Source organism: Salvelinus fontinalis, chromosome 18 (assembly GCF_029448725.1).
Source record: "Salvelinus fontinalis isolate EN_2023a chromosome 18, ASM2944872v1, whole genome shotgun sequence".
Lineage (NCBI taxonomy): Eukaryota > Metazoa > Chordata > Actinopteri > Salmoniformes > Salmonidae > Salvelinus > Salvelinus fontinalis.
This window is the reverse complement of record NC_074682.1, coordinates 48,214,394-48,480,378: the sequence shown is the minus strand read 5'-3', so window position 1 is coordinate 48,480,378 and position 265,985 is coordinate 48,214,394. Positions and strand designations below refer to the sequence as shown.

The 265,985-nt window shown below is 42.8% G+C and overlaps 9 protein-coding genes across 24 annotated transcripts; 5 read left to right on the top strand and 4 right to left on the bottom strand.

Moving 5' to 3' along the window:
* The first annotated feature begins 8,548 nt into the window (after window positions 1-8,548).
* On the top strand, window positions 8,549-86,269 carry LOC129815684 (potassium voltage-gated channel subfamily KQT member 2-like). 12 transcript variants are annotated; one of them, XM_055869690.1, is made up of 18 exons: window positions 8,549-8,996; window positions 41,537-41,627; window positions 42,013-42,139; window positions 43,686-43,861; window positions 47,535-47,660; window positions 59,488-59,598; window positions 59,824-59,919; window positions 61,703-61,797; window positions 67,276-67,344; window positions 67,632-67,661; window positions 69,313-69,587; window positions 70,942-70,989; window positions 74,180-74,197; window positions 77,680-77,788; window positions 78,279-78,410; window positions 81,698-81,793; window positions 84,176-84,299; window positions 84,405-86,269. In XM_055869690.1, exons 1-18 carry the CDS (start codon window positions 8,692-8,694, stop codon window positions 85,158-85,160), a joined length of 2,784 nt encoding a protein of 927 aa, XP_055725665.1. In that variant the 5' UTR covers window positions 8,549-8,691; the 3' UTR covers window positions 85,161-86,269. The 12 variants fall into 12 exon arrangements, with proteins under 12 accessions (XP_055725665.1, XP_055725664.1, XP_055725676.1 ...); XM_055869689.1 differs by having other exon boundaries at window positions 67,273-67,344; XM_055869701.1 differs by lacking the exon at window positions 81,698-81,793.
* A 16,100-nt stretch (window positions 86,270-102,369) lies between these two features.
* On the top strand, window positions 102,370-108,281 carry LOC129815683 (neuronal acetylcholine receptor subunit alpha-4-like). The gene is made up of 3 exons (XM_055869688.1): window positions 102,370-105,359; window positions 106,140-107,523; window positions 107,932-108,281. The coding sequence occupies exons 1-3, from the start codon at window positions 105,352-105,354 to the stop codon at window positions 108,067-108,069; spliced, it is 1,530 nt and encodes a 509-aa protein (XP_055725663.1). The 5' UTR covers window positions 102,370-105,351; the 3' UTR covers window positions 108,070-108,281.
* Window positions 108,282-108,379: 98 nt separating this feature from the next.
* LOC129815682 (NACHT, LRR and PYD domains-containing protein 12-like) lies at window positions 108,380-119,298 on the bottom strand. 2 transcript variants are annotated; one of them, XM_055869685.1, is made up of 12 exons: window positions 118,761-119,298; window positions 117,173-117,383; window positions 116,299-116,540; window positions 115,981-116,115; window positions 115,386-115,413; window positions 113,056-114,819; window positions 112,593-112,766; window positions 111,780-111,941; window positions 111,523-111,696; window positions 110,591-110,755; window positions 110,383-110,432; window positions 108,380-110,181 (listed from the first exon to the last, which is right to left on the bottom strand). In XM_055869685.1, the coding sequence occupies exons 2-12, from the start codon at window positions 117,181-117,183 to the stop codon at window positions 109,532-109,534; spliced, it is 3,555 nt and encodes a 1,184-aa protein (XP_055725660.1). In that variant the 5' UTR covers window positions 117,184-117,383; window positions 118,761-119,298; the 3' UTR covers window positions 108,380-109,531. The 2 variants fall into 2 exon arrangements, with proteins under 2 accessions (XP_055725660.1, XP_055725662.1); XM_055869687.1 differs by having other exon boundaries at window positions 116,299-116,537; window positions 117,173-119,298.
* Window positions 119,299-129,516: 10,218 nt separating this feature from the next.
* On the top strand, window positions 129,517-133,625 carry LOC129815681 (ADP-ribosylation factor-related protein 1). Its single transcript, XM_055869684.1, has 7 exons — window positions 129,517-130,149; window positions 130,257-130,344; window positions 130,455-130,537; window positions 130,677-130,758; window positions 131,164-131,234; window positions 131,955-132,055; window positions 132,561-133,625. Exons 1-7 carry the CDS (start codon window positions 130,057-130,059, stop codon window positions 132,646-132,648), a joined length of 606 nt encoding a protein of 201 aa, XP_055725659.1. The 5' UTR covers window positions 129,517-130,056; the 3' UTR covers window positions 132,649-133,625.
* Window positions 133,626-143,393: 9,768 nt separating this feature from the next.
* LOC129815678 (helicase with zinc finger domain 2-like) lies at window positions 143,394-189,974 on the bottom strand. Of its 2 annotated transcripts, none has more exons than XM_055869680.1 (20): window positions 189,789-189,974; window positions 167,098-168,249; window positions 166,613-166,796; window positions 165,977-166,075; window positions 164,891-165,405; window positions 162,888-163,526; window positions 161,327-162,125; window positions 161,128-161,203; window positions 157,306-160,813; window positions 156,867-156,952; window positions 156,583-156,720; window positions 156,335-156,490; window positions 156,063-156,207; window positions 155,643-155,759; window positions 153,232-153,424; window positions 146,189-146,332; window positions 145,612-145,821; window positions 145,360-145,516; window positions 145,064-145,231; window positions 143,394-144,765 (listed from the first exon to the last, which is right to left on the bottom strand). In XM_055869680.1, the coding sequence occupies exons 2-20, from the start codon at window positions 168,096-168,098 to the stop codon at window positions 144,650-144,652; spliced, it is 8,451 nt and encodes a 2,816-aa protein (XP_055725655.1). In that variant the 5' UTR covers window positions 168,099-168,249; window positions 189,789-189,974; the 3' UTR covers window positions 143,394-144,649. The 2 variants fall into 2 exon arrangements, with proteins under 2 accessions (XP_055725655.1, XP_055725656.1); XM_055869681.1 differs by having other exon boundaries at window positions 167,098-168,117.
* Window positions 189,975-190,666: 692 nt separating this feature from the next.
* Window positions 190,667-221,006, bottom strand: LOC129815680 (stathmin-3-like). The gene is made up of 5 exons (XM_055869683.1): window positions 220,850-221,006; window positions 194,472-194,567; window positions 193,990-194,165; window positions 193,635-193,826; window positions 190,667-192,725 (listed from the first exon to the last, which is right to left on the bottom strand). Exons 1-5 carry the CDS (start codon window positions 220,866-220,868, stop codon window positions 192,666-192,668), a joined length of 543 nt encoding a protein of 180 aa, XP_055725658.1. The 5' UTR covers window positions 220,869-221,006; the 3' UTR covers window positions 190,667-192,665.
* LOC129815679 (uncharacterized) lies at window positions 211,182-219,954 on the bottom strand. 3 transcript variants are annotated; one of them, XR_008753461.1, is made up of 2 exons: window positions 211,517-217,763; window positions 211,182-211,386 (listed from the first exon to the last, which is right to left on the bottom strand). XR_008753461.1 is itself a non-coding variant. In XM_055869682.1 (2 exons), exon 2 carries the CDS (start codon window positions 216,977-216,979, stop codon window positions 216,230-216,232), a length of 750 nt encoding a protein of 249 aa, XP_055725657.1. In that variant the 5' UTR covers window positions 216,980-217,024; window positions 217,220-219,954; the 3' UTR covers window positions 211,182-216,229. The 3 variants fall into 3 exon arrangements, 1 of the variants encoding a protein (XP_055725657.1); XR_008753462.1 differs by having other exon boundaries at window positions 211,182-214,756; window positions 214,845-217,763; XM_055869682.1 differs by having other exon boundaries at window positions 211,182-217,024; window positions 217,220-219,954.
* Window positions 221,007-225,755: 4,749 nt separating the features above from the next.
* On the top strand, window positions 225,756-228,506 carry LOC129816048 (uncharacterized protein FLJ40521-like). The gene is made up of 3 exons (XM_055870229.1): window positions 225,756-227,088; window positions 228,145-228,247; window positions 228,479-228,506. The coding sequence occupies exons 1-3, from the start codon at window positions 225,756-225,758 to the stop codon at window positions 228,504-228,506; spliced, it is 1,464 nt and encodes a 487-aa protein (XP_055726204.1).
* Window positions 228,507-234,843: 6,337 nt separating this feature from the next.
* On the top strand, window positions 234,844-260,123 carry helz2a (helicase with zinc finger 2a). The gene is made up of 20 exons (XM_055869678.1): window positions 234,844-235,046; window positions 236,939-237,548; window positions 238,647-238,833; window positions 241,858-241,965; window positions 242,809-243,320; window positions 243,451-244,104; window positions 244,411-245,203; window positions 245,319-245,394; window positions 245,498-249,041; window positions 249,143-249,225; window positions 252,634-252,774; window positions 252,865-253,026; window positions 253,418-253,562; window positions 253,775-253,891; window positions 254,040-254,229; window positions 254,323-254,457; window positions 254,645-254,857; window positions 254,949-255,105; window positions 255,218-255,385; window positions 259,541-260,123. The coding sequence occupies exons 2-20, from the start codon at window positions 236,959-236,961 to the stop codon at window positions 259,705-259,707; spliced, it is 8,142 nt and encodes a 2,713-aa protein (XP_055725653.1). The 5' UTR covers window positions 234,844-235,046; window positions 236,939-236,958; the 3' UTR covers window positions 259,708-260,123.
* Window positions 260,124-265,985: the final 5,862 nt, after the last annotated feature.

The following is a 265,985-nucleotide window of genomic DNA, read 5'->3' as shown; positions in this document are numbered from 1 at the left end:
ACCCAAAGCATATGTTCCTCTTCTCCATGTTTTAAAGTGGTCCCTGTGGCCTTCACACAGCCCTATGCAGCTCAAGTGTTAATTCACACACACAGCAGCTCATGGCACCTAAAATTGGTGTGACTAAGCTGGTAACCTTCACATAACTACATTCCTGGTTTATTTACTGTATCTGAAAAGGCTCTCAATAACTGCCATATTCAGTACTGTACTAATCTTTGCAGTTCTTCAGAGACCCCCCCCCCCCCCCCCCGCCTACTTTTCAGGATCAACTTAGGTATTGAACAAAACCACCTGAAGACTTGATTATTCAAGTCTTTACCTCCAAATCCAGATTGAAATCCAAATACAGGATCAATGTGGGTTAAGCACTATCAACCAGGGTCACTGTGTGTGTGGGGAAGGTGTGTGGTGCAGGTGTGCGGCATGGGTACAAATGTGTATGTGTGTGTCTTATTAGGCTAACTTTGTGAAACTGCTGGATTAGGAATGGCAAGGTCTCACAGAAAAATAAACTCACCAAAAAAAGAAACCTCCTCTCATTGTCAACTGCGTTTATTTTCAGCAAACTTAACGTGTAAATATTTGTATGAACATAAGATTCAACAACTGAGACATAAACTGAACAAGTTCCACAGACGTGACTAACAGAAATAGAATAATGTGTCCCTGAACAAAGGGAAGGTGAAAATCAAAAGTAACAGTCAGTATCTGGTGTGGCCACCAGCTGCATTAAGTACTGCAGTGCATCTCATCCTCATGGACTGCACCAGATTTGGCAGTTCTTGCTGTGAGATGTTACCCCACTCTTCCACCAAGGCACCTGCAAGTTCCCTGGACATTTCTGGGGGGAATGTTCCTAGCCCTCACCCTCCGATCCAGCAGGTCCCAGACGTGCTCAATGGGATTGAGATCCGGGCTCTTCGCTGGCCATGGCAGATCACTGACATTCCTGTCTTGCAGGAAATCACGTACAGAACGAGCAGTATGGCTGGTGTGCATTGTCATGCTGGAGGGTCATGCCAGAATGAGCCTGCAGGAAGGGTATCACATGAGGAAGGAGGATGTCTTCCCTGTAACGCACAGTGTTGAGATTGCCTGCAATGACAACAAGCTCAGTCCGATGATGCTGTGACACACCGCCCCAGACCATGACGGACCCTCCACCTCCAAATCGATCCCGCTCCAGAGTACAGGCCTCGGTGTAACGCTCATTCCTTCGACGATAAACGCGAATCTGACCATCACCCCTGGTGAGACAAAACCGTGACTCATCAGTGAAGAGCACTTTTTGCCAGTCCTGTCTGGTCCAGCGACGGTGGGTTTGTGCCCATAGGCAACGTTGCCGGTGATGTCTGGTGAGGACCTGTCTTACAACAGGCCTACAAGCCCTCAGTCCAGCCTCTCTCAGCCTATTGCAGACAGTCTGAGCACTGATGGAAGGATTGTGCATTCCTGGTGTAACTCGGGCAGTTGTTGCCATCCTGTACCTGTCCCGCAGGTGTGATGTTCGGATGTACCAGTTTATTGCCCTGGCTACATCTGCAGTCCTCATGCCTCCTTGCAGCATGCCTAAGGTACGTTCACGCAGATGAGCAGGGACCCTGGGCATCTTTCTTTTGGTGTTTTTCAGTCAGTAGAAAGGCCTCTTTACTGTCCTAAGTTTTCATAACTGTGACCTCAATTGCCTACCGTCTGTAAGCTGTTTGTGTCTTAACGACCGTTCCACAGGTGCATGTTCATTAATTGTTTGTGGTTCATTGAACAAGCATGGGGAACAGTGTTTAAAACCTTTACAATAAAGATCTGTGGTTATTTGGATTTTTACCAATTACAGTGGGCTCCAAAAATGACTTGCACCCCTGACTGGCAATGCACAAACAATACTTAAAATAATATAAACAATGTAATTATAGAGATAAACTCAAAATATCAACTTGTGAGAAATACTGCACTTTATTGTTTCAATGAAACCCACCAAAATCATACAATTATTTAATACAAAATACATTTCACCAAAATCAAGGTTTCATAATTATTGGCACTCCTCATTTAGTACTTAGTGCAACCACCTCTGGCAAGGATAACAGCATGGTCTTTTCTTGTAATGTTTGACAAGGTTAAGGAACACATTTGGAGGGATTTTGGACCATTCCTCTATGCAGATACTTTCAAGATCCTTCACATTCTTGGGTTTGTGCTTATCAACTGCCCTCTTCAACTCAGCCCACAGGTTTTCGATTGGATGGAGGTCCGGCGACTGATATGGCCATGGCAGAACATTGATTTTGTTGTCACAGAACCATTTCTGTGTGGATTTTGAGGTATGTTTAGGGTCATTGTCTTGTTGGAAAGTCCACATACGGCCAAGTTACAGCCTTCTGGTAGAGGCAACCAGATTGTCAGCCAAAATTGCCTGGTACTTGGTGGAATTCATTATGCCATCAATCTTAACCAGTGCCTCTGGACCTCTGGAATTAAAACAGCCCCAAAACATCACTGACCCCCCTCCATATTTCACCGTGGGTATGAGGTGCTTCTCCTTGTATGCATCTCTGTTTCGACGCCAAACATGCCGGTGCTGTATCTGACCAAAACGTTCAATTTTGGTCTCATCTAACCAGAGCACCTTCTTCCAATCATAATTTAAATGACATTTGGCAAACTCCAAACGCTTGTGTCTGTCTTGGGGTCATTAAGGGCTTTCTTCTGGCAACCCTTCCAAAGAGCCTGTGGTTGTGGAGATGGCGTCTGATGGTGCTTTTTGAAACCTGGTGACCCCAAGACGCCACCAAGGCCTGCAATTCTTTCACAGTGATTCTTGTGGATTTTGTTGCTTCTCTCACGATCCTTCTCCCTATCCTGACGGGCAAAATGCATTTGCGTCCTCTACCCGTGAGGTTTTCAACTGTTCCATATCTTTAGAATTTTTTTATATTTGCCCTGACAGTGCTCAGTCATATATTCAATCGTTTGTGGATCTTCCTGTAGCCATTACCAGATTTATAAAGGTCTACGACCATCTGTCCCTTTTGAACTGCCAGTTATTTTCTTTATGGTGTTGGATGACAAAGAGATATAGCATGCCTGTTACCTCATTTGTATACCCTAGTGAAAAAGGAAGTGATGTAATGGCTCAATATAGTTACTTAACACTTAGATACACTTAAATAAGTGGAATTTAATTCCTGGTTTAATGTCGGTAGATGCTATTTACAATAATATTTAAGGGTGCCATTAATTGTGAAACTGGGATTTGGAGGACATAGATATTTTATTAAATCAATAAATGATATTGTTGGGTTCCATTGAAACATTAATAAAGTACAGTATTTTTCACATGTTATTTTGAGTTTATCTCTATAATTATATTGTTTATATTTTTTTAAGTATTGTTTGTGCATTGCCAGTCAGGGGTGCCAGTAATTTTGGAGCCCACTGTATCTTTGAAAGTCAGGGTCCTGAAAAAGGTATATTTATTTTTTTGATGAGTTTAGATTGGGCAAGATAGTCAGGAACATGGGGGAGCAACAGCAAGAGCTGTCCTCTCTCCACCTGGGCAGAGCCCCAGAAGGCCAACAACATTTCATTTGACTCTTTCCAGCCCCTCCCCTCAGGCTGCAGGTACTGACAACCTAAAGCCCATCGCCAAATGTTGGACTTATTCCACTTTAGTACTTGCATTTTAACATTTTTATTAAAACATTTATTTAACGTTTATTTAACATCTACTAGGCGTTTTGAAATTTTTATTTAGAAATTGCACTTACCCAGCCTACTTGCTTGTAAATATCCTTTGCTATTTGTTGTCTTTTAATATGTGATTTCATTTGTATGTTTTATGACTGCTGCCTAATGAATTGCCTCTTTGAGGACATTATAGTTTTCTGACTCTGTATACCCATCTTATCAAAGGGACATGCAGGCCAAACTGCTAAGATATGGTCTGTCTCCAGGGGAGTAGGTTATCGTAATTTACGTTCCTCCTCCACCCTCCTACCCCCCACTGTATGCTCCTGTTGAATGTGCACCCCACTCACCCCTCCACAACGCCTCATTCCTCCTGACCCAGTCGGCCTTGGTGGCTCGATGCAGCCCCACAATACCTGGCAACCGCAGCAGTGTTGGTGTGGGGAGGGTTAAGCATCTTGGCAAGGTCTGCAAAGGCCTGGGTCAGTTCCATGCCACACCATCTTAGCCCTCTGAAGCACTGTTGTAACCCCTTATGCTCTACTTCTCTACCCCCAAATCACACCTTTTCTTCTCAATATCAACGATTTACGGGGTGTTTTGGCATATTTTTTCATTAGGAAGGGGGCAAGAGGTGAGAAAAGGCCTTCTTTGCAGTTTCATAGGCACGGTCGACAAGTGGAGGTATGCTAGGGTTCCTGGGACCTGGGTTCATGGGCACGGTCGACAAGTGGAGGTATGCTAGGGTTTCTGGCACCTGGGTTCATGGGCACGGTCGACAAGTGGAGGTATGCTAGGGTTTCTGACACCTGGGTTCCTGGGCACGGTCGACAAGTGGAGGTATGCTAGGGTTTCTGACACCTGGGTTCATGGGCACGGTCGACAAGTGGAGGTATGCTAGGGTTTCTGACACCTGGGTTCCTGGGCACGGTCGACAAGTGGAGGTATGCTAGGGTTTCTGACACCTGGGTTCCTGGGCACGGTCGACAAGTGGAGGTATGCTAGGGTTTCTGACACCTGGGTTCCTGGGCACGGTCGACAAGTGGAGGTATGCTAGGGTTTCTGACACCTGGGTTCCTGGGCACGGTCGACAAGTGGAGGTATGCTAGGGTTCCTGGGACCTCAGGGTTGATTAAAACAGGACAGAGGGAGATGGCGCTGTATGTAATTTCTGTCATAGGTTATAAGGCATTATTACACGTTATAATCAGTATTAACCTTTGTAATATCTTATTATAATGTTAGTATGATAAAACATGTTATGCAGCTCTTTCTTAATTGATGGGATTATAATGAGATCATAATAAAATGACATAGGTGTTTATGACAAGTTTCACAATGCATTCGACCGCAATATTACCTGCGCACTGTACATTAAAGGGGCCTACTGTACGTCTTTTTGTGCCAGCATGGTTCATTAAGGCAGAGCTTGTATGCTTCTAACTATCTTTTTTCCTTTACGTCTCTGTTTAATTCAGTTAGAAAAACAGAAGTTCAATGGATTTCATGCCTGCCCAATAATCTTTCAGACCCTGTGAAGAAGATCTACTCTGATGTTTTAATAATATGCTCCCTGTTGTGTTCATTATAACAATTATTGTACCATTGATAGAATATTACAATATCTAACAATGTTCTATTAAAAATTGCAGTGTGAGTCTTTGTTTTTGCTGGACATAAGACTTTAATACTCAGCTCCTGTTCAAAACAAAGCCATTGAATGTTTATATTCAACCATTTTTCGTGAATGTATTATAGCTTGACACATGACACACACAGATCACATGCATTCCATTCCAGTGTGAGAATGCCTTTGTTTTTTTACTGTGTGAACAGCCTGTCTATTTCACTCCTTTCTGAGCAGGTGCACCGAGGCTTTGATCCCGTGGAGCAGACTGGCGTCCTGGCAAAAGGATTCTGGTCAGGCAGGAAGGCCAGAGGCACCAGTCAAAGCCGACCTGCCACTGAAACCAGAGTATACAAGCTAAACAGTGGTATTAACCTTGATTTTTATGAAGAGTTACTGTGTCTGGACGCCCCTATTTAATTCAACATTCTGAAACCCAGCTACAGTAGATCATTTACAGGACTGTAACTGGGTTTCAGAGAGAAGTCAAATACAACATTCCTCTTGAGCTGCAGAAATTGTTTGGATCCACGAAACCCAGGTTTCTGGGTTGAATTCCTGAGCTGACAAGGTAAAAATATGTTGTTCTACCCCTAAGCAAGGCAGTTAACCCACTGTTCCCCGGGCGTTGATGACGTGGATGTGGATTAAGGCAGCACCCCAACACCTCTCTGATTCAGACACATTTCAGTTGAATGCATTCAGTTGCACAACTGACTAGGTATCCTCCTTTCCTTTAAGTTTTATAGTTCCTACATTGCAGGAAAGTTCTCCAGCAACAAAAGGCTGATCAAATTAAGATCCTTCTGTACATCTGTACGAGCAGACACCTCTTTTCACCAGGCTGTGTGTCTAGGCCTACTTCAGTTGTTTATTTCTTTATATTTTCTGGGCTCAGTGTGTGATTTACTTACACGTCTGGCTGGTATTGTCAGTCGTATTAGAAAGGCGATTTGCGGAAAGCAGATAGTGAGTCTATAGAATCTATATTGACAAGATGGACACCACAGTGTGGGTGAAGTGTCTGGCTCTTGTCATAAGATGGATACCGCTGCTTCATTTCACCTCGCCACTCTGGCCGCCAGGGAAAAGAGGCACAGAGAGGAAGAGGCCTTATTGTTCCGCTGGGTTGGTTGTCATGGAAATGCTGCCTTACCAGAGGAAAACCAAACTCAGCACCTTCAACTTTAAACCCAGGGTGGGTTGCCTCTCTTGCTTTCTTTCTTTCCTTCTTTCTCTTTTCTTTATTGTGTAGCCTATGATACTGTATCATAATAGAGGACTTTTTTGCCTATTGGGGATCTAACCCACCTAGACTGTATAAGAAATGAAATAAATAAATTGCTTCTACTAGCTTACTCTTAGCCTCAATAACCACCAGTCTACAGTGTATTAGTGCTAACGGATTTGGAGTGAGTGTGTGAAGGAGATGAATATTGTTCCTAGAGGTACACGGTTCTCAGCATCTCTAGTGCCTTGTGCTTCATTTCAAAGCAATCAACCCCCTGAGGAGGTAGGGGTTTGCATTCCAAATGGCACCCTATGGGTCCTGGTCAAAAGTTATTCTGATTCTAGTGCACTATTTAGGGAATAGGGTGCCATTTAGTACTCAGTCAAACTCTAGCTCCTCTTCTACTTGCCCCTTATTAGACTAATCTACCATTATTCAACCCTTCTCTACCATTACTCATTTCTCTACCATTACTCAACATTACTCTACCATTACTCAACTTTTCAACATTTTGAATTGTCATCTGTCTCCGGACTTGAACCCCATGGAAAACATGTGGTTTGAATTGAAGATTGCCGTCTATAAGCACAGACCAAGGATATCAAGGATCTGGAAAGATTCTGTGTGGTGGAATGGCCTAACATCCCTCCCAATGTGTTCTCCAACCTCATAAAACATTTTAGAAAAAGGCTTAGAGCGATTATCCTTGCAAGGTGAGGTATTGAAAGGTATTGAAAACAGAGGTGCCAATAGTTTTGACCCCTATCTTCTATAGAAAAAAAGTATTACTTGTTAAACAAAATCTTTTTCTTTGAGCAATTGTATTAGTATAAAATAATGTTTTCTAATGTTTTTGAGCATACAATATAGCTCAGTGTGTTATTACTTTATGTATATAAACTGTATACAGTCTTTTTTGCGCATCTTTATCAAGGGAGCCAATCATTTTTTGACTTAAACGGTAAAACATATATGTGTGAAAATACCCTCAAACAAGTGACATTCTGAACTGTTACTTCATATGAAACATTTGATTTTAATTCCAAAGTACTGGAGTATATAGCCACATTAACATTTTAGCTTCACTTTCCAAATATACACGGAGGTGCAATCCAGAATGCTGGTCCAGGATAATTATTTGCCTTTTCGATCACGATGAATAAGATTACATGAACATGGGACCTGATCCTAGATCAGCACTACTCTGAGACACTTTATGAATATGGGGCTAGGACTGTAATTTAAGCACTATGATATAAAAGTTGTATTTGCTTATATCATTAGTTTGGAGATTCGGGCAAATTAGACAAAATATTTTCTTGTGATGAGAGGTTTTATCCTTGATTATAAACAGGGTGGTTTGATCTCTGAATGCTGATTGACTGAAAGACATGGTATATCAGACAGTATACATGGGTATGTAAAAAAAGACGTTTTACTGGTCTAATTACGTTGGTAACCAATTAGCAATAGGTAGCAATTAGGCACCTTGGGGGTTTGTGGTATATGGCCAATATACCATGGCTAAGGGCTGTATCCCGCCTCCTGTCATGCAAAGAACAGTCCTTAACCGTGGTATATTGGCCATTCTGTATACAACACCTCCTGGCCCTTATTGCTTGAATATAGGCTGTTTCATTCTGTTATGTTTTTTTTAGATGGTGAGGGAAACATAAGGAAATAATATGTGCACATTGAAAAGCCACTAAAGATGTACAAAATGACCCCATCAAAATGATCTCTGCAAGTGGCAAATGAACATAGGTTATCCACAGTCAGTGTTCATTTTTTGTTTGTAGCCCATGGCCACACTGCAAATCAAACAATGGAGTGCCAGTGTTTACATTGTTTATATATTGTGTTGTTTTCCCTAGTTTATGCCCTAATAAAAATGTAGGACATTTTCCTTTTTTCTGTTGTCAGGTGGACGGAAAACGCTAAAGTAGGAAAATTGTGTTCATTGCAGATTCTTCTCTGCATTTCAATTGGCTTCTCAGAAGCAGGGTAGCCTCAGCCACGCGCACATGCAGGGGCGAGCGCTCTAAGGATCATATCCTACACGCCCAGCACTGCAATGCTGCTACCTGGTAAAGGGCGAAAAAAATCTCAAACTCCAAGCTCCCCATGACAGTATTTCGCCAGAATGGTCAAGAAATCCTGCACAGGCGGGGTTTACCCTGGTCCAGCTGTGGAGAAAAAGCTAAAAGTCGGCTTTGTCGGGCTAGAAGCTGGGGCTAGTACGGATTTAAACAGAGATGGGGCGCTGCTCATAGCAGGTGCCGACGCCGAGGCAACAAAGCGAGGCAGCATCCTTAGCAAACAGAGGTCCAGTCTCTCTGGCAAACCGAAGCCTCCAAAGAGAAATGCATTCTACAGAAGAGTGCAGAATTTTCTTTATAATGTTTTGGAGAGACCAAGAGGATGGGCATTTATTTACCACGCATACGTGTAAGTTTTTGTTTTAGGCTATTTGTTTAAATGGGTTAAAAGCAAGCCTCCAACACTCATGTATCGGGAAGCGTGAAAGCGCCCGAATCATTTTGTATTGTTTTGTTCTTTATAAATAGGCAGGGAAGACATGACAAGACGACTGATTCATTCAGAGGTGTAGCGGTATGGTGGTGGGGCGTGCAATCAGTCAGCATTAATATATAGCTTTGGCGCGCACATAAATCATGTTGATATCGTCATCTTCTGTTCATTTACCATGGATGTAGCCTACGACATACACATACTTTATATGGGATGTGGTATAGGCTATTTTCTCATTAGATTATGCGATAACAATCTACTCTCCACTACTTGGCATCGAGAATTTACCGCAGACTTTATAAACTGAAAATATTTTATTAAATCATTCCAAAGAACTGCTTCATATCAGGTCAAATAAATACCTCGGAAGTTTCATATTGAAATCTGCCATTGCATATAATCTAGGGCTAGCCTACACGAAATAATAGTGTGGTTTACGAATGTTATTCAAATTACGCAAAACTCCAGATATTTTAAAACATCTTGCCTGCCTGGAGTCTGACAGCGAATATTACATCAACACGAGTTGCTTCTTTCCAAGTGAAGGTTCGTGTATGTTGTTGCCATAGCTTACTTTATCAATGTAAAATACAATCAATAGGCTACCTAGGCGATCATGCTTTTAGGAAAGTGGACTGTGCATTTTTACATCAAAACATAAGCCTATGATATGTTGGTGTGAATTCCTTAAATTACACAGATATGTCTCATGTAGAGTTATCAACGCTTTACGGTCACGACAGGATTTCCCTTTTAACCATAGTTATTAGGCTACTCTCAGTCGATTTAATGTGATTCTGATTTAGCTAATTGAGCGTACTGCTGCAATCCTTTCAGGGCTTTTCTCAATTCAGCACCAAAAGCAGCTGGACAGCTCCGATAGCTGCTGCATTTATCTCTAAACTACCGCATTTGTTCTGAGAGGCAAACATACAATGTAGCTAGCCTACATTAGACCTATGGTACCATACGAACCAAATGATTGCATCACGGTGTTATTTTTTTAAATTATTTCTGGCTGTTTTATTTTTTTTCAATGGAGTATGAATCTTTTTTTGTACCAGAGGAGAATTCTGAACATTGAGCATTAAAGGATGAGAAAGCAGCGGATCCTCGCAAACCTAGATTGTATTCATGTTGGTTCTTCTAATATATAATTTATACACTCTGTCTCTCCTTCTCCCCATCACTTACAGTACGTCCTGTTTTCTCTATAAATATCGTCGTGGGCTCTGTCAGAAACATGAGATTCACATGCACAGGCAGTGTCAATCTCTCTTTCACATAGACGAACATGGTATGTTTTTATCAAGTAGGCCTACTTGTATCCAATAATGCTGTTTCTCTCCCCGTTCTTTTTCACATAGAGGAACACAGTATGTTTTTATCAAGTAGGCCTACTTGTATCCAATAGTGCTGTTTCTCTCTTCGTTCTTCTTCACATAGAGGAAGACAGTATACTTTCATCAAGAAATGTACAGTTTCTCTTTCTCCTCCTCATAAACAAACACAGTAATAGGCTCATCAACATATTATTTTCCGCAAATGGATGACTATCGTTTGCCTAGCAAATGAATGGACGGTACTTCGAACACATCAGAATCATTCAGAGAATGCATAAAACATTGATTAGAGACAAATGACAAGTTTTGTCACTGCTATGGGCGTTTTCACACTGGCAGAGTTGGCAAACAGGCATCCTGTGGGAAACAGGCTAGTGGGTTCAGATACATTGGCATTTTTGTCCAGTGGTGAGATTATGAACCCGGACTGACCTGCCTAGGCGTGAAATGGTCAATATGGAAGTTTTATTAAACAGACAAGCTCATGACAAGACACTTCAAACAACAGGCCTTTATCTCGCATAAAACTGCTATCTATTCCAAAAACAAAAACTGTGAATGTACAATAGTCATAACTGTTTTTTTGTTTCCTTGAACTTTGTGTTGCAGCTTGCACTGGTGTTACACAGACCGGACACCTGTTTCCCTGACCTACCCCTTTGTGTTGCCCAAATAAACACCTATGTACTGTGTGGTTGTGGGTGGGTGTGTGTGAGTGGGTGGGTGCATGCATACTGGGTGTGACCAACCCAATGTCGAGGTGTGGTTTAGTTTACAGTGCTGGCTGGCAAACTGCTATGGTCCCAAGGGGCCTGGAAGTCTGTCCAATGCTGTGCTAGGCTGTCCTGGGCTTTCCTGGGCTGTGCTGGACTGGGCTATGCTGGGCTGTGCTAGACTGTGCTAGGCTGTCCTGGGCTGTGCTGCGCTTTGCTTGGCTTTGTTGGACTGGGCTATGCTGGGCTGCACTAGGCTGTGCTAGGCTGTCCTGGGCTTTGTTTGACTGGGCTATGCTGGGCTGCACTAGGCTGTCCTGTGCTGGACTGGGCTATGCTGGGCTGCACTAGGCTGTGCTAGGCTGTCCTGGGCTGTGTGTGAGCTAGTGGTGCCTCCGCACTCTACTGATTAACCTGAGTCATTAGGGAGGAAGATGGTGACCTCACCTGAGTAGGTCTGATAAGACCCAGGCACTGCCTGCCAGGCTGACTATTACATCTGACTGCCTGGGACACTAACACCCGCCTGGATGATAACAACGGGACAAATGGATTCCTCCTTCAACATGAGAACAGTGATAAAGAGAGAGGAGGAAAAGAGAAGGGATTGTCTGGCAGCATTATGGAAGATGGTCAAGGGTATGGGAGGTTTCACTGCAGTCTCCGTATGCCAGACTATTGTGTCAAGCATACACCAGATTGTATTGAGAGGGAGAATGGTATCCACAATAAACGCCTTGAGTGATATAAAGATCTGTGCCCATGCACTCATACATGAGATGTTTTTGTATTGTTATTTTTAAAACACCCAAAAGCGATAAGGAAAATCTAAAATCTTTAATGGAGACTCAATCAACCCAACAATGCAATCTTTACACCGGTGCTTGGCCTAAAGAGCCTGCGAGTGTCACAATCGTGTGGGAGTGAGACGGACCAAAACGGAGCATGTGGAAAATAAGCCATCTTCTTTTATTAATGAAGAAGGCAAAACGAAACAAAACACTTACAAACTAACAAAACAACAAACGACCGTGAAGCTATAAACGTAGTGCACACACACATGCTACAAACGTTCAACATAGACAATTCCCCACAACAAACTAAAGACTATGGCTACCTTAAATATGGCTCCCAATCAGAGACAACAGAAACCAGCTGTCTCTAATTGGGAACCCATTCAGGCAACCATAGACTTTCCTAGACAACTACACACAACATAGACACAGCTAGACAACTATACTAAACATAAACCCAACTACTCTAAATAAACCCCCTAAACCTTACAACCACCCTGGACACTACAAAACCCACATAAATTACCCATGTCACACCCTGACCTAACTAAAATAATAAAGAAAACAAAGAATACTAAGGCCAGGGCGTGACAGCGAGAGAGACTTATTATAATGTAATGAAAGTCTGATTCATTTCAGATCATTTACCTCCTTTTCCCTCACTGACTGTAAGCCGCTCTGGATAGGAGCATCTGCTAAAATTACCAAAATGTTAAAAAATAAAATATATTCTTTGGAACCTGAAGGTAACGTTGAGAAGGCCTAATCGCAGCTTTAGCAGTGTGTAGACAGGATGTCAACATCATCCGTCTGGCAAAAGGCTGTAGGCCAAGTGTCTGCCTAATGAGGCTGAAAAACTCCCATTGGTGCCAAGTGACTCCCATTGGTTAAGAACCAGAACCAGTCAACCACCTGGACCGGAATGTCTGATGAGCGCAGCCTCCAGAAACTCTCACTGCTAACAAGGGAACAGTGGTGAAAAAAGTACTCAATTGTCATACTTGAGTAAAAGTAAAGATACCTTAATTTAGAACCAGGAACAGATATAGCCCTTGGTTCACTCCAGACCTGACTGCCCTTGAACATCCTGTGGCGTTCTGCATTAGCATCGAATATCCTCTGCGATATGCAACTTTTCAGTGAAGTTAGGAACCAATATACACAGGCAGTTAGGAAAGCTAAGGCTAGCTTTTTCAAACAGAAATTTCCATCCTGTAGCACAAACTCCAAAAAGTTCTGGGACACTGTAAAGTCCATGGAGAATAAGAGCACCTCCTCCCAGCTGCCTGTTGCACCGAGGCTAGGAAACACTGTTACCACCGATAAATCCACGATAATTGAGAATTTCAATAAGCGTTTTTCTACGGCTGGCCATGCTTTCCACCTGGCTACCCCTACCCCGGTAAACTGCCCTGCACCCCCACAGCAACTTGCCCAAGCCTCCCCCATTTCTCCTTCACCTAAATCCAGATAGCTGATGTTCTGAAAAGCTGCAAAATCTGGACCCCTACAAATCAGCTGGGCTAGACAATCTGGACCCTCTCTTTCTAAAATTATCCGCCGCAATTGTTGCAACCCCTATTACTAGCCTGTTCAACCTCTCTTTCGTATCGTCTGAGATCCCCAAAGATTGGAAAGCTGCCGCAGTCATCCCCCTCCTCAAAGGGGGAGACACCCTAGACCCAAACTGTTACAGACCTATTTCTATCCTACCCTGCCTTTCCAAGGTCTTCGAAAGCCAAGTTAACAAACAGATAACCGACGATTTTGAATCCCACCGTACCTTCTCTGCTATGCAATCTGGTTTCCGAGCTGGTCATGGGCACACCTTAGCCACACTCAAGGTCCTAAACGATATCATAACCGTCATTGATAAAAGACAATACTGTGCAGCTGTATTCATCGACCTGGCCAAGGCTTTCGACTCTGTCAATCACCGCATTCTTATCGGCAGACTCAACAGCCTTGGTTTCTCAAATGACTGCCTTGCCTGGTTCACCAACTACTTCTCAGACAGAGTTCAGTATGTCAAATCAGAGGGCCTGTTGTCCGGACCTCTGGCAGTCTCTATGGGGGTGCCACAGGGTTCAATTCTTGGGCTGACTCTTTTTTTCTGTGTACATCAATGATGTTGCTCTTGCTGCTGATGATTCTCTGATCCACCTCTACCCAGACGACACCATTTTGTATACTTCTGGCCCTTCTTTGGACACTGTGTTAACTAACCTCCAGACGAGTTTCAATGCCATACAACACTCCTTCCGTGGCCTCCAACTGCTCTTAAATACAAGTAAAACTAAATGCATGCTCTTCAACCGATCGCTGCCCGCACCTGCCCGCCCGTCTAGGATCACTACTCTGGACGGTTTTGACTTAGAATATGTGGACAACTACAAATACCTAGGTGTCTGGTTAGACTGTAAACTCTCCTTCCAGACTCACATTAAGCATCTCCAATCCATAATTCAATCTAGAATCAGCTTCCTATTTCGCAACAAAGCATCCTTCACTCATGCTGCCAAACACAACCTCGTAAAACTGACTATCCTACCGATCCTTGACTTCGACGATGTCATTTACAAAATAGCCTCCAACACTCAGCAAATTGGATGCAGTCTATCACAGTGCCATCCTTTTTGTCTCCAAAGCCCCATATACTACCCACCACTGCAACCTGTATGCTCTCGTTGGCTGGCCCTCGCTTCCTATTCGTCGGCAAACCCACTGGCTCCAGGTCATCTATAAGTCTCTGCTAGGTAAAGCCCCACCTTATCTCAGCTCACTGGTCACCATAGCAGCACCCACCCGTAGCACGCGCTCCAGCAGGTATATTTCACTGGTCACTCCAAAGCCAATTCCTCCTTTGGCCGCCTTTCCTTCCAGTTCTCTGCTGCCAATGACTGGAACGAACTGCAAACATCACTGAAGCTGTAGTCTCATATCTCCCTCACTAACTTTAAGCATCAGCTGTCAGAGCAGCTTACAGATCATAGCCCATCTCTAAATAGCCCTCCCAACTACCTCATCACCATATTGTTATTTTTTTTTTTTGTTGCTCCTTTACACCCCAGTATCTCTACTTGCACATTCATATTCTGCACATCTATCACTCCAGTGTTTAATTGCTAAATTGTAATTATTTCGCAACTATGGCCTATTTATTGCCTTACCTCACTAATCTTACTTCATTTGCACACACTGTATATAGACTTTTCTATTGTGTTATTGACTGTACATTTGTTTATTCCATGTGCAACTCTGTGTTGTTGTTTGTGTCGCACTGCTTGGCTTTATCTTGGCCAGGTTGCAGTTGTAAATGATAACTTGTATTCAACTGGCCTACCTGGTTAAATAATAGTGAAAAAATAATATATATATATAGAAAGTGACTGAAGTAAAAGTGAAAGTCACCCAGTAAATACTACTTGAGTAAAAGTCTAAAAGTATTTGATTTGACATATACTTAAGTATCAAAGTAAATATAATAGCAAAAATATACTTAAGTATCAAAAGTAAATATAATAGCAAAAATTTACTTAAGTATCAAAATTAAATATAATAGCAAAAATATACTTAAGTATCAAAATTAAATATAATAACAAAAATATACTTAAGTATCAAAATTAAAAGTATAAATCATTTCAAATTCCTTATATTAAGCAAACCAGACGGCACAATTTTCTAGTTTTTATGTATTGGTGGATAGCCAGTGGCACACCAACACTCAGACATCATTTACAAACGAAGCATGTGTGTTTAGTGAGTCCACCAGATCAGAGGCAGTAGGATGACCAGGGATGTTCTCTTGATAAGCGTGTGAATTCAACCATTTTCCTGTCCTGCTAAGCATTCAAAATGTAACAAGTACTTTTGGGTGTCAGGGAACATTTATGTAGTAAAAAGTAAAGAACACATACCCCCAAAAACTACTTAGGTAGTACTTTAAAGTGTTTAATTAAGAACTTTACACCACTGCCTAGGAGATGCATTATGTTACAAGTGGTAGTGTGGTAATCTAGTTCCCAGACACTTCCACTCAAAGCTTTGCCCAATAGCCTGTGGATGAGGTTTGTAGTGTGGTAATTTAGTTCCCAGACACTTCCCCTCAAAGCTTGGTCCAATAGCCTGTGGATGAGGTTTGTAGTGTAGCAACACTTTACTGAAAGCCAACCGGTATAATGTATTTCAGACTTGTCATTTACATGAATGACACTTTTCTAATTAAGCAATAAGTCACGAGAGGGTGTGGTATATGGCTAATATACCACGGCTGTTCTTAGGCACGAAGCAACGCTGTGTGCCTGGATGCAGCCCTTAGTCGTGGTATGTTGGACATATACCACAAACCCCTGAGGTGCCTTTTTGCTATTATAAACTGGTTATCAATGTAATTAGAGCAGTGCAAATAAATGTTTTGTCATACCCATGGTATATAGGCTGATATACTACGGCTTTCAGCCAATCAGCATTCAGGGCTCGAACCACCCAGAATATAATGTCTTATAATGATCTGATAATGATCCTGATTATATATTGGCCATTTTGAGTCAGTTGAAAATGTCCTACATAGAGAGACACAAAATATTATAAGCCTAATTATAATACATTATAAAGGCTCATGCAGGCTTATAACAAGTTATAAAGGATTATAGCTGAAAGGCCTTAAGTAAGTCCTACTGGTAGTTTTACATTATATTTTATTCTATAGTTGTGTGTGTTTGAACTATGTACGAAGTTGTACATCTATGGGTGTGCACCTGTACTAACATACAGTACATGTGTCTGTGTGCCTGGCACTGCATAGGTGTGTTCGGCGGCTTAGACTGGTCAATTTGGTGGAGGTTTATGGCTACGCTGTGTGTAACCAAGACACGCTGCCCTGCTCGAATGACATCGTCATGTCCGCCCCTCAGAGCCGCCAGTCACTCCTCACAGATAGGCCATCAATTTTTCCATTGAGGAACCTATCCAGTGTTTTGTGATAAACGCACCGTTAACGAGGCGAGACACTAGACGAGGCGAGACTGTAATGGAGAAAAGGGAAGCCGTTTTCTGAGTAGTTTCCCCCATTACTGTTCGGTTTCATAAGACCATTCAGAGAGTTCAGAATCCCTAAAGGTGGAATAAGCCTATGCTGACTTGGTGGGATTTGTGTTACACTGGTTGGGAATGTGGTAGTTAGGTGCTATGGTAACCCTGACTGCATATACATGGAGTGTTCAAATTGAAGGCCTGAAGGAAAGTCTTAAATTGATAGCAAATTATTGAGTACGCCAATATGTGTTATTAGTTGAAAATAGGCCTACGCTACCACTCCCAGTGTCAAACCATTATGCTGATCTGGGGTCAGGTCCCCCTTCTTATTCATTCTGATTTTAAAAGGCATAACAGATCCTAGATCAGCAGTCCTACTCTGAGACACTTTATGATTACAGGCCTTGGACTTCTCGATTTCTACCCTTATCGTCCCTTACTAGTCCAAGATGCCGCTGTATTCTTAAAAGTCTTCTCCGGATGTATTCTAGGTCAGGTTGAGCTAAGATAGGCTGTGTAATTACAGCCAATTTGGAGACTAATACTACATTATGCATTTAGGCAAAACTTGTGGTTCTAAAAATAACTCTGATATGATAGTGCTCAATCGCCGTGACTTGTTTCCTCAGAGAATACGTCTGGCCTTGCAACTCATTCTTTAGACCAGTGGTTCCTAACCTTTTTTGAACTGGGGTACACTTTGATGGGATAAAAACATTCTGTGGCACACCTAAACCTTTCCTTGTGTATTTAGTGGCAATGACCTTCATCTGATCTATACTGAATATTATTTAAAAAATGATGTTATCTGTGAAAGAGTGTCCAGCAAATCTCTGATAGAAATAAAAACGTATAGTTCTGATAAAATAGGTCTTAGAGGATAGTGTGGTAAGTTGAGAGACATTTTCTACATTCAGCATCACTCCATCAAGGGAATTATATATTGAACAAAAATGTAAACGCAACATGCAACAATTTCAATGATTTTGCTAAATTACAGTTCATATAAGTAAATCAGTCAATTGAAATACATATATTAGGCTCTAATCAATGGATTTCACATGACTGGGAGCCAGTCCCAGCCAATCAGAATGACTTTTTCATCACAAAAGGGCTTTATTACAGACATAAACACTCCTCAGTTTCATCAGCTGTCCAAATGGCTGGTCTCAGATGATCCCGCAGGTGAAGAAGCCATATATGGAGGTCCTGGGCTGGCATTACACGTGGTCTGCGGTTGTGTTGGACATACTGCCAAATTCTCTAAAATGGCTTATGGTCCATTCTCTGGCAACAGCTCTGGTGGACATTCCTGCAATTAGCATGCCAATTGCACGCTATCTCAAAACATGAGACATCTATGGCATTGTGTTGTGTGACAAACCTGCACATTTTAGAGTGGCCTTTTATTGTCCCCCAGCACAAGGTCCACCTGTGTAATGATCATGCTGTTTAATCAGCTTCTTGATATGCCACGCCTGTCAAGTGGATGGATTATCTTGGCAAATGAGAAATGTTCACTAAGAGGGATGTAAACACATTTCTGCACAAAATTTGAGATAAATACGCTTTTTGTGCTTATGGAACATTTCTGGAATCTTTTATTTCAGCTCATGACCAACACTTTCCGTGTTGAGTTTATATTTTTGTTCAGTATAGTATTCTAACTTTAACAAAGATATTTTCATATATTTCAGGATGTTGTGTATTCCTGGAAATAATCAGAATTCATGTAAATGTTAGTTTTAGAAACATAGCTTGTCCAGAAGAAAGTGTTCTCTTGGCACAACTGACCCTGGGTGTTATAACCATGACTATCTTTATTTCCTTAACGTAATTCTACACCATCAAAATCACTTTTTTGTCTTTAAACATTTTAATAATCTTTTAACACGTGTAACACCAAAAAAAAAAAGTTTGTACAATTTAAAACACTTTTAACATAGGCCAGGCCCTGTTGTTACCTCATATCCCCGTGATAATGCCTTGCATTACGCCTGGGAAGAAAACATTTACATTTTCTCAACTTATAAGCGTCATGAAATCAATAATTTGCTAACATTGGATAACATTCATATACTGTCCATCTCTGAAACGTACTTAATTCTTTGATGATACAGCAGTAGCAATATAGGGATATACGATCTACGGAAGAGACGGGAATGCCTCTGGAGGAGGTTTTGTTGCTGTATATGTTCAGAGCTATTATCCTGTAAATTATAGAAGATCTCATGTCAGATGCTGTTGAAATGTCTTGGTTGCAAGTTCATCTAAAGCCTATTCTTTTGGGGTGCTGCTATAGTCCACCAATGGCTAACAGTCAGTATTTGGATAATTTGTTTTCAATGCTCGATAATGTGTGTGATGTGAACAGAGAGGTCTATTTTCTAGGTGACTTGAACATTGACTGGTTAGCAACTAGCTGTCCTCTCAAGAGGAAGCTTCTAACTGTGACTAATGCTTGTAATATGACCCAGGTTATCACTCAGCCAACTAGCGTGCATACCAATAGTGTTGGATCTGTCACAACCACTTGTATTGATCATATCTTCACTAATACTGCAGAGCTTTGCTCCAAAGCAATATCAGTTGCAATTGGCTGTAGTGACCATAACATTGTGGCAATAACAAGGAAAGCCAATTAAAGTAATTTATAAGTGATCATACAAAATGTTCTCAGGATTAGTTTGTTGAAGATGTAAAACATGTATGTTGGTCTGATGTGTTTGAGGAAAGTGAATCCAGATGCAGCATTGGCAGTATTTGTAAAATTATTATTTCAAAGTTTTGACAAGCATGAACCTGGTGATGATGAATTGAAAAATTGTATGGTTCTAAGAAATTATGCAAAATAATTGGCGAACAAGTCAGGTTGCTCAGCTGATTGGTTGACATAATGTAAATTGAGAAATAGTATGACTAAACTGAACAAAAATAACAATAAATTATATTACCAAACAAAGATAAATGACATACAGTCATGTGAAAAGAGTGAAAAGTACATCCCCTGGAATTATTATTATTATTATTTTTGACACATTTGAACACCACGTTCATTGATAAAGGTAACCCAATTTAACAAATCACACAACAAATGTTTACTTTGAAAATGTTATGCAATTAAAATATGCATTTTCCTTTTGTGAAAAAAGTTAGTACAACCCTACCTTTAACATTACATAAAATGGCTCAAATTAGAATCAGGTGCACCAAAAAAAGGTGCAAATGATTAGAAAATCATTACAGATAAACTTCCATAAAGATTAGAAACTTGGTCTGGTTTGGTCTTAACTATATGGGTGTGTGGTACACATCATGCCAAGATCAAAATACCTACCCGAGGCCCTCAGAAGAAAGATTATTGATGCCCATGAGTCTGGGAGGGGTTACAAATCCATTTCCAAGCAATTTGAAGTACATCATTCCACTGTCCGACAGATCATCTACAAATGGAGAAAATTACAGACCACTGACAATCTACCTAGGGCAGGTTGTCTCAACAAATTCAGCCCAAGAGCTGACCGAAAGATGCTCATAGAAGTCTCTAAGAACCCCAGGGTGACATCAAGGGATCTACAGGCCTCTCGTAGCACAATCAATATCGAAGTGCATGAGTCAACTGTCAGAAAGAGACTGCACCAACGTGGCCTACATGGGAGGTCAGGAAGGAAGAAGCCTCTGCTCTCAAAAAAATAATATCAATACACCTGGGTAAAGACCAAAACTACTGGAACAATGTGCTCTGGACAGACGAGTCAAAGGTGGAGTTGTTTGGCCGCCATGCCAGATGCCATGTTTGGCAAAACTAAACACTATCTTTGAACAGAAGAACCTCATACTAACCGTAAAGCATGGAGGCGGTGGCATTATAGTTTGGGGCTGCTTTGCTGCCTCAGGGCCTGGCCAACCAGAGAGATTCTTGAGAATGTGAGGTCATCTGTCAAAAAGCTGAAGACGAACCGAACATGGATCTTGCAACAGGACAATGATACAAAAGCAAAGCTACTACAGAATGGCTCAAAAATAAGAAATGGAGGGTTATGGAATGGCCCAGATCTCAATCCTATCGAAATGCTGTGGGGGGACTTGAAGCATGCAACAAAGCCCTCGAACATGACACAGTTGAAGCAGTACTGTAAAATTCCTCCCAGTCGATGTAAGAGACTCATAGACAGTTACAAGTTATTTCAGCCAAAGGGGGCAACACAGCTATTGAAGCTAGGTGTGTACTATTTTTTTCTGCACTATGGAATGTTGTTTTTGGATTAATAAATGATTGCAAAGTATAATCTTTCAGTGTCATTTGTTAAATTATATTACCTTTATCTGTCAATAGTGTTGAAGTGAAGATTACATATCCATCTGTCCAAATATGTTAAAAAAGAGACAACTTTCCAGGAGGTGTACTTACTTTTTCACATGACTGTAAAACGCAATGGAAAAAGTAGCTTAAGTGATATCATGGGCAGAAAACACAATTCATCTCCATCGTTCTTTGAAGTTGATGGATAATTTATAACAAAACTTTTTGATATTGCCAGTCATTTCAATTACTAGTAAAGTGGAAAAACTTAGAAGTGAAATGACATGACAACAATGAACCATTCTATTTTTGTATAAAATATCTAATAATGAAAGAGAAGGATTTATATTTTATTAGTGTGGGAGAGGTGGAAAAGAGGTGGGAAAACTATTGTCATCCATCAATAATCATAAGCCACTAGGTAAAGACAACTTTAATGGGAAACTATTGAGAATGGTAGCAGACTGTATTGCCACCCCTATTTGCTATATATTTAACCAAAGCTTTAAGGAGTGTGTGTCCACACTTGTGGAAGGAAGCTAAAGTAATTCCACTGCCTAAAAATAGTAAAGCACCCTTTGCTGGCTATATCAACGGTCCAATCAGTTTGCTGCCTGTTCTTAGTAAACTGATGGAGAGGATTGTGTTTGTCCAAATACAATGCTATATTTCAGAGAATAAGTTAACTACTGACTTTCAGCATGCATATATAGATAAGGGCACTCAACTTGTACTGCACTGACTGAGATGACTGGTGGTTGGTTAAAATAAATGGATAATAAAATGATAGTTGGAGCTATATTGTTAGATTTCAGTGCAGCCTTTGATGTTATTGTTCATTTTAAAAAAACATTAAAAAAACATGGCGCACACCCAGAATAACAGTTTGTGTGGAGGTGCTGACTAACGTAGAATAAACTATAAACTATCAAAATAAAGAAAGTCGCACACTCCATGTATAAGCTCGCAGCAAATGAATGGGTATTTACCAACGTTTCGGCATCACTGTGCCTTCCTCAGGGTAATGTCATGAATATATGAACCAGGTTATGTGCAATTGGTGTAACCAATGACAGTAGTGAGGGGTGTGTCATAATAATTAAGTTAATTAAAATTAATTAGTGAAACTGTAAAAAAAATTGTATATGGCATATTAAATATATTACGCTATTGTTATCATGTAGAAACATAATGGAATACTGTACATCATATTAGCATCAACATACATTATTGTTTCATTCAATTTCACATAATAATTTCCTATTTCATTTCATTTTTGTTCCATGTAATCTTTTGGTTCAACCTTAATATATAATGAACATCAACAGGGGGAACATATTAGGTGAACGCTAATAAGCTGTAAAAATGATTTTTCCATTTATAAGACTTGTTCATAAAAGAAAATGTGTTCATAAGAAGGGCCTGAGATCAAAGTCAATATTCAGACCACTAGGGGTCAATGTTTTTAGATAGGATATCCAGTAAGCCTCCCTTTGTAGGCTTTTCCACATGAACAGGTGAAGAGATAGATTACTCCCTTGGTCTTGCATGAGATGATACCCCTAACAGGAATCTTTCGACCTGTATGTGGGTGTCTGGAAGAAATATGTTTTTATATTGCTATTGCACTGTGCGCATGAGCCACATTTGTAATTCCCATTTGGGATAGGTGTCAAGAGTGTCTGAGTGGGCTCATGGGGAATGTCAGATCTCACCAAACTATCTCCAATATTGCGACCACGCTTATAGATCACCAGTGGGGGTTCCTTGAAGAGGTGTGTGATTTTTTTCATAAATTGTTATTTAAAAAAAACACTTGCTGTTGCTTGTTTGGAGAGTTATTTATCCAATAGAACCCAGAGAGTGTTCTTCAATGGAAGCTTCTGTCAGAGCTTCTAGGAGTGTTGGGTGGAATGAAGTCAAACGCAGAGAGCACAGATAAGGTACGTGGATTTATTTTCCAATACACGGGAAATCCTGCCCTAACACATACGGGCACATCAGAAAAGTCCAAATAACACCAGACTAAACTGTTCCGAGGAAACTAATAAAATCCACTACAAGAATCCTACACCAACGTAACAGTAAGTAAGCCCGCACAACAGCCAGCGGGCTACCTAACCTTATATATCCTACCCAACCAACCTAAACTAAAACAGGTGCACCCAATCAGCCCAAATTAACAGAAACCAAAACGAAAGAAACGATGGCAGCTAGTAGGCCGGTGACGACGACCGCCGAGCCCCGCCCGAACAGGAAGAGGCACCATCCTCGGCGGGATTCGTGACAGTACCCCCCCCCTGACGCGCGGCCCCCGCAGCGCGCCGACCCCGGCCTCGAGGACGACCCGGAGGGCGAGGCGCAGGACAATCCGGGTGGCGACGGTGGAAATCAGCCAAGAGGGAAGGATCTAAAATATCCTTCCCAGGTACCCAGCACCTCTCCTCCGGACCGTACCCCTCCCAGTCAACGAGGTACTGCAGGCCCCTCACCCGGCGTCTCGAGTCCAGAATAGCTCGTACAGCGTACGCCGGGGACCCCTCGATATCCAGAGGGGGCGGAGGGACCTCCGGCACCTCACCTTCCTGAAGGGGACCAGCTACCACCGGCCTGAGGAGAGACACATGAAACGAGGGGTTAATACGATAATAAGAGGGGAGTTGTAATCTATAACACACCTCGTTTATCCTCCTCAGGACTTTAAATGGCCCTACACACTGCGGCCCCAGCTTCCGGCAGGGCAGGCGGAGGGGCAGGTTTCGGGTCGAGAGCCAGACCCTGTCCCCTGGTGCGAACACAGGGGCCTCACTGCGGTGGCGGTCAGCGCTCCTCTTCTGACGCTCACTGGCCTGCCTGAGAGAGGCCTGGACTGCCCGCCAGGTCTCTCTAGAGCGCTGGACCCACTCCTCCACCGCAGGAGCTTCAGTCTGGCTCTGATGCCACGGAGCCAGGACCGGCTGGTACCCCAATACGCACTCGAATGGCGACATGTTAGTTGAGGAGTGGCGGAGTGAATTCTGGGCCAACTCCGCCCACGGAACATACCTTGCCCATTCTCCAGGCCGGTCCTGGCAATACGACCTCAGAAACCTACCCACTTCCTGGTTCACCCGTTCTACCTGCCCATTACTTTCAGGGTGATACCCAGAGGTAAGGCTGACCGAGACCCCCAGACGCTCCATAAACGCCCTCCATACCCGGGACGTGAACTGGGGACCTCGATCAGATACGATGTCCTCTGGCACCCCGTAATGCCGGAAGACATGAGTAAAAAGAGCCTCCGCAGTCTGCAGGGCCGTAGGGAGACCAGGCAATGGAAGGAGACGACAGGACTTAGAAAACCGATCCACAACGACCAAAACGGTAGTGTTCCCCTGAGAAGGAGGAAGATCAGTCAGGAAATCTACCGATAAATGAGACCATGGCCGTTGTGGAACCGGGAGGGGTTGTAACTTCCCTCTCGGTAGGTGCCTAGGAGCCTTACTCTGTGCGCATACCGAGCAGGAAGAGACATAGAGTCTCACGTCCTTAGTCAAGGTGGGCCACCAGTATTTCCTCCTAAGATCCCGCACTGTTCTCTCAATCCCCGGATGACCCGAAGAAGGTAGTGTATGAGCCCACCGAATCAAACGATCACGAACACCAAGCGGTACGTACTTACGGCCAGTAGGACACTGGGATGGCACAGGTTCTACCCTTAACGCCCGCTCGATGTCCGCGTCCACCTCCCATACCACCGGGGCCACCAGACACGAGGCTGGAAGGATGGGAGTCGGATCGATGGACCGGTCATCCGTGTCATACAGACGTGACAGCGCGTCAGCCTTGGTGTTAAGGGAACCTGGTCGGTAAGAGATCTTAAATCTAAAACGAGTAAAAAACATGGCCCACCTAGCCTGACGCGGACTCAGTCTCTTCGCCTCTCGGATATACTCCAGATTTCGGTGGTCAGTCCAGATGAGAAAAGGGTATTTGGCCCCCTCAAGCCAGTGTCTCCACACTTTCAGGGCTTTTACCATAGCTAGTAACTCCCGATCCCCCACATCATAGTTCCGCTCCGCCGGCTCCAGCTTCTTAGAAAAAAAAGCACAGGGACGGAGCTTCGGTGGCGCGCCCGAGCGCTGGGATAGCACGGCTCCAACACCAGCCTCGGACGCATCCACCTCCACTATGAACGCTAACGAAGGGTCCGGATGCGCCAACACGGGAGCTTCAGTAAACCTTACCTTCAACTGGTTGAAGGCTCCATCTGCCTCAGCCGACCACCGTAAACGCACCGGCCCCCCCTTTAGCAGTGAGGTAATTGGTGCCGCCACTTGACCAAAACCCCGGATAAACCTCCGGTAGTAATTGGCAAACCCTAAAAACCGCTGCACCTCCTTTACCGTGGTTGGAGTCGGCCAATTACGCACGGCGTTTACGCGGTCACACTCCATCCTCACCCCCGAGGTGGAAATGCGATAACCCAGGAAAGAAACGGCTGGTTTGGAGAACACACATTTCTCAGCCTTGACGTATAAGTCATGCTCCAGCAGTCGCCCAAGCACCCTGCGCACCAAGGAGACATGAGCAGCGCGTGTGGCCGAATAGATCAAGATGTCATCAATATATACTACCACACCCAGCCCCTGCAAGTCTCTGAGAATCTCATCTACAAAGGATTGGAAAACGGCTGGAGCATTCTTTAACCCATACGGCATGACGAGGTACTCATAGTGGCCTGATGTGGTACTAAACGCTGTTTTCCACTCGTCTCCTCCCCGAATACGCACCAGATTATACGCGCTCCTGAGATCCAGTTTTGTGAAAAAACGCGCTCCGTGGAATGATTCCATCGCCGTAGCGATAAGAGGTAGTGGATAACTAAATCCCACTGTGATTGAATTTAGACCTCGATAATCAATGCACGGACGCAGTCCTCCCTCCTTTTTTCTCACAAAAAAGAAACTCGAGGAAGCGGGTGACATGGAGGGCCGAATGAACCCCTGTCCCAGAGCTTCCGTGACATATGTCTCCATAGCCAACGTCTCCTCCTGTGACAAAGGGTACACGTGACTCCTGGGAAGTGCAGCGTTCTCCTGAAGGTTTATCACGCAATCCCACCGTCGATGAGGGGGTAATTTAGTCGCTTCCTTCTTACTAAAAGCGATAGCCAAATCGGCATATTCTGGGGGAATGCGCACTGTGGAAACCTGGTCTGAACTCTCCACCGATGTGGCACCGATGGAAACTCCCACACACCTACCTGAACACTCGTCTGACCACCCCTGAAGAGCTCCCTGTCGCCAGGAAATGAGGGGATTGTGAATGGCTAGCCAGGGAATCCCCAACACCACTGGAAAACCAGGTGAATCAATCAGGTAAAAACTGATCTGCTCCCTATGATTCCCCTGGGTTACCATGTCCAGCGGAATCGTGGCCTCCCTGACCAGTCCTGACCCTAACGGTCGGCTATCTAGGGAGTGCACAGGGAAAGGAGGGTCTATCTGCACCACCGGAATACCCAACCTACGGGCGAGTCCGCGATCCATAAAACTCCCAGCTGCGCCTGAGTCGACTAGCGCCTTATGCTGAAGAGAGGGGAAAAACGCAGGGAAAAAAATAACCAAAAACATATGACCTACAGGGAGCTCTGGGTGAGTCTTGTGCCTACTCACCTGAGGTGGCCGAGGAGTATTCCGCCTGCCATCCCGACTCCCAGATGGACTCCTCCAGCACCGGTCCGAAGTGTGTCCTCTCCGGCCACAGTAGGTGCAGGAAGAGCCACCTCCTCCGGTCCCCCTAGATGCAGCTCCTCCCAACTCCATTGGAGTTGGAGCGGGAGAGCTGGGAGGTGGAATGGACAGGACCCCCTCTGAACGCCCGCGGGCAGCTAGCAGGTTATCCAGTCGAATCGACATGTCGATCAGTTCATCTAGGGATAGTGTGGTGTCCCGACAAGCTAGCTCCCGACGGACGTCCTCCCGAAGGCTACAACGGTAATGATCTATTAAGGCCCTGTCATTCCACCCCGCTCCAGCAGCCAAAGTCCGGAACTCTAAAGCGAACTCCTGGGCGCTCCTCGTCTCCTGTCTCAGGTGGAACAGACGCTCACCCGCCGCTCGGCCCTCTGGTGGGTGGTCGAACACAGCCCGAAACCGACGGGTGAACTCTGCATAATGGTCCCGAGCAGAGTCTGGGCTGTTCCATACCGCGTTGGCCCAGTCCAGGGCTCTCCCCGATAAACAGGAGACAAGGAGGCTTACCCTCTCTTCCTCCGAGGGAGTCGGACGCACGGTAGCCAGGTATAGCTCAAGCTGGAGCAAAAACCCCTGGCAACCAGCCGCTGCTCCATCGTACTCCTTCGGTGGGGTGAGACGCAAAGAGCTGGTCCCAGCCGATGACCCTGTGGGAGTGGGTTGTGTCGTCTGCAGGGGAGCTGTAGGGGGCGTCGGGAGACCACTCCTCTCCCATCGTTCCATCCTCTCCATCATCATGTCCATCGCTGATCCGATACGCTGAAGTACAGCTGTATGATGCTGGACACGCTCCTCCATAGTTGGGAGAGGGGTGGTCGTGGCTCCTGCTGACTCCATAGGTGGTGCGGGCTTCTGTCAGAGCTTCTAGGAGTGTTGGGTGGAATGAAGTCAAACGCAGAGAGCACAGATAAGGTACGTGGATTTATTTTCCAATACACGGGAAATCCTGCCCTAACACATACGGGCACATCAGAAAAGTCCAAATAACACCAGACTAAACTGTTCCGAGGAAACTAATAAAATCCACTACAAGAATCCTACACCAACGTAACAGTAAGTAAGCCCGCACAACAGCCAGCGGGCTACCTAACCTTATATATCCTACCCAACCAACCTAAACTAAAACAGGTGCACCCAATCAGCCCAAATTAACAGAAACCAAAACGAAAGAAACGATGGCAGCTAGTAGGCCGGTGACGACGACCGCCGAGCCCCGCCCGAACAGGAAGAGGCACCATCCTCGGCGGGATTCGTGACAGCTTCTCTAACATCAGATATGTACAGTGTGGTATCCCTCAGGGCAGTTGCCTTGGGCCGTAACTCTTCTTCATTTTTTACAATTTTTTTGCCACTGGTCTTACACGAATCTAGAATGACTGTGTATGCGGATTATTCCACACTACGTGTCAGCACCCAAATAAGGAGTTACAGTCAGTATCAGAATGGGTGATTAATAATGAACTGGTCTTAAATACATCTAAAACTAAAAGCATTGTATTTGGTTCAAAACATTCTCTAAGACCTAGACCTCCACTGAAGTTCTATGTAAAGGGTGTGACCAATGAGCAAGTTGAAGAAGCGAAACTCCTAGGTATAACATTTCATGGTCAATTATCATGGCAAGTTGTTGTGAAGATGGGGATGGGTATGTCTGTTTATAAAAATATATTTTAAAAAGTTTGTGTTTCTGACACAGCAATCAACTGTGCTAGTTGTTCAGGCTCTGGTCTGGTCCCATCTTGATTACTGTCCGGTAATATGGTCAAGTGCAGCAAAGAAAGACTGAGCAAAGCTGCAGCTGGCTCAAAACAGAGCAGCACGCCTTGCCCTTATCTGCACATACAGAACTAACATCAACAACATGCATGCCAGTACTTCCTGGTTGAGAGTTGACAAGAGATGAACTGCTTCTCTCCTAGTTGTTATTCAAAATATTACTGTGATGAAAATTCCAGATTGTCTGTATAATCAAGTAACATTCAGCTCAGGCACCCATACATATCCCACAAGACATGCCACCAGGGGTCTCTTCACAGTCCCCAAGTCCAAAAAAACGAATTCACAGCAATGCAGTTTTATACAGAGCCATGATCGCATGGAACTCCCGTCTTCAATTTCTCAAACAGCAAAATTACCTTTAAAAACAGATAAAGAAACAACTAATGGACGGCAGGGACTGTGAGGACACACACACACACACACTCTCTAACACACATTATTTTATTGTTGTATTGTTTCATAATTTTTTTCTTGCATTGTTTGTATATTGTATTTAAAATTAGTGTGACTTTCCTTGTCTATCCGGGACTCAGGAAGAGTAGCTGCTGCTTCTGTAAAAGCTAATGGGGATCCAAATAAACAGCTAATAAAAAAATAAACAACTTTTTGACTATATAAGCCTACACAGCTACAAGGATGCACTTTCATGCCAGGTTTAGGACCTCATATTGAAGCTTATAGAGACCCCAACTGATGTATAGAACAATCTTAAAATGATCTACTTAAGTTTAGATACAAGCATCATGAAACCTCTAACACAATAAATTAATTTGACTTGGTGAAAATATATTTTTTTTTTACCTAACTTGCTTACCACTTTTTCCATGTGGTTTCTTCCTTCACAGACTCCATTAAATTATGATCTCTTCCTAAATATTTGGTGAAATTATTAATTTTGTGTATGGTTTCCTAGAAACAAGGGTGGCTAAACTTACCCCTTTGGCTCAACACCCCACATTCCCTACATTTGAACGGAAAGATCTAGAGACAGTTGTCTGCATTGTAAAGATCCAGCCATTCTCCCTTTGTTTCTGTGGGAGATGCTGTGGTACTGATAAGCATCATCAGACTTGCCTGTGATAATGGTTCTCACAGGCAAAGTCCAATTAGACACATTACTTTGCTTGTGATGCGTGCACCTCAAATGATACAAATGTAACAGCTCCAGCACACCGGACATGAAACAGCAATCCAGATGTCACCATGTGTGCTACTCAATGTATTATCTGATTGCTATTCTTTCTAGTGGCACTGATGTTCCCCAGTCAAAATCCCACGTTCATTCCACAGGCCACGTTTCTAAAAATATTATCAAGATTAGGAAAAGTTTTGTGGCACACCTGAGAGTTCCTCGAGGCACACCAGTGTGCAGCGGCACACGGGTTGAAAACCACTGCATTAGACGTGACCAATTAACCACTTGTATGGAGAAAGGTGTGCTCAAGTGTTTGACGAGTGTGTCAAAACAGACGCCATTACCGAGTTGACAGTTATTACGTAGGTGACAGCCTTTGGCTGAAAGTGCTTGACAGGCACAATTTTTAAGTGTGTGTGCGTACATTTGAGTTTGTACCAGTGTCTGCTTGGGTTTGCATAATTGTGTCTGTGTCTACGTTGCAATGTGCTAACACACAGTACATGGAGACAAACAGACCCAATGTTGCAACTTGCTGCAGCAGCTGACCGGTGTCAGCCTGCCCCCTGTACATTACATCAAAGGTTAGTTCAAAGGTTAGAGACGGCTCTGTCAAAACCAGAAAACCTCCAGAAATGTCCCCCTGCACGGCACACATACACACCTCAGCGTCGACCCAACACCTATCACACTCCATGGCCAAGCACATCTGAAGTGTTTGTGGATACGTGCCCAAGATATACTGCAGCATGCTCGGAATATCCAAACAGCCGGCTTCTCTTACCTTCAGAATGAGCCACATCTTTAAGCCATCTTTCAAATCCCCACTCCACCGCTTCCAGATGAAGGGAGGTGTGAAAGCTCAGGGACTGTTGAATAATTGGTATTTGCATGAGTTTTGAATATGGGCATGTTTATCACAGAGAGGGATTAAGAAAAAAAAACATTGTTAAAACAATACATTTAATCTCAAGGATGGTCAGTCCTTGCATCCAAGATTCTGTATGAATTTGAGGGGTTAGATTTCTCCAGGGTTGAGTAGTGCACTATATAGGGAATAGGGTGAGTAGTGTACTACATAAGGAATAGGGTGAGTAGTGTACTACATAAGGAATAGGGTGAGTAGTGCACTATATAGGGAATAAGGTGAGTAGTGCACTATATAGGGAATAGGGTGAGTAGTGTACTACATAAGGAATAGGGTGAGTAGTGTACTACATAAGGAATAGGGTGAGTAGTGCACTATATAGGGAATAAGGTGAGTAGTGTACTACATAGGGAATGTTTACCAAAACAGCGGCAGGGTTACCGCTTTGTTGTTTGAACTGCAGATTGCCAATTTAAAGATGGCTTAGGAAATTAAATGGATAAAGCAGGGATTTCAGATATTATTCAAACTTTTTCCCTCTCTCATTTGATTTAAGTAAATATTAATTTCACTGCTGTTATTTCTTGCACAACCATTTGGGTTTCATGAAACAGCTGTTTCTAACAGTGGGTTCCGTTTTCATGGAGGTCTTTTCAGAACTGTTCCTCTTTTGTTTTAACTGCCATTGTCTTAGTCATATGCGCGTATGGGGCCTGGTCAAAAGTGGTGCACTATATAGGGTGAGTAGTGCACTATATAGGGAATAGGGTGAGTAGTGTACTACATAAGGAATAGGGTGAGTAGTCTACTACATAGGGAATAGGGTGAGTAGTGTACTATATAGGGAATAGGGTGAGTAGTGTACTACATAGGGAATAGGGTGAGTAGGGCACAATATAGGGAATAAGGTGAGTAGTGTACTACATAGGGAATAGTAATAATATAGGGAATAAGGTGAGTAGTGCACTACATAGGGAATTGGGTGAGTAGTGCACTACATAGGGAATAGGGTGAGTAGTGTACTACATAGGGAATAGGGTGAGTAGTGCACTACATAGGGAATAGGGTGAGTAGTGTACTACATAAGGAATAGGGTGAGTAGTGCACTATATAGGGAATAGGGTGAGTAGGGCACAATATAGGGAATAGGGTGAGTAGTGTACTACATAAGGAATAGGGTGAGTAGTGCACTACATAGGGAATAGGGTGAGTAGTGTACTACATAAGGAATAGGGTGAGTAGTGTACTACATAGGGAATAAGGTGAGTAGTGCACTATATAGGGAATAGGGTGAGTAGTGTACTACATAAGGAATAGGGTGAGTAGTGTACTACATAGGGAATAGGGTGAGTAGTGTACTACATAGGGAATAGTAATAATATAGGGAATAGGGTGAGTAGTGCACTACATAGGGAATAGGGTGAGTAGTGCACTACATAGGGAATAGGGTGAGTAGTGCACTACATAAGGAATAGGGTGAGTAGTGTACTACATAGGGAATAGGGTGAGTAGTGCACTATATAGGGAATAAGGTGAGTAGTGCACTACATAGGGAATAGGGTGAGTAGTGTACTACATAAGGAATAGGGTGAGTAGTGTACTACATAGGGAATAGGGTGAGTAGTGCACTACATAGGGAATAAGGTGAGTAGTGCACTACATAGGGAATAGGGTGAGTAGTGTACTACATAAGGAATAGGGTGAGTAGTGTACTACATAGGGAATAAGGTGAGTAGTGCACTATATATGGAATAGGGTGAGTAGTGTACTACATAAGGAATAGGGTGAGTAGTGTACTACATAGGGAATAAGGTGAGTAGTGCACTACATAGGGAGTAGGGTGTCACTTGGAATCATGGCCATACTGTTTTCCCTTTACAGGCAGGTGCCTGGACATCTATATTTGTTGTTGATTTGAACATAATATGGTCTGAGGGGTCAAGTCATCTGTTGAAGGCCTGTACAGTATATTGACCACAGCCTTGTTATGAGCCATAATCAATGCCTCTGTCCTCAGAGGTGGTCGTGTCAAGGAGAGAGCACACACACACACACACACACACACACACACACACACACACACACACACACACACACACACACACACACACACACACACACACACACACACACACACACACACACACACACACACACCTGAAATACGCAGCACCTCATCAAGGTCATCGCTTAGGGACTGCCAGACAGCATCAACTCACATGTTACAACTTACATACCTGTATAGCACAGGTGGCTGGTGGCACCTTAATTGGGAAGGACGGGCTGGCTCACAGTAATGGCTGGAACATAATTAATGGATTGGTATCAAACACATCAAACACATGGTTTCCATGTGTTTGATATCTTTCCATTCACACCATTCCAGACATTGTTATGACCTGTCCTCCCCTCACCAGCCTCCCGTGCCGTATACCAATACCATCTTGATACTACTTCACTTTCTAAAACAATCCTATTGTACAAGTAGCCTTCGATTCGAAGTGGAGTGTTTTTTAATTGTCATGCTTCATGAATCCTTCCCATGTTCGTCATTGACCATCAGAATACATGGTTCACTATCATATTCTCAATTTGCTCCTTCAGGCTCCTTCAGGCTCCTTCAGGCTCCTTCAGGCTCCTTCAGGCTCCTCCAGGCTCACAGGCCGAAAACTGACCGATCGATCGTTCCAGCGAGCAACACTCTCTGAGTTCAAAGCGGGCCTCCATTTTTAACTGGGCTGTGTTTGACATGTACAAAATCACTTCGGACAGAAAAGTTGGTGGCGGTGGCATCAATTAGCTCGGTCTCCTCAAATCCAATCGGAGGTTTCAGCGAAGTCACTGGGCCCAGATGAGAGCGCTGACCTTCAACCTCGTATTCCCTGCTGGAGAGCGCTTTTCCGTGAACTCATTTGCATGGCGGAGATGTACAGGGTATGCTGAGGGGAATGTAGCTAACTTTTATCACTGTGTTTCAGCAGAACCTAAAGACCTGGAGTGCTGTTGAGATTACATTAAAAGTACATAGTAGCTGCCTCCCGAATGGCGCGGTGGTCTAAGGCACTGCGTCGCAGAGCCAGCTGCGCCACTAGAGATTCTGAATTCGAGTCCAGGCTCTGTCGCAGCCAGCCTCGACCGGGAGACCCATAGGACAGCGTACAATTGGCCCAGCGTCGTCCGGTTTAGGGGAGGGTTTGGCCGGCAGTGAGGTCCTTGTCCCATCGCGCACTAGCGACTCCTGTGGCGGGCCGGGCGCATGCACGCTGACCAGGTCACCAGGTGTATGGTGTTTCCTCCAACACATTGGTGCAGCTGGCTTCCAGGTTAAGTGGGCATTGTGTCAAGAAGCAGTGCAGCTTGGTTGGGTTGAGTTTCGGAGGACGCAGGGCTCTCGACCTTCGCCTCTCCCGAATCCGTACGGGAGTTGCAGTGATGAGACAAGACTGTAACTACTACCAATTGGATACCACGAAGTTGGGGAGAAAACGGGGTACATTTTTTGTTGTTGTTGTTGTTAATCAAAATAAAAGTACATAGTAGCTGCATTAGCTGATTGCTGCTTAACTCCAGACAGTGTCACTGGGAGAAATAAAAAACAAACATACCTATACACAGACAGACAAACACATACACACCCAAGTGAGACATTACTGCAGGGCTATCTGTTATTTTATTTGTGCGTTGAGTTGAATATTTTTTTGGGATCCGCTGCCCCCGTGCTGTTTGCTGGAGCGCTGTGGGGGCTTGTGTGGAGTGCAGTCGTCTTCTCTTTGTATTCCCTCTCTCTTTATCTCTTTAATTTTCACCTTCTCTGTCTTTCTACCGTCGTCCTTTTTCTCTCTCTCCCTCTCTTGCGCTCTCCCCCTTCTCTTGCCTCCCCCCCCCCCCTTATCCTCCACAGCGCTGGCAGAGATGCTGTGCTGCAGGTCTGAGATAGGCCAGACTTGTCCTCTGGCTCTCTGTACTCCCTGTGCTGCTATTGCTGCTGCTGAGTGGGCTGTATTTCTTCCAGCCTGTCTGGCAGCATCTGTCTGAGCCCGAGGAGAGATGGAGTGACGGCTTACTGTAGCCCACCCTACTGACACTGCGAGGGAAAAAGAGCAGCCTTCTATTGCAAAAACGACCCCTGGAGTGGGTTTATCAATGACCAGAGCCTGGTGATATCTGAGAGAGAGAGCGATGGAGAGAGGAGAGAGACCCTTCTCTAGGACCCTGACTAATACCTTAAGAGGGAGATAAGCGATACAAAAGGAAAAGGAATCCTTCAACCCTACTGCTCATCCTCTATAGAGGAGCAGGCCCAGACAGAGGAGCAGGCCCAGACAGAGGAGCAGGCCCAGACAGAGGAGCAGGCCCAGACAGAGGAGCAGGCCCAGACAGAGGAGCAGGCCCAGACAGAGGAACAGGCCCAGACAGAGGAGCAGGCCAAGACAGAGGAGCAGGCCCAGATAGAGGAACAGGCCCAGACAGAGGAACAGGCCCGGACAGAGGAGCAGGCACGGACAGAGGAGCAGGCCCAGACATGAAACGGAGCATGGTTTGGTTTACATCCTGTATGTCTCCAGCTCAACCTATGGAGCTTTAGGCTATATTCCTATTCTGTACCCTGTCCTGAAGTGTGCACTCCTACACTCTCCCTCATAGAATTACTCAATATTGGACTGGTGTGAGGAATATGGTTGAAACTCCCTGCAGCCATGCTTGCATTATCTGTTATTAGAACATTATCTGTTTATAATTAGACAGGTTCCATTGACCCAAGTTTATTAGCCAAAAGCAAAGTCATGACTAAAAAACATCAATTTTGAGTCCGTTTAAGTGTTGGTATACAGAAATATAATACCATATAATAATACCTATAACAATACATTGTAAAGGTTCATACATGCTTATAAAAGGTTAAAAGGATTATAGCCTAGGTTTTAAGTAGTAGGACAAACTTTTTTCTCTCTCTCTTTTCTCATCCTTGATACAGCACTGTTCATCCAATGATTCATCAGTTTATATCTTCAAATGGCTGTAAGCGCACTGACGTGGGATGTTTCATCTACGTACTAGACATGTGTTTCCACGTAGTCGAAGGGAACTGTAGGGAAGTCTAATGAGTCTGCAGCGACTCTGTGCTAGAGCACTGTGCTAGAGCACCACAAATGGCACCCTATTCCCTACATAGTGCACTACCTTTGACCGAGGCCCACAGTGTGAACAATGTACTTTAAAGAGAAATAGCGTGCCATTTGTGACTCAGCCACTGTCCTGGTGACGAGCCGCTACTCATTTTCCCTTGTTGGAAATGTTATGCATCACACATTGATGTGCCAGGGGAAGCATTGTCAGTCATAACAGACAGCAGATGTCTCCCTCAGTTGTCCTTGAAACGATACAACATTTTACATGTACACTACCGGTCAAAAGTTTTAGAGCACCTACTCATTCAAGGGTTTTTCTTTATTTTGACTATTTTTCTACATTGTAGAATAACAGTGAAGACATCAACACTATGAAATAACACATATGGAATCATGTAATAACCAAAAAAGTGTTAAACAAATCAAAATATCTTTTGATTTGGCAAAGCCAAAAGCCAACCTTTGCTTTGATAACAACTTTGCACACTCTTGGCATTCTCTCAACCAGCTTCATGAGGTGTGCATTTCAATTGCATTTCAATTAACAGGTGTGCCTTCTTAAAGGTTGGTTTGTGGAATTTCTTTCATTAATGTGTTTGAGCCAATCAGTTGCATTGTGGCAAGGTAGGGGTGGTATACAGAAGATAGCCCTATTTGGTAAAAGACCAAGTCCATATTATGGAAAGAACATCTCAAATAAGCAAAGAGTAACAACAGTCCATCATTACTTTAAGACATCGGTCAGTCAATATGGAACATTTCAAGAACTTTGAACGTTTCTTTAAGTGCAGTCGCAAAAACAACCAAGCGCTATGATGAAACAAGCTCTCATGAGGACTGCCGCAGGAATGAAAGACCCAGAGTTACCTCTGCTGCAGAGGATACGTTCATTCAAGTTACCAGCCTCAGAAATTGCAGGCCAAATAAAGAGTTCAAGTAACAGACACATCTCAACATCAACTGTTCAGAGGAGACTGCAGGAAGCAGGTCTTCATGGTTGAATTGCTGCAAAGAAACCACTACTAAAGGACACCAATAATAATAAGAGACTTGCTTGTCCAAGAAACACGAGCAATGGACATTAGACTGGTGGAAATCTGTCCTTTTGTCTCATGAGTCCAAATTGGAGATTTTTGATTCCAATCGCCGTGTCTTTGTGAGACGCGGTGTGGGTGAACAGATGATCTCCGCTTGTGTGGTTCCCACCGTGAAGCATGGAGGAGTGATCGTGTGGGGGTGCTTTACTGATGACACTGTCTGTGATTTATTTAGAATTCAAGGTACACTTCATGGCTACCACAGCATTCTACAGCGATACACCATCCCATCTGGTTTGGGCTTAGTGGGACTATCATTTGTTTTTCAACAGGACAATGACCCAACACACCTCCAGGCTGTGTAAGGGCTATTTTACCAAGAAGGAGAGTGCTGCATCAGATGACTTGGCCTCCGGAATCCCTGACCTCAACCCAATTGAGATGGTTTGGGATGAGTTGGACCGCAGAGTGAAGGAAAAGCTGGCAACAAGTGCTCAGCATATGTGGGAACTCCTTCAAGACTGTTGGAAAAGCCTTCTAGGTTAAGCTGGTTGAGAGAATGCCAAGAGTGTGCAAAAATGTCATCAAGGCTGTAAGGTGTGCGTAGTCGTGGCAGGGAAGTCAGACGCAGGAGAGCAGAACTTGGTAATAGCCGGAGCAGTTTAATAGCAAAACCCACGGCATAAAAAATAACAAGACATTTGGGTACAAAAACCCGTCGCGCACCAATCAACACGTGCACAAGCACTTACAATAAACAATCCCACACAAAGACATGGGGGGAACAGAGGGTTAAATACTCAACAAAAGATTGAGGGAATTGAAACCATGTGTGAGGGAAAACAAGACAAAACACATGGAAAATTAAAAGTTGTTCGATAATGGCTAGAAGACCGGCGACGCCGACCGCCGAGCGCTGCCCGAACAAGGAGAGGACCCGACTTCGGCGGAAGTCGTGACAAAGGCAAAGGGTGGCTACTTGAAGAATCTCAAATATTAAATATATTTTGATTTGTTTAACACTTTTTTGGTTACTACATGATTCCATGTGTGTTATTTCATAGTTGTTCTACAATGTAGAAAATAGTAAAAAATACAAAATAAAAATTGAATAAGAAATGGTTCTAAAAGTTTGGACCGGTAGTGTATAATGGAGTCATTTAGCGGATGCTTTCTTCCATGGCCACTTACAATCAGTTCATTGACCGAAACCGGTAAGAGGATAAAACAACGCATATCACTATCAGTGCGACTGCAGTGCGAATGCAGTCAAGGAAAATGGGGTGGTGGCCTTGGTTTTGGATCCATTTTGGTTTAATAAGCATGTGGTATATTCAAAGTGAGAAATGTTTATGTTTAGACTATCACTTTAAATAAGTCCCTAGACTGTCAGACAAAATCAAGCCATGAGACATTCTTAGGCGAGAAACAGCAAAGTGCTCTAATATTGAGATGAGTCCGCATCCCACACCATCTGTTCACAGTTTCATGTCATTAATTGGATAGTCAATTTAAAATGCTTAAATTAGTTGCTGCATATCTTTGCCATTAATTTTGGATTTACTTAGAACTACACAACAGATGGTCTGAGCACGGAGGCGTCTTGACATTTTTCAAATTTTGAGGTTTGAAAACATCTGACAAACTTTGATTTTGTGAACTATCTTTAACTATCTTTTTTTATTTTATTGAACCTTTGTTTAACCACGAAGTCTCATTGTGAACTATCTTTAACTATCTTTTTTTATTTTATTGAACCTTTGTTTAACCACAAAGTCTCATTGACTCAGAAAAGAGCAGAGGGAGCACCCCCCTATCCCTCGACGTACACATCACTGACAAACTGAAATGGTCCACCCACACAGACAGTGTGGTGAAGAAGGCGCAACAGCGCCTCTTCAACCTCAGGAGGCTGAAGAAATGTGGTTGACACCTAAAACCCTCCCAAACCTTTCCAGATGCACAATTGAGAGCATCCTGTCGGGCTGTATCACCGCCTAGTACGACAACTGTACCGCCCGCAACCGCAGGGCTCTCCAGAGGGTGGTGCGGTCTGCCTAACGCATCACCGGGGGCAAACTACCTGCCTTCCAGGACACCTACAGCACCCGATGTCACAGGAAGTCCAAAAAGATCCTGAAGGACAACAACCACCCGATCCACTGCCTGTTCACTCCACTATCATCCAGAAGGCGAGGTCAGTACAGGTGCATCAAAGCTGGGACCGAGAGACTGAAAAACAGCTTCTATCTCAATGCCATCAGACTGTTAAATAGCCATCACTAGCACCCTAGAGACTGCTGCTCTATATACATATACTTGAAATCACTGGCCACTTTAACAATGGAACACTAGTCATTTTAATAATGTTTACATATTTTGCAATACTCATCTCATATGTATATACTGTATTCTATTCTACTGTATTTTAGTCTATGCCGCTCCGACATTGCTCGTCCAAATATTTATATATTCTTAATTCCATTCTTTTAATTTGTGTGTATTGTGTGTATTGTTATGAAATTGATAGATTTTACTTGTTAGATATTACTGCACTGTTGGAGCTAAAAACGCAAGCATTTTGCTACACCCGCAATAACATCTGCTAAACATGTGTATGTGACCAATAAAATGTGATTGGATTTGAAGTCAGAAGACCTCTTTCCTTAGGGAGACACCACAATGCTGTGTTGTAGTAATGTCACGTTTGTTGAATGGAGGAGACCAAGGCGCAGCGTGATGTGAATTCATTCTTCTATTTATTAACGAAGAACACTGGAAAAACTTACAAAACAACAAAACGAACGTGACGCTATAGATCAACAAGTGCAGACACAAGCAACTAACATAGACAATAACCCACAGCCCACAATGACAAAACAGGCTACCTAAATATGGTTCCCAATCAGAGACAACGACTATCACCTGCCTCTGATTGAGAACCATATCAGGCCAAACACAGAAACAGACAAACTAGACATACAACATAGAATGCCCACACAGATCACACCCTGACTAAACAAAACATACAAGCATACAAAGCAAACTATGGTCAGGGCGTGACAAGTACTCTGGAAATAGCAATACTGTCTTCAATAAAAAAATCACATTTTCTTTCGCCTTTTCCTGTTATCTCACTTCCTGTTCTAGAATTTCCTCATCTCCCCCTCGCTGCAACTCCAACCTTCGCACCTCTGTCTGCTATAACACTTCTGTCTACTATAACATCTGTCCACTGTAACATCTCTGTTCTACTGTAACATCTGTCTACTATAACATCTGTCTACTATAATGTCTCTATCTACTACAACATCTGTCTAATGTAACATCTCTGTCTGCTATAACATTTCTATCTACTATAACATCTCTGTCTACTATAACATCTCTGTCTACTATAACATCTCTGTCTACTATAACATCGCTGTCTACTATATCATCGCTGTCTACTATAACATCTCTGTCTACTGTAACATCTCTGTCTACTGTAACATCTCTGTCTACTATAACATCTCTGTCTACTATAATATCTCTGTCTACTGTAACATCTCTGTCTACTATAACATATCTGTCTACTATAACATCTCTGTCTACTATAACATCTCTGTCTACTATAATATCTCTGTCTACTGTAACATCTCTGTCTACTATAACATATCTGTCTACTATAATATCTCTGTCTACTATAATATCTCTGTCTACTGTAACATCTCTGTCTACTATAATATCTCTGTCTACTGTAACATCTCTGTCTACTATAACATATCTGTCTACTATAACATATCTGTCTACTATAACATCTCTGTCTACTATAACATCTCTGTCTACTATAACATCTCTGTCTACTGTAACATCTCTGTCTACTGTAACATCTCTGTCTACTATAACATATCTGTCTACTATAACATCTCTGTCTACTTTAACATATCTGTCTACTATAACATCTCTGTCTACTATAACATCTCTGTCTACTGTAACATCTCTGTCTACTGTAACATATCTGTCTACTATAACATCTCTGTCTACTGTAACATCTCTGTCTACTATAACATATCTGTCTACTATAACATCGCTGTCTACTATAACATCAAGGCCTAATACGCACCATTTCAACCTGTGTAACCAAGCATTTTGCTACACTCGCATTAACATCTGCTAACCATGTGTACAGTATGTGACCAATAAAATTTGATTTGATTTGACCAAAGAGTGAAAAATCGGACAGATCTGTTAAGAAGTTTCCTTTTCCACTTCTCCCCAGCTCTGATACAGTATATTGGACTGAAACCCTCTTGGGTTCCTAAGCAGCTCCACAGTCAGATTAATTTCCTGCATGGCCTGCAAAATCTCATATGTCTCTTTATGGCTTGGGAGGGATACAGTCAGTGGACCTTAGCAATTACAGATTAATCAATTGAATTTGTGAAGGAGCCACTGAAACCCCAGCAGACCTCTGTGTGTGAAATTGGAATTACTTGCAGATCGATTGTCTTGCCTGCAATATATGGGGGTACTTATAGTGATTATCGGTGGAGAAGGAAACTGTTTATAATTGAACATGTTATCTCTTATCTTGTTATCCACAGTTTTGTGCTGGTCTTCTCCTGTCTGGTCCTCTCTGTATTTTCCACCATTAAGGAGTATGAGAAGAGTTCCGAAGATGCCTTGTATATACTGGTAGGCACTTTGGTTCACACTTACATGACGTGTATCAGTAGCATGCCATTTGCACATATGTAGACAATGGTTTTGTGCTGGAGATAATGAATATGAGGTTGAAAAGTGTTGGAATAACGCTTTAAGTCTGGAGAAACACGGCATGTGCTGGCTGTTCATAATATAACCAATTCACACTGTAAGAAAGTAGTTGCTAATTGTCTCTCTCAGTTCTGACTATATACACATACTATATGAATAATTTTCTTCTAATTTCCTTAGTTTTGGGGTACCAAACTTTCACAATATATCCATATTATCTTTGCAAAACCATTATGATAATATCAGCATTATGTGTGTTATGAATGCCTCTGTGATGTAACAGGAAGCCTTTGTCCCTTAACAGGAAATAGTCACCATCGTGGTGTTCGGCGTGGAGTACATAGTGAGGATATGGGCCGCCGGATGCTGCTGCAGATACAGAGGATGGAGGGGCCGTCTGAAATTCGCCCGCAAGCCCTTCTGCGTGATCGGTGAGTTCGACCGCGACTGCCCCTGTGGTCTTCTCTGTGTCACTGCGTGCCTGGTCTCTGTCATCAGTGAGATACAACTGTCCGGCAGCAGTCACCTAAGTGGCCTGCATTTGGTTCATTCCTTCCATGGACTGTTTTATCTTCTGCTCAATTTAGGCCGAATATACCCATACTTCTTCCTTCCCCTCCGCCCCCAAAACAGATTTGTAGTGATTGTTCTGGCACAAAGTGGCCACCATGTATTATCGAGGTGGCTGCTGGCTGTAGTTGGTGGTGCTTCATCAAATCCTTCCAAACAGTACCTATGGGTAGCACCCATCTAACAACTTTTATCCATCAGCAACCTACAGTACTTGAACTCAGGCTGCTGAGGGGAGGACGGCTCATAATAATGTCTGGAACGGAGCTCATGGAATGAAATCAAACACATGGAAACCATGTGTTTGATACCATTCCACTGATTCCACTCCAGCCATTACCACAAGCCCGTTCTCCTCAATTAAGGTGCCACCAACCTCCTGTGACTTGTGCCCAATAAACCAGGGATCATCAACTAGATTCAGCCACGGGACAATTTTTTTCTTGAGCGGATGGTCAGGGAAGGTATATTACTGTAAACTTTCCAAGTTTACTAGTAAACTACCAGAATTTGTGTATCTTTCAAGGATTTTATTGTAATCTATCACAAGACATCTAGTTGCCCTTTCAGGTACTTTAGATTATCTCTGGCCCTCTGTGTGGCCTTATCACATGTAAAATATAGAAAATAATGAAATATGATAAAAAATATATATCGAATGATAAATCTGTAAAACATCTTAAATATAAACCATCAACTTAGTGAATAGCATTTATTTAAAAAATATGATTTACCTTTATTTATTTTACTTTGTCAATATGTATTTGTTGTCCATGTTTTGGCGTCAAACTGGTGGCAGTTGTGAAAAAAGTCAATAGTTGGAAGAGTTGCAGAGTCTTTTTTATTTAACCTTTATTTAACTGAATTGAAAATAATACCATTGTTGATTAGATGATTTTTCATTAATTAGACCATATGTTCTCTCTACTAAAAACTCATGGACACAGATATACATTTTTTTTATACTTTATATAAATAAATAAAAAATTGTTAGTCAAGTATAAGTTACCAAAGTTACGATAGATTGCCATATATTTTCTGGTAATTACCTAAATTACCTCCAAATTCCACAGTTGGGGAACCCCGCAATAAACTGTAGAGAAGTGATGTTTTCAGGGGAACATGGGGTCAGGTTGTGTATTCAACTGTCTCTCTTGAAGATAGAGATCCTTGATTTCCTCACAACTGAATTCTGAATTCAACTCTGTTGTCCATTTATTGTCCATGTAGTTTATATAATCTTAATGTTGATTATTTTGTATGTCCTGTGATATAAATATTTTTAAACATATCGCATACAAATATACATCCAGTACGTGAACAAAAATAAAATAAATGTGTGGAATTAAATACTATATACTTTTTGAATATTTTTGAAAATGTCTGATAAATGTCCGTCTTTCCCAGACGTCATGGTGCTGATTGCATCCATCTCTGTGCTGGCGGCGGGAACCCAGGGGAACGTCTTTGCTACGTCGGCCATCCGGAGTTTGAGGTTCCTGCAGATCCTGCGCATGATCCGGATGGACCGCCGTGGAGGCACCTGGAAACTCCTGGGATCTGTCGTCTACGCTCACAGCAAGGTAATCAAAGACCAGGGCTGGATGGAGTGTGTGTGATTGATTGATCTGATGCTTGTACCTCGCCACCCCAATCTGGCTCCTTGCCCGCATTGCAGCATGTTTCTATAAATTCAATATCTAGATTTGAGCTTCCACAGACGTCAAGTCAAGTCAACTGATAGCACATGTCAAATGTATCGATCTAAGTTCATTGATCACACAGCCAGCCGTATGACATTAACACTGTCCCCACCCTCTAACCAGATTGATTGACAGGCGACTTAATAAACAATCATCTGCTGAATAACAACTTCTGGGGACGTTACATTACAGCTCTCAGATTGATCTAATACACCCACAGTACAGAAAACAACTCATCATCAAGCTCTCCACAGGGCGTGCTGTGACCGATCTCGTACCCACTTTAACTAACTAGATGTACCCTCCAATTGATCAAAGGCTCCTGAAGCTTGGTCTGCGTCCCAAATTGCACCCCATGCTCTATGTAATGCACTACTTTTGACCAGGGCCCATAGAGCTCTGGTCAAAAGTAGTGCACTATATAGGAAATAGGGTTCCATTTGGAACACACATTTGGTCTGATAAATGGAGCACTCTCAATGGGGAATAAGAGTGTCTCCCAGTGGTTCCCAGAGTGGCTCCTTAAGTGTCACCCAGTGATGCATAGCAACACAGTCCCCATAGAGAGCCAGGGAGAGGAAGAGCAGAGGGCGGTGGAGTGTCTAATGAGATCTCCTGGTAGAGAAGTATGTCAGGGCAAAATGGATCAGGTCCTGAGTCTGACAGTGCAGAGGCCAAAGCGGCCATGGACTATCGACTCTTATTGGATTTGGCTCGCACACACCGTTACCGGTCTTCTGCCTGCCTGTGAGATGGAACAGCTAGATAGATGTGCAGCCTTGTCGTGTTGCAATATATTAACACTGATAAAGGAAGTGTTTTTCTCCTGCATGTTGATATTTAACGGAGCCTTGGGATTGAACAGAATTCTTTCAGGCAAGAGGTTCTAACTCCACTTGACTGACTTTTCTGAAAGCGACTATATTTAGGGACATTTGACTTGCAGTCAGTGCATTCATCTTAAGATATCTAGGTGGGACAACCACCATCTTTTTGTGCTATATTTAAATGGTATTTTTATTATAGTTTTTTTATCCCAGGCCCCCGTCCCCGCAGGAAATGCCTTTTGGTAGGCCGTCATTGTGAATAAGAATTTGTTCTTCACTGACTTGCCCAGTTAAATAAAGGTTAAATAAAAAATAAAAATAAAATATTAGTCATAGTAAGTTGCTCTGGATAAGAGTGTCTGTTAAATGACTAAAATGTCAAATGTAAATGTAAAAATGTGTTGGTGCTCTATTTACACTAAATGCATACAGTGCCTTCGGAAAGTATTCAGACCCCTTGCCTTTTTTCCACATTTAGTTATATTACAGCCTTCTTCTAAAATTGATTAAATAAATAAATATCTACACACAATACCCCATAATGACAAAGTGAAAACAGAGCTCCGAGACAGGATTGTGGCGAGGTACAGATCTGAGGAAGGGTACCAAAAACTGTCTGCAGCATTGAAGGTCCCCAAGAACACAGTGGCCTCCATCATTCTTGAATGGAAGAAGTTTGGAAATACCAAGACTTCCTAGAACTGGCTGCCCGGCCAAACTGAGCAATCGGGGGAGAAGGGCCTTGGTCAGGGATGTGACCAAGAACCCAATGGTCACTCTAACAGAACTCTAGAGTTCATGTGTAGAGATAGGAAAACCTTCCAGAAGGACAACCATCTCTGCAGCACTCCACCATTCAGGCCTTTATGGTAGAGTGACCAGACGGAAGCCACTCCTCTGTAAAAGGCACACGACAGCCCACTTGGAGTTTGCCAAAAGGCACCCAAAGACTCTCAGACCATGAGAAACAAGATTCCCTGTTACGATGAAACCAAGATCGAAACCTTTGGCCGGAATGCCAAGAGTCACGTATGGAAGAAAAATAGCACCATCCCTACAGTGAAGCATGGTGGTGGCAGCATCATGCTGTGGGGATGTTTTTCAGTGGCAGAGACTGGGAGACTAGTCAGGATTGAGGCAAAGATGAACCGAGCAAAGAACTGAGAGATCCTCGATGAAAACCTGCACCAGAGCGCACATGACCTTTGACTGGGATGAAGGTTCACCTTCCAACAGGACTTCAACCCCATCTAACATCTCCGTTGAGACCTGAAAATATCTGTGCAGCAACGCTCCCTGTCCAACCTGACAGAGCTTGAGAGGATCTGCAGAGAAGAATGGGAGCTTGTAGCGTCATACCCAAGAAGACTCGAGGCTGTAATCGCTGCCAAAGGTGCTTCAACAGGGTACTGAGTAAAGGGCCTGAATACTTATGTAGATGTGATATATAAGTTTTTTTTAAATATAAATTAGCAAACATTTCTAAAAACCTGTTTTCACTTAGTCATTATGTGGTATTGTGTGTAGATTGATGAAGAAGAAAAAACGATTGAATCAATTTTAGAATAAGGCTGCAACCTAACAAAATGTGGAACAAGTCAAGGGGTCTGAATACTTTCAGAAGGCACTGTATGGTAGATAATATGCATTTGGCAGTACGTCCAATCGGCCTCACAACTGCAGACCACGTGTAACCACGCCAGCCCAGGACCTTCACATTCAGCTTCTTCACCTGCGGGATCATCTGAGACCAGCTATCCGGAATATTTCTGTCTGTAATATAGCCCTTTTGTGGTGAAAAAGAAATATAGCCCTCCCAGGCCCACCCATGGCGTCGCTGCCCAGTAATGTGAAATCAATAGATTAGGGCTTAATTAATTTATTTAAATTGACTGATTTCCTTAAATGAACTGTAACTCTGTAAAATCATTGACATGTTGCTTTTATATTTTTGTTCAGTAATAGTTGAGTTACCTAAAGTTACTTTGGAAAAGTAGTTTACTACATCCAAACTACTTGGTGAAGAATTATCATATCTCAATCTGAAATGTCATAGGCTACAAGGCAATAGGCAATTATTGCCTAACCATATTTAATTTCTTGTAAACAAAAGTAGTGTGTAGTTCCAGTAGTACACCACTTCATGATAAAGTAAGTAACTACTGAAAACACTACCAAGATTTGAATTTAGTTCAACTACCACCAAGCTACTGCAAAATGTATTTAAATGACTAGTTGAATTACATGTAGATCACTACTCCCTAACACTGGTAACCATACTCACCTCCTCTAGTTTCATACTTTTTGCATCTGCCCATTAGAGAGCCCAATTTTGGGGTGGCAGGTAGCCTAGTGGTTAGAGCGTTGAGCCAGTCACCAAAAGGTTGCTGGATTGAATCCTCGAGCTGACAAGGTAAAAATCTGTCATTCTGCCCCTGAACAAGGCAGTTAACCCACTTATCCCCGGTAGGCCGTCATTGTAAAATAAGAATTTGTTCTTAACAGACTTGCCTAGTTAAATAAAGGTAAAAATAAATAAATGCAATACTTTTTTATTTGTACTCTGGTCATAAAATACATATGCAAATAGCTGGCATTTATTCATTTAATAAAGCAAGTTTCCTCTCAAAGGTAAATTTGCTTCGATACTCTGATCTTGAAATCAATATGCAGTAGCTGCATTGTTTTCATTTCTTTCTGACACTTTGATCTTTGACTTTTTGCAGGAGCTGATCACGGCGTGGTACATCGGCTTCCTCTGCCTCATCCTGGCGTCTTTCCTGGTCTACCTGGCAGAAAAGGAGGACAACGACCAGTTTGAGACCTACGCAGACGCACTGTGGTGGGGCCTGGTAAGTCACTCAGTCTGGTTCCACATGTCCTTTCAAACCCCACCTAGCGGTTGCTGATAGGAGAATGTATGTCCCCACAAAACACTCAGCAGGTTACTGATAGGGGAATGTATGTCCCCACAAAACACTCAGCGGTTGCAGATAGGAGAATGTATGTCCCCACAAAACACTCAGCAGGTTGCTAATAGGAGAATGTATGTCCCCACAAAACACTCAGGAGGTTGCTAATAGGAGAATGTATGTCCCCACATAACACTCAGCGGTTGCAGATAGGAGAAAGTATGTCCCCACAAAACACTCAGCGGTTGCAGATAGAAGAATGTATGTCCCAACAAAACACTCAGCGGTTGCAGATAGGAGAATGTATGTCCCCACAAAACACTCAGCGGTTGCAGATAGGAGAATGTATGTCCACACAAAACACTCAGCGGTTGCAGATAGGAGAATGTATGTCCCCAAAAAACACTCAGCGGTTGCTGATAGGAGAATGTATGTCCCCACAAAACACTCAGCGGTTGCTGACAGGGGAATGTATGTCCCCACAAAAAACTCACGGTTGCTGATAGGAGAATGTATGTCCCCACAAAACACTCAGCGGGTTACTAACAGGAGAATGTATGTCCCCACAAAAAACTCAGCAGGTTGCTGATAGGAGAATGTATGTCCCCACAAAACACTCAGCGGTTGCTGATAGGAGAATGTATGTCCCCACAAAACACTCAGCGGTTGCTGATAGGAGAATGTATGTCCCCACAAAACACTCAGCAAGTTGCTGATAGGAGAATGTATGTCGCCACAAAACACTCAGCAGGTTGCTGATAGGAGAATGTATGTCCCCACAAAACACTCAGCAGGTTGCTGATAGGAGAATGTATGTCCCCACAAAACACTCAGCGGGTTACTAATAGGAGAATGTATGTCCCCACAAAACACTCAGCGGGTTACTAATAGGAGAATGTATGTCCCCACAAAACACTCAGCAGGTTGCTGATAGGAGAATGTATGTCCCCACAAAACACTCAGCGGGTTACTAATAGGAGAATGTATGTCCCCACAAAACACTCAGCGGTTGCTGATAGGAGAATGTATGTCCCCACAAAACACTCAGCGGTTGCAGATAGGAGAATGTATGTCCCCACAAAACACTCAGCAGGTTACTAATAGGAGAATGTATGTCACAAAACACTCAGCGGTTGCAGATAGGAGAATGTATGTCCCCACAAAACACTCAGCGGTTGCTGATAGGAGAATGTATGTCCCCACATAACACTCAGCGGGTTACTAATAGGAGAATGTATGTCCCCACAAAACACTCAGCGGTTGCTGATAGGAGAATGTATGTCCCCACAAAACACTCAGCAGGTTGCTGATAGGAGAATGTTTGTCCCCACAAAACACTCAGCGGTTGCAGATAGGAGAATGTATGTCCCCACAAAACAAACACTCAGCGGGTTACTAATAGGAGAATGTATGTCCCCACAAAACACTCAGCGGTTGCTGATAGGAGAATGTATGTCCCCACAAAACACTCAGCAGGTTGCTGATAGGAGAATGTATGTCCCCACAAAACACTCAGCGGTTGCAGATAGGAAAATGTATGTCCCCACAAAACACTCAGCGGTTGCAGATAGGAGAATGTATGTCCCCACAAAACACTCAGCGGTTGCTGATAGGAGAATGTATGTCCCCACAAAACACTCAGCGGTTGCTGATAGGAGAATGTATGTCCCCACAAAACACTCAGCGGTTGCTGATAGGAGAATGTATGTCCCCACAAAACACTCAGCGGTTGCTGATAGGAGAATGTATGTCCCCACAAAACACTCAGCGGTTGCAGATAGGAGAATGTATGTCCCCACAAAACACTCAGCGGTTGCAGATAGGAGAATGTATGTCCCCACAAAACACTCAGCGGTTGCAGATAGGAGAATGTATGTCCCCACAAAACACTCAGCGGTTGCTGATAGGAGAATGTATGTCCCCACAAAACACTCAGCAGGTTGCTAATAGGAGAATGTATGTCCCCACAAAACACTCAGCAGGTTGCTGATAGGAGAATGTATGTCCCCACAAAACACTCAGCAGGTTGCAGATAGGAGAATGTATGTCCCCACAAAACACTCAGCGGGTTGCTAATAGGAGAATGTATGTCCCCACAAAACACTCAGTGGTTGCAGATAGGAGAATGTATGTCCCCACAAAACACTCAGCGGTTGCAGATAGGAGAATGTATGTCCCCACAAAACCCTCAGCGGTTGCTGATAGGAGAATGTATGTCCTCACAAAACACTCAGCGGTTGCAGATAGGAGAACGTATGTCCCCACAAAACACTCAGCGGTTGCAGATAGGAGAATGTATGTCCCCACAAAACACTCAGCGGGTTACTAATAGGAGAATGTATGTCCCCACAAAACACTCAGCGGGTTACTAATAGGAGAATGTATGTCCCCACAAAACACTCAGCGGTTGCAGATAGGAGAATGTATGTCCACACAAAACACTCAGCGGTTGCAGATAGGAGAATGTATGTCCCCAAAAAACACTCAGCGGTTGCAGATAGGAGAAAGTATGTCCCCACAAAACACTCAGCGGTTGCAGATAGAAGAATGTATGTCCCAACAAAACACTCAGCGGTTGCAGATAGGAGAATGTATGTCCCCACAAAACACTCAGCGGTTGCAGATAGGAGAATGTATGTCCACACAAAACACTCAGCGGTTGCAGATAGGAGAATGTATGTCCCCAAAAAACACTCAGCGGTTGCTGATAGGAGAATGTATGTCCCCACAAAACACTCAGCGGTTGCTGACAGGGGAATGTATGTCCCCACAAAAAACTCACGGTTGCTGATAGGAGAATGTATGTCCCCACAAAACACTCAGCGGGTTACTAACAGGAGAATGTATGTCCCCACAAAAAACTCAGCAGGTTGCTGATAGGAGAATGTATGTCCCCACAAAACACTCAGCGGTTGCTGATAGGAGAATGTATGTCCCCACAAAACACTCAGCGGTTGCTGATAGGAGAATGTATGTCCCCACAAAACACTCAGCAAGTTGCTGATAGGAGAATGTATGTCGCCACAAAACACTCAGCAGGTTGCTGATAGGAGAATGTATGTCCCCACAAAACACTCAGCAGGTTGCTGATAGGAGAATGTATGTCCCCACAAAACACTCAGCGGGTTACTAATAGGAGAATGTATGTCCCCACAAAACACTCAGCGGGTTACTAATAGGAGAATGTATGTCCCCACAAAACACTCAGCAGGTTGCTGATAGGAGAATGTATGTCCCCACAAAACACTCAGCGGGTTACTAATAGGAGAATGTATGTCCCCACAAAACACTCAGCGGTTGCTGATAGGAGAATGTATGTCCCCACAAAACACTCAGCGGTTGCAGATAGGAGAATGTATGTCCCCACAAAACACTCAGCAGGTTACTAATAGGAGAATGTATGTCACAAAACACTCAGCGGTTGCAGATAGGAGAATGTATGTCCCCACAAAACACTCAGCGGTTGCTGATAGGAGAATGTATGTCCCCACATAACACTCAGCGGGTTACTAATAGGAGAATGTATGTCCCCACAAAACACTCAGCGGTTGCTGATAGGAGAATGTATGTCCCCACAAAACACTCAGCAGGTTGCTGATAGGAGAATGTATGTCCCCACAAAACACTCAGCGGTTGCAGATAGGAGAATGTATGTCCCCACAAAACAAACACTCAGCGGGTTACTAATAGGAGAATGTATGTCCCCACAAAACACTCAGCGGTTGCTGATAGGAGAATGTATGTCCCCACAAAACACTCAGCAGGTTGCTGATAGGAGAATGTATGTCCCCACAAAACACTCAGCGGTTGCAGATAGGAAAATGTATGTCCCCACAAAACACTCAGCGGTTGCAGATAGGAGAATGTATGTCCCCACAAAACACTCAGCGGTTGCTGATAGGAGAATGTATGTCCCCACAAAACACTCAGCGGTTGCTGATAGGAGAATGTATGTCCCCACAAAACACTCAGCGGTTGCTGATAGGAGAATGTATGTCCCCACAAAACACTCAGCGGTTGCTGATAGGAGAATGTATGTCCCCACAAAACACTCAGCGGTTGCAGATAGGAGAATGTATGTCCCCACAAAACACTCAGCGGTTGCAGATAGGAGAATGTATGTCCCCACAAAACACTCAGCGGTTGCAGATAGGAGAATGTATGTCCCCACAAAACACTCAGCGGTTGCTGATAGGAGAATGTATGTCCCCACAAAACACTCAGCAGGTTGCTAATAGGAGAATGTATGTCCCCACAAAACACTCAGCAGGTTGCTGATAGGAGAATGTATGTCCCCACAAAACACTCAGCAGGTTGCAGATAGGAGAATGTATGTCCCCACAAAACACTCAGCGGGTTGCTAATAGGAGAATGTATGTCCCCACAAAACACTCAGTGGTTGCAGATAGGAGAATGTATGTCCCCACAAAACACTCAGCGGTTGCAGATAGGAGAATGTATGTCCCCACAAAACCCTCAGCGGTTGCTGATAGGAGAATGTATGTCCTCACAAAACACTCAGCGGTTGCAGATAGGAGAACGTATGTCCCCACAAAACACTCAGCGGTTGCAGATAGGAGAATGTATGTCCCCACAAAACACTCAGCGGGTTACTAATAGGAGAATGTATGTCCCCACAAAACACTCAGCGGGTTACTAATAGGAGAATGTATGTCCCCACAAAACACTCAGCGGTTGCAGATAGGAGAATGTATGTCCACACAAAACACTCAGCGGTTGCAGATAGGAGAATGTATGTCCCCAAAAAACACTCAGCGGTTGCTGATAGGAGAATGTATGTCCCCACAAAACACTCAGCGGTTGCTGACAGGGGAATGTATGTCCCCACAAAAAACTCACGGTTGCTGATAGGAGAATGTATGTCCCCACAAAACACTCAGCGGGTTACTAACAGGAGAATGTATGTCCCCACAAAAAACTCAGCAGGTTGCTGATAGGAGAATGTATGTCCCCACAAAACACTCAGCGGTTGCTGATAGGAGAATGTATGTCCCCACAAAACACTCAGCGGTTGCTGATAGGAGAATGTATGTCCCCACAAAACACTCAGCAAGTTGCTGATAGGAGAATGTATGTCGCCACAAAACACTCAGCAGGTTGCTGATAGGAGAATGTATGTCCCCACAAAACACTCAGCAGGTTGCTGATAGGAGAATGTATGTCCCCACAAAACACTCAGCGGGTTACTAATAGGAGAATGTATGTCCCCACAAAACACTCAGCGGGTTACTAATAGGAGAATGTATGTCCCCACAAAACACTCAGCAGGTTGCTGATAGGAGAATGTATGTCCCCACAAAACACTCAGCGGGTTACTAATAGGAGAATGTATGTCCCCACAAAACACTCAGCGGTTGCTGATAGGAGAATGTATGTCCCCACAAAACACTCAGCGGTTGCAGATAGGAGAATGTATGTCCCCACAAAACACTCAGCAGGTTACTAATAGGAGAATGTATGTCACAAAACACTCAGCGGTTGCAGATAGGAGAATGTATGTCCCCACAAAACACTCAGCGGTTGCTGATAGGAGAATGTATGTCCCCACAAAACACTCAGCGGGTTACTAATAGGAGAATGTATGTCCCCACAAAACACTCAGCGGTTGCTGATAGGAGAATGTATGTCCCCACAAAACACTCAGCAGGTTGCTGATAGGAGAATGTATGTCCCCACAAAACACTCAGCGGTTGCAGATAGGAGAATGTATGTCCCCACAAAACAAACACTCAGCGGGTTACTAATAGGAGAATGTATGTCCCCACAAAACACTCAGCGGTTGCTGATAGGAGAATGTATGTCCCCACAAAACACTCAGCGGTTGCAGATAGGAAAATGTATGTCCCCACAAAACACTCAGCGGTTGCAGATAGGAGAATGTATGTCCCCACAAAACACTCAGCGGTTGCTGATAGGAGAATGTATGTCCCCACAAAACACTCAGCGGTTGCTGATAGGAGAATGTATGTCCCCACAAAACACTCAGCGGTTGCTGATAGGAGAATGTATGTCCCCACAAAACACTCAGCGGTTGCTGATAGGAGAATGTATGTCCCCACAAAACACTCAGCGGTTGCAGATAGGAGAATGTATGTCCCCACAAAACACTCAGCGGTTGCAGATAGGAGAATGTATGTCCCCACAAAACACTCAGCGGTTGCAGATAGGAGAATGTATGTCCCCACAAAACACTCAGCGGTTGCTGATAGGAGAATGTATGTCCCCACAAAACACTCAGCAGGTTGCTAATAGGAGAATGTATGTCCCCACAAAACACTCAGCAGGTTGCTGATAGGAGAATGTATGTCCCCACAAAACACTCAGCAGGTTGCAGATAGGAGAATGTATGTCCCCACAAAACACTCAGCGGGTTGCTAATAGGAGAATGTATGTCCCCACAAAACACTCAGTGGTTGCAGATAGGAGAATGTATGTCCCCACAAAACACTCAGCGGTTGCAGATAGGAGAATGTATGTCCCCACAAAACCCTCAGCGGTTGCTGATAGGAGAATGTATGTCCTCACAAAACACTCAGCGGTTGCAGATAGGAGAACGTATGTCCCCACAAAACACTCAGCGGTTGCAGATAGGAGAATGTATGTCCCCACAAAACACTCAGCGGGTTACTAATAGGAGAATGTATGTCCCCACAAAACACTCAGCGGGTTACTAATAGGAGAATGTATGTCCCCACAAAACACTCAGCGGTTGCAGATAGGAGAATGTATGTCCACACAAAACACTCAGCGGTTGCAGATAGGAGAATGTATGTCCCCAAAAAACACTCAGCGGTTGCAGATAGGAGAAAGTATGTCCCCACAAAACACTCAGCGGTTGCAGATAGAAGAATGTATGTCCCAACAAAACACTCAGCGGTTGCAGATAGGAGAATGTATGTCCCCACAAAACACTCAGCGGTTGCAGATAGGAGAATGTATGTCCACACAAAACACTCAGCGGTTGCAGATAGGAGAATGTATGTCCCCAAAAAACACTCAGCGGTTGCTGATAGGAGAATGTATGTCCCCACAAAACACTCAGCGGTTGCTGACAGGGGAATGTATGTCCCCACAAAAAACTCACGGTTGCTGATAGGAGAATGTATGTCCCCACAAAACACTCAGCGGGTTACTAACAGGAGAATGTATGTCCCCACAAAAAACTCAGCAGGTTGCTGATAGGAGAATGTATGTCCCCACAAAACACTCAGCGGTTGCTGATAGGAGAATGTATGTCCCCACAAAACACTCAGCGGTTGCTGATAGGAGAATGTATGTCCCCACAAAACACTCAGCAAGTTGCTGATAGGAGAATGTATGTCGCCACAAAACACTCAGCAGGTTGCTGATAGGAGAATGTATGTCCCCACAAAACACTCAGCAGGTTGCTGATAGGAGAATGTATGTCCCCACAAAACACTCAGCGGGTTACTAATAGGAGAATGTATGTCCCCACAAAACACTCAGCGGGTTACTAATAGGAGAATGTATGTCCCCACAAAACACTCAGCAGGTTGCTGATAGGAGAATGTATGTCCCCACAAAACACTCAGCGGGTTACTAATAGGAGAATGTATGTCCCCACAAAACACTCAGCGGTTGCTGATAGGAGAATGTATGTCCCCACAAAACACTCAGCGGTTGCAGATAGGAGAATGTATGTCCCCACAAAACACTCAGCAGGTTACTAATAGGAGAATGTATGTCACAAAACACTCAGCGGTTGCAGATAGGAGAATGTATGTCCCCACAAAACACTCAGCGGTTGCTGATAGGAGAATGTATGTCCCCACATAACACTCAGCGGGTTACTAATAGGAGAATGTATGTCCCCACAAAACACTCAGCGGTTGCTGATAGGAGAATGTATGTCCCCACAAAACACTCAGCAGGTTGCTGATAGGAGAATGTATGTCCCCACAAAACACTCAGCGGTTGCAGATAGGAGAATGTATGTCCCCACAAAACAAACACTCAGCGGGTTACTAATAGGAGAATGTATGTCCCCACAAAACACTCAGCGGTTGCTGATAGGAGAATGTATGTCCCCACAAAACACTCAGCAGGTTGCTGATAGGAGAATGTATGTCCCCACAAAACACTCAGCGGTTGCAGATAGGAAAATGTATGTCCCCACAAAACACTCAGCGGTTGCAGATAGGAGAATGTATGTCCCCACAAAACACTCAGCGGTTGCTGATAGGAGAATGTATGTCCCCACAAAACACTCAGCGGTTGCTGATAGGAGAATGTATGTCCCCACAAAACACTCAGCGGTTGCTGATAGGAGAATGTATGTCCCCACAAAACACTCAGCGGTTGCTGATAGGAGAATGTATGTCCCCACAAAACACTCAGCGGTTGCAGATAGGAGAATGTATGTCCCCACAAAACACTCAGCGGTTGCAGATAGGAGAATGTATGTCCCCACAAAACACTCAGCGGTTGCAGATAGGAGAATGTATGTCCCCACAAAACACTCAGCGGTTGCTGATAGGAGAATGTATGTCCCCACAAAACACTCAGCAGGTTGCTAATAGGAGAATGTATGTCCCCACAAAACACTCAGCAGGTTGCTGATAGGAGAATGTATGTCCCCACAAAACACTCAGCAGGTTGCAGATAGGAGAATGTATGTCCCCACAAAACACTCAGCGGGTTGCTAATAGGAGAATGTATGTCCCCACAAAACACTCAGTGGTTGCAGATAGGAGAATGTATGTCCCCACAAAACACTCAGCGGTTGCAGATAGGAGAATGTATGTCCCCACAAAACCCTCAGCGGTTGCTGATAGGAGAATGTATGTCCTCACAAAACACTCAGCGGTTGCAGATAGGAGAACGTATGTCCCCACAAAACACTCAGCGGTTGCAGATAGGAGAATGTATGTCCCCACAAAACACTCAGCGGGTTACTAATAGGAGAATGTATGTCCCCACAAAACACTCAGCGGGTTACTAATAGGAGAATGTATGTCCCCACAAAACACTCAGCGGTTGCAGATAGGAGAATGTATGTCCACACAAAACACTCAGCGGTTGCAGATAGGAGAATGTATGTCCCCAAAAAACACTCAGCGGTTGCTGATAGGAGAATGTATGTCCCCACAAAACACTCAGCGGTTGCTGACAGGGGAATGTATGTCCCCACAAAAAACTCACGGTTGCTGATAGGAGAATGTATGTCCCCACAAAACACTCAGCGGGTTACTAACAGGAGAATGTATGTCCCCACAAAAAACTCAGCAGGTTGCTGATAGGAGAATGTATGTCCCCACAAAACACTCAGCGGTTGCTGATAGGAGAATGTATGTCCCCACAAAACACTCAGCGGTTGCTGATAGGAGAATGTATGTCCCCACAAAACACTCAGCAAGTTGCTGATAGGAGAATGTATGTCGCCACAAAACACTCAGCAGGTTGCTGATAGGAGAATGTATGTCCCCACAAAACACTCAGCAGGTTGCTGATAGGAGAATGTATGTCCCCACAAAACACTCAGCGGGTTACTAATAGGAGAATGTATGTCCCCACAAAACACTCAGCGGGTTACTAATAGGAGAATGTATGTCCCCACAAAACACTCAGCAGGTTGCTGATAGGAGAATGTATGTCCCCACAAAACACTCAGCGGGTTACTAATAGGAGAATGTATGTCCCCACAAAACACTCAGCGGTTGCTGATAGGAGAATGTATGTCCCCACAAAACACTCAGCGGTTGCAGATAGGAGAATGTATGTCCCCACAAAACACTCAGCAGGTTACTAATAGGAGAATGTATGTCACAAAACACTCAGCGGTTGCAGATAGGAGAATGTATGTCCCCACAAAACACTCAGCGGTTGCTGATAGGAGAATGTATGTCCCCACAAAACACTCAGCGGGTTACTAATAGGAGAATGTATGTCCCCACAAAACACTCAGCGGTTGCTGATAGGAGAATGTATGTCCCCACAAAACACTCAGCAGGTTGCTGATAGGAGAATGTATGTCCCCACAAAACACTCAGCGGTTGCAGATAGGAGAATGTATGTCCCCACAAAACAAACACTCAGCGGGTTACTAATAGGAGAATGTATGTCCCCACAAAACACTCAGCGGTTGCTGATAGGAGAATGTATGTCCCCACAAAACACTCAGCGGTTGCAGATAGGAAAATGTATGTCCCCACAAAACACTCAGCGGTTGCAGATAGGAGAATGTATGTCCCCACAAAACACTCAGCGGTTGCTGATAGGAGAATGTATGTCCCCACAAAACACTCAGCGGTTGCTGATAGGAGAATGTATGTCCCCACAAAACACTCAGCGGTTGCTGATAGGAGAATGTATGTCCCCACAAAACACTCAGCGGTTGCTGATAGGAGAATGTATGTCCCCACAAAACACTCAGCGGTTGCAGATAGGAGAATGTATGTCCCCACAAAACACTCAGCGGTTGCAGATAGGAGAATGTATGTCCCCACAAAACACTCAGCGGTTGCAGATAGGAGAATGTATGTCCCCACAAAACACTCAGCGGTTGCTGATAGGAGAATGTATGTCCCCACAAAACACTCAGCAGGTTGCTAATAGGAGAATGTATGTCCCCACAAAACACTCAGCAGGTTGCTGATAGGAGAATGTATGTCCCCACAAAACACTCAGCAGGTTGCAGATAGGAGAATGTATGTCCCCACAAAACACTCAGCGGGTTGCTAATAGGAGAATGTATGTCCCCACAAAACACTCAGTGGTTGCAGATAGGAGAATGTATGTCCCCACAAAACACTCAGCGGTTGCAGATAGGAGAATGTATGTCCCCACAAAACCCTCAGCGGTTGCTGATAGGAGAATGTATGTCCTCACAAAACACTCAGCGGTTGCAGATAGGAGAACGTATGTCCCCACAAAACACTCAGCGGTTGCAGATAGGAGAATGTATGTCCCCACAAAACACTCAGCGGGTTACTAATAGGAGAATGTATGTCCCCACAAAACACTCAGCGGGTTACTAATAGGAGAATGTATGTCCCCACAAAACACTCAGTGGGTTACTAATAGGAGAATGTATGTCCCCACAAAACACTCAGCGGTTGCAGATAGGAGAATGTATGTCCCCACAAAACACTCAGCGGTTGCAGATAGGAGAATGTATGTCCCCACAAAACACTCAGCGGTTGCTGATAGGAGAATGTCTGTCCCCACAAAACACTCAGCAGGTTGCAGATAGGAGAATGTCTGTCCCCACAAAACACTCAGCAGGTTGCAGATAGGAGAATGTATGTCCCCACAAAACACTCAGTGGGTTACTGATAGGAGAATGTATGTCCCCACAAAACACTCAGCGGTTGCTGATAGGAGAATGTATGTCCCCACAAAACACTCAGCGGTTACAAATACGCTATGTTTGGAAGGTCCCAACAAAACTCCCAGCACTTGTTTAAAACATTATTTTTGGACGTCCCCATGAAATAGCCAGCAACATTTCAGTCACCACAAAACACCCAGCATTTCTTAATAGGATCATTTCTATAGGTCCTTATAAAACACCCAGTATTTGTGTTAACTGAGAATCTAAAGAAAGAAGAGATGAATGTAATTCAACCTTGGGACTTAGAATGACCGGTGGTATCTTCTTATGTCACCCTTCATGAGAGACCATCTGAATAACAGCCTCGGAGAATGATTGTCTTGTTACATGTAACAGCTTCGTGTGAGATGGAAAAAATATGTAATTCAAGATGTCTGCCAATTGCCTTCTCAGATCACACTGACTACCATTGGGTACGGAGACAAGTTTCCCATAACGTGGAACGGACGTCTTCTCGCCGCAACCTTCACCTTGATTGGAGTATCTTTCTTTGCACTTCCAGCAGTAAGATGCTTTTATCCAAAAAAATGACTGAAGTGACTTATTAATGTGCACTTAATGCAAGGAAATGGAGGGCTACTGAAGAACCTCAGAAAATGAGTGCCCCGAAGCATCTGCAATTTGATAGTCAAGTGTTACTCTGAAGTAAGAGTTCATTATGTAACTGTGAATTGATCATCTTTTCCAGAGGCTTGTTGTTGTGACTAACAGCTTGTCTGTATCTCTAAGGGTATCTTGGGCTCCGGCTTCGCCTTGAAGGTCCAGGAGCAACATCGACAAAAACACTTTGAGAAGAGGCGGAATCCTGCGGCAGGACTTATTCAGGTAAATAAACCAGGAGCTTCCTCACTCTAAAAAACAACATTTAGTGCGTTTTCACTCAAGTCCTGGTGATCTGGTGTCCTGGTGATCTGGTGTCCTGATGATATGGTATCCTGGTGATCTGGTGTCCTGGTGATATGGTATCCTGGTGATCTGGTGTCCTGGTGATCTGGTGTCCTGGTGATCTGGTGTCCTGGTGATATGGTATCCTGGTGATCTGGTGTCCTGGTGATATGGTATCCTGGTGATCTGGTGTCCTGGTGATCTGGTGTCCTGGTGATATGGTGTCCTGGTGATCTGGTGTCCTGGTGATCTGGTGTCCTGGTGATCTGGTGTCCTGGGGATATGGTGTCCTGGTGATCTGGTATCCTGGTGATCTGGTGATATGGTGTCCTGGTGATCCGGTGTCCTGGTGATCTGGTGTCCTGGTGATATGGTATCCTGGTGATCTGGTGTCCTGGTGATCTGGTGTCCTGGTGATCTGGTGCCCTGGTGATCTGGTGTCCTGGTGATCTGGTGTCCTGGTGATATGGTATCCTGGTGATCTGGTGTCCTGGTGATATGGTATCCTGGTGATATGGTGTCCTGGTGATCTGGTGTCCTGGTGAAATGGTATCCTGGTGATCTGGTGTCCTGGTGATCTGGTGTCCTGGTGATCTGGTGTCCTGGTGATATGGTGTCCTGGTGATCTGGTGTCCTGGTGATCTGGTGTCCTGGTGATCTGGTGTCCTGGTGATCTGGTGTCCTGGTGATATGGTATCCTGGTGATCTGGTGTCCTGGTGATATGGTATCCTGGTGATCTGGTGTCCTGGTGATATGGTATCCTGGTGATCTGGTGTCCTGGTGATATGGTATCCTGGTGATCTGGTGTCCTGGTGATATGGTATCCTGGTGATCTGGTGTCCTGGTGATCTGGTGTCCTGGTGATATGGTGTCCTGGTGATATGGTATCCTGGTGATCTGGTGTCCTGGTGATATGGTATCCTTGTGATCTGGTGATATGGTGTCCTGGTGATATGGTGTCCTGGTGATATGGTATCCTGGTGATATGGTGTCCTGGTGATATGGTGTCCTGGTGATCTGGTGTCCTGGTGATATGGTGCCCTGGTGGGGTTCCATAGACCATTTCTGGTAATTTCACAAAACATTCTTTGCTTCCACAAGAATGGAAATTAACAGTTTCAGGCTACTCTTTCCAAGAAAAACATTCTACATGACGCCACCATGCTAGCGTGTTTATATGAGGCAAAACGTTCCATGTCACAATACCTGGTACTCTAGTTCTGGATCCTGAACCCACTTCTCAGTCAACTACTAGAATGAATTTTGGCCAGTATTCGTTTGGTTTCCCTGGTCCCAAACACTCCAGTAGCACAATCAGACAATGATGTGAAAGCACCCACACACAGGCCAGAGAAAGACAGCTTAGACGGTACACACACAGTGATAGATATCGGAGTGTGAGTTGCCTCTGCCAAGACATGAGTAATAGGGCTCACTTAGTAATTCCCTGCTTGCTGTTCATACCTGCTTGACTGTTTGAAATACATATAGTCTACACACAAAGATGTGTATGAAAACATAAAGGAAACGCTGTATTCATTACCTTCATTTTAAAACCATGCACCTCTCTTTCTCTCTCTATTTCTATTTTTTCTCTCTCTATTTCTCTCTCTCACCATTTATTATTCATCCTGCTCTCTCCTTTATTTAATCTCTCTCTCTCTCTCTCTCTCTCTCTCTCTCTCTCTCTCTCTCTCTCTCTCTCTCTCTGTCTCTATTTAGGCCGCGTGGCGTTTCTACGCCACTAATCTCACCCGACCAGACCTGGAGTCGACGTGGGATTATTACGAACGCACCGTATCCTCACCGATGTACAGGTATTGATTATATAGTAAACCAGCGCCTAGATTTAAATTGTCCCCATCTGCTCCTCTCCGGTTTCAGCTGAGACGGATCCAGCCATCGCTGCCTCCATCGATCCACCACTCTGACCTTTGCACATTCCTTTCCCCTCAATCTGAAGGTTAATGGAGATGTCCATTCAGTATCTATGTAGAGGCTACGGACCTGATTGATTGTTATTGGTCCAAGCCAATAGATGTTTAGTTATAGTAATAACAATCTGAAGGTTAATGAAGATGTCTAATCAGGATCTAACTGCCAAAATAAAATAAACGCCAACATGAATTGTCTTAATACAACGTTGGGCCACCACGAACATCTTCAATGCACCTTGGTATAAATTCTACAAGTGTACATTTCTTACTAAATTCTGACATACATGGAGATTCTAGGATTTGTGTGTGCCACAATTTCTTGGCATTTATCAAACTGTCGCACGCAAAATCTACGCATGTTTGCATTGATAAATTAGATACATACTATATTTGTGGCTACAAACCCACCTGCTACAAACCCACCTGGAAAACATCCCCCATTCACCTTTTATGGGAACAAAAACGCTATCATTTGCTGTATGATTTGGAGATGTTGGAAAATTTGTAGCGGTGTAGGAGAATGTTACAGGGTCTTTTTCAAATTACAAATGTTTGCCGCCTAGCGAGTGACAAACACTGGCTGCGCATTCTGAAAGATTGATTGTCCTTTCAATCTATTTAAAAGTAAATGCTACAGCCCACACTTCTATGCAATAGATGATTATGTTTCTATTTCATGCTTTGGTATAGGCTCTGAGATGAAATAAGCTAGGCCATGATGTCTCACTTCAATCGCACAGCAATACTGTAGCCTATCCAGACAGTCACAGACTATCAAGGCTACCAGTCTATTTACTTTCAAGCATGGTTGGCTATTCAATGAGCGATGGATAAATGGTAGCATGCTCGGCTATTTAATTTTTAATAACATTTTTTAAAGTTCACCTGTATTTAACCAGGTAGGCTAGTTGAGAACAAGTTCTCATTTGCAACTGCGACCTGGCCAAGATAAAGCAAAGTAGTTCGACACCTACAACAACACAGAGTTACACATGTAATAAACAAACATACAATCAATAATACAGTAGAAAAAATCTATATACAGCATGTGTTGGCCAGGTCGCAGTTGTAAATGAGAACTTGTTCTCAACTGGCCTACCTGGTTAAATAAAGGTGATTTTTTTTAAAGTGACTGAGATTTCTTCTTCTTGCCATGGTAACCAAAATAATATTTTTTAATTGCTTAATTAACTCAGGAACCACACCTGTGTGGAAGCACCTGGTTTCAATGTACTTTCTATCCTTCATTTACTCAAGTGTTTCCTTTACTTTGGCAGTTACCTGATAGAGGCTAAGGGCCCGATGGATTCTTAGTCTAAGCCAATAGACATTTACTTCATTATAATAATAAAAGCCATATACTTTTTTATCCTAAGTGGCTAACAACAGCGAGTGCTGTTCGTGTCGTGGCGCTGTGCTCTAACAACGGAAACACAGAGGACATTACATTTTACCACGTGGATTCATTTAAAAAGGATGGTATAGTTATTATAGAAATGTATGATGTAGGTCTGAAGGAGATCTGTGAAGGTTTAATGTAGTCTAGTCTTTGTGTTTGCTTAGGGAGGAAAAACTGTTCACAAGCTCACTTCACCCCACGAGATCATGTGTTGACAGACGGTTGGATTGCATAATGCTGATGTCATTAGCAAACATCAAATCAATCAAATTTTATTAGTCACATGCGCCTAATACAACAGGTAGACCTTACAGTGAAATGCTTACTTACGAGCCCCTAACCGACAGTGCAGTTTCCAAAAATACAGATAAGAATAAGAGATAAAAGTAACAAGTAATTAAAGAGGAGCAGTAAAACATGTATACTGGGGGGTGCTGGTACAGAGTCAGTGTGCGGGGGAACCGGTTAGTTGAGGTAGAATGTACATGTAGGTAGAGTTAATTAAAGTGACTATGCATAGATGACAACAGAGAGTGGCAGTGGTGTGAAGAAGGGAGGGGCAATGTGAATAGTCTGGGTGGCCATTTCACTAGATGTTCAGGAGTCTTATGGCTTGAGGGTAGAAGATGTTTAGAAGCCTCTTGGACCTAGACTTGGCGCTCCGCTACCACTTGCCGTGTGGTAGCAGAGAGAACAATCAATGACTGGGGTGGCTGGAGTCTTTGACAATTTTCAGGGCCTTCATTTGACACCGCCTATTATAGAGGTCCTGGATGGCAGGAAGCTTGGCCCCAGTGATGTACTGGGCCTTTCGCACTACCCTTTGTACTGCCTTGCAGTCGGAGGCCGAGCAGTTGCCATACCAGGCAGTGATGCAACCAGTCAGGATGCTCTCTATGGTGCAGCTGTAGAACCTTTTGAGGATCTGAGGACCGATGCCAAATCTTTACAGTCTCCTGAGAATGAATAGGTTTTGTCGTGCCCGCTTCACGACTGACATGGTGTGCTTGGACCATGCTAGTTTGTTGATGATGTGGACACCAAGGAACTTGAAGCTCTCAACCTACGTGCTTGGCATGCTCGGTCCTCTTTTTCCTGTAGTCCACAATCATCTCCTTTATCTTGATCACATTGAGGGATAGGTTGTTATTCTGGCACCACATGGCCAGGTCTCTGACCTCCTCCCTATAGGCTGTCTCGTTGTTGTCGGTGTTCAGGCCTACCACTGTTGTGTCATCGGCAAATTTATTGATCGTGTTGGAGTCTTGCCTGGCCGTGCAGTCATGAGTGAACAGGGAGTACAGGAGGGGGCCGAGCACACACCCTTGAGGGGCCCCTGTGTTGAGGATCAGCGTGGCGGGTGTGTTGTTACCTACCCTTATCACCTGGGGGCGGCCCGTCAGGAAGTCCAGGATCCAGTTGCAGAGGGAGGTGTTCAGTCCCAGGGTCCCTAGCTCATTGATTAGCTTTGAGGGCACCATGGTGTTGAACTCTGAGCTGTAGTCAATGAACAGCACTCTCACATAGGTGCTCCTTCTGTCCAGTTGGGAAAGGGCAGTGTGGAGTTCAATAGAGACTGCATCATCTGTGGATATGTTGGGGTGGTTTGCAAATTGGAGTGGGTCTAGAGTTTCTGGGATGATGGTGTTGATGTGAGCCATGACCAGCCTTTCAAAGCACTTCATGGCTACAGATATGGCTTTTTATGTACGCCCCTTTACGGTGTGGTTTTCCAAAGTCCTGCTTGGCTGTAATACTAGGGTACTCACTAGGAACCGAACAGATTCATACAGTCTCTCCCTGTTTCGGTTTATCTGAACTATCTGAAACTCTTGTTTTTATTGCAAAAATACGACCCAGAAAACATCAACACCAACCATCTGAGACTAATTATGAATCTGTTTTATCCTCAATAATCAAAAACATTACTACATTTTACTGTTGCATACTTTCTTGTCGTTCTAGTCTTTATGCAAATTGTGAAAATGTATAATTTATGAGATGCAAATTTTACCTACTTTAGCAGATTTGGACGGACATCTTTGGAATATGTGAAACCACAGCTCCAATCCCATGTCGGGGTATAACTGGTATCAGTTCCCTCTTGGACTCCAACATATTGCTCAGTATTGGCTGGGTGCTATAGCAGGTTTTACCATCATTATTTCTCTCCTGTCGTCAGGGTCTGGCAATGCAAGCTGTTTGATATCCACCTAAAATGTTTGATTGATGCCTGGCCTTTCCTGCTTTGATGTCGGAGAGGAAAAATGACACCTAGACCTTTACTTTATGGAGCGCACCACACCATGCCAGTGAAATTATATTCCCTTTCTTCTCACCACCTACTCAATGTCCGATAACACCTACACACACACAGACACACACACACACATCGGGTGACAAGTTTCAAGTTCAATTTGGATAAGATATGGTTCACAATTTCTGTTGGTTTGTAACAATTTGGTGACATTGCGTGCCTAAGCATACTGTTTGTGTTGAGTTATTATTTATGTGAATTTACCATGCCAGACGGGTATACTACAAAGCAGGATCCATGAGTTAGCCAGCTAACTTGTCAAAATATTGTCAAATAACATTACTTTTTTTTGTTGAAAAAAAAATGGGCATGATCTAATTGAGACAACAATCAAAAAAACATTAGTTTAGCTTTCTTTTTTTTCTTCTTTCTACCCCCTTTTTCATGGTATCCAATTGTTAGTCGTCACTGTCTTGTCTCATCGCTACAACTCCCACACGGACTTGGGAGAGGCGAAGGTCGAGAGCTATGCATCCTCGGAAACACAATCCAACCAAGCCGCACTGCATCTTAACACAGCGCGCATCCAACCCAGAAGCCAGCCGCACCAATGTGTCGGAGGAAACACTGTACACCTAGCGACCTGGTCAGTGTGCACTGTGCCCGGCCTGCCACAGGAGTCACTAGTGCACGATGAGACAAGGATATACCTGCTGGCCAAACCCTCCCTAACGACGCTAGGCCAATTGTGTGCCGCCCCATGGGCCTCCCAGCCGCGAGGCTGGCTGCGACAGAGCCTGGGCTCGATCCCAGAGTCTCTGGTGGCACAACTACCACTGCGATGCAGTGCCTTAAACCACTGCGCCACCCGGAAGGCCCTAGTTTAGCTTTCTTAATGAACCTGAAAATCTGTAGCTATTTTTTGTTGTTTATCAAAGTTGATTGATAGAGGAAGGGATAAATGCAAACGGGGATGGCCAGGGGAGGGCCATATCTGGTTGTCGCATAGTGGGCTCAGGGCCAAGAGACTGTTTTTTTATTATTTTTACTTCATCTGCAGAAAAGGTTTCCGTTGGATACGGCAAGTGTGCTGTGTGATGTCTCATATGGAACAACAGCCTACGTTAATAGTTGAGGGGTCTTTGATAGTTGAGGGGTCAAATTGGATGCAAAGGCCGTAGGTCAACAGTGAATTATAATTGAACAGAACATTACGGAAGACAAGCATCTACTATAAAACGTTGGAAGATTACTGAATTGGATAGTTATTGTTATTGCAGTTTTTTTATATTGTGTCACATATTCTCTTATTTGCATTCGAACTATGAAATGAAAACGCCGTCTTAGTTCTGGTTACAAGGCAATTGGAAGCATCCCCCCAGAATTCAAGCTTTTGGTAAGGAGAGGGAGGCACACAAAATAAAGAAGGAAATATATAGCCTACTACCCATAGATGGCACTGATTGCATCCTGAATCATATATACTGAGTGTATAAAACATTAGGAACACCTTCCTAATATTGAATTGCACCCCTATTTTGCCCCCAGATTAGCCTAAATTTGTCAGGGCATGGGACTCTACAAGGTGTGGAAAGTGTTCCACATGTATGCTGGCCCATGTTGACTGCAATCTATGAAATGAAGCTGTGGTACACTTTTTTTTGCTTCCCTGTAACACTACAAGTCTTGTTTTTCTAAGTAGACTGATTCCGCCGCTGAATCAGCTGGATCTCCTGAGAAACCTGAAGAGCAAGTCGGGATTGTCATTCAGGTCAGAAACAATATGAATTCATTACCTCCTAAGATGCAATATGTCTTTATAATAATATGAAACATTATGGAAAATATAGCATCAATGCTATACGAGTTTTGCTTGAGATTGACAGACTACTGACAATTGTGTGTGTGTGTGTGTGTGTGTGTGTGTGTGTGTGTGTGTGTGTGTGTGTGTGTGTGTGTGTGTGTGTGTGTGTGTGTGTGTGTGTGTGTGTGTGTGTGTGTGTGTGTGTGTGTGTGTGTGTGTGTGTGTGTGAGACTTTGTGTTTCCTGACCTAACAGAAAGGACTCCCAACCGGAGTCCTCCCCAAGGTCAGTTTCAAAACATTATTTCACAACGATGTCAAATAAATCTGCAACCCAAATTTCCGGTTGGTTCCAAAGTGGACACTAAACCGGCAGACTGTTCAAAACAGTCCCCAACGTTGATAGTACCAGCCCATGTCTTATTACCACCAAGGTGACCAACTGCTTTCTATACATGGATTGCATCCCAAATAGCACCCTATTCCCTATGTTGCACTACTTAAAAGTGTACTGCATAGGGAATAGGGTGCCATTTGGGATGCACAAAGGTCACAGACAACAACACAGAGGCCAACCTACTGACACTCATATTCACCTGTCTAATTACTAACTAATGATCCATGATGGCGTGACATCAATGAGAACATTATTTATGTGCCCTGACACTGTCCTCTGATGGACGCCTGGCCATGTTCATAGGTTGTGCACGTGCTCATAGGCAGTGCATGTGCTCATATGTAGTGCACGTGACCATGCTCATAGGTAGTGCACGTACTCATAGGTAGTGCACGTGACCATGCTCATAGGTAGTGCACGTGACCATTCTCATAGGTAGTGCACATACTCATAGGTAGTGCACGTGACCATGCTCATAGGTAGTACACGTACTCATAGGTAGTGCACGTAACCATGCTCATAGGTAGTGCATGTGCTTATAGGTAGTGCACGTGACCACTCTCATAGATAGTGCACGTGCTCATAGGTCGTGCATGTGTCCATTCTCATAGGTAGTGCACGTGACCGTGTTCATAGGTCGTGCACGTGCTTACTCAGGTGATTCAGTCATATGGCCACAGATATGTTAAGCTCATGTATGAGAAAAAGACAGGATTATGTGTTTGTGTTAGTGTTTTAGACAAGCTCAATAAAATGAGGAGTGTTATTGAAAAATGTTGTCTGATTATTTACTGCCTAATGATGATACTCCTCTGAGAACATTCACTTGGATGCAATACCAAAACATGGTAAACAAGTAGTTAACCACTTACAACTGTGACATCAATAGTATCTGCTTACCATAACTGCATATATGTAAATTAGATAAATGAGGATTTGCATGACTACACAGAAAAACACAGACTCGTACTGCTCAAGTTGTAATCATAGTGTCAGGTTTTGGCCAGGACTGTTCTGGTTTTTGTCACTAGATGTCCCCATTGCACCTTTTTTGAACCTTTTGTTTTTTCCTTGCTCTTTTATTGTTTGCACCTGTGTGTCGTTCCCTTGTTAGTATTTAAACCCTGTGTGTTCCTCAGTTCTTTGCTCAGTGTTTGTATGTTAGCACCCAGCCCCAGCCTTTTTGTGTGAAACATATAGTTATCTTATTGGATTTTCCAGAGGTTCTCTGGTTTAGTTCTTGTGTATTTTTGAGTAGTCTCAAAAGGTTTGTTTTTCCCTGCTGTTTTTACCACTTTGTGGAGTTTCTTTGTATTTTGGAGGATATCCATTTTGTGCCTCTTGGCTTTATTTTGGACGTGGTGGATTTAAATTCTTTGCCTGAAGATCTTGTCCTTTTATTAAATCATTATCTCTAGTACTGCTGAGTCTGCCTCATCTTCTGGGTTCTGCCAACTATTAGTGACTGTTTCTCTCACCGGGTCCTGACACATAGGACATAACTCCTTTCAACATCTCTTGACCCTCTGACCCCTTCCAGTCAGAAGGTCAGCCTGAAGGAGCGTGTGTTCTCCAGTCCCCGGAGTTCAGGAACCAAAGGGAAAGGTTCCCCCCAGGGCCCCAGTGGACAAGGCAGCCAGGGCCAGGGTCAGGGGGGCCAAGGTCAGGGCCAACCCATCCGCCGGTCCCCTAGTGGGGACAACAGCAACGAAGACAGCCCTAGCAAAGTGCCCAAGAGCTGGAGCTTCGGAGAACGCAGCCGGGCGCGTCAGGCCTTCCGCATCAAGGGAGCCGCCTCGCGCCAAAATTCAGAAGGTAGGAGTATCTTACTGTCTTTACACAATGTGTTTCTGAGGTACCTGATCTGTTGAATTTAGCTTTTGAATGATGTGTTATTCTTCATTGCTTTAGTGTTGCATTGTCATCCGAGCCGGCCATCTTGGAAATGGGTTTGTTGTGATGTGAGCGTTCAGATGGTACGAGTATTAATGTTTTATGTACTGTATCTATTGAGCCTCTTTTTACAGGTGTGATACTTTGCTCTCTATTGTCTGTAGAATCTATGTTTCCTTGCTGTTTGGTTCATTTGAAACCAACTTCGGACAGTACAATTAGAGAAAGGCACAGTGTGGTGATTATTGTCTGCTGATGTAGTTGATATATATAAAGTTAGGGGACATCACAGTTACAGCAATTGTGATAATGCTACTCAATGCTAACATAAGGGTTTCGTTAGCTCCATGATTCTATGGCAAGTTATAACTGACATCTGAACTGATAATGACAGCGCTATAACCACTTTCCTCGATATAGCTCTATAAAACAGTTTCATGTCAAACTCATGAGTTCATAACATGTCTTATAACGATACTATTTGCAGTATATACACTGAGTGTACAAAACATTAGAAACACCTTCCTAATATTGAGTTGCACCCTCTTTGCGCCCTCAGAACAGCCTTAATTCGTCGGGGCATGGAATCTACAAGGTGTCGAAAGCATCCACAGGGATGCAGGCCCATGTTGACTCCAATGCTTTCCACAGTTGTGTCAAGTTGGATAGATGAAAGACCCATCAACGTTGCAGTTCTTGACACACTCAAACCGGTGCACCTGACACCTACAACCCATACCGCGTTCAAAGGCACTTAAATATTTTGTCTTACCCATTCACCCTCTAAATGGTACACATACACAATCCATGTCTCAATTGTCTCAAGGCTTAAAAATCGTTCTTTGACCTGTCTCCTTCCCTTCATCTACACTGAAGTGGATTTAACAAGTGACATCAATAAGGGATCATAGTTTTCACCTGGATTCATCTGGTCAGTCTGTCATGGAAAGAGCAGGTGTCCTTAATGTTTTGTACACTCAATATATAGTATTGGTATAGTGACCACCTCTAAATAGTATTTAGGTGTTAAAGTGATACTCCTAATTAATCGTAGATATTTACCATGAACTTAACAGCATGACAGCATATGTTTGAGCTACATGAGGTATTTATGTTAAACATATCCTGTCTGTGTAGTGTGTCTGTACTGATGCAGTTGTTGCTCTTGATGGTGTATTCTCTGTACCTTGACAGAAAATATGCATTTGATGCGTGATTGGCAATACGCAATCCTCATCGATTCCTTTTCGTTTCTCTGTTTGACGCTGTGCTAAAGTGCTGATTGAGATGCAGGATGAAGAATTCAGACAGAAGAGCTCCCCAGGTCAGGCAAATGGAGAGGGTTGTTGCACCACCCATGATCAACATGCTGATAAGCAAATATAGAGGGACTCATTACCTAATGTACAGATATGCAATCATGTTTAGTGTTTGGTTTGCCTTTTGGGCTGGTTCCCCAGACACAGAAGCCTAGTCCTGGACAAAAAAGCATCCTCAATGGAAAATATCAATTGAAAGAGTTTTAAAATCCAGAACAAGGCTTAATCTGTGTCTGAGAAACCAGCCCTTCATCTTTATTTTTTTTTATTTTGAATTGTTCCGTTTTGTAAATAGCTGTAAAGAGGTAAACATGCTGTATAGTGTAAGATAACATGGATTTATTTTTGCTGGCAATGGCATCACCTTCATGTTTTCTGTTTGATTGACTTTTGTTTTCATCATTAAACATCATAAAAACATATACTTTGAATACTAATGAGATGCCTGCTCGAGTTTCTTGTCCAAATCATCCCAAGGTGTCAAATTGATTGTGTAGCTTAATAAAGTAACTTTAAGATGATTTGGACATGAAGTCAGTCCAAATCTGATTTCACACATCAGTTCTAGTGATCAACCAGATCAAAATCTGTCAAAATCAGACAATATTTAATATACATTTTATATATATTTTGGTTAAAACTATTTACTAAAGTAATTCAATGGAGTAAAATGAGTGTGCATATCAGTCTCTCATTGATTTCAGTCTCATGCCGTTAGATGATAACTGGGGCCAAATTATTGGTCTCAATTGCAGCAATCAATTAATAGCATGCTTAAGAGATCATATTAAACCCAGTAACACACTATAACAATCTATGTCAGTTTATGATGATGACTGTTACCGACATCTGTTGATATGTCTGTTATGTCATGCAAATTATTAGCCTGGGAAAACAGAGCTCTTCAGTTTGGATTCCCATGCTTCAGTTTGGATTCCCGGGCTAACAAAAAAGAATACTTGACATAATGCCTCTATAGCATGATCATGACATAAATCATAGTGATATAAAATGATGACATAAAACCTGTCATGATATGTCACTATGGTTACGCAAAGCAAGAACTGTATGACATTTAAATCTGATTGTAAATTTCACCACTTCATAATGCCACGTGGCTTGCATGTCACGGTATACTGTAGCAGGCCTTATGCCGTTCCTATGGCAGCCCTATGCCGTTCCTATGGCAGCCCTATGCCGTTCCTTTGGCAGACCTATGCCGTTCCTATGGCAGACCTATGCCGTTCCTATGACAGACCTATGCCGTTCCTATGGCAGCCTTATGCCGTTCCTATGGCAGCCCTATGCCGTTCCTATGGCAGCCCTATGCCGTTCCTATGGCAGCCCTATGCCGTTCCTATGGCAGCCCTATGCCGTTCCTATGGCAGCCCTATGCCGTTCCTATGGCAGCCCTATGCCGTTCCTATGGCAGCCCTATGCCGTTCCTATGGCAGCCCTATGCCGTTCCTATGGCAGCCCTATGCCGTTCCTATGGCAGCCCTATGCCGTTCCTATGGCAGCCCTATGCCGTTCCTATGGCAGCCCTATGCCGTTCCTATGGCAGCCCTATGCCGTTCCTATGATGCTGCATTTACTGATTTCCACGGCCCAGTTTTTAGTTTTGCATCCTTTTTTTAAACCAGAGATCCTACATTCTTACATGTTAAATAGTGCAGTTTTGAGATAAATTATTGGTATATATGATCAAAAATAAATACTTTATCACAAAAAATATGTTTCTTATGAAGGGCTGTAACAAGACATTCATCTACTTATTTGGCACCCTTCGACTATTGTACAATATCTCACATCTTGTCACATGTGAGCAATGGAATGAGCTCAAAATCAGACAGATATATGCCAATTCGTATAGTGCTGAAAAAGATAGCAGAATTTCAGAATTGCGGCTTTAGATTCATTCTGCTACTGTATCAGTTGGGCCATGCTCATGTGTAGTCATAGCTTAAACTGATTTTCAGAGGGACATTTTGATTGAGTTTGCTAGCTAGCTTATTGTACATACAATGCAGATTTCCACAGCATTATCACTGTTTGCTGCATGACAGTGTAGAGTTTTTTTACTGTCAAATTACCATTTTATCATAACATGCCTTTTTATAATTTTGCAGAACAATAAGTGAATGCAACTAGTATGACAATCTTGGTAACACTTTCTATGAATACCCTATTCACAATGCATTTTTAAACCCTCATGAAATATAGCCACTATAGATGTGCTTGTAATGCGTTATGAAGAGGTTATTTGTAGGAATTGGTACCAAAATTGCTGTAATATTTTTATTTAGATATTCAGTATTCATAAAAGCACGTTTTCTATGAATCCTCTTTTTAAACATTGGTTGTTGGATAATGTTGAATGTTCAATGGATGTCAAATGATAATTTTCACAGATCAGAGATAAGTTGGTTTCCCAAAATGGATCATTTAATCAGGCCGATCTCATGATCCTGAAATAGTATTTTTTCTTGATGTTAAAGCATAAATAATGTAAATGTTGAACAGCTAAAATGTATGTAAAGTTATTTGAATGCACTAACCAGAATGGTTCGTTTACTTGATGACAAGAATTTACGTCCATATTTATCAATTCCTATTTAGATACTGGATTTGAGTGAAAATTGTATTTTCTTCTCCTGAAGGTACAATACAGCAACAATGTACAATAATTAAGAGGTTACTATGAGTAAAAACTTCTTATTATCCACATGCTTGGAGGTATTTTACCAACCATATATCTAGCATGCATTTGCAATTTCAATTATTTCCAAATAATCCAGTCTAATCTCCTAATCTCCCAGTCCTAGTGCGCAATCAGGCTTCTTGTTGCTGCACTCCTTTCTTCTTCAGTCAATTCCACTAATTACTGTACTAACTACATTTAAGGGATTCACATCATTTTTACTTTATCACGCCTCCACTTCACAATACAGATCTGGAAATACCCCCCCAGTCCTGCATTGTACCTTCAGAGAGGTTGTGTAATACATGACACTATACCCACTGACACAACTGAATATCACCACTGCCCTCTGGTTCTTTTACATCATCATATTCTATTTCATTTCCTAATAAGCCTGTTTTTGTTCATCCCCCCCCCCCCCCCCTCCACACACACACACACTATTTAACCAGCTTTAATGAATTGTCTTTTCCTCCTCTCCACTTCCTTTGCAGCAATTGAGGGGTTAATCAGTAAGAACCCCCGTGTCTGCTAGGGGGGATGTCCACCAGATCAAAACCAATAGAACCTACTGTTGATATGATAGAAGCAATAGAATGCATGCCCAACTCTTAGATCCATTTCATGAGCACAGTAGTGGACGGGTCCCGTCATTTCCATAATAGACCACTCTAACTCGAAGCAAGCAGCCCCAAAGCCATGCACTCAACTCAAAATGGCTGCCGCTGTTGCATTCTAACCTGCATGAAGGAAACCATCCAATCTCACAGAGTCAGTCAGCCTTCGGCGCCTACTAAGGGCCCTTAAACACAGCACTACAGAACAGTGACACTTGTTCCCCTTCCTCCCCTTAAAATGGAAGCCATGTTGGGGAAGATGTGTTGCATTTTCATGGATCTGTTGTTTGGTTGGCGTTAAGAGCACAAGTTTTGGGCTGTTGGAGTGAAACTGGGATAGGTCAATGCTGTGACCCAAAATATTCACACCTTCATAAGGCAAGTTCAAGCTCACTTTTTTTTCTCAATACAGATATCTGCTTTATATTTTTTGAGTTCTGAGTTCACACAGACATATAGTACTTGATTATACTAGATACAGTGCCTTTGGAAAGTATTCAGACCCATTGACTTTTTCCACATTTTGTTAGGTTACAGCCTTATTCTAAAATTGATTACATACACACATTTTTTTCATCATCAAAATACGCACAATACCCCATAATGACAAAGCGAAACAGGTTTTTAGACAATTTTGCTAATTTATTAAAATAAAAAACATAATTATTACATTTACATAAGTATTCAGACCCTTTACTCAGTACTTGTTGAAGCACCTTTAGCAGCGATTACAGAATTGAGTCTTCTTGGGTATGATGCTACAAGCTTGGCACACCTGTATTTTGGGAGTTTCTCCCATTCTTCTCTGCAGATCCTCTCAAGCTCTATCAGGTTGGATAGGGAGCGTTGCTGCACAGCTATTATCAGGTCTCTCCAGAGATGTAAGATCAGGTTCCCGTCCGGGCTCTAGCTGGGCCACTCAAAGACATTCAGAGACTTGTCCCGAAGCCACTCCTGCATTGTCTTGGCTGTGTGCTTAGGGTTGTTGTCCTGTTGCAAGGTGAACCTTCGCCCCAGTCTGAGGTCCTGAGCAGTTTTTCAGCAAGGATCTCTCTGTACTTTGCCCAGCTCATCTCTCCCTCGATCCTGACTAGTCTCCCAGTCCCTACCACTGAAAAACATCCCCACAGCATGATGCTGCCACCACCATGCTTCACCGTAGGGATGGTGCCAGGTTTCATTTAGACGTGACGCTTGGCATTCAGGCCAAAGAGTTCAATCTTGTTTTCGTCAGACCAGAGAATCTTGTTACTCATGGTCTGAGAGTCTTTAGATGCCTTTTGGCAAAACCCAAGCGGGCTGTCATGTGCCTTTTACTGAGGAGTGGCTTTCGTCTAGCCACTACCATAAAGGCCTGATTGGTGGAGTGATGCAGAGATGGTTGTCCTTCTGGAAGGTTCTCCCATCTCCACAGAGGAACTCTAGAGCTTTGTCAGAGTGACCAATGGGTTCTTGTTCACCTCCCTGACCAAAGCACTTCTCCCCCGATTGCTTAGTTTGGCCAGGCGGCCGGCTCTAGGAAGAGTCTTGGTGGTTCCAAACTTCTTACATTTAGGAATGATGGAGGCCACTGTGTTCTTCAATGCTTCAGACATTTTTTGGTACCTTTCCCCAGATCTGTGCCTCGACACAATCCTGTCTCGGAGAACTATGGACAGTTCCTTCGACCTCATGGCTTGGTTTTTACTCTGACATGCACTGTCAACTGTGGGACCTTATATAGACAAATGTGTGCCGTTCCAAATCATGTCCAATCAATTGGATTTACCACAAGTGGACTCCAATCAAGTTGTAGAAACATGTCAAGGATGATCAATGGAAACAGGATGCACCTGAGGTCAATTTTGAGTCTCATAGTAAAGGGTGTGGATGGTTATGTGAAAAAGGTATTTCTGTTTTGAAATCTTTATACATTTGCTAAAATTTCTAAAAAACAGTTTTCGCTTTGTCATTATGGGGTATTCAAATGTAGATTGCTGAGGATTTAATCCATTTTAGAATAAAAGCTGTAACTTAAACAAAATGTGAAAAAAGTAAAGGGGTCTGAATACTTTCCGAAGAATAACAAAGCCACTGACACACCATAAAACCATTATGGTCTTAAAAAGAGAGCAATCTACTGTATACTCTCTCAAATACAGCACCAACAATGAATTATAGAGGGAGGGATTTTTCTCAGCCCTTTCACAAGTGCAGTCTGAACCTTGGCAAATTGCCAACTTGAGTCTGACCTTTCAGAGCCCCAAAATAGAAAACCAATCCATTACAATAATTGAAAGTGAAATGTGTGACTGCACAAGCAAAGATCCACACTCCTCTGCCTCCAACTTCAAGTCAAAGGACCAGTAAGTGTAGTGACTCAGCCGCACATAAAAAAGTTTGATACAGAAAGGAGTATCAGAAATATTCTATGCTAAATATAATGAATGATATACAGTACGGACGGTTTACAATGTTATACTGTCGCACTGTTTTCACTTTTAGTTTAGTTCAAGATATAGCAAGATCATTTGATCACAGAGTTAGCTGCCCTGCTATAGCTTGTATATAACTGCTTTTGAGCATCCATGTTTTGTACTGTAGATACATAGTCCCCCCTTCTGTCAAATCACTTTCTGCAGATTGAAACACCTTAAACGACTTTCTCTGTATAGACCTACAGGTGTAGGATCTTCATTTGAGGCAGATTGCAACGGCAGGGAAAATAATCCTGCAGCAACAGGAAATGGAATTATAATTCATGGACATTTTTTGTAGGGGTTGATACATTTTCGTTAGAGACATTTTAAAGTGGAAATGACAAACTTTCAAAGCCTTTATAAACCTCAAATATATTGCAAGTGTGCATTTCCTGCTGTGCAGGAAAATTCTCAGCAACAAAAGTGATCAAATTAAGATCCTACATCTGTACACCTAGAACTTGACTGTCTCAAACTGCTGATTGACTAGGCTGTGGTCCACTGCAGAGGCCTGTCCTGCTGAGGATGCTAGCTGCTAGCGTAGCTTCAGACATGAGCACACTGGCTTCGGCACGGCACGCCACACATTTATATTTTTGGGCCACAGTAGTAAGATTAACCCCTTAACCTCTAACTGGTACCACTATGTCCCCCCACCCCCTTTTCCTTTACCTTATCCTGCATTGGCCAATGAGATGAACCGACACTGCCATTAACCTGCCCTCGATTCGACCCGGCTCCCAATCCCCCACTGTAACCCTGGGCTGTGCAAGTTAATGGCCGTGCCTTGCCTTCGCTTGGTTCCATGCAGACTGACATCCTAAAATATGGAATGAGAGTGCAGATGACAGCTCAGCGTTTCCATCCCACAGGAACACGCTAACACCGGAGCTGTCATGTGCTTGTTGTGTTTCGTAGAAGCCAGCCTCCCTGGTGAGGACATAGCGGACGACAATAAGAGCTGCCACTGTGAGTTTGTCCCTCCGGACTTAACTCCCGGACTCAAGGTCTCCATCAGGGCCATTTGGTAAGCCAAGACAAGTGTTGTCTTTCAGAGTGGGTCTGGCTCAGTTCTAGTGTTGCAAAATGTCTAACTTTTCCAAAATTCCCAGGTCCTTATTTCCAGTTTATTCACTCCTGAATCTGGGAATATTTCAAATGGGATTTCTGGGAATCTTTCAACTGGGATTTCTGGGAATCTTTCAACTGGGATTTCTGGGAATCTTTCAACTGGGATTTCTGGGAGTTTGGGGGAAAGTTACAGACATTAGTGTAATTTTACAATCCTAGTCAGGTCCCAATCTCAATCTCTCATTTTATCTGTATTATTTTCCAGACCAGCGCTAGAATACTCAATTTGGGAAAATCGGTTTACGCTGTTATACAGACATGTATAAAGTTAATTAAGATGTCTCATGCCCCACATAATTCCCCCCAACCCTAGTAGAATGATCATACATCTATGAAATGTCCCCTTGAGGTTGTGTTCATATCTGAAAGATCTCTCTCTTCCTCAGCATTATGAGGTTCATGGTCTCCAAGAGGAAGTTCAAAGAGAGCCTGCGGCCGTACGACGTGATGGACGTCATAGAGCAGTATTCAGCCGGCCACTTGGACATGCTGGCCCGCATCAAAAACCTCCAGTCCAGGCAAGATACCCTCCCTCTCTCCTTCTCTCTCGCTCTTAGTCTCTCTCTAAGAAACAGGTCTTTTGCCACACTTTTAGATCCCTGGGTACAGCACTCGATTAGAGCGTGAGGTTACAATTACATTGCATGCCTCGTTGTGTCCTCCTGTGTTTGATGTCCATAATGTCTGTTTTCTGTAGTGATGTCTGATCTCTCTTGTGATGTCTGATCTCTCTTGTGATGTCTGATCTCTCTTGTGATGTCTGATCTCTCTTGTGATGTCTGATCTCTCTTGTGATGTCTGTTCTCTGTAGTGATGTCTGTTCTCTGTAGTGATGTCTGATCTCTCTAGTGATGTCTGATCTCTCTAGTGATGTCTGATCTCTCTTGTGATGTCTGTTCTCTGTAGTGATGTCTGTTCTCTCTAGTGATGTCTGTTCTCTGTGGTGATGTCTGTTCTCTGCGGTGATGTCTGATCTATCTAGTGATGTCTGATCTATCTAGTGATGTCTGATCTATCTAGTGATGTCTGATCTATCTAGTGATGTCTGATCTATCTAGTGATGTCTGATCTATCTAGTGATGTCTGATCTATCTAGTGATGTCTGATCTATCTAGTGATGTCTGATCTATCTAGTGATGTCTGATCTCTCTAGTGATGTCTGATCTCTCTAGTGATGTCTGATCTCTCTAGTGATGTCTGATCTCTCTAGTGATGTCTGATCTCTCTAGTGATGTCTGATCTCTCTAGTGATGTCTGATCTCTCTAGTGATGTCTGATCTCTCTAGTGATGTCTGATCTCTCTAGTGATGTCTGATCTCTCTAGTGATGTCTGATCTCTCTAGTGATGTCTGATCTCTCTAGTGATGTCTGATCTCTCTAGTGATGTCTGATCTCTCTAGTGATGTCTGATCTCTCTAGTGATGTCTGATCTCTCTAGTGATGTCTGATCTCTCTAGTGATGTCTGATCTCTCTAGTGATGTCTGATCTCTCTAGTGATGTCTGGTCTCTGTGGTGATGTCTGATCTCTAGTGATGTATGTTCTCTGTGGTGATGTCTGTTCTCTGTGGTGATGTCTGTTCTCTGTGGTGATGTCTGTTCTCTGTGGTGATGTCTGTTCTCTCTGGTGATGTCTGTTCTCTCTGGTGATGTCTGTTCTCTCTGGTGATGTCTGTTCTCTCTGGTGATGTCTGTTCTCTCTGGTGATGTCTGTTTTCTCTAGTGATGTCTGTTCTCTAGTGATGTCTGTTCTCTAGTGATGTCTGTTCTCTAGTGATGTCTGTTCTCTCTAGTGATGTCTGTTATATGTAGTGATGTCTGTTATATGTAGTGATGTCTGTTATCTCTAGTGATGTCTGTTATATGTAGTGATGTCTGTTATATGTAGTGATGTCTGTTATATGTAGTGATGTCTGTTATATGTAGTGATGTCTGTTATATGTAGTGATGTCTGTTATATGTAGTGATGTCTGTTCTCTAGTGATGTCTGATCTCTCTAGTGATGTCTGATCTCTCTAGTGATGTCTGATCTCTCTAGTGATGTCTGATCTCTCTAGTGATGTCTCTTCTCTGTAGTGATGTCTGGTCTCTGTGGTGATGTCTGATCTCTCTAGTGATGTCTGATCTCTAGTGATGTCTGATCTCTAGTGATGTATGTTCTCTGTGGTGATGTCTGTTCTCTGTGGTGATGTCTGTTCTCTGTGGTGATGTCTGTTCTCTGTGGTGATGTCTGTTCTCTGTGGTGATGTCTGTTCTCTGTGGTGATGTCTGTTCTCTGTGGTGATGTCTGTTCTCTGTGGTGATGTCTGTTCTCTCTGGTGATGTCTGTTCTCTCTGGTGATGTCTGTTCTCTCTGGTGATGTCTGTTCTCTCTGGTGATGTCTGTTCTCTCTGGTGATGTCTGTTCTCTCTGGTGATGTCTGTTCTCTCTGGTGATGTCTGTTCTCTCTGGTGATGTCTGTTCTCTCTGGTGATGTCTGTTCTCTCTGGTGATGTCTGTTTTCTCTAGTGATGTCTGTTCTCTAGTGATGTCTGTTCTCTAGTGATGTCTGTTCTCTAGTGATGTCTGTTCTCTAGTGATGTCTGTTCTCTAGTGATGTCTGTTATATGTAGTGATGTCTGTTCTCTAGTGATGTCTGTTCTCTAGTGATGTCTGTTCTCTAGTGATGTCTGTTCTCTAGTGATGTCTGTTCTCTAGTGATGTCTGTTCTCTAGTGATGTCTGTTCTCTAGTGATGTCTGTTCTCTAGTGATGTCTGTTCTCTAGTGATGTCTGTTCTCTAGTGATGTCTGTTATGTAGTGATGTCTGTTATGTAGTGATGTCTGTTCTCTCTAGTGATGTCTGTTCTATCTAGTGATGTCTGTTCTCTGTGGTGATGTGTTCACACACCATTCACCAGGAATCAGAGGATGATTGACAATTCATGATATTCCCGAATCCCACCAACATCACGACATAGGCTACTGTACCCCAACAATGACAAGAGAGGATAGCGAATTCAGTGAATCAGTGACAATCAGTGACTTTTTCTGAAACGTTGATGTAGTCTGCTTCTTTATAAGCAGTGTGAGTCTGTATGAATGTTAATACAACTCTTATCAAGCTAATCAACATTTGGCCTGACCTGCTCCTTGCAAAGGGGCATATACTGACGTCATTGTATGATGTTAAGAGGTTCACCATAAAGTGTCCAACTTAAAAAGACACAACTCTGGGATCCATGACCAAGGGAATTTTCTGTGAGGTTTGTACTTACCCAGTGCAACCAGCCATTGCAAATTAAGAGTCATGGTGAGGTTTGTTCGTCCAAAAGGTCAGAGTTCATTGAATCTGAATTCCGAGTCTATACGCATCCCACAACATTTACATTGTTTACATTGTAGTCATTTAGCAGACGCTCTTATCCAGAGTGACTTACAGATAGCTAGGTGAGACAACCACATATCTCAGTCATAGTGCGTACATTCTTCCTCAATAAAGTAGCAAAGGCAGTGCTAGTAGTTAGGGTTCCACATGTATGTAAATATATTCCTACTTATAACAGAAAAATGTTCATATCAAAATCTCCTCACTATTTTTTAAAATGATGGCTTCACTGTCATATCATACAGCTATAGTCTGCGATTATTTTACCAAATGAAAAAACATCCCTTTGGAAAATGTGTTTTGGAAAATACATATTTTTCCTTGTCTTTTGTCTCCTGGTTCTGTTTTGGTTTCGTTCATTTCATGTGCGCTTGTCGGACTGGTCCGTGTTGCGCCTTCATCCTGCATTGTGGATGTGTCTTCTCTATTCACTTTGCCAGGATAGATATGATTGTTGGTCCCCATGGACCCTCAACTCCACGCCATAAGAAGTATTCATCTGATGGACCCAAAGAGTCACCCAAATACTCTCCTAGGTTAGCCCTCACCAGACTGCCTCTCTCTCATCAAGAGATTCTCCTGAGTTCCTTATCCATTCTGTTGACAAGCAGCGGAAACCTTTTTTTGGCTCGGCCTACTGTATGTGACAGCATGTGACTAGCTGTGTCTATAAAGAGGTGTGACGCAGTGACTTTATCAAAATGACAAATATCTTACTGCAAGCAGCAATTAATGAGTTATTCTCAGTAAATAACTACTGAAACTCATTGACTCATATTGTCTCTTTGAGTGCTAATCGGCTGAATACATAGTGTATACATTGTATACACATAGAGTATAACACGTGCAATTTTGTTTCTTCTCATTTTTCTTGCACTATACTGCAATGATTTTACCAGAGAATGAATAAAAGTAGAATAAAAGTTAAAGAAGACGAACTTGGTTTATCCAATAGTTAAGAATATGGTAAATGCTCCCGTAGGACATAGGAGAAGCTCATATACTGTAGGTAAGTAGTCAAGTCAAGTAGCCGGACAAAAAAAGTGTTGCGCTGAATCGCCTGCAATACATTGACAATGACGAGCTTATACATACAAATAATAAGATACAGCTACTGCTTATGACCTATGAGGCGACTATGAACAGTATAGTATGTTCTCTGGTTTTGGATGCATGTTGGCATGAGGCGTATTGAAGCATGCCACACGATGCACAAGGTCCATTTCAGAAGTTTGCATAGTTTCTAGTCTTGGCTGCCATGGATGGTTGGGAAATTGGTGAGCATGTTTTACCTGACTATGAAGCAGTTCTGTGAATAATATTTTTATACTGAGGATTTTTCTCTCTTATTCAGACGGTTAAAATGGTAGTTCATTGCTAACCCTCTTACAGATGTAGGATCTTAATTTGAGACTTTACTACAGCAGGAAAATAATTCTACAGCAACAGGAAATGTGAATTATTATGTAGATTATAGTTAGACATTTTTGTCGGGGTTGATACATTTTTCCTAAGGGAAAATCAAGTCTGACATTTCAAGTGGAAATTACAAACTTCAGAAGCCTTTTTAAACCTCAAAACTATACAAGTTTTAAATATCCTGCATTGCAGAAAAGTTATGCTGCAACAGGGTGATCAAATGAAGATCCTACATCTGTATAAGTAGGCCTCAGTCAGAGTTAAATCTAGTGTAGAAGGTTCATGGTGCTGCAGGGCAATAAGTATAGCTGATCCAATATGTCCAAGCCATTTTTTCAGTGACACTTTACTTGAATCAACCTCCCGTTTTAGTGTACACATTTGATTAACACTTTACTCAAAGCTTTCATAATGCCTACAGAACTTTTCATAATGCCTACAGAACTTTTAATAATGCCTACAGAACTTTTAATAATGCCTACAGAACCTTTCATAATGCCAACAGAACCTTTCATAATGCCAACAAAAACGTCTCATAATGCCTACATCACCTCTCATAATGCCTACAGAACCTTTCAATATACCTACAGAACCTTTGTCATAGCAGTCATAGAACCCATGTCATGACAACTTGCCTTACACTTTGACAACTGGCTTAACAATGTTATGAAGCAGAACATATATGGCAAACTACCATGTCTAGAAACTTCAGGGTTTTTAAGACCTTTATTATAACCTCTCAACTTGAAGTAACGTGTTTCTGTATTGTCTTGCTGGGGTTCAAGAGCCCATGAATGGCACTGATGAGTAGTTGAGATAAAAAACTAACCCTGCATCCTCCAAGGCCCTACCTAGGTCCTCCTCCTCCTCCTCCTCCTCCTCCTCCTCCTCCTCCTCCTCCTCCTCCTCCTCCATCTCTTCCTCCTCCCCCTCCCCCTCCTCCTCCTCCTCCTCCTCCCCATCCTCCCCCTCCATCATCTCCTCCTCCTCCATCTCCTCCTCCCCCTCCTCCTCCCCCTCCTCCTCCCCCTCCTCCTCCCCCTCCTCCTCCTCCTCCTCCTCCTCCTCCTTCTCCTCCTCCTCCTCCTCCATCTCCTCCATCTCCTCCTCCCCCTCCTCCTCCTCCATCTCTCCGTTGTCTGAACACACTGTAATACATGTTATGCCATGCATGAGCCTGTCTGACCCCCACTGTGCTCAGCGCTAGGAAGGCGAGAGCTGTACCCGAGTGTGTGGAACTCTCCTCTCAACACCTGCACTCCTCTACCTCTTGCAGTAGGATCAGATATTGTCAGGTTATACACTTCCACTTGTTATACCGTGGACCTGAGTTGAAGGTCAGAGATTATTTTAGAGTAGAATATAGTACTGTAAGTGCTTTGTTTTGTTGTGGTATACATTTTTAAGGTGATATAAGGTGTCAATTTCAAGTAGGTTTGCTTCAACTCTATTGGCTTGATACTAGACGGACGTTACCTGTTTGTGTTTTGAATCGGTAGAGTTGACCAGATTGTTGGTCGAGGTACTCCAATCACAGATAAAGACCGTCCCAAAGGAACCACTGACAGTGGGGTTGAAGAGGACACAAGCATGATGGGGCGCCTAGGGAAAATGGAGAAACAGGTAAGGTACACTGTTATCTGGTGATGGCAATATTCATTGTATACCTTTGTTTCACTTGGGCTTTCCAACTGTCCATCACACCATGGTGTCTTCCCTTCTGAGCAGGTCATGTCAATGGAAAGGAAGCTGGACTTCTTGGTGAACATCTACATCCAGCGCATGGGCATCTCCCAGTCGGAGACGGACGCCTACTTTGGGTCCAAGGAGCCCGAACCAGCACCGCCTTACCACAGCCCTGTGGACCACATGGAGAAGAGTGGCTCCATCACCAAGATCATCCGATCCAACAGCTCTATCGGACAGAAGAACTTTGACCCACCGCCATCCTGTTCCGGCCCGGGGGTCCACTGCCCACCCTCCACCTCCTGGCAGCAGCACAACGTCAGCGAGTTCCACCAGCCGAGCCAAGGCAACTTACCATCTCCTGTAGGTGATCACTCCTTGGTCCGTATCCCTCCTCCACCGGCCCACGAGCGCTCCTCTGGAGGCCACAATGGGAGCAATCGGGGATCCCACCGCAACAGCGGTGGTGGAGGTGGAGGTGGTGGAGGAGGAGGAGGTGGAGGCAGTGGCGAAGGGGATAGAGAGGGCAAGCCAGACAGCGACACGTCCATCTCTATCCCCTCAGTGGACCACGAGGAGCTGGAGCGCTCCTTCAGTGGCTTCAGCATCTCCCAGTCCAAGGAGAATCTGGACTTCCTGAACAACAGCTATTTCAGTGGCGTAGCCCGCTGCGCCAAGGTAAGGCCCTACATCGCAGAAGGTGAGTCCGACACTGACTCCGACCTCTGCGCCCCCTCACCCAACTCGGCCACCGGGGAAGGCGCTTACGGGGACCGAGGGTGGTCAGGATCCAAGTAGGCCAAAACTGGAACCTCATATAAATGGGGCCATGGTGACTCTGCCTTAGATTTCAGAGCTAAGAGTCTGATATGCTGGGTGTGAGGCCGCTGCTACCACCAATGGTACATGTGAGGACAGAGTCACCCAGCTCCTCTTAAATGACTGCAATGTAGAGTGAGAAAAAGGGTTTATCAGACCACACTCCAGCAGTTTTTACTGAGAAAGAGCCTGTAGTTTTTCATACTCGGAAGGTTTGCAGCAACTTGACTTAGAGTACACACATTTGTTTTCATGTATTCACACACTCATCAAGGTTAAGTTTGCCAGTGATTTAAAAAAAATATCTGACCCTGGAATGGAATGCAGATTAATTGCCAACCTTCTATATTATGATTGAGATGGTTAAAGAGTTATCACACAGAAGATACAGGTCCCGTGTGGCTCAGCTGGTAGCGGACAGCACTTGCAATGCCAGGGTTGTGGGTTCGATTCCCACAGGGCATCAATACGAACCAACGTATTGCTCTAGATAAGAGTGTCTCCTAAATGACAAAAAAAAGGAGTAATTATATAAATAATACTTGAATTTGATCTAAACTCTGATGTTCTTTTGCTGTATCTCTTTGTTTTTGATACGTGGCATAAGAGATTCCCAATTGCATCTAAAATGTAATGTATTGTATTTCTATCCCAAATGACTTATTATTTACAGTGGACAACAGAGGACATGTTTTGCATTATGGTTGATCAGCTAAACACATATATTTCAAAGGAATGTAATATTATCAACATTATGGCTCGTGTCCATAAGCACTATGGGATAAAGGGACGTGATAACCAGTTCTATGTGCACTATTCTGTTGTGGTTGTTGTACAAAAACACTGATGGCATTTACATCACACTACTTACTAAAGATATTGTACATATTCTATTCAATACCAACTACCCACAATATTGCAATTGTGATATCCACAAAGATGCTTTCTATGGGTAGAGGTACATTTGGTTTAGTCTGTATATGATCTGTAAAGATGTATTTGATTGATTTGTATATATCAAATCATTTAGATGTGTGTATTTATTTATTAATTTCCTGTAAGAATTACATATGCAACTTGGGCACAAATGCCTTGCAGCTGTCTTGATTTTCTTTATTTTATTAGTTTTTGCTAAAAAAAAGTGTGTCTAAGAATCAATTATTCAAATGCACTAACACTTAACAGCTAGATCAATGACATAACACTCAACTGGAAACATTAACATACTTCACTAATGTAAAATTACAACAGCTACAGTTAGATGGAAGGTTTGATATTTTGTTGGTATAAAATATAATTTCAAGATTATAACAATTTTAACAAAATATTCAGGCAGGCCTACCTCACTTCCCACTGCTGAACACAGGACAGGCTTCACACTGCTGAACACAGGACAGGCTTCACACTGCTGAACACAGGACAGGCTTCACACTGCTGAACACAGGACAGGCTTCACACTGCTGAACACAGGACAGGCTTCACACTGCTGAACACAGGACAGGCTTCACACTGCTGAACACAGGACAGGCTTCACACTGCTGAACACAGGACAGGCTTCACACTGCTGAACACAGGACAGGCTTCACACTGCTGAACACAGGACAGGCTTCACACTGCTGAACACAGGACAGGCTTCACACTGCTGAACACAGGACAGGCTTCACACTGCTGAACACAGGACAGGCTTCACACTGCTGAACACAGGACAGGCTTCACACTGCTGAACACAGGACAGGCTTCACACTGCTGAACACAGGACAGGCTTCACACTGCTGAACACAGGACAGGCGTCACACTGCTGAACACGGGACAGGCGTCACACTGCTGAACACGGGACAGACGTCACACTGCTGAACACGGGACAGACGTCACATTGCTGAACACGGGACAGGCTTCACACTGCTGAACACGGGACAGGCTTCACACTGCTTCACACGGGACAGGCTTCACACTGCTTCACACGGGACAGACTTCACACTGCTTCACACGGGACAGACGTCACACTGCTTCACACGGGACAGGCTTCACACTGCTGAACACGGGACAGGCTTCACACTGCTGAACACGGGACAGGCGTCACACTGCTGAACACGGGACAGGCGTCACACTGCTGAACACAGGACAGGCGTCACACTGCTGAACACAGGACAGGCGTCACACTGCTGAACACAGGACAGGCTTCACACTGCTTCACACAGGACAGACGTCACACTGCTTCACACAGGACAGGCTTCACACTGCTTCACACAGGACAGGCTTCACACTGCTTCACACAGGACAGGCTTCACACTGCTTCACACAGGACAGGCTTCACACTGCTTCACACAGGACAGGCTTCACACTGCTTCACACAGGACAGACGTCACACTGCTTCACACAAGACAGGCTTCACACTGCTTCACACAGGACAGACGTCACAATGCTGAACACAGGACAGAGGTCACACAGCTGGACACAGGACAGACGTCACACTGCTGGACACAGGACAGGCTTCACACTGCTTCACACAGGACAGGCTTCACACTGCTGAATAAAGAACAAGCTTCCCACTGAATGGAGGACAAGCTTCCCACTGAAAAGAGGACATGCTTCTCACTGATGAACACAGGACAGGCTTCAGGCTTCCTTCCCAATGTTGCACAGGACAGGCTTCTTTCTCACTGCTGAACACACTTTGACATGATATTTCATGTAAGCCAACATGGGGACATTCAACAAACTGTGTTATCATTTGAAAAGGCATTTGGTCCAGTAATGCTGCAATAATTTGGGTAATTATGGTTAAAATGGATTCATTGTGTAATGTTTCATTGTTGTATTTTCAAAGGAAAAATCATGTACGAACGTACACGACCAGTCAAAAGTATTAGAAAACCTACTCATTCAAGGGTTTTTCTTTATTTTGACTATTTTCTACATTGTAGAATAATAGTTAAGACATAACATCTATGAAATAACACATATGCAATCATGTAGTAACCAAAAAAGTGTTAAACAAATCAAAATATATTTGAGATTCTTCAAATAGCCACCCTTTGCCTTGATGACAGCTTTGCACACTGTTGGCATTCTCTCAACCAGCTTCACCTGGAATGCTTTTCCAACAGTCTTGAAGGAGTTCCCACATATGCTGAGCACTTGTTGCCAGCTTTTCCTTCACTCTGCGGTCCAACTCATCCCAAACCATCTCAAATGGGTTGAGGTTGAGTGATTGTGGAGGCCAGGTCATCTGATGCAGCACTCCATTACTCTCCGTTTTGGTAAAATAGCCCTTACACAGCCTGGAGGTGTGTTGAGTCATTGTCCTGTTGAAAAACAAATTATAGTCCCACTAAGCCCAAACCAGATGGGATGGCATATTACTGTAGAATGCTGTGGTAGCCATGCTGGTTAAGTGTGCCTTGAATTCTAAATAAATCACAGACAGTGTCACCAGCAAAGCACCCCCACACGATCACTCCTCCTCCTCCATGCTTCACGGTGGGAACCACACATGCGGAGATCATCCGTTCACCCACACCGCATCTCACAAAGACACGGCGATTGGAATCAAAAATCTCCAATTTGGACTCCAGGCCAAAGGACACATTTCCATCAGTCTAATGTCCATTGCTTGTGTTTCTTGGCCCAAGCAAGTCTCTTCTTCTTATTGGTGTTCTTTAGTAGTGGTTTCTTTGCAGCAATTCAACCATGAAGACCTGCTTCCTGCAGTCTCCTCTGAACAGTTGATGTTGAGATGAGATGTGTCTGTTACTTGAACTCTTTATTTGGCCTGCAATTGGCCTGCATTTTCTGAGGCTGGTAATTTGAATGAACTTATCCTCTGCAGCAGAGGTAACTCTTCCATTCCTGTGGCAGTCCTCATGAGAGCCTGTTTCATCATAGCACTTGATGGTTTTTGCGACTGCACTTAAAGAAACGTTCAAAGTTCTTGAAATGTTCCATATTGGCTGACCTTCATGTCTTAAAGTAATGATGGACTGTTGTTTCTCTTTGCTTATTTGAGCTGTTCTTTCCATAATATGGAATTGGTCTTTTACCAAATAGGGCTATATTCTGTATACCACCCCTACCTTGTCAGAACACAACTGATTGTCTCAAACGCATTAAGAAGGAAAGAAATTCCACATATTTACTTTTTAGAAGGTACACCTGTTAATTGAAATGCATTCCAGGTGACTAACTCATGAAGCTGGTTGAGAGAATGCCAAGAGTGTGCAAAGCTGTCATCAAGGCAAAGGGTGGCTAATTTGAAGAATATCAAATGGAAAATATATTTGGATTTGTTTAACACTGTTTTGGTTATTACATGATTCCATGTGTGTTATTTCATAGTTTTGATATCTTCACTGTTATTCTACAATGTAGAAAATAGTCAAAATAAAGAAAAACCCTTGAATGAATAGGTGTTCTAAAACTTTTGACCGGTAGTGTATGTGTAACGTTGTACATTTGTTCTGCCAAAAACATCCCTTCGCTCTACCAATATTCTTGCTGGTGTTTTCCCTCCATTTTCGTCCAGTGCCAATCAGGATATCTAGACAAATATTGAGGGTAAAGGTACACACGTATGAACTACTAGAGGAATACATTCATTTCATTCACACTTGGTATTGTGCACAATGATTGAAAGATACAGTCTGCAACTGGATAAAATAGGTTCATCCAGGGATAAACATATATATATATATATATATATATATATATATATATATATATATATTGTTAAATTATTCCCCCACAAAATTATTAAATTAATCCTCAAATAGATAGCAACCTTCAAACACTTTTAAATGCAGAGATGCATGAGCTCAAATTAACATTAACAAGAAGTATGAATGAGTGAAATGAGCTTTTCAGGAACTGCCTTGTTAATGTCCTAGTGACGTTATCTGTACTCCTGTCATACTGAATGAAAAGACTCAGAAGAACCAAAACAATTATATTTACGAGGTTCAACTAGCAACACAATTTACTGCAGGGAAGAATAAGAATTTTCAACAACTATCATCTCAGCTAAAATATCATAAATGCTTGTGACATACTTCTCAAATGCCTTGGATGTCTTTTATGGGGGAGGGGTGTTCTAGCCTTTGTTATAGGCCACATTTGAATGGTGCAGATCTCACAAAATGTGCTCCTGAATGTATTTTTGAATGTCTCACTCAAGCTATACTCATCACTGTTAGCTCACAGCATGCGTAAAGGTAGGTAAGCTATTTGGAGCAAAACAGAAATGTATCATAAAGACAACATTTGTAAATTAGAAAGACAACGTTTGTAGAGGAGTACAGAGAACTACAGACAGAACAATATTTCACGGCACTTGCATGTTGCAATCCCTGCACTCCTTACCCCCCCCCCCCCCCCCCCTTCCCCCTGGCACTTATCGTACCTCTTGTTTACAGCATATCAATTTTAGCCTACTCACTATACACTTGGCTTTGTTTAGCTTATTGTATTCATTTCACAGTCACATGGAGTTTGTGACATGCTGTAAGCATTCCACAGCTGTTATAAAAATGTTGGCTATGTTTACATCTCTATGGTTTCAGCCATGATTGTTTTATGTGTGTTTACTGAACAAGTCCATCTTTTGGAAACTGCTTGCCGGCATGTTTTGAACCGCAGTATGTCATGAATATACATTTGACTTATTATGTAGCATAATCCTTGTAGTAACACTCATATCCATGAACATACGGAAACTGTATAATAAACTTTGTTTCTCATAAGGTTTAGACGTGTTTTAGACTATGTTTTCATTGATTCAATCAATGTGGTTGGGAGTGTAGAATGGCTGAATACAGTGACTGCTTCAGTCTATAACTAATCAGACTTCATTTTCATGTTGCAGAGAAGGAAATACATGTTTTTTCACAGAACACAAGTTGTTCCAAATTAATCTCATGAAGGTGAGTTTCACCACAACCCAGAATTAGGTAAGATACATGAGGAGGACGGGAGGGTAGCCTACTGGTTAGAGCGTTGGACTAGTAACCGAAAGGTTGCAAGATAAAATCCCGAGCTGACAAGGTACACATCTGTTGTTCTGCCCCTGAACAAGGCAGTTAACACACTGTTCCCCGGTAGGCTGTCATTGAAAATAAGAATTTGTTTTTAACTGACTTGCCTAGTTAAATAAAAAACACCTGAAGATATGCAACTGACTGGAATAGAATGCAACCATGTACTTGCAGAGCTGAACCACAAGAGGGCACTGAACACTCAATTAAATTTATTCGGGATCCCCATTAGCTGCTGCCAAGCTCTTCCTGGGTTCCAAACACATTAAGGCACTTACATTACATATAAATCAAAAGATAAAAGAGTACATAATATAACATTACTAAACCAATACATATCTACAATACAAAATGTATAATACAACAATATTACAATGTATGTGCTAACGTGTGTGTCTGTACCTTTGCGTGTCTTGTCACAGTCCCCGCTGTGTATTTTTACTGGTTTTTTAAAATCTGATTTTACTGCTTGCATCAGCTACCTGATGTGGAATAGAGTTCCATGTGGCTCTACAGGAAACTGTTGTGTGAAAAACCCAGCAGTGTTGCAGTTCTTGACACACTTTAACTGGTACGCCTGGCACCTACTACCATGCCCCGTTTAAAGGCACTAAAAACTTTTGTCTTCTGTAGTCTGTTCTGGACTTGGGGACTGTGAAGAGATTTCTGGTGGCATGTCTTGTGGGGTATGCATGGGTGACCGAGCTGTGTGCTATTCGTTTAAACAGACAGCTCGGTACATTGAGCTTGTCAACATTTCTTACAATAACAAGTAGTGATGAAGTCAATCTCTCTTCCAGTTTGAGACATGAGAGATTGACATGCATATCATTAATGTTAGCATCCCGTGTACTTTTAAGGGTCAGCCGTGCTGCCCTGTTCTGAGGGAATTCTAATTTTCCTCAGTCCCTCTTTGTGGCACCTGACCACACTACTGAATAGTAGTCCAGGTGCGACAAAACTAGGGCCAGTAGGACCTGTCTTGTTGAAAGTGTTGTTAAGAAGGCAGAGCAGCACTTTATTATGGACAGACTACTCCCCATCTTAGCTACTGTTGTATCAATATGTTTTGACCATGACAGTTTACAATCCATGGTTACTCCAATCAGTTTAGTCACCTCAAATTGCTCAATTTCCACATTCATTACAATATTTAGTTGAGGTTAAGGGTTTAGTGAATGATTTGTCCCAAAAACAATGCTTTTAATTTTGGAACTATTTAGGACTAACTTATTCCTTGCCACCCATTCTGAAACTAACTGCAGCTCTTTGTTAAGTGTTGCAGTCATTTCAGTCGCTGTAGTAGCTGATGTGTATAGTGTTAGAGTCACCACATACATAGACAGACTGGCTTTACTCAAAGCCAGTGAGTGGCATTTCGTTAGTAAAGATTGAAAAAAGTAAGGGGCCTAAACAGCTGCCCTGGGGAATTCCTGATTCTACCTGGATTATGTCGGAGAGGCTTCCATTAAAGAACACCCTCTGTGTTCTGATAGACAGGTAACTCTTTATCCACAATAAAGCTGGGGGTGTAAAGCCATAACACATACGTTTTTCCAGCAGCAGACTATGGTCGATAATGTCAAAAGCCGCATTGAAGTCTAACAACAGCCCCACGGTCTTTTATTATCAGTTTCTCTTAGCCAATTGTCAGTCATTTGTTAAAGTGCTCGTTGAATGTCCTTCCCTATAAGTGCACTGAAAGGCTGTTGTCAATTTGTTTATTGTAAAATAGCATTGTATCTGGTCGTTGAACTCACTGTACACTAATAGGGATTTCATAAAATATGTAGTTGAGCACATTTTCCGATGTTTAGTGTGGTGCGCTCTGATACATTATAGGATTTTACATATCAGATATATTTTCTCACTGAAAAGCTGTGGAGAATCAAATTTTTATCAGCCTCTACAGTTGTGTAAAAAACAGCAGTTTTTGGCTCGAGGGACTGTTGTGGTGGGATGTCAGGAGTAGGAGAGGTAAAATGAGAGAGAGCTACATTAAGCTGGTGCTGTGTCCTCGGGGGTTAAGCTGGTGCTGTGTCCTCGGTGGTTAAGCTGGTGCTGTGTCCTCTGGGGTTAAGCTGGTGCTGTGTCCTCTGGGGTTAAGCTGGGGCCGTGTCCTCGGGGGTTAAGCTGGGGCCGTGTCCTCGGGGGTTAAGCTGGTGCCGTGTCCTCGGGGGTATGGCTGGTGTTGTGTCCTCGGGGGTATGGCTGGTGCTGTCCTCGGGGGTATGGCTGGTGCTGTGTCCTCGGGGGTTTGATATAAGAGCCTGTGTTCTCTGGTCTCTCTAACAGGATCTGAAGGACACCGGGTCCTCACATATGCTGGAGGCACTGCATAAACACACACACACACACACACACATTGCTGAAAAGTGTTTGTGGTCTCACCTCCCCTTTCTCCTAGAAACAAACACACACCCACACACACCCAATTAGATATATAGGACATAAAATAATATTGGGACAAACTTGTCTTATATTACATATATTACCAGATTTACCATGCCAGTGGTTTCTCTTACAACTACTTTCCATATTGTTCTCTATATCACTGTATACTTATCATGTAAAACTCATTAAGATCTAGAGCTGAAGGAAGAGATATAGTGGCAGGCTGGTAATATTTTTCACATTATTCCCTAAATAGTCATTTACACAGTCAACTGTTATTTGACATTTGGCAAAATAAAACCTGAAAATGATGATCAATGCATTTAAAGACTGATATATACTGAGTGTACAAAACATTTAGGAACACCTACCTAACATGGACTCTACAAGTTGTCAAAAGCATTCCACAGGGATGTTGGCCCATGTTGAATCCAATGCTTTGAATCCAATGCAATCCAATCTTTTGGGTGGCACCTACTACCATACCCCGTTCAAAGGCACTTAAATATTTTGTCTTGCCCATTCACCCTCTGAATGGTACACATAAACAATTAATGTCTCTATTGTCTCAAGGCCTACAAATCCTTATTTAACCTGTCTCCTCCCCTTCATCTACACTGGATTCACCTGGTCAGTCTGTCATAGAAAGAGCAGGGGTTCCTAATGAATAGGAAAGGTAAATATGAGAAAGGTCAAGTCTTTAGGTGAAATCGGTGTTTAGATAAGAGCAGGAGTAAGCCTGCTTGTTCTTGAGACACAGTACAATGAAGGTATTCTCCTATACATGTTTTTCCTATCGGCCCAAACTCTGCAACAGAACACACCATTGTCCTCCAAGGTGAGGTTGTGAATCCACGTAATTCGCGGATTTGGGGCTGGTCTCTGAGAAGCAGTATAGAGAGGGGGTTCTTTTAATTTCATTGCTTTGGTTCCATCCAGCCCCTTTTCCCCATACTACCGTGTCAAGGAATAAATTCCCTGTTAATGGTAAAATTCTCTGCCTTTGTCATCCTTACCCGCTATCCCATACCTCTTTCACTCCATGGGGAGTTGAGTGGCAGGGTGTTGCGTTCCCTCCAAGAGGCGTGCGTAACAGGGAGTAATTCCAAGAGGAGCTGGCATTGAGCAAGTACAGTATATGTGCTGTTCACTGCTATTCCCTCTGGACTGAGCAGAGGTTGGTAAAATTAATTTTTGTGCATCTTTGATAAACCCATAATAGCTTCCATGCAAACTGTCCATTCAGTTGTCTTGTGTAGTAAGGTAAAATGACCTTCTCACCCAAACTTGAAAAGATGTTCTGATGTTTCACACAAACTCTTAGCTCTAATCTTTTGAAAGCAAGGCACTGCTCACCATCAAAAATAGTAACCTCAATCATCTGCTTGAACGTCTGAGATATGGATAACTGATGCATTTCTCTCTCTGGGAGATTTGTTTGCACTGTCAGCTGTTTGCACTGTCATTTGTTTGCACTGTCAGCTGTTACAAAAAAGTTTTCAGAAATGCTTTGGGATTGGGACACAAACAATTAATCATCCATATGCTCTTCAGTAGAATTCCTACACCTGTATCAGACAGCCTTAGGGGGATGATTCTTAAAATATCAACAGAATTCAGTTTAAATCGACCCTGCAGGTACTCAGAGGTTGCATACGCTTTAAAGTTCACTAGGAGATAGTTGCCTTCTGGTTGAGACTTGTTCAAAATAAAGGAAGATTTATCACACCCAATACACAAAATGTGCAATGTATCTTGTCCTCCCTCGTAACCAAAGTGGATGTAAGGTTCAATGAAGTCCTGAGCTTGCTGAACTCCCAGTAGCATCAGGAGCCCTATAAACACCATGTACACATCCATCTCTCCTCTGCCAATGCCCCTCTGTCTTTGGCTATGTCCCTGTAAGGGTTCTTATGTACTCTATCACAGCTCTTACACAACTTCTGACCCTCGCTTATTATTGTGAAAGGGAACAGAGTTGACTTACTTGATATCAGACCATCAACCACAAGCTCTTCTCTTCCTCTCATTCATTCTTAGCTAAGCTGTACTATTTGACGTTAGCTGTAAAGCTTTTGGGAAATGCATTTGATTTGATTTATTAGGATCACCATTAGCCGAAGCCAATGACGACAGCTAGTCGTACTGGGGTCCGACACTTAACGAAAAATAGATTAGAGACAAAAGCCTTTACAATTGACATACATTTAAAAACAACATGTAGTGTGTGTGTATCTATCAGTTACACATACATGTCAGTACATACACACAAGTAGACCACAAAAGGGAGGAGGAGCGCTTGAATAAGCAACGGGAGTGTGTAAAAATGCTTACAAGGGTCAAGCCTCGACACACATTCAACTTGTTTAAACATCAAAACCCAGCCCTTTCGTGCCACCACCAGTTACTGCTTCCATAATTCCGATTGTGAAAACCCAATCTATAGCACTACCGCCAGCGCTTAGATTTACATTATTTATTTGTGTTAGGTGTGTTAAAATGGAGCCCTTAGTGTCTGCATTTTCGTCATGTTGTAAATTTTGTCTTGCACATTTGAGAATGCAACTACTCAGGGAAGCCATGTAGTGTAGCTAACTGTGTATTTATGTCTTTGCATCAGGTATAAATGCTATTAAGAGAAACTGGCAAAAGAATTACAGCTAAATATCCACGGCTCTGCTAAATTAATAACACCCAATAACACAAAAAATTAGGCCCATTCTTTAACTGTCACCAGGCTTGCTTTCAAATATTTGTTTTCTGTCAAATACATTTAAAATACATTGCATTCTGTGTTGTGTCACATGATTAACAATTCTCAGAATTACTTTATGCAGAAATTACCATTCTGCATCAACCACAAGTAGCTTGTTTTTTTAGATATGTTACCCCCCCGCCACACACACACACACACACACACATCCACGGTGGTGCAGTGATGCAGAATAGACTAAAACTACATGGCCATCCATGTAGCATCTTAAGCCAATGACCATTGGGAGGCAGAGAGTAAATAAGATGTAGGAAAACAAAGACATACCAACATGAATCATCTGTTTACACGTAAATGCACTTTAAATGTATTTATTTTTTAACACGTATGCACTTGTGACCACTCTGGAAAATACCATCCCTCAGTAGGACTTTCAGTCACATGCAGTAGGAAGCCACATTTGCAGTATATATATATGACACAAAAGCATCTTAAATAAAATGGTCTGTTTTGAATTGAAAATGGTGCACTTTGACACACTTGCAACATACAGTAAAGCAAATGCTAGATTTTTCTCGATGTAGGTGGGGTGGGGGTGGTGCGGGGTGGGTTGGGGTGTGGGGGTTGTTATGAGTGGAACAGCGTAGAGGAAAAGCACTTTAGCGTGTCCTTGGAAGTCAAACCGCCGCTGCTCCCCAGATGCCTTGGTAGAGTGGACTCATCGATATTTTGGTTTCTGCTCTGCTAATTCTGACATCCCATGGGTGGAATGCTTTCTAGTCTTCTAAGAATAAGTATTTTCCCCACCTCTCAGGTATTGTTCTGTTTGACTACCTACAGTGTACTAGCATTGACAGTTTGATTAACTTAAAAAAACACTACATGTTCAATTGATATACAGTTGAAGTCTGAAGTTTGAGTCATTAAAACTCATTTTTCAACCACTCCACAAGTTTCTTGTTAACAAACTATAGTTTTGGCAAGTTGGTTAGGACATCTACTTTGTGCGTGACACAAGTAATTTTTCCAACAATTGTTTACAGACAGATTATTTTACTTATAATTCACTGTATCACAATTCCAGTGGGTCAGAAGTTTACATACACTAAGTTGTCTGTGCCTTTAAACTTCCAGAAAATTATGTCATGGCTTTAGAAGCTTCTGATAGGCTAATTGACATCATTTGAGTCAATTGGAGGTGTATATGTGGATGTATTTCAAAGCTTACCTTCAAACTCAGTGCCTCTTTGCTTGACATCATGGGAAAATCAAAAGAAATCAGCCAAGACCTCAGAAAAAAATGTGTAGACCTCCACAAGTCTGGCTCATCCTTGGGAGCAATTTCCAAATGCCTGAAGGTACCACGTTCATCTGTACAAACAATAGTACGCAAGTATAAACACCATGGAACCACACAGCCATCATACCGCTCAGGAAGGAGATGTATTCTGTCTCCTAGAGATGAACGTACTTTGGTGCGAAAAGTGCAAATCAAACCCATAAATACAGCAAAGGTTCTTGTGAAGATGCTGGAGGAAACAGGTACAAATGTATCTATATCCACAGTAAAACGAGTCCTATATCAACATAACCCGCTTAGCAAGGAAGAAGCCACTGCTCCAAAACCGCCATAAAAAGCCAGACTACGGTTTGCAACTACACATGGAGACAAAGATCGTACTTTTTGGAGAAATGTCCTCTGGTCTGATGAAACAAAAATAGAACTGTTTAGCCATAATGACCATCGTTATGTTTGGAGGAAAAGGGAGAAGCTTGCAAGCCGAAGAACACCATCCCAACTGTGAAGCACGGGGGTGGCAGCATCATGGTGTGGGGGTGCTTTTCTGCAGAAGGGACTGGTGCACTTCACAAAATAGATGGCTACATGAGGAAGGAAAGTTATGTGGATATGTTGAAGCAACATCTCAAGACATCAGTCAGGAAGTTAAAGCTTGGTCGCAAAATGGGTCCAATGACCCCAAGCATACTTCCAAAGATGTTGCAAAATGGCTTAAGGACAACAAAGTCAAGGTATTGGAGTGGCTATCACAAAGCCCTGACCTCAATCCTATAGAAAATTTGTGGGCAGAACTGAAAAAGCGTGTGCGAGCAAGGAGGCCTACAAACCTGACTCAGTTACACCAGCTCTGTCAGGAGGAATGGGCCAAAATTCACCCAACTTATTGTGGGAAGCTTGTGGAAAGCTACTCGAAATGTTTGACCCAAGTTAAACAATTTAAAGACAATGCTACCAAATACTAATATAGTGTACGTAAACTTCTGACCCACTGGGAATGTGATGAAAGAAATAAAAGCTGAAATAAATCAATCTCTCTACTATTATTCTGACATTTCAAATTCTTAATATAAAGTGGTGATCCTAACTGACCTAAGACAGGGAATTTCTACTAGGATTAAATGTCAGGAATTGTGAAAAACTGAGTTTAAATGTATTTGGCTAAGGTGTATGTAAACTTCCGACTTCAGCTGTATGTATATATGTTTTGCAATATCCCAAGTATTCTCAATACATTTAAGAATAATACATGTTGAATATTATCAACATTTTCATAATACGTGCCTGTTCTACACAATTCCTTTTTCGGAACAAAAAACGCCCACACCTTCAGAGAAGCGTACAGGTACCGTGCGTGCAGATGTGTTGTTTTCTAGTCCAAACCCAAGAGGTGAAGAATCACCAGGGAAACCAGAGGACATTTCACACTCAGGCTGCAGCTAGTGTCACAAAATGGAGGTGTTAGTCATTCTTCCTCTTCTCTGAGAGAAACAAAACTGGTTTTCCTTATTCATCGGTGATGTTTTCACCTAGAGCTCTGAAATAAATACTTTAGTACGCCACTGTTTTGCTGAGGGAAAGGCTTGGTATATAATGTATATGCATGACTCATATCATGATAATAAAACACATGCCTTAACTTAGTGCCATAAATGATTGTTGATGTACAGTAGCACATTTTTCAGTCTCGATGATCTTGTACACGATGGCAAAGATGGACAAAACAATGTATTAAAGTTCATTGACCTGGGAAATATATTTGCTGAATACATGATCTAATGTAATATTTTTTTATATACAATTTTCCATCTACTTAAAAAATCCATGTTTTCAAATATGAATATGTATTGTATATGGAGACATAAAACACATTCTAAGGGATGCGTTTTCAATAGATAATGGCACGCATACAATACAGTACAATGTACCAACCCATTTGAAGTGAGAGTGTAAGTGCCTTAGGGTTAAGTGTCCTGGGTTGAAAGAGGACAGGGACTGGCAGCATTTGTCTTGTGTTTGAGTGAAAGGCAGTAGCTTCTAAAGAGGACAGAGAGAGACAGGACCATCTGACAGTGTGGTGACACAAAGGGAAACAGAGGATGGAAGTCCATTTTTTTGTGCAACGTGCAGCCAAGGATTTGTGCTAAAGAGGAGGTTGGATTCCAGAGGAACGTCGTCAGAAACAAATCAACATACAAAAGGGACATGACAACTTTTTGCTCTTTTTTTTCCGCAGAGTGGAAAGAGAAAAGAGATATCAATTGAATAATTGAAATGCATCATGAAAATGAAGAAAGAGCACTGAAGGTGAACATGTAAATGTTTTATGACAACAGTGGACGCAAGCAGATGAAAGAGTTCAAATCTGGGTAGAAGAAGAATTTCACATAGTCAAGAAAATGTCTTCGGTCAAGTGTTATCCTCTTGTAGGAATTTTAATGTCTCTTCTTCCCTTTCAAGGTCAGTCCCATTTAAACGAATGTGTTGTTGATATCCTTATGATAATTGTGATGCAAACAAATATATTGTACAAAGTACTTAAAATTTTAATTAATGTGGATTCCACTTTCAGTTTTGTGTTTAGTATACAGGTGATTTACTGTATAACAATTTAAGAAATGATGCTGCCAAATAGTTGGATGCATCTACTTTTGTGAACATTGTAAGGACTGCTAATGACATTTTGAAGTTTAGAGTACATTTAATAATCTAAATTCAGTAAAATAATAACGTTATTTTATTTGATGATAACAGTATTTGTAGTTAAGTATTTAAAAAAATATATTGGTCACACTTTGGGTTCCTCATACATGGAATCAGCATTCTAGTGTCCTGTTTAAAAGGTATATGTATGTACTGCACATGGGTATATTTATAGGAAATAGCCCAATGTGGAAAACAACAGTAATACTTTGGGAACCTTTGAGGTTAACTATGATTCTGTCCTCCACTCCGCCCCCCCCCCCACCACTTCCTCCTCCTCCTCCTCCTCCAGTGTGTAGCCACCCCAGGGTGCGGGCTCAGGCAGAAGACAGGCTACTGAGGACTCTGTTCAGCCATTACAACAAACTGGCACGCCCTGTGGCCAATGTCTCTGATGTGGTGCATGTGCACTTTGGGTTGTCCATTGCCCAGCTCATTGATGTGGTGAGGATGAAATAAAACTTTAATACCTTCAAAGCCATGCGTACGCATGAGTGCCAAAAATTTAGATTTTAATTTACAAATTATTGTTTGGAGAATTTTAATGGTCCGATTCAGTCAAATCTGCATTTCTGCATTTACACAGTAGCTCTTTTTCTTGAGATCAAATCAAATCAAACAGTGGTTCTGGACTGTACTGTTTGAGTGCATGGTGAGAACTAACACACACAGGGTTCACTGAATCCCAGCCTGTCTATGCAGATACTACAATGAGTAGGTGCATTCCATCATCAACCACCTTTATACTGTTTGTCTTTTCTCAAAATCAGGATGAGAAAAATCAAATGATGATCACCAATGTCTGGGTGAAGCAAGTGAGTCCAATCAAAATGACACAACGTTTCTGTGTCTGAATGATCTATTGTATTTGTAGTGTTATTTGGTCACATTGAGTTTCTATTGGTCTGTTTCCTGCAGGAGTGGAATGACTACAAGCTCTGCTGGAATCCAAAGGAATATGAGAATGTCACCTCCATGCACATCCCATCCCAGCTAATCTGGAGACCAGATATAGTTCTTTACAACAAGTATGTAACGTTTTAATGCTAAGTGTGCGTGCTAAGTATATACTTTGAAACATGTCTTAAATGTTCACCCATATTAGGAAATTACTTACATGATTCCTTACCTTTTAAAAGTGGTTTAATTGTTCCCTTCTGTGTTGTGTATAGAGTACAGGATTGACTTCTGTCTGGATGGATTTTAGTTTTATATATATATATATATATATATATATATATATATATAGAAATAACAGACAGTGTATCTAAACTGCGTCCACGCCTGATGAATAGTAAGGGAGAACTGAGACAAAAGTAACACTTTTCTTTTTTCCCTAATTACTCAGATCAATAGAGCTACAGACACTATGTTATGTCAAACAACTTATATACAGTGCCTTCGGAAAGTATTCAGGACCCTTGACTTTTTCAACATTTTGCTACATTACAGACTTAATCTAAAATTGATTAAATTAAACAAATGATTCAGCAATCTACACACAATACCCCATAATGACAAAGCGAAAACAGGTTCATTTATTTTTCTGCAAATTCAAATAAAAAACAGGAAAACGTTATTTACAGAAGTATTCAGACCCTTTGCAATGAGACTCAAAAATGAGCTCATGTGCATCCTGTTACCATTGATCATCCTTGAGATGTTTCTACAACTTGATTGGAGTCCACCTGTGCCAAACTGAGCAATCGGGGGAGAAGGGACTTGGTCAGGGTGGTGACCAATAACCTGATGGTCACTCTGGCAGAGCTCTAGAGTTCCTCTGTGGAGATGGGGGAATCTTACAGAAGGACAACCATTTCTGCAACAGATGGAAGCCACTCCTCAGTAAAAGGCACATGACATCCCGCCTGGAGTTTGACAAAAGGCACCTAAAGGACTCTCAGACCATGAGAAACAAGATTCTCTGGTGTGATGAAACCAAGATTGAACTCTTTGGCCTGAATTCCAAGCATCATGTCTGGATGAAACCTGGCACCATCCCTACCGTGAAGCATGGTGGTGGCAGCATCATGCTGTGGGAATATTTTTCACCAACAGGGACTGGGAGAATAGTCAGGATCGAGGGAAAGATGAATGGAGCAAAGTACAGAGAGATCCTTGATGAAAACCTGCTCCAGAGCGTAAAGGACCTCAGACAGGGGCGAAGGGTGACTTTCCAACAGGACTACGACCCTAAGCACACAGCCAAGACAACACAGGAGAGGCTTCGGGACAAGTGTCTGAATGTCCTTGAGTGGCCCAGCCAGAGCCTAGACTTGAACCCGATTGAACATCTCTGGAGAGACCTGAAAATAGCAACGCTCCCCATCCAACCTGTCAGAGCTTGAGAGGATCTGCAGAGCAGAATGGGGAAAAACTCCCCAAATACAGGTGTGCCAAGCTTGCAGCGTCATACCCAAGAAGACTCAAGTATGTAATCACTGCCAAAGGTGCTTCAACGAAGTACTGAGTAAAGGGTCTGAATACTTGTTTTTGCTTTGTCATTATGATGAGGAAAAAAACTATTTAATCAATCTTAGAATAAGGCTGTAACCTAACAAAATGTGGAAAAAGTCAAGGGGTCTCAATAGATGCTGAAGGTCCTCTACCATTATCAACTGTAATTTCATTTCTATTGTAATTTAATTCAAAATAAATAGACCGAGAACAGAACTACCGCAACGTTACTTTGAACCTGCCGGCAGGGAGTAACCATCATTTTCTCATTTCACTTTAATTGGAATGTAGTAATGTTTTTCCCCATTTTCAATGACTCTTCATGCTTAACCCTACCAATCTGGTGCTCTAGCTGTCCTTGTCATGCACGCTCCTCTTGTCTTGATAGAATAAACGTCTTCATTCTCCTCATAAACGACAAAATCATCATGCTAATCACATTTCCATGGCTTAACAAAATTATAAAGATATACATTGAGTATACAAAACATTAAGAACACCTTTCTAATATTGAGTTGCACCCCCATCATCAATTTGTCGGGGCATGGACTCTACAAGGTGTCAAACGCTCCACAGGGATGCTGGCCCATGTTGACTCCAATGCTTTCCACAATTGTATCAAGTTGGCTGGATGTCCTTTGGGTGGTGGACCATTCTAGATAGAAACAGTAAAAAAGTGTTGAAACCGAAAAACCCAGCAGCATTGCAGTTCTTGACACAAACCGTTGCGCCTGGCACCTACTACCATACCCCGTTCAAAGGCACTTAAATCTTTTGCCTTGCCCATTCACCCTCTGAATGGCACACATACGCAATCCATGTTTCAATTATTTCAAGGCTTAAAAATCCTTCTTTAACTTGTCTCCTACCCTTCATCTACACTGATATAAGTGGATTTAACAGGTGACATCAATAAGGGATCATAGCTTTCACCTCGTCAGTCGATGTCATGGAAAGAGCAGCTGTTCTTAATGTTTTGTACACTCAGTACATATTTTTAACCACTAACCTGTCAATAAAAGCTTATGTGAGAAGCTGATCCATCAAGTCAATTGATTAAGGCATAATTCTAATGATGTCATATATAATTTTCAAACATTCAGTCACTTGTTGATATTTTGCTAACAGCAATATGAACTAGAGGAAACAATGGCCTGTGCTTAGTGGTTTTATTTGATTTGATTCTAGGTCATCAGTTTACATTGTGTTACTTTCGTCCCACCATCAATCTCCTGTAACTTCTCCCAGACTAATAGCCAAGACTAGCTAGAATGATATTTGAACCCTATAGTATCATTTAGTCACTAGATTGGTTAAGAAAATTACATCTGTTTGGAACCTTAAACAACTAAACACAACTCTACAACCAAAAACACTTCCGGGTCTGTTTTTTTTTACTTACATCGCTCAAAACGTTTTGTTTATAACTCGGCGAAAACAATATAACTCAGTGCCCATAGAGAATATCAATACTGATTTCATTTGACCAAAAGCAATAACAGCATAGCCACAACGCTATCATGCTGGGCTGTATAGCTAGCATAGAATGCTAAAAACAACACAGAGAGCTAGTGTAACGGATGTGAACATGGGACGGTTTAAAGTTATACTGTTACACTAGCAGCTCGTGCTCCGTGTACATTCCGTTATGATTGTGTACAAAGAGAAAATTCTAAACAAACAAAATTCAGACTAAAATGTAAGAATAACATTTACAGGCAACACATTTCACGTATTTTACTGGACATGTAATGATATTGTCACTCTTTTAATTACATAATTAGCTGATTAAATGACAGAATTAGCAGAGTAGAAACAACACATACCTTTTCACAAGGTCATCACTAGTTACCACACCAAGTCATAAATCCCACCTATTTCCCCAAAATCGGATTTTTTACCTTAACCTTAACCACACTGCTAACCTTACGCCTAAACATAACCTTAATTAAGACCAAATAACACATTTTTGTTTTCGTGATTTATTACGATTTTGACTTTGTGACTGTGGTAACTAGTGGACACCTCTCACAGGAGCATAAGGAAAGAGGAAGTAAAATGGGCAATGCAACAAGTTCACAGGAAATGGACCAAACCATTTTACAGCTCAAAGTTCATATTTTCTAATACCAACTCTTATGATCTTAGATGATAGATACATATAGATTTTACTATTACACCAACATAGTCATGGAAACATAATACGGCAATACCACAGTAGATTTCAGTAGATTTATTTCTGAAATAGAATAATGCCTAGTGACCTGATTGACCCAGTCCACTCTAAGATCATCCTGCCCAATCAACGGTGCCAGTCAACAGTAGCGTTGCGTGGGTAAAATCACTGGAGAAGCCAAGCAAGAACAATTCCAGATTACAACATGTGTTGTGATAATTGCATTGTTTGTTCTATAACCTGTTAATTCATACGCCTTGCGACCGTGATGTAAGACCTAAGGCCGAGACAATAAGAAGACACAGTGGCAGAATTAATTCAACCACACCTTTGTTTCATCACAAAACCAGAGAGAAACATCTGTCTGGTGAAGTCTACAAAACAAACAGTTACATGACAATAGCATGTTCAAGTAAGTTAATATTTCTGACATTTTTGAACTACTAAACAAAATTGATTAGAACCACGGAGAGTTACCACAACTTGCAAAGAAAACAAGCCCTGCCTCCACTATTCCAGCACCATGTCAACATCATCTAATCACCTATGCTTAGTCTACTACAGTGACTAAAAGATAGAAGGACCATTCACACCTGAGCTCACTCAGTTTAGCTCAACGCTGATTGGCTATTTATAATAAAACAAATTCAAGTGAGGCCAAGCGGCTTCCCTTGCAATCTATGCTACTGGCGGCAACAGTGGCATACTCTTTTTGACCAGACATAGATGGGCTACAAATACAGAGACAGAGGAGCACTGTTTCATTCGCTTGGATGCTTTCTCCTGTGAGATATATTCAGCCTCTTGCGAATTGAAGGAAATGTATGAGACACAGAGAAACGAAAGATAATAAATATATTATTTTGTATCTTTTTTTTTCAATGTCAATTTTTGAGTGAAGCCTGGCTTCACTTGGCATCCATGAATACACGCCACTGTGAGTCTAAGTGTCGTACCCCTGGTATATCTAAATAAAATCTATTGTTTTATGTGGCGACCCCACTGCAATTCGACTTCACTAGGACATGCTGCAATACACACTTTATGTTTGTATATATAGCCACAGCCACTCTTTTCTACCATTGATGATCAAAAAACAATGAGAGTGGACGGGCAATTTATCTTTATTGTCTAATCTGTCAGGCCATTCCTTAACATACAATCTAGCTCTATCATCCCTTCTTATCTCTAGTGCAGATGGTGATTTCTCCGTGACCCACCTGACCAAGGCCCACCTGTTCCACGACGGACGCATTAAGTGGGTTCCCCCGGCCATCTACAAGTCCTCCTGCAGCATCGACGTCACCTTCTTCCCTTTCGACCAGCAGAACTGCACCATGAAGTTTGGCTCGTGGACCTACGACCGCACCAAGATCGACCTAATCAGTATGGCGGGCAATGTGGATCAGATGGACTACTGGGAAAGCGGCGAGTGGGTGCTGGTGGACGCCGTGGGCAACTACAACATCAAGAAGTACGAGTGCTGCCACGAGGTCTACTCTGACATCACCTATTCCTTCATCATCCGGAGGCTACCGCTGTTCTACACCATTAATCTGATAGTGCCCTGTCTGCTGATCTCCTGTCTGACTGTCCTGGTGTTCTATCTGCCCTCTGACTGTGGAGAGAAGATCACCCTGTGTATCTCTGTGTTGCTCTCTCTCACTGTCTTCCTCTTGCTTATTACCGAGATCATCCCATCCACCTCGCTGGTCATCTCTCTCATCGGGGAGTACCTCCTCTTCACCATGATCTTCGTCACCCTTTCCATCAGCATCACCATCTTTGTGCTCAACGTGCACCACCGCTCGCCGCGCACGGACACCATGCCCCGCTGGGTGCGCCGCGTCTTCCTGGACATCGTCCCCGGCTTCCTGTTCATCCGGCGGCCTGCCGTGGTCAAGAACAACAGCAAGAGGCTGGCAGAGGCCATGCAAAAGAGGGCTTCGCTATGGGGTGAGCTGGAGGCTGAGCTGGAGGCCAGCTTCCCACCCACCTCCCCCCTGGAGGTCCAGGAGATCCTGGCCCGCTCCCCTTCTCTCTCCATGGGCCGACCCGTAGAGGGTTCCCTGCCCCCCAAGCTTCCCCAGCAACAGCAGCAGCCCCTGGACAGGTCCTCCAGCCAGTACTCCATCCTCCCGGAGGAGCCGACCACCTCGTCCCAGCCAGGCTGCTCTCCTCTGTTCCTCCACCCTCTCTTCCCGCCCAGGGACAAGCACCATGCGGCCAGGCCCAAGATGCGGTCCCTCAGCTTACAGTACGGCCTGGGTGAGAGGGAGCAGCCCCAGACCAGCGTCCGCTGTCGCTCGCGCAGCATCCAGTACTGCTGCCTGCATGAGGAGGTCTCCTCCATGGGTAACGGCAGGCAGCGGCCTCTCTCACAGCACCCGTCCCTGATGGAGGAGAGGAAGCAGAGCTGTTCAGCTGCCTGCAAGTATCACTCAGGCCTGGCCAAGGAAGCCAAAGCAATGACCAAGGACCAGCGGCTCCTCGTCTTATCCCCGTCCATGAAGATGGCCATGGAAGGTGTGCAGTACATCGCAGACCACCTCCGTTCGGAGGATATCGACTTCTCTGTAAGCAAAGGTCTCATCATTAACATGTAAACTGAGGAGGCAGATATATGAGCACAGACCCAGACCCCTTCAGTTTATCTACAGTATTTGCACACTGAAAATAGAGAATATGGTTTTAGCAATTTCTATGCTGAAGATACATATTGTTTATTTCTACGCATAATTATTTCAAAGACATCAAAAAAGGTACATGACACAACTCAATCGGCTTTACAGTTAGGAATGCCAGTGGATACGGGACTTGGCATTTGGCGCACAATGCCATATATTTCAGAGCACAATGCTGCATACTGTATCAATGGTGAACAACGTGAACCGTAGGAACACAAATTCTATCAATTTCAATATTTCAACAGTGATTAATTTTGTGTATGAAGTAACTAAAAACGGATTTCTGTCATTATTCAGGTAAAGCAGGAGTGGAAGTACGTGGCTATGGTCCTAGACCGGATCTTTCTGTGGTTGTTCATCTTGGTGTGTCTCCTGGGGACCCTCGGACTCTTCGTCCCGCCCTGGCTGGCTGGAATGATAGACCTATCTGTCTGACAACAAACACTTCTGAAGCCATTGCCCCTATGCACACTCAAGTTGTACAACTGATGAACAACTCACTTGACACAATTTTTTTCTGCACAACATTAATTACACAAGCATTGTGGAGACACTGCACAATGATTGTGTAAACATTTGTGTGCAGAAAATATCAGTTGTATGACAACCATTGTGTCAAATGCATTGTATATCAGTTGTGCAGACCTGAGTGTGAACAGGGCCATGGAGGATGTGACCAATAGACAGGAAACCTTCTCATTAATTAATTAATTGTGAAAAGCCATTTGTAGATAAAGTGACACAATTGTTTTGGCAATGCTTTATTTTCCAGAAGCCAGCAGATGAAGCCAAAGGTCTATAATGTGAAGGACTGAGAAGTTATATTGGGATTGTGGAAACATAGCTGTAACTGCCAAAATAATGAAAACAATTGAGAAAATGTGGTATACAAAGTATATTGAAAGCAGGTGCTTCCATACAGGTGTGGTTCCTGAGTTAATTAAGCAAATAAATATGTATAAAAATGTATAAAAATGCTGGGCCGGCCATTATTTTAGCTACCATGGCTATGCCCCCGTTTGAATGACAATGCTCCCATCCACAGGGCATGAGTTGTCACTGAATGGTTTGATGAGCATGACAATTATTTAAACCATATGCCATGGCTTTTTTAGATCTCAACCCAATTGAACACTTATGGGAGATTCTGGAGCGGGGCCTTGAGACAGTGTTTTCCACCACCATCTACAAAACATCAAATGATGGAATTTCTTGTGGAAGAATGGTGTCTCATCCCTCCAATAGAGTTCCAGTAGAATCTATGCCAAGGTGCATTGAAGCTGTGGGTGTATGTTGGTGTTCCCTTTATTTCGGCATTTACCTGTATCTCTACCTGATACTATGCAGGATATCTGGGGAAACAATAGGAATACTAAGCAAATCAAGTTTTACAAAATTATATGTTTAAGAACAGCTTTAATAAAGCATTAGAGCATAATTTCGAAAAATATTTAAGCTAGTTTAAAACACAGAGCCTTAGGCTAAGTTTACAAAGGCAGTCCAATTCTACTCATTTGTCCAATTATTGGCAATGATCTGATTGGTCAAAATATCAAAATTGGGCTGCCTGTATAAACGCAGCTAAAGTAGCCTAGATGGGACATATTTTAATATCCACCGTAGGTGGTATTTTCCTAAAGCTGTAAGGTTTAACGTGCTCTTAAATCTTGTTGTAATCGACACATTTTTACATGTTGACTTTCACGTTTTTATCCTCTTTCTCTGTGCTTTAGTGCTGTTGTTTTTTCACTTGCAAGAAAACTAAAATTCAAATTCACAAAGCAGACTTTTTTCCCTCTCGTGAATGTTTTTGTGATTTCTTCAGGTTCACTTTACGATTGAAACATCTACCGCAATCATTGTGTCAAATTAGCAATAGTGAAACATTTGTGCTTCTTCAGTTTCTGTAATGGAAAAGATCTTTATGAAGAAATCCTCCAATTAAGGAAATACCACCCAATTCTTGAAATTCTTCCACCGATGGCCTCTTAGCCTCTACAGGATTACTGGCAACCCCAAAAGACACTGAGGAGTTTGTACTCTGGATTCCAAACGCTGGATAGAGGGGCTCAGTGAATGTGGTCTGAAAAGTGTAAAGGTGGGTCATTGTGTCAGAGGAGACCTCATAGAAGGAGACAGTTCCAGCAGGATGGTCTAAAAACACTCCTACTCTCTTGTTTTGCTCAGATAGCTTTGGAGGAGAGGTTATTTTAGTGGTTTCATTATTGTAGTCGGCAGAGTCATGGTACTTAGAACAGGCAAGACACCAGGAATTGTCATTGGATCCAAGCTTACAGACACGACCATTTCCTTTTCTGCTGATTCCTTTATATGCCACTCCTATGACAGTCAAGTGCCCACTCCCCTCTGCCTCCCAGTAATGGCGCCCACTCAGACCCTCTGTACACAGCACCTGTGGACAGTCAAATCTCTCGGGGTGGTCAGGATACAGCTGCTGCTGTCGAACTCCTGTCACCTGTCTGTTTCCTTGAGACAGAGATAGGTGTCTGCTTACTGTGTTTAGGTCTAGAGTGGGCTCACAGGCATCTGTGGATGAAAAGAGAGGTTAGAGGAGGGGAAATAAGCTGGATCAAGCCAATGTGTCCGTGTGTTTAAGTCACGGGTGGGATCTGAACTACCTCATCACTAAAGTGTCTTACCTCCACTAGATTTACAGGAATAATGAATGTGTTCTTTTAGTACATTGACCGAAATAGATGAGATGTTAAAACAAAGAAACATACATACACTTCTTAAGCAGCTGTGGTTCTATCCAGATCTCTTCATTATGGTCCACACTGTGGCAGAGGAACAGAGAGTGAGTGAGTGAGTGACAAGGAATCAAGTAAAGTGTTGCCATTGGAATTACTGAAGGTCAGAATTCAATGTTGTGGTTCAAATAGGAGAGAAATATGCATACAAATGGAAAATATTGGCACAGATTTACTGCACTAACTTGAGATTACAATGGGCCTCCTCCAGTTTAGCAGAGAGAAGCTTCACGCCTGAGACTCCTGGGTGATTGAAGCTCAGGTCCAACTCTCTCAGGTGGGAGGGGTTTGACCACAGAGCTAAAGCCAGAACAGCACACCCTTCCTCTGTGACTTTACAGAATGACAGCCTGAAAAGAAAAACCATTCTGGGTTTTACAACTTGACTGAGGCTGGTGAGAGCTGAAATATGAACCTATCTTTTCAGAGATACACTATTATTAAAGCATTTACATCTACATGTTGGTTATTTAGCAGACACTCTTATCCAGCCAGTGCATTCCAATAGGGTAGATAAGAGAACCACATATTACAGTCATTGTAAGCACAAACTTTCTTCAATAAAACATCTATCAGAGAAATCTGAGCAAGTGAGGAAAGACAAGTGTTAGAGCAAGAAAGACAGTAAGGTGTTTTTGTGATCTAGGGCTAGATGACATCAGATTGACATACGCATAGCTTTGTTTTGGCGGTGTCAAAGGTGGAACTGCGTTAGAGCTGTCAAATCCACAAGCAGCTCGTTGCGTTACCTGATCACAGACACTGCCATTGGATACAACGAAACCACACCCGACTATAATCCGACAAATCCCATTCAGCCGCGTTACAAGTTCAAACACTCAAATTAGACTAATATGCATAAATCCCCCCATCCAAAAGAACATGAAAACATGCATTAGCCTCACATCAATGGTTTGACATTGGAGAGTCATTATTTCTAACATCGATAGAGCCTAGGGATAATAAGAAAGGGACTGGTTTGTGACACAAGAGCAGCTGCTCACTGATATGTCACCTCATACTGTAGTTACACCTCCAACGCTGGCTAGCGCTGGTTAATGCTCAATCTGATTGAATCCAGGCCATAGTAATGTACAGTATGTTCGTAAATACTGACCTCAGTATCTCTAGTCTACAGTTTTGATGCCCTAGTCCAGCAGAGAGCAACTTCACTCCTGAATCCTGCAGGTCATTGTGACTCAGGTCCAGCTCTCTCAGGTGAGAGGAGGTTGAGCTGAGAGCTGAGGCCAGCTCTTCACAGCAGTCTTCTGTCAGACAACATCGATTCAGCCTAAATGAGAGAAAGAATAATATTATAACACACTAGGCAAAAAGTAGCCATAATGAGAGGAAAATCACAAAGTAATGACTGACCTCAGTTTCTCCAGTTTACAGTGTAGGCTCAACAATCCAGCAGCAAGCAGCTTCACTCCATAATCCTTCAGTCTGTTGTAACTCAGGTCCAACTCAATAAGAGATAAGTTAAGAGAGACCAATATTTCACAAGACTCCCCTGTGATGCCACAGCCAGTAAGTCTATAAAGATGTGAGAATATACCATTGAAACAGGCTGGGTTGAACTTCCCAAAAACATAAAGATCATCTTTAACATAAAGATCATTGTTCGTCCATTTTCTACCAGTGTACTTAAGATGATCTTAATGCTAATTATGATCAACGAAAACAGAATGCATTTGAGCTCGCTCTGAAAATTAACCTCAAAGGGATAGTTTGGGATTTTGGCAATGATGCCCTTTATCTACTTCCCAAGAGTCAGTTGAACTAGTGTAAACCATTTTTATGTCTCTGTGTTCAGTGTGATGGACGTTGCCAACTTGCGTTAGCGCAATTGCTAACTTGCGTTAGCCCAATTGTAATTAGCTTTAGAGCAAGCAAATGCTACTGTAGTTAGCATTGGCCTCTAACTTCCTTTACACTGTACAGTCATACAAATGGTATTCACAAGATTATCTGACTCTGGGGAAGTAGATAAAGTCCCAAACTATGTCTTTAACAAAACTATCCAACAATGTTACAGTTTATGGTTTTCTTAAAACCTCTTAAAGCATTGTTGGTTAAGGGCTTGTAAGTAAGTATTTCACTGAAAGGTGAACACCTGTTGTATTCGGCGCATGTGTCAAATACAATTTGATTTGGTGATGTAAAGATGTCTCCAAATGTACTGACCTCAGTGTTTCCAGTTTACAGTGTGGATCCTCCAGTCCAGCAAAAAGTATAAACTCTCCATCATCAAACAGCTCACTGTTCCTCAGGTCCAACTCTCTCAGAGGTGAGTATGCAGATTGGAGAACGGAGGCCAGTGTGTCACAGACCTGATTTGAAAGAGTATAGCCAGACAATCTGCAGAAACAGAGAACATATCATTTCAGTCTGATGTTGTGCAGGCCATGGCAAACTGTTGAATCTTATTGTATTCGGTGTCTGCTGAGTAGGATCTGTTCATAATAACTTGATCTCATGCAACCTGTTCTGATTTTAAAAAATATATAAAGTGAAATGAAAGCAATCACACACAAATGGTTAGGGGTGTTAGGTCTCTCAGCATACATACATATTATGAAAAATGTGGGCTAGAATTATTCAGATTTCATCATTTTCTGGTATGTGTGAGTTTAGTATTGAGCCTTACATTGCCTTTCTGCAGTTTCTTACAGCTGGGACCAGTCTGTCATGCCCCTCCTCTGATGTGTTGTATTTCACCAGGTCAAACTCATCCTGCACCTCCTCTGACATCAGAAGCACATAGGCCAGTGCTGAGCAGTCAGCAGGTGACAGTTCTTCTCCAGACTCAAGGAACTTCTGAACGTTCTCCTGAACTGAATTGTCCTTCATCTCAGTCAAACAGAGGAAAAGGTTGATGTACCTTTCAGGTGACACGTGATGTGCACCAGGATTCTTGAGGTATTTTCTAATCTCCTCAACAGCCTCTGAGCTGATCTTTGTCTTTGGCAGTAGGCCTTGCAACAGTCTCTGATTGGAATCCAGTGTTATGCCAACAAGGAAGCGGAGGAATAGGTCCAGGTGTCCATTTAGACTATTCATGGCTTTGTCCACCATCATCTTCAGCAACTCATGCAAGGGAAGCACTGCAGAAGCATTCTCCAGGAAAGACCCAAGGGCCTTGATGTTGTTGCTCACACAGCAGTGAAAGACATGCAGTGCAGCAAGGAACTCCTGAAAGGTCAGGTGCACAAAGCAGTACACCTTTGTATACAACCCGCACTCTTCTTTCAGGAATTCTGTGCAAAACTCAGAGTATGTTGAGGCTTCACTAACATCAATCCCACAGTTTCTCAGGTCTTCCTCGTCGAATATGATATTGCCCTCTTGCAGCTGTTGAAATGCTAATTGTGCCAGGTTCAAAATGAAGATTTTCTTTGATGCCAAGATCTTCTGTCTATCCCTCTCATTCTGCCCCTGATACTTTTCATTTGCCAGGTTTATCTGAATGACCATGAGGCGAGCGTACATCTCAGTCAGAGTTGTAAGGATCTCTCCTCTCTCATTTCTCTGTCTACGAAACACATCCTCTAGAACCTTTGCAGTGATCCAACAGAAGACTGGTATGTGGCACATGATGTGGAGGCTCCTTGATGTCTTTACATGTGAAATGATTTTGTTGGCTAGTTTCCCTTCACCAAATCTCTTCTTAAAGTATTCTTCTCTCTGCGTGTCAGTGAACCCTCGTACTTCTGAAATCCGACTGACCAAGTCGTGGGGAATCTGATTTGCTGCTGCTGGTCTGGAGGTTATCCAGAGGAGCGCTTTGGGAAACAGAGTCCCCTTGATGAGGTTAGTCAGCAACTCATCTACTGATGAGATCTGTGTCATATCAAACAGCGTCTCGTTGTTTTGGAAATCCAAGGGAAGTCTGCTTTCATCCAGACCATCAAAGATGAACAGAACTTCACAATCAGTGTACTTCTTTACATCTATCTCAGAAAGTTCAGGGTGAAATCCATTTAAAAGTCCATGAAGACTGCATTGTTTTTTAATCAGATTCAGCTCTCTGAAAGGAAGCACAAATATGAAATCTACATCTTGATTGGCTTGTCCTTCTGCCCAGTCGACGATGAACTTCTTCACTGAGACTGTTTTTCCGATTCCAGCGATGCCCTTTGTCAGCACAGTTCTTATGTGTTCCTCTTCTCCATGTGATTGTTTAAAAATGTTATTACAGTCGATAGGGGTGTCTGGTGATGTTTTTCTCCTGGATGTATATTCAATCTGCCGAACCTCATGTTCTTTATTAACCCCTTCACACTCTCCCTGTGTGATGTAGAGCTGTGTGTAAATCCTATTAAGGGGAGTTTGATCTACTGCAGTGCCTTCTAACACCAATGCAAACTTCTTCCTCAGACTGGCTTTGTATGTCTTGAGAATATCATTCACTAGAATGAAATGTAAACAAAAACATGAAGTTCAAGTTATGAAGTAAAGCACCTTACTCTTATTGTAACCCTCTTTTGAATAAGGCTGTTTACTCTGTCACTCAGAAGCCACTCAAAGTCTCATAACAAAAATTCAAGTGGAGTATATTGCTCCAGCTAACTGATTCTGAGATTCAAACTTATATCACTATTTTGAATTAACACCAGATCAAAATATATTTATGCTAAGTTGAATGAATTAGATCTGGGGGAAATGCATAAATCTGTGGTGTTGTTTTTTGTGCTGTCAAATACCAGGTTGTATGATACGCCTGGGACAGGCGTAATGAACTGATGCTCAACTCACTGGAGAAACAAAAGAGAGAAAAGACAGAGACTGAGTTAAAGTAGTCCACCATTCTATTCCTAAAGAGGACAATCATCATTGATATAAGGTGTCAGGAAATTGAATGTGCACAATAAAGTGTATAGGGCCGTACTTTAGTAGTATATAGAACAGTAGTAACACTTGATGGAGAATAGGCAGTAGATAGAATTACAAGAAATACAATGTTTGATGCCTTACCCTTGTTGTGTGGAACAGCTATGTGGGGCTTCTAGAAATAATAAAGAAAAACTATAATTATTGTAGGAAACCTACAGTTCTGAATATGAATTTAAGGAATCCTGGAGTAAGTAAATCAACCGTATGACAACACATCAGCTAGCATCTGACCTGGGCAGAGAATAGTTGTAAATACCAACTTTTCAAATACTTACTGTAAGGTAGTCAAATATAGTTTACATAGAGTTTCAACTTAAAGGCTACTTTTTTCAAATATTCAAATACAGGTCTCAAAAAAACGAATCATATCTGAAAGTATTTTGAATACCTCTCAGAAAACCAAATAATATTTTAAAGTATTTGATTATATGCAAGTTATTTGAAAAAAAAAATATTTGATGGCTGCCAAATACTGTATTCAAATAGTTGTAGTCACCTCCAAAGTAACTATTTGTTGCCCAGGGAAAATAGTTACTTTCCACAAAGCATAGTTATTAAAACTATAGTTATCCCATGTCTGCACAACACAACACCACATAACATCTGACCTGAGATGTTTCACTAAAACCGGTATCTGTTCATACAGACATCAACTGTGTGAGAATGATAAAGTGTTCACCTGTTTTTGGCACAGTGATGATGATGTCTCTTACAGTAGAGTTGTAGATGAAGGGGGCGATGATAGTGCTTCCATCCTGAGCTCTAATGGAGGTTGGGATAGAAGCTACTCTATACTCCTCAACATGCTGGTCTTCTGTTAATTGACAATCAAACAGAACAACATTGGCATAGTGACTTGAAAATTGGTGGTGAACATTCTAATTGCACGTAGATCTAAATGTACTTGGTCAATCATTTTGAGCCATAAACATTTTACGGATACTTTTCTTACAAATACATTTGAAAAATAATCATAATTTTCAAAAAGGTGTCTTACTTTCTTGGTGTTTAATACCATGTTGTTGTAGTAGGTTCGGTTCAGAATGTGTTCTGGATATCTTTCCACACTGGGGGCAGCCAGGGTCTCCTGATGGAGCAGGCTGGTCCCTGTAGCTGCCGATGCACTGTCTGCACACTCTGTGTCCACAGTTTAAAGAGACGGGGTCTCTCAGCCCTTGCTCACACACTGAACAGCTGGACTGATGCTTGGTCAGACCTGCCCTCCAGCTCCACTCACTGCTGAGAGAGAGAGAAGAGCTATTCAGTGTGTTTGTGTGTGTGTACTTGTTTTCCTACATTATCAGGACCTCATTGTCCTAACATTTCACCCTAATGTCCCGAAAAGTTATGTAAACAAGTCAGGACATTTTTCAGATCCTGAATTTGTTCAAATGCTATTTTAAGCTTTAGGGTTAATTTGAGGTTTTTGGAATTAAGGTTAGGGTTAGGGTTAGATTTAGGGTTAGGTTTAAGGTTAGGGAAAATAGTATTTTTAATGTTCAAGCATTTGTACAGTCCAAAAACGTCTGAAATTTCACAAAAGCATAGTTTTGTGCGTGAGTGTCATGTGTCTGTCACATGTCGTTGAGGCTTTATTGAGGGATGTTGACGCAACATAAAAAACTGAAACAAATAAAAAACATAAAGAATGACCAATTAAGAACGCTTGTGCCATCCCTCTGCTGTGGTGAAACTGCTTGCTGAGCCAGCAACGAGTGTTTAGCAATCAAAACCATTAATAGGAAGTCATTGTTTATTTTCATGACAGGCGTCCACACGCAGGGTGTTGTATTGTCGGGAGGTAGAATAAACGTGTGTATAAGCCCATGTATCCCCCTCTTCTTCAATACCCATAGAGGACAGAAACCCACCTGTGTTCCATTACAGCAGATTTTACTCAGCACATGCAGTTGGATCCTTCATCACGGTAGACCTTCAACATCTTTTCAACAATGTCTGTCACATGGCCTCTTCGGATGGGTGGGAAGTCCTACAGAGTTTCCTGAGTCACAGAAAAACCTGAACCAACTCATGCCCCAGGTCATCCGGGAGGTCTATAAAGGAGTGTGTCCTGATGACAAGCTGAAACATACACGTTAGCATGGCCACCAGACGAGAACTAAACTCTGTAAAACTGAGACTCATAACCAATTTATTTCTCTCTAGCTGCTCCTATTATTACTTCAGAACTAAAGGGTGCAATTTTGCTGTTTTCAGAACTCACTTTCTATTTACAGAGTAAATCCATAGCAGCAACGTTTCGGTCCGGAACAGTGAGATCTTTATTTTATTATTTCTTACACACAGTGGGACAAACACAGGTGTCCCACTCTAAATAAAAATAGTTTTGATGCAGTAGAGCTGTGCCCTTTGCTTTTGTTCTATCAGTTTGGTGAACAAATATGTTGTTTTTCTCTAAAGGGCAGCACTTATACACTCATTAGTGCTGTGCACATCCCAGGTGGACTATATTTCAGATGCCTGCCAGATCTCACAACTCCACCACTGTTTATATAATAGTCACGTTCCAGGCAAACTACATTTCAGGCGCTACATTGCATTAACCAATGGTTGTGTGCCACATCCTTGACTGTGTATTCAGGCATCAGATTGCTATATCATAAGATGTGGTTAGCTGATATGTTAAATACCAATCCATGCGTTGTGAGATCTGGCAGCTAGGCGTCCGCAATGCAGTCGGCCTGGAACACGGCCACTATCTTAAACTGCATACTCTAGGTATGTGTTATCTACGGATATCTTACATAACATAGACACGTGATAAAAGAACACTTCGACTGGCCTGGCCGAAAGAGAGGTATGTGCACAGTCTACCCACATGCTACTAACGTCATGTTGACGATTGGTATGCAGCCATACCAATATTTCTAGTTTTGCCAAGTGGGCAGCTTGAAAGCCTGAGACCCACACTGAAAACAAGTGTTGTATAAAAAAAGCTTTCATGTGTTATTCTCTATTTGATTTGTCCTTTATTATCTGTACAATTGTTTATTCTAAAAATAAATAAATGTTTTCTGATCAGTCTCATTGCGCAAATACCAATCTGTCTGGATACGTTGAGGTTTATATGTCTCTTCCTGATAAATAACTTGGTTACTGTAAAACTTCTGTCAATCATTAGCCACAGTGAGAGTAGCCAAATGCATCACAGTAAACAGTTTAACAATTCCTAAGCCATGACGTCTGGAGCACTAATACTTTATATCAGAGTAGAGGTATTACTATATCATGTGGAGAACAAGGAAATGCATTACTGGGCCAATAAGTAATCCACAAAGCACATTCCAGTCCAACCCGCCACAACAGTATGTGCCCACAACTTCGTTGTCTAGGTCATAATGAATCCTGTAATATAAAACCAAACATTTTCCCTTTTAAGAAAACAATAACTAACCAACTGGAAATGTATAGTGATATCATCTGGTCTGTTCTGCTTACCCTCTGTTCGTTTGATGGTTATGATGTGCGATTCTCTTCCTGCTTATTACACCCAAGACCTCCCGAGTCTGACTGGATTGGTTTCAGTTATTGTCAGGTTGATAATGACTGTACTTATCAACAGTCCGTCTTTACAAGCGCCAATCTGCATTTATTCTCTCTGTCTCTCTCTCTCTCACTCTCTCTCTCAATTTACATTGCCAAAGCAAGTGAAATAGATAATAAGGCCGGGCAAAGTTGAATTATAAACAAACAGTCGGTTAAATTCATGGTTAATGCATAATTTTTAGATCAATTAAAAGTGATTAAGAGACGAAACAACAATGTCATTGAACCAATTCACTGTCCAGAGATTAGGGCATTCATCAGCTAAGACTGATAGTATTTTTGACAACCAAATTGAAGTCAAAATGATTGATGAAATCGAAGTGTGTCAGCTGTATGGTGATTTGCGATTCATAATTTAAATTTTACCAGTACTACCAGTAGTCTAGGCCAACCGATAACACCAAGATGGAATGCATTTGAAGTGATGGTGCGCCGCCAAGAACAGCTAGCATGTCCTGCAAAGTACATCGCCATTGGCATTAATTTTTGCAGATCTGCAGCTCCATAATGACGTGATCGACTGTCTCCAAGGTGGGGGCTTCTCGTGGCAGCCAGACGAGACAATCGAAGGAGGATGCGATGAGCAAAGTTGCTGGGCTCGAATTTAGTCGAGCTTGCTCTATATTGATTGATGCTTCTAATTGTGCATGTCAAAAATGACATTTTTTATTTTGATGATGATAGGCTATACTCTATGGCTGGATGTATGTATTTTTTCCAATTCTACATTAATTTGCCAGACCTAACTTGATTGACCCTCTTTCTACAAGGCCTAGTCTGAGAGGCCTAGTCATATTTGTAGGCTATCGAGATGCATTCAGGTAATGAACTCATTATATATCAACATTATAATTTAATTACAATTATTTATTGTCAATCATTCTTGAAATATATATATTTTTAAATAGTCTACTCCATTACCCTATACATCACATTAAATGATGAGATTGGATTGCACTTTTCCCAGTGTTACATTCATTTGACCTAATTCAAATGATTGCCATTTATTACCAATGGCATATTTTTCCTAGAAAGGGTAGTCTATGATAGGCCTTTATATTGACATTGTCTTAATTTGTTAAAGCCTTGTTAGGCTATACAATTAAGTAGATTAATGAACTGATAATACTTTCATACATTACTTTTTTTTCCAATAATTTTTTTATATGATAGGATGTATAATAGAATGCAATATTCTATGTGAATAATGTTTATTCATGTTTTTTTTATTTTTTTTATCCCATTTTCTCCCCAATTTTCGTGGTATCCAATCGCTAGTAATTACTATCTTGTCTCATCGCTACAACTCCCGTACGGGCTCGGGAGAGACGAAGGTCGAAAGCCATGCGTCCTCCGAAGCACAACCCAACCAAGCCGCACTGCTTCTTTAACACAGCGCGCCTCCAACCCGGAAGCCAGCTGCACCAATGTGTCGGAGGAAACACCGTGCACCTGGCCCCCCTTGGTTAGCGTGCACTGCGCCCGGCCCGCCACAGGAGTCGCTGGAGCGCGATGAGACAATGATATCCCTACCGGCCAAACCCTCCCTAAACCGGACGACGCTATGCCAATTGTGCGTGGCCCCACGGACCTCCCGGTCGCGGCCGGCTGCGACAGAGCCTGGGCGCGAACCCAGAGACTCTGGTGGCGCAGCTAGCACTGCGATGCAGTGCCCTAGACCACTGCACCACCCGGGAGGCCCATGTTTATTTATGTTAATGTGTGTATTAATAATAATCTGATAATCAGGTTGAAATGTAATATTTCTCCTATTTTTCATGTCCATATAGCCTGGACATTTGTTACCCGATTATCAAAAGCACTCTGGTATATGGACCCCTATCTAGAGAAGTTTAAAAAGAGAAGCTTAACCATACCAGACAGATTCCTGCAATTACCACAAGGCCTTGAATCCTACAACAGATACCAGGAAACACGACACAAGGCACCAAAACGAAGTAAAGATTAGCTTCGGGATCATTGCAGTCAGCTCTCTATCTCAATATCCCAGCCCAGGGCACACCGGAATCACTTCACAGGTATTTTAATTAATGTATTGTGTCATTTTTCAATTATCAATTACGTTTGTGGCACACACACTACTGTCAAACATACTGTATCTGATATTGTAAAATGTCACCATTTATTCAGGAAAAGTAAAACATTTATTTTCAAAAGTAAGTGTAAGTTTTTAAACCTCTCAACTAAAATGGCCTTGTATTCCTTGTTCACATTAGATCTCAGAGAAGATGTGCTGCGTCTAACAGAGTCCATAGCAGCTGATGCATCCCACTGGGAGAAGGTGAATCAAGACGTCACCAACAGCCCACTCCCCTACGGACACCAGAGTCTGATGCTACACTGTGAGAACATCATGCGGACCGGTCAGCCTCCAGTACAGCACCCTGGAGAAAGTGCCCCAATACCACCCCCCCTTTCTACTGGACTTTGCTCCTGAAGATAGATTCCACAGAAGGAAATAGATTGACAACTTGAAACTTCCATTGACTTTCACTTTGCACAAGTATGCCTGTGGTAGCTACCTAGGCACGCTGACATTCATATGGAACGTTTTCTCACATAGCAATGGCATTCATGAGACCAGGCAAGCTTCTGTCATCTCCACACTGAGAAAATAAATACCAACATACCACACTAGAGCAATTACAACAAGCATTCCTGAACGAATACACACATGCTACCAAAGTGAACAGCTACTTCCTGGGAGAAATGTATCAGTTTCTGACAGATGACAATAGTTCAGCAAACAAGGATGAGCAGGGCCTACTTGATGAGAGAGTATCCTTGTTCCTCCTTGATGGTGATGACCCAGACATGATCATGGATTTAAGGAAGCTGAATGGCAAACCACAATCCTCATTCCAGACTCTTTGGGATGAAGTACAGAAGTATTTTAACGAATTCACAGCTCAGGTCAACGTTCGCAGACATGGGGAGTACTTGTACTTACCTTTTTTGCTATATCAGTTGAGGATTTGCTTGACACAGTGGAAAATCAGCTTCCACAAGAAACTAAAATCCCATCAATAGAGTGGATACGACTGCAGTTTACACCCAAGCATTGCTCCTGTGAGTGGGCCAGTTCTAGCAGCTGCCGACCATGGTTACCACATCAGTAGACTTGTACCATCTATCATGTTGATCCCAGAATCTCCATCTAGTTCATTCTATGATGGGAACATCCATGTCACTGTCAAGGACAAGGTTTTCCAGCCATCCAGCCCCCTTCGACACACAGTTGAAAATCTCAGCATCCTCAGAGGAGAGAACTACAGTGAAGATGTGTCTCTCAACAAGTCCATCTTGATCATCCAATCTGATGGTGGGCCAGACCACAGAACAACTTATGCCTCTGTTCAAGCATTCCACACACTCCTGTTTGTTCAAATGGATCTTGACATGCTTATCGCCTGTAGAACAGCACCAGGTGACAGCTGGGCCAACTCTGCCAAGAGAGTTAATTCCCTTCTAAACTTGGGGTTTCAGGGAACAGCCCTGGCTAGTTAGAATATGGAAGAATCAAATGAGAAGTGTGTGAGGAAGTGTAGAACAATGACACGCCTACGTGAAACAGCCACCAAACAACCAGACCTGAAAGAGGCTTTTGAAAAGAGAATGCATCCTGTTGCAGCTCTTGTGATTGGCCGGTTTGAGCACCTGGAAACGAACACACGTAGGAGTACATCAGCCCACAACACAGGAAGAAATTGCCAATATTTCACAACAATTCAACATCATTGATACAAAAGTTGACATGATGCATGACCTCAGCAGAAAAGGCCTTGACAAGGAACAGTACAAGCAATTCCAGGACAGACATTTCAAAATGTCACAATACATGGTACAGATCAATAAATGCGATGGAGAAGATCCATGCTGGTACTGCTTAATGAATCCTTCATGCTTGCCAGAAGAACAATTTAAGAAATTAAGGTTTGTGCCTGATCAAACATTGACAGACGTGAGTAGAGGACATTTGATGATCTGTACAGCTTGGACACCACTGACAAGGATAGGCCTTCTCTGACGAGAAATATAGAACATGTAAAAAGGAGTGCTGCCATGATCAGTGCAAAGGTGAAAGCTACCATCAACTCTGTTGAATGTGAGAAACCAAGGTGCTTGTATACCAAAAGCAAGCTGTTTAAAGAAGTACAGAAAGCAGTCCCAACGCATTCGGGATGAGATCATTGTTACATGTGGTTTAGAGCTTTTCCAGGAAGACAATCCATATCACGAGCAGATAGTTGCTTTCAAGGGGCTAATCTGTGGAACGCAAGTGGAGATGCAGTATTAGTCAGCAATCACAGTGTCATTTCCAGATGTGTGTGTTCATTGTGGATGCCCAGACGTTCTTGAGGGGGAAGAGGTGGTGAGGCTCAAACAACAATTCCAACATGTCAGGCCAATGTGCCCAATGTGTAAGCAAAAAGAAATTAACACCCTAGAGACCAGAATAAACAACAGATAAAGGACCAAACAGACCGTGCTGTTGAACAGTAAAAAGCAGCAGGTGATTGTGCTATTGCCTCTGACCACAGAACATTGGCCGTCATTCTTTGATACTGACAAGAGCAGTATAATTCAAGGTTAAATGATGTTAAAAGTTGAAGGGTGAAAGCATTTGAAATGTACCCAGGGAGATATTAGTGGATGATTGAAGTAATGCAGTAAAATGATTAACAACATGATAATGTTGTTTGCTTTAAGTATACACTGTATATAGACTTTTCTATTGTATTATTGACTGCATGTTTATTTATTCCATGTATAACTCTGTGTTGTTTTGGTTGCACTTGTTCTCAACTAGCCTACCTGGTTAAATAAAGGTGAAATACAAATATATATATATATATATATATATACATATAAAAAGGTAGAATGCACATAGACTATGTTTGTTAAGCTTAGAGGAACAAGGACTTAGGAGGAGGTTGATAATGGAAGGTTATGATGTTGAAATGTGGTAATGATGAAATGCTTATGTTGTTGGATGTTTAAGAGGTAATGGGAGTAATCAAATCAAACATATACATATTTAGCAGATGTTATTGCGAGTGCAGCGAAATGCTTGTGTTCCTATCTCCAACAGTGCAGTAACAATTCACACAAATCTAAAGTAAAAGAATGGAGTTAAGAAATATAATATAAATATGCAATGTCAGAGTGGCATTAACTAAAATACAGTAGAATAGAATACAGTATTGTGGCAGACCAGGTGGTTTGGTCAAGACGTTTACACAGATCAGACACGGACAGAGTAGGATTAGCTCGGTTCAAGGGTGTTTATTTAAATAATAAATCAAAAAGAAAAAGATAGGTCTCCCCCATGAGACCCTCTCCGGGATACCGTCTTCTGGGCTCCGGGTCTTGCTGTATCCTGTCGGGCACAAGAACTGAACTCTCTCCTGTTACCTCTGCAACCGTCCCCAACTATACGGGAGTCCTTTCTTCCCCCACTCCTCCCTGTGTGCTGCCCTTCTGGCAGCTTTATGAGACTTGCACAGCTGGTGAGCAATCATCCCTTGATGATTGATCCCAATCAGCCCCAATTAGTCCTGGCCAGAGAGCCCGTCGAGACCTGGCACGTACAGCAGATGAAACCATTGCCTCGTGATGTATACTCCGTCTGTCACCAGGCCTCAACGAGTCTCCCCCTGGTGGCTGACCTGCTGTACGCCACAGTATATACATATGAAATTAATAATGTTTACATACTGGTTTACTAAAGTGACTAGTGTTTGATTATTAAAGTGACCAGTGATTCCCTGTCTATGTATATAGGGCAGCAGCCTCTAACGTGCAGGGTTGAGTAACCGTGTGGTAGCCTGCTAGTGATGGCTATTTAACAGTCTGATGGCCTTGAGATGGAAGCTGTTTCTCAGTCTCTAGGTCCCAGCTTTGATGCACCTGTACTGACATCGCCTTCTGGATGGTAGCGGGGTGAACAGGCCATGGATCGGGTGGTTGATGTTCTTGATCTTTTTGGCCTTCCTGTGACATCGGTTGCTGTAGGTGTCCTGGAGGGCAGACAGTGTGCCCCCAGTGATGCGTTGGGCAGACCGCACCACCTTCTGGAGAGCCCTGCAGCTGTAGGTAGTGCAGTTGCCGTACCAGGCGGTGATACAGCCCAACAGGATGCTCTCAATTGTGCATCTGGAAAAGTTTGTGAGGGTCTTAGGGACCATGTCGAATTTCGTCAGCCTCCTAAGGTTGAAGAGACGCTGTTTTGCCTTCTTCACCACACTGTTTGTGTGGGTGGACCATTTCAGATTGTCAGTGATGTGTACGCCGAGGATCTTGAAGCTTTTCACCTTCTCCACTGCTGTCCTGTCGATGTGGATAGGGGCATGCACTCTCTGCTGTTTCCTAAAGTCCACGATCTGCTCCTTCGTTTTGTTGAGGGAGAGGTTATTTTCCTGGCACCACTCCGCCACGGCCCTCACCTCCTCCCTGTAGGTTGTCTCGCCATTGTTGGTAATCAGCCCTACAAATGTTGTGTCGTATGCAAACTTGATGATTGAGTCGTATTCCTGATCGTAATGCTGGTGAGTTACCACCGCTCTGATATCTAAAAGTTATTTCCGGCTGTATTTAATAACACAAAAACAATTCTGGGCTAATAATGTAATAAATAACACACAGAAATGTTTGAGCATAGAGTGAGATTATATTGGAGTGAAGTAGGGAACGTTTATTGTTTTATATGTATGTTTAAAAATGAATGAATTCCAGAAAGTCAGAACGGCCAGAAGGAGGCATCCTGTCAAGGCAGACATCCTGTGAAAGCAGACATCCTGCCTAGGCGAGGAAAGGTGGGTGCTGAGAAAGCACATTCTGAGCGATGGCTGCATAAGGTGTTAACCACTGAATGTGTCATCGGAGCAGGTGTTAGACACAATGAGTTAGCAGAAAGAGAAATGGAGCGTTTAAAAGAGCCATGATTTTTTGGGAGAGGTAAAACTCTTTGAGCTTGCTAGAAGAACCTGTCAAATGCTGGAAGAATAATTTTTCTGTAGCTTTTAAAGAATTAAATAAATTTAGATTTTTCCACATTTTGTTACATTACAGTCTTATTCTAAAATGGATTAAATACAAACAATTCCTCAGAAATCTACACACAATATCCCATAATGATACCCCATAAATAACTTATTTACATAAGTATTCAGGCACTTTACTATGAGACTCGAAATTGAGCTCAGGTGCATCCTGTTTCCATTGATCATCCTTGACATGTTTCTACAGCTTGATTGGAGTCTACCTCTGGTAAATTCAATTGATTGGACATGATTTGGAAAGGCACACACTTGTCTATATACGGTCCCACGCTTGACAGTGCATGTCAGAGCAAAAACCAAGCCATTGGATCAAAGGAATTGTCCGTAGAGCTCCGAGACAGGATTGTGTCGAGTCACAGATCTGGGGAAGGGTGCCAAAACATTTCTGCAGCATCCCCAAGAACACAGTGGTCTCCATCATTCCTAAATGGAAGAAGTTTGGACCACCAAGACTTTTCCTAGAGCTGGCCGCCCGGCCAAACTGAGCAATCGGGTGAGAAGGGCCTTGGTCAGGGAGGTAACCAAGAACCCGATGGTCACTCTGACAGAGCTCTAGAATTCCTCTGTGGAGATAGAAAAACCTTCCAGAAGGAAAACCATCTTTGCAGCACTCCACCAATCAGGCCTTTATGATAGAGCGGCCAGACGGAAGCCACTCCTCAGTAAAAGGCACATGACAGCCCGCTTGGAGTTTGCCAAAAGGCACCTCAAGACTCTCAGACCATGAGAAACAAGATTCTCTGGTCTGATGAAACCAAGATTGAACTCTTTGGCCTGAATGCCAAGCGTCACATCTGGAGGAAACCTGGCCCCATCCCTACGGTGAAGCATGGTGGTAACAGAATTATGTTGTGGGGATGTTTTTCAGCAGCAGGGACTGGGAGACTAATCAAGATCGAGGGAAAGATGAACGGAGCAAAGTACAGAGAGATCCTTGATGAAAACCTGCTCCAGAGTTCTCAGGACCTCAGACTGGGGTGAAGGTTCACCTTCCAACAGGACAACGACCCTAAGCACATAGCCAATTCTTTGAATGTCCTTGAGTGGCCCAGCCAGAGCCCGGACTTGAACCTAATTAAACATCTCTGGAGAGACCTGAAAATAGCTGTGCAGCAATGCTCCGCATCCAACCTGACAGAGCTTGAGAGGATCTGCAGAGAAGAATGGGAGAAACTCCACAGATACAGGTGTGCCAAGCTTGTAATGTCATACCCAAGAAGATTTGAGGCTGTAATCACTGCCATAGTTGCTTCAACAAAATACTGAGTAAAGGGTCTGAATACTTTTTCAATGGGAAAAGTGGGCCATTTTGAGCCTGTAATCTAACCCACAAATGCTGATGCTCCAGACACTCAACTAGCCTAAAGAAGGCCAGTTTTATTACTTCTTTAAACAGCACAACAGTTTTTAGCTGTGGTAACATAATTGCAAAGGGTTTTCTAATGATCCACTAGCCTTTTAAAATTATAAACTTGGATTAGCTAACACAACATGGCATTGGAACATAGGAGTGATGGTTGCTGATAATGGGCCTCTGTACGCCTATGTAGATATTCCATTAAAAATCTACACTGTATTTCTCATCAATTTGATGTTATTTTAATGGACAAAAAAAATTGCTTTTCTTTCAAAAACAAGGACATTTCTAAGTGACCCCAAACTTTTGAATGGTAGTGTATATTTTTGTTATTGTACTCAGTTAAAGTAAAATTCTAGGAGGAATCCTTAATATCACCTCATTGATAGAAGTGTGCTGAAGTAGCTTGGCTGAGTTTTTAGATGCCATCTAAGTGACTGTTTATACAGTTGTAGAAGGTAGTTGACGTTTTTTCTTGTTATTAAATATTGTGCTTTTCATAAAATTATAATAGACAAAAAATATTTTATTGGCACGCCCCGATAAGGGTTTAGTTAAGGGCACTGAAGGGGTCTATCAATTGAATGTACTGTTGATGTTTGCATAACATTGATTGGTGATATTGATTTGTGATTGATTGAACTTGGATTTTTTATTGTTTCTGTAATTTTGAATAAACCTGCTTTATTTTTCTGTCACCCTGTGCATGTCGATTTACTCTAGGTTTCTGAAATAGACCTGATTAATTGAGGATTTTTTTAAACATTTGGTTAATTAGTCTGTCGGGGGCCCGAGTGGTTGGTATAAAGGAACCTAACCTGAGACCCAACTATAGGTACTGAGTGCATTGGTAGGAGTCGTAAGGAGGGGTGTCTCTGGGCTTAAGCCAACCCAGAGGAGGGTGACCCGCTCATAGTGTGCTGAAGCGGAAGCTCTGGCCAGGACGATCCTGAGAAGGCGCCGAGTTTATAGGTTCGGGGTGAGGGAGCGTAGGCGCTCAACTCCGGAGATAGCCCACTTTACTGTAAGGCCCTTGCTGTTGAGCTTGATGAACTGTCCCTAGGTGTATAGCTAGCTCAGTGGTAAGGCAGAGTGGCATCTATCAGATCTGTAGGTATTAATGAGGATTGATAACTGACCTGCTATTGAGTAGGCAGGGGCGAGTATAATTGTTAATCCTGCAGAGATGGTATTTCAGCTTTGACAATACCCATAAAACCTAGCGATCAAACAGGGAAATAATTTTTCCACCATCCACTTTTCCCATAGAAAATTTGAGAAACACTTAAAATAAGGGTTGCGTTTCGTGTAGGCTTACCCTGGCGTGACTTTTTGATAACCATGTAAATCTCTTGGAAAATGTGACTTATTAACATATTCGGCTTTATTTACTTTCAGATTCGAAAATGCTAATTAGCATCAAAGTAGATATCATGACTACAAATCCCTGCAAGCTCCTGCACGTTCTCTCCAGCTGACACCTTTGTTAACAGGTATCAATGTCAATTTAAACCTTGCACAAGACATTTCACAGAATTGTCCATTTAAATTTAAATGTAGCTAATTTATTTATTACTAAAATTAGCTAACATTAGATAGTTAATCAAGATTCTTACCGTTGCCTCGATTCGGCAGTCTTGTCCAGATTATTATGGCATTTGGGGGCTCCCGAGTGGTGCAGAAGTCTAAGGCACTGCATCTCAGTGCTAGAGGCGTCACTACAGACCCTGGTTTGATTCCAGGCTGTATCACAACCGGCTGTGATTGGGAGTCCCATAAGGCACAATTGACCCAGTGTCGTTAGGGTTTGGCCGGGGTAGGCAGTCAATGTAAATAATAATTTGTTCTTAACTGACTTGCCTAGTTAAATAAAAATTGGTAGTTCTTTATGATAGCCACATTAGCAGCTAATTAGCATTTCATTTTTCGGGGTCAATACAGGTCTTATTGGTCAATATTGACCAGGTGTAAGCCCTTATTTTAAGTGTTTCTAAAATCCGCTACTGGAAAAATGAATTTCCTTGTTTGACTGCTAAGTTTTATGGGTATTATGACTCATAATGTGATACTTTAGCATTCCCCAAAAAAGAAAAGAGAAATATATGTGGTAAAAACTACAAACGTGTAACTTTTTGCTGCATACGTCCTAAAGCCACACCTATTATGGGCAATAGTGTTCAGTTGCTATTTAATTTGCCACAAGACAACAAGTCCCACAATGCATTGCTTTGTGACTTCATAAATTCAGGTGGCCACCGTGTTTACTAAAATGAGACGAGATAAAATACGATACCTCTGTCAAAGTAGATATAGCATGATGTCATGTTGTGGAGATAGCTAGCGTGCCCATGATCTTCTTATGCGATTCGTGAGTTGCTGAAATTGTCCGCTAGCAAATATATGTTTATACTCGTCTGCGGCATTAACGTCTTGAGATACTGTATACAGCTATAAAAGTTAGCATTAGCAAGCTACTGTAGTTAGCCAACTATTTGTGCCTTGATTGGCGCATTAGTTATATTTTACTTCAGTGTTTGGTGTCAGGTCAGCTAGCTAGTATCGATTACGAACTAGTAACGTTAGCTAACTTGCCTCAAACCACAGGTAACGTTAGCTAGCTAAACAGCTAGTCAGGCAACAGTTAGCTAATTCGACTTGTTAACTCTGGCTAGCCTCACAGCTGGATCTTTCCACGATGTGAGTTGGTGCTCGCCTTGCGCATCAGCTAGTGTTTGTTTAGAATCCTAAAATGTACACCTTATTATCTGGTCTGTACAAATACGTGTTCCAGAAGGACGAATACTGCATCTTGATCCTAGGACTGGACAATGCAGGAAAAACGGTTAGTCTTTTAGTTAGAAGAGCTAGTTGATATTACTGTTTCTTGTTTCTCTGTTGGAGAAAGTGCTGCTGCTTGTTTGATTAGGCATGTCTTTCCTACACACACAGACATTTCTGGAACAGACTAAGACCAAGTTCAGTAAGAACTACAAGGGAATGAATTTGTCCAAAATCACCACTACAGTTGGACTAAACAGTAAGTAGCCAACCAGCAAGACCGACATTGTTGTGTTGCATTCAATTGTAGCACATTGCTTTCCAGGAGTCCATGCCATTGTAATATGTTCTGCTCTCTCTCCTCACAAGTCGGCACAATCGATGTGGGCAAGGCTCGTCTAATGTTCTGGGACCTTGGTGGTCAAGAGGAGCTTCAGTCGCTGTGGGACAAAGTGAACACCGATATCAAATTACACACACTCAAAATAAATGATATCTAGCATGATGTAATATGCCTCATTATCTGTCAACTGAGTACAATGATTTGAGGTTGATTGCTGAAACATGGCTTTGTTAACTTTGAATTCACAGTACTATGCTGAGTCCCACGGAGTGATCTATGTGATAGATTCCACCGATGAGGAGCGCCTATCAGAATCAAAAGAGGCCTTTGGTGAGTTTCTCACTAGGTTGTCCAAGGCATTTGGTGAAGAATGTCAACAAGGCTTATGGACTTATCTTTGTCATGGGCTACAGTCCGATTCACTTCCTGAAGTGTACACTTGTTCACTCCATATCATAGCTGTCAAAGGAATGGACTGGTGTGAGAATATGGTGGTCCTTAGGCACTGCTTACACCAATCAAGTGACTTTAAAGGGATAGTTCACTCAAACTGTCTTTTAGTATTTTGTTTTTTAGTTTACTGTTAATACAATCCTAATGCAATGACCTTTTCAAGATAGAGCACTTTCAGTACAGAGCAGAAACTCTTGAGAGGCTGTCAGCAGATCCACTCATAAGAGAAGGGTAGAGAATTGAACCTTAGCTTAGAATGACAGTTCTGTTTTCCTTTTCCAGAGAAAATGATCAGCAGTGAGGTTTTGGAAGGTGTGCCTCTCCTGGTGCTCGCCAACAAGCAGGATGTGGAGGTATACAGTCCCGTCTGGTTGTTTTTGAAATCACAAGTAGCCCTGTCTAAACTGACCACGTCTTGTATAAACAAAATATGACGAGGCCTGTTGAAGAAATTGTTTTGCTCCTATGATCACAACAAAGGTGTCCTCCATCCCTCATGCACACCTTGGTAGATGACAAAAACAGTGTTTAACATACTATACGTTGCCAAGCTCAGCATAATGCATAATTTTTTAACTCTTTGAAATTCAGCCTGGTAGTTAGACGCAAGCCAGCAACAGGAGGGTTAACAGTTTGAATCCCGGGTCTGACAGGAAAAATCTGTGGGGAAGTGAGCCGGCAACCAGAGGGTTGCTGGTATCAAATCCTAGATGCCATTTGCCTGCTGTTGTGCCCTTGAGCATGGCACTTAACCCCCCACTACAACAGCTCCCCAGGCGCCCAGTATGGCAGCCCCCCGCACCTCTCCAAAAACCTGTATGTGTATGTATGCTTGTCTTTCAGAGGGGTTGGGTTAAAAGTGGAAATCCTATTTCAGCTGGACTGTGTGTCTTTCAGAGGGGTTGGGTTAGAAGTGGAAGTCATATTTCAGCTGGACTGTGTGTGTATTTGACCAATAAAGTGATCTTAATCTAAATCCATGTGATTAGGGTACAGATAGGTGAATTCTCTCTCTTAGAAGATCCTCTAGGATTGTATTCATTTAGGCTTATGTCTTTGTGTTTCTTCCCTAGAACTGCATGTCTGTCCCAGACATCAAAACTGCTTTTAGTGACTGCGCTCCAAAGATTGGGAAAAGAGATTGCCTGGTGCAGCCTTGCACAGCCCTAACTGGGTAAGAACAGAGTCCGCATTACTCTGTTGTATATCGGGTCTGATTTGAGAACTCCATTAGGTGTGTGTCCGTAGGGGCGGTTATGTTACTTTCTGAATGTAATCCGTTAGTTACAAGTCCAAAATTGTAATGTAATTTTGGATTACCCAAACTCTGTAACATCATTGTATTACTTTGAGTTATTTCTGGATTACTTTCCCCTTAAGAGGCATTAAGAAGACAAAAAGCATCCCCGCAAACATCCTTTCAGAGTTTAAATGTACTCCAAGAAGTAATCATCTAGTTTTTCATATCTGTAATCTGAATACAATATTTTAGCTGGTAACGTAACTGATTAATTCGTTTTTTAAAATAATCAGATTATATGTAATCGGTTTCTGTCTCTCTCTGTCTCTCTGTGCACAAATTAAATGTATATCATCATTGCTCAAAGAACAGCTGTACTCTTTGCTGATAATGAATTATTTCTCAGATGGGGTTAATGAAGGCATTCATTCTCTCTTAGGCAGGGGGTTAACGAAGGCATTGAGTGGATGGTGAAGTGCGTCATCAGAAACATTCACCGGACACCGAGACAGAAGGACATCACATAGAACAAGTCATGACCTTCCCAACTCCAGAGCTCCCACAACCAGGAGGTATTCATTAGGCACCAAATGGTAGAAAGCAGACTGAAACAGGGAGGGACTATATGGACTTACTGTCTAATATGAACGGTTTTCGATTGAAATACAACCTTAATGAATACGAACGACCCAGGTGTCCCTTTTACTACAATGTGACTTCCAGAAACCGTGATGAACTCTACCCAAGCCCTGGCTCCCTGTCCTCTTATTTGGGTGCTCTGAACTCATTTAGTTTTCAGATGCAGCTTAGCGTCAGGGGGATACAATTGGGGATACAATTGATTATTGTGTAATATTTGGATATGTACCTTGAGGTGTAAAGCTTTTGAAGGCTTTTTCCTTTTGGCCTCAGCTAATGTGTGTCTTTCTGACCAAACTATTATAGCGTCATCATGTCGTTAAAGTTTCTCCCTGGCTCTCAGTACCTCCCTTCGGTAATATAATTCCAGGACCTCTATTCATAAAGCATCTCTGAATAGGAGTACTGATCTAGGATCAGTTTAGCCTTTTAGATCATAAAGAATCAGATTTATATGGATTATATTACTCAACCCAATTAGGTTTAGTAGTCTATCATTTAACGGTCAAGAGGATGAAACATGACAACTTTATGATTCATATTATGCAAAGACACTACATGTAATGGAATTGTACATTGTAACAGAGGGTCAACGATATATTCATAGACGGGAAATACTAGTTTTAGAGTTCGAAATGCCGTGTGGTGTTTGTGTATGGTTGAGTACCAAATGGCACCGCATATGGCTCTGGTCAATAGTAGTGCACTGTATAGGGAATGGGATGACATTTGGGACACCCCCTCTCTTTTCACTCTGTCAGTCTAACCTGGTGACATATGTAAAGTAACGCCGATGATCAGGCTGAAAATGTATTTTAATTACAGTATGAGGAAGATTATGTAATAAACATTTCAGAACAGTTAACTAGTTTGACTTTAGTTCTTAGATTTCTGTTGATGTGATGAATACATGTATAGAATGTCAGCATTTTTCTTTTTTTTAAGGAGATCGGAAATTCCGGTTCCTTTTTTAATGAATTTTTTTTCTGAGACAGACCACTAGGAAGGTAGAGTGGGATACACATGAAGAGGGGAAAACCGACATGATGGGATTCAAACCCTCGTCACCAGGGTAATGGTAATACTTTATCAGTTGAAGTTAGTTGATTTTTTTCATCAAAATGTTCTTACTCACCTGCATGTAATACCCACTGGAAAATGTATTACGTTATCGAGAAAAAGTTATTACGTTCTGTTCAAGTTCAACATGTTTATTATGCTATCTGGTGATGTATTACGTAAAATAAGATAACGTATTCCATTACGGCAAGTTATGCCGTGTTACTGCGTTATCCGTTGTTCCAGGGTGTAAACTTGTTTGAATACATTTGACCACCAATCTCTTATTATAGAGCTTACTTATACAAATGCTTGCATTCCTAAATATTGGACTGAGTGAGGGAGTGGTGGTCTCCCATCGCTTTATTCAAACATATTGATTCCACTTCACAAGGTCCCTGGATCTATCTATTTGACTTAGTGCCTTCAGAAAATGTTCATACTCCTTGACTTACACCACATTTTGTTGAGTTCAACATGGATTAAATGTGTTTTTTCTCATTCATCTTTTATTAATTTAACCTTTATTTAACTAGGCAAGTCGGTTAATTTTTATTTATTTTTATTTTATTTTACCGTTATTTTACCAGGTAAGTTGACTGAGAACACGTTCTCATTTGCAGCAACGACCTGGGGAATAGTTACAGGGGAGAGGGGGGGGATGAATGAGCCAATTGTAAACTGGGGATTATTAGGTGACCATGATGGTGTGAGGGCCAGATTGGGAATTTAGCCAGGACACCGGGGTTAACACCCCTACTCTTACGATAAGTGCCATGGGATCTTTAATGACCTCAGAGAGTCAGGACACCCGTTTAACGTCCCATCCGAAAGACGGCACCCTACACAGGGCAGTGTCCCCAATCACTGCCCTGGGGCATTGGGATATTTTTTATTTTTTTTGACCAGAGGAAAGAGTGCCTCCTACTGGCCCTCCAACACCACTTCCAGCAGCATCTGGACTCCCATCCAGGGACTGACCAGGACCAAGAACAAATTCTTATTTACAATGACGGATCTACACACCTGACGGATCTACACACCATGATGACAAAGTGAAAACATGTTTTTAGAAATGTTGGCAAATTGATTGAAAATGAAATACAGAAATATCTCTTTTAATGTACGTAAGTATTCACACCCGAGTCAACAATGTTAATCACATTTGGCAGCGATTACAGCTGTGAGTCTTTCTGGGTAAGTCTCTAAGAGCTTTGTACACCTGGATTGTGCAATATTTGCCCATATATTATTTTCAAAATTCTTCAAGCTGTCAAATTGGTTGTTGATCGTGGCTAGAAAACCATTTTCAGGCCGTGCCATAGATTTTCAAGCAGATTTAAGTCAAAACTATAATTCGGCCTCTCCGGGAACGTTGACAGTCTTCTTGGCAAGCAACTCCAGTGTAGATTTGGCCTTGTGTTTTAGGTTATTGTCCTGCTGAAAGGTGAATTAATCTCCCAGTGTCTGGTGGAAAGCAGACAAACAGCTTTTCCTCCAGGATTTTGCCTGTGCTCAGCTCCATTCTCCATTCTGAAGATGGGTTTCCTGGATGAACTGTTGAGATACTGCAGTGTCCACCACAGCTGGAGGATGGCTTTGCAAGGAAATCTGGTTTTGTTTATCAGGAAGGGATTCACACACAAGTCATATTATGCTTACATGCAAAACTGACACGATAATAAAACCATAAAGTATAAGAAATCGTGCCAATTTAACCAGTCTTTGTATTTAATGTATCCTCTGAATAATGTAATTCCTTTTAACCCCGTAGAGTCGATGTCCTCACCCCCGTGATAATCTAATTAGCATAACAATAAAAGATCCCCATTAAAAATCGGTCAGTTTAAGCCAGAGATATGTTTTGTGAATTGGATGCGTCTCAATCCACCACATACGCCGATGTCGCACTTCTGCATCTGCAATGAAAGGTAACAGAGCTAGAGCAGTGTTTGTCAGACCAGGAGACATTCTGAAAATCGTCTTTAGCGTCTGAATGGTTTGGCCTACAAACTATATATTATGACACCTCTATGGGAAGATGAGACTCTCACAAACACGATGGTGTTCTATGTTTTTCCCTGCGACCCCTCCCCCCAGATTAGTGGATGTGTTATTCAGTGCGTTTGTATGGGCTAATGCAGTAAGGCCCAAAATACATTTTTCATCAAATATATTTTTTTTATATCGTTTTTTTTAAACTTGAAGGGGTCTTAAAATTCAAAATCAAATAGCAAAATGATCCTTGGTTTAAAACAATTCCATATAGCTTAGTAGAACATAATTTTCACTATTCTATAGTTAATGCTTGAAGGTACACTGTTTATACTTTGATGCAGGTTGGACTGAATCAAAACGCAAGTGATTCAGATGTATTTGCAGTATACCTTCATTCACCATCATATAGGATAAATAGTCATATTGACTTAAAGGATCACTCAGTAATTGCTACATACATTTTTTGACTTATAAATTAATATGTACCTATTCATTCTTGAAGAATATAACTTATAAATGCCTCAATGAGCTTAGTTTAACTATCATACCCCATCAAATCCCAAATTATAAACTTGATGTACTCCAAACCATTGCTAGCGGTCATCAGCTAACCTTTAGCTCAGAAAGCTCTCGCGAGTTCGAACAATGTGACTCAAACTAGAGCATAACGGACCTATTTCTCTGCATATCCCCCGATTCCTACCTCAAACTCTGAACATTTTCATCTGGATCTTCGCAACTAGCTAACCGCAATCCCGGGTGACCACTCCTGGCTAGCGTTTCCATCCCGGAGAAAGCACCAATTAGCCTGAAGCTAGCCCGGCCAGGGCTCCTGTGCTACCACCGAAGCCCACTCCTGGGCTACAATATCCGGACCCCTTCTACTGCCGGTATGGGGCATGGAACCCCGCTGATCCTCTATGACTGGAATACCGACATAATCTGCCCGAGGACTCCAACAAGCCCCTCAGGCGCAACGCCCGCTAAAGGCCCATTCTGCTAACCTGCTAGGCCTGCTAGCTACCTAGAGCTACTTGGAACCCTACTAACTCCACGACTGGTCTATCGACGTCACCGCACAAAGAGGCAAAAACAGACTTACCCCATCGCGATGTCCCCCAAAGGCTAACTTACTAGCCCCGGTCTACTAACTGCTAGCTTGCCTGCCCCGGTCTGCTAACTGTTAGCTCCTGCTTTCTTGCTAAACCGGTCTGCTAACTGCTAGCTTGTTTAGCTCCGGACTACTAACTGTTAGCGTGTTAGCATCGGCCTGCTAACTGTCTGAATCGCCGTGTTCCCAGTCAGCCCAACCACTCACTGGACCCCTATGATCACTTGGCTACGCATGCCTCTCTCTAATATCAATATGCCTTGTCCATTACTGTCCTGGTTAGTGATTACAGTCTTATTTCACTGTAGAGCCTCTAGCCCTGCTCAATATGCCTTAACCAACCATGTTGTTCCACCTCCTACATATGCGATGTCTCTAGAGACTATATCTCTCTCATCATTACTCAATGCCTAGGTTTACCTCCAATGTACTCACATCCTACCTTACCTTTGTCTGTACACTATGCCTTGAATCTATGCTATCGTGCCCAGAAACCTGCTCCTTTTACTCTCTGTTCCGAACGTGCTAGACGGCCAGTTCGTATAGCATTTAGCCGTACCCTTATCCTACTTCTCCTCTGTTCCTCTGGTGATGTAGAGGTTAATCCAGGTCCTGCAGTGGCTAGCTCCACTCCCCAGGTGCTCTCATTTGTTGACTTCTGTAACCGTAAAAGCCTTGGTTTCATGCTTGTTAACATTAGAAGTCTACTCCCTAAGTTTGTTTTACTCACTGCTTTAGCACACTCTGCCAACCCGGATGTCTTAGTCGTGTCTGAATCCTAGCTTAGGAAAACCACCAAAAACCTTAATCTCCATCGCTAACTACAACATTTTCCACCAAGATAGAACTGCCAAAGGGGGTGGTGTTGCAAAGATAGCATACAGAGTTCTGTCTTACTATCCAAGTCTGTACCCAAAAAATTTGAGCTTCTACTTCTAAAAATTCACCTTTCCAAAAACAAGTCTCTCACTATTGCCACTTGCTATAGACCTCCCTCTGCCCCCAGCTGTGCCCTCGATACCATATGTGAATTGATTGCCCCCATCTATCTTCTGAGCTCGTGCTACTAGGTGACCTAAACTGGGACATGCTTAACACCCCGGCCATCCTACAATCCAAGCTTGATGCCCTCAATCTCACACAAATCATCAATGAACCTACCAGGTACAACTCCAAATCCGTAAACACGGGCACCCTCATAGATGTTATTCTAACTAACTCGCCCTCCAAATACACCTCTGCTGTTTTCAATCAAGATCTCAGCGATCATTGCCTGCATCCGTAATGGGTCTGCGACCAAACGACCACCTCTCATCACTGTCAAACGCTCCCTAAAACACTTCTGCGAGCAGGCCTTTATAAATGACCTGGCCGGGGTATCCTGGAATGATATTGACCTCATCCCGTCAGTAGATGATGCCTGGCTATTCTTTAAAGGTGCCTTCCTCACCATCTTAAATAAGCATGCCCCATTCCAAAAATGTAGAACTATGAGTAGATATAGTCCATTGTTCACTCCAGACCTGTCTGCCTTTGACCAGCGAATTTGTCAATCTTGGTGTTCTCTGGCAAATGACAAACGTCCTGCACGGTGTTGGGCTGTAAGCACAACCCCCACCTGTGGACGTTGAGCCCTCATGCCACCCTCATGGAGTCTGTTTTTGACCGTTTGAGCAGACACATGCACATTTGTGGCCTGCTGGAGGTCATTTTGCAGGGCTCTGGCAGTGCACCTCCTTGCACAAAGGCGGAGGTAGCGGTCCTGCTGCTGGGTTGTTGCCCTCCTACGGCCTCTTCCACGTCTCCTGATGTACTGGCCTGTCTCCTGGCAGCGCCTCCATGGTCTGGACACTACGCTGACAGACACAGCAAACCTTCTTGCCACAGCTCGCATTGATGTGCCATCCTGGATGAGCTGCACTACCTGAGCCACTTGTGTGGGTTGTAGACTCCGTCTCATGCTACCATTAGAGTGAGAGCACCGCCAGCATTCAAAAGTGACCAAAACATCAGCCATGAAGCAGGAACTGAGAAGTGGTCTGTGGTCACCACCTGCAGAATCACTCCTTTATTGGGGGTGTCTTGCTAATTGCCTATAATTTCCACCTTTTGTCTATTCCATTTGCACAACAGCATGTGAAATGTATTGTCAATCAGTGTTGCTTCCTAAGTGGACAGTTTGATTTCACAGAAGTGTGATTGACTTGGAGTTACATTGTGTTGTTTAAGTGTTCCCTTTATTTTTTTGAGCAGTGTACTTCTCAGACAGAGTTCAGAATGTCAAATCAGAGGGCCTCTGGCAGTCTCTATGGGGGTGCCACAGGGTTCAATCCTCGGGCCGACTCTCTTCTCTGTATACATCAATGATGTTGCTCTTGCTGCTGGTGATTCTCTGGTACACCTCTACGCAGACGACACCATTCTGTATACTTCTGGCCCTTCTTTGGACACTGTTAACTAACCTCCAGACGAGCATCAATGCCATACAACTCTCCTTCCGTGGCCTCAAACTGCTCTTAAACGCAAGTAAAACTAAATGCATGCTATTCAACCGATCACTGCCCGCACCTGCTCGCCCGTCCAGCATCACTACTCTGGACGGCTCTGACTTAGAATACGTGGACAACTACAAATACCTAGGTGTCTGGTTAGACTGTAAACTCTCCTTCCAGACTCACATTAAGCATCTCCGATCCAAAATTAAATCTAGAATCAGCTTCCTATATCGCAACAAAGCATCCTTCACTCATGCTGCCAAACATACCCTCGTAAAACTGACCATCCTACCGATCATCGACTTCGGTGATGTCATCTATAAAATAGCCTCCAACACTCTACTCAACAAACTGGATGCAGTCTATCACAGTGCCATCTGTTTTGTCACCAAAGCCCCATACACTACCCACCATTGCGACCTGTACGCTCTCGTTGGTTGGCCCTCGCTTCATACTCGTCTCCAAACCCACTGGCTACAGGTTATCTACAAGTCCCTGCTAGGTAAAGCCCCGCCTTATCTCAGCTCACTGGTCACCATAGCAGCACCCACTCGTAGCACGCGCTCCAGCAGGTATATCTCACTGGTCACCCCAAAAGCCAATCCCTCCTTTGGTCGTCTTTCCTTCCAGTTCTCTGCTGCCAATGACTGGAACAAACTGCAAAAATCTCTGAAGCTGGAGACTCATATCTCCCTCACTAGCTTTAAGCACCAGCTGTCAGAGCAGCTCACAGATCACTGCACCTGTACATAGCCCATCTGTAAACACCCCATCTTTCTACCTACCTCATCCCCATACATTATTTATTTATCTTGCTCCTTTGCACCCCAGTATCTCTACTTGCACATTCATCTTTATCAACTAGCCTACCTGGTTAAATGAATGTAATAGTAATTACATTTCTAAAGCCTCAGCCCTCAACTTTTACAGAAACAATGGCGGGGAGGTCATCTTCCAGCAAGCTAATAACCCCAAGAACTAATCCACAAAGAAATGGTTAATTGACCACAAAATCAACATTTTGCAATGGCCATCTCAGTCTCCGAACTTGAACCCCATTGAAAACCTGTGGTTTGAATTGAAGATGGCAGTCCATATGAGCAGACAGGATATCAAGGATCTGGAAATATTCTGTATAGAGGAATGGTCTAAGAACTCTCCCAACCTCATAAAAGATTTTTAGAAAAAGGCTCAGTGGGCCTCCCGAGTGGTGCAGCGGTCTCAGGCACTGCATTGCAGTTCTAGCTGCGTCACTACAGACCCTGGTTTGTTCCCAGGCTGTGTCGCAGCCATCCCGACTGGGAGACCCATGAGGTGGCGCACATTTGGCCCAGCGTCGTCCGAGTTAGGGGAGGGTTTGGCCGGCCGAGTTGTCATTGTCCCATAGCGCTCTAGCGACTCCTGTGGCGGGCCGGGCGCAATGCACGCTGACACACGCTGACACGGTCGCCAGGTGTACGGTGTTTCCTCCGACACATTGGTGTGGCTGGCTTCGGGGTTAAGCGAGCATTGTGTCAAGAAGCAGTGCAGCTTGGCGGGGTCGTGTTTCGGAGGACACACGGCTGTCGACCTTCACCTCTCCCGAGTCCATACGGGAGTTGCAGTGATGCGAAGACTAACTACCAATTGGGGAGAAAATGGATTAAAAAAAGAGAAGGCTCAGCGTCGTTATCTTTGCAAGGGGAGGGTGCTAGACAAGTATTGAAATCAGAGGTGCCAATAATTTTGACACCTATCCTTTTGAGATTTGGTTTTATTACTTATTAAACAAAATATCTTTCTCTGAGTAATTGTATTAGTTTAAAATAATATAATTTCCCAATTTTTTTCTTGCATATAATAGCTCAGTATTTGTATTGTTTAAAATAAATAGTATTTTATGCTCATCTTTATCAAGGGTGCCAATAATTCTGAACCTGAATGTATGTCAGAGGGGATAGAACGTGTTTTGACAGGAAATGCCATGTCAGTTGTGTAGCTGTAAAATCAGATGATCTGACCAAATGACTTCCAGAGAAATGAAACAAGGACAGGAAAGAGTTGAAATGAAAAACCTGAACAGTGGGCAATATTATTTATCACGCATGATATTATAAATACCTCCTGTGACTCGTAATAAGACGAAGCAATTAGCCTACTAAAATGTTTATCTGACTACATAAAGATCATTAAAATATACATGCCAGCATTCGGCAATAAGTTGATGTTGACTAACAAGAATTGATAATTGTCTATATTAAAGGCAGATATTTAATTAACATTACAAAGCATACTTCTAGGCATATAGATCCTAAGGTTAACTGAGAAGACAAAGCATGAACAAAGAAACATTTAAAAAGGCCAGAGGCCTAGGAACCTTCCTCCATGGACTGGATAGAGGATAAGAGAGAGAACAAAGGCAATTTAATTCCATTTATAACATCTGAATGTGTAACTTTTCAACCCAAAACCAACCACCATTAACCAATCAAAACGATACCAAGTTTTTTGTAACCTAAACACACCCAGGCCCAATCTCCACAGGGTGTCACATCATTTAAAGGCTTGTGTGGGGGATGAAACCAATGTAAATAAGACAGAATTCCTGAGAGGACCATAAAAACTTTTTGCATATAGTAATTGAGTTCACCCTATACAGATACAAGTAACCACAAAGATCATAAATACATATAGATAGCATCAGAGTTTCAGATAGAATAATACTATAGTATCCATGTAGGATTCTATCACAGTCAATATTCAGTGGTCTGGATACTGTAACAGAGATATACATTTTGGCCCCTCAGAGGGCGAAAGGCTGACTAGTCCTTTGTTCCTTGACCATTTGCCATGCAGCTCCAGGTGTCAGAGAGCACATCAATTAGTGCCGAGTATACACCTGTAACAGCCATCTGTTTTACAATATGCTAAAGCATGTACACACATTAAAGGTTACTTGTTGTATTGGACCTTAAAATAAGTTCAGATGCCAGAAGGAATTTGACCAGAAGAGGCTGGTGGGAGGAGCTATAAGAGGACAGGCTCATTGTAATGGCTGGAATGGAATAAATGAAACGTTATCAAACACAAACATATGGAAACCACGTTTGACTCCGTTCCACCAATTCCATTCCAGACATTACAATGAGCCCGTCCTCCTATACCTCCCCCCACCAGCCTCCTCTGGTATATACGTATTCATGTTATTGTATGCTTATGTTCCGACTGGGTTGATGAAGTTGTACTGAATTGAAGGCACAACCTATTTTAGTTCCCGTATGTTACGAATCCCTCTGGCCCGACAGTCTAGGGGGGATGGTAATGGGACCCGTAACACAACTCATGCAAATTATTATAGTGACAACGTAACAGTGAGAACAAAAATAACCACAGACAACTAAATTACTACCGTCAAACACTCAAGGTTTATTTAAAAACACACGGTAATGGGGGGAGCAGGAAAAAGGGGCTGAGCGGGACCCAGGGAATGAAAGAATACCAATTCAAAAACACCCCTAAGCTAAACTAGCCTAATTCACAAACAGCTAACTAACTAACCAAAAATACAGGGGGTGGTCCGCCCAGTTCTAACTAGTGTTTTTAACAATATTTAACTACGGGTAGTGTAGCCCAAGGGCGACTTGTCTGGTTACCCCCTTTTCCCACCATTAAACAAACACTCAAACACCATAACCAAAACAATACTCACAGGTGGGGACAAAGTGACATGTAGATGCAAAACACACAAGCGATCTACAGACAGAAGGCATTTACAAAAGAGATTGAGCTCTGGAGAAAACAACTGACAGGGGTTTTAAACCAAGGGAAAGGGACTGTGATTGGGTAGGGGAAAGGAGCAGGTGTCTTCCGATTAGCGACTGATTGATGACTGATTGGGGAATGATTATTGTCACCTGTGAGTAGGGGAGAAGGAGAGAAAAGAAATACACACAGGATACACACAGAAGATTTGTATCCGTAACACCGTAGGAATAGTCATCAGAACCCCACATTTATGGCAAATTAATATCTCAGCAAATTAATATAAGCACCGTATTAATGTCATACTCCTTTGTCACTCATGGATGCAGCAGCAGACACACAATCATGAATAAAGTACATGTGAAGCAGGAAGTGGTGTTTCAAAGCCACTAGAGGACATCCTCCCTCTGGTCCAATTGGATTCCATTTCATCCATCCAGTGATGAGATGCCAGAACATGATCAGTCAAGCCTTACTCACTAGTCATTATTAATCAGTAGTGGGCCAATTCTCAGTGTGCTGGCCAAGGTCCAATCAGACTAATACAATGCATACAATCATAATCTTCCCTCTAGCATACTATTTGTATATGACTGGTACATTTGCATAAACGTGTGTGGGGATTACTCAGATGAGTATATATTAGTCTGTCAGTCAGTGATACTTTGATATGGATATAATAAATGTATATAAGGATAGTTTTAGACATTGCAAACAATATTCAGGTGAAGTCCTGTGAACAGAAAAAAAACTGCTTTATCACAAAAAGAACAAAGCCATTTTTATGATCAGCTATTACTTTATTAAATGATTTAGATCAAAATGAATCCAATCTTTACCATACTACATCTAATATAATCTAGATCTAGTATACACACTGGAAAACACCTAAAGCAGCCAGACTAGGATTAACTAATGCATAGTCCTTTTACTATGAAACATATTTTATAGCATAACATTTCAGTCCGATTTAAGCTTCATTTGGGAAAATACGATAATTTATAAATGGAATGTGATACCTTGAAAAATTGGACCAAAAAGGTCTGCCGTAAAAAACAGTGTAGAAGAACACAGTTGAAATGAAATTGTAAAATACAAATAGTAAGAGAATACAGCCATACAAATGTACACTATCTAGTACAGTTGATTTAAAGATCACAGTATTTGATTCAACAAAAATATAAAACATTTCTCAAAAATATAATTTGAACTTCACTGTAAATAATTGTGCAGAATAACATCTCACAGTTTAAACACACATAAACCAGACACTAAGAGCATAGGTAGTAATTAAAAAAGGAGACCATTGAATAAAATTGAAAGGTCACATTAAAAATGACAGTGAGTGCACTATTTAACTCATTTGACTCAACATTGAAACTAAAGCAACATCGTAAATGTATCCTGAAAAAGTGTTTTTTACTGTTCATTGTGCACCGATCTGGTGCCGAGACCACGTCGCTCAATGTAGACAGTGCTTACAGGCTATTTTCCTACTTTGCGCACAGAGATCTTTTTAGCTTCTGTGACAAAGTTTCTTGCTGTATAATGTTTGAGGAGTTGTCTCCAAGCGCCACTGCGGCTCAACAACTCCTGGTTACCTTTGAGAAAGGAAGAAAATAAATGAGTACAATGACACTGTAGTGTCAGTGTTTCCCAACCCTGGTCCTCCAGTACCCCCAATAGTACTCATCTTTATTGTAACCATGGACACCTGATTCAACTTGTCAACTAATCATCAAGCCCTCAACGAGTTGAATGAGGTGTGTTTGTCCAGGGCTACAATGAAAAGGTGTTCTGTTGGGGGTACTGGAGGACGAGGGTTGGGTAACATTGGTTTAGATCATACTCGTTCCAGTGATCTTTAACATTTATCCCTTGAGGAAACATATCTCTCACCGATAATGCACAGTCCCTCTTTGGCCCTGGTAATGCCCACGTTTATCTGGTTGGGGTCACGAACAAAGCCCACATGTTTGGACAGCCAGGCCCAGTCCGGCTCTGTCTCGATCTCCTTGCTGGGTAAGGAGCGCACAGTGGACAGGATGACATAGCTCCATTCACTTCCTGCATGGGAGACGAAGCAGCGTTGGTTATACCCAGGGCTAACCTAAACCAGTTCAAAAGGACAGCGGGGGACAACCATTGAATCACAATCAAGATGGAACTGAAGGGAAAGTAAGAGAGTAAAACACCTTGACTTTTTGTGATGGTGGTGACCGTGATTTCGTCCAGTTGTATTTTTCTCAGTTCTTTCTTAATTTCGGCCACCTGGGCATTGTAGGGAGATAGGATCGCCATACTCTGTTGTTTTATTTTGGATTCTGTCACCAGCTGCTTGGCGAGCCGAACCTGTAATAAACAAAAAGTTGATTTTGGAAACTCAGTGTACCAGTGGCGTGGAAAGATTTGAGTGTTGGAGTTGAGAAAACCAAGAGGTTCCTTACCACTACGTCTCTCTCCTCCAAATTCGCTTTGGAGTTTTCATTTCCTTTTCCTGTGCTCACAACCAGGCTGACCTCTTCTCCACTGATGTTGCCGAAAACAATGTGCGTCTGCCTGCTGTCAGCCAGAAGGACACTATTTGGGCGATCCACGTCAGTCTTCAGTTTTCCTTCATAATACTCCTCTGATGGGAACTTGCATATATCTTCATGCTACAAAAAGATAGAAGTATTTGTATTTTCTCATTGGATATCAATCCATCTCTATCCGTATCTATATAGTCAAAGGCACCGTAGCATTTTACCTTTGATCAACAATCATGAGATTTTATGATGTGAATTAAGGGTACCATTTTGAATGAATTCATGAAAGACTAAATATAACCCCCTTCTTAAATCAAATGACATTCTATTGGTCACATACACAAATTTTGCAGATGTTATTGTGGGTGTAGCGAAATGCTTGTGTTCCTAGCTCCAATAGTGCAGTAGTATCTAACAATTCACCACAATACACAAATCTAAAAGTAAAAGAATGTAATTAACAAATATGTAAATATAAATATGAAGACGATATTACCATTCTGTACTGGGTATCAAGCATCACTGTCTGGGACCGACGTTCAAAGTAGCGCTCAAACAGAGACTTTGACATCCCCAACTTCCTCACAAGTTCATTCTTGATGATGGGACGTAGTTGTTTGTGGTCACCGAGCAACACAATCTTGGAAGTGGAAAGAGGTTATGTCGCCATCAATCTTCATGACTTGCAAAAACGATGATGACTTACATTGGCCTTGGCATGCAGTTGATAAGACAGGGTTGCTGTTAAGGCTTAGTTTAAAATAAGATCTACTTTATTAGTCCATATGAGATGGAATTTTGTCTTCGGCCTTTTTTCAACCTATCCGATATACATACAGTGAGGGGAAAAAACTATTTGATCCCCTGCTGATTTTGTACGTTTGCCCACTGACAAAGAAATGATCAGTCTATAATTTTAATGGTAGGTTTATTTGAACAGTGAGAGACAGAATAACAACAAAAAAATCCAGAAAAACGCATGTCAAAAATGTTATAAATTGATTTGCATTTTAATGAGGGAAATAAGTATTTGACCCCTCTGCAAAACATGACTTAGTGCTTGGTGGCAAAACCCCCCAGAGGTCAGACGTTTCTTGTAGTTGGCCACCAGGTTTGCACACATCTCAGGAGGGATTTTGTCCCACTCCTCTTTGCAGATCTTCTCCAAGTCATTAAGGTCTCGAGGCTGACGTTTGGCAACTCGAACCTTCAGCTCCCTCCACAGATTTTCTATGGGATTAAGGTCTGGAGACTGGCTAGGCCACTCCAGGACCTTAATGTGCTTCTTCTTGAGCCACTCTTTTGTTGCCTTGGCCGTGTGTTTTGGGTCATTGTCATGCTGGAATACCCATCCACGACCCATTTTCAATGCCCTAGCTGAGGGAAGGAGGTTCTCACCCAAGATTTGACGGTACATGGCCCCGTCCATCGTCCGTTTGATGCGGTGAAGTTGTCCTGTCCCCTTAGCAGAAAAACACCACCAAGCATAATGTTTCCACCTCCATGTTTGACGGTGGGGATGGTGTTCTTGGGGTCATAGGCAGCATTCCTCCTCCTCCAAACACAGCGAGTTGAGTTGATGCCAAAGAGCTCCATTTTGGTCTCGTCTGACCACAACACTTGCACCCAGTTGTCCTCTGAATCATTCAGATGTTCATTGGCAAACTTCAGACGGGCATGTGTATGTGCTTTCTTGAGCAGGCGCTGCAGGATTTCAGTCCTTCACGGCGTAGTGTGTTACCAATTGTTTTCTTGTTGACTATGGTCCCAGCTGCCTTGAGATCATTGACAAGATCCTCCCGTGTAGTTCTGGGCTGATTCCTCACCGTTCTCATGATCATTGCAACTCCACGAGTTGAGATCTTGCATGGAGCCCCAGGCCGAGGGAGATTGACAGTTCTATTGCGTTTCTTCCATTTGCAAATAATCGCACCAACTGTTGTCACCTTCTCACCAAGCTGCTTGGCGATGGTCTTGTAGCCCATTCCAGCCTTGTGTAGGTCTACAATAATCTTGTCCCTGACATCCTTGGAGAGCTCTTTGGTATCTGATTGATTGATTGCTTCTGTGGACAGGTGTCTTTTATACAGGTAACAAACTGAGATTAGGAGCACTCCCTTTAAGAGTGTGCTCCTAATCTCAGCTCATTACCTGTATAAAAGACACCTGGGAGCCAGAAATCTTTCTGATTGAGAGGGGGTCAAATACTTATTTCCCTCATTAAAATGCAAATCAATTTATAACATTTTTGATTTTCTGGATTTTTTGTTGTTATTCTGTCTCTCACTGTTCAAATAAACCTACCATTAAAATTATAGACTGATCATTTCTTTGTCAGTGGGCAAACGTACAAAATCAGCAGGGGATCAAATACTTTTTTCCCTCACTGTATACACTGAGAGTACAAAATATTAAGAACACTTTACTAATATTGAGTTGCACCACACCTTTGCCCTTAGAACAGCCTCAATTTATCGGGGCAAGGACTATACAAGGTGTCAAAAGTGTTCCACAGAGATGCTGGCCCATGTTTACTCCAGTGCTTCCCACAGTTGTGTCAAATTGGCTGGATGTCCTTTGGGTGATGGACCATTCTTGATACACACGGAAAACTGTTAAGTGTGAAGAAAAAAACAAAGCGTTGCAGTTCTTGACTCAAACCGGTGCGACTGGCACCTACTACCATACCCGTTCAAAGGCACTTCAATATTTTGTCTTGCCCATTCACCCTCTGAATGGCACACATACACAATCCATGTCTCAATTGTCTCGAGGCTTAAAAAATCCTTCTTTAACCTGTCTCCTCACCTTCATCTACACTGATTGAAGTGGATTTAACAGGTGACATCAATAAGGGATCATGGCTTTCACCTGGACTCACCTGGTCAGGCTTTGTCATGGAATGAGCAGGTATTCTTAATGTTTTGTCCACTCAGTTTACACACACACACACACACACACATTAGGTTTGAGAAGCTGGAGCAGAGAGCAGCTGCAGTGCAGTGCCCAGTGAGCAGATAAGGGGGTTAAATTCCTTGCTCAAGGGAACATAGGGAGTAGGTAGCACCTGAGAAATTGATGCCAGCAACCCTCCGGTTGGGTTTCCACTAGAATCTATAGCCACAGTCAAAATGTGCTTTTTGGTCTTTATTTAAGGTTAGGCATAAGGTTAGCAGTGTGATTCTATAACAATGCACTGTTTCCATGTCCAAAATCAAGGGTTAGACTACATGCAAAAAATCTACATTTTTTACCAAACATTTTCACATAAATTAAGATCTTACTGAGGAGCTCCACTGAGGTGAACATTGTATGGCCCAAACCTAAACAGTTGCTGCTGGATTGAACACCAATGGAAGACAAAGTCATTCTACTACATAATGAACAAGCAGCATCACAAACATAGGCCTATAAATGTTTTACCTTTATTTTAAACATGTACACACCAAAAGGTAACTAAATATTTATGTTATATATTTAAGCAATTGGCCATTTTTTTAAAAATTTTATTTCACCTTTATTTAACCAGGTAGGCTAGTTGAGAACAAGTTCTCATTTGCAACTGCGACCTGGCCAAGATAAAGCATAGCAGTGTGAACAGACAACAACACAGAGTTACACATGGAGTAAACAATAGACAAGTCAATAACATGGTAGAAAAAGGAGAATCTATATACAATGTGTGCAAAAGGCATGAGGTAGGCAATAAATCGAATAATTACAATTTAGCAGATTAACACTGGAGTGATAAATCATCAGATGATCATGTGCAAGAAGAGATACTGGTGTGCAAAAGAGCAGAAAAGTAAATAAATAAAAGCAGTATGGGGGTGAGGTAGGTAAATTGGGTGGGTAGTTTACAGATGGACTATGTACAGCTGCAGCGATCGGTTAGCTGCTCGGATAGCAGATTTTTAAAGTTGTTGAGGGAGATAAAAGTCTCCAACTTCAGAGATTTTTGCAATTCGTTCCAGTCGCAGGCAGCAGAGAACTGGAAGGAAAGGCGTCCAAATGAGGTTTTGGCTTTAGGGATGATCAGTGAGATACACCTGCTGGAGCGCGTGCTATGGGTGGGTGTAGCCATCGTGACCAGTGAACTGAGATAATGCGGCACTTTGCCTAGCATAGCCTTGTAGATGACCTGGAGCCAGTGGGTCTGACGACGAACATGTAGCGAGGGCCAGCCGACTAGGGCATACAGGTCGCAGTGGTGGGTCGTATAAGGTGCTTTAGTAACAAAACGGATGGCACTGTGATAAACTGCATCCAGTTTGCTGAGTAGAGTATTGGAAGCTATTTTGTAGATGACATCGCCGAAGTCGAGGATCGGTAGGATAGTCAGTTTTACTAGGGTAAGTTTGGCGGCGTGAGTGAAGGAGGCTTTGTTCCGGAATAGAAAGCCGACTCTAGATTTGATTTTGGATTGGAGATGTTTGATATGAGTCTGGAAGGAGAGTTTGCAGTCTAGCCAGACACCTAGGTACTTATAGATGTCCACATATTCTAGGTCGGAACCGTCCAGGGTGGTGATGCTAGTCGGGCGTGCGGGTGCAGGCAGCGAACGGTTGAAAAGCATGCATTTGGTTTTACTAGCGTTTAAGAGCAGTTGGAGGCCACGGAAGGAGTGTTGTATGGCATTGAAGCTCGTTTGGAGGTTAGATAGCACAGTGTCCAGGGAAGGGCCGGAAGTATACAGAATGGTGTCGTCTGCGTAGAGGTGGATCAGGGAATCGCCCGCAGCAAGAGCAACATCATTGATGTATACAGAGAAAAGAGTCGGCCCGAGAATTGAACCCTGTGGTACCCCCATAGAGACTGCCAGAGGACCGGACAACATGCCCTCCGATTTGACACACTGAACTCTGTCTGCAAAGTAGTTGGTGAACCAGGCAAGGCAGTCATTAGAAAAACCGAGGCTATTGAGTCTGCCGATAAGAATATGGTGATCGATGGCGGTTATGATATCGTTTAGTACCTTAAGCGTGGCTGAGGTGCACCCGTGACCGGCTCGGAAACCGGATTGCACAGCGGAGAAGGTACGGTGGGATTCGAGATGGTCAGTGATCTGTTTGTTGACTTGGCTTTCGAAGACCTTAGCTAGGCAGGGCAGGATGGATATAGGTCTGTAACAGTTTGGGTCCAGGGTGTCTCCCCCTTTGAAGAGGGGGATGACAGCGGCAGCTTTCCAATCCTTGGGGATCTCAGATGATACGAAGGAGAGGTTGAACAGGCTGGTAATAGGGGGTGCGACAATGGCAGCGGACAGTTTCAGAAATAGGGGGCCCAGATTGTCAAGCCCAGCTGATTTGTATGGGTCCAGGTTTTCCAGCTCTTTCAGAACATCTGCTATCTGGATATGGGTAAAGGAGAAGCTGGGGAGGCTTGGACGAGTAGCAGCGGGGGGGGGCGGGGCTGTTGGCCAAGGTTGGAGTCGCCAGGTGGAAGGCATGGCCAGCCATTGAGAAATGTTTGTTGAAGTTTTCGATTATCACGGACTTATCAGTGGTGACCGTGTTATCTAGCCTCAGTGCAGTGGGCAGCTGGGAGGAGGTGCTCTTGTTTTCCATGGACTTTACAGTATCCCAGAACTTTTTGGAGTTGTCGCTACAGGATGCAAATTTCTGCTTAAAAAAGCTGGCCTTTGCTTTCCTGACTGACTGCGTGTATTGGTTCCTGACTTCCCTGAACAGTTGCATATCACGGGGGCTCTTCGATGCTATTGCAGTTCGCCACAGGATGTTTTTGTGCTGGTCGAGGGCAGTCAGGTCTGGAGTGAACCAAGGGCTATATCTGTTCTTGGTTCTGCATTTTTTGAACGGAGCATGCTTGTCTAATATGGTGAGGAAGTAACTTTTAAAGAATGACCAGGCATCCTCAACTGACGGGATGAGGTCAATATCCTTCCAGGGTACCCGGGCCAGGTCGATTAGAAAGGCCTGCTCGCAGAAGTGTTTCAGGGAGCGTTTGACAGTGATGAGGGGTGGTCGTTTGACCGTGGACCCGTGGCGGATACAGGCAATGAGGCAGTGATCGCTGAGATCTTGATTGAAGACAGCAGAGGTGTATTTGGAGGGCAAGTTGGTCAGGATAATGTCTATTAGGGTGCCCATGTTTACGGATTTAGGGTTGTACCTGGTGGGTTCCTTGATGATTTGTGTGAGATTGAGGGCATCAAGCTTAGATTGTAGGACTGCCGGGGTGTTAAGCATATCCCAGTTTAGGTCACCTAACAGAACAAACTCTGAAGCTAGATGGGGAGCGATCAATTCACAGATGGTGTCCAGGGCACAGCTGGGAGCTGAGGGGGGTCGGTAGCAGGCGGCAACAGTGAGAGACTTATTTCTGGAGAGATTAATTTTTAAAATTAGAAGTTTACCAAAACCCCCAGAGGTGTCTTATTGCTATTATAAACAGGTTACCAATGATATTAGAACAGTAAACAAGTAGTTTTGTGTCATACCTGTGGTACACTATATATACACAAAAGTATGTGGAAACCCTTTCAAATGAGTGGATTAAGCTATTTCAGCCACACAACAGGTGTATAAAATCGAGCACACTGCCATGCAATCTCCATAGACAAACATTGGCAGTAGAATGGCCTTACTGAAGAACTCAGTGACTTTCAATGTGGCAACGTCACAGGATGCCACCTTTCCAACAAGTCAGTTCATAAAATGTTTGCCATGCTAGAGCTGCCCCGGTCAACTGTAAGTGCTCTTATTGTGAAGTGGAACCGTCTAGAAGCAACAACGGCTCAGCTGTGAAGTGGTAGGCCACAAGCTCACAGAACGGGACCACCGAGTGCTGAAACGAGTAAATATTGTTTGTCCTTGGTTGCAACATTCACTATCAAGTTCCAAACTGCCTCTGGAAGCAACGTCAGCACAATAACTGTTAGTCGGGAGTTTCGTGAAATGTGTTAAAATGGCCGAGCAGCCGCACGCACACAAGCCTAAGATCAAATAAAATTTTGTTGGTCACATACACATATTTAGCAGATGTTATTGCGGGTAGCGCAATACCAAGCGTCGGCTGGAGTGGTGTACAGCTCGCCGCCATTGGACTCTGAACCAGTGGAAACAGTTCTCTGGAGTGATGATGCCAGGAGAACACTACCTGCCCCAATGCATAGTGCCATCTGTAAAGTTTGGTGGAGGAGGAATAATGGTCTGGGGTAGTTGTTCATGGTTTGGGCTAGGCCCCTTAGTTATAGACTGGAGGCTTTTATAGCAGCAAAGGGGGGACAAACTTATTAATGCCCATGGTTTTGTAATGAGATGTTTGACGAGCAGGTGTCCACATACTTTTGCTCATGTAGTGTATATTGTCTCTTATAAACTGGGTGGTTCGAGACCTGAATGCTGATTGGCTGAAAGCATACCAAGGGTAAGACAAAGCATAGATTTTTACTGTTCTAATTAAGTTGGTAACCAGTTTATAATAGCAACAAGGCACCTCGGAGGTTTGTGCTATACGGCCATATACCACACCTCCTCGGGCCTTATTGCTGAATTATATTACCTTATATTAACTTACCTTTTCTGGTTTGTTGCTGACCAATGGGATGAGGGCCTGAGGTTCCGTTGCCATAGCACATTCATCAATAAGGATCTGGCGTGCACTGACTGTTTTAATCAGGTTAGGGGTTGAGGCTGCTGTGCAGGTGCACAGAATGACATCGTGTCTCTGCAGCTCATACACACGAGCTTTATTCAGAAGCTTTTTGTAGCTAGAAGAAAAACAAAAAAACAATGTATATACAGCGCATTCGTAAAGTATTCAGACTTCTTGACTTTTTTCACACTTTGTTACGTTACAGCCTTATTCTAAAATGTATTCAATTGTTTTTTTCCCCTCATCAATCTACACACAACACCCCATAATGACGAAGCAAAAACAGTTTTTAGAAAATGTTGCTAATTTATAAAAAACGGAAATATCACGTTTACATAAGAATTCAGACCCTTTACTCAGTACTTAGTTGAAGCACCTTTGGCAGTGATTACAGCCTAGAGTATTCTAGTGTATGACGGTACAAGCTTGGCACACCTGTATTTGGCGAGTTTCTCCCATTCTTCTCTGCAGATCCTCTCAAGCTCTGTCAGGTTGGATGGGGGAGCGTTACTGCACAGCTATTTTCAGGTCTCTCCAGAGATGTTTGATTAGGTTCAAGTCCGGGCTCTAGTTGGGCCACTCAAGGATATTCAGAAACTTATCCCGAAACCACTCCTGCGTTGTCTTGGCTGTGTGCTTAGGGTCGTTGTCATGTTGGAAGGTGAACCTTCGCCCCAGTCTGAGGTGCTGAGCGCTCTGGAGCAGGTTTTCATCAAGGATCTCTTTGTACTTTGCTCCGTTCATCTTTCCCTCGATCTTGACTAGTCTCCCAGTCCGTCACTGAAAAACATCTCCAAAGCAGAATGTTCCGCCACCGTGCTTCATTGTAGGGATGGTGCCAGGTTTCCTCCAGATGTGACACTGGGCATTCAGGCCAAAGAGTTCAATCTAGTTTTCATCAGACCAGAGAATGTTGTTTCTCATGGTGTGAGAGTCTTTAGGGGCCTTTCAGCAATCTCCAAGCGGGCTGTCATGTGCCTTTTACTGAGGAGTGGCTTCCGCCTTGCCACTCTACCATAAAGGCCTGATAAGAGGAGTGCTGCAGAGATGGTTGTCCTGGAAGGTTCTCCCATCCCGACAGAGGAACTCTGGAGCTCTGTCAGAGTGACCATCGGGATCTTGTTCACATCCCTGAGCAAGGCCCTTCTTCCCCGATTCCTCAGTTTGGCAGGGCGGCCAGCTCTAGGAAGAGACTTTGTGATTCCAAACTTCTTCAGTTTAAGAATGGAGGCCACTGTGTTCTTGGGGACCTCCAATGCTGCAGAAATGTTTTGGTACCCTTCCCCAGATCTGTCTCGACACAATCCTGTCTTGGATCTCTACCGACAATTCCTTCGACCTCATCGTTTTGTTTTTGTTCTGACATGCAATGTCAACTGTGGGACCTTATTTAGACTGCTGTGTGCCTTACCAAATCATGTCCAATCAATTGAATTTACCACAGGTGGACTCCAATGAAGTTGTAAAAACATCTCAAGGATAATCATGGAAACAGGATAAATGGAAACAGGATGCACCTGAGCTCAATTTCAAGTTTCATAACAAAAGGTCTGAATACTTATGTAAATAAGGTATTTCAGTTTTTTATTTTTTTACAGTTGCTAAAAAATAAAAATGAACGGTTTTCACTTTTTCATTATGGGGTATTGTGTGTAGACTGATGAGGGTAAAAAACAATTACATTTTTTTTCCCCGAATAAGGCTGTAACGTAACAAAATGTGGAAAAAGTCAAGGGTTCTGAATACTTTCCGAATGCACTGACTAATTTATTAGACTAATTCTATCAGGTTTCAAATAAAATGTAATTAGAATGTACTGTATATTACAAGGGAATACTGTAATACATATTACCAATTCTATCAGATGTAGGTTATAAGAATGTACTGTATATTACAAGGGAATACTGTAATACATATTACCAATTCTATCAGATGTAGGTTATAAGAATGTACTGTATATTACAAGGGAATACTGTAATACATATTACCAATTCTATCAGATGTAGGTTATAAGAATGTACTGTATATTACAAGGGAATACTGTAATACATATTACCAATTCTATCAGATGTAGGTTATAAGAATGTACTGTATATTACAAGGGAATACTGTAATACATATTACCAATTCTATCAGATGTAGGTTATAAGAATGTACTGTATATTACAAGGGAATACTGTAATACATATTACCAATTCTATCAGATGTAGGTTATAAGAATATACTGTATATTACAAGGGAATACTGTAATACATATTACCAATTCTATCAGATGTAGGTTATAAGAATATACTGTATATTACAAGGGAATACTGTAATACATCTTTACTCACTCCTCAACTTCTTCGTCTGTCAGCTCCTCTGCTAGGTTTATTCTGCGGTCAAACTCTTTTATTTCCCCGGAATGCGGATTTTCTTTTTCCCGTATGCGATGATGCAAGGTAATAGCTCTGAAAATGGTACATAGTGTGAGATCTAAATTCATTAACAACTGCAGGAAACATTTGACAAAAAAACATGCTGACACCGGTCAGACAAATGATGAAGCCAGCACTACGACCAGGTTATCAAAGACAAGTGAGATGGTTTCCCTGAAAAAGTGGCCAAAAAACCATTACATTTTTTTCATTAAAAACATGTAAACAATTTCTATTTTTTTCAGTTGAGTCGATATTGGAAAATGACCTGAAACAACTAAAAAGCTGAATAACTTTTTTCAGTGCACAACTGCAGTGATTTCATGTGTTTTATACCTGAGATTTGGCTTGGACCGCTCTTGGCGAAGTGACCTGGGAGACAGCTGAAGGATACTGCCTGGGTATGGGTACTCAAGCATCTCCATTTGTCGGCTGTACAACCTGAGGGGCTTCAGCTTGTCTCCAAACCTCAACAGGTACTCTACAGAATGTTCACAATTCATAGAATGCTAGAATGTTCCCTACAGAACTTTACTCATGTTTAAGCTGTGAATGTATTATACATTATTTTGTAATGACAATTTAAATTTATGCATTAAGTAACTTGCCAGCAACCACATCGACAGACTTGTTGGAAGGACCACAGTAGAGAATAACTTCTTTCTTGTCCTTGTCCTTGGGATCTTCAAATATCCTGGGGTTGTGGGAGTTTAGCACATGGTACCAGTACACAATGTACACTCCTACAACGGTCTTTCCAGTCCCTATGAAACAGGTGTGGTTTTTATACCAGTAAACATAGCAAAGAGCCATATAACAGCTTCATGTACTCTGGTAGTACTATTTAATAATTTACCAGGTGGTCCTTGTATGAGTGTGAATTTGTTATTCAGAGATTTCTCCACTGCATCAATTTGACTCTTATTTAGCTCTGGGAGACCTTCTGGTGCCTTTTCTCTCATGAGTCGGTGTCGTGGTACAACAGATTGCGAAGCTACAATCCCAAAAAAGACAGCAAAACAATACTTTCAAACATATAGTTTAACAATGACATTGTGAACTGTAAACCTCAGATGTAAAAATTGGATTACTTGAGACATTTTTTGTTGTTGTCTATTTATGTTATTGTCCAGCCCTTACCTCCTTTTGGAATGGGTTGTCCTAGGGCTATTTTCTGCACAAGCTCATTTGCATGCACAACATTGTTCACAGCCATTTCTTTACGTCTAGATAGTAGAAAATGTTAAACACCATTAATTATAATATACTGAATTAATATAGGAACATTATGCCCATCCAATACAAATATGGGATAGTACTTTAACATTAGGACCTTATTTTAAATATAATGCAACGTTGGTAACACTGTAGTTTATGGTGCAGAAATTACCAGGTGATTTACTAAAACATTACATGTTTAAATGGTAATTACATTTTAAGCAACATTTTGTTGACTTAGTTTTAAATAAGTACCGGAACTGTAATATAATGTGTTACCGTAATGTCTATACATTTGAAATGGCAATTAATGAATTCATGGCTCTCTCATCTTTCTCTTACTAATTAATGTAATACTTACACGTCTGGTAGAAGCTTTGGGATTATCTCAACTGTATATGTTGTCTTTCTCTGGGAGACACACTCTGGAATGGTATCCATTGGAAAATGTTTGATGTTGAAGTGCACTTTTCTGGCTTGATTTGGAGAGTTCTTCTTTGGTTCGTCGAACTTGGTTGTAACACCATGGGCCACCCATGTGTAGTTTTTAGGGTCAACTACTTCATCTGATGGGTCAGGGGTTGAGGCCAGTTTCAACCCTCTTTTTCGGATACACAGTAAGCACTTGTTAAGGTTGCATTCGATGGCCCATTCTTTAATGTATTCGAGAGGAAGGTCAAAACTTCCTTCTATTGACCTTCCTTCTAGTTTTCTCCCTTGCAAGTTCAGCTCCAGGTCCTCAATGATTATGATGTCACTTTCATCCACAGCATTGGCTGCAGACTCCATCTCACAAAGTGGTTTCCAGATCCTCACATACTCTTCAGCGTTGCTATATTCACTCTTGGATGGACGGTCTGCACATTTGGAGAAGCATGTGATAGGGCTGTGGGCATGGTCTACACACACCTCAAATGTTGGTTTGATGCATACCAACTGAAGAGTGGGTGTCCAATAACCTCGCTTTCTTTCAGATGTAATTTGGACTTGAAGTGTGTCTCCTGGCTTCAACTGGAGAGTAAGATCAACATAGTGCTCCATTTCAATTTTTTTATCTTGTCCATGTGCAGTTCTATGAGAGTCATTCCCAGTGTCAAGCAAATCCATTGTGGTATGTTTTGGCACACTTTTAAAATGTTCCATTTGCTTTGTTGTGGCGCTTAGTATGAGAGACCTTGCTATGTTCCATTTTTCCTGGTCAATTGCATCAACAATGTCTCGCCAAGTCTTTTGTGAAAGCTCGGTGCATGCAGAAGAATTTTCCACTCTTTTTAGCTCTTGGTGAGTTTTGGCAGTGTCAACTGAGTACACTCGTCTTCTCCATGTTAGAGTCATGTGATTCTCGTTTGAGTCGTACAGTGGTTGATCCTCCAGTTGCAAATCTCTGTACATAACAGGCAAACTGTCTGGAAATGAGTGCCTGTCAAATGGAAATGACAGCTTGAAACTGTCTCCTACCTCAACACCAACAACAAATGCTATCTTCAAAGCATTTTGTTTCTTCATGTCCATGGCAAAGGAAATCATCTCAGCCCTCTTTTCATACTCATTGGCCTTCTTGTATCTTTCTTCATTCTTCTGACCCAGAATGTCAATGTCTTGTGAAGAATATTGGACTGGAGTGCCGCTTAGGATTGAATGCAAAAGCCTTTGCAGGATAACATCCATGTAGCGACGTATGGGCGAGGATGCTTGTGTATAGGACTTCAGATGCAAGGAATAGTGCCCAACAGTTGCCTTATGGGATGAATTGGAACGGATGACATACGCTTTGCCAAGACACTTCCTAAACTTAGATATCACTGGAAGGAGCTGGGGATAGATATCATCTGTAGCTATCAGATCAATCATTCTGTCAGTGTCAACTTCCCCGTTCCCAGCAGCTGATAGGATCTCATTCCACACTGATGTTAGCACGGGGAAGCTTTTGCTCTCCAAGACCTCTTGGTCATGGTCGTGGTCAAGGTTGTGCCTTAGGTGTGAGGACAGTGATATGATGTCTTTGCACTGCGCTTTCAAGTCTTTGACCATTTTAGGGTCAGGTCTTGCTTGACATCGGAGAGGAGTGCAGTGCATGGTTTCTTTTGCGTTGATTAAAAATTCAGACACAGAATTGTTGAACAGTACACTAAGCTCCTCAATCATCTGATGGGATCTTCTCTTCCCCGGCATCTGGTGATCATCCAGTCGTTTATAGTTCCAATCCTTGCCAAGCCTGGCCTTCCTTTGGACTTTGGCAAAATGATATGCCACAGCAACACAGTCTTCTACAGTATCAAACTTGGCCTCTTCTCTTGACTGCTTACTGATGATGTCCTCCGCCTCTTCATAAGACAACTTTCTATCAGAATTGATCTGAGAAAGATTGAAGTTCTTGTCAATGATTTTGTCTGTTGCCTTGTCTACTTGTACCACTAATGAAATGACCATACGATCTTGACCAGGCAGGAGACTCAAGTGGTTGATGCTAAATGGTTTTGGGAACATGTAAACTGGTTCTTTAGGACTGTAAAATGTTGCACCCTGTTTTTGTGCACAATCATCCAACGAATCACCAATCTTCACGAAACTTGCCACATCTGCTATGTGGACTCCAACCTCATAATAGCTTTCCTTGTCAATGACACTAATTGCATCATCCAAGTCTTGGGATTTCTTTGGGTCAACAGTGAAAGTAGTCAACTTTCGGAGGTCCTTTCTGTTACCAATGTGGGTGTCTTCCCAGGAACACACTTCATCTAAAACATGTCTGGGAGGCGATGGTTCGACTTTAAATTCTGCGTCCAAAATCTTTAAGCCCTCTTCCAAAGATGATCCTATGGGAACAATATCTATCACGTTCCCTAACGGAAAGGGATAGATTTCATTGCTTTCAGTTTTCGTTTTCCAGTCAAAGACCTCCACCACAAAGACATGTTTGCGTTTGATGTCTTCATCAAGGTGTTGATGTCTGACAATCTTCCATTCTCCGTCATCGTGCTTCCATATTGGAATAAAATTGCGACTCTTCTTACGGACCAAGGTGCAAATTTTGGTAGTGTTCTTATTGAGGGGTACCATTATCTTTCTGAGATATTGATATTCAGACTTAGTTTTGTGTTTATGGTAATTTTCATCTTCGAGGGTACAAACAAACACACGAGAGGATTCAGCTGCCTTGATGGTGCATAACACCTTTCCCTGTGAATGGCCCTCACGAGGAAATTCTTCTACCACCACTTCGTCACCAGCGAAGGACTTGCCGAGGTTAGCTCTACCTTTGATGATAATGTGCTTAGTTGGGTTATCAAATGGTATGATATAACCTGCGTTATATTTCTCCATAACCAATTCACCTTGCTTGTACACATTTGGCTGCTCTCTCAACAACTGCAACAACTCATCTCTTTCAACTTCGGTACCATCGTATGGTCTATTTTGGTCTACATTTTTTGATTCCGATTTGTCTCCATCAGATGAATTGTAGATTGCCATGTTTTGCTCCTCTTGCAGCTGTTGGAGAATCGCATCCACGTTGTTCCCTGTGCCGAACATAACTGACTGAGCGCTGGTCTCATCCAGGTCTTCTGACCGTTGGAATTTTGACATTTCCTTGATATCGCTATCAATTATGTCTTGTGTAAGGTGTTTCGGTTCAGCACTTCCCTTTGTTATACACTGGTCAATGTAGTTCCTCCAGATTCTTGAGCACTTTCCAAAGTAGCACAGAGCGGCAGCATCTCCAACCACAACAACCTGGGATTGAGCCCTAGTCATGGCCGTGTTCAGTACGCGAGCATCGTTGAAAAACTCCACACAATGTGAGTCAGAAGGGTGAATGCTGTCACGGGTTTGAACGGCTGTCAATACTATTGCTCTGAACTGTTTACCTGTCAAGAAATAATGAAAAAATGGTATGGTTAAGGACTCATTATTTTAACAGATAAAAAGGTTTCTATACAAAGATCAAAATTACATTCCAGTAGTTAAATCTACAAAATAGTGTTATTTAATGTACATGTCTAGGAAACAATAACAAATTATTGGAATATTAACCAATGTTTGCAAATGAATCAAATCATACATTTTATTGGTCGCATACACATATTTGGCAGACGTTATTGCGGGTGTAGCGAAATGCTTATGTTCCTACAGTACAGTAGCTCCAAAAGTGTAGTAATATCTAACATCTAATGATAAATACCTTGAACATTGGCAATATTTTCCACAGTCACTCGGCTCAGAGATATTTTCCGAAGCTCTTTCCTGATCATTGGAACCTACGAAAAAAGACAAACGATGACACAAAAAAGTCACATAAAAAATGTTGGTGTTCCCCTATTTACTCAAGAAATTGATTAGATTTCCTAAACTAAGTTCAAATGACAAATAACCATTTTTACCTGGCATCCTTCAGAGAGAACACAGACTGAGCGTTGATCCTTATTCCCCCATGCGGGTGGCCAATCTCTTAGCAGATTTTGCACTATTTTAACCACGCATGTAACCTCTTCAAGATTAAACCACGACATGGATGTGGTGTCCAAGTGAGATTCTCCTCTGACATGGTGGAACCTCAGGGGGTGGCAGTTTGGATGAGCTGGAACATCACCTACAGCCTTGATGGCATCAGACTTGCCAACGTAGAAGTTAGTGGACACGAATTCTACTATCTCTTTGGTGGAGCGATAGTTCTCGTTGAAAATGATTCTGCTTTTCAAAGCTGCACTACTCTCCTGGGCTTGATAGTAGTGGAACAGACGGTTCAGCAAGGTGTGATTGGAGCGTTGGTCATCGTCCACTGAAAAGAGCTTTGGTCCCATCTGCATGTGATCTCCAGCTAGAACCACTCGAGTTACTGGCCCAGCCAGACCAAGGGCCATCAGAGCTTCACATTCAAGCATCTGGGACGCTTCGTCAATCAGGATGTGGGTGAAGTAGCCGTCAGGGAGCTTCAGGTCCTGGAAGTGCCTTGTCATTGCAGTGGTTGTGATGACTATTCGATTGCAATCTAAATCACATTTGGCAGGAGGTAGGAAAAACTGTCCGTTTTCTGATAGAAGGCAGTACTTCTGTGTGATCTCATCCGTGGCACTCACTGGAACCCCTAGTTTATTTGCTTTTATCCTCAGTGGCTTCATCTCAGGGTGTCCAGAGTTAATGTATGAGTGGAAGTGGTCTTTGACATACAAATCTGCAGAGCTGACAAGAGAGGTTAGTCGTGCTTAACTTTTAACAGTGATTGTCCTTAAACCCAGAACTGAAAATTGCTTTTTTAAATGAAATTGATGCTTTTCAAGTAATTAATAAGCAGGTACACTGTAACTACAAGTGTAATTCAAATATGTATTAACATTGGGATTAATACATGACATACAGATGTGCCATCTTAATTTGATAATTCTGTTGTCGCAGAGAATTGTCCTGCGCAGCAGAAAATGCCAATTTAAGAGTATATAAAGTTTGTAATTTCCACTTTAAAATTTCAGACTTGATTTGTCCTAATGAAAAATGTATCAACAAAATGTAAATGTATTATAATCCACATAATTCAAATTTCCTGTTGCTGCAGGATTATTAACCAGTGTATTTTCACAATGTGTTACATAATACTTAACTGTCAGTGTATACTGTAACTGTCAAACTGATATGAGGCTTACACAATACAAATGATTGATGGACACACTCATAATAGTGCAACAGCCTCACTGTGTTCTTTTAAGTAATCATTACAGAGATGTCAAATAAACTTCCTTTGTTGCTAATCTAATGTTTACAAAAAGCTCGCATAAGTAGGACTACTTGCAAAAACAAGTTTTTACCAGTCTTAAGCACTATTATGTAAAAATTTGTATTTGTGCCAGTCAATGAATTGCATTAGGTAAGACTGAAAATACATGAAGGGAGTAGAAAGTTGAACTCGGTGTAAGTGAATTGGGGTCAATAGAACATTTGGGTCATTACCTGTTTGTAAGAGTGCAGATCAGTACTTTGGTGTGAGGTTGCCGTGCCAGCTCTTTGGCTGCTGTAGCGAGCGTGAAGGTTTTCCCAGTTCCAAACGGTCCATAAATGAGGAGGGGGGCCACACTTTCTCTTCCATCGGAGTCCCCTATGATGAAATCAATGGCTGCCTGCTGCTTTGCATTGAGTTTGGGGTATTGTATTTCGTTAACAGGGACACTGCAGTTCCTGAAGTCTGGTAACACTCTCTCTGTGTCTGGAAGGAGATCTATGGCTTTGTGCATCTCACAAAACTTCAGACGATTCAGCTGGAACTGGACTTCCATTTCACATGTTTCATTTTTTTGGAGCTTCAGGTCAGAGCAGCATCTTTTAGAGAGCTGCAAGTGCATTTTATACTCACTGGTGGCGTCTCTGAGAATGATGGCTTCGTAGACCTTGTGACTTTGATTATCTGAAGATACTGGTGCTATGAGAGCTGACTGGATGCCTCGTCTCAGTATCAAACCCTCTGGTGTGTCTGGGGTGAGAGTAAAAGGGACTAAGATGGCACAGAATAGTTCCCCCAGAGGAGCTATCTTCATCCCAAACAGAGGGTTGTCTAGGGTGGCCGACAAGGTGATGGTCCCTCGAACATTGAGTCTAAAACACAAAAACAAAATGGAGGGACTTTGAGGTTGTTGTCCTTTTAACCGAAAATAATTTATAATATGTTCGTTCACCCAATTCGTTGTCTTTTGAGATGTGTAACTTGGTGAAAAGAAAAACATTTGATTTCACATAAATGTAGCATTTTGTCATAAAGAGCACACATTCAACCTTATAAAACATACGCTTTCCCATCTCAAGAGGTTAAATAAAAAAAATATATACTATAGAATAAGTGCCAAATAATCTCACAAGGTTGACTGTAACCGGGTTGACAATTTAATCTTAAATCAGCCATAAATCCCCTTGTGAAAGAGAAAATGGAAGCTTGTCTGCAACAGGGAGGGGCAATTGAACACAAGCTTCACCAAAACAAATGTATTGTTGAAAAAATGTCTAGCCTACCTATCTATAGGTAACAGGGTTGGAGTGTTATGCGCGATCCACTCAGTTTTCTAACACAAAACACCAGAAAATGGCCAAATAGAGTAGAACCAGCTCACCTGCTTTTACACTATGATTTGACTATTACAGTGGGGCAAAAAAAGTATTTAGTCAGCCACTAATTGTGCAAGTTCTCCCACTTAAAAAGATGAGAGAGGCCTGTAATTTTCATCATAGGTACACTTCAACTATGACAGACAAAATGAGGAAAAAAAATCCAGAAAATCACATTGTAGGATTTTTAATGAATTTATTTGCAAATTATGGTGGAAAATAAGATAAGAAGATAAAAGATAAAATAAGTATATATTTTTTTATTTTATTTTATGAATCACTAGGGGCGGAAGGTAGCCTAGTGATTAAGAGTGTTGGGCCAGTAAACGAAATGTCTCTGGTTTGAATCCCAGAGCCGACTAGGTGAAAAATCTGCCAATGCACTTAACCCTAATTGCTCCATGGTCGCCATTAATAATGGCTGATCCCTGGCCGTGACCCCACTCACATTTCTATCTCACACTCGTGCAGGTTATCCCCTATTTGACCTTTGACCTTAAACACATGAAATAAATAATAATCTAATAATAATAAATGACTTTGTCAAAGCAACAAAATAACTAGGTGAAATGTTAGGGTGAAGTGGGTTAAAATCTTCCTGGAAGTCACAGAGGGTGCACAGAAGGACATTTTGGGACTTTAGCATATCTTTACTCATATTAACAATCTGATTCATTGAATTCTCAATGAGGTCTATAATAATGGGCACTTCATTGAATAAAACAGGCTTTTAAGATTTAATATTAGTGAACAATTTCTATTTAAAATATCAAAGGGATATAAAAATGTGCACTCATGTTGTGGTACGACACAATACTATTAAAGATGATCAGCTAGGAAATAGTTACTGATGCTATTACCTTGAAATCACCTGATCTTCTGCCTGCTCCTCTGTGTACAGGAAGCTATGCATCCTCTCTTTGTAATTCTGGTGATTCATGGGCGTGTTGCGGTCGTCAAGTGGTTTATACCGCAAACTAATCTGAGGAGGCTTGTACTCCTTCAGAAGCTCTTCCTGTACTTCTGTCTTTTCCAAGCAGGGGATGAAGACCCTGTTCCCCCGATGCCAGCGTTCCAGATTCTGGGAAGGGGGCCCAACATCCTCAGGTGGCTCCCCAAGCTTAGGGGATAGCTGCTGTCCGACTTTAACCTTCAGTTTCTGCAGGAGCACTGGCCTCATGTCAAAGTCGAACACCAACCACTGTTCGTAAAGACCCGGGTTGTTGGACTTGAAGGACACGATGATGTCATAGGTCATGTCTGAGTTACAGAACGGTTCACCCGTGGAGTAAGTGCAGGGCTCAGGACTGTTTTCATCCAGGGAGAAAGAGGCTCCAGGTTCCTGTTTCAGTAATGCTACATGTGCAAGTAGTCTCTGTGAAGACACAGGCAAAATATACAGGTGACCAATGACACTTAAACACAATACACCATGAATTATGTTTGCAAAATGCTAACTTCGCTAGTCTCCTCATCCTTGCTAGTTCGCTAACTTGGCTAGCTGAGGGAAGAAAATAATTTATTTATTGTTCTGTACAACAAAATTAATTATTAGTAGCCCAGTTTGTTTCCACCCCAGCCAGTTGATAAAAATCATGAATATGAGAATCATTCCACTTGAAATTAGAGGTTGGACATAGAAACTTTAGTGGAGAGAATGTACTCTGTTTCTCAGAACCCAAAGAGATAGCAATGAAGGACAAAAAAGTGGAAACAGTTGTGAGAAAGAGCCCTGGCCTTGAATCTTTTACTGCCAACAGTAAACTTAGATGGAGTAGAGACACAAAGAAGAAAATGTAAAAGCACAGCGTATTATATTCACAGACACTGAGCAGAGAAATGTTCTCACAGTGTATTGACTGTATTCAAGAGCCCTATATATTGACATAATGAGCAGTTAGGAATAACCATTAAAACAACATGTCATACTTCTAGCCAACTGTTACCTCTGTTTTGATCTGGAACTTCCATTGGAATTCTGCATCAGTCTCCACACACAAATCCTCTTCAAAAGTGACAGTCACGTCATCAACTTGCTCTGACATCTGTAACATGAAGTCACACTGTTAGTTGCTTGGGGACAATGAGCCTTTTATAGTAAACAAATGTAGATAATATGTAGTAGGTAAAATATCTAAAAGTTATATCAGTGTGCTGGAGGGCAGTAACAAAACGGTATAACAGTATCATTTTAAATGTATTGGAAACAGTTATGACCGGTGTTATTATGGCATATGTTGACAGATGTAATAGTTCATGTCACTTGCCCACTTAAATAAATCAACCATTTGTTCTTTACATTGAAACATAACTGACACTCATTGTCAGATTCAGTCCAATCCACAATGCAGGAAACCTGCGTTGCTGACTAATCACTCTGTTCCTGGAAAAATGCACCGCTTTGTCAACATTTAATATTCATTTGTTCATTTCACACGTGAGGCATCATCTAATTATTTGCCTCAGTGAAATTGTGCAGGAACATTATTATTATTAAGCAGTGCAGGTTTACTCAAGTACAGTTTGATTGAATCTCAATTGCATGGAGACATTTGTTCCTGATCAGAACTATGATGACTTACAATGTGCACTTCATTGCTGCTGTGTCTGTACTCCTCCAAAAGACGATCCCTGTAAGACATGAGGCCTTGAGCCTCTATGTTGCGCCTTATCTCCTTGTCCTCTTCGGCTCGCATGACCCACTCTTCAAGCTCCTCCTCAGAGTGAGCTTTCACACAGTTGGTGCCATATTCACAGGTGTCAGGCCTGAGAAGAAATGGCAGTACAAACTATAATGAGACGCTAAAGGCACAATCAGTAAGATTTATTGCTGCTTATTGATCATTTCAACAAATTACATTTACTGTATATCCCATGATTTGTTAAGAAAATGGCTTATTGATGACAATATAATATAGACAATAAGGGCTATTTACATATGCATCTATCATACAGATTGCACTTTTAGGCATTGCAGTGTTCGCAGTCACTCAGGTGTGTACAAAAACGTCTGGAATGTGCACTGTGTGTGGAGGTTGTCTCCTTGAGTTTACAAAAACATGTTTACCTCTCGCACAGCCAAAACTCTGCTTTGCGGCCGTGGGGCGGGGGACGATGTTTCCACTCTGTGGTTGTGTCCCCGGAGATCATCTGGGCATGCTCCAATGAGGCACAGTGTTTGAAAAAGCTCTCTCGAGAGGAGAGGGTTAGGAGGCAAGCCTTGCAGTAGATCGCCACCTGCAGGTTAGGGACGGGCACTACGTCTTGAGCCGACTGTTGCTTCTGACGTTGCCTCTCCTGGGAGAGCTGCAGGAGTTCCTGGCGACTCCCCCCACGTGCCTCTGCTCGCCAGACAGCCATCTCCACCTCGCTGTGGGCAAACTGGCACTGTCTGGGCCCGTGCCAACAGGGCATACCTTGCATGACATGGTTGCAGTACTGGAAAGGGCAGACTGGGGGCAGAGGCCTTATCTGATTGTAGACTTCCTTCCCCTGACTTTCTGCCAGGTGATGAACCAAGACTGGGCTCCAGACATGGGCTGCATCCACTGAGCAAGTGTTGTTCCACCGTTTACCTGTAATTGTTGGTGGACTGCCGAGGAAGCAGTCTTTACAAAGCTCTTGAAATTCCCCTGAGAACTCAGTGAGGATGTTTTTGGCCGTGTTTTGCAGTTGGACGGCACTTCTATCCGACTCGGTTATCAGTCTAATTAACGTGCTGTGATCTATCCTCTGGTGCTTTACAAAGTTCCACACTGTGGCCTCCTCGTGGCTCCTTGCGAAGGTACAGCGGTTCCTGTGCTTCATACACCCAGAGCCCTCCTTGAAGAACCAACAAACTTCATACTGGCTTGGGTTTGGAAATTCAGGGCGGCGGGAAACAAGCCTCCATTTGTTAGTACCTTTGCCTTTAGCCAATAGAAGTTCTCTGCTGCATTGGTGGTCGACTGCTTTAAGGGTGTACGAGATTTCGTTCTCTTTGACAGAGCATGCAGAACACACAACTTTAAAGTCATATGTCAACAAGAGATCAGCCAGGCTGGACCTACTTGTCCCTTTGGCTGGCATTGTTGAATCTTCATAGAATCTGATATAAAGACAGTGGGATTTACGTTATGGAGGGAACACAACGATGATCAAGATTTGCAAATGTCAAGAATGTGGCAATTGTTCAAAGACAATGTAATCTATGTCCATGGCCTCCTTTCGCCAGTTGATTCTAGAGGAGATGAAAACATCAGGCAAGTTAGTTAAGAACAAATTCTTATTTACAATGACAACCTACCCCGGCCATACCCTAACCCAGACGACACTGTGCCAATTGTCCACCACCCTATGTCGACTCCCAATCACAATCGGTTATGATACAGCCTGGAATTGAACCAGGGTCTGTAGTGATGCCTCTAGCACAGAGATGCAGTGCCTTAGACCGCTACGCCACTCGGGAGCTCCAACACAGCGCGGACAAAATTGACTACAAAAGGATACTTTTGGTCATAAGGTCAGTCTCGTCCAAAACAGAGTATTGCAAGTGATAACTTACTTAAGGGTTTGGTTTTGATTCGACAATGCTCACTTGCCCACTAATACAGATACACAGCTGCGGTGATTGCGCTCTATCCAATCGTATGGCAGAACACACAGACAGTGAAACACCTGCACAGCGCAGCAGATCAGACTTTATTTACATAAGACAACATGATGCACATTTTTTTACCTGAGAAATACTGCACCAAACACCTTAGCTAGATGTAAAATTGAGTAACTAAAACCTCCTCGGCAAAAATGTCCAAATTAATTAAAGATTTCTTGAGTTATCTTAGATTCATTCTGGCTGTATTGCATTAGTGGAAACCAAGACTGTTCTCAGGGCAGGTGCCCATCTTCAGAAAACGTCTGAAACCCAACTTCGAAGAGTATCTTTAAAAAAACTGAACTTGTCTTTTCCCACTAGCACAAACTTAGCTGATAAATACTTTGTTGAGGGAAAATGTACTTGATACAATTGTCGCTCTGGATAAGAGCACCTGCTAACTGACTAAAATTTTAAAATGTAGCTGCAACCAGGCCTGCCCTGAGAACAGTCTTGGTTTCCACTAATGCAATGTTGCTTAATTCGGACTATTTGGGGTTATTAAACAATTACTTGAATTCCATTTAGTTAATTTTTTTGTGAGCCCAATGCGCCGTTCCTCGAATGAGAAATCAAATCCTTCACTTTTTTATTTTTTAACTGGATGAAGATGGCGCCAACGGAGAAGGGTGACATCTTTCAAGTTTCAACCCAACTTTGCTATTTAGTTAGTTTTATCGTATGTATCTTTACTTTCTTTTTAATACAGAATGTTCATACTATTATCCAGTAGCGGTGCGTGGGTAAAATAACTGGGGAAGCCAAGCCAGGAAAAAATGCCATATTACAACGTATGTGTTGTGATAATTTCATTGTTTGTTCTATAACCTGTTATTCATATGCCTTGCGACCGTGATATATAGACCTAAGGCCGAGACACTAAGAAAACACAGTGGCAGAATTAATTCAACCACACCTCTGTTTCATCACAAAACCAGAAAGCAACATCTGTCCGGTGGAGTCCACAAAGCATATTTAGCATGAAACAAACAGTTACATGACCTACAGCACTGTCAAGCAAGTTAATGTTTCCGACATTTTCGGACTACTACATTTATTTAGAACCACGGAGAGATATCGCAAGTCATAAAGAAAACAGGAGCTGCCTCTACTATTCCAGCACCATTTCAACATCGTTAAATCACCCATGCTTAGTCGAATACAGTGACAACTGAAAGATACCAAAAATAGTATATTTTCAATCACCATAAGCTAAATATAATGTGGCTGTCAATGGTTCTGATTTGTGTGTGCATGCGTGCGTTCGTGCAAGTAGAAAAAACATGTTGAATCACCCTACTTGTAGAGAAACGCAAATGTCATCCTTTTAGTTTTTGTTTGATGTTTGATGATAGTTTTTTAAATTCCATTTATTGGCAATGTTAGCTAGTTAACATTAGCCTTCTACATCTAGCTATATATTGAACTTCCATCTATGGATGCAGGATATATCGGTGAACATATCAGAATCGGACGATATTAGCTAAAAATGCCAACATCGGTATCGGCCCGATGTTTAGTTTAACGCCGATGTGCAAAACCGATGTCAAAGCTGACATGCATACCTATATAACGTAGGTACATGAGGTAATGACGCCACGTAAAATGGTGCGCTACAGGTGCAGCACAGCATTCCTAACCTAGCCCACAATGTCTGCCGTGTGGATCGAGCAGTCAACAAGTCAAGCAGTCACTTGAAAGAGTAAGAACATTTCAGCGAGACAACTCAAAGGCGAAATCCATTAACGCCAAGATAATGGAATTCATTGCCCTTGACTCTGTCGTGGGTGATGTTGGCTTTTGCGACTGGTCGAGCACTACCAAGTGCACTATTTTTCAGATGTTGCCCTACTGGAGTTACACAGTAATAGCGTCACTGTTATTAGCTTCACGACATACTATAGAACGCCGTTTGGGCCTTTGCGTATCAAAAAAGATACACGTTAAATAACACTATTTGACAATAACCCTATTTGACGCGTTAAATAACACAGTTCTAGTGTAGAATGTTGTGTTCTGAATTTGCACATGCAAGCCAAGCGCCACCACTACTATCAGTAGTACTGTCAAAGCTGTACAAAAATGTCTGCAAACAAGCAAACACCGACCACGAACGATGTGTTTACAATACCGCGTTGGTAATAAAGCATTATTTGTTTGACCGCAACTTCTGGGGTAGCTAGCTAGCTTTGTACCTAGCTAGCACAAATATAACCAGCCTGAAAACAATGACCATTAGAAACTGCAGTCATTTTCATTATTTTAAGCAATGATATAGGAATCCTTGTGAGTAAGTATTAACTTCAGTTCATGAAACTAAATAGCAAGCCAGCTACTTAACCCTGTTGCCCAAAGCTAATGTTATAAGCAGCCAACTAGCTTCATCTGGCTAGTGAGGATCGACCGGACCGGGTTATGTGTTGTGAAGCTAGCCACAATAACGATTAGGCACAATAGTGGAATTTGCGGTTTGCCTTCAACATAACTCTTTTGACAGTTACAATTGGTGGAATCATGCCATAAATAGACTAGATAATGTTAAACAAGGTTGGGATGTGAAGCAATGAAATGGGGTATCAGTCTACTCGGTAACACCCACAGAACACAACTGTGAAGAGTTTACGCAAATATTAGCATTGTTGCTCTTATCGCGGGACTGTGATTGTGTGAAATCACCTCCCCAGTCAGCCTATTATGTGTATTGACATTAATATTGCACTGTACAGTTTTACCTAAGGATTGGGGATCCATGAAATGAGGTATCAGTCTACTCAATACCCAAGATATTTTTTTCTAACGTCCTCCTCAGAGTTATCAGACTCAAACATCCACGCAGTATTGTTTTTCCTCAGGAATAGTGTTCAATACACATATGTTGACAATAAATGCTGCTCAAATCACAGTTGTTTCAGAGTCCTGCAATAAGAGCTACAACGCTAATGTTCTCTGGGTGTCAATGAGTAGACTGATACCCCATGTCATTGATCCGCAATCCATAGGTAAGACTGTACAGTGAAATAAGTATGCCCCTAATGCAAGTATAATACATCCAATGTGATTTCAACAGATTTTTGTCAAATTAACAAATTATTGTCTTTTGTTGATTTTATATGACAACATTCCAACCTCGTTAAGCATGATCTATTCAATTACGGCATAATTCTACTATTTGTATTAATTTGCATCAATGTCAATGACATCCTTTTATTTTGAAGGCTAACCCCAAAATCCACTATTGTGGCTAATCCTTATTGTGGCTAGCTTCACATAGATGGACCCGACTACCATTAATCAAATAACAACTGTTTTATAAATGAGGGTTATTTTAGATGACACCTAGCTATATAGTTAGCTAACTTTGAACCAGATTATGACATTTTACTATGTTTTTGGGAAGAACTTTGTTTGCATCCATAAGCTAGCTAGCTTTTTTTAATGACCAGCACTGTAGGTGCGCAAGACAACTTTACCAGCATCATAGCATACGTATCGATAAATCATTGTGACATATGAAATACGAGTGATAGTGTAATCAATGTGTAATAACTACGTAAAAAATGTATTAATGTGTTCAATTATTATGTGACATGCAGTCATATTTAGGTCCAGATTGGTCAACAAGCTTATTTAACACATGAAATAGTGTTATTTGACACGTAAAATAGTGTATCTTTTTTGACACGTAAAGACCCAAACGGCGTTCCATAGAAATCCTGGGTGAGAATGAAACGACGGAACAAATCAACAACGAAACAGCACAGCAAGTAAGTGAAAGGAAACGGTTTTGATTATGTTTTACTGGTAATGGTGACATACAGTGGAAGTCGGAAGTTTACATACACTTACGCTGGAGTCATTGAAACTCGTTTTTCAACATCTCCACAAATTTCTTGTTAACAAACTATAGTTTTGGCAAGTCGGTTAGGACATCTACTTTGTGCATGACACAAGTAATTTTTCTAACAATTGTTTACAGACATATTGTTTCATTTATAATTCAGTTTCACAATTCCAGTGGGTCAGAAGTTTACATACACTAAGTTGACTGTGCCTTTAAACAGCTTTGAAAATTCCAGAAAATTATGTCATGGCTTTAGAAGTTTCTGATAGGCTAATTGACATCATATAAATCAATTGGAGGTGTACCTGTGGATGTATTTCAAGGCCTACCTTCAAACGCAGTGCCTCTTTGCTTGACATCATGGGAAAATCAAAATAAATCAGCCAAGACCCCAGAAAAAGAATTGTAGACCTCCACAAGTCTGGTTCATCCTTGGGAGCAATTTTGAAATGCCTGAAGGTACCACGCTCATCTGTACAAGCAATAGTCATACCGGTGTCTCCTAGAGAAGAACGTACTTTGGTGCGAAAAGTGCAAATCAATCCCAGAACAACAGCAAAGGACCTTGTGAAGATGCTGGAGGGAACAGGTACAAAAGTATCTATATCCACAGTAAAAGGAGCCCTATATCGACACAACCTGAAAGGTCGCTCAGCAAGGAAGAAGCCACTGCTCCAAATCCGCCATAAAAACGCCAGACTACGGTTTGCAACTGCACATGGGGACAAAGATCGTACTTTTTGAGGAATGTCCTCTGGTCTGATGAAACAAAAATAGAACTGTTTGGCCATAATGACCATCGTTATGTTTGGAGGAAAAAGGGGGAGGCTTGCAAGCTGAAGAACACCATCCCAACCATGAAGCACGGGGGTGGCAGCATCATGTTGTGGGGGTGCTTTGCTGCAGGAGGGACTGGTGCACTTCACAAAATAGATGGCTTCATGAGGAAGGAAATGATGTGGATATATTGAAGCAACATCTCAAGACCTTCAGTCCGGAAGTTAAAGCTTGGTCGCAAATGGGTCTTCCAGATGGACAATGACCCCAAGCATACTTCCAAAGCTGTGGCAAAATGGCTTAAACAATTTAAAGGCAATGCTACCAAATACTAATTGAGTGTATTTGACCTACTGGGAATGTGATAAAAGCTGAAATAAATTATTCTCTCTACTATTATTCTGACATTTCACATTCTTAAAATAAAGTGGTGATCCTAACTGACCTAAAACAGGGAATTTCTACCAGGATTAAATGTCAGGAATTATGAAAAACTGAGTTTAAATGTATTTGGCTAAGGTGTATGTAAACTTCCGACTTCAACTGTATTTATTATGGACATCGAAATGTTAGCTACTAAAATCAGATACAACAATAATATTAAGGGACTCGAAATCCATGGCTTAAAAACAAAGGTGTCATTGTAGGCTGATGATTCATGTTTTTTTTTTTTTTTTATAAATCCACAATTTGGATCCCTCCACAGCCTTACAGAGGATCTAGATACATTTTCTAACCTCTCTGGAGTACAAGTGTACTATTTTATGTATTATAAAACTGGGTGATTCAAGCCCTGAATGCTGATTGGCTAACAGCCATGGTATATCAGACCGTATACCACGGGTATGACAAAACATTTAATTTGACTGCTCTAATTACATTGGTAACCAGTTTATAATAGCAATAAGGCACCCCGGGGGGTTGTGGTATATGGCTAATATACCACAGCTAAGGGCTGTATCCAGGCACAGTGCATTCGAACAGCCCTTAGCCGTGGTAAATTGGCCATATACCACTCCCACTCGGGCCTTATTACTTAATTGGATTACTAAAAAATACAACTTTTACATTACCAATAAAATGGTCTGACGGTGATGTGGACATACTCGGTATTCAAATCCCGAAAGAAAGAAAGACATTTTAATAGAAAGTTAGCAAAAATAGATACCATGGAAATGAAAATACCTGTCTCTTCGTGGAAAAATCACCCTGATTAACTCTTTAGTCATATCCCAGTTGACCTATTTACTTTTGGCCTTGCCTACATCTAGTGACCTGTTTTAAACATTATATGAGGAAACAATATTACATTTTATTTGGAATGGCAAGCCAGACAAAATTAAACAGACCTATTTATATAATGAATATGAATTCGGAGGGTAGAAATTATTAAATATTAACGCATTAGACCTCTCACTCCTTTTTTTACAGCTGTGCCATATAGATTGCAAAATAGTTGGGAAGAGATTTTCAATGAACCGATTCCATGGCACATGGTTTATGAACTATTATACTAAATTCTTGCAACCAATAGAATGTCATGGGGATACAACCATCCCAGCTCTACAGATTTTGCTGCGAAGAGACAGAATCATTAGATCATTTGTTTTGGTACTGCCCATATGTTGCTTGTCTTTGGTCGCAGGTCCAGGAATGTGTGAAGAAGAGCAACATTTACCTGGAGCTAACTCTGCAGATAGCGCTAGTGGGTGATTGGAAAAGTCATAGTCAGTTGATCAATAATATAATAATACTTCTAAAAAAATGTTACTGTAGAAACTATGAGAATAGAAAGGTTCAAAACTTTTGTGAAACATCACAGCACAGTTGAAAAATATATGGCAAATAGAAATCCAAAATGGATGGTGTTCGGGGATAGCTGGAAGGGGTTGAGTGGAGCTGAAGGGTGGGATTAAAAACAACAAAATAACTCATGTAAAATATGCTCTGTCCGTAAAATGTATATGGTTTCGGAACTTTTATGAAACAGCACAGTTAAAAATATATGGAAAAGTAGAAATTAAGCAGGATGGGCTTCGGAGATGGATGGGAGGGGTTGATGATGGCTGAAGGTGTCACGTTCCTGACCTGTTTTCCTTTGTCTTGTATTTATTTAGTTGGTCAGGGCGTGAGTTGGGTGGGTTTGTCTATGTGTGATTTTCTATGTTGGGATTTTTGTGTTCCGTCTGGTATGATTCTCAATCAGAGGCAGCTGTCAATCGTTGTCCCTGATTGAGAATCATACTTAGGCAGCCTGGGTTTCACGTGTGTTTTGTGGGTGTTTGTTTCCGTGTTTGTGTTTTCACCACACGGTACTGTATAGGTTTCTGCACTTCGTTTATTTGTTTTTTTGTAATTCCGTGTTCAAGTTTCGTTATAATAAATCATCATGAACACTAACCACTGCGTATTGGTCCGATCCGTCTCGCCTCTCCTCGTCCGAGGAGGAGGAAGAATACGAAAGCCGTTACAGAAGGATGGGATTAAAAACAAACAAAAGATAACTAATGTAAAATATACTGTCCGTGAAATGTATGTAGGATGTATAAACTGGAAGTGGAAGCCTATTTATTTTTGTCCAATAGCTTACTGGAATTAGGGGAGGGGTGGTAGGGTTAGGGGGAAATAATAAAGAAGGAATATATATAAAAATATATATATATTTAACATAATATATATATTTCCAAATAAAATATATGGGGGATTGGAAATGATGCAGACAATTACATTGACAAAAGCCACAATCTATCTGCAATACTAAATCTGATCTACCCTGTAAAAAAACAAAAAACAAAACAATCTCATTCTCTTTATGACCAGACAGAATCAGATAGATGGCCTACACATACAGAGACAGAGGAGCGCTGTATCGGATGCTTTCTCCAATGATACATTCAGCCTCTTCCGAATTGATAGAAAGTTATGGAAACACAGACACGAAAGATACATTGTTTGTTTTATTCTTGGTCATTTTTGGGAGGAAGCCTGGCTTCACTTGGCACCCATGATTAAACGCCACTGCTATTATCCCATTTGACCGCCAAGCACTTCTGGACATCAGATCGTCATTTACTAACCTTGAGTTTAACTTCACATATAACTTCATGAATATGATGGATGAGCTTCGTTCGAGTTTCGTATCATAGAGACATGAATATCTACAACATTATGTCTTACTAAAACGCGGCTGGAGGATGACGCTATGTAGTTCTCGTTGGATTCTCCATGCAGTGGCAGGATCAGATTGCGGCTTCAGGGAAAACGAAAGGAGGCGATGTGTGTTTTTCAGAAATAACAACTGGTGTGCTGCTTCAAGTGTGAAGGAAATCTCAAACTTTTTCTCACCTGATATACAGTACCAGTCAAATATTTGGACACACCTACTCAATCCAGGATTTTTATTTATTTTTAGTATTTTCTACATTGTAGAATAATAGTGAAGACATCAAAACTATGAAATAACACATACGGAATCATGTAGTAAAAGTAAAGTGTTAAACAGATCAAAATATATTTTATATTAGAGATTCTAAAATGTCCTCATCAATCTACACACAAAACCACATAATGACAAAGCGAAAACAGTTTTTTTGTTGAAATTTTGGCAAATTTCTTGAAAATAAAGAAATATAAATACATTATTAACTTGAGTATTCAGACCCTTTGCTATGAGACTCGAAAATTAGCTCAGGTGCATCCTGTTCGCATTGATCATCCTTGAGATGTTTCTACAATTTGATTAGAGTCCATCTGTGGTAAATTCAATTGATTGGACATGATTTGGAAAGGCACACACCTGTCTATATAAGGTCCCACAATTGACAGTGCATGTCATAGCAAAAACCAAGTCATGAGGTTGAAGGAATTGTCCGTAGAGCTCAGAGACAGGATTGTGTCGAGGCACAGATCTGCGGAAGGGTACAAAAAAATGTCTGCAGCATTGAAGGTCCCCAAGAACACATTGGCCTCCATCATTCTTAAATGGAAGAAGTTTGAACCACCAAGATCCTAGAGCTGGCCGCCCGGCCAAACTGAGCAATCGGGTGAGAAGGACCTTGGTCAGGGAGGTGACCAAGAACCTGATGGTCACTCTGACAGAGCTCTAGAGTTCCTCTGTGGAGATGGGAGAACCTTCCAGAAGGACAACCATCTCTGCAGCACTCCACTAATCACACCTTTATGGCAAAGTGGCCAGACAGAAGCCACTCCTCAGTAAAAGGTGCATGACAGCCCGCTTGGAGTTTGCCAAAAAGACACCTAAAGACTCTCACACCATGAAAAACAAGATTCTCTGATCTGATAAAACCAAGATTGAACTTTTTGGCCTGAATGCCAAGTGTCACGTCAGGAGGAAACTTGGCACCATCCCTAAGGTGAGCATGCTGGTGGCAGCATAATGCTGTGGGGATGTTTTTCAGCGGCAGGGACTGGGAGACTAGGATCGAGGCAAAGATGAACAAAGAAAAGTACAGAGAGGTCCTTGATGAAAACCTGCTCCAGAGCACATAGCCAAGACAACGCAGGAGTGGCTCCGGGACAAGTCTCTGAATGTCCTTGAGTGGCCCAGCCAGAACCCGGACCTGAACCCAATCTAACATCTCTGGAGAGACCTGAAAATAGCTGTGCAGCAACGCTCACCCATCCAACCTGACAGAGCTTGAGAGGATCTGCAGAGAAGAATGGGAGAAATTTCCCAAATACAGGTGTGCCAAGCTTGTAGCGTCATACCCAAGAAGACTCGAGGCTGTAATCGCTGCCAAAGGTGATTCAACAAAGTACTGAGTAAAGCGTCTGAATTCTTATGTAAATGTGATATTTCAGTAAAAAAATAAAAATAAGATTCGATTTTTTTTTTATAGAAACCAGTTTTTGCTTTGTCATAATGGGGTATTGTGTGTAAATTGATGGGGAAAAAATACTTCATTAATTTTAGAATAAGGCTGTAACGTAACAAAGTGTGAAAAATGTCAAGGGGTCTGAATACTTTCTGAATGCAATTTATATTCTACCCACAGAAACATATATAAGGCGTCCTCTCTTCGGCAAATCTGACCATGACTTCATTCTCCTGCTTCCTGTTTACAAACAAAAGCTCAAACAGGATGTACCAGTGATCCACTCAATACGGAAGTGGTAAGACGAAGTAGAAACAAGGCTACAAGACTGTTTTACTTGTACAAGACTGGGATATGTTCCGGGATTCATCCGATAACATTGAGGAGTTTACCACAACAGCACAGGCTTCATCAATAAGTGCATAGACAATGTCGTCCCCACAGTGACTATAAGAACATATCCCAACCAAATCCATGGATTACGAAACTCGTCGTATGTTTGGCTCTCTGTCGCCAAACATTTAAACCGGTTAACAGACGGAATACCAGGGCGCGTTCTCAAAGCATGTGCAGACCAGCTGGCAGGTGTCTTCACAGACATTGTCAATCTCTCATTGTCCCAGTCTGTAATCCCAACATGTTTCAAGCTGACCACCATTGTCCCTGTTCCCAAGAGCTCCAAAGTACCCTCCCTAAATGACTAGCGCCCTGTAGCATTCACATCTGTAATGAAGAAGTGCTTTGAAAGGCTGGTCATGACACACATCAACACCATCTTCCTAGAACCACTCCAATTTGCATACCACCCCAACAGATCCACAGATGACGCAACAGCAATTGCACTTCACACTGCCCTCTTCCACCTGAGGAAGAGAAATAACTATGTGAGAATGCTGTTCATAGACTACAGCTCAGCATTCAACACCATAGTCCCCTCCAAGCTCATCCCCAAGATAGGGACCCTGGGACTGAAACTGTCCCTCAGCAACTGGATCCTGGACTTCCTGATGGGTCGGCCCCAGGAGGTGAGGGTAGGCAACAAGACCTCCTCCACGCTGACCCTCAACACGGTTGGCGGACAGCCCAGTACACCACTGGGACTGAGCTTCCTGCCATTCAGGACCTCTATATCAGGTGGTGTCAGAGAAAGGCCCGAAAACTTGCCAAAGACTCCAGCCACCCAAGCCATAGACTGTTCACCCTGCTACCGTCCGGCAAACGGTACCGGAGCATCGGCTCTCGGACCAACAGGCTCTGAAACAAATGCTAAATAGTTCATTAATAGTAACCAAACTATCTGCACTGACCCTATGCACACTCACTAGCCTTTATATAAACACTTACACTCCACTGTCACTTCCACAGAAATCTCTCACACATTCAAACACTACATACGCACACACACACACACACGCATACCGACACAACACAAACATACTGTACATACACACTCACGCACACACACACACTTACACCCATCGTTTGCTGCTGGTACTCTATTCTATTACTCTTATTATTATCTATCCGGATGCCCAGTCACTTTACCCTGTCTTTATGTACATATCTACCTCAAGTACCTAGTACCCCTGCACATTGATCTGATACTGGTACTTCCTGTATATAGCTCCATTCTTGTGTATTTTATTTTATTCCTCGTGTTAGTTACTATTTTAACTCTGCGTCATTGGGAAAAGTTTGTAAGCAAGTATTTCACTGTAAAGTCCACACCAGTTGTATTCGGCAAATGTGATAAATACAATTACATTTTATTTGATGTGGGATGCTGGGCTGGAGGGAGTCGCCAGTTTTTGTTAAGACGGAGTTGGATCATAGAGCAAGAGGCGAAGCGAGAAGTTTCACTATCACCAAAAATCGATCAAAAATAATCCCAATGCATTTCTATTGTTTTTTTTTGTGGACCTAAGCTTGTCGCCTGCCTTCCCGCCTTTGGGACAACGACCCCATTGTTAGGGCGGAGACATGAGCATCTCGTCATTATATACAGATCTCTGGACGAATACACTTTTAAGCCTGCTACGTTAAGCCTTTCTCATATTACCCATAAGCACTCTGATACGTTGTACTGGATGTCATGCATTTCAATGGGGACATCCACAATAGAGTGGAAACACAAATCCCCCTTGCGGTTGAAGGATACTGCATACTTTTTTTTTACCCCTTTTTTCTCCCCTATTTCGTGGTATCCAATTGGTAGTAGTTACAGTATCGTCTCATCACTAGTATCGTCTCATCACTGCAACTCCCGTACGGACTCGGGAGAGGCGAAGGTCGGGAGCCATGCGTCCTCCGAAACACAACCCAACCTAGCCGCACTGCTTCTTGACACAATGCACATCCAACCTGGAATCCAGCCACACCAATGTGTTGGAGGAAACATTGTACACCTGGCGACCTGTTCAGCGTGCACTGCACCCGGCCCGCCACAGGAGTCACTAGTGCGCGATGAGACAAGGATATCCCTGCCGGCCAAACCCTCACTAACCCGGGCGACGCTGGGCCAATTGTGCACCACCCCATGGGCCTCCCGGTCGCGGCCGGCTGAGACAGAGTCTGGGCTCGAACCCAGAATCTCTGGTGGCACAGCTAGCACTGCGATGCAGTGCCTTAGACCACTGTGACACCCGGGAGGCCTGAACAGCGCATACTTTAAAAAAATTGTAACTCTACATTGTCTTCAGTCTAGCCGGAGTTCGTCAAAGAACAAGAAGTTACTAAACCACAGAAAAATATGAAAATATATGTATATTTTTTTATTTCACCTTTATTTAACCAGGTAGGCCAGTTGAGAAGAAGTTCTCATTTACAACTGCGACCTGGCCAAGATAAAGCAAAGAGTTACACATGGGATAAACAAACGTACAGTCAATAACACAATAGAAAAATCTATATACAGTGTTTGCAAATGTAGTAAGATTAGGGATGTAAGGTAATAAATAGGCCATAGTGGCGAAATAATTACAATTTAGCAATTCAACACTGGAGTGATAGATGTGGAGAAGATGAATGTGCAAGTAGAGATACTGGGGTGCAAAGAAGCAAAAAATTAAATAACAATATGGGGATGAGGTAGTTGGGTGGGCTATTTACAGATGGGCTGTGTACAGGTGCAATGATCGGTAAGCTACTCTGACAGCTGATGCTTAAAGTTAGTGAGGGAGATATAAGACTCCAGCTTCAGTTATTTTTGCAATTCGTTCCAGTCATTGGCAGCAGAGAACTAGAAGGAAAGGCGACCAAAGAGGACTTGGCTTTGGGGATGACCAGTGAAATATACCTGCTGGAGCGCTTGCTACGGGTGGGTGCTGCTATGGTGACCGGTGAGCTGAGAAAACGTGGGGCTTTACCTAGCAGAGACTTGTAGATGACCTGGAGCCAGTGGGTTTGGTGACGAATATGAAGCGAGGACCAGCCAACGAGAGCATACAGGTCGCAGTGGTGGCTAGTATATGGGGCTTTGGTGACAAAACGGATGGCACTGTGATAGACTACATCCAATTTGCTGAGTAGAGTGTTGGAGGCTATTTTGTAAATGACATTGCCGAAGTCAAGGATCAGTAGGATAGTCAGTTTTACGAGGGTAAGTTTGGCACCATGAGTGAAGGAGGCTTTGTTACAAATATATGACTAATTTCAGGAAACTAGGCATATGTCGCAGGCCACTACTTCACAGGAGAGCCATTTGAACATAAACTTTTTGGGGGGCAGAATCTGAGCTTTCATGTGCTGTCTATTTGAGCTGGTTAGTATGTGTAGGTAATCCTCTCTACCGCGTCTTTAAAAAAAAAATGTATATCGCGTAGTAGAACTGCATAAGTGTTGCTCTCCACTTTCTGGAAGACAGAGTTTTTGAAATCATTGGAATTAGAGTATGATAGATAAGGAGATGGAGAAAACACCTGTGTCTGGATTACATCTTCAAACTAAGGGCAACCATGGCATCTGTGACAAGGAGAGGCATCCATCCATAATGTATACGGACGGGTAAGATAGTCTAGCTAGCTACATTTTCGGATCTTACACTTTTCACATTTTTCATTTCAAGTTAAAGTGTACTGTTAGCTAATGTTAGCTGGCTGGCTCGCTAGCCATTTGCTTTGCTAGTTATAACCTAATGTTAGCTAGCTAATATTGAACCTGGTTTGTTAGCTACCTGCAGATTCATGCAGGGTAGCAACGTCATGAGTTGGGATTATGGTTCATTGTTTACCTAGCTAGCTAGCTACATGTCTTAACAAAATACACTATGCAAGTAACCATTTCAATAGAATGTCACTGCGACAACTGTTGATAGACTTAACTGGTTAAATTGGCTCTGGCTATCTACTCCAATTTCAGAGCACTCTAGTTTGAGTGTGCCAGAGCGCAGAATAACTGACGAATTTACGAACACTCAACACCCGTTGAATGGCCGGTGTCAGTAAACGTTTCCAAAAAAGCATAGATTTATGCCAGCAGCACATAAAAACAGCCTAACCAACTCTGCTAGGGCGAGTAAAATGGTCAGTGAACGGTTCTCTTACGTTAGCCAGTTAGCTTGACTGTTGTTGTTAGGGAAAGGGAAAGGGGGATACCTAGTCAGTTATACAACTGAATAAAATCAAATGAAATGTGTCTACCAAATTTAACCCAACCCTTCTGAATCAAAGAGGTGCAGGGGTCTGCCATAATCGACATCCACGTCTTCGGCGGCCGGGGGACAGTGGGTTAGCTGCCTTGCTCAGGGGCAGAACGACAGATTTTTTCCTTGTCAGCTCGGGGATTCAATCCAGCAACCTTTCGGTTACTGACCCAACGCTCTAACCACTAGCTAGGACAGAACGCTCGGATCAACTCTTAAAGAGGACCTGAATGGGTGTAGACAAAGAAGAGCTCTCCAGTAGGTACCAAAACATTCAAAAGCCATTTTCTCAAAAGTGAAGTTACAAGTTTATCAACTTTCAAAGCAGAATTACTTTCCCATTGTTCCTCAAATGCAAATGTAGTAGCTCTGTGTCTCTGCTTTTATCTAATGTAAAAAACACAATTTCAAATTTTGCTACATAAGACCGAATCAAGGCGGTCAGTCACATATGTGATGGCTTTATAATATAGCTAGCAACTTGTAAACAACTACCATTCCTATAAAGTACGTACTATTTTAATAGTAAATGTTAAATAATACACATTGGCTGTTAAGCCAATTACATTATTTGACTGTTGCCTCACGTTTAAAGCTGCAATACTTAACTTTTTGGGCGACCCAACCAAATGACCATAGAAATGTGTCTTATAGATCTGTCATTCTCATTGAAAGCATGTCTAAGAAGCTGTCGACATTTCTATGCTTCCTGTTTGTCTTGAACTTTCGGATTTTTACACCAGCTTCAGATGGATTAATCTACAATATTTTGGGTTATGGAAAATATATTTCACAGTGGTTAAGGTGGTACAATGATTCTCTACACCAGTGGTCACCAACCTAGTCGATTACCAAACATTTCTGTATGAAAAAAAATATGATAAAGCCTTGCGTTCCATTTTTTTACATTTGTTTTGCGCTGTTGGCGGTAGATGCACTTGATTCAGCAGCCTTATCGACAGGAAGGCAAAATGTTCCGATTTTGAACAATTTCATGTGTCTGTAGATAGAACTCCACCTACCCGGCAGGCCCAGAGAGCAAATCAAATGCACCTTTAAACTGGCCCATCAGATATCTCAGATCACTCACTGAGCCTGCAAAGTTTCCTCGAGACATAGACTGTAAAAAGAAGCCTCGAACCCATAGCAAAGTTGATACTGTGAGATTTCAAAACTTTTAAAACCATGACTAGAGAGACACAGCGAATAATTTTTTTCTCTCAAAATGGTCTGAGAAGAAAAACATTGTCAGGGCAATTCAGGCATAGCCAATATGCAGTGATAATGTATTGGGCCTACTGCACAAATCTTATTGCTACAGAACTGTTTTGAATTGGTCAAAGTTGAATATGCTTAGGTTTTTTTAAGTCATTTTTTTTTTACCTGAGCGGTAGATCTAGACTCAGATTCTGACTCAGAAAGTGATCTTGACTCAGAAAAGGTTGACGACCACTGCTGGCTTGTTTTGTCACACAAACTGAAATTGGGCGAATTATTACAATTTTAGCAATGGCAGAGCAATTTCTGCATTGTGCATCTAAGTTTATTGTGATTGTAATGACGGTTGTTTTTTGATGATAATTATTAGGTATTATCGGTATTTTCACTAGCTACAATGGTATCTTCAACCTAGCCACAATGGTATCTTCAACCTAGCCACAATGGTATCTTCAACCTAGCCTAGCTTTTAGCTAGCTAGCTAGTGTTCTGCAGTGCAAGTTAGCTTGACTTGCTATAAAGTTAGAGAAACAAGTTGTGGATAAAGTAGTTAAACAAAACATGTTCAATCTTTTATCACCTGAAATAATATATGTATCCTGTCTTGAATAAAAAAAAGTATCTCCTTCATTTTGCACAAAAACTAAACTTGTCCGTTCAGTAGCGGGGCAAGACTCTGAAGAAGAGTTACTGCATAATGAAATACGTTAAGATGTAAACGTGTCATTAGGTTAGATACACACAGACCGTATAGACCGCATGAGAGAGGAAACTACACAATGACGAGAGGGACAGAGACAGTTCGTGAAACTATGCCTTTGAAGAAGTAGTAAAATTATTTTGTCAGACAGCTCTTTGGCATAGGCCACTTAGGCAGGGTAGCTAAATAGGATGACTAAAGACAGACAATACAGTATGGGGAGCACATAGATAACGTTAGGTCTGGCTGGCAGACTGCTACAGCCTGAGAAGAGATCAGATGATGACTTTATGATATGAAAAATAATAGTCATCAAATAAAAACGAAGTAATATACACAGCTTAAATATTGTATTATTTCATAGTAATTTCCTATTTCCCTACTGATGTCTACCCAATGTGGACTTGACAGAGACAATGGAATATTTACAATGTTTTGGCAATTGAATGCTAACTATTTGGGGTTTTGCAATTTCCATAAAAAAAGCTCTATTTCATAATGCATTTAATGTTTTAAAAAATTATCGAAATTGCGAATCGAAAACCATTATACATTTTTTATAATCGAACCGAAATGACCTCAAAACACTAAATAGCTCAGCACTACTATTTTGAGGAAGTAATACTGGCTTTGTTACTAGGGTGTCTCATGGGAGACAAACATCAGTAACTGCCACATGAACCACAGCTCCAAGACTAAAATCTTGTTTTTCTTAACACATGTGTAATCTGTGCGTTCAGTCGCTCTTTAAAGAAAAAAGACAGTTTATACTTTCCCATCACATTTCACTCCAAGTCCCAACAGTCCAGCAATGTGCTTCCATTAACAGTAAATATCTGAAGTTGCTGTCGTGTAGGCTACTTCAGAGGAAACCTTTGTCTTTGACTGTTCAATCTTAAGCGTAAATGAGGAAGCGATAGTCCGGCCCCCACCATCCGCGGGAATCGCACAGCCTGCGCACCTCCCCACAATACCCAACCAACGTGTGTCTTGGTTCCTGTCCTCTACTCATTTGAATGTATGTCAACTGTGTTGACAGTTGGAGAAATTGCTGGAGCTACGCTGAGAATTAGAAAAGTATGAAAGCCAATGGTACAATATTCTAGAACTCTGCTGTGCTTATGCGTACAGTTTGGTACGCTGATAGCACAGGAGGCTGTTGGGGGGAGAACGGCTCATAATAATGGCCGGAACTGAGCAAATGGAATGGCATCAAACACCTGGAAACCATGAGTTTGATGTATTTGATACTATTCCACAAATTTTACTCCAGTCATTACCACAAGCCTGTTCTGCCCAATGAAGGTGCCACCAACATCCTGTGTCTGATAGACAGTCTATCAGGGTAGCAAACGTGTACGCGTCTCAGAACATACAGAGAAGAAATTGTCAGATGCATCACAATACCCTCGGAACTAGCTGCACTGGGAGCCAAATTTGAAATGGAATACATTGAGCAGGGTGGGAAAAATCGCATTAGAACACGATACAAATGCATTTTGAAGGGCTGTGGTCACCATTCATGTATTAAATTAAATATATACATCAGACAGTTTTGGGGAGCTACAGTGCATTCGGAAAATATTCAGACCCCATTATTTGTTCCCACATTTTGTTACATTACAGCCTTATTCTAAAATGGATTAAATTATTTTTCCCCCTCAGAAATCTACACACATATAATGAAAAAGCAAAAACTGTTTTTTAGAAACTTTAGCAAATGTATTAAAAATAAAATACAGAAATACCTTATTTACATAAGTATTCAGACCCTTTGCTATGTATGACAGGCTGACCACACCTAAATACATTTTGAAATCTATGTTATTCAATTATTGCACCCACACTGCTCGCGCACGCCAACAAACGTCTGCATTGCCATGGGCTAAAATAGAAATCAGTTCTATTTCTGACGCAGATTGCGCTTCAAGTCCTGTCTCTCCCATCTCCTCATTGGTTTATAGAAGCAGGTACCCACGTGCCATCTCCTCATTGGTTATACCCACATGGGTGACTGAAAGACGAACGAGGTCAGTGGCGGTAATGCACCTAATTTATGAAAGTTGCCAATCGAAATATAAAGTCAAGAGAAGAGAAAGCCTGGAAGGAAGAGAGATGACTAGAAACATTTCGATTGACCGTTTTATGTGTGGATTAATTGGCGGAGTAGAGGACCTTGTGCATTTCAGGTAAAATAACAACTCAAATGCTTATATCCCAGGACCAATTAGCTAGCAACTGCAAGCTAGCTAAATAGGAGAAATTAGCTAGCAAGTGCAAGCTGACTAGCTAAATTGCCATAAATGTTTAATGCTTTTCGACCTGTCCCCAAATTACTAATTGGTTCAGTTTGTTTTGATATTTTAACCTGCGTGTCATGATCACGTTTGGTGTGGGGGGATAAAATAAATGTATGCACGATGTCGCACGCTCGCAGCCGGTTTGGGTCCCATGTGAGACTCGAAATTGAGCTCAGGTGCATCCTGTTTCCATTCATCATCCTTGAGATGTTTCTACAACTTGATTGGAGTCCACCTGTGGTGAATTAAATTGATTGGACATGATTTGTAAAGACACACACCTGTCTATCTAAGGTTCCACAGTTGACAGTGCATGTCAGAGCAAAAACAAAGCCATGAGGTCGAAGGAATTGTCCATAATTCTCCGAGACAGGATTGTGTCGTGGCACAGATCTGGGGAAGGGTACAAAAAAATGTATGCAGCATTGAAGGTCCCCAAGGACACAAGTGGCCTCCATCATTCTTAAATTGGAGAAGTTTGGAACCACCAAGACTCTTCCTAGAGCTGGCCGCCCGGCCAAACTGAGCAACAGGGGGAGAAGGGTTTGATCAGGGAGGTGACCAAGAATCCGATGGTCACTCTGACAGAGCTCTAGAGTTCCTCTGTGGAGATGGGAGAACCTTTCAGAAGGACAACCATCTCTGCAGCACTCCACCAATCACGCCTTTAATGGTAGTGGCCAGACGGAAGAAACTCCTCAGTAAAAAGCATATGACAGCCCGCTTGGAGTTTGCCAAAAGGCACCTAAAGACTCTCACACCATGAGAAACAAGATTCTCTGGTCTGATGAAACCAAGATTGAACTCTTTGGCCTGAATGCAAAGTGTCACGTCTGAAGGAAACCTGGCACCATCCCTACGGTGAAGCATGGCGGTGGCAGCATCATACTGTGGAAGACTAGTCAGGATCGAGACCAAGATTAACAGAGCAAAGTACAGATAGATCCTTTAATGAAAACCTGCTCAAGAGTGCTCAGGGGTGCCAAGCTTGTAGTGCTATTGATGAGGAAAGATTTTACCTACCTACTCTATTAAAAGATATTCTTCGTACCGCATTTCTCCAATGCCAAACCTGTGTGTCTTGTTTGCAATGAAACTGTCGCTGTTTTGTAAAGATTTCAATCTTAGATGTCATTATGATTCTAAGCATTGTACTTTCAGAAGTTGATTTTCCACCGCAGAGAGTCCAATGCAGAAAGGAGGTAGGCCTATTTAAAGAGTGCATGGTGACACTATTAGAGGAAATAGCTATAGGCCTACCAACAAATAGTGTATAAAACATTAGGAACACCTGCTCTTTCCATAACAGACTGTCCAGGTGAGTCCAGGTGAAAGCTATGATCCCTTAATGATGTCACTTATTACATCCACTTCAATCAGTGTAGATGAAGGGGAGTAGACATGTTAAAGAAGAATGTTTAAGCCTTGAGACAATTGAGACATCGATTGTGTATGTGTGTGCCATTCTGAGGGTGAATAGGCAAGACAAAAGATTTCACGCTCAACAGTTTCCTGCATGTATCAAGAATGGTCCACAATCCAAAGGACATCCAGACAACTTGACACAACTGTTGGAAGCAATGGAGTCAACTAAGACTGATCCCATTTAGTTGACTGGTCGATTGTTTGGTCAATAGGCTGTTGGCCAACAGAGATTTCTTTAGTCAAGCAGTCAGATAGCCAAGATTGCTTCACCCTCATGTTGGTGATAGCAAGCTAGCAACCAGGCTAGGTAGTGCTAAATATCAACAGCCAATCCACAAGGAGTTGGAAACTATAGTGAGAGTTGATTGGTCAATAGCAAGTACGAACTTTTCCCAACTTTGTTCCCGCCCTGTTCAAGCTCCCTCGCCCATTCCGAAGATGATGGATATACTGACAAGATACATTTCTCTCCGCCCCAACAATGGGAGTCATTGTCCACAAAGCGCCACTGTGGACTGTCTAGCTCCAACCTATCCTTTCTTTGGATTGGAGAATACGTCTCATTATTTTAATGCTTTTTTAAATATTAGATGAGGTTGTTGACGTCAACAACCAGTATTCAATGGAAATATATGCTAAGCTACTAGCCTCATGTCATGAATATGCAAAGGCATATTGAGACAACTCTGATATTATTATTTTTTTCTCAGTGACCGAGATGTCACGTGTCCTATTTATATCAGTACATTTTTGCAAAACTTCTATTCGATCAAATAAGCCTCATGTAGCAAATAAACCATAAATGTTTTTGTTGACCAAATTCGACACTCCCTCATTGACCTCCAAACGAGGGAGACAGATTTTCTGCCGAGCTGGGCCTCTCTTCCTCTTCCTCTCTGGCCTTTCTCGCATCGCCCAACGGTCCTCCCGCGCACTTCGCATCATTCATTTAAAATGAATGTGCTTCTGTTGTTTCATCGCCCCCAACTTGCTATATGGATCTCTTGCCCACGTCCACGATAGACGCACAGCTCAAATTCCCAACAAACGCGGCTCCGTACCCGTCCTCTATTCATTTGAATGTGTTTACAGTTTACAGAAATTGATAGAGCCGCGCTAAGAATGCGAAAAGTATGAAAGACACATATGGTCCAATATTTGTGCGTATACGTTTTGGACGACTCTTATAGGCGATTTACCTTGCTTACCTTTCACCAGGAAGCAATTTGATAATTTGTTGTCATAAAAAATTGCAACATCAAGTAACTCCTGGTTTGATCTAGAATGAAGTCGCAGGTTCGTCTGACGCTTCACATTTACAATTATTTTCAAAACGTTCGGTTATAACCCACACATGGTTAATTAACTAATTTTAAAATGCTGAACTCACCGCAATAGTTTCAGGAGTTTTTAACAGTCAGACATTTCACATTAAATTGAAACTCCAGTTTCTTCCGTTGTATCTGATATAGTGGATATGGGGACAATAAATCCCTCCCATCGCTGGAATATCATTTAGTAATGGGTTGTTCGTGAACGAACGGCTCTTTTTGAACGGATCTTTTTGGTGAACGTCGGCAACCGAATCGCATCGGTGAAAGAGCCGATCATTTGGCTCCCTGATTTGCATACTGCTACTACTGCTTTTTGAGCGCAAAATAACTTTTTTCTGCAGAGAAGTTACAAAATAATTATCTAAAGAGGGTGAATATTCAGGGGAGAAACAACAAATAGTGGGGAGAATGTGTCAATTTGGTCCAGATTGTTTTGCAGGCCAGGTAATAATTTGGTCAGATAAAAATGTATTTGAATGCAATTTAGCAATTTTTTGTGGTTGTAGGTCGATTCTTAAGCATTTTGAACGAAGAACCGTTTGGCGTACACCGAAAAGACTCGGAATGCCCATCACTAGTATTGTTTCATTCGCTGCACAGTTAAGTTTCGTTTCTGTCATTCTGGGCGTCGGCGTGAGGGCATCATCATATGATACTGTGCAGAATGACTCTAGTATAAACAGAGACAGTTGATAAATAATACGAATAAGATTAGAGAATTCTTCCATAATCTCTGCTATAGAGCCTCGATGATATCCGTTATCACATTACACATTTTACTGGTCAAACGTTACGACAGACAAATCATGCGAACGTTGATAATAGTCCGACAAATAGCAGATAACTATCACATGATGATACATCATACATTTCATTACCTGTGGATGATTTGGCAGCAGTCCCCTGTTCTTTGGATGAACCAGAAAGTCAAAAATGTTTGAACGTGCCATGAAGGGTTTATTGATCCAGTGAAATTCATTCTGAAGCATTATTTTTACCAGGCTAGATTTTTCAAAGATGTGTGAAAGCTATGATATCAGATCTCATGTGACATATTTTACTACATTTGTAAACAACACACATGTAAATTATTAAATGTCACAAATGTAAATGAAAAAATAAGGTATCACCAACTGTATTATAGTTTATCAGACTTATATATGCAAGCAACAACGGCTGACCAAAGGTGAGTTATTCACACAGAGTCGTTATATGTGCGGAGACTGTGTATGTAAGCATAATGGACTGCTGGACCCATCTTAGACAAAGATAATTAAAACAGTAGTTGGCACGATGTCAAGGTTACTTAAGCAAGGCGACAACCAACCAAGTCAAGCACCAGCATGACAGAATTGTGTCCTAGCATAACCCCACTGTGTGTCCTAGCGCAACCCCACTGAAGCTGAGCAGCATTATCCCAGCATTATACTGTATAGGGAAACCTGGCACGAGTAACCCAGGCTTATATGCTGCTAGAAGAGCAAGTGTGTCTGGTAATACATTCAGGCTATGTCAGCATTTGATACCTCTACATCGCATGCCAAAGTTCACATCATAATCCTTCTTATTTGCATATGATTTGCATAAAACTAGTTATTTCACATTGACTCTGTATCTCACTGCAAACTAACTATGGCATTCTGTCGTGGAGTCATCTTGTTACTGAATATAGTCCCCTACAGTGGCACTTACTCAACAGTCACAAGTGAGTGTCTCTCAGAAATAAACAGACTGTGTGGGAGATTTCAGTAGCCAGGAAATGAAACTGAAGCGAGAACGGAAGCCACTCTTCAAGCAAATTAAACATATGTGTCATAACCTTATTCATTTCCTGACCTACAGCAACGTGAATACTGAACTTTATTGAGCTGAGGCCTAAATGTGACTATGCTCCATTTTATACACTCAATTGATTAACTTTATATGTTGATTAAAGACAGCTGCACAAACTGACAATGGGTGTCACTATACATGATGAATGGCCAGGTTAGTGTGTTTGCCTGTAGATTGTGCTGAATATGGTATATTATCCCGTTTCACGAGGTCTGAGCAAGCCTCTAGCACAGGGGCAACTCTTGAGTCCGTTTAGCGTGGCTCTGTTCCCATGTCATAAAGTACCGTATGCAATAGATGTAGGGATCGTGTTATGACCTCAAGCTCATTTTTCAAGATAATGACAGTTTGGAAATATGTGGAACAGATTCACTCACAGTACAGATGCAGCGTAGACATTTACTTCCTATGAGAATTGAACATTACCTATTGAACTACTATGTTTTGAATCGACTCACAGCCTTGCTCTCTGACGTAGGCGCACACACACCCTTCTGAAAAGGTGTGCATGAACAGGCATAAAACTAGCATCTCTACAAAATCCCAATATCCCCAACACAGAAACAAACAGTAAAGATGTACACACACACACACACACACCACCTCTTCTCGCCTGCCCCATGCGCTAAAACAATCAAATATTTCACCATACGCCTGTCTTTTACAGTAGCTTTTTAGGTTTGACACACAGACAGATTTTCCAAGTATTTACACTAGTGCAAAATTTAACTGGTCATTTTTCTGGACAGAACCAAACATTATTTTAAACAAAAGGTAAAAAAAGGTAAGAGAAATAACTTTTCAATTGTTTTCATGTTGTTCCTTTGTATGAACTCACAGGTGCAGTCTTAACACAGGTACAAAGGTTTATTAAATCTGACCTTTGACTTACTGTGCCTTTGCATTTCAAATGTTTGTAGTTTTCAAAAAAAATACACACTGAGAGATGAGAAACAATCTGTGTAAATTATTAGCTTGTGAAATCAGTGTATACTGAACAATGCAAGAGCCTTTGAGACATTGAGATTTTAAAAAGTAGCATTTCCTCCAACAAAAACCCATCAGATGAGAATCTCTTAACAAAACTGTAGAAAATGTTTTCAACCACAGAGGTCAGCTTGGAGCTCTTTGTTTCTACGGACCTCAGCGGCATGGATTTCCTGTGATGAAACGAAGTGAAAATTAGAGAAGTGCTATAAAATACTGCAATAGAAGGTAATTTACATAGTCAATCAATCAATCAATCAATTTTATTTTATATAGCCCTTCGTACATCAGATAATATCTCGAAGTGCTGTACAGAAACCCAGCCTAAAACCCCAAACAGCTAGAATGCAGGTGTAGAAGCACGGTGGCTAGGAAAAACTCCCTAGAAAGGCCAAAACCTAGGAAGAAACCTAGAGAGGAACCAGGCTATGAGGGGTGGCCAGTCCTCTTCTGGCTGTGCCGGGTGGAGATAATAACAGAACTATGCCAAGTCACACCATTGTTCTCTATTCTCTTTTTATTTTAATATTTTACAGGAAGTAGGGGTGTTGAGGGTACTGCAGTAAAAAATTATAATAATTATAAAAATAAAAGAAATCCACAAAATTTGTGAACTAGGCCTTTATTACTCCTGTATGAGAGGAGAGAAATACTCCTCAGCGCCCTTCTTTCCTTTATTATTCTATTAACACTGGTTAGAGTTTCAACATCAACTGCCATCAAAAAAAAGTGAAGAATGGAGGGATCTGATTGTTTCTGCATTCAGCAATGCTGAATTGTTTCCTTGCCAATTTAAGTTACAGACTGGTCATCCATTTACCTACCGACTGGCATTCAGGCTAATAATTTCATGTTAATGCATTTCCTCCTGTTGCCAGAAAGGCGACTAGGTCATCACACTCCTCCAGTAAGTATTCACAATGCCCATGTCTATGGCCTTGGTCCTCCTTAATTTTTCATTACAGTAAACCCCTAAACCAAAGATCACCTCCAATCTTGTTTTGGATGCTCTACTCTCTACCCACAAAACACTTTTTCTAAGTTAGGCCATAGCTTTGATTGACAATCAGTGGGTGTCTTACCTTCTCCCGGAGCCGCTGCTTCAGCGCATTCAGCTGGGCCTCGCGGTTCTCTTTGTTGACCTCCATCTTGTAGTTAAGCTTCTCTTCGGCCATCTTGCTGAAGTTGTTGTTCTCCTCCAGGGCCTTGTGGAGCACCTGTCGCTCGTGTTCCCGCTTCTCAGCTAGCTGCTTCAGCACCAGGGCCTCCTGAGACTGCAGAGAGAGACGAGGGAGAGAAGGAGACAATGATAGAGAAGAGGGAGAAAGAGAGAGGGGCGAGAGGAAAAGGGATAGATGATGAGAGATTGTGAAGAGTGAGAAGAATCGAAGGGTGAGAAGAGATATTGACCCATTCTCTGTCATGCTCTCCATTTACCTTTCTCCTCTCCTCCGCAGCTTCCAGCCTCTTCTGGAGCTCGTCCGGGGAGAGGTCCTTCTTGGGAGCAGAAAGCAGGGGCTGCGGCCTGTCTGGAGAGAGGTCAGCGGGGGCCTTCAAGATGATCTCGAAGGCCTGGCCGGATGCCCGCTTGTTCAGGGACTTCACCTCCATGTCTGTGGAGAACAGCAGGTATTAGGGCAGTAAGGCTGTGGCGGCCAGGACTCAGAATGACTGGCCTGTTTGTACACCATGCTATGGTACTAACACACAGCAGCTTGAAGAGAGAGACAGACAGAGACAGAGACAGAGACAGACAGACAGACACGGAGACAGACAGACAGACAGACAGACAGACAGACAGACAGACAGACAGACAGACAGAGAAGGGGAGAGAGACAGATAGACCATAGAGAGATCATATACAGCATTTATATAATCTCTATGGGACACGGACAAACACAGAGCTCTTCACTACTAACCTCCATATTGGTAGAGGCTGTTTGGGTGTGGTTGTGAGTAGAAGCAGGAGCAGATCAGAGACAGCATGGACATCTCTTTGATCTTGTCGGAGTAGGCTGAAAAACAGGGAGACGAGAAAAGACATCCACGGTTATCCTTACATCTACGTTTAAATTGGCATATGTCATTTATTGTGAATGCCACAGTAATTTAGCATTTACTAAACTGACTGATATCGTCATAATATGACTAGATAATGTATGCGTGAAGAGTCTAATTGTAAAATGGTGAATCAAGGCTGTACTGTACAGTGCATTGGGAAAGTATTCAGACCCCTTGACTTTTTCCACATTTGGTTACGCCTTATTCAAAAATGTATGAACAATTTTTTTTACCTCATCAATCTGCACACAATACTCCATAATGACAAAGCAAAACCAAAAACCCCCACCTTATTTACATAAGTATTCAGACCCTTTGCTATGATACTCGAAATTGAGCTCAGGTGCATCCTGTTTCCATTGATCATCCTTGAGATGTTTCTAAAACTTGATTGGAGTCCACTTGTGGTAAATTCAATTGAATTGACATGATTTGGAAAGGCACACACCTGTCTATATAAGGTCCCACAGTTGACAGTGCATGTCAGAGCAAAAACCAAGCCATGAGGTTGAAGGAATTGTCCGTAGAGCTCCGACACAGGATTGTATCGGGGCACAGATCTGGGGAAGGGTACAAAAAAATGTCTGCAGCATTGAAGGTCCCTAAAAACACAGTGGCCTCCATCATTCTTAAATGGAAGAAGTTTGGAACCATCAAGACTTTTCCTAGAGCTGGCCGCCTGGCCAAACTGAGCAATCGGGGAGAAGGGCCTTGGTCAGGGAGGTGATCAAGAAAACAATGGTCACTCTGACAGAGCTCCAGAGTCCCTCTGTGGAGATGGAAGACCCTTCCAGAAGGAGAAACAAGATTGAACTCTTTGGCCTGAATGCCAAGCATCACGTCTGGAGGAAACCTGGTGCCATCCCTACGGTGAAGCATGGTGGTGGCAGCATCATGCTGTGGTGATGTTTTTCAGCGGCAGGGACTGGGAGACTAATCAGGATCGACTGGGAGACTAATCAGACTAATCAGGATCGAGTGGGAGAATGGGAGAAACTCCACCAATATAGGTGTGCCAAAAATACTCAAGGTTGTAATCGCTGCCAAAGGTGCTTCAACCAAGTACTTAGTAAAGGGCCTGAATACTTATGTAAATGTGATATTTCCTTTTGTTATTCCTCATAAATTAGCAAACATTTCTAAAAAACATTTTTTTCTCTGTTATTATGGGGTTTTGTGTGAAGATTGATGAGGACATTTTAAAATAAAGTTTAGAATAAGGCTTTAACGTAACAAAATGTGGAAAAAGTCAATGGGTCTGAATACTTAACGTATTCTCAATTATTCATATATATACTTTATCTCTTGTTTTAACTCCACCCACTGGGACTGTGTGGTGTGTGTGTGTGTGTGTGTGTGTGTGTGTGTGTGTGTGTGTGTGTGTGTGTGTGTGTGTGTGTGTGTGTGTGTGTGTGTGTGTGTGTGTGTGTGTGTGTGTGTGTGTGTGTGTGCGCGCGCGCGCGCGCGCGCGCGCGCGCGTGCGTGAATGCATGAGTGCATGTGTGGTGGGTTACATTGCCCACAGCTTATCAAATGGGACCTTACAGTAGTGTGTCTGTGTGTGCATGATCGTGTGTGTGTGCAGGTGGGTTAGGTTCCCTCCACTCTAAATGGATATGGATGAAGCTTGCCAGAAAAACGTTCAGCCAAATTACTAGGGAGGCCGTGCAGACAAGTTACTAAGGAGGCCGTTCAGCCAAGTTACTAAGGAGGCCGGTCAGCCAAATTACTAGGGAGGCCGTGCAGACAAGTTACTAAGGAGGCCGGTCAGCCAAATTACTAGGGAGGCCGTTCAGTCAAATTACTAAGGAGGCCGTTCCGTCAACTTACTAAGGAGGCCGTTCAGTCAACTTACTAAGGAAGCTGTTCCATCACCTTACTAAGGAGGCCGTTCAGTCAACTTACTAAGGAGGCCGTTCAGTCAACTTACTAAGGAAGCTGTTCCATCACCTTACTAAGGAGGCCGTTCAGTCAACTTACTAAGGAGGCCGTTCCGTCAACTTACTAAGGAGACCGTTCAGTCAACTTACTAAGGAGGCCGTTCAGTCACTTACTAAGGAGGCCGTTCAGTCAACTTACTAAGGAAGCTGTTCCATCACCTTACTAAGGAGGCCGTTCAGTCAACTTACTAAGGAGGCCGTTCCGTCAACTTACTAAGGAGGCCGTTCAGTCAACTTACTAAGGAGGCTGTTCAGTCAACTTACTAAGGAGGCCGTTCAGTCAACTTACTAAGGAGGCCGTTCAGTCAACTTACTAAGGAGGCCGTGCAGACAAGTTACTAAGGAGGCCGCTCAGCCAACTTACTAAGGAGGCCGCTCAGCCAACTTACTAAGGAGGCCGCTCAGCCAACTTACTAAGGAGGCCGCTCAGCCAACTTACTAAGGAGGCCGTTCAGTCAACTTACTAAGGAGGCTCTTCAGTCAACTTACTAAGGAGGCTGTTCAGTCAACTTACTAAGGAGGCCGTTCAGTCAACTTACTAAGGAGGCCGTTCAGTCACTTACTAAGGAGGCTGTTCAGTCAAGTTACTGGGAGGCCGTTCAGTCAACTTACTAAGGAGGCCGTTCAGTCAACTTACTAAGGAGGCCGTTCAGTCAACTTACTAAGGAGGCCGTTCAGCCAAGTTACTAAGGAGGCCGTTCAGTCAACTTACTAAGGAGGCCGTTCAGTCAACTTACTAAGGAGGCCGTTCAGTCAACTTACTAAGGAGGCCGTTCAGTCAAGTTACTAAGGAGGCCGTTCAGTCAACTTACTAAGGAGGCCGTTCAGTCAACTTACTAAGGAGGCCGTTCAGTCAACTTACTAAGGAGGCCGTTCAGTCAACTTACTAAGGAGGCCGCTCAGCCAAGTTACTAAGGAGGCCGTTCAGTCACTTACTAAGGAGGCCGTTCAGTCAACTTACTAAGGAGGCCCTGCAGACAACTTACTAAGGAGGCTGTTCAGTCAACTTACTAAGGAGGCCCTGCAGACAACTTACTAAGGAGGCCGTTCAGTCACTTACTAAGGAGGCTGTTCAGTCAAGTTACTGGGAGGCCGTTCAGTCAACTTACTAAGGAGGCCGTTCAGTCAACTTACTAAGGAGGCCGTTCAGTCAACTTACTAAGGAGGCTGTTCAGTCAACTTACTAAGGAGGCTTTTCAGTCAAGTTACTGGGAGCACTGCCACAAAAACATCCCCAGCTGACAGTAGCATCTCCACTGAACCCTGTGCCTCGTGTAAATAATATATAATTATAACAAGTGTTTATTCACAACCGCAGAGAATTACATTTTGTTTCACCTCTTGACACCTCTTGCATACACACACACACACACACGATAACATACGCGCTATACACACACATACCAATGGACTTAGTACTGTAGATACACTATGTGGTAGTGGTGGAGTAGGGGCCGGAGGGCACACAGTGTGTTGTGAAATCTGTGAATGTAATGTTTTTAAAATTGTATAAAACTGTCTTAATGTTGCTGGACCCGAGGAAGGGTAGCTGATGTCTTGGCAACATCTAATGGGGATCCACAGTAAATACAAATATACAGTGGGGCAAAAAGGTATTTAGTCAGCCACCAATTGTGCAAGTTCTCCCACTTAAAAAGATGAGAGAGGCCTGTAATTTTCATCATAGGTACACTTCAACTATGACAGACAAAATGAGAAAATAAATCCAGAAAATCACATTGTAGGATTTTTTATGAATTTATTTGTAAATTATGGTGGAAAATAAGTATTTGGTCACCTACAAACAAGCAAGATTTCTGGCTCTCACAGACCTGTAACTTCTTCTTTAAGAGGCTCCTCTGTCCTCCACTCGTTACCTGTATTAATGGCACCTGTTTGAACTTGTTATTCTTTTATCAGTATAAAAGACACCTGTCCACAACCTCAAACAGTCACACTCCAAACTCCACTATGGACAAGACCAAAGAGCTGTCAAAGGACACCAGAAACAAAATTGTAGACCTGCACCAGGCTTGGAAGACTGAATCTGCAATAGGTAAGCAGCTTGGTTTGAAGAAATCAACTGTGGGAGCAATTATTAGGAAATGGAAGACATACAAGACCACTGATAATCTCCCTCGATCTGGGGCTCCACGCAAGATCTCACCCCGTGGGGTCAAAATGATCACAAGAACGGTGAGCAAAAATCCCAGAAAGACACGGGGGGACCTAGTGAATGACCTGCAGAGAGCTGGGACCAAAGTAACAAAGCCTACCATCAGTAACACACTATGCCGCCAGGGACTCAAATCCTGCAGTGCCAGACGTGTCCCCCTGCTGAAGCCAGTACATATCCAGGCCCGTCTGAAGTTTGCAAGAGAGCATTTGGATGATCCAGAAGAAGATTGGGAGAATGTCATATGCTCAGATGAAACCAAAATAGAACTTTTTGGTAAAAACTCAACTCGTCGTGTTTGGAGGACAAAGAATGCTGAGTTGCATCCAAAAAACACCATACCTACTGTGAAGCATGGGGGTGGAAACATCATGCTTTGGGGCTGTTTTTCTGCAAAGGGACCAGGACGACTGATCCGTGTAAAGGAAAGAATGAATGGGGCCATGTATCGGGAGATTTTGAGTGAAAACCTCCTTCCATCAGCAAGGGCATTGAAGATGAAACGTGGCTGGGTCTTTCAGCATGACAATGATCCCAAACACACCGCCCGGGCAACGAAGGAGTGGCTTCGTAAGAAGCATTTCAAGGTCCTGGAGTGGCCTAGCCAGTCTCCAGATCTCAACCCCATAGAAAATCTTTGGAGGGAGTTGAAAGTCCGTGTTGCCCAGCAACAGCCCCAAAACATCACTGCTCTAGAGGAGATCTGCATGGAGGAATGGGCCAAAATACCAGCAACAGTGTGTGAAAACCTTGTGAAGACTTATAGAAAACGTTTGACCTCTGTCATTGCCAACAAAGGGTATATAACAAAGTATTGACCAAATACTTATTTTCCACCATAATTTGCAAATACATTCATAAAAAATCATACAATGTGATTTTCTGGATTTTTTTTTCTCATTTTGTCTGTCATAGTTGAAGTGTACCTATGATGAAAATTACAGGCCTCTCTCATATTTTTAAGTGGGAGAACTTGCACAATTGGTGGCTGACTAAATACTTTTTTGCCCCACTGTACATCTTGATGTTCAAGTAAACGTATTGACTCAGGTTTGGGAATGACGCTAACCATGTTGACATTTGGAGTCAGTGGTTGGTTCTGCTCCATTGTCGTCGACAGTAAGTGACAATAGAACTGGTTAATGCTGAAAAAATACTTCCAACTCAACAATGAACATAAAGTAAGTTGTTCAGGCTTTAGCCAACTCCCTTGTCATTTTCATGCCAAATCATGTTTGGGCAGTGATGAAGGAGTTGACTGAGGCAGAAACAAACTGGCACACAAACTACAAGTTGAATGACGTTAAAGTAATACTTGTATGCAGCCAACTTCCTCCTTCCATTCGACTCTTCCTTACTGTGCTTTGGCTCATGTAATATTTATATAGCGTCGATGAGCAGCAGGGCCCTCGCAACGCATGTGCCAGGCTTCCCAAGGTAGCAAGGATAGCCTCAACACAACTGAACTTGGCTAGGTTCATCAAGTTCATTCCTCTTTGTAGCAGCGACTTTTAGTATCACAAGCTCTTTCAACAGGGGTTTAAGTTACTTCATAGAAATGACACCCTGTATCTGTATAAAATCATGAGCGATCTTCACTGATCTATTACTGACCTGCACAACAAAATAAGTTTAGAGGAGTGTCTAAATGTTCAATATGCTACAGACAAAAATATTAGGGTTCCTCAATGGTTTTGGGAAGGGTGATGGTTCTATGTGGAACCATAATGACTCAAGAACCCTTTGAGCTCTTCAACGGTTCTTTACAGTTCACTAAAGTTTTCTTTGCTCTTTTAAAATGTATGGTAGCTGAAGGATGGGACTAAAAACAAACAAAAGATAACTATTGTAAAATATACTGTGTCCGTAAAATGTATATACAGTAGTATGTTTAAGCTGGAAGTAGAAGCCTAAGTGCTGTTGTCCCTTAGGTTTGGTGGAGTTAGGGGAAAATAATAAAGAAAAATATACACTACCGTTTAAAAGTTTGGGGTCACTTAGAAATGTCCTTGTTTTTGAAAGAAAAGCACACAAAAAATCCATTAAAATAACATCAAATTGATGAGAAATACAGTGTAGACATTGTTAATGTTGTAAATGACTATTGTGGCTGGAAATGGCAGATTTTTAATGGAATATCTACATAGGCGTACAGAGGCCCATTATCAGCAACCATCACCCCTGTGTTCCAATGGCACGTTGTGTTAGCTAATCCGAGTTTATAATTTTAAAAGGCTAATTGATCATTAGAAAACCCTTTTGCAATTATGTTAGCACAGCTGAAAACTGTTGTTCTGATTAAAGAACATCAGCATTTGTGAGTTCGATTACAGGCTCAAAATGGCCAGAAACAGGGAACTTTCTTCTGAAACTCGTCAGTCTATTCTTGTTCTGAAAAAGGAAGGCTATTCCGTGCGAAAAATTGCCAAGAAACTGAAGATCTCGTGCAACGCTGTGTTCAGTCATGGCCAAATGTTTTGAGAATGACACAAATATTAATTTTCAAAGTCTGCTGCCTCAGTTTGTATGATGACAATTTGCATATACTCCAGAATGTTATGAAGAGTGATCAGATGAATTGCAATTAATTGCAAAGTCCCTCTTTGCCATGAAAATAAACAAAATCCCCCAAAAATATTTCCACTGCCTTTCAGCCCTGCCACAAAAGGACCAGCTGACCTCATATCAGTGATTCTCTCGTTAACACAGGTGTGAGTGTTGACAAGGACAAGGCTGGAGATCACTCTGTCATGCTGATTGAGTTTGAATAACAGACTGGAAGCTTCAAAAGGAGGGTGGTGCTTGGAATCATTGTTCTTCCTCTGTCAAGCATGGTTACCTGCAAGGAAACACGTGCCGTCATCATTGCTTTGCACAAAACGGGCTTCACAGGCAAGGATATTGCTGCCAGTAAGATTGCACCTAAATCAACCATTTATCGGATCATCAAGAACTTCAAGGAGAGCAGTTCAATTGTTGTGAAAAAGGCTTCAGGGCGCCCAAAATAGTCCAGCAAGCGCCAGGACCGTCTCCTAAAGTTGATTCAGCTGTGGGATCGGGGCACCACCAGTACAGAGCTTGCTCAGGAATGGCAGCAGGCAGGTGTGAGTGCATCTGCACACACAGTGAGGCAAAGACTTCTGGAGGATGGCCTGGTGTCAAGAAGGGCAGCAAAGAAACTACTTCTATCCAGGAAAAACATCAGGAACAGATTGATATTCTGCAAAAGGTACAGGGATTGGACTGCTGAGGACTGGGGTAAAGTCCTTTTCTCTGATGAATCCCCTTTCCGATTGTTTGGGGCATCCGGAAAAAAGCTTGTCCGGAGAAGACAAGGTGAGCGCTACCATCAGTCCTGTGTCATGCCAACAGTAAAGCATCCTGAGACCATTCATGTGTGGGGTTGCTTCTCAGCCAAGGGAGTGGGCTCACTCACAATTTTGCCTAAGAACACAGCCATGAATAAAGAATGGTACCAACACATCCTCCGAGAGCAACTTCTCCCAACCATCCAGGAACAGTTTAGTGACGAACAATGCCTTTTCCATTATGATGGAGCACCTTGCCATAAGGCAAAACTAATAACTAAGTGGCTCGGGGAACAAAGCGTCGATATTTTGGGTCCATGGCCAGGAAACTCCCCAGACCTTTATCCCATTGAGAACTTGTGGTCAATCCTCAAGAGGTGGGTGGACAAACAAAAACCCACAAATTCTGACAAACTCCAAGCATTAATTATGCAAGAATGGGCTGTCATCAGTCAGGATGTGGCTCAGAAGTTAATTGACAGCATGCCAGAGCGGATTGCAGAGGTCTTGAAAAAGAAGGGTCAACACTGCAAATATTGGCTCTTTGCATCAACTTCATGTAATTGTCAATAAAAGCCTTTGACACTTATGAAATGTTGTAATTATACTTCAGTATTCCATAGTAACATCTGACAAAAATATCTAAAAACACTGAAGCAGCAACCCTTGTGGAAAATAATATTTGTGTCATTCTCAAAACTTTTGGCCACGACCGTACTACTCCCTTCACAGAACAGCGCAAACTGGCTCTAAGCAGAATAGAAAGAGGAGTGGGAGGACCCGGTGCACAACTGGGCAAGAGGACAAGTACATTAGAGTGTCTAGTTTGAGAAACAGACGCCTCACAAGTCCTCAACTGGCAGCTTCATTAAATAGTACCCACAAAACACCAGTCTCAACATCAATAGTGAAGAGGCGACTGTGGGATGCTGGCATTCTGTGGGATGCTGGTAGTTCATTTCACTCAACTTGTGAATTAACACAATAATAACACCAATGGAATTTTAACAATATAATATGCCTTACCAGAATAAAAAAAATAACTGTATGGTTCTTCAAAAGTAATCACAAAGAACCTATCAGATTGAGAAAGGTCTGTTATAGAACCATTCTCCATAAAAGTTCTATAAAGAACCCCAAAAAGTGTTCTATATAGCCCCAATCAGGGTTGTACCATAGTAGAACCCTTCTTTGGTGCCTTATAGAATCGTATTTAATGGTTTATTATAGAACCTTAGGAAAGTTTAACATTTTTTATAGCACCATACAGGTTCCATTTAGAACCTTATGAGCATGGTTCTTTATAGAGCCTTTTAAGAAGGGTTCTATATAGCACCAAAAAAAGGTTCAAAAGTGTTTATAAGCCAAAGAACCCCTATCTCGTACTATTTAGAACCATTATTTGTGTGTATATAACACAGTGTTAGATCTGGACAAACTGGTTGGCCCACAACTGACACAAGCCTTAGCTTTTCTCTGACATGAATCACCCCAGTAGAGTATGAACAGCACATCTTATCTGAATGTACAACATACACTATGCTAATGAAACCAGCTTCTAGCGTTTCTATCACCTTCATAGAGGTAATTGTGTGGTTATGCATGTGTATTACTCATTTCTTCTCCCCAAAATATCACTTTATCCAAATGAATCATATCTAAACAATATCTAAACAATCTAAAATACCACAAAGATCCAGTCATGGTGTTGGTATGTAGCCTGCCTTGGGAGGGGGAAGCCACAGAGATTTCCTCATATCAAAATATTGTTGTGAAAATATGCTGAGTGCATCCTCTTTGTTTGACTTTTTTGTTGTTGTTCGGTGGGACACAGTCAGGCAGCAGTCATAGAGAAATGTTAGGATGACACAATGAACCTTAGAATCAAATCCAGGCAGGTGTTATCTAGCAGGAGTCCAAATGAACAGTCTTCCTGCTTTAAGAAACCGTATACTTAAATTAATATACTTTTTTATCATTGAATGCATGTTCGTAAATTCTCACAGACACCCCAGGTAATTGAATAGAGGCGGGTGTAATCAGACAATGGCACACACAGGCACCGTTTCCCGGGGGACACAGTATGTGGGTCAGTGGGTTCGTGCTGTGCCGAGTTGAAAGCATTGTCACTGAGGGTAGATGTCTGATGTGCGTGGGCGGCAGCAAGGCACTCTGGAAATCGCAGTCTTAGCTAGGCAGAGTGCAAACCCAACCCAACCCTCCCTTTCTCTCCAATCACTGCAGCAGTACTACTCAAATCAGCAGCTCAGAGATGGAGGGTTTGTGTGTGTGTTTGCATGTGTGTGTGTGTATTTGACTGTGCGTGCGTGTGTGCATTCAAGTGACTGAGAGGGCTAGAGCGCGAGAGAGCGAGAGGGGGAGAGCGAGAGAGAGAGAGAGTGGAGGGGTAGCTTGTGTGTGTCTGTGAGTTCAGTGCTCCTAAAAATGGCTACAATCACAGTGTGCTGCTAAGATGGCATCTCTGGCTGCTAGGCAGGGAACAGGTTCTCTCTATCAACTAGAGGCGGCCATGTCTGAAGCAGCAGGCATAGACAGAACACCCTGAAGCTGTGGTCTACCTCTAGTACTGTGCCCCAACAATAACAGCTGGCTATAAGGCTATTCAAGGGCCTCTTTTCATCGACGAATCCATATCTATTTATCAGTTTCTTCATTCTGATTCCTTATTCATTATTCAAATCATACCACATACAAGTCAAATAAAATAAAATATACGGGGGGTACCGGTACAGAGTCAATGTGGAGGCTATATACAGGAGGTACCGGTACAGAGTCAATGTGGAGCCTATATACAGGGGGTACCGGTACAGAGTCAATGTGGAGCCTATATACAGGGGGTACCGGTACAGAGTCAATGTGCGGGGCCACCGGTTAGTTGAGGTAATTGAGGAAATATGTACATGTAGGTAGAGGTAAAGTGACTATGCATAGATAATAAACAGAGAATACCAGCAGTGTGCCAAGTATTGTCATTAAATGGTTCATTTAATCACAAGTACTACTTTAATTAAGCACTTTATATATATATATACATCTGTAAAATGCAGATTCAACTTCATTTCACTTGTTGCATACACATATTATGTTCAGTATGAGATTGGTATAATTATATAGTGATTCATTGTAATTGGTATAGTTCTGTAGTGATTCATTATTACTATGATTTGAGAAGTATAGCACTTAGCCATAAGTGTGTACTCTCTGTCCATGGCCACTATTCAAACAATCCACACTGTGCCCTGACCTAACCCTAACTCAAATCCTGCTTTGGGCCCCAAATAGCTTGAGCCGTCCGTGAAAATGTAGACTTTTCTATGTTTGTTGACCTTTCAAGGTGTTTCTCACAACAATTCTCAATGGACAATGCACTGTAGTTAACAAATGAAAGCGCGTGGGACAAGAGAGCGTGATAAAGTCCCAAAAGGACCTTGGACAACAATAGTTCAACTCAAGGTGGGATCAACCCTAGACACAACATTCAATCATCATCAATACATACATAAAGCTATTTAGATATACAAATCAAATCAAATCAAATGTTATTTGTCACATACACATGGTTAGCAGATGTTAATGCGAGTGTAGCGAAATGCTTGTGCTTCTAGTTCCGACCATGCAGTAATATCTAACAAGTAATCTAACCTAACAATTTCACAACTACCTTATACACACAAGTGTAAAGGAATGAATAAGAATATGTACATAAAAATATATGAATGAGTGATGGCCGAACGACATAGGCAAGATGCAGTAGATGGTATAGAGTACAGTATATACATATGAGATGAGTAATGTAGGGTATGTAAACATTATATAAAGTGGCATTGTTTAAAGTGGCTAGTGATACATTTATTACATCACGATGGCAAGATGCATTACAGCTAATGGCCAAGTGAAGTAATAACAGTGGAGCAGATTGCTAGTTTTATGTTCCTTGCTTACATCCCGGATGAAGGGCAACCTCACAGGCACCATCATCAATTATTGACGCGCTCGTCAGAGCTCGGCTGAGTACGATGCACATTAGACCCACTCAGCAAAATGTGTGTGTGTGTGTGTGTGTGTGTGTGTGTGTGTGTGTGTGTGTGTGTGTGTGTGTGTGTGTGTGTGTGTGTGTGTGTGTGTGTGTGTGTGTGTGTGTGTGTGTGTGTGTGTGTGTGTGTGTGTGTGTGTGTGTGTGTGTGTGTGTGTGGATATGTTTAACTATACTTGTGGGTACCAGAAATCCTCACAAGAATAGTAAACAAACAAAAATTTGACCAACTGGGGACATTTTGTTATTTCCCCATGGTCAAATGCTATTTCTAGGGGGATTAGGGTTAAGGTAAGAATGAGTGTTAGGGTTAGAATAAGGTTTAGGAGTTAGTGTTAGGTTTAGGGTTAGGAGCTAGGGTTAATTTTAGGGTCAGGAGCTAGGGTTAGGAGCTAGGATTAATTTTAGGGTCAGGAGCTAGGGTTCATTTTAGGGTTAGGCCTAAGGTTAGGGAAAATAGGATTTTGAATGGGACAGAATTGTGTCCCTGTCACGGTTGTTGCAAGAGATGGACCAAGGCGCAGCGTGTGTTGAGTTCCACATTTTTATTAAAAGTGAAACTTCTTCAACAAAGCAAATAACAAGCAACAAAACGTGACTACGTGGTGCAGCAAGCACAAAACCAAACAATATCCCACAAACACAGGTGGGAAAAATGGCTCCCTAAATATGATCCCCAATTAGAGGCAGCGATTACCAGCTGCCTCTAATTGGGAACCATACAAAATACCAACATAGAAATATTGAACTAGAACACCCCCTAGTCACGCCCTGACCTACTACACCATAGAGAACCAAGGGCTCTCTATGGTCAGGGCGTGACAGTCCTCCCCACAAGGTTAGTTATACAAGACTGTGTGTGCGTGCGTGCGTGTGTGTGCGTGCGTGCGTGCCTGCCTGCGCTTGCGTGTGTGTGCTTGCATGTGTGCGTGTAACGGTCCTGACCTGTTTTATGTTGTTTTTGTATGTGTTTAGGTCAGGGCATGTGTTTTGGGTGGGCAGTCTATGTTATCTGTTTCTATGTTGGTTTTGGGTTGCCTGGTATGGCTCTTAATTAGAGGCAGGTGGTTTGCGTTTTCCTCTAATTAAGAGTCATATTTAGGTAGGGCGTTTTCACTGTTTGTTTGTGGGTGATTGTCTCCTGTGTCGTGTCGATGTATGTACCATACGGGACTGTTTGGCTGTTCGTTTATTTTGATGTCGTCTGTTTCCTGTCCGTGAGTTTACGTGTAGTTATGTGAGTTTATGTTCAGGTTTCGTCGACGTCGTTTTCTTGTTTTTGTAAGTTTGTAAAAGTGTTTTGTTTTTTCGTGTTGCCATCATAGTTTTCTAAATAAAGAGATGGCCTATTTCCCTACTGCTGCATTTTGGTCTGAAGATCCTTCTCTCCTCTCCTCGTCCGAGGATGAGGAAAGAGACAGCCCTAACAGAATCACCCACCACGCTAAGACCAAGCGGCAAGGGAAAAATAAACGGAGTAAGGGACAGGAGAAGAAGGAGCAATGGACATGGGACGATTTATTGGACGGAAAAGGTGTCTACACATGGGAGGAGATCCTGGCTGGTAGAGATCGCCTCCCATGGGAACAGCTGGAGGCACTGAGGAGAGCAGAGGCTACCGGAGAGAGGAACCGGAGCTATGAGGGAACGCGTCTGGCACGGAAGCCCAAAAAGCCAGTAAGTAATTCCCAAAAATTTCTTGGGGGGGGGCTAAGAGGTAGTGGGCCAAGGGCAGGTAGGAGACCTGCGCCCACTTCCCAGGCTTACCGTGGAGAAGTACCCCCTACTAATCCTGATGTGCTTGTCCTCAGCCCAGTGTCACCAGTGCCGGTACCTCGCATCAGGTATAGAGTGGGCTTTGAGAATACAGTGTGCCCTGTCCCTGCTCCCCGCACTAGTAGGAAGGTGCTTATCCTTAGCCCGGTGCCTCCAGTTCCGGCACCACGCACCAGGTCTACAGTGCGCCGTATCCGGCCAGAGCCATCCGTCTCACCAGCGCCTTCTGAGCCATCCGTCTCCCCAGCGCCATCTGAGCCATCCGTCTCCCCAGCGCCGTCTGAGCCATCCGTCTGCCATGAGCCTGCAAAGCCGCCCGTCTGCCATGAGCCTGCAAAGCCGCCCGTCTGCCATGAGCCTACAGAGCCATCCGCCAGACAGGAGCCGCTAGAGCCGCCAGCCAGACAGGAGCCGCTAGAGCCGCCCGCCAGACAGGATCTGCCAGAGCCGCCCGCCAGACAGGATCTGCCAGAGCCGCCAACCAGACAGGATCTGCCAGAGCCGCCAACCAGACAGGATCTGCCAGAGCCGCCAACCAGACAGGATCTGCCAGAGCCGCCAGCGAGCCATGAGCAGCCAGAGCCGTCAGAGAGCCATGAGCAGCCAGAGCCGTCAGAGAGCCATGAGCAGCCAGAGCCGTCAGAGAGCCATGAGCGTCGAGAGCCGTCAGCCCGCCATGAGCGTCGAGAGCCGTCAGCCCGCCATGAGCGTCGAGAGCCGTCAGCCTGCCATGAGCGTCGAGAGCCGTCAGCCTGCCATGAGCGTCGAGAGCCGTCAGCCTGCCATGAGCGTCGAGAGCCGTCAGCCTGCATAGACCTGCCAGAGTCCCTCAGCCAGGATCTGCCAGAGTATATCAGCCGGGACCTGCCCCTTGTCCCGGTGTTGCCCCTTGTCCCGGTGCTGCCCCTTATCCCGGTGCTGCCCCTTGTCCCGGTGCTGCCCCTTGTCCCGGTGCTGCCCCTTATCTCGGTGCTGCCCCTTGTCCCGGTGCTGGCCCTTATCCCGGTGCTGGTCTTTATCCTGGTGCTGCCCCTTATCCTGGTGCTGCCCCTTGTCCCGGTGCTGCCCCTTGTCCCGGTGCTGCCCCTTGTCCCGGTGCTGCCCCTTGTCCCGGTGCTGCCCCTTGTCCCGGTGCTGCCCCTTCTCCTGGTGCTGGCCGTTTATTTAGGGGATGTGAGTTTTAGGGTGGTCATTGGGAGGGGAAGACAGAAACGGGGAGTGACTATGGTGGTGTGGGGACAGCGTCCAGAGCCGGAGCCACCACCGTGGTCAACTGCCCACCCAGACCCTCCCCTGGACTTTGTGCTGGTGCGCCCGGCGTTCGCACCTTGAGGGGGGGGTTCTGTAACGGTCCTGACCTGTTTTATGTTGTTTTTGTATGTGTTTAGGTCAGGGCATGTGTTTTGGGTGGGCAGTCTATGTTATCTGTTTCTATGTTGGTTTTGGGTTGCCTGGTATGGCTCTTAATTAGAGGCAGGTGGTTTGCGTTTTCCTCTAATTAAGAGTCATATTTAGGTAGGGCGTTTTCACTGTTTGTTTGTGGGTGATTGTCTCCTGTGTCGTGTCGATGTATGTACCATACGGGACTGTTTGGCTGTTCGTTTATTTTGATGTCGTCTGTTTCCTGTCCGTGAGTTTACGTGTAGTTATGTGAGTTTATGTTCAGGTTTCGTCGACGTCATTTTCTTGTTTTTGTAAGTTTGTAAAAGTGTTTTGTTTTTTCGTGTTGCCATCATAGTTTTCTAAATAAAGAGATGGCCTATTTCCCTACTGCTGCATTTTGGTCTGAAGATCCTTCTCTCCTCTCCTCGTCCGAGGATGAGGAAAGAGACAGCCCTAACAGTGCGTGAATACGTGTGGAGAGGGGGTAGTATGCACAAAAATTCTAAAATTTTACCCTAGAATACCAGAGGGCAGCTTCTGACAGGACCAAATGTTCAGTACCTCCACAGAGATGGATCATGGTTTTATCTTCATACATCAGTCCCTGTGGTCAGCTATCTATGAAACGGCATGGAAAAACATTATGGTTCTATGGCTGAAAAACGACCCCTCTCTAGACAGACAAATCCCTAAGGTAATAGCCTTGGACTGATACAGCCATATTATTACCTCTGTGAGACCTTTTATTGAGACAGAATTGAGCTGTATATTGTTATGTCTGTGAGCTCTATTAAAACAGAACTAAGCTGTATATTGTTATGTCTGTGAGCTCTATTAAAACAGAACTAAGCTGTATATTGTTACCTCTGTGAGCTCTATTAAAACAGAACTAAGCTGTATATTGTTATGTTTGTGAGCTCTATTAAAACAGAACTAAGCTGTATATTGTCATGTCTGTGAGCTCTATTAAAACAGAACTAAGCTGTATATTGTTATGTCTGTGAGCTCTATTAAAACAGAACTAAGCTGTATATTGTTACGTCTGTGAGCTCTATTAAAACAGAACTAAGCTTTATTTTGTTACCTCTGTGAGCTCTGTTAAAACAGAACAAAGCTGTATATTGTTATGTTTGTGAGCTCTATTAAAACAGAACTAAGCTGTATATTGTTACCTCTGTGAGCTCTATTAAAACAGAACTAAGCTGTATATTGTTATGTTTGTGAGCTCTATTAAAACAGAACTAAGCTGTATATTGTCATGTCTGTGAGCTCTATTAAAACAGAACTAAGCTGTATATTGTTATGTCTGTGAGCTCTATTAAAACAGAACTAAGCTGTATATTGTTACCTTTGTGAGCTCTATTAAAACAGATCTGAGCTGCAGTGGACATAGTGGTAAATCATGTCCAGCCTCTCGGCCCCAGGCCGAAAACATGTCATTTCACTGCAGATTGCCCAACTGTAGCCTTCACTGTATGTTACAAAGGAGAGAGAGATTGAGAGAGAGAGAGACTAAACAGACTACACCTCTCTCTCTCTCTCTCACTGATGGGCTGAGACACCTATGGATCTATGAAATACTGTTTATTGTTACGTACCTAATGTGAAAAAGGAGGACTTGAAAACTAAACCTCTTTGGAAAAAACTGAACGCCTAACGAGACACCTACTGTGGGAGCTGTAAGTCATTATTCCCCCAAAATACTTCAAAATGGCCGCCTTGTCTACCAGGTCATTTTAAGGGTGCTAACTAGGTTGAATACAGCTATGACCAGAATTGACTTTTTAGGAGGTTAAGAGAACGTACGCAGCAGGTTAGGAGAATTAACGTAGCAGGTTAGGAGACTGGGGTTAAGGTTAGGAAAAGGGTTATGGTGTTACACTGAGTGGAACAGGGAAACCCAAGAGCAGACTCAGACGAGGAGACTGGGATGAAGTAACCAAGGTATTTATTGAAACACAGGGGGAAGATGGAGTGCAGGCCAGGGGGAGCTCGGGTGGGTTGCAGGAAACCAGGTGCGGAGGCTGAGGCTGGAGCGGGAGGGGTTGGGACAGGGTAAGCAGGTCCGGAGGTGAATCCAAGGGAGCTGTAGAGTGGGGAATCCAGGGCAGAGTAGCAGGATGAGGAGACGTGGGACTGGAGACAGGGACCAGAGTCAGAGTGGGAAGAATTGTAGCGGAGAGGAAAACCATGTCAGGCAAGGAAAACAGGCACAACAGCATAACAGGATCTAAATAGTAACAAAGGGCTAGAAACATATACTGACTGAGCAGAGATTACGATCTGGCAGTGTGGAAGTGGCAGGACTGAGTATTTGTAGAGGTCTTGATTATGGAACAGGTTGCAGCTGGTGGGGATCTGCTCTGACTCCAGCACACCTGTCTCTGACCACACAATCACACACACAGAGAGAGAGTGAGAGGGAAAGAGTACTGGGGGAGTGGCGGCAGGTCAAGGAGACACAGGATGAGCAGTAGAGGGTGTGGCAGGAGCAGATGTAACAGTACCCCCCTCTACACGCCCGACCAGGCTTATCTGGGTGTGAGGGATAGAAATCACATAAGAGGGAGGGGTCCAGAATGTGATGGCGGGGCACCCAGCAGCACTCCTCCTGCCCGTATCCTTCCCAGTCCACCAGGTACTGTCAGCCGCGACCCTGATGGCGCACATCCAAAAGCCACCGGACGGTATAGGCAGGGTGGTCATTGATGAGCCGAGGGGGTGGAGGAGCTGCTGCAGGAGGAGACGGGATGAGAGCAGACATGTTTAATCAGGGATACATGGAAGGTAGGATGGATGTGAGTTTCTTACCCTTGCCGCTGAGATCGGCTGGAATGAGGAGGCCCTTCAGAGAGCATTCCAGAACACGCTCACTGAGACCATCAAGGAGGAGTTGGTGTCCAGGGATGAGCCTGATGGACTCAATGAACTCATCTCTCTCACCATCTGCATCAACAACCGTCTCCGGGAGCATCGGAGGGAGAGAGTAGGTAGGGTTGCATGTACCATAACATCTGCTTCAGCGCCTTGTCCTCCTTCTCCGACTGCATCCCTTACCTAGGCTCTTCCTAATCCTGAACCCATGCAGCTCGTCCGGGCCCGTCTCTCTCCAGAGGAGAGGCAGCGTGCGAATCGCCGCTAGGAGCTGCCTATACTGTGGCCAGTTTGGTCACTTTGTTTCCACTTGTTCCCTGCGTCCAGCAAAAGAGGGGGCTCGGCAGTAATGGGGGATATACTGTTGAGCCAAATCGCCTGCCCATCTTCTCCCCGACCCCTGCTTGAAGGCAACCTTGTGTGGCAGAGCCAGGCTTTTCCTCTGTCTGCTCTCATCGATTCGAGAGCCAACGGGAGCTTCCTGGACCAAGGTCTCGGTACCCAGTTGGGCTTGGACACTGTCCCACTCGATTCACCCCTCGATGCCAACGCTCTCAATGGACAGCTCCTTGCCCGTGTCTGTGAGAGAACCGTCCCTGTCATCCTGCGTCTCTCTGGAAACCACCAGGAAAAGATCCGTTTCCACATAATCGACTGTACTTACTGCCTGGTTCTTGGACATCCATGGTTAAAGCTACACAACCCACAAATTGACTGGACCGCTGGAAAGGCAACCACTTGGAGTTCAATTGTCTACATTCTTCCCTTGCCCTGCCTTGTCTGTGCCCCAGTTCATTCCAGAACCTCCAGACCTGTTATCAGTTCCTCCAGAGTTTTGCGATCTAGATCTTGTGTTCAGCAAGCACCGCGCCCTGTCGCTGCCGCCTCACCGGCCGTATGACTGCTCCATTGACCTCCAGCCTGGAGCTCCTCTTCTCAGTAGCCGGTTATTTAACCTCTCTCGCCCCGAGCAAGAGGCTATGGAGAGGTACATCCAGGATTCTCTGGCTGCAGGACTTATCAAGCCATCTTCCTCCCCGATGGGTGCAGGGTTTTCCTTCGTGAAGAAGAAGGATGGGTCACTGAGGCTGTGCATAGACTTCAGTGGGCTGAATAATATCACAGTAAAGAACAAGTACCCCTTGCCACTCATCAGCTCTGCTTTTGGCCCCCTCCATGGTGCCACGGTGTTTACCAAGCTCGACCTCCGGAATGCCTACCACCTTGTCCGCATGAGAGGGGGACGAGTGGAAGACTGCGTTCAACACACCACACTTTGAGTATTTGGTCTTGCCTTTTGGTCTTACTAACGCCCCTGCTGTTTTCCAGAACCTAGTCAATGACATGCTGAGGGATGTGATTGGACGCTTCATTTTTGTCTATTTAGACGACATCCTGATTTTTTCCAAGGACCATGAGGCTCACAAGAAACACGTTCGCCAAATTCTTCAACGGCTGTTGGAGAATAAGCTTTTTGTTAAAGCCAAAAAATGTGAGTTCCATGCTGCCTCAGTGTCATTCCTGGGTTATATTATTGCACAGGGACTGTTACGTATGGACCCCGCCAAGGTCATGACAGTCACAGAGTGGCCTGCGCCCTCCAACCTGAAGCAGCTACAGCGTTTCCTGGGGTTTGCACATTTTTACAGACGTTTCATCCACAACTACAGCCGTCTGGCTGCACCTCTCACCACTCTCACCTCCACCTCCACTCCGTTCCACTGGACTCCTGAGGCAGAGGCAGCATTCCTGGAACACAAGCGTCACATCACCTCCGCTCCGGTCCTTACTCAGCCTGACCCAGAACTTCAGTTCATTGTGGAGGTGGATGCCTCTGACACCGGGGTAGGTGCTGTTCTGTCTCAACATTACCCCTCTGATCAGAAGGTCCACCCATTTGCATTCCTTTCCCGTAAGCTCTCACCTGCAGAGAGAAATTTTGACATCGGAAACCGGGAACTCCTGGCAGTTAAGCTGGCTCTTGCGGAATGGCGTCACTGGCTGGAGGGCTCTGTCCTCCCCTTCATCGTGTGGACTGACCATAAAAACCTGCCCTACATCCAGACCGCCAAACGTCTGAACTCCTGGAATTCCAGGTGGGCCTTGTTCTTCGGTAGATTCAATTTCACACTCACTGATCACCCCGGTTCAAAGAATACCAAGCCTGATACCCTCTCCCGCCAGTTCACCACCGACAACACAGGTACCGAGCCAGAAGCCATTGTGCCATCCACCTGCATTGTTGCCGCCGTTGCCTGGGAGATCGAGTCCTGTATCCTCCAGGCGCCGCAGAACCAGCCTGACACGGGTAACGGTCCTATGAATGCCACGTGTGTTCCAGATTGTGTTCGCTCTGAGGTTAGGAAAAGGGTTATGGTGTTACACTGAGTGGAACAGGGAAACCCAAGAGCAGACTCAGACAAGGAGACTGGGATGAAGTAACCAAGGTATTTATTGAAACACAGAGGGAAGATGGAGTGCAGGCCAGGGGAAGCTCAGGCGGGTTGCAGAAAACCAGGTGCGGAGGCTGAGGCTGGAGTGGGAGGGGTTGGGACAGGGTAAGCAGGAGGGGAATCCAGGAGGGGAATCCATATGGGACTGGAGACAGGGACCAGAGTCAGAGCGGGCAGAACTGTAGCGGAGAGGAAAACTGTGTCAGGCAAGGAAAACAGGGATAACAGGATCTAAATAGTAACAAACGGCTAGAAACGTAGACTGACTGAGCAGAGATTACGATCTGGCAGTGTGGGAGTGGCAGGACTGTGTATTTGTAGAGGTCTTGATTATGGAACAGTTTGCATCTGGTGGGGATCTGCTCTGACTCCAACACACCTGTCTCCGCCCACACAATCACACACAGAGAGAGAGAGGGAGAGGGAGAGGGAGAGAGCGCTGGGGGAGTGGTGGCAGGTCAAGGAGACACAGGATGAGCAGTAGAGGGCGTGGCAGGAGCACATGTAACATAGGGTTTGTATTTGTATTTATTATGGATCTCCATTAGTTCCTGCCAAGGTAATAGCTACTCTTCCTGGGGTCCAGTGAAATTAAGGCAGTCATTCGATTTTAATTGCATTAGCTAAACTGCTCTCCTAACCTGCTCTCCTAATCTAATCACAAACCATTTTCAGGTTGAAAATATAATTGACATATTTCAAGGCCTGTTTAGGAGATTAAGGAAATGTTTCAGTGATTCATGTTCAGAATGTGAACTCTTGTCTTGCTTGACAATCTGGGCATAAATTAGACACAAATTCACGTGCATCTCTTTTCTCCTATGGTCTTTCCTTTTGACTCCCCACTGTGTGATAGTGGTGTGTTCAACCAGTGGCATATAACAATCTGTGTGTTTGAGAACAGGTCCAAACCACAAAAAGAGCATCACTAGCTGATTGATCTATGTTGATCAAGCGCTTCAATTTAATAAACAGATACTATGAACTTCCTATTAACATTATTTAAAATCTATATTTACCATGGTTTTAGCTAAAAGATCACTAATGTGAACGTACAGTATACTAGCCTCGTACAACCACCCTGAAGCTTTGAGAGCACAGCGGTCAGGATGACACTATACTCCCACAAAATACATTATTGACTGACAGGATATTGGTATGTATACGGATACTTTAGACATTCTTTTGACACTGTAACAACAGTAATGACAAGAAAGGATGATAATCCACATTGCCATAAGATGTTTACTACTTTTCCTGTGCTGTAAATATACTTCATCCGTAATACCTGTGCAGAGAACTGTTATTCTTTGATGAAAAAGTGGTGAAATTAGTATTGTTGTTAATCTGCCTGACTTTTAGCTGGATGCGTGGGAAATGATGCTTCCAGATCATATAGCTGTTGTAAATGGGGTTCCTATTGTCTTTTTCCTCAATCAAGTGTGGAGCTATTATACTGTAGGTCAATGTTCAGACAGAGATGAGACTAATACACACATTTACATTTACATTTAAGTCATTTAGCAGACGCTCTTATCCAGAGCGACTTACAAATTGGTGCATTCACCTTATGACATCTAGTGGAACAGCCACTTTACAATAGTGCATCTAAATCTTTTAAGGGGGGGGGGGATCAGAAGGATTACTTTATCCTATCCTAGGTATTCCTTAAAGAGGTGGGGTTTCAGGTGTCTCCGGAAGGTGGTGATTGACTCCGCTGTCCTGGCGTTGTGAGGGAGTTTGTTCCACCATTGGGGTGCCAGAGCAGCGAACAGTTTTGACTGGGCTGAGCGGGAACTGTACTTCCTCAGTGGTAGGGAGGCGAGCAGGCCAGAGGTGGATGAACGCAGTGCCCTTGTTTGGGTGTAGGGCCTGATCAGAGCCTGAAGGTACTGAGGTGCCGTTCCCCTCACAGCTCCGTAGGCAAGCACCATGGTCTTGTAGCGGATGCGAGCTTCAACTGGAAGCCAGTGGAGAGAGCGGAGGAGCGGGGTGACGTGAGAGAACTTGGGAAGGTTGAACACCAGACGGGCTGCGGCATTCTGGATGAGTTGTAGGGGTTTAATGGCACAGGCAGGGAGCCCAGCCAACAGCGAGTTGCAGTAATCCAGACGGGAGATGACAAGTGCCTGGATTAGGACCTGCGCCGCTTCCTGTGTGAGGCAGGGTCGTACTCTGCGGATGTTGTAGAGCATGAACCTACAGGAACGGGCCACCGCCTTGATGTTAGTTGAGAACGACAGGGTGTTGTCCAGGATCACGCCAAGGTTCTTACCTCTCTGGGAGGAGGACACAATGGAGTTGTCAACCGTGATGGCGAGATCATGGAACGGGCAGTCCCTCCCCGGGAGGAAGAGCAGCTCCGTCTTGCCGAGGTTCAGCTTGAGGTGGTGATCCGTCATCCACACTGATATGTCTGCCAGACATGCAGAGATGCGATTCGCCACCTGGTTATCAGAAGGGGGAAAGGAGAAGATTAATTGTGTGTCGTCTGCATAGCAATGATAGGAGAGACCATGTGAGGTTATGACAGAGCCAAGTGACTTGGTGTATAGCGAGAATAGGAGAGGGCCTAGAACAGAGCCCTGGGGGACACCAGTGGTGAGAGCACGTGGTGAGGAGACAGATTCTCGCCACGCCACCTGGTAGGAGCGACCTGTCAGGTAGGACGCAATCCAAGCGTGGGCCGCGCCGGAGATGCCCAACTCGGAGAGGGTGGAGAGGAGGATCTGATGGTTCACAGTATCAAAGGCAGCCGATAGGTCTAGAAGGATGAGAGCAGAGGAGAGAGAGTTAGCTTTAGCAGTGCGGAGCGCCTCCGTGACACAGAGAAGAGCAGTCTCAGTTGAATGACTAGTCTTGAAACCTGACTGATTTGGATCAAGAAGGTCATTCTGAGAGAGATAGCAGGAGAGCTGGCCAAGGACGGCACATTCAAGAGTTTTGGAGAGAAAAGAAAGAAGGGATATTGGTCTGTAGTTGTTGACATCGGAGGGATCGAGTGTAGGTTTTTTCAGAAGGGGTGCAACTCTCGCTCTCTTGAAGACGCAAGGGACGTAGCCAGCGGTCAAGGATGAGTTGATGAGCGAGGTGAGGTAAGGGAGAAGGTCTCCGGAAATGGTCTGGAGAAGAGAGGAGGGGATAGGGTCAAGCGGGCAGGTTGTTGGGCGGCCGGCCGTCACAAGACGCGAGATTTAATCTGGAGAGAGAGGTGAGAAAGAGGTCAGAGCACAGGGTAGGGCAGTGTGAGCAGAACCAGCGGTGTCGTTTGACTTAGCAAACGAGGATCGGATGTCGTCAACCTTCTTTCCAAAATGGTTGACGAAGTCATCTGCAGAGAGGGAGGAGGGGGGGGTGGGAGGATTCAGGAGGGAGGAGAAGGTGGCAAAGAGCTTCCTAGGGTTAGAGGCAGATGCTTGGAATTTAGAGTGGTAGAAAGTGGCTTTAGCAGCAGAGACAGAAGAGGAAAATGTAGAGAGGAGGGAGTGAAAGGATGCCAGGTCCGCAGGGAGGCGAGTTTTCCTCCATTTCCGCTTGGCTGCCCGGAGCCCTGTTCAGTGAGCTCGCAATGAGTCGTCGAGCCACGGAGCAGGAGGGGAGGACCGAGCCAGCCTGGAGGATAGGGGACATAGAGAGTCAAAGGATGCAGAAAGGGAGGAGAGGAGGGTTGAGGAGGCAGAATCAGGAGATAGGTTGGAGAAGGTTTGAGCAGAGGGAAGAGATGATAGGATGGAAGAGGAAAGAGTAGCGGGGGAGAGAGAGCGAAGGTTGGGACGGCGCGATACCATCCGAGTAGGGGCAGTGTGGGAAGTGTTGGATGAGAGCGAGAGGGAAAGGGATACAAGGTAGTGGTCGGAGACTAGGAGGGGAGTTGCAATGAGGTTAGTGGAAGAACAGCATCTAGTAAAGATGAGGTCAAGTGTATTGCCTGCCTTGTGAGTAGGGGGGAAGGTGAGAGGGTGAGGTCAAAAGAGGAGAGGAGTGGAAAGAAGGAGGCAGAGAGGAATGAGTCAAAGGTAGACGTGGGGAGGTTAAAGTCACCCAGAACTGTGAGAGGTGAGCCGTCCTCAGGAAAGGAGCTTATCAAGGTATCAAGCTCATTGATGAACTCTCCAAGGGAACCTGGAGGGCGATAAATGATAAGGATGTTAAGCTTGAAAGGGCTGGTAACTGTGACAGCATGGAATTCAAAGGAGGCGATAGACAGATGGGTAAGGGGAGAAAGAGAAAGTGACCACTTTGGAGAGATGAGGATCCCGGTGCCACCACCCCGCTGACCAGAAGCTCTCGGGGTGTGCGAGAACATGTGGGCAGACGAGGAGAGAGCAGTAGGAGTAGCAGTGTTATCTGTGGTGATCCATGTTTCCGTCAGTGCCAAGAAGTCGAGGGACTGGAGGGAAGCATAGGCTGAGATGAACTCTGCCTTGTTGGCCGCAGATCGGCAGTTCCAGAGGCTGCCGGAGACCTGGAACTCCACGTGGGTTGTGCGCGCTGGGACCACCAGGTTAGGGTGGCCACGGCCACGCGGTGTGAAGCGTTTGTATGGTCTGTGCAGAGAGGAGAGAACAGGGATAGACAGACACATAGTTGACAGGCTACAGAAGAGGCTACGCTAATGCAAAGGAGATTGGAATGACAAGTGGACTACACGTCTCGAATGTTCAGAAAGTTAAGCTTTACGTTGCAAAAATCTTATTGACTAAAATGATTAAAATGATACAGTACTGCTGACTGGTGAAGTAGGCTAGCTAGCAGTGGCTGCGTTGTTGACTTTGTTTGAAAGTGTAGCTGGCTAGGTAACCTCGATAGCTGGCTAGGTAACCTCGAAATTACTCTAAACTACACAATTATCTTAGATACAAAGACAGCAAAGACAACTATGTAGCTAGCTAACACTACACTAATCAAGTCGTTCCGTTGTAGTGTAATAGTTTCTACAGTGCTGCTATTCGGTAGAAGTTGGCTAGCTGGCTAGCTAGCACAACATCTGTGTGAGCAGATGAATGGAAGGACAAGACCTAAAGAAGCTGCATAGAGCATGGAACACTGAGTTAACGCTGGTTAACCCTCGTGATAATGCAGTGGCCAATGGGGGTTGCAATAGGCCATCAATAGTTTATTTAAGGAACATTTTTGTATTTTAAATACAAGGTTGCAAATTACGATTCATAATAACAGAAATGTTGGATTTAACTTTTAGGGCTTTTAGGGCTGAACATGAACTGACATCCTATGTACATGGCTAATTGGGTGGGGTAATCATGTCAGAGATTACTGCAAATTACCCGCACGCCAACTTAAACCATTAGGCCTTTCAAAGACAATTCATTCACTATCATATTCAACACACTTTAAAATGCCCCCCACCACACACACACACACACACACACACACACACACACACACACACACACACACACACACACACACACACACACACACACACACACACAGGCACAAAAGTGAAATGTCATGATCATGAACGCCATCAAAAGAGGGATTAGCAAATAAAGGTCAGAATCAGACTATATCGAATCAGATGAATTCAATATCATATTTTGTATCCGATACTGTACCATAGTTTTGTCAGAGGTTTACACCCCTGGTGATTCCTATATAATGAACTGTATAGGACCTAGAATTTGAACTGTATCATTTGCCGCGTGCACTGCAAGCCTCAATGTGAGTTTCCTTTTTTACTGCTTCAGATCTGCATCATCAAGCCGGCATTTTACCAGCAGTCACACCTTGGCCGCGTCACAAATGGCCCCTCAATACCCCCTGGGGCCCTAGTCAAAGGTAGTGCATTACATAAGGAATAAGGTACCATTTGAGACGCAGCCCTTGGTATGACTGGAGGCAAATCCCTGAGATCTCTAATCACAAATAGAAACCATCTGATCCCCTGAAATAATCCACACATGGTCATTTTTGAGAGACATACTCAGTTTCAACATACGACCTTTAGAAGCACTCAAATGAAACAAATGCGAAACCTAGATCTCATCCATTGATGAATGGTGGAATTTGATGTGGCCAGGCATTAGATCAAACAAAAAACGATCTGAAGATCTATTTTACATGTAAAAAAAAAAAAAGACATTTAAAATGAAGAATCTATTTGAGTAATATATATCAAAATACACCCCACCCATCAGCGCATCTCCAATAACATCTAGATAGTCCATCTAAAACCATACAACAGAAGGATTTCATCTGATAAATACATATCCCCCCATTTTATAAACGATAGGTTGTAACAGATGCCTTACCTGATACAGTGCTGGACATGGTTGCTGGAGATGGAGGTGAGAGCAGGATGTTGCCTGATGGAGGAGAAGAGAGAATGTGAGCGAGGAGGAGGAGAAGGAGAGAGAGAGGGCTGAGTGTATATATCTGCCCACGAGTGGCGCAGTGCACAAGCCTTTCTGCGTGGCTGCGTTAACATAGTGCAGCCGGCTCAGCACTAGGGGCTGCTGCACCCTGCCGGGTGGTGGTGGTGGGGGGGGGGGGGGGGGGGGGGGGGTTAGGGGGGGGCACATACCATACCCTGTTCAAAGGCACATACAGTAAATATTTTGTCTTGCCCATTCCCCCACTGAATAGCACACATACACAATCCACGTCTCCTCCCCTTCATCTACAGTGATTTAAGTGGGTTTAATCAAGTGACATCAATAGGGGATCATAGCTTTCACCTGGATTCACCTGGCCATGGAAAGAGCAGTTCTTAATGTTGTGTATACTCAGTGTATAAGGATGGATACATTTAATCATGCAATAAGTGCCACTTGAATTGGTCATTTTGTGTTTATTCACCAAGATGATCACCGCTATACCAGTGGTGTAAAGTACTTAAGTTAAGATAATTTAAAGTACAACTTAAGTAGTTGTTTTTGGTATGTGTACTTTACTATTTATATTTTTGACTACTTTTACTTTTGCTTCACTATATTCATAAAGAAAATTATGTACTTTTTACTCCGTACATTTTCCCTGACACACAAAAGTGCTCATTACATTTTGAATGCTTAGCAGGACAGAAAATGGTCAAATTCTCAAACTTATCAAGAGAACATCCCTGGTCATCCCTACTCTCTCTGATCTGGCAGACTCACTAAACACAAATGCTTCATTTGTAAATTATGTCTGAGGGTTGGATTGTGAACTTGGCAATCCGTAAATTTAAAAAACAAGACAATTGTGCCATCTGGTTTGCTTTAATATAAGGAATTTAAAATTATTCATACTTTTACTTTTACTTTTGATACTTAAGTATATTTTAGCAACTACATTTACTTTTGATACCTAAGTATATTTAAAAACAAATACTTTTAGACTTCTACTGAAGTATTATTTACTTTGGTGACTTTCACTTTTACTTGAGTCATTTTCTATGGTATCTTTACTTTTACTCAAGTATGAGAATTCAGTACTTTTTCCAACACTGACTATACATGTCAGCTACTACAGTGACTGAAATGACTGCAACAATTAACAAATCAAATCAAATTGTATTTGTCACATGCGCCGAATACAACAGGTTACTTACCTTACTATAACAACACAAGGCGAGACTCAGATGCAGACACAGGAGGCAGATGGTTCGAGTCTGATATTTATTGAACATCGAGGATCAGGTAAGAGACAGGTCGAGGACAGGCAAGCATTCATAACCAGGCCAGAGTCCAAACGGTACAGGGCGGCAGGCAGCTCGAGGTCAGGGGCAGGCAGAATGGTCAGGCAGCCGGGCTCAGTGTCAGGGCAGGCAAAAGGTCAGAACCGGAAGGACTAGAAAAGAGAGACTAGGAAAAACAGGAGCTAGGAAAAACGTTGGTTGACTTGGCAAGACAAGACGAACTGTCAAGAAGCAGTGCGGCTAGGTTGGGTTGTGTTTCGGAGGACGCATGGTTCTCGACCTTCGCCTCTCCCGAGTCCGTACGGGAGTTGCAGCGATGAGACAAGACTGAAACTACTACCAATTGGATACCACGAAATTGGGGAGAAAAAGGGGGTAATAAAAATAAAATAAAATGTAAAAAAAATATATATATATACACTGAGGGTAATAGGGAAGATGGGTGACACCTGGAGGGGGGAGGAGACAATCACGAGGACAGGTGTGACACTTACAGTGAAATGGTTACTTACAAGCCCTTAACCAATGCAGTTTTAAGAAAAATACCTAAAAGAATAAGAAATAAAACTAACAAATAATTAAAGTGCAGCAGTAAAATAACAAGAGCGAGGCTATATACAGGGGGTACCGGTACAGAGTAAATGTGCGGGGGCACCGGTTAGTCGAGGTAATATGTACATGTAGGTAGAGTTATTAAAGTGACTATTCATAGATAATAACATAGAGCAGCAGCGTGAAAGAGGATGGGCAATGCAAATAGTCTGGGTAGCCATTTGATTAGATGTTCAGGAGTGTCATGGCTTAGGGGAAGAAGCTGTTAAGAAGCCTCTTGGACCTAGATGTGCTCCAATACCGCTTGCGTGCTGTCTGAAACAAAAAAGCATGACTTGTTGGCGCAAGAGCATTTGTATGATTGATGCCAGCAAGCATTTTGCCTCCCTGGATAAAAATCTATCCAAATTAGCCAATCAGGAGAGGCCAGTTTGGATTTGGCTTCACACCAATCAAATCACATTATAAGCAAAACATCATCACTGTCAGGAAAACGTGTCGGACACTCGTCGGATGTGGCAGGGCTTGCAAACTATTACAGACTACAAAGGGAAGCACAGCCGCGAGCTGCCCAGTGACGCAAGCCTACCAGACGATTTAAATTACTTCTATGCTCGCTTCGAGGCAAGCAACACTGAAGCATGCATGAGAGCATCAGCTGTTCCAGAAGACTATGTGATCACGCTCTCCGTAGCTGACTTACTCCGTAAGTAAGACCTTTAAACAGGTCAACATTCACAAGGCCGCAGGGCCAGACGGATTACCAGGATGTGTACTCGAGCATGCGTTGACCAACTGGAAAGTGTCTTCAATGACATTTTCAACCTGTCCCTGACTGAGTCTGTAATACCAACATGTTTCAAGCAGACCACCATAGTCCCTGTGCCCAAGAACACTAAGGTAACCTGCCTAAATGACTACTGACCCACAGCACTCACGTCTGTAGCCATGAAGTGCTTTGAAAGGCTGGTCATGGCTCACATCAACACCATTATGACAGAAACCCTAGATCCACTCCAATTTGCATACCACCCCGACAGATCCACAGATGATGCAATCTCTATTGCACTCCACACTGCGTTTTCCCCACCTGGACAAAAGGAACATCTATGTGAGAATGCTATTCATTGACTACAACTCAGCATTCCACACCATAGTGTCCTCAAAGCTTATAACTAAGTAAAGACCCTGGGACTCCCCAGATGGTAAGGGTAGGTAACAACAAATCCGCCACGCTGATCCTCAACATGGGGGCCCCTCAGGGGTGCGTGCTCAGTCCCCTCCTGTACTCCCTGTACACTCAGGACTGCATGGCCGTGCACGACTCCAACACCATCATTAAGTTTGCCGACGACACAACAGTGGTAGGCCTGATCACCGACAACGATGAGACAGCCTATAGGGAGGAGGTCAGAGACCAGGCCATGTGGTGCCAGGATAACAACCTCTCCCTCAACGTGATCAAGACAAAGGAGATGATTGTGGACTACAGGAAAAGGAGGACTGAGCACTCCCCCATTCTCATTAACGGTGCTGTAGTGGAGCAGGTTGAGAGCTTCAAGTTCCTTGGTGTCCACATCACTAACAAACTAACATGGTCCAAACACACCAAGACAGTTGTGAAGAGGGCACGACAAAGCCTATTCCCCCTCAGGAGACTGAAAAGATTTGGTATGAGACCTCATCCTCAAAAAGTTATACAGCTGCACCATCGAGAGCATCCTGACTTGTTGCATCACCGCCTGGTATGGCAACTGCTCGGCCTACGACCGCAAGGCAATACATAGGGTACTGCGTACGGCCCAGTATATCACTGGAACCAAGCTTCCTGCCATCCAGGACCTCTATACCAGGCAGTGTCAGAGGAAGGCCCTAAAAATGGTCAAAGACAGCCACCCTAGTCATAGACTGTTCTCTCTGCTACCGCACTGCAAGCGGTACTGGAGCGCCAAGTCTAGGTCCAAGAGGCATCTTAACAGCTTCTACCCCCAAGCCATGAGACTCCTGAACAGCTAATCAAATGACTACCCAGACTATTTGCATTGCCCCCCCCCCTTTACTTGGCTGCTATTCTCTGTTTGTTATCTATGCATAGTCACTTTACCTCTACCTACAGTACATGTACATATTACCGAAATTACATCGACTAACCTGTACCCCTGCACATTGACTGTACCGGTACCCCCTGTATATAGCCTCGCTACTGTTACTTTACTGCGCTATTTATTTATTTATTTATTTTATTTTTTATTAACACTTATTTTTCTTAAAATTGCATTGTTGGTTAAGGGCTTTTCACTGTAAGGTCTAAAACTGTTGTATTTGGCACATGTGCAATTTGATTTGATTAGATTTGACATTTACAAATTGCAAGTGTAGAGGGCAGAAGTACTGCCTCAAGCAGTTATTTAACCATGTTATGGTGTGCTATTGGTTTACCAGTCGTGGTTTACCAACCACGATGTTGCCACAGGGTTCCAAAAATGCTACAGACACCAAAAGCGTACTGAGAGTCAGCATACACTGTGAGGGATTTTCCCTTTCCCAACACACATGCGCTTGTAAGAGCAAAAAGCTCTGCTGCCTGTGCAGAGAAGTGGGAGGGCAGTCTAGCTGCCTCCTCAATACTGTGGGGTGTACATACAGCATAAGATGCAACTGGATCACCTGAAGAAGAACGTTAAGCACAACCATCCCCGAAATAGATTGAATCACTGCTAGGAATTGGCACATCTTGGAGATCAGGGTGTGGTTTACACAAGAGGTCAACTACCTCACTCCAGTCATGTGCATCACCGTCAGACTGTGTGGGGAGTAAGGTTGCAGGGTTTAAGACAGTGCAGCGTTTCAGAGTAACTTGGGGCATTGTCAATAACACGTTCTTCCAATGTAACAGCCTTGCGGGGGTGAGTTGTTCTGTCCTTGCCTGTGAGATAAGGAAGAAGACAGAATGAAGCACATGAACAGTCAATGGCCGCATAGCTACAATGTCAGCACAGGCCAACACTGCCTCCGTTGCTGCCGCCACAGAGCGGAGGCAAGGGAGCAGTGCACCACCCCACAGAGCGGAGGCAAGGGAGAAGTGCACCACCCCACAGAGCGGAGGCAAGGGAGCAGTGCACCACCCCACAGAGCGGAGGCAAGGGAGCAGTGCACCACCCCACAGAGCGGAGGCAAGGGAGCAGTGCACCACCCCACAGAGCGGAGGCAAGGGAGCAGTGCACCACCCCACAGAGCGGAGGCAAGGGAGGAGTGCACCACCCCACAGAGCGGAGGCAAGGGAGGAGTGCACCACCCCACAGAGCGGAGGCAAGGGAGCAGTGCACCACCCCACAGAGCGGAGGCAAGGGAGCAGTGCACCACCCCACAGAGCGGAGGCAAGGGAGCAGTGCACCACCCCACAGAGCGGAGGCAAGGGAGCAGTGCACCACCCCACAGAGCAGAGGCAAGGGAGCAGTGCACCACCCCACAGAGCGGAGGCAAGGGAGCAGTGCACCACCCCACAGAGCGGAGGCAATGGAGCAGTGCACCACCCCACAGAGCGGAGGCAAGGGAGCAGTGCACCACCCCACAGAGCGGAAGCAAGGGAGCAGTGCACCACCCCACAGAGCGGAGGCAAGGGAGCAGTGCACCACTCCACAGAGCGGAGGCAAGGGAGCAGTGCACCACTCCACAGAGCGGAGGCAAGGGAGCAGTGCACCACCCCACAGAGCGGAGGCAAGGGAGCAGTGCACCACTCCACAGAGCGGAGGCAAGGGAGCAGTGCACCACCCCACAGAGCGGAGGCAAGGGAGCAGTGCACCACCCCACAGAGCGGAAGCAAGGGAGCAGTGCACCACCCCACAGAGCGGAGGCAAGGGAGCAGTGCACCACCCCACAGAGCAGAGGCAAGGGAGCAGTGCACCACCCCACAGAGCGGAGGCAAGGGAGCAGTGCACCACCCCACAGAGCGGAGGCAATGGAGCAGTGCACCACCCCACAGAGCGGAGGCAAGGGAGCAGTGCACCACCCCACAGAGCGGAAGCAAGGGAGCAGTGCACCACCCCACAGAGCGGAGGCAAGGGAGCAGTGCACCACTCCACAGAGCGGAGGCAAGGGAGCAGTGCACCACTCCACAGAGCGGAGGCAAGGGAGCAGTGCACCACCCCACAGAGCGGAGGCAAGGGAGCAGTGCACCACTCCACAGAGCGGAGGCAAGGGAGCAGTGCACCACCCCACAGAGCGGAGGCAAGGGAGCAGTGCACCACCCCACAGAGCGGAGGCAAGGGAGCAGTGCACCACCCCACAGAGCGGAGGCAAGGGAGCAGTGCACGCGCAACAGTATGGAGACGATTCCAGTAGAAACCAACAGGTCTCATCTTACCACAGTTTGTGTCAGTACTGATTAAATAAACCCATTATTTTCTGAAACGAACAAAAGGAAAGGTTTGGAGTGATCAGATAACTCCAAACAAGGCGACAACGAGAGTGCCCGTTTAAGCCAAATTAGCGCTTTTTCACCATCTTTAGTGCACTCAAACTGATCCCCCATGGCCAAGGGTTTCAAATGAATGAGATCAGAGAGAAGTTGAACTATTTCAAAGTAATCAATTAACCACACTCTACAATAGCCTGTCATTCCCAGCAGTGACAACATCTGTTATTTTGTACTTGGTTTAGGAACACTGTCCGTAGCCAAACTCCTGCCCCCTGGTGTAATCACATGGCATAAATACTTTAATTTTTTTTTTCAGGTCTTGTGGCCATTATCAGCTAGGAGTTTTAGCAGTGCAACAGTATCAATTTCACATGATGATTCTTTGTCAGGAGTGCAAAGAAGGAGGTTGTCAATGAGCTGAACAAGAGTGCTCCCTTTAGGGGGCACAAATGACAGCAAGTTGGGGTTCATTGTGGGGGGGCTTGCAACGTAACCTTGGGGCAGAACCGCCCACTGATAGCGCTGTCTTTGAAAAGAAAACGCAAACTAGTACTGAGAATCTGGGTGCACAGGAATGCTAAAAAATGTATTAGCCAAATCAACAACTGTTAACCAATTTGAATCTGGCGGGACAGAAGAAAGGATAGTGGCTGGATTTGACACAACTGGGGCCCTAGCATACACTGCATCGTTAACAGCTCTAAGATCTTGTACTATTCTCCATTCACCAAATGCTTTTCTAACAGGTCAAATTGGCGTGTTGCAAAGTGATGACGTACAGGATGACAACAGCCCTCCTGCTCAGAATTGAGGTCAGGATTTTGCCAATGCCTGCCTCTGCCTACTTATGCAAGGGGTATTACGCTTTGTGGGGTCAATATGTGCCTTTAGGAGAGACGGTCACAGGCGTTGCTCCTCTCATCTTCCCTATGTCATATTCATCCTTTGCCCATAAACAGTCCGAAACCTGAGACAACAGTGTGCTGTCAGGGGCGGGCTGGTTAGGTTCAAGGGGAACAGGAACTTCAGCGGCGTTCGCGTCATGACCCGCCACTGGATGTGGTATTGAAGGGAAACAGTGCGGCAGAGGGTGGTGTGAAAACAGGAGGGGGAGGGGTTGTAAATCTGGATAAAGTTCACAAGTCATTTCGGTGACTAGTCGCTCGGGAGGCTTAGGGTCTTGGCGGGGGCGGTCCTGAGGTGTCGGAATTCTACTCTGGAACTCAGTGTGTATGGTGTCTCACAGCCCTTTGTCTCCCACCACTGTGTGACTGTTGTCTTTTTGTTTCACAGCCTTATTGTCTATCACGTGGGCGTGTGAGCGAATGGGTTATTGAGCAACAACGCAAATACCACAATATGGCTTTTTTACTGGCTTGCCTTCCCCAGTGATTTTACCCAGGCACCACTACTACATAGATGATTGAAGACATCACAAGGGTCTTAATACGGTACGCGAGATGAGATATTCATTTGACAGACATAAATTATGAATGGGAATTCAAATAGGTTGTGCCTTCAATTCAATACAACTGTACCAAACCAGTCATGGATTTTATGGTGGCATTGTCAGAGCATACAATCTTATACTGTACACCAGGGGTGTCAAACTCAAATACCCAGTGGGCCAAAATGTAAAACCTGAACAAAGTCGCGGGCCAACATTGAACAAATGAACCTTTTAATATGGACCCAAACAAGTTTTGCTTTAACATTGAATATGGAACAAGCATCGCTTATTACCATACAATATATAATTTAATAGTGGAGACATGCAAAATCGAATTTCAAATGAAAAAACACATCAATGGCATTCATTTATTAAATAAATAAAATTTAAATAAAAATCGTATGCCTCTTTTCTATTTGCAGCCTTCTGATTTAAATACCAAAATAAACTTTTTCCACTGGCTAATAATTTTACAAAGAAAATGATAATAAATCAATCAACCATTCAAGCCCATGCCTTGTAGCAAGAAAAAGTGCACAAAGAAAACGTTAATTATTGCACACTGATCTAATCTGATGTGCCCAAGCCAGATACCTGGCATCTCTTCTTGGATGCTAGTTCATCAATGTCTGGGCTCTGAGCTGAAGAAATCCTCAGTATCGAGCGAAGGTGTTCATCAGTCAGACGTCTCCTGTGAGTTGTTTTGGTCATCTTCATCGAGGAGAAAAGTTGCTGGCATAGATAAGTGCTGCCGAACATGGAGAGCATCTGAGCAGCTTGGGTGCGGAGCTGAGGCATTGTGTCAGGGATGAACCGTGGAAACTGTGCGGCGCCCACAGCATCATACTTTGACTTCAGCGTGTCGTTGCACTGGAGTTCAATCAGCTCCATTTGGATGTTGGTTGGTGCATTTTCCACATCAACTGCGAATGGATTACTAAGCAGTTCAAACCTACATTTCTGGACATCGAAGTCGGCAAATCGCCGGCTAAACTCAGCGGCGAGAACACTGAGTTTTTCAGCAAACTGTGCGCATGGGAACACGGCGGTAGAGATTCATCATGCACTTTTTCACGAACTCCCCCTCATTAATGGGCCGGGATGATTTTGCGATCTCTGCTGCCACTATATAACTAGCCTTTACAGCAGCCTCACTTTGTGATGTGGCTTTTTTGAACATATTCTGTTGTGAAAACAAACTTCTTTTCATCTCCTCTACTTTCTGGCTCCTTTGAGTCATGTCCAGGTCCTTGTATTTGTCATGGTGTTTCGTTTCATAGTGTCGTCTAATGTTGTACTCCTTACTTACAGCCACGTTGACTCCACAAACAAGACAAACAGCTTTGTCTTTTACATATGTAAACAGATATTCTGCCTCCCACTTGTCCAGAAAGCTACTGTTTTCTGCCTTTCTTTTCGCCATTTTTGGGAAGGGATAGCGCGCTGACAGTGGTAGCGTCTATGTTGCTATGACTACTGTCACAGAGGAGAGGGCGTTTCTGGGTCCTGTCCTGATTGGCGCGCGAAAACAACAGCAGAGCATTATGGGATTCGTAGTATTAGCGGTGAATGCGCTGTATAATACCGGCGGGCCAGCTCTAGTAGTAATTTGGTATTGTCTCGCGGGCCAAATATAATTACCCCGCGGGCCAGAGTTTGACACCCATGCTGTACACAATGACATTAATATATTCAACTCAAACCTACTCATACAACTCAAGCTGTGTCTACCAGGGGGCGAAAATCTGAGATCAACCTTGGAGGGGACAATTACATTAAATTTTCTCAAGAGCAATTCCTGAGGGGGACACCAAAAGTAGTGCTGTAACACATAGCATACGTTGTTAAATGTATATTGAGGAACCATAATTCCTACAACTGGATACTTGATAGGTACAGTAGTTAACTGAAGGGTTTTCCCAACTTGTTCAAATGTTTAAATCATTATAATTCTACTACTAATAATAGTTATAGCAGTGCTCCTTACCAGTCCAGTATGTATGCAGGTATTCGTACTTACAACCAGCAATATCAAGAAAGGTCAGTAGGTGACAATGGTACTGTACACTGTATGGGTGTAGTTTTCATAAATACAATGAACATGGTGTGATCACATCTAAAAGAATCTCCATTGAGAACCATCACAAAGTTGGTCTCCGTATTGAATTGACCTTTTAATTTGACTTTTTCTGATACATTTATATAGTCATTAAATATGTCCACCTGGCCTGAGTCTACAATATCTTTGCAAGAACAAAAAGCTTAAAATAAGTAGTTCTAAAAGCAAAATAACTACTTCAATGAAAAACCCAAATAAATCAAACAAAATATCCTTCAGTGTCTCAACTCAGCCAGTGTCTCAACTCAGCCAGTGTCTCAACTCAGCCAGTGTCTCAACTCAGCCAGTGTCTCAACTCAGCCAGTGTCTCAACTCAGCCAGTGTCTCAACTCAGTCAGTGTCTCAACTCAGTCAGTGTCTCAACTCAGTCAGAGTGTAGTAGTTCTGTTCTGTTCAGTTTGGACTTCAGTTTATTGCTAACCTTATCACAGGGACGTCGAAGCACTACAGCTGCATGCTGATCTTGGAATAAACTGACGATAGCAAAGATTCCATCTTTGACGACGCCACATAAATGGAATAGGTACTAGCTAGCTTGATAGTTAATGTTTGCTTTAGTTTGCGCGCTAGCTCTGCAAATTCCCCTAGTGTGTGAACCCTGCCAACATAAAAATAAATAAATAACATTGCTATGGACCTGCTATGGATTGACTGGATTAACCTCGCGTCAGTTACGTACATGTCCCTTTCGGACAGTAGATACGAACTCTCTATTACCTTGCCAGCTAAAGAACTGGCAGTGGATCAAACCATTGTGAGGCAAAGAGCGGGGGGGGGTCGCAATCTTTTGAAATTTAAATGCGCTATTAAGTGTCTATAATCAGCACAAGTGCTTTCATTGCGTATTATTAATATTATTGAAATTACATAGTTATGTTTACAGTGATATATTGGGGGGGACAAATCATATTTTTCCCAAGATGGGGGGGTCGTGTCCCCCCCGTCCCCCCTGGGATTTCCGCCTATGGTGTCTACACTTGACACTCACATGCGACTTCTGCTATCAGAATACAAAGACCGCATTGAAAAGACAGGTCTAGACGCACAAAATTACATTGTGGCTGGATTGTGCTCAGATTTGGCTGACCACTTCAGAAAGTGATCAGGGATGCATTGTGTGCAGATTCATCCTCAGCAGCATACCACCCTGCATACCACTGCTGGCTTGCTTCTGAAGCTAAGCAGGGTTGGTCCTGGTCAGTCCCTGGATGGGAGACCAGATGCTGCTGGAAGTGGTGTTGGAGGGCCAGTAGGAGGCACTCTTTCCTCTGGTCTAAAAAATATCCCAATGCCCCAGGGCAGTGATTGGGGACATTGCCCTGTGTAGGGTGCCATCTTTCGGATGGGACGTTAAACGGGTGTCCTGACTCTCTGAGGTCATTAAAGATCCCATGCCACTAATCGTAAGAGTAGGGGTGTTAACCCCGGTTTCCTGGCTAAATTCCCAATCTGACCCTCAAACCATCATGGTCCCCTAATAATCCCCAGTTTACAATTGGCTCATTCATCCCCCTCCTCTCCCCTGTAACTATTCCCCAGGTCGTTGCTGCAAATGAGAACGTGTTCTCAGTCAACTTACCTGGTAAAATAACGGTAAATAAAATAAAATAAATCTGGAAGCAACCAGGCTAGCGAAAGCTCATACAGTTGGAAAGCTGGTCTCAGAGCATTTAATATTATTCTGTATGTAAATCTGGAGACACTCCATTTAGTATGATACACTCTTAGAAAAAAAGGTGCTATCTAGAACCTAAATGTTTGTCCGCCGCTGTTGTTGTACCTGGGGGAGAGCCCGGTCGGCACTCATCAAGACCACCTCCTGGTATCGGCGACAAGCGGATCGCCATTGGACGCCGGCTCCCTGGTATCGTCTCAAGTAGAAGGAATGGCTATCCACCCGGGATCTGCCCCTCCGGGTGGAATCACGCAAACTCTCCCCCCGGATTATCGGCCCGTTCCCCATCTCCAAGATCATTAGCCCCTCTGCTGTTCGTCTTCCGTTTCCCCGTATCCTTCGTATACATCCCACTTTTCATGTGTCCAGAGTCAAACCCATGTCTCACAGCCCTTTGTCTCCCATTTCCAGCTCCTGCTTTTTCCAGTTTCTCTTTTCTCGCCCTCCTGGTTTTGACCCTTGCCTGTCCTGACTCCGAGCCCGCCTGCCTGACCACTCTGCCTGCCCCTGAGCCTGAGCCTGCCTGCTGACCTGTACCTTTGCCCCCCTCTGGATTACCGACCTCTGCCTTACCCTGACCCTGCCTGCCGCCCGGTACCGTTGCTCCACCACTGTTTACGGACCCCTGCCTGCCTTGACCTGTCTATTGCCCCTGCTGGTATATTAAACTATTGTTTATTCGATGTGTTTTGCATCTGGGTCTTCATACCTGATAAATACAACTAATGTGACTTGTTAAGCCCATTTTACTCCTGAACTTAGTTAGGCCTGCCATAACAAAGTGGTTGAATTCTTATTGACTCAAGACATTTAATATTGACATTTTTTATTCATTTGTAAAATTCTCGAAAAACATAATTCCACTTTGCCTCCCCGGCGCTGCGGTCTAAGGCACTGCATCACCAGAGGGTTCGTTCAATATATATTGATAAGTGTTGCTTTCCACTTTCCGGAGGACCGAGTTTTGAAATCAGTGAAATTACAGTATGATAGCTAAGGAGATGGAGAGAAAAAACACCTGTCTCCAGATTATATCTTCAAACTAAGGCCAACCATGGAATCCGTGACAGGGAGAAGCATCCAGCTCGCTACATTTTCAGATATTACACGTTTCTAATTTTGACAGAATATCGTTTTCATTTCAAGTTAAAGTGTACTGTTAGCTAGCTAGCTAACGTTAGATGGCTGGCTTGCTCGCTAGCTAACGTTACGTATATTATCTTATTATTCACATCTCAGAGCCATTTGCTCTGCTAGTTATAGCCTAATGTCAGTTAGCTAACATTGAACCTGGATGGTTAGCGACCTACAGATACATGCGGGGTAGTAAGGTCATGAGTTGGGATTATGGTTAATTGTTTAGCTAGCTAGCTAGCTAGCTAGCTACATGTCTTAACAAAGACTCCAATATGCAAGTAAACATTTCAATAGAACGTCACTGCGACAACTGTTGATAGACTTAGCTGGTAAATTCGCTCTGGCTATCTACTCTGATTTCAGAGTACTCTCACTGGTTTTGCCAGAGCGCAGAAAAACTGACGAAATTATGAACGCTCACGAATATGGCCAGTGTCAGTAAACGTAAATTGTTGCTAGCAGCACAGTTGCAGTCACCAACGCTCTGGATAACATAAAAACATCCTAACCAGCTCTGCTAGGGCGAGTAAAGTGGTCAGTGAGCTGTTCTCACATTTGTGTCTGGAAATAGCTAGCAAGCTAGCCAACTTAAGCCAGTTAGCTTGGGTGCTTGAATGTTTTGGTACCTACTGGAGAGCTCTTCTTTGTCTACAACCATTCAGTATTGTTCACACCCTCTTAAGCTTTAGCCCCACCCATCTCTTTAAGGGTTGATCTGAGCATTCTGCCCTAACAAAATCAGTCAAGGCCGTTTTCTCAAAAGTGACGTTAACAAGTTTATCAGCTTCCAAAGCAGAATTACTTCCCCATTGTTCCTCAAATGCAGTGTACGATATACCATTTTGTAGCTCTGTGTCACTGCTTTTATCCAATGTAAAAAACACAATTTCAAATGTTGCTACATAAGACCGAATCAAGGCGGTTGGTCACAAATGTGGAAAAAGTCAAGGGGTGTGAATTCTTTCTGAAGGCACCCGATACCACAATGTTATCATGCTGACTTTATGGTTTAATAACTGTGCCTATTTTGCATGTCAGCAAAGTATGACCTCACAATGCGTCACTGTTAGACCTTGGTGTGTGCATTCCTTCCTGATAAATGAAACCTTCCCTGCAAAGCCATCCTCCAGCTGTGGTGGTCAGTTATCTCAACAGTTCATCTATGTTCTAGGTTCTACGCCCACCTCATAGTGAAACCTACAGTATGTTTTAGGTTTCAATTCAGCATAAAAACGAAACCGACAGAGTAATGTTGTAATGTTGTTGCTGTTACTAGGGAGGGATCTAGTGGTTGTTGACATACAACATAAATACTGCAGCACTTCCTGAAGTGTTTCTAATCCAATACAAGACAATATGATATTCAGCCTAGAAGTGTGTCGGAACTGTAGCGTAACATGAGTTTCTGAATAACTTCACAGACTTTATTTCAAGAGGACAACACATCATAGCCATGGTACATTTCACATTTTCCTAAGAGGCAAGTATATTTCTATATCCCTGTTGTTGTTCATCATGTTGATAGTGGAAAGGTAAATGGTTCATACGCATGAAGTAATATAGACAGATGGCCTAAGGATGTCTATAACATGTTTTTTAATACTTCATTGAGATTGCGCCACATTCTTGTGTCATACCACATCCAGCTGTAGATGTTGTCAGACAGTATACAAATTAATCAATTGGCAGTTAATGTTACTATTTTCTTGCTCTCTTAGTGCGACTTACAGTATACCTACAGAGATTTGAATTGGATACCTCAGGAGTCACAGAATGTTTTTTAATGAGTTTAATGAGATAGGGGGATACCTAGTCAGTTGAACAACTGAATGCATTCAACTGAAATGTGTCTTCTGCATTTAACCCAACCCCTCTGAATCAGAGAGGTGCGGATGGCTGCCTTAATCAACATCCACAGTGCCAGAATGACAGATTTTTACCTCGTCAGCTCGGGGATTCGATCCAGCAACCGCCCAATGCACTAACCACACACCTGCAGTTCATAGCTATATCTGTTTTGCTTAATGTTAATGTTGTCAGTACCATGCAATTGGTTAATTGAGACCAGTTGGTCTGTTGAATTGAGAATTGCTTTGTAGGTATATTAATTAATATAAAATGTATATATATATATATATATATATATATATATATATATATATATATATATATATATATATATATATATATATATATTTCTTAATCCTATATTTTGCTATTTAGAGGATATTGTTTTGAAGAAACTTTTATTGAGATCATTTGATCATTTTGGTGACAGGTGCAAAGCAAGGTCCAAGTCAAGCAGAGTAAACTTACATATATTGCTGGTTACAGCCAGTCCTATTTTACAGATACTATAACAATTAAAGGTGCAATATGCAGAAATCGCACCGCCATTTCCTGGTTGCTAAAATTTTAATAGTTCGCCTAATTTCAGTTTATGTGACAAAACAAGCAATGTATAGTGTAGATAATCATTCTACCATCTAAACCGCTGTGAAAAGTATTTTCAAAACCAAAAATATTGTATTTTCAGCTGTTTGAAGCTGGTGTACAAAACCGAAAGTAAAAGATACTAAACTAAAGAAAGGGAAGCACAGAAATAGTGCACAATAGAACAGATCTACCACTTCTTAGACTTCCTTTCAATGAGAATGACTGATCTATAAAAAGCGAACATAGAACAGATCTACCGCTTCTTAGACTTGCACTTTGGCAAAGGTTCAAGGCTACAAAACATAGTACACACTGTCCATAACAGATTTTTGTTTTGGAAACAGAAAACTAACATCAAAAGTTTAATCTATGAGAAAATTAGCAGAATGTCTGCCGAGTTTCAGCTTGCTCCATCTTATCCTACTTCCGGCCACTGGTGGTGAATGGAAGCCCCCACCGTATGCTTCAGATCTTTACCCCTTGTGACACATTTGAGTTTCACCTTTTATCTGTTGGGAAACAGCTATGGAAACTCCAACTTTATTTGCTATAATGTGCCTCTATGAAAGTAATATAAAGCTAAAGGCACTATTACCTTCTGTTTGCATAATAATGAAATGTGCAGCGAGTGTTAGTCGAGTTACCTGGACCAGTAGAAGGAATGTTGCTGGTTCAAACTTCAAAGCAATTTTCTAAGCATTTTCACAATTTTTTGTATCACAATACTCAAATTGCTGTGATTAATTATTAATGTACTTATTACAAGAAAGGTTAAGACATAACTAAACTAAATCTCTTTAGTAAACGCTTAGATATGCATGATATCAAGGACTGAAGTGTCACACAACCATTTGAAACTATCAATAATTCAATAATGGACTAAATTAATATTGATATATGTGCAAAAACCTGTCATGCTTTGTCTTTTAATTTCAGAGAAAACCTGGGATCACGCTATGGCTACTAAAGAGAGAATTCAGCGCCAGTTCCCTGGCAAGTTCATGGAGCTCTGCGAAACTTGCTTCCATCACAGTCCACGGCAGATCTCCTTTAAGGGCATCAACTTGAAGTGCAAATCCAAACACAGGCACGTTTGGAAGGCAACTCTAGTTCTTTGTGACAAGAAAAATACACTGTTGTATGAGGAAGTCAGGCCGCTGCCCCCCTTGAAAATCCGCTCATGGCAGTGCTGTAAGTATGTTGTGAAAGGTGAGCAATGCTGGCATGGCGCCCATCGATGCTGGTTTGCACACAGTGAGGTAGAGATGACCGTGTGGACAGCTGAGAGCCAGGAGGAGTTTGATCGGGCTGAGCTGCTTCCGGCTGTACAGAAACATCAGCCGGTGGTGGCAGCAGCGGATCGGTCTCTGCCCCAGCACAATTGCGAAGCCTGCAATCTAGGGTTTTCATCATGGGGAGGTTTCCAGGACCACCTCAACACGTTCAATCACATCAAAAGGACCAACGAGTATAACAATGAGACAACGACTGAGTGGAAGTATCGAGACCCACCTCAAACCAACCAAGCCTACAAATTGTGTGAAAGGTACAGTACATTACACCCAGTCAGTATCACACAACACATACACTGAGTATACCAAACATTAGGAACACCTCCCCACCAGCCCCCTTTGCCCTCAGAACAGCCTCAATTCGTCAGGTGTCAAAAGCGTACAAGGTGTCAAAAGCGTTCCACAGGGATGCTGGCCCATGTTGACTCCAGTGCTTCCCACAGTTTTGTCACCCTTATTTCTTGTTGTAGGTATTTAACCCTATCTCCACCGGAGGACTTGTGGGTTCAGCAGAACTTTATTTAACATAGGTTATAACGGAAAAGTATTGCTTGTGGTTTAATTTCTCCTGGACCAAGAGATACAGCCAAGCAGTCTCCTTCGCCCTCTCTGGACACTCGCAGGTGCTCCTATGAATACTATTGCTTTCAAAATAAAAGTCTCCAGGGTACAAAATAACAGTGCCTCAATACATTTAGGCAAAATAAAAGTCATGACAAAAGTAAGGCTGGAGTTATGTCAACATGGCTGGATGTCCTTTGGGTGGTGGACCATTCTTGATACAGACATGAAACTGTTAAGCGTGAAAAACCCAGCATGGTTGCAGTTCTTGACACAAACCGGTGCACCTGGCACCTACTACCATACCCCGTTCAAAGACACTTAAATATTTATCTTGCCCATTCACCGTCTGAATGGCACACATACACAATTTATCTCTCAATTGTCTCAAGGCTTAAACATCCTTCTCTAACCTGTCTCCTCCCCTTCATCTACACTGTTTGAAGCTGATTTAACAGGTGACACCAATAAGGGATTATAACTTTGACCTGGATTCACCTGGTCAGTCGATGTCATGGAAAGAGCAGGTGTTCCTAATGTTTTGTATGCTCAGTGTATATTCAACAGTAGGCCTATATAGCAAACAAATTAGTAAATAGATAGCACACTGAAAATCAGACAATTCCGTTTTTCAACACAATATACAGTAAGTCTCCTCTGACTAGATCACAGCCCAGCATAACTGTGCCAGTGATAAAATAAGTCTGATCCTATTCTTCAGACACTTATAGTTGGATATCTAATGTGATTCATATTTCTAAAACATTAAATGTAATGTAATTTATCCATAGGAGGGCCTCTACATGTGAGCTTGGGAGCAACTGTGTTGATGCTCACTCAGCGGAAGAACTACAGGAGTGGCGCACAAGAGACAAGACTGATCGGAAGACAGTTATTGCTGCTGAAGAGCAGGGTTTACTTTCATACCAGGACAATCTACTGAGAGAGTACAGGGATATAATTAACAAGGCTGTTATTGTAAGGCCATTTCTATTAAATAATTATATATATTTACACTACCGTTCAAAAGTTTGGGTCACTTAGAAATGTCCTTGTTTTTCAAAGAAAATCTTTAAAAAATGTCCATTAAAATAACATCAAATTGATGAGAAATACAGTGTAGACATTGTTAATGTTGTAAATGACTATTGTAGCTGGAAACGGCAGATTTTTTATGGAATATCTACATAGGCATACAGAGGTCCATTATCAGCAACCATCACTCCTGTGTTCCAATGGCACGTTGTGTTAGCTAATCCAAGTTTATCATTTTAAAAGTCTAATTGATCGTTAGAAAACCCTTTTGCAATTATGTTAGCACAGCTGAAAACTTTTGTGCTGATTAAAGAAGCAATAAAACTGGCCTTCTTTAGACTAGTTGAGTATCTGGAGCATCAGCATTTGTGAGTTCGATTACAGGCTCAAAATGGCCAGAAACAAATAACTTTCTTCTGAAACTTGTCAGTCTGTTCTCGTTCTGAGAAATTATGATTATTCCATGCGATAAATTGCCAAGAAATTGAAGATCTCGTACAACGCTGTGTACTAATCCCTTCACAGAACAGCGCAAACTGCCTCTAACCAGAATAGAAAGAGGAGTGGGAGGCCCCGGTGCACAACTGAGCAAGAGGACAAGTACATTAGAGTGTCTAGTTTGAGAAACAGATGCCTCACAAGTCCTCAACTGGCAGCTTCATTAAATTGTACCCGCAAAACACCAATCTCAACGTCAACAGTGAAGAGGCGACTCATGACATGCCATTGAAACACAGAAGTGATGGTTGCTGATAATGGACCTCTATACGCCTATGTAGATATTCCATTCAAAATCAGCCGTTTCCAGCTACAATAGTAATTTAATACATTAACAATGTCTACACTGTATTTCTGATGAATTTGACGTTATTTTAAAGGACAAAAAGGTGCTTTTCTTTCAAAAACAAGGACATTTCAAATTAACTCCAAACTTTTAAACGGTAGTGTACATTGTTCCAATTTTGATTATGTGTATTTTATTTCTTTGTTTATTCGTTTTTTGTTCATCCGACACTGTGATTGGTTGATACAGTGGGGTGACAACACATTGAAGTGGGGAAGGACACAGCTATGGAGTGAAGTCATGATTTTTTCCTTGCACAACTGAACAGCTGTAACACAAATCATAGGAAAGTTATTAGAATCTTATCAACCTACCACATTCAATAAATGATCTAGCTAATGTTGTCAATAGCTAACACAAAGATAGGCCTACTATTGGTTAGCCAATTTTTTATATTAGTAAAATAATCATTAGCTATCTCAACAAGTTAGCCTACTAGTTGTCAAATCAGATCTAGCCTACTCACCAGCCAGCTAGCTAGATACAGTTGTTGAGCGATGTGCATTTGCAAGCACTAATTAGCGTTAGCCACATTAGGTAATTGTATTGTGAAACATAGCTATTATGAACTAACTTTCTACACTAGGTATAAAAATGGGCCAACTAAGGGTACACATTGTCTCTGTCGGAAGAAAACCTTGTATCTCCAAAATTGAAATTGTTTTGGAAATTGGATAAAAATGAGCATACAAATTCGAAATTTCAGACTTTTTTAAATACATTTTCTTTGTCCTAGAATCATGAAATGTGCAGGGTACATTGAGGGGAGGTACTGGGAATTAAGAGATTTTCTTCCGACAGCAACATTAACATTAGCTAGATTGACTTAACTAGATAGGTAGGCTGCTTAGTCCAAGAAAGCATGGCTTATTTTCTCTGTACTGCATTGTATCAACCAATCACAGTGTAGAACGGTGAAATAAAATAAATTGAAAAGCAGCTAACGGCTATTTAATAACCTGTTTAATGTTAATATTAAGTGGTTGGCCATATAAAACATATATATCTTCATGAGAGGGCCATGAACAGTACCTAGTAATGCCTTATACTCCTAGAAAGCTTGGATTTTTTATTTTTTTAAATATGTTATTTATCTATGATTTCTATGGACTTCCAGCTAGCACATTTGGTTCCTTGGAAGTTCTGTGAACGTATATTTTTGGTCTCCCATTGGTTCTGGGAACAAATTCATACGTGTCCTGACCGTGAAAGCTATTTGTTTTTTTTACCCCATTTTTCTCCCAAATTTCATGATATTCAATTGCTAGTTACGATCTTGTCTCATCACTGCAACGGGCATGGGAGAGTTATGCATCCTCAGAAACATGACCCGTCAAGCCACACTGCTTCTTAACACACTGCTCGGTTAAACCGAAAGCCAGCTGCACCAATTTGTCGGAGGAAATACTGTTCGACTGATGACCAAAGTCAGCTTGCAGGCACCTGGCCCGCCACAAAGAGTCGCTAGAGCTCGATGAGCCAAGGAAAGCCCCCTCTACTAAACCCTCCCCTAACCCAGATGGCACTGGGCCAATTGTGTGCCACCCTATGGGGCTCCCGGTCATGGCCAGCTATGACACAGTCTTTTTTATGGAAAGTTTTCTTAATGTTCTGAGAACATGACTAAATAGAACAATGAGGAAACCTGTAGAAAATGTTGTGCTGAAGTACTGAAATTCCCATAGAAGAACGTTGTTTCTTGTCATTCTCTGAACAATTTGAGAACATGACTTTTAATAGAACTATGAGGAAATGTTATGGGAAGGTTTTACGCAACAACAACAAAATAATGTTCTACATATACTCACAATCAACTTTTCAATTGACACGCTATAAGACATGCATCTTGTGTGCCTGTAAAATACAAATTGATGTCCTATCAGAGAATTTGTGTTAAAGTGGAACAACTGAGCCTCTAATGGCTGTGGATATGTAACCCAATACCCCGGAGTCATTCCAGGTCAACTGATTTGAAGCATGGAAGGGATTTGGTCCAACAGAAGTTGATTTTTAAGCAAATTACCTTGATACAATAATTACATCAACACTGTATAAAATATTACAAGCTTTTTAACACAAACTGAAACATTCTGTGTCATTGTGATTATACCTTCCATTTTCAGATGTCTGAGGTAGTGTCTGGTGTGAATATCCGCTGCGACAAGGACCTGACGATTTCAGGTCAAAGAGAAAATGTGCCGCTGACATGGAAGTTCAGAATACAGTCGGAGGTAAGGCTAATATACCATTATTAACTTGTTGTACTTCAAAGAGTACTCCATGCAAAGTCGCCACTCAGTGCTACAGTACAACTACAGTACACTGCAGTTATTCTGCAATTAGTGCGTCCAAAATACCAGTCGACTGCATTTACTGCACTTTTACTGCTTCTGGGTTGCTCAGTGTTGTCGTAGTTGCATTGCATCGCAAGAGATAGAAATCCATCCTATTTCACAGAAATGACTGTATGCAATGTCCAGTCAGCAGAAAAAGGTTTACATGACTCGTCATATCGTTCTGTTCAGAACTCTGACCCAGTTGTCATGTCAACACAACTGTCAGTGCTGCTGTAAACCATGACAAAAGATACATGGCAAAAAAATTATAGACACCATGGCTAGTCATGGTTCATGTACATAGTCTGGCAGTCAATACATTTAATTTGAAAAGTGAACCCAGACCTTTCTCTGCCCAGTTTTAACTGACATTGTCCAACATCAACTGCACTAGCTAGCAAGCTTAGCTAGCTAGCTTGATAAAACATGATTGGCAAATATGCAACATTTTGGCTATCTAACTAAATTGTACAGCCAGCATTTTGTCTATATTGATGCTGTTACAATTATCAAATGTTTGGATAAACAAATAATTTATGATACCATGATGTGATGTATGACAGGATTGGATGTTGCATGCAATTTCCATTGTGTTTGAATTGCTTCGTGTAGCAGCAAAGTTGCTTGAGATGATGTCACTTGCAACTTCCATCTGCAACAGAAATTGTGTCCAAATTGCTTAACTCACAATATTGTAGTAGTGGCACCTAATGAATTGTGTCCAATGCTTTTTTACAGAGACTACTTGCACATGTATCACTACTGAAACAGGAACCTGGAGCCTCTTTCTCCCTGGATGAAAACAGTCCTGAGCCCCGCACTTACTCCACGGGTGAAGCCTTCCGTAACTCAGACATGACCTATGACATCACCGTGTCCTTCAAGTCCAACAACTCGGGTCTTTACGAACAGTGGTTGGTGTTCGACTTTGACACAAGGCCAGTGCTCTTGCAGAAACTCAAAGTTAATGTTGGAAAAGAGCCTTCCATTCAGCTAGGGGCGCCACCAGAGGACAACATCCATCCATCTTTAAATCAAGAACGCTGGCATCAGGGGAACAGGGACATCATCCCATACATGGAGAAGACAGAGGCACAGGAAAAGCTGTTTAAGGAATACGAACCTCAGATTTGTATGCCATATAAACCACGTGATGACCGCAACATGCCCATAAATCACCACAACTACAAAGAGAGAATGCATAGCTTCCTGTACACAGAGGAGCAGGCAGAAGATCAGGTGGTTTCAAGGTAATGAGAGCAATTATAATTATTTATTGAGTACTATATAGTGAAACATCTACAATGGTAAATATACATGAGTTAAAATGGCAATCAACCTACCTACAGTAAATCTCTCCACATTCTATTATATTTTTAGACTCAACGTTCAAACAACCATCACCTTGTCGGTCACCCTAGAGGCCACTGTAGACGACCCTCAGTTTGGGATGAAGATAGCTCCTCTGGGGGAACTATTCTGTGCTGTATCAGTTCCTTATAATCTCACCCCAGACACCCCAGAGGGTTTGATGCTGAGACGAAGCATCCAATCAGCTCTCATAGCACCAGTATCTTCAGATAATCAAAGTCACAAGGTCTACGAAGCCATCATCCTCAAAGACGCCACAAGTAAGAATAAAATGCACTTGAAGCTGTCTGAAAGATGCTGCTCTGACCTGAAGCTCCAAAAAAATGAAACATGTGAAATGGAAGTCCAGTTCCAGCTGAATCGTCTGAAGTTTTGTGAGATGCACAAAGCCATAGATCTCCTTCCAGACACAGAGCGAGTGTTACCAGACTTCAGGAACTGCATTGTCCCTGTGAGCAAAACACAGCAAAATTACAACCTCAATGCAAAGCAGCAAGCAGCTATGGAATTTATCGTTGGAGACACTGATGGAGGAGGAAGTGTGGCCCCACTCCTCATTTATGGACCGTTTGGAACTGGGAAAACCCTTACTCTCGCTACGGCAGCTAAAGAGCTGGCACAGCAACCTCACACCAGAGTACTGATCTGCACCCTTACAAACAGGTAGGAGACAGATGATTTGATGTAAGTCGCTCTGGATAAGACCGTGTGCTAAATTACTCAAATATAAATGTAATGAAATTATAATATTGGTTATTCAATGGGTTGAATATACACTATGTGGCCTCCAAATGTTCAATAAGTTTATAATCATAACAAGTGTATGTAACTAGAGCCTAGTACAGTAGAAGTTATGAAAAGTAATAGTCTTTTGTATAGTTGGAACATGCTATCCTTATTAAAACCTGGTGAATTATTATTGTTGGTACAAAAGTACATAAAAGAGATTACACTCATTCTTTTGTTCAGTTCTGCAGATTTGTATGTGAAGGGTCATTTCCATGAGTCTGTCAACTCTGGAGATCTTGAAATCAAACCTCTTAGAATAAAGGCAGAGGAATCATCTGTACAATCTACTGATGTGATCACCTTACAGTACTGTCATCGTTCCACAAACGGACAATTCTTCTCCCTACCTGACAAAGATACAGTCGACTCCTGTAGGGTGGTCATAACAACCACTGCAATGGCAAGGCACTTACATGACCTGAAGCTCCCTGACGGCTACTTCACCCACATCCTGATTGATGAAGCGTCCCAGATGCTTGAATGTGAAGCTCTGATGGCCCTTGGTCTGGCTGGGCCAGTAACTCGAGTGGTTCTAGCTGGAGATCACATGCAGATGGGACCAAAGCTCTTTTCAGTGGACGATGACCAACGCTCCAATCACACCTTGCTGAACCGTCTGTTCCACTACTATCAAGCCCAGGAGAGTAGTGCAGCTTTGAAAAGCAGAATCATTTTCAACGAGAACTATCGCTCCACCAAAGAGATAGTAGAATTCGTGTCCACTAACTTCTACGTTGGCAAGTCTGATGCCATCAAGGCTGTAGGTGATGTTCCAGCTCATCCAAACTGCCACCCCCTGAGGTTCCACCATATCAGAGGAGAATCTCACTTGGACAACACATCCATGTCGTGGTTTAATCGTGAAGAGGTTGCATCCGTGGTTGAAGTAGTGCAAAATCTGCTCAGAGATTGGCCACCCGCATGGGGAAATCAGGATCAAAGCTCAATTTGTGTTCTCTCTGAAGGATGCCAGGTAAATTGTCCTTTGAACATACCACCATTTTTATCATGTATTTCTTGAGCAAATGATAATCAATCGAAAATATTGTATTTGAAGCCTTACATGTCGTAATTTTATTGGTTGATAGGTTTCACTGATCAGGAAAGAGCTTCGGAAAAAAAGACATGGCCAAGTGACTGTGGAAAATATAGCCAATGTTCAAGGTATTTTTTTGACTGTAATTTTGACTTTCATATAACCCTTTTCTTGAACATAATAGTGGGCTGTATACTTTAAAAACATTGACATATTTTCATTTCTTAACAGGCAAACAGTTCAGGGCAATAGTATTGACAGCTGTTCAAACCCGTGACAGCCTACTTTCCTCTGACTCACTTTGTCACGAGTTTTTCAACGATGCTCGCGTACTGAACACGGTCATGACTAGGGCTCAATCCCAGGTTGTTGTAGTTGGAGATGCTGCTGCTCTCTGCTACTTTGGGAAAAGCTCAAGGATATGGAAAGCCTACATAGACCACTGCATCAGCAAAAACAGTGCAGATCCACAAACCCTTACTGAAGACTACTTGAAACAGGAAGTAAGAGATATTTCAAGATTTGTCAAAGGGGATGAGGAGGACAACAGTGATAGTGAGTCATCCATATCTGAGATACCCGACATAGATGACCCAATACTGAGGGAGCTTCTTGACGAGGGTAAAGATGTACGAGTCACTGTAACAGCTGACGGCCTGTTGGGTATCACCCACGGGGAGCCAATTGTCAACCCATTAAATGGACTTGAGATGAACACAAGCCAAGACAGCTCCCCTTTGTACCTTCAGGCATTGATAAAGAGAGACCCGAGTATCTACAAACACTGTCACTTGTGTTTGGAGAGGTTTGACTCAGGCTACGCCATACCTCTTGAAGAGCCCTCCCTCCGCATTTCTATCAAAGGTAGAAAGAATATTGGTCGTTCTTTTCCTGGAGATCAGGTTGTTGTGGAGATCTTGGACAATGAGTGTCACCCCCCAAATGGGAAAGTGCTAGATGTGGTGAAGGTTGAAAATGCCTCCAAGGTGTTTGTCTGTACCATTGATAACTATGACAACCAGGTGATGACACCCATCAACAACTGCATCTCCAAAATTTACACCCCAGTTTGGAGGGACAAGCCAAACCACATTGCTGTGCGAAAACTGGAGGATCTGAAATTTGAAGGGTTTGTGAAGATAAATGAGAAATCCAAAAGAAACAATCTCTTTGTTGTCAAAGTCTTGAAGTGGCGAGAGCAATTTCGATACCCTTTAGGAGTTGTCGTAAAAGTCCTTCCCAAAGTGGCATCTTTAGATAGTGGACTAGAAGTATTGGACATAGAGTATCAACTGACAAGGGCCACTTCTGTTGAGAAAGACCATGAAATTCTCAAGGAACTGAACACAGATACGCAAAATCGAAGGGATTATCAAGAATTCATAACATTTACAATTGACCCAGCACATTCCAAGGATCTTGATGATGCCATCAGTGTAAGAGATTTAGGTCAACACTACGAGATTGGAGTTCACATTGCTGATGTTGCAAGCCTTGTGACCAAGGACAGCCTATTGGACAAAAATGCACAACAGAATGGAACTGCTTTTTATCCCCCTGGAAAGGAGCCTGTTTATATGTTCCCACTTTGTCTGAGCACCAAGTATTTCAGTCTACTCCCTGGATGTAAACGAAATGCCATATCATTGATGGTGCAAATTGACAAGAAAACAGACCGCATCAAGACAAGTAAGTTTAGCCTATCTGTAATAAAGTCAGATAGAAAGTTGTCATATGAGGAAGCTGAAAACATTATCCAAAACTCTGATGATAATGGCCAACGATATGACACTCTAGAGGGCTGCGTCGTCAAAGCATGTCACTTTTCTGAGGTTCACAGAAAGGACAGGAAACAGGAAGACTGGCACTATAAGTCCCCTGATGATGATGTAATCGTTGGTAGAAGACGGTCTCATAAGATGGTGGAAGAGCTCATGGTTATGTTTAACCACGCTGTCACTGAACTGTTGCTCAAAGATGCAAAGACATTCAGCTGCACCCCAGTCAGATGCCAAGACAAGCCAAACACAGGGAAGCTTTGTCAACTAAAAGATAAATACAGTTCTCTGATTCCCCTGTCCATTCATTTCTGTCACTCCATTGATCAGATTGGTAACGTTGATGATAACCAGAGGGATGCGGTATCTAAACCTTACCCAGGTGGGTCCAATCAGATGCTTGCAACGAGAACAGAGAATAAAGCCCATCATGGTCAAGTTGTCCAGCCATCTGAAACATTCTCTCTATTAACATCCATTGTGAGGAGTCTTGAGTCAGCATTTCAAGACGAGGATATCCCTAGAATTGTGGACCTGATAGCAACTGATGACATTCATCCCCAGCTACTGCCTATGATCATTGAACTCAGGAAGACGATCCATAGAGCATATGTTCTACGTTCTAACTCAACATACCTATCTAGAGTTGGCCACTATGACCTTCAGCTTGAAAGCTACACTTGGGCTTCCTCGCCCATTCGTCGGTACGTGGACGTTATTGTTCAGAGGCTCCTGCACTCAGTTCTTGAAAACAAAGCAGTCAGGTACACTTCTTTGGAAATTGACCAGTCCTGTCTGAGTTTTTCGAGAACATCTGAAAAGCAAAAAATGTATGATAGGAAAGCGCGTTGCTTGAGTTTTGCATCGCAGCTGAACAATCAAAGTGCACAGAAGGTAGCCTTTGTCATTGATGCCTCCCCAGATGGAAACAGTTTAAGGGTGTATTTTCCATTTAATCGATCCTCAATGCCAGAAGTTATCCCTATCATGTATAGGGATCTGCAGTTGACAGACCAACCAGAGTTCAATGAGCATGACAACCATGTGGTTCTGAAATGGAAGAGAAGAGTATACTCCTTCACAAATGAGAACATCCACGCTGAACTGCAACAACAGTCACCTCATCCATTTGTGACATCAGTGCCAACAGACTTGTGGAAAGGGATGCTGTCAGCTCTGAAGGAGGAGAACATGGACATCGTGTTCCAATCCTTACAGACCATCAGCTCAAGTGTCAATGATAACCAACAGGTCTGCTCAGGTCTGCTCCAATATACACCAACGGCCAAAACCAATCCAAATCCAGGTCATTACATTGAATTGCCATTGAGGGTAAAGTCTGGTGAAACACTGGAGGTGCAACTGGGCACTGACACACAGCGGGGATTATTAGTACCTGTGGTACAGATGCTAGTTGTACGTAACAAGTTTGAGATTTGCTTGGAGCACTCAAAAGACCCAACTCTGTGTTTCTCCAAGTATGCACTCCATTCATCGAAGAAAACATACTCCACTTACCAGGAGTATCAGAAGATATGGAAACCATTGTGTGAGATGGAGTCAGCCTCCAACGCTGTAACAGAAAATGACAGCATTGTCCTTGAAGATGTGCCTCTGACATGGAAACAGATACAGAAGGAGAGTCAACTCGGTGGATTCTTCCAGTTGTCACTTGAGAAGATGAAACAGTGGGCCATTGAGTATGGTCTCAAACACAGCTTTCTGTGTATCCGCATGAGGTACCAAAATCGAGTGGATTTGCCAAACAATGGCGCTGATGATGATCAGCATGTGGACCTCAGCAATATCCCATCTCTCATTTGGGTTGCTCATGGAATAACCACTGGGGTCACTGATGAGGATGAGGCTAAAAACCTCTCCTATGTCCAGATAGACTTCCGGATTAATCACATGTCCATGGCCAAGATTCCAGAGAGGGTCTTCGGGAAAGATACAAGATTCACAGTAGAATTAATTCCAAAGCTGTTACCTGATGTGTAAGTATTTGGACTATTTAATATTAAAATACAAATGTGTTTTTTAGTGTCGAAAGAAGATAAAATGTGGAATTAAATGAATGATTCTGTGTTATTTTCAGGCGTAAAGAGGCTGCCGTTGACAACCTCACTCAGGCTAATGAACTTGTGAAGAACATTGCTCTTGGCAAGAGGACAAACTCTGGTAGATACACCTTTTATTTTATTTTTATTTCACCTTTATTTAACCAGGTAGGCTAGTTGAGAACAAGTTCTCATTTACAACTGCGACCTGGCCAAGATAAAGCAAAGCAGTTCGACACATACAACAACACAGAGTTACACATGGAGTAAAACAAACATACAGTCAATAATACAGTAGAAAAATAAGTCTATATACAATGTGAGCCAGTGAGGTGAGATAAGGGAGGTGAAGGCAAAAAAAAGGCCATGGTGGCGAAGTAAATACAATATAGCAAGTAAAACACTGGAATGGTTGATTTGCAGTGGAAGAATGTGCAAAGTATAGATATAAATAATGGGGTGCAAAGGAGCAAAATAAATAAATACAGTAGGGAAAGAGGTAGTTGTTTGGGCTAAATTATAGATGGGTTATGTACAGGTGCAGTAATCTGTGAGCTGCTCTGACAGGCACCTACAGTGCCTTGCAAAGTAGTCATCCTCCTTGGCGTTTTTCCAATTTTGTTGTATTACAACCTGTAATTTAAATGGATTTTTATTTGGATTTCATGTAATGGACATACACAAAATAGTCGAAATTGGTGAAGTGAAATGAAAAATATAACTTGTTTAAAAAAATCTAAAAAATTAAAAACAGAAAAGTGGTGTGTGCATATGTAGTCACCCCTTTTGCTATGAAGCCCCTAAATAAGATTTGGTGCAACCAATTACCTTCAGAAGTCACATAATTAGTTCAATAAAGGCCACCTGTGTGCAATCTCAGTGTCACATGATCTGTCACATGATCTCAGTATATGTACAGTGGGGAGAACAAGTATTTGATACACTGCCGATTTTGCAGGTTTTCCTACTTACAAAGGATGTAGAGGTCACATTGTATGATCTTTAAGTAATTAATTTGCATTTTATTGCATGACATAAGTATTTGATCACCTACCAACCAGTAAGAATTCCGGCTCTCACAGACCTGTTAGTTTTTCTTTAAGAAGCTCTCCTGTTCTCCACTCATTACCTGTATTAACTGCACCTGTTTGAACTTTTTACCTGTATAAAAGACACCTGTCCACACACTCAGTCAAACAGACTCCAACCTCTCCACAATGGCCAAGACCAGAGAGCTGTGTAAGGACATCAGGGATAAAATTGTAGACCTGCACAAGGCTGGGATGGGCTACAGGACAATAGGCAAGCAGCTTGGTGAGAAGGCAACAACTGTTGGTGCAATTATTAGAAAATGGAAGAAGTTCAAGATGACGGTCAATCACCCTCGGTCTGGGGCTCCATGCAAGATCTCACCTCGTGGAGCATCAATGATCATGAGGAAGGTGAGGGATCAGCCCAGAACTACACGGCAGGACCTGGTCAATGACCTGAAGAGAGCTGGGACCACAGTCTCAAAGAAAACCATTAGTAACACACTACGCCGTCATGGATTAAAATCCTGCAGCGCACGCAAGGTCCCCCTGCTCAAACCAGCGCATGTCCAGGCCCGTCTGAAGTTTGCCAATGACCATCTGGATGACCCAGAGGAGGAATGGGAGAAGGTCATGTGGTCTGATGAGACAAAAATAAGGCTTTTTGGTCTGGAGAAGGTCTGTACGGAGGAGTGGGCCAAAATCCCTGCTGCAGTGTGTGCAAACCTGGTCAAGAACTACAGGAAACGTATGATCTCTGTAATTGCAAACAAAGGTTTCTGTACCAAATATCAAGTTCTGCTTTCTGATGTATCAAATACTTCTGTCATGCAATAAAATGCAAATTAATTACTTAAAAATCATACAATGTGATTTTCTGGATTTTTGATTAAAAAAAAAAAATTACAGACCTCTAGATACTTTGTAAGTAGGAAAACCTGCAAAATCGGCAGTGCATCCAATACTTGTTCTCCCCAATATACATATGTTCTGAAATGCCCCAGAGTCTGCAACACTACTAAGCAAGGGGCACCACCAAGCAATCGGCACCATGAAGACCAAGGAGCTCTCAAAACAGGTCAGAGACAAAGTTGTGGAGAAGTACAGATCAGGGTTGAGTTATAAAAAAATATCCGAAACTTTGAACATCCCACGGAGCACCAGTAAATCCATTATTTAAAAAAGGAAAGAATATGACACCGCAACAAACCTGCCAAGAGAGGGCCGCCCACCAAAACTCACGGACCAGGCAAGGAGGGCATTAATCAGAGAGGCAACAAAGAGACCAAAGATAACCCTGAAGGAGCTGCAAAGCTCCACCGTGGAGATTGGAGTATCTGTCCATAGGACCACTTTAAGCCGTACACTCTACAGAGCTGGGCTTTATGGAAGAGTGGCCAGAAAAAAAGCCAATGCTTAAAGAAAAAAATAAGCAAACACGTTTGGTGTTCGCCAAAAGGCATGTGGGAGACTCCCCAAACATATGGAAGAAGGTACTCTGATCAGTTGAGACTAAAATGTAGCTTTTTGGCCAACAAGGGAAACGCTATGTCGGGTGCAAACCCAACACCTCTCATCACCCCGAGAACATCATCCCCACAGTGAAGCATGGTGGTGGCAGCATCATGCTGTGGGGATGTTTTTCATCGGCAGGGACTGGGAAACTGGTCAGAATTGAAGGAATGATGTATGGTGCTAAATACAGGGAAATTCTTGAGGGAAACCTGTTTCAGTCTTCCAGAGATTTGAGACTGGGACGGAGGTTAACCTTCCAACAGAACAATGACCCTAAGCATACTGCTAAAACAACACTTGAGTGGTTCAAGGAGAAATATTTAAATGTCTTGGAATGGCCTAGTCAAAGCACAGACCTCAATCCAATTTATGAATCTGTGGTATGACTTAAAGATTGCTGTACACCAGTGGAACCCATCCAACTTGATAGAGCTGGAGCAGTTTTGCCTTGAAGAATAGGCAAACATCCCAGTGGCTAGATGTGCCAAGCTTATAGAGACATACCCCAAGAGACTTGCAGCTGTAATTGCTGCAAAAGATGGCTCTACAAAGTATTGCCTTTGGGGGGGTGAATAGTTATGTACGCTCAAGATTTCATTTTTTTTGTCTTATTTCTTGTTTGTTTCTCAAGAAAAAATATTTAGCATCTTCAAAGTGGTATATGTTGTGTAAATCAAATGATACAAACCCCCCAAAAATCTATTTTTAATTCCAGGTTGAAAGGCAACAAAATAGGAAAAATGCCAAGGGGGGTGAATACTTTCGCAAGCCACTGTAACACATTTTATTTCAGAACACAACACTAGACAAGCCACCATCTACAGTATACCAGCAAATTAGTTTTAAGCGCAAATTCACTCTCCGTTGAATTTTTACACATTTTAGTTTTAACTTTGACAAATAAATTCATGGTAAATTCATGTCTCATGTCTGTTGGTAATAAGTGAGGTTGTGAGGATGTTATGTGGTAATGTTTTACACAGAACCTGTAACTAAAGAGCTGAGACCTGCCAGGTTTGAGATCAAACTTCATTCCTCCAAGTTTCCTGATCTGAATATCAGTCAAACCAAAGCTATTAAAGAGGCCCTCGACAACCGATTCACTCTCATTCAGGGGCCACCAGGTAAGCACTTTGATGTTTTACAAAGCCTATATTACCTTTCTCCTCATGCAGTTCAGTTAGAATCTTAATACATTCTAATCCTTTTCTTAGGCACTGGGAAGACGGTGGTTGGAGTCCACCTTGTTTATTGGTTCTTTCTGCAAAACCAAAAAGTTCCAAACCACCTAAGGCCTAAAGCTGCTGGGGGGTCTTCAAAGAGGAGGTGCATTCTATATTGCGGACCCTCTAATAAATCAGTGGACGTTGTAGCTGGTAAGAATTTACCCCCCCCCCCCCCCCCCCCCCCCTTCTCCTTATCCTTAGATGATGTTAGGTATGCCTGCATCTGCTATTTAAAAGTGGGCCTGTGTCGCTGTCTCTTTTTGTGAGGTCTCATTGAGTCAGATACATCTGCAGTCAGATTACCATACCACCGTCACAGCACCAGTACTTAAATTTGGCAGGTGCTTACCGGAACTGACTACCGGCACCTCAAATATTTTTGAGTTCCTGCACCTCCTATAGAATATTAGCTCAGAAGTATTGAGGAGTTCCTGCACCTAAATATAAACAGTACCGACACCCAAAATGACTAACGGCATCTATTTCAGTATAAGTCAAGCACTGCATAGCACTAAAACTTGTCTCATCATATTTGTCAAAGGTCAACTTCTGAAACTCCGGAAGGTGTTGAAGCCACTTCGTATTTACAGTGAGCAGATGGAGATGTTGGAGTTTCCCTACCCTGGCAGCAACCTGAAGCTGTCACGCAGGGCAATCAGGGAGGAGAAACCCAAGAGAGAGCTCAGGTCAGCTAACTTTTATCTAAGTGCAGAGAAAGAACTGGCAGTGTTTATTTTGGTTGTGCCAAGGAAATCGGGACTATAATGACATTTCAGGCTTTATATTTGCATCGCACAACTATTTGTTTTATCACTGATCGTTACTTAGAATAAACAGTTATGACATGATGTCTGCATATGCATGTGTAAAGTATGGTTTTCTTTTTTATTGTTTTCAGTTCCATCACATTGCATCATCTTATTCGGATGCCTGAGAACCCATTCTCCAATGAAATTATTTCTTTTGATGCAAGAATTCATAGGGGAGAGGATCTCACAGACAAGGAGATTGAGAGGTAACTTACTTTCATGTAAATAAATAACCACATAGGATTCTATTTGAAGAGAAAACGTTTACCTAATTCATGTATAATTATGAAATACATTTTATGATTTTTCTATCAATTTGGTGTCTTATTTTCCCATATACCTTTTAACTTTAAGCTACAAAGTCCTCCTAAGTCACGCTCGGAATCATGAGTTGATGAGGCATGATGTCATTCTCTGCACGTGTACTGCGGCGTCAAATCCCAACTTCTACAAGCTGGATTTGAAACAGATTATCATTGATGAGTGTGCCATGGCAACTGAGCCTGAAGCCTTCATCCCCCTTGTGACCCATAAACCTGAACAGGTAATTGATAATCACATGCTAATTCGTTTCTCAATTTGCAAGCAGGGAAAGGTTATATATAACCTATTTTATGATTTTGTATTCTCCTTTCAGATTGTTTTACTCGGTGATCACAAGCAATTGCAGCCCATCACGCACAGTGATCTTTCAGCAAGGTTGGGCATGAGGAAATCTCTGTTTGAGCGTTACATGGAAAAGGCGTTGATGCTTGATACGCAGTACAGAATGGTATGAAGCATGGATTGGTTTGGGAAATATTTCCATGTTCTATTGTAGAAGTTGTGTGGTTTGATTCTTCTCTAACATTCCACATCTGATTAGAAACTTGCACGAACATTCTCTATTGTCTTTGTTATCATTTGCATTTTGTTCGTATAGAACTAGGGAAGCACTCACTGCAATTGTGTCATTTCAGCAAGAGGGCATTTGTGAGTTTCCTTCAAAGGAGTTCTACAACGGTATTCTCAAGACTGGAACAACTCGGAAAGACAGTGTCCTGCTCGCTCAGTCTCATCATCTGACGCCCATCCTTTTTGGACACGTTTACGGAAAAGAGATCAGTCTTGTGGTCTCCACCGAACGGGGGAATGAAAACTCAAAGGCCAACTCGGCAGAGGCTGAGGAATCGGTGAGCAACCACCACCAAGCAATGTTTGGAAACACTGTCAATGCATAATTCCGTGGTAACAGTGAAACATAAACATTTTGTTTTTTGTCAGGTTCGCATCGCCTCTCTGTTGATCAAGCATGCTGGGGTGGCGGCTAGCGACATAGCTATTCTGACGCCATACAATGCCCAGGTAGCCAAGGTGAACGAAACCTTGAGAATGAACGATATCCAGAACGTCAACGTGAATACCATCACAAAGAGTCAAGGTACAGTTATTTTGTCCATGAGGCACAAAATTACAGTATAAAAAAAATACAATATATAGAAAGGGAAGGAAAACTGAACTCCAGCTGAGTGTTTATACTTTTTTTTCTACAGGAAGTGAATGGCGTTATGTCATCTTGTCTACTGTGCGTTCTTGTCCCAAGTCGGAAATTGACACAGAGCCAACCAAAGCATGGCTCACCAAGAAGCTTGGTTTTGTCATGGACCCAAACCAAGTCAATGTGGGCATCACTCGGGCTCAGGAGGGACTATGCATTATTGGTAAGAAACTGTTCCAGGTGGTATTATATGGCCAATGTCTCTCTGCTCACCTTGTTGACTCATATCAGGCACCTCTGTAGCACACAAAGACACAATATCCCAGACAGATTTAGCCTAGTTGTGTACTGAAAAGCATTTTAATGAATAAACTCTATTGAACATGTATTCGGTCCATGACTAGCTTTGATCTGTTGCCAGGAAACCGGCCCTTAGAGTCTAAACTAAGGGAATAGTGTGCACTGAAAATGTTAAATGTGCAAACAAAGCATGTTAAATGTGCAACCAGAGGGAAAAAAAACTCTAGACCACCTTTACTCCACACACAGATGCGTACAAAGCTCTCCCCCGCCCTCCATTTGGCAAATCTGACCATAATTCGATGCTCCTGATTCCTGCTTCCAAGGAAAAATTTAAGCAGGAAGCACCAGTGATTCGGTCAATAAAAAAGTGGTCAGATGAAGCAGATGCTAAACTACAGGACTGTTTTGCTAGCACAGACTGGAATATGTTCCGGGATTCTTCCGACGGCATTGAGGCGTACACCACATCAGTCACTGGCTTCATCAATAAGTGCATCGATGACGTTGTCCCTACAGTGACTGTACGTACATACCCCAACCGGAAGCCATGGATTACAGGCAACATTCGCACTGAGCTAAAGGGTAGAGCTGCCGCTTTCAAGGAGCGGGACTCTAACCCGGAAGCTTATAAGAAGTCCTGCTATGCCCTCCGACAAACCATCAAACAGGCAAAGGGTCAATACAGGACTAAGACGCCGGAGCAGAAGGCAGGCGTTTTACGTGCCCCCAACTGATTGTGTTTTTTTTGTTTATCTGCGTTGTTTGTAACTTATTTTTTTACTCATTTTGTACATAATGTTGCTTCTACCGTCTCTTATGACCTAAAATAACTTCTAGACAACAGGACTGCGATTACTAACCACGGACTAGCAGAATCCTTTTTCTTCTTTCACAACTCTGACGATCCAGAGGCAGAGGATATACGGCTCCGAGCCCCGTGATCTGCGTGAAGAGGAGGTGGAGAAAGATAGACCGGAGAGCGGGCTGCCTGCTGAGAATTCGAAGGCGATCGTATAAACCCCCACTTCCCTCAATTCTGCTAACAAATGTGAAATCTTTGGACAATAAAATTGCAGAGTTACACGGAAAATTAAACTACCAACAGGACATTAAAAACTGGAACATCTTATGCTTCACGGAGTCGTGGCTGAACGACGACAACATCACCATACAGCTGGCTGGTTATACGAAGTACCGGCAGGATATACCAGCGGCGTCTGGTAAGACAAGGGGCGGCAGTCTATGTATTTTTGTAAACAGCTGGTGCACGATATCTAAGGAAGTCTCAAACTATTGCTCGTCTGAGGTAGAGTTTCTCGTGATAAGCTGTAGACCACACTATCTACCGAGAGTTTTCATCAGTATTCTTTGTAGCTGTTTTACGTACCACCACAGTCAGAGGCTGGCACTAAGATAGCATTGAAAAAGCTGTATTCCGCCATAAGCAAACAAGAAAACGCTCACCCAGAGGCTGCGCTCCTACTAGACGGGGACTTTAATGCAGGGAAACTTAAATCTGTTTTACCAAATTTCTATCAGCATGTTAAATGTGCAACCAGAGGGAAAACAACTCTGGACCACCTATACTACACACACAGAGATGCATATAAATCTCTCCCTCGCCCTCCATTTGGCAAATCTGACCATAATTCCATCCTCCTGATTCCTGCTTAAAAGCAAAAATCTAAGCAGGACGCACCAGTGACTAGATCAATAAAAAAGTGGTCAGATGAAGCAGATGCTAAGCTACCGAAATGTTCTGCTAGCACAGTTCTGGGATTATTCCAATGGCATTGAGGAGTACACCACATCTGTCACTGGCTTCATCAATAAGTGCATCGACGACGTCGTCCCCACAGTGACCGTACGTGCATACCCCAACCAGAAGCCATGGATTACTGGCAGCATCCGCACTGAGCTAAAGGGTAGAACTGCAGCTTTCAAGGAGCGGGACTCTAACCCAGAAGCTTATAAGAAATCTCGATATGCCCTCCGATGAACCATCAAACAGGCAAAGCATCAATACAGGACTAAGATCGAGTCGTACTACACTGGCTCTGACGCTCGTCGGATGTGGCAGGGCTTGCAAACCATTAGACTACAAAGGGAAGCACAGCCGAGAGCTGCCCAGTGACATGAGCCTACCAGACAAGTTAAACTACTTCTATGCTCGATTCGAGGCAAATAACACTGAAACATGCATGAGAACACCAGCTGTACCGGAAGACTGTGATCACGCTCTCCGCAACCGATGTAAGTAAGACCTATAGACAGGTTAACATTCAAAAGGCCACAGGGCTAGACGGATTAACAGGACGTGTGCTGCGAGCATGCGCTGACCAACTAGCAAGTGTCTTCACTGACATTTTCTGAGTCTGTAATATCAACATGTTTTAAGTAGACCACCATAGTGACTGTGCCCAAGAACACTAAGGTAACCTGCCTAAAAGACAACCGACCCGTAGCACTCACGTCTGTAGCCATGAAGTGCTTTGAAAGGCTGGTCATTGCTCACATCAACACCATCATCCCAGAAACCCTAGACCCACTCCAATTTGCATACTGCCCCAACAAATCCACAGATGATGCAATCTCTATTGCACTCCACACTGCTCTTTCCCACCTGGACAAAAGGAACACCTATGTAAGAATGCTTATTCATTGACTACAGCTCAGCGTTCAACACCATAGTCCCCTCAAAGCTCATCAATACGCTAAGGTCCCTGGGACTAAACACCTCCCTCTGCAACTGGATCCTGGACTTCCTGACGGGCCACCCCCAGTTGGTAAGGGTAGGTAACAACACATCCGCCACGCTGATCCTCAACACAGGGGCCCCTCAGGGGTGCGTGCTCAGTCCCCTCTTGTACTCCCTGTTCACTCATGACTGCACGACTCTAACTCCATCATTAAATTTGCCGATGACACAACAGTGGTAGGCCTGATCACCGACAACAATGAGACAGCCTATAGGGAAGAGGTGAGAGCCCTGGCCGTGTGGTGCCAGGACCACAACCTCTCCCTCAACATGATCAAGACAAAGGAGATGATTGTGGACTACAGGAAAAAGAGGACCGAGCACACCCCCATTCTCATCGACGGGGCTGTAGTGGAGCAGGTTGAGAGCTTCAAGTTCCTTGGTGTCCACATCACCAACAAACTACATGGTCCAAGCACAGCAAGACAGTCGGGAAGTGGGCACGACAAAGCCTATTCCCGCTCAGGACACTGAAAAGATTTGTAATGGATCCTCAGGTCCTTAAAAGTTTCTACAGCTGCACCATCAAGAGCATCCTGACTGGTTGCATCACTGCCTGGTATGGCAACTGCTCGACCGCAAGGCAATACAGAGGGTAGTGCGAACGGCCCAGTACATCACCGGGGCCAAGCTCTCTGTCATCCAGGACCTCTATACCAGGCGGCGTCAGAGGAAGGCCCTAAAAATGGTCAAAGACTCCAGCCACCCTAGTCATAGACTGTTCTCTCTGCTACCGCACAGCAAGCGGTACCGGAGTGCCAAGTCTAGGTCCAAGAGGCGTCTGAACAGCTTCTACCCCCAAGCCACAAGACTCCTGAACATCTAGTCAAATGGTTACCCAGACTATTTGCATTGCCCCCCCCCCCCCCCCATTCTGTTATTGTCTTTGCATTGTCACTTTAATAACTCTACCTACATGTACATATTACCTCAATTACCTCGACACCGGTGCCCCCGCACATTAACGCTATTGTTATTTTATTGCTGCTCTTTAATTATTTGTTACTTTTATCTCTTTTTGAGGGGTATTTTCTTAAAACTGCATTGTTGGTTAAGGGCTTGTAAGTAAGCATTTCACTGTAAGGTCTACACCTGTTGTATTCGGCACATGTGACAATAAAATTAGATTTGAAGTGAATTAACAATCCTCCCATGTCTATTGTTAGATTCTCATTCTGTTACATTGTTTTGTACGCTTGAATTGAGAAGACTGTAGAACGGGACAAATGTGTTTTATTTTCTAATTCCTCATTCCTTACTGGCAGTGGCGTTAACATACAAATTGGCGGTTTAAATTTGCTCTCTGTTTCCTTTTAGGAAACCAAGAGTTGCTGAGGTGCAGTTCACTGTGGAAGAAGCTGTTGGTTCATTACCAGCAATGTGGCTGTGTGGTGGATCCTGCTAAGGACATTCAAGTTCAAAACCCACACGTCAAAACCAAATCAAAGAAAAAAAGAGCCTCAAAGTTTCAAAACAGAAAATGAAAATGCTGGAGATTCTGCAGTACCCATAATTGACTGCTGGGGATAATTTAGAAATTGAGATATGCATTGCTATGACTTGAAATCTTGACCTTTAACGCTTCTGAGAATGTGAAGACTTTTGCACTACTGACGAGAGCTAATGATTTTTTTTTTTTACAAATGAACATAATATGCATTGCTACACAATACAATGTTATTGTAAAGATATTTCAGAACTATGTATAAAAGAAACGCAACAATCATTGCACTGGTAATACAAGACATTTAATATATATTTCTACATGTTTTTTGCTAACCTTGACATTTTACACATGCTTTTTAAGTGTCAGACGTGCTTTATACTCAGATGTTTTGTATGTTTTATAATGATTGTGAAATGTTTTAATCATTGTATATTAAACTAGCCATACTATGTATTTACTGTATATGTCACTTCATTATTTACTACTAGAGGGAGCTAAGACCTCAATTTGTGTTTTGACCATCAGCACACTATATTTCCACCATCACCCTGACCCATTATTCATAAGTATACTGCATGTGTGGATGGGAGTTAAACTGTAACCTCACTGGCGCTCAATTTGATAGAGGCCATGATTCAACTACAGTGATGTAGATCTTGTAGGGATAGTTGGAGATGTATATTATATATATATATGTATATTATATATATATATATATATAATACATTCCTCTATCACACATTTGATTTGCAGTATTTAAAGTCAAGCCATGATTAATTTAATAATACACAGAAAGTAATACCTTTTATTGCAATACTAATGACCAACACCATATACTATGGGTTGGTCCTGGTCAGGCCCTGGATGGGAGACCAGATGCTGCTAGAAGTGGTGTTGGAGGGCCAGTAGGAGGCACTCTTTCCTCTGGTCTAAAAAAATATCCCAATGCCCCAGGGCAGTGATTGGGGACACTGCCCTGTGTAGGGTGCCGTCTTTCGGATGGGACGTTAAACGGGTGTCCTGACTCTCTGAGGTCATTAAAGATCCCATGGCACTTATCGTAAGAGTAGGGGTGTTAACCCCGGTGTCCTGGCTAAATTCCCAATCTGGCCCTCAAACCATCATGGTCACCTAATAATCCCCAGTTTACAATTGGCTCATTCATCCCCCTCCTCTCCCCTGTAACTATTCCCCAGGTCGTTGCTGCAAATGAGAACGTGTTCTCAGTCAACTTACCTGGTAAAATAACGGTAAAATAAAATAAAAAATAAATACTGTCTGGGTCAACCAACCAAGGCAAGTAGAAAATCATGTACCATTTATCTGTTAACTATCCCTTTAAGACTGTAGCCTACTTGTATGTGAAGGTATAAGTGTTCTGTTAAGAGGTCTGAAGCTTTATGGCACAGGTGGTAGTGCACTCCCCTTGGCTGTTTCCAGCCCCACTCTGGCTGTTCCCAGCCCCACTCTGGCTGTTCCCCCCTCTACACTCTTAGAAAAAAAGGTGTTATCGAGAACTTTAAAAAGTTCTCCGGCTGTCCCCATTAGGAGAACCCTTTGATGAAGCCTTTTTGGTTGCAGGTACAACCCTTTCTACAGAGGGTTCTACATGGAGTCCAAAAAGGTTCTACCTGTAACCAAAAAGGGTTATTCTATGGGTATAGCCGAATAACCCTTTTTGAACCCTTTTTTCTAAGAGTGTATCGCTGCTACTACACTAGCTTTTCTAAGAACATAGGACAGTATATAGCATTTAGTTGAGGAGAATAATACAGACCTTTTTACAAGATACAGACACAATTCACAGAAAGAATAATGTTACTGAATAAGATTCAACAAATTATACAAAAGAATAGTCATGACGACTGTTGACATTTTTTGAAATGTATATTGTCGTGGAAAATCACTTCAAATATAACTCTTACAAGAACTTTTGTGAACTCAAATAAATGTTTTTATTACAATTGTATTGCAATCTGGAATGTCCGCGGAACACACCCTCCTCCGAAGTCCAGTCCTTTATATTTATACCCATATAATATTATGCTCATCCCCGATGAAGTCATTCACCACCATCTGCTTTCAATCAGTTTATCATGGTGGCCAGACCCTCTATCCCAGTGTCTCAACTTTCTTTAAGCCTATGTGTCTAACATGTATGTACATAATGGACTGGTCAGACTATATGTCTAGTGGGTCTAAGTGCCCTAAACACATATTTCTCTGACATGTGTATCTCTTTAAAGAATCAGCAGACTATGTGTCTAGTGTCCAACTTCTTTAAGCGCCTATCTTTCTGACATGTGTGTACATAATGGACTGGTCAGACTATATGTCTAGTGGGTCTAAGTGCCCAGGAACTGACATGTCTAGTCAGTCTGTCAGCACAATGGAGAAAATACAAGAGCCAGAACGTCCCTTAGGAAATTTCCATTACCACAGTCTCATAATCAATGTAAACATGTAGTCCATTACTTTAATGTTCAGCTGTCCTATGTCTCCATATTTTTATCCATGTGTCTTATTTTATTACTACACTACCACAATCCCCACTCTGGGGCTATTTAGCCACATAAATGATACAAATAAGACTTTGGGATAGTAAATGAGAATACCTATAATAATCAAGAAAATACAAAAAATAAAAACAAAGTGAAGCATATAAACCAACTAGACCAAACATCTCCAATGTGAAATAGGAGTAAAAGATCCAATCAGAAACATTAAAGAAAACCTAACTAGACCAAACATCTCTAATTTTCATAAGAGTAAAAGATCTAATTAGAAACATTAAAATTAGAAAGATAAAATATGACATATTTGATGAAGCATGAGCGTGTAGGTACTTAGCCTTGCCTGAGTTTATCTCAGTTATGTGAAAATTAAAAATTTAAACAATCCAATGAGTATAATAATAAATGAATAATCAAAAAAAAATCAAAGACCTACATGCAGTTACAAAAGAAAATTGACACAACATCATTCTAAATTTAAGCATTTCAACATGATCCTCCCTCGCAGACACCTCTCTAATAAAGTGATATCAAATGATATCAACCTTTGTTTAGAAGATTAAGGACATGGTCCATAGACACTTGTAACCGGAATACCCTCTGTTACCTAACATGTTTTTGAAATTAACCTAGTTTTTAGAAGGCATAACTAGCTTTAATTAAAGAAAACCATATATATATTCATTGATATATATATCTAAAAATTCAACCGAACATACAAAAACACAAGGCCTTAAACAAACATAGATATACTAAAATCCCTACATTGGAGCACAATCCTCATCCTGACAGATTCTACAATCACCTCTTTGACATTTTGCGCAAAACACGGGGTCTCCGTGATGGTCATGGCCTTCCACATTAAATTTTGTGCACCACTTGCACTTACGGCGCAAATGACACTCTTTGTGGACATGTACCAGTAGACATTCGTCTGAATTTGGGAATACAGCATATACAGGTAGACCATCCTTACTGAAATCATGGCAAGCATAACCACCTCCCGGCATCACTCCATAGAGACAGTTTGGATTGCCAAAGGGGCAGTCCAGAGGTCCACCAACCGCATTACATGGCTTTCCATATCTATTAGTATAATGACCTGGGCTTCCAGGTACAGGATTAATTACCACAGGAGGGTCAGCACTCCTTACAGACATCTGTTTGACTGTTGTCTGGACCACAAGTGATTTTACCAAGGGTAAAACACAACAAAATACAATACCCAGAGCCAATAACCCTCCTCCCAGCATAATAGCCATTTTAGCAAACATAGCTCCCCACTTTCCTAATGCTAGATCCAACCAATCCCAAACATGAGAGTCAAACCCAGCATTTGCCTTAACCTCTGCTCGTAAACCTTTAAGTTTAGCCATAGCAATTGCGAAGGATCCATTAGGCGCAGTGTTATTGGGAATAAAAGTGCAACAATCATCTCCAAACATAACACAAACTCCACCTTTCTCTGCTAATAGCCAATTAAGAGCCTGTCTGTTTTGCCAAGTCATTTTACTGGTAGCCTGTACCTGTTCCCCCAACGCTGTTAGAGCCGAGTCGGTATAGTTAATGAATCTCTGTTGGTTATAGTAAATATAATTAATCCACTCTAAATTCTTATTAGGTGTTATCCACAAAAAGATTGATTCAAATCCTGATTTAATCTCATCTCTTGCTTTGTACTCATTAGGAACACCTCTAGGTTGACCTATTGCATCCAAATAGACCTTGGGGTCAGACTTATATTCTCTTTTTACTCTATTTTTAGTATTTAGTTGCCTAGCATCACTAGGATCCCATTCAGTGATAGTTATCTGTTGAATCAACCTAACTCTTGCACAGAGGCCTGTCCATCCCTTTGGCAATGTTGCCCTTAATCTATTCCCCCCACATATCCAGAAGAAATCTGCAACTACCTTGGTCTGTTCTTCATACGGTGCAATTAAGGGTAGTGCTAGAGTTTGATTTTGACAACTATCATGAATGACTACTTTTCCCACCCAACTTCCAGCTGCTTGATAAGTAGCCCTTCTTGGAGTGTCTGCATTCCATGTGGTATCCGTAGTTAAGTGCCATGTGATCTCACACTCACCTTTAAACTTCCCTATCCCATTCTGTCCTTTTGTGCTGTTAAAACATTCATATGTTTGTTGATAATCTATCCGATATTTATGTGGGACCTCTAGCTTCTGTACTTCCATTCTTATATCCAATTCTTTACACCACTTACCCCAACCAGTTTGATTGTAATACTGATGATAATATGGATTACCCAAATATGACAAACATTCAGCTGGGCAATAAGGCCTTTCTGGTCTACTCAAATGACAAAAGTTCTTATTAAAATCAGCACAATCCTTGTAATCATAAGGATTTGGTACCACCACTAATTCTGTCAGCGGAGAGGGTGCACATAGTAAGCAATTTGTCAATTTTAATTTCATTGCTGTATATTGAGCCCATTCATACCATTCATTTCCTACTAATTTCTTCAATGATTTGTCCTTGTATAGTTCTGAAGTTAAAGCATCAGTTGAATTCACATTGTCCTTTTCTAGAGGCCGATTGTTAGTGTTTTTTAGAAAGTTCCAAATGTCAGTAAAAAACCCTTCTGGTTCTGATGCCTCAGGTTTCTTTGTGGGTACATTGGACTGTTTGTTAATGGCAATGGATGATACCTTGGTAGTAACTGCTGTAATCCTTGCAGCAGTTTCCACTGTTGTTGTCGTTTTAGTTATCACCGGCTCTTCCTGTTTAGGTATTGGCGTAGGACCAATTCTAATGACTGTGGTGCTACTCCCTTCGGTCCATCTGGTTCTTGTTATTTCAACTATTAATTCTTCACCTTCAACTGGTTCAATCTGATTCATGGTGAGCACCCACTCGTCTGCTTCTTTGGTTACTGTCAGGTCACATCCTTTTGGGTCCCAAATGACTTCTCCCTTTGTTTGGTGATGTGTCCATCCACAGAATGCAATCTCAGGTAGAGGCTTGATCCTTTTGATTGAGATTGTCTTCTGCTCTCCTATTTCAGTTATGAGTTGAGGTGGAACAGAGATTCTAACCTGGTCAGTCCTTTTTAATTGTTCGGCTGATTCCTCTCTTCTTTTCCTGCTTCCACCATACTTCTTGATCATGTGTGAGTCTGTTATTTCTGTACTAGTATTCATTATCACTTTTGCTATGTCAATGTCTTTTTTCTGCCATTCTAACTTCAATTGTTTGTTAGGGGGACCCTTCAAGAGTTGAAAAGTCAATTGTGGGGAAATCCCCTTCCCTTTCTCGTGAGGCTTCTCTTCCTCTTTCTTCCCCTGAGGCTCCCTCCTCAGGCCGGACTGGGCTTTCATCTGGAAGGGTATCAATTTCAGGGAAGAGATGTTCCCATTCTGCAGGTGGTACTTCGGGATCCCACTGTGGAGGGCTTCTGTCAAAGAGGTCTGCCACAGCAGGTATGTCATCAGGAGCAACAGGCATGTTACTCCCCCCCATTTCTGGGCTTTCTGACCATACCTGAGGAAGCTTTGGTTGTTTTTCCCTTTCCTGTTCAGACTTTTTTCCCCTGGTACTTCTTCTGAGAGCTTTAGTTGATGCACTCGTCGTATCTTGGCTTGTATCTGGTCTGCCATTTTCTTGACTCCTCCCTGGCGTTTCGATCGTTTCCTCTGCTCCTGCTCCCTCCGGGCTCCCGCCTGGTGTATCAGCATCCTCTGTGTTCTCATCTCTATGTGGTTGTATCCTTTTCTCTGTTGGGACTCGTGTGCAGTGGTTTAGATGGTACCACGTCTTGCTTCCTTTCACTTGGACT

What these genes read in the sequence shown, in the direction of transcription:
- helz2a (XM_055869678.1), top strand. Translation starts at nt 236,959, where the DNA reads ATGGCTACTAAAGAGAGAATTCAGCGCCAGTTCCCTGGCAAGTTCATG. An exon ending in GCCTACAAATTGTGTGAAAG is followed by an intron (nt 237,549 to 238,646) that starts GTACAGTACATT and finishes ATTTATCCATAG; the next exon opens with GAGGGCCTCTACATGTGAGC. An exon ending in TTGATACGCAGTACAGAATG is followed by an intron (nt 254,458 to 254,644) that starts GTATGAAGCATG and finishes GTGTCATTTCAG; the next exon opens with CAAGAGGGCATTTGTGAGTT.
- LOC129815681 (XM_055869684.1), top strand. Translation starts at nt 130,057, where the DNA reads ATGTACACCTTATTATCTGGTCTGTACAAATACGTGTTCCAGAAGGAC. An exon ending in TTCAGTCGCTGTGGGACAAA is followed by an intron (nt 130,538 to 130,676) that starts GTGAACACCGAT and finishes TTGAATTCACAG; the next exon opens with TACTATGCTGAGTCCCACGG. An exon ending in CCAACAAGCAGGATGTGGAG is followed by an intron (nt 131,235 to 131,954) that starts GTATACAGTCCC and finishes TTTCTTCCCTAG; the next exon opens with AACTGCATGTCTGTCCCAGA.
- LOC129815683 (XM_055869688.1), top strand. An exon ending in CGGAGGATATCGACTTCTCT is followed by an intron (nt 107,524 to 107,931) that starts GTAAGCAAAGGT and finishes GTCATTATTCAG; the next exon opens with GTAAAGCAGGAGTGGAAGTA.
- LOC129815682 (XM_055869685.1), bottom strand. An exon ending in CATAGCTGTTCCACACAACA is followed by an intron (nt 114,820 to 115,385) that starts AGGGTAAGGCAT and finishes ACATTTCATTCT; the next exon opens with AGTGAATGATATTCTCAAGA. An exon ending in GAGGCCCATTGTAATCTCAA is followed by an intron (nt 110,433 to 110,590) that starts GTTAGTGCAGTA and finishes CCTCTGCCACAG; the next exon opens with TGTGGACCATAATGAAGAGA.
- LOC129815678 (XM_055869680.1), bottom strand. Translation starts at nt 168,098, where the DNA reads ATGCCAGCCAAAGGGACAAGTAGGTCCAGCCTGGCTGATCTCTTGTTG. An exon ending in GAGTTTTGGCTGTGCGAGAG is followed by an intron (nt 166,797 to 167,097) that starts GTAAACATGTTT and finishes ATTTCTTCTCAG; the next exon opens with GCCTGACACCTGTGAATATG. An exon ending in TTCTCTCTGAAGGATGCCAG is followed by an intron (nt 161,204 to 161,326) that starts GTAAAAATGGTT and finishes CTTTTTTCGTAG; the next exon opens with GTTCCAATGATCAGGAAAGA.
- LOC129815680 (XM_055869683.1), bottom strand. An exon ending in CAGCCTCTACCAATATGGAG is followed by an intron (nt 194,166 to 194,471) that starts GTTAGTAGTGAA and finishes TGTTCTCCACAG; the next exon opens with ACATGGAGGTGAAGTCCCTG. An exon ending in AGCAGCGGCTCCGGGAGAAG is followed by an intron (nt 192,726 to 193,634) that starts GTAAGACACCCA and finishes GTTTCATCACAG; the next exon opens with GAAATCCATGCCGCTGAGGT.
- LOC129815684 (XM_055869689.1), top strand. Translation starts at nt 8,692, where the DNA reads ATGGTCAAGAAATCCTGCACAGGCGGGGTTTACCCTGGTCCAGCTGTG. An exon ending in TTTATTTACCACGCATACGT is followed by an intron (nt 8,997 to 41,536) that starts GTAAGTTTTTGT and finishes TGTTATCCACAG; the next exon opens with TTTTGTGCTGGTCTTCTCCT. An exon ending in CTCGCGCCAAAATTCAGAAG is followed by an intron (nt 69,588 to 70,941) that starts GTAGGAGTATCT and finishes GCTGTGCTAAAG; the next exon opens with TGCTGATTGAGATGCAGGAT.
- LOC129815679 (XM_055869682.1), bottom strand. Translation starts at nt 216,979, where the DNA reads ATGACGGATCACCACCTCAAGCTGAACCTCGGCAAGACGGAGCTGCTC.
- LOC129816048 (XM_055870229.1), top strand. Translation starts at nt 225,756, where the DNA reads ATGTCAGCACAGGCCAACACTGCCTCCGTTGCTGCCGCCACAGAGCGG. An exon ending in GGAGCAGTGCACGCGCAACA is followed by an intron (nt 227,089 to 228,144) that starts GTATGGAGACGA and finishes GCCCATAAACAG; the next exon opens with TCCGAAACCTGAGACAACAG. An exon ending in ATGACCCGCCACTGGATGTG is followed by an intron (nt 228,248 to 228,478) that starts GTATTGAAGGGA and finishes TTTGTTTCACAG; the next exon opens with CCTTATTGTCTATCACGTGG.